General features: G+C 44.5%; 1 long non-coding RNA gene across 1 annotated transcript; it reads left to right on the top strand.

Annotated features, from left to right (window-relative positions):
- The first annotated feature begins 166,016 nt into the window (after positions 1 to 166,016).
- On the top strand, positions 166,017 to 287,220 carry LOC147707030 (uncharacterized). The gene is made up of 3 exons (XR_015296435.1): positions 166,017 to 166,135; positions 284,064 to 284,133; positions 287,130 to 287,220. It is a non-coding gene; the product is annotated as an uncharacterized LOC147707030 (long non-coding RNA).
- Positions 287,221 to 288,358: the final 1,138 nt, after the last annotated feature.

The following is a 288,358-nucleotide window of genomic DNA, read 5'->3' as shown; positions in this document are numbered from 1 at the left end:
AGTTTCTGGCATTACAGCTGTCTTCAGCCAGGCTTGCTTGAATCCAGTGGTAAAGTGAGCAAGGGACTCACGTCTGAGCATACCCTGCCAACTTATGGCGAACAAAGCGGTACAAAATGGAGTGGTGATGGACGGAGCATCAAAACCAATCATACACTCACACCCAGTCAACAGATCTGGGTTGAATCCATCAACATTCTTTAGCCCACTCTGCCACCCCAGTTCAGACATGGCCATATGCAAATCAGTCTGACCCTGTGCCTCATGGGAACAGTCCAGCCCGAACTGCCAAGCCATGCCTTCCCTGGACCGGATTCAAGCTTCCTAGGACCGGTTTATGTCACACGAAACAGCAACAGCAAAAGATGGTGGCACAAGGCCACAGTAATATTTCGCCCAGAAGAATATGAAAGAAGAGGAGTGAGAAGAGTGTTATAGAACTGTCACACGGAAGATCACTGACAGTCATTAATAATTACCATTGGTATCAAGGGCATCATATAAGTCCCCTAAGGAGCATCGCACCACCAGAGTGGAGCCGTATGCCTGCAAAACCACCAGACGTTACAGAGGCGTCCCTGGCATTATGGGAGACTGGCAACCCAGAAACGTTCTGTTATACCCGATGAACCTGAAGAGAGCATACTCCACCATTTTTACCATACACCTTTGGGGTTTGCACGAGAGACCTGGTCGTGGTCCTATTAAGATTTCTTCAGTGACCTCTTTTTTGCGGCCTATAAGAGACTCTAAAACATCCTTCAGGCCCGTGGCAATCAAGAGGCAAGGGCCTCAGGGGCCTCTTGTTTTACCCCCACGGAGTCAGCGCGAAATCTGGGAGTAATGATCGAAACGGCCCTCTCCATGACTTTGCAGGTAAATAGAACTGTCCCTACCTGCTGGGGGATCATCAAAATACTTAGGAAAATAAAACATTACCTGTCCCCCCAGGCGAAGAAGCAAGTTGTAGTTGCCCTTGTCGCTTCGCGACTCGACAATTGTAACACCCTATACATCGGCCTGAATAAGAGCCTAACACAGCGTCTCCAGACCGCCCAGAATGCGGCTGCTAAATTAGTTCTGGACGCTCCCAGATTAGCTTCATCAACGGCTGACAGGAAAGCCTTACATTGGCTTCCTATTGATGCGAGGATCACTTTTAAGGTGGTCTGCCTGACTCATAGTGTACTCTCTGGCAATAGTCCTGTAGGGGTCAAGAAACTGCTGGCCCCCTACGTCTCAGGCCGACTTCTACGTTCTTCCTCAAAGAATTTGTTGGTGGTACCTCGTTTCCGCAAGAGCAGATGGGGCGGTAGGGCTTTTTCTACAATTGCTCCAAAATTGTGGAATTCCCTCCCAGGTGAAATTAAAACTCAGCCCTCTGTTATGTGTTTCCGAAAAGCATTAAAAACCTGGCTGTTTGCAAGGGCGTACCTGTAGTTATTTTCTTATTGATTTTCTGAATTTTTCTGTTAAGCGCCTTGATGTCTTCGGGCTAAGTCGCGCGCTATAAGATCCCATTCATTCATTCATACAGGGAATCCTGGTGAGAGGGGAATCCGGACACAAGAGATGAGTCTGAAATAGCTCCATAACTGACACCAAGGAGCACTGAGGTCACTGAACATTACAGTCCCCACAGATTATTTTACTTTTATTGACCTATTGTGGATGTTATTATTAATGCATCACTCCCATTCAGTGTTAGAGAATGTAAATTCCTAAAAATGTATAGAAAATTGGTTACAGCCAATTGACATACTGAAAGAAATGCTTCAGGGAAGTAGAAAATAATTCAATTTGTTAACTTGAATGTATATTAAATGACACTGCTATATGGCTAATGTTTATAGTTCTAGAGAACACGATGGTGTCCTGCTTCTGCTGAAGCTTTAAAATTACTGCAGTGACTCATGGCAAAGAAAAGAGCTTTGACATATAAAATCAACGTTTGTACATTTATTATGTTACTTCTAACTGTGCTTTAGAGGATATATTGCTGAGCGCTTGATTATAAATGTTAGACATGCTATGAAGTAAAGAAAAATACGCCCCCTGTTAGAAACCGCCAAGTTTCATTTTCCAAGGGACATGTCTGATTATAAATGAAAGTTGATTTTAATAACTCAGCCTGTGAAAATGAGATATACTTTGAAAGGCACTTTTGAACTTTTGTTAAAATTCTAATTGAATGGTGCAAGTATATTTTTCGTAAGCCTGGTATAGTAGAAACGCAATTCATTTAAGGCTACTGTGTGCTGCCAGACATGAAACTAGAATTAAACTAGCTCTGCTAGCTACCTGTCCGTCAGTTAATGTGACTTACATCCCAATTGAGCAGGACATGCTGATCTCATGAAGAACAAACCAGCCCAGCCACTTCCATAGGCAGGATGGCTGTTGTAGTGTTGCAAATTGATCACTTAGCAGGGATGAGTCATTTGGGTGAGTAAAGTGAGAGAGGTGCTGAAGTTGGATTTCTCTGGAAATATTGCCTGGATAGGGTGTAGGGAATTTTCCAGTCATTGGGTAGTGTACAGTATAACACCACCTCCTCACAGTCTTCCTAAACCTCGGAAGAACACCAGCATGATGATCAATGATTCTGATGGACTTCTAGGAAAAGAAGACTGAAGGACTCCTAATTTCTGCTATTGACCATGCTCAGAAGTCTCTCTCCACTAGTCATCACACTGGCCTCCTGTTCTGTGTTACAGGGACACAAAACACAGAAGAACTACCTCTAAAGAAGATTCCAATTGGTAGTTGTGAGTGGAGTGCAGTGGATATTGAGAGAACCCTAGCAGGACAAAGACATGGGGGTATATCAGCAACAGCCGGCGATAATTATCGCTAAGCGTGCTTAGCGCGAGGATATTGCCGTTTATCGCGGTATTTTATCGCTGAGATAGCGCGCTATAGCGACGCTTATCTCAAAAACTATAAAAAATCCAGAGTTGGCAGTAAATTGTGAGATTATCGCTGGAAATCCAGTGATAATCAAACAAAGAAAGGCGATACGTTGCTGATAGGGCAGGGTAGACTTAGACATAATATCCACCTTCCATTCGATATAATGGCTAAGTCAGATTGTAAGCAGGCGTAAAGAAACCTGCATTAAGCGTGGTTAGCTCTAATTTTATAATCGCTAAGCAATTTAGCGATTACCTTGTTAATTGGAGATAAGTCGGTTATCGACATTCTCCACATTAGTTTGGCAGGGTACACCCACTTTACATCTCATTGGCGATTCAAAGCTGGGCGTTAGGGAAACCGGCGCTGAGGCATGGGAACACGCGTTAGTGTGTCCATGCTAATAGTACAATAAAATTATCGCCGCTTTTTGCCCGAAAACGGACGCTAAAGCGGCGATAATTTTATCACAGTGCCTTGATGATATGCCCCAGTGTGCCTAAACTCCTGCTCCAAGGAAGCAAGGACTATTTGAGAAACAACAGTGGCATTACCAGAAAAACTTTTTCAAAAGGGTTCAGCTGTAGATCATGGTGAAGTTATGCGTTCTTAATGTGCCCAGCAGATCTACTGCATTAAGTTTTCCAATGCTGGAGTATTTTGAGAACAAAAAAAAATGGACTAAGTTAAAAACAGGACTTCAGATCAGGCAAAGTGAAGAAAACACCCAACGGCATAGCATCATCAGCTTCTATGAAATCCAACTTTGTCTGCCTGGGGATTTTGGTGTTAAAACGGAAGGCCTCAGGGGTAGCTTGAGCCAAATTATTAACTTAATAACTGACAATTCCAGAGAAGTGTATGATGCCTGCGCATTGTGATATTGTTTTTTTAAGTATGTTTATCATATTTTGGAAACATAAGCTGGTATTATGTAATAGAAATGCTCAATGTTATCATGCTAATGTATTGAAGAACAATTATCATAGGTTGGTCATTTGAAGCACGCTACACAAGACTTTGCCTTTTGTGTGTTCACTTGAACCTATGCCTACATCCTGATACTGATTTTTGAGGGATCATTTGATCCAATTTAAGGCTGATCCTCCTTTCTCAGTAAGTCTCTGTTATTCCTGATGCCCTTATGGTGGTCTCCCCTCAAACTCCATTTGGCTGGACTTATTTTTGTTGGCCTTATGACTCTGTTCACTTTACCACTGCTAACTAGTGCTAAAGTGCCTGTTCTCACTCTCCTAAAACATAGTTAAATTGGCTTACACCCAATTGGCATATTTAATTTATTTTTATGTCACTTGTTAATGGTGTACCCAGGACCTGTAAATTAAATGCTACTAGTGAGTCTACGTAAAACACACGAAGTGCCTGAGCCACACTTACTTAAAGCAACAACCTTTTGAGGGCTGGAAAATATTTATTCAAACCAACCCTGGCAACATTATTCTTTACCAATTATTTTGTTTGTTTTTTTGGAAAATTACTTACACTTAGAATGACAGAAAAACACACTGTACATTTAAATATTTACACTTTTGTACATAATAAAAAAACAAACAATGTCAAAAATAATGTGGGAACATCAAACATCATACAAAGAAATGAATACATTACACAGAAAACAATAATACATACATAAACAGTCAATAAATGAGAGAAATCTAGTACATGGGGAATATTGTCAAATAAATGACAGCAAATCAGTAATGTATGGACTGGTGAGTCCTAGTTTTCTTTGTAAATAAAGTTATATTCCACCCAAAAAAACTGCGACGCGTTTCAAGACCAGTACACAAGTCCCCGGTCTCTCATCAGGGCTTTTATTCTTTGTGTCTGAAAGATGCAAAGAAGAAAGCATTTTACTGTCTGAAACAACTGATAGCCTCTACACTTTTAATCACATGTAGTACTGTATGTTGAAATTAAGAGTCTTTACATACCAGGCTCTTTTGAGGGGAGGAGGAGGTGTGCTGCTGTATTCTGATGCACAGAGGAATGAACTTATTATGTGTGGGCAATCTGATCAAAAAAATGTGGGGGTTTGTATTAGCACTTCATACATTTGCCTATTGAAATCTGCGACATCGTTTTGTTGAGGAAAAAGGACTGACCTTCAATGTGCCGTCTGGCGGCTTAATAACAGAGAAGGTGTAACCATCTGTGGGTTTCCTGTAAAAAACGTTTAGAATTGTAAGAGTAAATCTATCTGCACTAGTCCTCTTGTTGTTAGTATGTACAGGCTAGTCAGGGGCACCAAACATCGCCTACCTTATGTATGCTTCATTTTTTGTTAATCGCGATGATTCATCTGAACTCACACTCCTGCCGGGCAAAGAGAAAACTCGTAAAGCTCTTGCCGGTTAGTTAACAATGGAAGTCTGGGGCATTAATCAAGGGGCCTTTACCTTGCAAGCATGCGCTGTCTCCGCACTCAATATCGCTTCGATCTCTATCAAGATGGTTGAAGGGCGTCTCGCCCTCTTTTATGTAAATGCAACCGTGATGCATTATGGGCATGGCAGTTTAATATTAGCATTGCCGAGCGCTGGTGAATGCGCGCCGGTGTTTTGGGTTTCTAAAAAACAGGGGGAGATCGGAAAGTTTCGAATTCACCGAAGTGTGTCAGAGTATCTGGAGAGTGCTTTTGCACGTGCAGTTTGATTAAAATGCGAGCTAAACAAGTATAGCTTGATGCGCCTAAGCATGGTTTATGACTTGTCTGTGGCGATGTTATTTGATTTTTAAAAAAAGCAGACTATTTAAACAGACTGTTTAAACAAGCTTTGGAACAGTATCAAGGGAGTGCCTATAACTAAGTCGCAGCTAAGGTAGGCCCTAGATAGCCTATAGGGCAGGGTGCATCGTAATTAAAAGGTTGATCATGTACTTTTAAGTTTTACATGTCCCAGGTCCTGGCAGTGAAACACTCCTTCATTTGTTTTTCACTATTTTACCCGTAGGTTAGCATTGGAGATTCTTTATTACATTTAATAGGTTGTTATTTCCAATGGGGATCTGGTAGCTATGTCATGTTTGGTGTCTTTGGAATTGTTATGAAAAACCCTATTTAACAGTAAAGTTGGGTTGTTTAATACTTTTTAAATTGTTTTTTGAATTACAATTTTGAAAATGCCACTTTTAAAAGTTGGCATTTTTCTGCCTTTCACCCTTTTATATCTGCAGCCTGTCTTGGCTCACATAAATGGATATAACTGACAGACTTTGCGAATTCATCCAAGACATTCACACAATAGACAGTCACTGCCATTTGTTGGCAGGATAGGGGGGCGGAGCTGATCACAGCCCCACTTGCAACTGAATAGGGAGTGCTCTACCTTCACACAAAGGACCTATCTACAGCCCTGTTGTTGAGCCCTGTACCTTCACCTGAGGCCAGGACTACCAGATTGACCCAAGGACTAGTTAGTATTCTGACCTTCTTTCAGAGCCACAGGAACACAAAAGGCTCCCACCATCTTGAACCCACACCTGAACCCAGCCTGAACTCCCAAGTAGTGTCCCACGAGTCCTGGACCCTTGGTTGTGGTGCTAAAGGCACCCATTAGGTCAAAACCCAAAACTGAGGAATTATATTTGGCCAAAAACTGCTCTGAGAACCAGGAGGAAACTGGGACCAACCTGCTTGCCTATCTGCCCAAGGCTCATCACCAGTCGGATTTTCTTTACGGCTTCTCCTGCTACATTCTTAACCACAGCAGCAAATCCTGTCCAGAGTTCCTCTGCCAAAGGGGTATCCAGCCTTGTGGAACTGTCTACGACTACAGCCTTCTGCCTCATCCGTCTGGAGATGTTTGACTTCCAAAAAAGACACTAAGTCCGAACGTAGAAATCTTCACTGCTGCTTCACCCTAGGCTATCCAACAATGGCGCTCTCTCCTTGGACACCTCTAGCAGACTTGTCCTGCTCAATTTTACCTTCCCAGAACATTTTTCTCAAAATTTCTCCTAAGTCCAAAGTTAAGCACTGACCGGGCCCAATCCACTTCTTGTACCCAAAACATTTTCCATTGTGGTCAGCCATATTTTTCAACTTCAACCCGATCTCACGCAACTAGATGTCTGTGGTTGGTGCTTTGTTCTTTTAGGTGCTCATTTTTGCTATAAACCTTTAAAAATTCAAAACTCTAGTTCCACTGATTGGATGGTTGTTGTTTTGGTGCCAAATGATGCATTAAAATGAACTCTATTTTTAAAAATGTGTGTGTGAGTTTTCTTGTGTTGTGTTTTCTCTTTAATACTATTTGTGTGCTGCATAAATACTTTACATAGTGCCGCTAAGTTAAGCCTAACTGCTTTTTGTACCAAGCTACCCAGGGCTTAACACAGGTAATTGTGTGGTTCACTCTGCAAGGGACTGTGGCTGCTACTTGACCAGGGCTCACACCCCAGACAACCAACCCAACAACCCAATTTCTCATAGACTCTCACTCTTGTTACTAGAATTGTGGGGTCCATGGAGCTGTATGCTGATAAAAAGTTGAGAACAATTAGTTCTTACAGGACTTTTTCATTCTGTCTGACGTTTGGTCTGTTTCCAAAAGAATCCGAATTGTGCAATACATTAAGTTGTTCATTTTTTGTAGCTTTATTGCATCCTTGTCAAAATCTTTGCTCAGATAAAGAAATTTAGAGATTACCCCTTAATTATTCTTAGTTGCCTCCAACCTTGGAGACAGCCAACGGCTAATCCTGAAACTATGTAATGACTTTCTGCTTATAGGAAGTTGAGCACTCTTTACCTGAATAGCTATGACCTTTGTTATGGCGAGGGCAAGTGTTTGCATGTATTGCCGAATGCAAGAGGCTTGAGAGTGCTCTAATTGTGAATTCGATGCTCTGGTATTATTTGTTAATTCGACCACTTCCAAGTTTTCATTGATCATTGATGCAGAAAAGGATTTATAAAAAAGAGATGAAGGGATGGTGATCATAAGGCACACTGTTGATTTATTTTATTTCACTTATAGCTGCTCACATCTCTACTGTCTGATCTAATAGATGCAAGTAGGTGATTTTGTAATTTAATCTTTCCCTTGTTACTGCTTTGCAGTATTTCCCGCTTTGCATATTACATCAATTTCTCTTCCCTTCAATGTTGGTTCACTGCCTAGGGCATTTAAAATGTCACCTTTCTTCATCTAGGCGTGTTATTCTATCATTATACTATTAAGCAGATGATTTAAGGTCTTGTGCTTTAAACAAGAGCAACAATTTCAAGTATCTTTGTAATATATAAATTGCTAGACTGACTTAATCATTTGGAACAATTGCATAAGCTGCCTGTTTGTCTCTTAGGGTTTGCATCCATGAATTAGAATCTCATATTTGTTTTATTTTAGGGACATGGTTCCTAAATCTACTGTCATATTTAAGGATTTAATCTAGGACTGAACTGTTGTTTTCCGGTGAGCAAATGGCTAGTGCTGGGATGAAGGACACATTTCTGCCTCCTTATTAGGGTACATCCAAACATGTGAATAATGTGTGTTGTGATTGTATGAACCCATTGTTTCACAACAGTGTTTCACTTCTCTGTATGTCTTATTGCCATGCCTCTACATTTTCCTCCCCCTGTGTTTCTGTTTTTATTAATCATCTATCTTCTGTGCAGTAGACAAGAGGTCATCCTACACTATGTTGGATCTTTCTGTGAAGAATTTATGAGGTTCCAACTCATACATTTACAATGCATGCCTTTACAATGCAGTTTTTACATCGTAACATCCTTTACAACGCACTCCATTATATCGCATGACACTACATCACAATTTTAGAAACTACCTTTACAACGCATTCCAATACATCGCATTATACCTTTACAACACATACCATTATAACGCATACCATTACATTGCATGTAAGGTAAGTATAGGATAGTATAGGGGTAAAAACTACTTCTAACTTCAGGGGGTGCATCAGTAGGGTAAGTGTTGGATAGTGTAGGGGTAAAAATTACTATTCTAACTCCAGTGGGTGCAACAGTACCGTAAGTGTTGGATAGTGTTGGGGTAAAAATTACTATTCTAACTCCAGGGGGTGCAACAGTACGGTAAGTGTTGGATAGTGTAGGGGTAAAAATTACTATTCTAACTCCAGGGGTTGCAACAGTAGGGTAAGTTTTGGTTAGTGAAGGGGTACTATGCATTGTAATGGTATGAGTTGTAATGGTATTTGTTGTAATACCTGCGTTGTAGTGACATGCGATGTAGTGTCATGCGATGTAGTGTCATGCGTTGTAATGCCTGGGTTGTAGTGACATGTGTTGTAAATGATGTTGCGATGTAATGACTGTGTTGTAAGTGTAGTGCGATGTAATGATTGCGTTGTAAAGTATGTTTCCCTTCTGGGACGCATGCCCCTGTAGCACTATTAACGTGGGAGATAATTACAATTGGAATAGTCAGAGTAAGGTCGGCACACATCTTTACCAAACCTAAAATAATTTTAAAAAAACTGAAATGTCTACTGTCTCTGTAATTGATTAGGTGCTTAACATGGAGGGAGAGCAACCACTCCCATGCTCTCCGTGTTGGATTGTAGGTAGTTAAAAATGCTTAGCAAATCAATATATGGAATTAGCATGAGGCTCAATCAAATGCAGCAAAGAGAATGACAGGAGGTCAATTCTTAACGACAGACAAGGTTCTGCTGTCAAAGTTGGGACAAGCCAGACTTGGCTTTCCTTCCAAAAGGAGACTTTTTTTAATAGTAAACTACATAGTGAAATGTGTAGTTAGAGCATTAGATGATCAACTTGTTCCACAGATTAACAAATCGGAACACAGATTGCAATGCAGCATCATGTAGCACCATCCTAATATCATCCCCTAAATAAATACTAATACAAGTCAAGTCAAAACTTCTTAATTTCGACCTAACAAGGCCATAAAAGCACAGTTAAGAAACATATATAACGCAGTCCAAATAATTGAAGTTCTCCATTAGTGAAGGATATAGACATTAATATGTTATTAAAAAATTCCTAAAAAGTTAAAAGTATAATAAATATTTAAAAATCCACATTTGTGGCACATAAGATATAATAAAATCAAATGAGTAAGGCAACCAATCACAATGGGGGGGGGGAGGGTGGGGGGAGGGTGATTTAATTGGGATAGCCCTGTCTTTAAAACAGCTCAGTGTACACACCACATTGAAAAGAAATAGCGGGAAACTGAATACGCATTTGGCATACTAATGTCATATTTTAAAATCCTGAAAGCCTGTGCGCAGTGTGATGTTCCGAGGTTTCTGCACAACTGCAGTAACCAACTGTGTCTTGTTTTCTTATATACCGGACAGAAGAATAATACATGTAGATCCGTCTCCGGTATGTTGTTACATGTTGGACAGCCCTTAGTAAGTCTGACCCCCACTTATTTGTAAAGGCACGCAGGGGAAGTGTACCGTGCCTAAACTGCAAATATAACTTTTTAGCAGGGTTTAGCTGTATGTCATCAGTGACAGGTTCTAACCTATATTGCAGTTTTACTTCTAAGAAGGATGTTGTTAGTGTGCCAGTCACGTAACTCCCCTGTAATAAAGTGAGATTGTGTTCCTTATAGTTCTTTGGCAGGGCCTTCCTAGGTGTTGACGGGCAACTATCTTCGGCAGTAGCCCATATATCACCCATTCCCATGGAAATTAGAGAGTTCTTAATGTGTGCCAACAATGGAATTTTGCTTACCCCCTGTAGGTTTACCACTTCCCTCAATTCCTCTCTGTACACAGCTAATCCTGGGGTGCTCCATAAGTGACACCAATATAACATGGGTCTAAGGGCAACCTCTACTGCAATCGGGCTCACTCAGAAGTCCATTCGATGCTGTGTGAGCGGTGTGCTTTTAGGGAGACCCAGGAGCTGTCTGACTTTAGTACTCATAAATGCCTTCTGTGAATACCGAAAGTCTTAAAGTTAGGATTTTTCTCAGTTTAGGAGTAGTAAAGTTAGAACTTTACTACTCCTAAACTGAGAAAAATCGTACTTTAAGACATTCGGTGTTCACAGAAGGTATTTAGGAGTCCTAAAGTTATGAGTTTTAACTTTACTACTCCTAAACTGAGAAAAATCCTAACTTTAAGACTTTCGGTATTCACAGAAGACATTCAGGAGTCCTAAAGTTAGAACTCCTAACTTCTGTAAATACCGAAATGAGTAAGTGCCTTCTGTGAATATCAAAATGAGTAAGTGCCTTCTGTGAATACCAAAATGGAAGTAAGTTTAGGATTTTGTCTTAAGTTAGTTCTGTGAATCAGGCCCGAGTATTTATCTCCAGGCCTCTACTCTTGCAGAAAGAATGGAAAGTGTCCAAGGCCCTCTTTATTCCCATAGGGGACTCTGACAGCAGGAGAGTATCGTCAGCAAACATGATGGCTGGTACCTTGTGGTTCACCAACTTGGGGCATCTATATCCCTCCCTGCTGTTGGGGCCTCCACTAAGCCACTAATAAATAAACAAAAGAGGGTCAGGCCAGTACACACCCTTGTCGTACACCTCTCTCTATAGGTATGCGTTCAGTGAGCTCCCCGTTTTTCCCATATCTAATTTGGGCAAAGTTATGTTCATGTAATCTTTTCAGATTATGGTGGAGGTACCAGGGGCACCAAGGTCTGACAGGATAGCCCATCATTTCTCCCTTGGTACCACGTCAACAAAGATCATGTAGAGGCTGCCACCCTCCAGGATCACTGTCTTCCACTGCAATAATTGTAACCTGAAGAATTGGTCGATAGTGGACATTTTTGCTCTAAAACCAGCCTGATAAGGGCTAATAATAGTATATTCTTCCATCCAATTCTGTAATCGGTCCAGCAGCACTCGGGCGTATGTTTTCTGAGTGACATCAATGAGACTGATTGTAAGAAAGTGGCTCTGTATAAACTGGACCAAAGTAAGGTACAATGTGCACTGAGTCCACAGTTCCCAGAGGGTGGGCAGAGGATAAAGTTAGATATAACCTTACTCTTTAAAGTGGTACCTTGGTCGAGCAGTAAGGCAGTATCAGAGGACAGTGTAAAGCATTTGTTGTACACATTCAGTCAGCAAATGGTCTCACACACTCAAGATCTGAACTCTAGGCAAATTGTTTTGTATCAAAATATATCGTTGTTTTTTTTAGAACCAACAAGGTATCGAAATATACTTTCTCAGAATAAATTGCTTTAGTTAAATACTTTTCAAATAGGCAATAGACTTTTTGATTACAATAGTTACAGTTGTTGCAATAGGCAACACAATTTCAAACACAATGCAACATTGAGCTCAATGGGAATTTCTAGATAAATGCAATTAGTTACTTCGTAGATTACTTTTCTAACAACTGGACTGGCTCTTGGGACACCTCCTGTAAACAGTTAAGTAAAAGTGTTTTGGTTACAGTAGTGAATTTTAAGGAATATTATTGTATTTTAAAAGTTGACACAAAAACTTTTTCACATAGAATCACAAATGTTATCCTATGGGAGGGAATTCACTTAGCAGGTCAGTAATGTTATCATTACTTTTTCTTACTCAGTGTTGGATTCTGGATCCAGCACTGGTGTATCTCCTGTAAACAATTGAAAGAATGTGTTTAAGTCATACAGGCGATTTTTCAGGAATGTTTGTAGTTTTTGAAAATCGACGCTTAAAAACGTTTCTGGTGAAAACCAATCAATGGATTCCTATGGAAGGAAATTCAAGTTACTGGTAACTACGGTTAAAATTACTTTTCAGGGTCAGTGCTGGGCTAAAAGATGCAGCACTGGGTTCTCTCCTGATAACAGGTGGGTAAATCGGAATTTGTTGTTCGGCTGATGTTAGATGAATATTTTAAAATTTAAAAACTCAAAACTCCACAGAATTTCCAAGTGAAACCAGTCAATGTTACCCTATGGAAGAAAAGCGAGTTATCGGCTTTTGGGTAAGTACTCGACTGGCAGAGTTAGGTTCTGGGCATAGACTCAGGGGTTTTCCAGTGTCAGGCAGGTACAGTTGGCACACCTTCAGCGGCACAGGGGCCATCGGGGCAGAGATAGTTAGGCTGAATGTTATCCTATGGGAGGCAGGCGGCCTTTGATTGGTGGCTGTTGGCAAGCAGGCACACACGGCTGTGGGAGCTGGGCTCCTGGTCACTTGCTCAGGGCAAATGGGGAAGAAGATTAGGACAAAGGTTGCACTGCCAGGGGCACTCGGACGGCTGGGTGTGAGTGCTTTTGAGCCGTCGGACGCTCAATGTAATTCAATGGAAGACTTGAAAGATGAACAAAGGCTGAAGGCTCGTGGACGGAGATTCTTTTGGAGCGACCTCCACTTCGAGGGGTAATTTGGGATCTTGGATGAAAGGTAGGCACCACGGAGTTGGGCCGTGGGGCGCCGGGTGCAGGGGTGTCTTTTAACCTCAGGAAATTTTACCCTCTTCTGGTCGTGGTTAGAGGGGTCTCTGGTTGTGAGGCTGCCATCTGGGTCATCAAGGAGGGTCCTTGGGCACTGGATTTAATGTCACAATCATCGGGGGACGTCCTCAGGGTCTTTGTCCAGTCGGGCACAGACCGGGCTCGGGGGTGCAGAGTGGGTTGGTTTTGCTGTTCCTGGCTGGCACCAGGGGTGTTGCTCATGGGAGTCCCAGTATTTTAGTTGAGCCAGGCAGGCAGGCCCTCTGGGGTTTTCAAAGTTGCTGCTTGCAGGAGATGTCGGGGTTTAGCAGGTGCAGGTTCAAGGATCGACAGGCAGGTAGGGATGGGGCAAGTCAGTTGGTGTCGTCCTCTTTTTGGCAGCTGCACGGCAGGTCGTCCTTCTTCTTGTTCTTCTTTCTTGATTTCAAATCGGGATATGCTGAAGACAGGTCAGGGTGCCCCTCAATACTAAATTTAGGGGCGTTACAGGTAGGGTAAGGGCAGGGACCAATAGGTCCCTGTCCTGGGTGAGTACACCCCTATCCTGCTCCTCTCCTGTGGAAGGGGGGGCAGGAGCCTATCTCTGATTGGGCAGGGCCCCCCATCTCAAGATGGCGGGAGCCCAGAGTTGTTTTTCACCTTGCCTCTCCCACATGAGGGGTGGGGTTGGCTGAGGCTAACACACATCCTTTCCTTCCTTTGTTTTTCCTGCCTGTCTTCCCGCCAGAGTGGGGGTCAGAACCGGTGGGGGCCAGTTGCTGAGTACAGCAAGTGGCCTGGAGAAGCTCACAAAGGCGGCATGCCTTTGAAGCTCCCACTTCCCATCTTGGGGGAGGAGACCTAGCACCTCTTCCCAGGATGTGCATTGTTGCAGGTCCAGGAGAGCGGATGGCTCTCTACCCAGGGGTCCAGCAACATGTCTGCTGTGTGGCAGCCTAGGCAGCCTCTCAATCAGGACACTGGTAGTTGGTTAGGTTTCAGGGGCATCTCTAGGATGCCCTCTGTGGTGCATTTTACATTAAATCCCACACTGGCATCAGTGTGGGTTTAATGTGCTGAGAAGTTTGATAAAAAAACTTCTCAGTCTTCAGTGTAGCCATTATGGTGCTGTGAAGTTCGTAATAACAACCTCCCAGCACCATATATTCTTAATTGCATCACTGCACTTACAGTTCCCAGAAATGGCCCTGGGTACCGTAAGGGCACAGGGCTCATGCACCAGGGCCCACACCACTGGCATAGTGCACCCTGCTAGGGGGGTGACTGATGTATGCCAGGGCAGTGTGTTTGTGGGCATGGCACACAGGGTTGTGTGCCATATCGACTCTCTGTTTAGTTCTGTACCCAGACACTCAGACTGCAAAGGCAGTGTGTGTGTGTGTATGTCAGGCTACAGGGCCCCTGAGGGTGACACAATAATTGCTGCAGCCCTTAGGGGTCTTCTCTGGTCACAGTGCCCTGGGTACCTAGGGTACCATTTACCAGGGGATTACCTTTGGCCAGAAATGCCAATTGTGTTTAGGCTTTAGTTTTTGGGGAAGGAACACAAGCCCTGGGTACCTGATTGGCAGGGACCCTAGGCACACCAAGGAAAAGTGCATCAGTTATCAGGCAAAAAGTGGGGGGTCACTGCAACAGAAACCCACATCCTTACGTTGATGGGCTAATAATTTGCAGGATGGAGGGGTGAACCCTTTTTATAGATCGAGATGATTTCCGCCCACAGCCAAATCGTGGGGATCGCCATTCCCTGGAGAATAGCATTAAATAGGGTCCATAAGTATGGAGCCCAAATACTAGGTTCAGTACAAAAGAGATCACCAGGGATCTTGTCTAGACCTGGGACTTTGCAGGAATTACCCGGCTTATACCATCCGTTATCTCTTTTAGGGAAATTTCTGGGGAATCTGAGCCAGAGGACTGTTGGTGGTAACAATCATTTGTTGCTTGCCCTACATCGCCCTGTACCCTGGAAAACAAGGACTGGAAGTGGGACTTCCAAACTTCTGCCCCTAGATTTGGTTTGATTGCTGATTTAGCCTCTTTGGAGCCTGTATTTATTAGATTTCAAAAGGAATGGCTCTATTACATAATGCGTTTCTCAGGCTCTCCCATTTGTGTTCTTTCCAGTTTCTTTTGGCGAGTTTAATAATATTTTTATAAACTAACCGCTTAGCCTTTATTTGCAACTTGTCGTTGGATTTAATGGCTAAGACAAGGGTTTGCTTGGTTGCCATCGTACCAGTGGTGCCCAGGTGCCCCCTTTTCCTATGGTCGTGCTTAAGGGAAAAAGATATTGGCCAGGGCAGCTACTAGACATTGATAGTTTCCCGCAATTACTATGGATGATTTTTAAAAATCAACAGTCTCACTCAATTGTTTTGATACACTCAGGAATGGAATGATGGTTCTATAGAGGGAGGCTAGCTTTTCTTGGGATTGGCAAAGTGAACCCCATCCTACTCTCCTCCTACAACTAGTTAGAGTTAGCCCAGAAGCAGTTAGAGAATGGCCGTTTGGAGCGTCCCCCGTGTGGAGCCAATTAAATTTCAAGAATCAACGTATTATGGTCGCTGTCGTAGCTGGGCTGGATCTTATATACTAATAGAACCTTTCTTGACCTAATGTCAATGGCTGTGATAATGCAACTCTCGTTACACTAAAGGAAATGACAACCTTAGTTTATGAATAGGTCCTCTAAAACAAATGTAGGAAGGACCTTGAATGGATATATGGATATATGGATATATATATATATATATATATATATATATATATATATATATATATATATATATATATATATATATATATATATATATATATATATATATATATATAGATAGATATAGATAGATATAGATATAGATATATATATCCAAACAAAGTCCCCCGTTTACGGAGACTCCGACCCTTCAAGGCGGCCTCTTAATCATGAGCACGGAGCAGCCCATAGTCACACAACAAGAGAAAATAGAGGCCCAATACTTGTCAAGACCGCTTTTTATTCATCGTCTTGCAACGTCATGCAGCGCAGTAAACCTTCCAGACACCTAACGTTTCGGCCCCAGTCGGCCTTGGTCACAGGTGGAAAGTGGAAATACAAACAGCCTAGTGCGCTTCTGCGTGCTTAAAAGAGTTCTTTGAATCACATGACTACGTAAGAAATACAATTCCCACAGTGCACCGCCACTTGTAAAAGGTAATATGGAAATCCTCATATGTTATACAAAGTACATTGTTCGTATAAGTTTGGCGGGTACACTTATGATGATATGGAAATAATACCAGATAGCCAGGTGAGTAGTTTTTCCTCTGAAGTTGCAATGTCTTTACACTCGACGTGAGCAGAACGCCATCCTGACAGCAGGATCGTTGATAGTTGTCCATTATCACGAATCCTTTCCAACACGCGCACCATCTCACCACATTGGCAATCCTAAGTAGGCTGGGGCGCGTGAGTGGGTCATGCTCCACAATTTAAGTCCAAACAAAGTCCCCCGTTTCCGGAGCCTCCGACCCTTCAAGGCGGCCTCTTAATCATGAGCACGGAGCAGCCCATAGTCACACATCAAGAGAAAATAGAGGCCCAATACTTGTCAAGACCGCTTTTTATTCATCGTCTTGCAACGTCATGCAGCGCAGTAAACCTTCCAAACACCTAACGTTTCGGCCCCAGTCGGCCTTGGTCACAGGTGGAAAGTGGAAATACAAACAGCCTAGTGCGCTTCTGCGTGCTTAAAAGAGTTCTTTGAATCACATGACTACGTAAGAAATACAATTCCCACAGTGCACCGCCACTTGTAAAAGGTAATATGGAAATCCTCATATGTTATACAAAGTACATCGTTCGTATAAGTTTGGCGGGTACACTTATGATGGTATGGAAATAATACCAGATAGCCAGGTGAGTAGTTTTTCCTCTGAAGTTGCAATGTCTTTACACTCGACGTGAGCAGAACGCCATCCTGACAGCACGATCATTGATAATTGTCCATTATCACGAAACCTTTCCAACACGCGCACCATCTCACCACATTGGCAATCCTAAGTAGGCTGGGGCGCGTGAGTGGGTCATGCTCCTCAATTTAAGTCCAAACAAAGTCCCCCGTTTCCGGAGCCTCCGACCCTTCAAGGCGGCCTCTTAATCATGAGCACGGAGCAGCCCATAGTCACACAACAAGAGAAAATAGAGGCCCAATACTTGTCAAGACCGCTTTTTATTCATCGTCTTGCAACGTCATGCAGTGCAGTAAACCTTCCAAACACCTAACGTTTCGGCCCCAGTCGGCCTTGGTCACAGGTGGAAAGTGGAAATACAAACAGCCTAGTGCGCTTCTGCGTGCTTAAAAGAGTTCTTTGAATCACATGACTACGTAAGAAATACAATTCCCACAGTGCACCGCCACTTGTAAAAGGTAATATGGAAATCCTCATATGTTATACAAAGTACATTGTTCGTATAAGTTTGGCAGGTACACTTATGATGATATGGAAATAATACCAGATAGCCAGGTGAGTAGTTTTTCCTCTGAAGTTGCAATGTCTTTACACTCGACGTGAGCAGAACGCCATCCTGACAGCACGATCGTTGATAATTGTCCATTATCACGAATCCTTTCCAACACGCGCACCATCTCACCACATTGGCAATCCTAAGTAGGCTGGGGCGCGTGAGTGGGTCATGCTCCTCAATTTAAGTCCAAACAAAGTCCCCCGTTTCCGGAGCCTCCGACCCTTCAAGGCGGCCTCTTAATCATGAGCACGGAGCAGCCCATAGTCACACAACAAGAGAAAATATAGGCCCAATACTTGTCAAGACCGCTTTTTATTCATCGTCTTGCAACGTCATGCAGCGCAGTAAACCTTCCAAACACCTAACGTTTCGGCCCCAGTCGGCCTTGGTCACAGGTGGAAAGTGGAAATACAAACAGCCTAGTGCGCTTCTGCGTGCTTAAAAGAGTTCTTTAAATCACATGACTACGTAAGAAATACAATTCCCACAGTGCACCGCCACTAGTAAAAGTTAATATATATATATATATATATATATATATATATATATATATATATATATATATATATATATATATATATATATATATATATACATATATATATATGGATATATATATATATATATATATATATATATATAGTTTACAGACCCAATTCAAACTAGTTTTACATTAATTTGCATTTTTTTAATTATTTTACATATATGTTTTGGTTATGTATATGTTAGTTACATTTTAAGAAATGTTTATATTACCTTTAATGCATTTTAGTAATTGTTTAACTTTTGTTTTAATATTTCTAAAGCACATATAAATATAGATATCGTTGAATTTCGTCCTTCCTCAGCATTCATGCATAAGACGGAGACGGACCACTTGGATTGTGCCAATTTCAATTTATTTGGTGTTGCCTGCTCGCTCCTGACGCGTTTCAGCTCGGGGTGAGCCTTGATCACATGACACGGTACAACAGACTTTTTTCATTTTTAAAGTGCAAGTGCAAATATAGATATATGTATTTATTTTGTTTACAAAGCAAACACAAGGAGATGATGGACAGAGCGCTGAAACTTTTTAGACACTCACCCCCAGTAACAGATCAGGGTTGAATCCATCATCGTTCTTTAGCTCACTTCGCCACTTCAGTTCAGCTCTAGCCATATGCAAATCAGCCTTGAACCTGCTCCTTATAGGAACAGTCCTCTCTGGACCGGAAATAAGCATCCTGGTACTGGTTTCGGGGTATTATCCCTCATCAGCCAGGCAAGCTTCAATACAGTGGCACAGCGAGCAATGGACCCATGTCTGAGCATATTCTTGGCCATATTAGGGCAGACCAAACACAATAAGACAATGGCTGGGTTTAAACTGGAATGGCCTGGGGAGCAAAGAAACAATGGACTGTTCACATGGGGTCAGGGACAAGACTGATTCACATATGGGTGGGTTTGAACTAGAATGGCATGGAGGGTAAAGAAACAATGGATTTAGGTCTAGATCTCTGTACTATGGTACATTTTTGACATTGTTCAACATTTTGTCCATCAATTGTTCGTTTTGCACTTGTTGAGTGAGGTTGGTATGCCCAGAAGTGGATTCTGTGCTCTCCATTCCACTGGAGAAAAGCAAGACTGGCTGATGAGGGGTGATACCCCGAAACCGGTCCCAGAATGCTTGTTTCCAATCCAGTGAGGTCCTGGCCTGGCAGTTCGGGCTGGACTGTTCCCATGAGGAGCAGGGTCAAGGCTGATTTGTATATGGCTGGGCTTAAACTAGAATAGCATGGGGAGCACAGAAACGATGGAATGTAGGCCCAGATCTCTGTACTGGGGTGAATGCTTGACATTCTTCACCATACAGTCCATCAATTGTTTATTTTGCATTCTTCACCCCGAGTGGGACAGTTATGCCCAGATGTGGATCCCCTGCTCTCCATGCCACTGAAGCCAAACTAGCCTAGCTGATGAAGGGGTGATACCTAGAAACCAGTCCTAGGATGCTTGAATCAGGTCCAGGAAGGATCTGTCCTGGCAGTTCGAGCTGGTCTGTTACAATGGTGAGTAGGGTCCAGACTGATTAGCATATGGCTGGGTTTAAACTGGAATGGCATGGGGAGAAAAAAACTATGGATTTAGGCCCAGATATCTGTACTAGGGTGAATGTTTGACATTGATCAACATTCTGTCCATCAGTTGTTCTATTTGTACTAGTGGGCTTGCAGCACTGATTGTGCCACCATCCTTCAAACTGGAGCCAGGACGGGAACTCTGTGCAATTTAAAGGCTTCACTTTGACGTCTCCCCCACTTCAAAGGCAAGATGGCAAGATGGCCGCTGACAGTCTGTCGGGGTGAGGACGCGCTTCCTACCTGCTCCCTCGCTCAGGATCTCGCCGAAAAGGTGCAAATGCTAGGAGAAAGGAGAAGAACGGACTGTAAGCGATGCTTCTGATAGCGGTTATTGGCTCTGTTCAGCGGCTTCCGAATTACGAGGTGTAACGGGCTGAAGAGCGATTGATGTGGTTCACCACGAAGGCGATTGCGGTGGCACTAGCCCTCCCGACGGTGGAAGTGGTGCTGACTCGAGCATTGGCTGCTGCTCGTCAGCTGATGGTGAAGGCGAGCGGTTGGAAAAAACAGTACCGACAGCAGCAGCAGCTGAAGCGGTATCGGCAGCAAAGTTCAGCGGGAGCTTCATCCACGAGTTGGCGTTTAATGGCGCCAAAGATTTCGAAAGCGCTGAGGGAGGAGAAAGCTGCCTGGAGCGAGTCGGACGCTCCGGCGGCTAACCTCCGTACAAAGAAGCTGACGCGGACACAGGAGACGAGTGAGGATCTTCAAGCTACCGAGCAAGTAAGGAGTGTAACTCGGAGCAAGGAGGTTGGCAGCGGCGTGGGGGAGAGGCCGAAAAAAAAAGAAAAAGACAAAACTAAGGCAGTATTGGTTATGAAAGGTAACAGGGGAAAAGTAACGGAGCAGGGGAACCTGAGGCAGCCATTGGTTTCAGAAGCTTTCTTTCCGGTAATTACAACCAGCTCTCATGCAACGCTTGGTTCAACTATCCCCCAAACAGATCTTGGTGAAGCTGTGGCCTCAGAGCTGGATAATGGATTGGATAACGGTCCCAGTATGAGAGAGATAGACACTAATTTGTTGGCAACCAGTTCTCTAACACAATCTGATCATTTGGGAGCCTTAATTAAGAAGGTGCATAGGAAAGATGAGCCGCTACGAGGTGCTCCGATACAGGAGAATGAGGAGAATGAGGAGAATGTGGAGACTGTGGAGACTGTGGAGATTCCTACTGGACAGGTTAAACAGTGTCATGAGGCAGGGGGCGAACTTCTTCCTGATACTGGGAAAGCTACTGGGAATGGGAATGTTGGAAATAATAATAATGTTCTAATTTACACAAATGTTAAACACGGCTGTATAGAGAATGACAGTTTCCCACACCATGTTGAAGAGAGTACTCCGCCTCCAGATCCGGGGTCAGACAATGTTACGATTCTGACGGAGGCACTGACAGAGGCATTAAGGGAGGAGCAGAGCAATATTAATGCTTCCGGTACCCTTGTTACTATAGAGGGGTGCAGTAAGGATATTAATGCATCTAAGCAGCCGGAGAGGGAGATAGCTGTTGGGGGGTCTGGTGATGGAAACGGAAGAGATAACCTGAGCAAAATGATTAGCAGCGACCCTAAGGTCGTGATCTCTCTAACTGGTTCCCCTTCTGATGAATGTTTCTTCTCTGTCAATGAGGGTGAGGAGGAAGGTGAGGAGGTGGGGGCAGTTGGGGGGGGTGAGTCAGAGGATTCCTCTATCGCCGACTTGGGAAGTGACCAGACATTGTCAGGACTTGTAACAGAGACTGCATCTACATCTGGTTCTAGCTCTGGAGAGCTTTCTGAAAAAGACACAGCTACAAAGCATAAATCTAAGGTATTGACGAAAAAAAGGAGAAGAGCAAAAGGATCTATAAGCCCAGCAGCTATAAATGTAGCAAAGAGACTCGATTGGGACTATGCAGCTACATCTCAGATGTATAAAGAGGGGATTGGGAGTGTAGATGTGTCCTTAGGGTCTTTACGGTTGAATGAGGAGAGAGTAAGGCAAGGCCTACCCGAGTCCCAGATTCAAAATCAGGAGCAGCCCCAACGCCAAAAATCGCCCTTAGGGTTTGAAATGATGTTTTCAATGCTCAAACAAATACAGACGGAGGCAAGGGTAGAGAGCCAGAGAGCCAGACAGGAAAGTAAAAAGATACAAAATGCTCTTCGAAAGGTAAATAAAGCATGCACTGAGTTGGCAGGGAGAGTTACAGAGGTGGAAGAAAGAACAGGGGGCTTGGAAGATGAAATGAAGGGATGGAAGGAATTCAGACAAGACCAAGAGAAAATGAATAATGATATATTATGGAAGCTCGAAGATTTCGAGAATAGGCAGCGGAGAAACAATGTCAGACTCTTAGGTATTCCGGAGGGAAGGGAGGGGCAGGATGCAAGAGCCTACATAATCGAATTCCTCAAGGGTGCTCTCCCAGATATAAAAGGCTGGAACTGGGAAGCCGAGATTCAGCGTGCCCATAGATTTCCTTTTATACAGAGAAAGGGGGACGGATTAAAAAAGCCTAGAGCATTTTTAATATATGTGGGCAATTTCTTATTAAGAGAGGAGATAATGGCCAAAGCAAGACCACAAGCAAAATGCAGATACCAGGAGGTAGAGTTTTTTGCTAGACCTGACTTCTGCCATATAACGGTAGAACGTAGATGGAGACTCCGGGAGCTAATAGCTCCATTTCAGAGAATCGGGTGTGAGGCATACCTAATGTTCCCTAGCAGGCTGAAGGTGGTTAAGGATGGCCAGTTTAAGATTTTTCATTCTGAGGTCAGAGCAGCTGAATTTTTGACATGGCTCAAGGAAAGGACCCCGCAGAACAGTGCACAATCTCAGGACTTAGTGGTAGACTTACCAGCTAAAGGCACTAGGATATAGAAACTAAGACCTCTGAACTTTCTATAGAAACACAAGAATTGCTATATAAATGTGTAGATATCAATAAGTGAGCATCTCCTACGTAGAGGGTCTGTGACACAACAAGAGCGGGGGGGTGGCGTGGGACCCAAACAGACACAGCTGTCACATATAGGTCCGATGGACCTATTTGCCTGTAGGGGGGGGTGGGATAGTTGGGGTGGGGGGAAAGGGTGGGAGACACGGGGGGGGCAAGGAGCGTAAAACATACAGGAAATGTATCATACAGGAAATATTACGGAATAAGGGGAATAATGAAACTGAAGGAAGTTTTGTGTTCGTTGTGTTATATAAAGCCGTGGTTACAATGTGCAACTTGTTTTCTTTTTATATGATTAAAATTGTGATTGTATCTGTTAAAAACCCAGGATGAGTATACGAATAATGACATGGAACGTGTGTGGCCTTAATGATAAGACCAAAAGGAATAAGGCAGCTGTCTGGATTAAAAGTTTAAAAATAGATTTTTTACTACTCCAAGAGACCCATATACAACTGTCTGAAATTAGTCTGTTAGACCAGCTGGGTTTTACTGTTTTAGCACACTCTAGGCAGGGAAGTAGGAATAGGGGGGTTGCGATTATGGCAAGGCAAAGAGGCGTCACTACTAGGAAAAAATGGGAGGATTTATGGGGTAGATGGGCCTTGATAGAATGTTTGATTGGAGAAACATGGGTCACCCTTGGGTCTATTTATGGGTCTACAGGAGATGATCCTGAGATCTTTGAAGAAATTGATATTGAGCTGGCAACCTGGGCTCCATTTATAGTGATAGGAGGAGATTTTAACATCAATGGAGCAGGGGGATTGGGACTGGGGTTGGGGCCCCAAATTAAATATAAGGGAAGGAAGAAAAGAGTTTACAAAGCAGTTGTTAATTTAGCCAGGAACAATGGCTTGATTGATGTTTGGGATACTCTTAACCCTGGTCAAGACGGTTTTACATATTATTCAGCACCCCATAGGATAAGTGTCAGACTAGATTATTTCTTAGTTAACAACCAAGGCATTGATGGGATAGATATCGAAAGAATACCAAGGTTGTTATCGGACCATAATCCTCTTATAATCACTTTAAAAGATATGACAGTGGTAAGGAAGGTTTCGGAGTGGTCCTTCGAAAAGGCTTTTTTAGTTGAGGACGCATATATCCAACATATGAGGAGATGGATAACTGAGTTCTTGGATATAAATAGGCATACAGCACCCGTAGGAACAGTGTGGGACTGCTTTAAAGCCGCAGTGAGGGGCGAGACCATCAGTTATGGGGTTAGGAAAAGGAAACAGGAGAAAGAAAGAAGTGAGGGGGTAAGGAGGGAACTACTGCGGGCAGAGGAGGAATTGAACAATAGGACAGTTCAAACTGATAATGACGCTCCAACGGACTCCGCATACCTTAAACTTGTAAAACTGCGAATGGAGGAGGAAGAACAGATAGCAGAAAGGGCAGCCAAACAATATACAGTAAATAGGGAGAATTGTTACGAGTTGAATGAAAGGGTGGGCAAAATGTTAGCAGCTAGAACTAGGCAGAAGGTGTCCTTTGGGGAGATAAAAGCAATCAAAGACAGTTCAGGGGCGATTGTTACCAATGCACAACAAATAAGGGAAGTCTTCAGGAATTTTTACACGGATCTATACTCTGAAAGTGATATAAGAGACCCTGAAGACATAACGGAGTACATGAATAATCATGAGGGGAGACAGTTGGAGGAAGTAGAGAAGAAGAGGATTGACAACTTGATAGAATTAGAGGAGGTAAAAGCAGCCATGAAGAGTTTACCATCAGGAAAGGCGGCTGGCCCGGATAAAATCCCGCTAGAGTTCTACAAGGTATTTTGGGAGGAGCTATGTGGAGATATGCTCTATACTATGAAACAGGCACAGAAGGGAATCTCAATACCAGGCACTTGGTCTGAGGCTGAAATTGTGGTTATTCTTAAGAAAGGGAAAACACCAACTAACCCGGGGTCATACAGACCGATTACTCTTATGAATACGGACACTAAGATTTACTCAAAGGCACTGGCAACAAGATTTGCCAGTGTAATAACACCTTTAGTTACTAACAATCAACATGGCTTTATACCGGGGCGGGGGACTACACATCATGTAAGGAAGTTAATTACCCTTATGGATAAAACAGAGGCTGATGGGGACCCATTTGCGGTATTATTACTTGATGCCGAAAAAGCTTTCGACCGTGTGTCATGGGTATATATGTGGAGTGTTTTGGAAAAATTTGGATTTGGGAGTGGTTTTATAACAGCGTTAAAAACACTGTATAGAGAGCCTGTGGCGGCAATTAGAATCAATTCGGGGTTAACGGATAAAGTAAAAATTAACAGGGGCACAAGGCAGGGCTGCCCATGCTCCCCGCTGCTATTTGCAATATATCTAGACCCTCTAATTAGAAGATTGGAGTTAAATAGGAACATCTCCCCAATTGTCACACTTAGGGGGGAGTGTAAGATATTAGCCTATGCCGATGACGTGGCGGTTATAACATCATCACCCACAGAGGCTATAAGACACGTGGAGCAGGAGGCAAAGAATTTTGGGAAGATTTCCGGGTATTCTTTGAATACTGGAAAAACACAAATTATAAAAAATAGTAAGGCTTTATGCCAGGACCCTCGGGTGGCACGGACGGGAACCTATCTGGGAATAACCATAACTTCGAAATTAGATAAGATAGTCGAATTAAATATCGACCCTATTGTACGGAAAGTTGGGGGGGAACTAGATAGACTGAATAATCTCCATCTTACCCTGGTTGGAAGAGTGAATATTATAAAAATGTTAATCATGCCGAAATTTTTATACCTCGTTCGAACAATTCCTTTATGGTTTGATAACACGTGGTTCAAAAGGATTGAAAATATGATCAACAAATTTATCTGGTCCAAGGGTAAAACAAGGAGAGCGGCGAGATTTTTGGCACTCCCGCGAGAAAGAGGAGGATGGGCGTTACCAGACATCAAGTTGTATTATTGGGCCGCTGCCCTGCAGTATATGGTAGGACTAATAGGCGGAGCTGAAGTAGAAGGGGAAGATCACTTAGGGTCATTAGCGGTATATGGTATACTGATGGGTGAAGAAACAAAAGATATTTTTTTGAAAAATTTTGACACGGCATATTTTAAAAGAACACGCTTTAAGACCTTATTGGATGCACATAAAATATGGAAGGCTTTTATGAAAAAGTTTGGTTTAGGGAAGTTTAATAGGTACACGAGGTTATACAAGAATATGTTATTTTCGGGAGATATATTTTCTGATTCAATTTTTACAGAATGGTATGGGAAAGGGATAAGAAAATTAGGGGATGTAATGGGGATACAAGGGGTGAAACAATTTGTAACAATACAGAAAAAATTTAATTTGTCAACACGACATTTCTTCAAATATTTACAAGTAAGAAGTTGTTTACAAAACAAAAGAGGGGGTACATGTGGATTTGAAAAAAATAGCATATTAGAGATAATAGAGACTGGAGTAGATTGCACAATTAAAAGATTCTATTTTGAGCTAAACGAAAAAAGGCCAGATGATATGGCTAAATGGGGGGAAACTTGGTCAATGAAGCTGGGCGTAGAACAAGAGTGTTTTAATACATCATTAGAATTAGGGGTGAATATTTTATGCTCTGCGTCATTACAAGCACAACACTACAAGACTTTGTATTGGCTATATTATACTCCGGCTAAACTGGCACAGTGGGGAGCGACAACTGGTATAAATTGCCCCAGATGTACGAGCGCAGTCGCAGACTCCATCCACATGTTTGCAACATGTCCGAGTTTAGCTACAGTACTTAAAGATATAGAAATGTTTCTACAAAGGGCATTAAAACTACCTGTTAACCTAACACCTGCGATTATCTTGCTAGGTGTAGATGGAAATAATGTTGCTGAGACAGGGAAATATTTCATTTTTGTGGCTATGGCAGTGTATAGACTGTGTGTTGCCACTGCATGGTTAGACCAAATGGCTCCATCATTCCAACAATGGTTAGCCAGGCTGTTGAGTATATACAACTTAGAAAAAGCGATCTACTCCAGAAGAGGGAAAAGGCTGAGGAAAATAGGCTTGGAAATATGGGGGATAATAACGAAATGGAAGGAAGAAGAATGATTTGTATAGGAAATGTATATGTATATAATTTGTATATAACTTATATTAGTGTGTATTTGAAGTTAATTTGTATGTACAAGTAGAGGGAATTCACCCCAATATGGAGGGTTGTATTATTTTGATATTAAGAAGATGTCTCTTTTTCTTGTTTACCTCAGCTGAAACATACGGTGTAAACCTCATATGAGTAGACAATGCTGTTTTTCTTTATTATTTGCTCCATGCCCTCTCTGTGCTCCAGAGGGGGGAAAAAAAGTTAAAAAATTCTGTGAATAAAAAGATTTAAAAAAAAAAAAAGGAATGTAGGCCCAGATCTCTGTACTGGGGTGAATGCTTGACATTCTTAACCATACAGTCCATCAATTGTTTATTTTGCATTCTTCACCCGAGTGGGACAGTTATGCCCAGATGTGGATCCCCTGCTCTCCATGCCACTGAAGCCAAACTAGCCTAGCTGATGAAGGGGTGATACCTAGAAACCAGTCCTAGGATGCTTGAATCAGGTCCAGGAAGGATCTGTCCTGGCAGTTCGAGCTGGTCTGTTACAATGGTGAGTAGGGTCCAGACTGATTAGCATATGGCTGGGTTTAAACTGGAATGGCATGGGGAGAAAAAAACTATGGATTTAGGCCCAGATATCTGTACTAGGGTGAATGTTTGACATTGATCAACATTCTGTCCATCAGTTGTTCTATTTGTACTAGTGGGCTTGCAGCACTGATTGTGCCACCATCCTTCAAACTGGAGCCAGGACGGGAACTCTGTGCAATTTAAAGGCTTCACTTTGACGTCTCCCCCACTTCAAAGGCACAACTGGGTATAATTAATGGATCACAATACCAATTTTAACCTAGGTCACAGGCACTCTTCTCTTAAACTGTTTAGAAATGATATCCCTCACGTTGCAATCAATTACAACTACCTCCCCTCTTTTAATGATTATGTGGTAGGGGGTATATCAATCTCGTGCCCAACTTAAAAATGCCCTTCCCTTTAAACAGACAGATGTGAAACGATACACCACTGTGAAAAAATGTGTGGTAGCGAGATGGCACCTCACGGGCGCACCACCAATGGGGAACCTGGCAGGTACTCACCAGGATAGCCCTGTTATCATCATTGGTGCCATCAAGCTCAAAGAAAAGTGTCCAAATGAAAACAAATATGTGTTTGCAAGAGCAGGTGCAGTGGAAAAAATAAAACACACAAAATAGTGTCACACAACATAAAACATAGGCATACAGTACGGACACACAAACTTTATTCCTGTTCTTTCGTGCTGATTGCATAGATTAAAAAAGTGAATCTGACTACTACTTATGCAGCCATATTCTACTTGCCGACATGCTTAATTGCCATAGTGTTCATATGGCAATTTCTTCAGGGCATACAGTTTTTTAAGCCACTGCTTTGGACAATGGGGCTTCACAACTGTCAAAACATAAAAAATCATCCAAATTCATGTTTAATACCCTGCCATGTGGGTATGCAACTACACACTGCTGCGCAGAAACGCTCTGTACTGCTATTTTTCGATATTTACCCTCTAACGGAGCTGTCTCTCATACCGGCCGAGAGGTACTAAAAACACGTATGTATAGACTAACTCCTTCTGTGAGTTATCTGTCGTCCCCTTCGTATTTTTAACTGCAAAGAGACAACATCGGAATATGTCTTAAATTATAAGCATATCTTACATCCCAATCTTCTTCCTCATCTGTTCTGAAATCCGCAGCTATTTAGACCCCCTTCCACCTTACCGATAGTAGGAGACCAGCCGGCATTTACTCGACCCGTGCAATGTTCACGGCTGCCAGCCGTTCATTTACACAATGACGTGAGCGAAATGCCGGCCCTGATTGGCTCGCTCCCTCTCGCGTTACTAGCGGCCATCTTGGATTGGGCTCTCAAACATAAGGGCTATAGAAAAGTGTACACTCCTTCCTCCATATCGCGAGATCTCGCATTTAAACATTTTCTCATCATTTTCTCATCACAGAGCTTTTCACTACAGCAAAACTTTATTAAAAACTCTTGTGTATGCAAAATGTAAGCTGAAAATTCTCATTTTATCTGAAATTGGACAAAGCGTGCAGCGCTCGTTCTCCAAGTATGTATATACACCTTAAATCAGCCCCAATCCAATCTTTATTAAGACCTCAAATCCACACTCACATGTGGCGGTGTCTACTCACATTTGTTAAGGATGTTATATTTGAGTGGTATTGTCATTATATACATTTATCGGCAGACTCAACCTGCCCAATGCCATTGTTGCGCTTCTGCACTCTTTCTCCATATGTCCAAATATTCATAATGGACTGCAATTTATTGATGGATCTATACAGTATTCATGAAGCACGCAGATTTTCTATATCTTTAAGATGCAAGTGTGTATATGAATTAACACATATCTTTGCATTATCGTGCGCATCTTCACCAACGCGAAAGAACATTTACATCAGACCAACAGATGCTACCTGGATATCAATGCAATTTGTTCCATTCCAGGAGTTCATTTAACTCTCTCTGCTCACTTTTCTCCTGATTGATCCATCTTGCCTCTTTCGTGGCAAGTAATCTATCTACCGTTTGAGAGTCCCCTGTCACTTTCTCTAACACCACCCATGTAAATGTATGTTTGTTCGTGTAACAATGTTGGACCAACTTTGTGGTGAGTTTGCCTGCTCTTATAGTGCTGAGGTGTTCTTGGATCCTTAGTTTCACCTTGCGCGTTGTAAGGCCAATATATTGAAGGCCACACTCACATAGGAGTCTATACACCACATTAGTGTTGTTACAATTGCTGAATTGTCCCAGAAACCATTCTTTTCCAGACTGTAAAGTTACAGTAGATGTTTTTGTGGTTCACGGACAAACAGAGCAACCTCCACATGGAAAATGGCCTTTGGGGATGGTGTTGTTTTTCAGATCCTTAGCTGGCTTTACCCTAGTATGCACCAACTTATCTTTTAAATTACATGATCTTCTAAAGGCAAAACGAGGGGGTGGCATCTTGAACTCATTACTTGACATCACAGACCAATGCTTCCTGATTGATTGCCGTATTTTTGTGGCTAGGGGATCATATGTCATAATGACTGGGATACAGTCATCCTTCTTTTTTAAGTTGGTCTCTAGCAAAACACTTCTTGGGGTGTTTAATGCCCTCTTTTTAGCCTGCTTGATGACTCTCACGGGGTAGTTTCTGTCTTCCAGCTTCTTACTAAGGACCTTAGCCTGTTTGTTGTAACCAGCTGTATAATTAATGGATCCCTGACACCACCAACTCAGTACACTTCAGGACCTGTGGCTACTCTGCCAGGAAGAAGTACTGCTGTGCTACTGAAAGGACTGTTGCTCTGTTGAACTCTTCTGGAATTTTACTCTGCTGTGCGGACCTGCTGCCCTCCTTGCCTGGAAGTGAGAAGGACTGGCCCTTTATGTCTTTAACCCAGAACCACTATGACTCTATGGTCTTGCTGACCTGCTTCCTGATTGTAGTCTTGGACATGAGAGACTTTCCAATCATTCACCTATAACACCTGCACTCTGTCATCTGAGAGTCTTGCCCTGCCAAGTGGTGCCAAGCCAGTCCTAGGTCCTTGGAAGTGGGTATAAATTGCTGCAACTGCCAAAATCCATGCATCGCCGTCATCATGCCTTTTGGAATGGCCTCATTGATGCCAATGCATTGCTTCTGCTGTGAGGATCGAAGACATTGAAATTCTATCAACACCGACTCATCGCCTGTGCTGCGAGGATCGAGGACATTACATCTCTGATCATGCTGCTTATTGCCTCCATTCCCTACGCATCTCTTACTTTGTGTGGTTCAGAGCCGAAGAATTTTCTCCTCTGCTCCTTGCATCTCGACGTCAACGCAACCGTGAACCAAAGTACAGTTTCAGCTGACCAAGGCTGGTCCATGAATCTGACACGTGCTCTATTGCAGTCGGCCTAAACGTTTGGATTCAACAAGTTCTGGTGCTACCAGATAACCTTGGTTGGAGTTTAATGCTTTTAAGAACTACATGTCAGTTTATAGTTTTAAAAAATCATAACTCTCGTTATATTTGTTGGATTGCTGTAGTTTTGGTCTTGTTTTTTTAAAACAATTAACCTCTCTTTTTCTAACTAGGTGTGGTATCTTTTTGTGTGGTATTTTATTGCTTGAAGTGTTGCATGAATACTTTACACATTGCCTTTGACTGCTCTGTGCCAAGCTACTAGAGATTGAGCACGGGTTAATATAGGGTGTTTATCTGACCTACCCTGACTAGGATTGTGGTCCTACTTAACAGGGTGAATTTGTCTGCCAACCAGAAACCCAATTTTTAATATACAGGATATATGCATCAATTCAGTCAACCAAAAAGGGAGTGCATTATCCCTCTACCAAACATCTCCTCCTCCAATGTGGATTAAGCAATAAGGTCATGATGCAGGTTGGCTAATCAACATGTTCAACTCAATAGTGATCGTTGACAATGGTGACATCTCTTTGAAGTGTGGTTTGCCCATTCTGCAAACTGCACCTTATGTCCTGCGTAGAAACTTCGGTTACCAAATTATGACCTCTTCAAAGAAGTGTCAACTTCTCAAGGCCTATTTAGAGGACATAGTAGCTAGTCTTTAAAACTGGAGACGTTAAACCAGGCTGATTTGTAGGGTTTGAACTAGCAGCCAACAAATTGGAGCATGCGAAATCGAAACATGCACTAACGCTTGCACATCTGAAGCTGTCAAGACTGATTTATGCAGGAAGACTCAGGAGCAAAAAGAACAAACACCTCAAGAGAGTTATTCTAGTCTAAATCATTACTGATTTAGACTAGAATAACAAGAATGGTCGGGCAACATGAAGCTGGCTTAATAGCAACTAAGGTGCATTGCTCACACTCTGATGTAGAGAATAGTACACAGACAAAATATCGAGTTTTAAATTTCGATATACAATTATATCGAAGTTTAAATATCGAAGGGACATAATATAGGAGGTAAGTAATATCGACACTCTTAATATCGATATTAGTAATATTGAATTTTTAAATATCGATGTCAGTAATATCGAAGTAAATAATTTCGATATTACTAATATCGATTTTTAAATAAATTTTTTGTATATTGTATTGTATTTATTATGTTTTATAATTTATTTTTTAATGTAATTTAATTAAATGCTGTCTTTTAGTACTGTAGCGGGTTGTGGGTTTATAGGGGAATAGGGTGGGAAGTAATTTAATTATGTTATATTATTTATTAGTTAGTAGGAATTATTAATTAATTAATTAATTGGTAATTATTTTTAATTAATTGAATAATTGATAAATATGTTCTGTAGCGGGTTATGGGTTTATAGGGGAATAGGGTGGGAAGTAATTTCATTATGTAGAATTAATTATTAATTAGTAGGAAGCATACATTAATTTTAATTAATTGGTAAATAATATTAATTAATTGGTAATTAGTTTTAAATAATTCATTAATTGATAAATGTGTTCTGTTGCGGGCTGTGTGTTTATAGGGGAATATGGTGGGAACTAATTTAAATGTAATTAAGTAATAATGATTTAAAAATCATTGTTAAGTAAATTTTATAATTGTTAATTATTTATTAATTGGTAATTAAATATTATAAAATTGTATTTTTTTAATGATTATTTTTGGTTACATATATTTAGCTAATCATATTTTTAATAATTATGTATATGTATTGTAAATGGTTTATATTTATTTAATAGTTCATATTTGTATTATTAAAAAAAAAGAATTTTTTATAAGTATGTCATTTTAACCCCTACGCTATCCAACACTTTCCCTACTGTTGCACTCTCTGGAGTGGGAATAGTAATTTTTACCCCTATGCTATACAACGCTTTCCCTACTGTTGCACTCTCTGGAGTGGGAATAGTAATTTTTACCCCTACGCTATCCAACACTTTCCCTACTGTTGCACTCTCTGGAGTTGGAATAGTAATTGTTACCCCTACGCTATCCAACACTTTCCCTACTGTTGCACTCTCTGGAGTTGGAATAGTAATTTTTACCCCTACGCTATCCAACACTTTCCCTACTGTTGCACTCTCTGGAGTTGGAATAGGAATTGTTACCCCTACGCTATCCAACACTTTCCCTACTGTTGCACTCTCTGGAGTGGGAAAAGTAATTTTTACCCCTACGCTATCTAGCACTTTCCCTACTGTTTCACTCTCTGGAGTTGGAATAGTAATTGTTACCCCTACGCTATCCAACACTTTCCCTACTGTTGCACTCTCTGGAGTTGGAATAGTAATTGTTACCCCTACGCTATCCAACAGTTTCCTTACTGTTGCACTCTCTGGAGTTGGAATAGTAATTTTTCACACTACGCTATCCAACACTTTCCCTACTGTTGCACTCTCTGGAGTGGGAATAGTAATTTTTACTCATACGCTATCTAAAATGTATTTAGCTTTTTTATTAGTTTTATGTTGTTATTAATTGTTATTTATATGATTATTTTATGTATATAAATGTATTAGTAATTTATTATATTTTTATTTGTTTATAAGTTATGAAAATAATTAATTTAGAGTTATTATTAATAAAAAATATATTATGCATTATATATTTATTAATATTAGTTTGTATTACATAATGTATTAATTTAAAATATATTGTTATTATTATTATTAGGGGCATTTGTAAAGCGCCTGGTGTACGCCTACAGGCGTGTCCCCGCGCTATAAAAGTGGGGTAAGCAGTTAACAGCAAGCGCAACCGGCTACCGTCTGAATAGGTAGGTCTTAAGTTTCCTTCTAAACACGGATTCTGATGACTCCAGGCGTATCTCAGACGGAAGGTCATTCCAGTGCTTCGGTGCCAGAAATCTGAACGACCTTCCCCCCATACGCGCTTTACTAATTCTAGGAATTTTCAGGAGGCCTGTACAGGAGGAGCGCAGAGTCCTTGTGGGCTCATACCTGGTCACCAGACTCGAAGCGGGGCAGGGGCTTTGCCACCCAGAATCCGGTGACACGTGGCAAGGGCCTTGAATTCCACCCTACTCCTCACAGGCAGCCAGTGCAGAGCCTGAAGTGCTGCCCTAGAGGAAGATCTTCTTGGGAGCCTCAAGATAAGGCGAGCGGCAGCATTTTGCAGCACCTGTAGGCGATTGAGAGCCTTTCCCGTGGCCCCCAGATACAGCAAATTGCCGTAGTCTAGGTGTGAGGTGACTAAGGCATGCACCAGCGTCCGACGAGCGGAAGTGGGCAGGAAATCCAAGACCTTTCTCAGAGTTCTTAGGACTCCAAAGCATGTCCCCACCACACGACCAATCTGGGATTCAAAGGCAAGGTTGGTATCTAGCCACATCCCAAGATTCCTGGCTTCCTGGCAGGGAACCGGTGTCTCTCCGAGGCAGGATGGCCACCACGCCGACGTCCACACAGACGGACATCCCCCCACCACGAGCACCTCGGTTTTACTGCCATTAAGTTTCAGGCAGTTGGCGGACATCCAGGCTGCCAGTTCTTGCATGCAAGCTCTGAAATTGTCCGCCACTAAACCGGGCGCGCGCGAAAGGGAGATGACCAGCTGCGTGTCGTCGGCGTAGGACACCAGACGCAGGCCATAGCTTTCCACTATGGCCGCCAGCGGGGAGACATACAGATTGAACAGGGTCGGGCTCAGGGACGAGCCTTGCGGCACACCCTGTCCCAGCCCAATCTCCCTAGAGTAACACTCTCCCTGGCGGACCTGGAAGCATCTGCCTGTCAGGAAAGACTGGATCCACCCAAGCGCAGCCCCTGATACTCCACCATCCCTCAGACACTGTAGCAAGACGGAATGAGCTACAGTGTCGAATGCTGTGCTTAGGTCCAAGAGGATCAGAGCCATGGTCTGGCCCTCATCCACTCCTTGCCGTAAAGATTCAACTGCCATCAGCAATGCTGACTCTGTTGAATGCCGCGGACGGAATCCAAACTGCGAGTCATGAAGCAGGGAGGCTTCCTCTACAAAGCGCATTAGTTGAAGATTTGCGATTTTCTCAGCAACCTTTGCCATATATGGCAAAAGAGAAATAGGGCGAAGGTTGTCCAGCCTATCATAGCTAATATTGGGCTCCTTTTGTAGCGGAAGGACTACCGCTTGCTTCCAGGCCTCAGGGACGGAGTGAGTCCTAAAAGAGGTGTTCAAAAGATGTCGAATGTATGGCTCTAAAGTGGGCAGACTGCCCAACAACCGCCTAGGGGTAGTAGGATCTTTCGGGGAGCCTGATTTTATCGAACCACAGATCTGAATAAGATTTTCAGTGGGTGGTGTAGCAAATTCGGTTAACATCTTACTCCCCACCCTTACCCTACAGTCCTCTGCAGTCTTAGCGGGAATGATGGTTTGACTAGGAAAGGCCGAGTAGATAGTGGCCACTTTATTAGCAAAGAACTCTGCTACTCGGTTGCAGCTATCCACCGTGCAAAATTCCTCAGGGACTGCTGCGGGCTTTCCGAGCGAAAGAGATTTATAAATTAAAAACAGTTCCTTCGAGGAATTTTCTGCCTCCTTAATCCTAGTGTTAAAATACAGCTTTTTGGCCTTTCTAATCAGTCTGTGATAGTTACGCCTGCTTGCAAGATAGTTCATCCTGGATTGAGCGGCATAATCTAATCTCCACAGTCTTTCTGCGCGCTTACAAGCGCTCTTAGCCATACGCACCTCGTCTGTGTACCAAGGTGCCGATTTCAGGGCACGTCCCTCTGATCTAGCCGGGGCAAGCGGGGCAACCTGATCTAAGGCAGCCACTATGCACTTGTTCAGATTCTTATTGGCTGTCTCTGCATCCTCGCCCCCGGGTCACCTTCCCTCGTGAGTGCCTCATTGAATCTATCTTGGGAAAAGTTAGCCCATCTCCGCCTGGGGTGATGTAGTACTACCTGTTCCGGTGTTCTAATTCCCGGGATATAGATTGAAAAGGGCACCAGGAAATGATCGGACCAGAGAATGGGTACGGGAGTAACAACCTCCACTTGTTCCCAGTTAGCAAAGACTGGATCCAATAGATGACCCCGTGAGTGAGTGGGAAGTTTGCCCATCAGCTCAAGTTGAAGCGCACTCATGGCTTTACAAAAGTCCCCGGCTATCTTATCCACAGGGTCTTCCAGGTGCAGGTTAAGGTCACCCAACACCAGGAGCTTATCCGTACATAGGGCAAGCTCAGTTACACCTTCGACTAGGCTATCAACAAACCCTGTAGCAGAACCAGGGGGTCTGTAAATCAGAAGGCCCTTAACACAGAACCCCCCATTGACCTAAATGGAAAACTCACCCGCCTCGCTATTGTTAATAACTGTCGGCTGAAAATGACAGCGCAATCCCTGCCGGGCAACAATGGCTATTCCTCCTCCTCTCCCCTTCGGTCTATCTTGCCTTATCAGAATATAGCCCTCCGGAATGGCCTCGAGGGCCTCTGAGGAGGAATCACAGTCCATCCACGTCTCGGTGAGAAAAACAAGATCCCAATGCTTTTCGCTAAGGAGATCGTGGATGTCCAGTCTATGAGCACGCATTGACCGGACATTTAGTAGACCACAAACAGCTTTTGGTGATCTTTCTTAGCCGGCAAAAATCTGCTAAAGGAAAACTGGCAATGTTCGCAACCCGTGCTTTTGTCAGCTGACATACTATGCAAACAAGCTGTACCGTTGCATATGTTGCGGAGGGATAGTAGGTCATCTCTACTCCAGCAAACATGATCAGTCTTTGGAGTGATGAGAGTAGGGGGCATCGCCCTAGCCCGCAGCCGGCCGCGGATGGGCGCAGACGGGCTTGACTTAAGCACGACTTCGTCGCGCCTTCGCCGCGCCCGCTGCGCTCGCCCGCTGCGCGTCCGGGGTTGCATCCGTCTTTTATCCCCAGAGCGTGAGTGCCTCTGGAGCACTAGACCGCTACCCGGCCCCCCCGCGCACCGGAAGTGGGAGTCTTGACCTTCCTCGCCCTCCGCGCAACGGTGCTAGCCACCGCGTCGGACCAGGGCGGGAAGGAGGGGAGAGATCAGCCCTCGGCGTCGGGATCTATCAGGTAAGCCTGTGGAGCTAATCCGGCAAGCGCGTTTCACAGGAAAGTCTTACTCACTGTCCCGTAAATGCCTCTGTGCAGTGATTATTCCAGCAGCCAGGTTAAAATAAAATAAAAGCAGCCAATTTAAAACAGGTTAGGAGCTGCCTCAGCGCCGAGCACAGTGGCTGTAGACACTGCCACTGCCTACTCACCACAACGCGGCCGGCTTCTTCAGTGTCTTTTATCCCCACAGCGTGAGTGCCTCTGGAGCACTAGACCGCTACCCGGCCCCCCCGCGCACCGGAAGTGGGAGTCTCGACCTTCCTCGCCCTCCGCGCAACGATGCTAGCCACCGCGTCGGACCAGGGCGGGAAGGAGGGGAGAGATCAGCCCTCGGCGTCGGGATCTATCAGGTAAGCCTGTGGAGCTAATCCGGCAAGCGCGTTTCACAGGGAAGTCTTACTCACTGTCCCGTAAATGCCTCTGTGCAGTGATTATTCCAGCAGCCAGGTTAAAATAAAATAAAAGCATCCAATTTAAAACATATACTATACAGCCTCAGCGCCGAGCACAGTGGCTGTATAGTATATGTATAGTATAGTATATTTTTAAATAGTATATTTTTAAATATGTTTATTACATTTATAAGTATTATTTTGTTAATATTAGATTTTTATTTTATAAAAATAAAACGATATTTTACAAAAAACGATATTTTTGTCATTCTATATATTTTTTTCGATATATTTGTTCTTACCTTCTTAGGGATAGGATTCCGATATTTTTGCCATCGATATTTTTGTTGCGATAATTTTGTATATTGATATTTGTGTATTCGATATTTTGTCAGACATTCGTAGAGAATAGGCTGAAAGCCTTGTTGGAAAGATGAATATGCAGTCTCTCTGGGAACAGAAGACCACTATTGAATGTCAAGCACCATCCTCTGCGCTCTTTCACACTTAATGGTCTATGAGGCAAACAGTGATTAAATGAACATTTCAAAAATCCCAATTATTGCCTTTTGCCGCCATAAATTTCGAGATTGTTCTTCCGACACCTTAAGATCTTCACTTGCTATGTAAGTTCTGTCCTGATGTCATCATTCAAGTAGAGATTCTGAGATGTTGACTTTCCCTATCAGTTGGAATTTTCTGCAGCCTCATACAATCATTCGGGCCTCATTGTAGCCATATAGACAGTGACAGTAATATGTTATGCTTTTCTAAGTGCAGACATTACTACTACTTAATTTAATTATATGCAATGTACCAATCACCAATGGATGCAAAGCTAACAACAGTAGCTGTTGCCCCAAGGAGCACCAGGGCATTTACCCACTACCTCTCTCTGCCACTACTTGCAATATTACAGCTTTTATACGAAAGCAAATGATCTCACGGATCAGTTGTATGCATGTAAAGGTTGCAATATTAGTTTGCCAGCAAAAGAGGGTTCCACTAGATGCATTGGCCAAGTTCCAGCCGGGGGCTGTTACAGCCCGGCCTCACACACACACACATAATAAATATCTAATATGCTGCTCTAGCATCAAGCAGTAACAAATGTCAGATAATGGAGCTCCAGGGCTTGTCATAGCATGCCCTCTTGCCCAATCAGAAGCTGGGATAGAGAAAAAAGGTCTTTCTTGGCACTTTCAGCCCTATTTCATCTTCTGATTGGGTGGAAACTCATGGCTCTGGCTGTTGCAGACAGACGGGAGCCAGAAATCGGGGACCTGCTCATGAAAGTCTTTGTGTTTACAAGTGTTCGTGTGTGTTTGTCTTTGCGCTTGTGAGTGAATGTGTAAGTATAATGTAATTGAAAGTCTCCTCCGCTTCAAAATACCTTAAACACTGCTTGATTGCCAGCACCTACCTGGAGCTTAATCCTTCGTGACAGAATTCCTACTGGTCAGTAAGAACAAAAAGTAGCAACTAGTCAAAATCTAGCTCAATGAAATGAAAATGGCGAAATTCAAACTACAACTTGCAACCAAGGTTTTATCATTTGGATTCACTCTAGACCCCAACCTTGCCCTCAAGGAACACAGAAAACCAAGATGACCTGATATCAGCTCTCTCTTCTGAAGAATTCCCAGAAAGTAACATCAGAACTATTGTTCAAACCCTCAGAGTCTTGCATTGGTATCACAGCAAAGCCCTGCTCCTTAGTCTCCCAAGATCCGCATTTGCCTCCCTTTAGGGCATGTTACATGTTCAGCACACCTCAATAAGACTTGAAGAACTACCACCACATCATTCTCACCTTGATGGAACCAAACTAATTCTCCTGTTAATCTGCACAGTCTTTACAATTAGCTTGATCATTCTGAGAAATTGGGGCATTCTTGTCAGGGTGAACCCTTAAAGTCACTGAATTAACCTGCACTCAAGCCCATAGTAGCTATGGCACAGAGGAGACAAGTTTAACTTAGAGTCAAGGTGTAAAGTATTCATGCAGTACTCAAACATTAATAAAGTCAAAACACAACACGAGATAAAACATAAATAAATATATATAATCATAAATAAAACATAAATCCAATCAATAGAACCTAAGGTATGATTTTTTTAAGTTTAAGGTTCCAAATAGTGGCAACAATTATTAAGCACCAGTCATCTGGTTGTGCTTGACTGGGCCAGAGTTAGGGTCTAAGATAGTCCAGGGTCGTATCTAGGGACCAAGTTCATCCAGATGAAGAGTTTTAACTACGAACTTAGGGGTCCATTAGGATGTCGGCCGGTGGCACCACTGCGGTGGTTGCGGGACGGAAAAACAGCTTTTTCTGCCCGCGAGCAGCGGTACTCACGTCCGCCACATTAGAATAGCAAAACATAGGTCATTTCCCGTCTGCCGCGGAGCGCCGCGCACCGCCTTCAAAGTGCGCGTGCAACCGCGGCGGTGTGAGCCAATCGAGACTCACCGCCGTGCGGAATGACGTCCGCCCGCTCCACAAATTAGGATGGCTCAAACAAGCAGACGCACCGCAGCGGAGACACCGCCCAACCTGAGCAGGCGGAAACTCGACAGCCGAGCAAGATAGCCAAGACCCGATCATGAAGGCCATGGACCCAGCCCTCCATATGCATCCGGTGATGTACCTCCTACAACACTACCTTCAGATGGGCCACCGCGGATGCCGCCGCAAGTACGCAACTACACAAATACAACACACAACACACAGGCCGACATAGGGTCCAATCACCACACAGACACCCTGCTGGGGGTCACAACACATCCCCAAGGGCACCCTCACATGACCCACCTAACAACAAGGCATCCCTCAGCATCCGGGACACACATCGACCTCCAACCAACAGCACCGTCCCGCACCCGGTCACGTCAATGCCGCAGTCAACACATGCGCACAAAGCAGAAGGCAGGGCCACTCCAAGGCATGGGCAGGGCACAAACACCACAGGGACACATCACCCCAAACCACAAAGCAACACACCCCATCAAGTCACAGGCCAGGTGCCCATCCTGTGCACCCCCATGTACACCAACAAGCAACAAGCACTGCAGCAAGCAAGCACAATACACACCCTGCACCACACAACACACAACCAGGGAGACAGCCACTGCAGGAGTGGCTGACAAGGAACACACAACACCAGTGCCACACACACTGAAGGCCCACAATCCTTGCCAGCACATACACACACACAAACACACACCCTGGGTGTAGCCACAAACACAACACACACACATGGATGCCTTAACAGATGCCTGCACAAGAACAACACACAAACACTACAGGAACACATATTGAACCCCAACAGAAACAGACATACCCTGTCAGCCAAACTGGGGAAAGGCAATGGGAGCACAGACACAACAGGAGTTCACAACATCATCACTCAGGAACAAAACACACACACCATAACACATATCACACAAGAAGTGCATCAGGACAAACCCACACTGCCACATCAAACCAACCACAGATGCACATGAAACACTAATCAACAAACACCACAGGACATCAGGGGATGCACATCAGGCAATACCAAGGCCACATACACAAAGCACTGCATGCACAACAAGCAGTGTGTGCATAACAAGCACAACAGCCACACACTGGCATGATTGACACAACCTCATCACACACACACCACAAACCAGCACAGCACAAATACAACAGCACACCCAGGAAGTGAAGCAATACCACAGGCAACACACACACACACATCCAACACAACAACTACACATGCACCACTCTGGGATACAAGAGCCAAGCCATCTCCACCAGAGCACTGGGTAGCACACACAGCTGAAGTGCACATGACCACCACAGAATGACCAATAGCACAAGGACAGCACACATACACCATTGTGGCAATGTTCAGAGGGGAACAACACTCATGACCCAAGAACTGCACTACAAAGCACAAGCTCACAAATGAAGTGATGGGGAGGCACACACACATAGAAATCAAGGGGACAGCTGACATCAAAGTGAAATACCCTGCATGTCAGTAGCAGACGTGTAAGGGGTGTACCACACACAAATAGAGGGAGGGAAGACCCACAATGGCCAGGCACAAGTGGCACCCATAGGGGATGGCTTAACACCACACATACCATGCCATACAGGAGGAGAAAAGCCACTGTGTGCCTGCAATGCATGACAAACACAAACACAATGCCAGTGTGGAGCAGCAGGGCCACACAGTCTACACAAACACACCCAAGACACATTGAGGATCAAACAAACACAACACAGATGTGCAACTCACACACTTTGCACACTTCTAACTTACCAACACAACAAGGAGGAGTCACACACAACAGCATAGAGACACCAACACACAGCACAGTGCACAACAAACAGCTCACACAAGTGCATACAATGTTATACACAGGGCAAGACAGAACAAACAACAGGCACACAACTCCTGGGTGACACATGTGTGTCTCTCACAATCCAGGGGCACACACACATCCGCGACAAACTTAAACCCTTCACACTGCACACCTCTGCTACACCCAAGACCACGCATCTCATGTAGGCCATGGTACCAGGACTAAGGGCCAACACAAGATGACCATACACATACACGACTGGGCACACATAAAGGAATCCACACACATACATCATTACATATCCCACCCTGCTTCTAAACCTTTGCACAGCATCACACCATGTGCTGGCAGTGTTCCCCAACCTGACATGTGAACAGTGTAGCCAACAATAGCCAATCACCAAGAAGAAAACTGAATGACAGGTAAAATAGCCATCACAGATTACACTATTATCAGGTTTATAATGGACAGACAACCCTGTCATCCCTGTCTAAAAATCTGATGCGTGCAAAGAGCTTTGCAATGTTGAAGTAATACATAGAGCATGGGGCACAGCCAATCACATGCAAACACCAAAAGAACTTTAATCAGCAAGGACACTGACAAAACACACAACAGGAGTAACTGTATTTATTCACATATTGCACAGCTGTAGCAGTAGAACAATAGAAGACAACAGCAAGGCACAAAACTATGATTATATGCAAGATACCATAAACAGGTTAAATACAAACAGGAAGGCCAGTGTCCATAGCACAAGGGGAGAGCCCAACACAGCAGAACAACAGGGCCAGTGTCCATAGCACAGGGGAGAGCCCAACACAGCAGAGCAACAGGGCCAGTGTCTATGGCACAGGTGAGACAGCAAGTACACGAGAGGCTGCACAGGGGAGAGTACAGCACAGCAGAGCAACAGGGCCAGTGCCCATAGCACAGGGGAGAGCCCAACACAGCAGAGCAACAGGGCCAGTGTCCATGGCACAGGTGAGACAGCAAGTACATGAGATGCTGCACAGGGGAGAGTACAGCACAGCAGAGCAACAGGGCCAGCAACAAAGCCAGGTTGTAAAAAATGGTCAGGAGTAGCACACCTGTATGAGGCACAGGCGTATGAGGGGGATGTCAACTCACTCCTGGCTGTCATGCAGACTTGGACCTGGCTGTGTGTCGGGGACAGCAGGCCCACTTGACTGCGGTGACAGAGCCCCAGGTGATGTGGGGCTAACAGTGGCATGGCAAGCTGGAGGGCTGTCTGGACCAGATGGCATAGTGGCACGTGGAGGTGGAGTCATGCAGACCTCTGACACAGTGTGGGTGGGAGAGGTTTCAGGGGTGCCCTTCCACTTCTTGGAATATGAAATGGCTTCCCTGTCTTGGGGTTGATGGGAAGTGGTGATGACACAACAGGCACACACACCAACTGTCCCACATCAGGTGCAGACACTGGCACTACCTCTGGTGATGTGCTGGATCCTGCGGAACGCTTGGTCTGGCTACGCATCTGGACCACCTTCCCCTCTTTGCCAGGTGTACCCCCTACAGTGCCCTCCTTTCCCTTTTTGCCAGGGGTGGTCTCTACAGTGCCCTCCTTTCCCTTTTTGCCAGGGGTGGTCTCTACAGTGCCCTCCTTTCCCTTTTTGCCAGGGGGTGTCTCTACAGTGCCCTCCACCACCTGTTTCAATGGTCTTGGAATTGGGGTTGATGTGGTGGGTGGATGTGTCCCTGTGCTCTTCCTAGGTGTACCCCTGATATGCCACAACGCCTCAGTGGGCACAGACACTGCATGGGTAGGTCTGTGTGATTTTTCAGTGACAGGAGAGTCTTTTGCTGGTGATGCCTCTGCTGTATCTGAGCCTGATGTCTGCTTCATTGCTCTTTTGGCCTTGCTCTTCCCTGACTGGCTCTTGTCTGTGCATTCTGGGGTGGCCCTGCTCTTCAGTGGGGATGGTGTCTGTCGGCGGGTGTGCTTGGGTTGTGTCTGTTGTGTGCTCCTTGTGCTGTATCGTTTTGGTGACGCTGGCGAACCGTGGTCACTGTCATCTGATGTGGCCACTGAATGGGGGTGGACAAAGGCACCTGAGCTGCAATGGGATCATGTGCCTGTTGAAGGGCAGACGTCACTGTGGATGACAACGCCTGGACTGTACGGTGTAGCCCACCCACGTCAGAGTGTATGCCCTCCATGTATGCAACCACCTGGCCTAATTTCTTGTCGTGGTCACTGAAGGCATTGAACAGGGCGGTCTGGCCCACACAAAGCTGGCGCAGGAGCTCTACACACTCTGCACTGAGAGCAGCAGGGGGGACAGGTGCGGGGGCAGCGGTGCCAAGTGTGAATGTGACTCGTCCCCTCTTAGTGACATGGATACGGGCAGCACCAGAGGAAGTGGATGGGAGGCTGGACACTGGCTGCTGGGTGGTAGATGATGATGCAGACTCCCCATTCCCTGTGCCTGCCAACATTGATGCATCCCCGCTGGCATCAGATGATGTGCTACTCTGTGTCTCAGCCAAGGATTCCTCCTGCATACTTCGGTCCCCCTCAGATGCGCTGGTGGGCTATGTGTCACTGGCCTCCGCTGCAGCTGGTGTGCTACTCTCGCCTCCACTGGTTTCTGGCTCATGTTCCTCCGTGGTCTCTTTCGAATCTGCATGAGAGAGAGATACAGGGTTGTGTAAGTGTCATCATCTGGTCACACAAATTCAAATCAATGCAGTACAGGAGAGGCCCAAATCTACATGGTAACCACCACACCCTGCAATCACTGTGCAGCAACACACAACATAGACCACAACAGTGCATGTAACGCAGAATATATGCCATGAGTGAGCCATGTTGATGCCACACAGCACTACACCATGCCCGTAGATGGAGTGCACCACACACACAACTTGCCCTGCCCTCACCTAGGGATTTGATGTGGGTACAACACTTATTACCACTGACAGACCTTCAGGGAACAGGAGGGGACAACACACACACCTATAATGACATTACAGTCCACAATGCCAAGGCCATAGCAAGCACCATGTGGTAATCTGGGGCACATTGTTTTCAGATGTGTATGCCTCAACGATGATGGTGCATGCAAAGTAGGAATTAATGAAGTCACACTCAGAAAGTGGACACTGCTGTTCACCCCATAAGAGATTCCCCACACTATCCCAATGATGAATGACCATGTGGAGCCTAACATATCTGGCAATGCGAAAGTACAGCAGGGAGGATCAGCTTATTAAGGCCAGGGTGGCCCAATGCCTCATACAAGCACACATCCCAGCAGCCACTCACATGATACAGCACAGCACAGCAACACACGCACATCACATGGGACCCCGCTGCCACAGGCCCTGCACACATGCATCCACTCCCAGCAAAAGTCACCCTCCCCAGATACTCACCACCCCTGCCTTGCTTGCGATGCTCCTTCAGACGTGCATCCAGGTCTGGATGAGTCACTGCCAGGATGCGGCCCATCAGTGGAGTCATGCTGCGCCGTGCCAAACGCCCTGTGCGTGGTAGCATCCACAAGGTCATCTCTGCCACTTGCTTTGCCAGCCGGCTGATGTCGTCCCACCTCTTGTGACAGTGGGTGCGTCATCTGTTCAATACCCCCAGGGCTTGCACCTTTGCTGCAATGGCCCGCCACACGGCCTTACACTGGTGTACCTTAAGCTGCAGGTATGAGAGAAAAGAAGGGTAAATGACCAGTTACACAGTGTCAGGTACCAACATCTATCAGTACAGTAGCAAGACACAGACTGAGGACCAATTGTAACCTCCCTCCCTCCCTCCAAAACTGGGGCACCCCTCAGAAAGGGCACTCTGCATGGCCTAAACAGATGTGATTGCATGCACACATTGGGGCGTTGAGGGTCCATGACAATCTCACAAATGCAGGATGCATCAGCACAATATGCATAGACAGAAGTGTGTAAGTGTGCAATTATACAGGACACAGATGGGCCATATCAACTATTCACTGTGAAGGAACTGGAGCAAGGAGCATGTAAGTCTGGTGATGTTTCTCGTTTGGGTGGGCAGGCACTGGACCTACTGTCTGGGTCACACTGAGTCAGACAACAGGGCACACGTAATATTCACACAATCAATTACTTACCTAGCACCTACATAGCTAACATCCAGTGGCTCTGTATGGCTGACAATGTAACACACCCCACTCACACATACAAGTACAGGCATGGAAAAGAGAGACTTTGGGACACACACACTCCCTCGCTCTGGAGACAGCTTGTCTGTCAGTGTTTGACACAACCCCACACCCCCAGGCATATACTGCAGCTGCACAACTAAACGTCTGACACCCCCATGCCCTACAGCTACTTTCATGGTGACTTACCACTACATTGAGACCACCAAACAGCCTTGGTTACTGTGCCAGCACCTCATCCACAAGGACCTCCAGCTCCTGACTTGTGAATGTAATGACACGGATCTTCTCTGTCCTTGCCATCCCTGTGGACATGGAACACCTGTGGTGGAAGTGAGTGGTGAGGGGTCCCAGGCAGCAGGCTCTTGAGGCCGCAGCAGGAGAGGGTCCCAGGCAGCAGGCTCTTGAGGCAGCAGCAGGAGAGGGTCCCAGGCAGCAGGCTCTTGAGGCAGCAGCAGGAGAGGGTCCCAGCCAGCAGGCTCTGTGAGCAGTGGAAATGTGAGGCTCACTCCCACAGATTTATAGCCCCCTGGGCTCGTTTGTAAGCTGAAAAGCTGCTACAATTGGTTGTCCAGGTCTGCCTCTTTCAAAAGCATCCAATGACCGCCTCCGTGGTGGCGGTGCACACCTTCTGTGATTTTCAAATCTGCATCATGCCACAGGGATCATCGCTGCCATTGGCTGTAGGCAATGCTCCATGGCGGTGATGCACCGCCGGGGCCAGGCGGTAGCTACCATTTGGGTGGCGGATCATGCCCACAGCCATCTACACATGTCTCCATGCCAATGGCTACCGCACTTGTGAAGGGGGTGGTGCTGGTGTCACACAGCCGGGGCCAGGCGGTAGCTACCGCCATTTGGGTGGCGGATCATGCCCACAGCCATCTGCACATGTCTCCATGCCAATGGCTACCACACTTGTGAAGGGGCTGGTGCTGGTGTCACACCGCCGGAGCCAGGTGGTAGCTACCGCCATTTGGGTGGTGGAACATGCCCACAGCCATCTACACATATCTCAATGCCAATGGCTACCGCACTTGTGAAGGGGGTGGTGCTGGTGTCACACCGCCGGGGCCAGGCGGCAGCTACCGCCATTTGGGTGGCGGATCATGCCCACATCCATCTACACATGTCTCCATGCCAATGGCTACCGCACTTGTGAAGGGGGTGGTGCTGGTGTCACACTGCCGGGGCTAGGCGGTAGCTACCGCCATTTTAGTAACATTTACTGGCTATGTCCAATGTGAACACTGCATCAGTACACAGCAGCAACATGGTGAAGGGCACATCCTTTTACACACAATGCCATTCTTCCATATCATCCACAGGTGGACGCAAGTTCTGTGTGATGCACTTTGGTCTGTGATCCCTGCCATGTCACTTATGCATTTGATGGTTGATGATGCTTGACACTCTTAAGCTGGTGTCAATGATGTTGAAGAAATCAATGTGTTGTGGGTCAGTGCTGAGCTTGTCAAGGCTTGTCTCACTGTATGGTATTGTACCAGACTGGTGCTTTCACATCAGCTCATGCACACAACTGAAATTTTTCCATCTACTGTGATCATTGTGTTGTGGATGTGTGCAGAGTTTACATGATGCATTGAGGTGTGACAGGTACAGCAGATGGGTATGATACAGTCATGGTCATTTTAGACACTTTGGCGGATAGTACAGCACCAGGCGTGCACATGTGAAATGTGTGGTTCAGTATGTGTGCATTCACATTGACCTATGTGTTGTTTGCGTCACTTGTGTATTGTTAGTGAAAAGGTGTGCCCTCTGTGTGTCTCAACTGGCCACCCATGTAACCTGGTGTGCCATGCATCTCTCAAGCAAGTCTTGGTTTTGCCATGACATTGTTGATGGTGAGTGCTGTGGCCATTTCATGATGGTTGTCACTGACATTTGCACATTTACATCTCAACTAGGAGGATGCCAAATCTCCTACATCACCTGACAGTGCTGGAGGACATGGAGAATGTTGCAATCATTCGGAAATTCCACCCCGACAGACCAACACTGAAGACCCTGTGTGATCTTTTGGAGCCCCACCTGCGGCCTCGCCGCCACTATCCAACAGCATTCCCACCTACATACAAGGTGATGGAAGCCCTCCACTTTTTTGCAACTGGTTCCTTCCAGGAGACCGTGGCCAGCGCTGGAGGGATGTCGCAGCCCATGTTCATCCAGGTGCTGAGGAATGTTCTTGCAGCCATGATGCGATATAAGAATCGCTATATTCATTTCCCTAGGGGAGCAGAATTGGCCGGTGTGAAGGGTGACTTCTATCCCCTTGGGCGCATCCCCCATGTTGTTGGTGCCATCAAGTGCACCCATGTAGGCAACTGAGAACATTTTTAGAAATCGTAAACATTATCATTCTATCAATGTGCAGGTGGTGTGCCTTGCGGACATGACCTTTTCCCATGTGTGTGCAAGATTTCCTGGCTCTGCACATGATTTGTACATCATGAGGAACAGCATGGTGCCATGGATGATGGAAAATCTGCATCCCAAGCGTGCTTGGATTGTGGGTGAATATGCCTACTGATATGTCGTGCTGTGTGTTACCTGCTGCACTCTGGCTGTGCAACATTGCAATGGGTGTTTGTCATTCACAGGTGACTCAGCATATCCCAGTCAGCCATGGCTGTTGAGCCCGCTAAGGAATCCCAGGACCTCGGGTGACATCCGGTACAATGAGTCCCATGGCAGGACCCGACGTGTAATCGAGCGGACTTTTGGAGTGCTGAAGTCAAGATTCCGCTGCCTTGACAGGACAGGAGGTGCACTGGCATACTCGCCTGGGAAGATCTGCAAGATCACTGTGGCATGCTGTATGGTGCACAACCTGGCCATCCACAAGGGGATCCCCCTGCTCATGGACAATGGTGAGGAACCAAGTCCACCGCCTGCTCAAGGACCTGAGTCCAGTGATGAGGACAGTGGAGAGGAGGAAGGAGTTGACCTGCGCCAACAGCTCATCGACCGGTACTTCACTTGAAGGTGGGTGACAAGGTACGACTTGTACATTGTCTGGTGTGGTTGCTGTGGTTGCTCTGGTGGTGACCCTGGCCCTCCCACCTGCCCTGCTGCCACGACCTGTTGCCTCACCACTCTGGGTCCACACACACTCTCCCTGCCCTCCAGAGTTGTTGGTGTGGCCTGGTCATCCGCTGGGACAGGGAGGGTGCTGCAGGTGGTACTGGTCGTGGTGGCGGCGGTGGTGGCGGTGGTGGCAGCGGTGGAGGCAGAGGCTGTGACTGCAGGGGTCTGCTGTGCTGTTGTTGTTGCAGCAGACGTGGTGGTGGGGAGGGTGGGGTCTTGGGACCTCTGGGTCTGTGGCACACCAGATGGGCCGGCCTGGAGCTCATCGTCCAAACTGTCCTGGGAGTCAACATCTCAGAGTCCATGTACCGGGGTGGAGACTGGCCCTGCTGTTCGTTGTTGTGATCCTCAGCAGTGAGTTTTTCATCACCTGTGGATTAGATGGGTAATGGTTAGTGTTGGGCACTGTGCAAGTATTGTGTCATCTGCGTGTCATCAACTGTCTGTACACTACACAATTGTGAAGTCACCACTAGTATTATTCATTGCAAGACTGTGTAATTTCATGGTGCAGAGGAGTATCATTTACTCATACATGTCAGGCGTCAATGCATTGCATGCAATTGTTGCTGTGTGTAGGGATGCAGGTCTCACACACACACATCAAGAAGAGTGAAGATGGCTACCTACCTGTTAGCTGAGGGAGAACATTGCAATGGCTGACACATGCTCCTGGGTGGGTGAGGCCTCCATGCTGCTGGAGTGTGGGACAGGGTGCATGCTGGGAGTAGTGATACAGGCCTCCCACCCCCAAACAGGCCTCCCAAGCAAGTTGGACAAACATCACAAACAAGATGGCTACCTACCTGTTAGGTGAGGGAGAATAGTGCAACGGCTGACACATGCTCCTGGGTGGGAGGGAGTGCTCCATGCAGCTGGGGTGTGGGCCAGGGGGCGTGGTGGGAGGTGTGGAACAACCCTCCCTCCCCAAACAGACCTCCCAGTGAAGATGGCTACCGACCTGTTAGCTGAGGGAGAACAGTGCAATGGCTGACACATGCTCCTGGGTGGGAGGGAGTGCTCCGTGCAGCTGGGGTGTGGGCCAGGGGGCATGGTGGGAGGTGTGGAACAAATCTCCCTCCCCAAACAGATCTCCCAGTGAAGATGGCTACCTACCTATTAGCTGAGGGAGAACAGTGAAATGGCTGCCACATGCTCCTGGGTGGGAGGGAGTGCTCCATGCAGCTGGGGTGTGGGCCAGGGGGCATGGTGGGAGGTGTGGAACAAATCTCCCTCCCCAAACAGATCTCCCAGTGAAGATGGCTACCTACCTATTAGCTGAGAGAGAACGGTGAAATGGCTGCCACATGCTCCTGGGTGGGAGGGAGTGCTCCATGCAGCTGGGGTGTGGGCCAGGGGGCATGGTGGGAGGTGTGGAACAAACCTCCTTCCCCAAACAGACCCCCCATGAAGATGGCTACCTACCTGTTAGCTGAGGGAGAACAGTGCAATGGCGGACACATGCTCCTGGGTGGGTGAGGCCTACATGCTGCAGGAGTGTGGGCCAGGGGGCATGCTGGGAGTAGTGATACAGGCCTCCCACCCCCAAACAGTCCTCCAATACAAGATGGCTACCTACCTGTTAGCTGAGGGGGAACACTGCAATGGCTGACACATGCTCCTGGGGGTGAGGCCTCCATGCTGCTGGAGTTTGGGACAGGGGGCATGCTGGGAGTAGTGATACAGGCAAGCTGGACAAACATCAAACGCAAGATGGCTACCTACCGGTTAGGTGAGGGAGAACAGTGCAATGGCTGACACATGCTCCTGGGTGGGAGGGAGTGCTCCATGCGGCTGGGGTGTGGGCCAGGGAGCATGGTGGGAGTAGTAGTACAGGCCTCCCACCCCCTAAAAGTCCTCCAATACAAGATGGCTACCTACCTGTTATTTGAGGGAGAAGAGTGCAATGGATGACACATGCTCCAGGGTGGGTGAGGCCTCCATGCTGCTGAGGTGTGAATTAGTGGCATGCTTTGAGTGGTAGTGCAGGCATCCCTCCCCCAAACAGGCCTCACAGTGAAGATGGCTGTCTACCTGTTTGGTGAGGATGAACAGTGCAATGGTGTTTGGGTTGTGAAAGGAAGTACTTATCAGTGTGTTGTTTGGCATTTTTTTGTACTTACCAGCCTCCGTTCCCCCAAGTACTCCTCTGAGACTCTCAGGATACAGTATGGCAAGCACCTTCTCCTCCCATGGTGTGAATGTTTTTGCTGGGATGGGAGGGCCACTGCCAGTCACGTTCGCCAGCTCCCAGTTGTTGCTCCTCTTCTCCTTGACAACCCTCTTGAGATCATGCCACCGCTTTATGACCTCCTTCTTGGATATTGGGGTGGTCCCTACTGCATTGACCCTTTGTACTATCCTTTCCCACATTTGTGTCCTTGTGGCTAATGGGGTCTGTTGGACCAGGCTACCAAACAGTTGTGGCTCTACTTTGACAATCTCATTGACCCTGACTGTCAACTCACCCTCTGTGAATTTGGGCATCTTCTGTGAGGTCATGGTGTGTGGTGGTTGAAGTGTTTGTGGGTGCAGGTGTGTGGGTGGCGGGTGTGGTGTTGGTGAGTGAGGTGTGTTATGGGCTGGGGGATTGTTTATGCTGGTGTGATGGTGGTAGTGATGGTGGTGGTGGTTGTGTGTGTGCTGTGTTCTTTTGCCTTTCCTGTCAGATGTGGTGTATGGCCTTATCTTCTGGAGTGTTGCAAAGGATTGTGGTCAGTGAAAGGGCTAGTTTTTTACTCAGCTATGTGGGTGTGTCCAAGTAGAATTTTGGCTGTCAGGTGTGTTTTGGGAGTTGCCCTGTGCTTTTACTTTTGGTTTTGCATTTATTATTTATTTCATTTGTATTTTATTAATGTATTTGGGGGCATGGCTACTTTGATTTGTGCAATGTTTGGCATCACTGAGGTGTTTTTGCATCGTCCGCCATTTTTTTCATGTACCTTCCGCTGCGGTGGCTATGCTGCAGCTTCCACTATCTCTCCCATTCACTCCTGTGTGCGACTGCGGCAGTCGGAAATAGCGGTTCCCTCGGGGATATCCTAATTTCCCGTGCGGTGTCTCCGCTTTCCTTGCGGCGGGTTGTTGCTTTTCGGCTGCTTTTCCTACCGCCGCAGTCGTTTTTTTGCCGTCACCGCCCGCGTCGGGCAGTTTTGGTAGGCCCGCTACCCCCGCAGTCCGTCTTTTGTGGCGGTTGATCGTAATTTGGCAGCCGGTTTATCCGCGGTCCTGGCGGGCGGTTGTTTCCCGCCTCCATGGCGGTCGGGGTGATTTTCCGCCCGCATCCTCATGGGGGCTTTAGTCTCTGGGATGGAAGTCAAAAATCCTCAGAGGGGCAAGGCAACAGGCTTTGGCCAAAGATGGCACCATGTTGTCGAATAGATGCTGGACGAGATCTCAGTAGACCCATTGACTTTTGGCGGGAAAGCTGAGTGGGAGAAATTTGAATTCCCTAGTAGGCCTGGTATTTTTTGTGCCTTCGACGGTGAAGATATCTACCTTCGGACTTAGTCACTTTTTTGGAGCTTGGAGTCTTCTAGAAGGACATGGCTGTAGCTGAAGTGGGACCCATGAAGCCAGATACCTTCTCCGCAAGGTCCAGCTGAACTGGTTTTGGTGCTGTGGAGACGAGTGTAGCAAGAGCAACCTGAGTCTTTGGCCCAGTGGCTCAGTTCAGATTGGCAGTCTGGTCTCAGTCCTGAGAGAAAAAGTTGTTGAAATGTTTCAAAGTCTCAGTTTTCAGGAAACTTTAGGAGAGTACATTGCAACACTAGCCAAAGGCCCAGGGGGTCAAAACTCAATCCACCAGAAGCCAGCAGGCAGGTCCAGTTGTGACCGGTCAGCTGAAAATGCAGAAAAGGACCTCATAAAGCTTGTGGTGTCCCTGTAGCTCAAACAGGAGATTAGCCTTATGACCCTGAGAGTCACTTCTGTGGCCATGGGTACATGGAAAGAGAGTCCAGTCTTCTCAGGTCTTCAGACAGCAGGGCAATCCACTCCTGAATCTTCCTCTGGTCAAACAATGTCCTGAGGAGGGTATAGGAAATGCCACATTTATGACTTGTGCCTGCCTGTGAGTGGGGGAAACTCCTGGTAATTCCTTAACCAATGGGACAAATGTTCCCAGGAGAGACCCAACCCACATTTGCAGCACTTCCTTTATGTTTTACTTTAAACTTTCCCACAGTGCCCCTCTTTCCCTAAATCCAACTGTGCATGCCCAGATGTGTGGCTATGGATATAGCCCCCCCCTTTGTGGTCACTCTAGACTAGTTCTGGGGCAGCTCCTTTTCCTACTGGTAATCGTGCCAGTCTAACTAGGGGTGGGTAAATGAATGGGGTCAGGTGTGAGCTATATCTGCTTGTGACAGGGATCAAGGGGGCCCAGCTCCCAGGCCACAGACAGTCCCTCCTCACACCCAAGGCCCTTTGTCCCTGTCCTGGGAGCAATTCACATCTCACCCCAGGGGAGCCATCAGTTGTCAGGTAACATTTAGAATACTTACAGATGGGCCTTAAAGGATTTAGAAAGAAAGGTGTCAACTTCCTAAAAGTGTCTGTTGGACATGGTCCTCTCTGAAGGGTCACCCCCAAACTTTTTGCATTTTCCCTCCTCTTTTTGCTGAATTATTTTTTGTTGGACTTACGACTCTCTGCACTTTACCACTGCTAACCAGTGCTAAAGTGCTTGTGCTCACTTCCCTATAACATGGTTAATGTGGTTTATACCAAATTTACATATTTCATATACTTTTAAGTTTCTTGTATAATTGTATACCATATATCCAGGGCCTGTAAATTAAATGCTACCAGCGGGTCTTCACCACGTATTGTGCCACAACTTATGTAGCACCTTAAAACACGTCCCAGGCTTGTCATTGAACTCTGAATGCAGTTTTAAACTGCCATGTTGACTTGCCAAGAAACTCCCAAGCCTTAAAACTCCCCTTTTATTAAATATAAGTCACCCCGAATGTAGGCTGCAGGTTGCCAATAGAGCAGGGTGCAATGTAAATTAAATGTTGGACATATCCCTTTAAGGTTAACATATCCTGGTGGTGAAAACCAACTACATTCATTTTTCATTACTGTAATTTCCAATTAGGAGCAAGTTTTTATGTCATGTTTGGCATCTTTGGAAGTGTAATGAAAATCCCTATTTAATGGAAAATTCACTTTATTACAATTGTGAAAACAGCATTTCTAGATTGTTTTTTCAAACTAAAAGTCCAGACAACCTCCCACCTGGCTGGCTCTGATATGCCTTAATGTTAGTCCAATGATCAATGTGGACCCCCTCCCTTTCCTCCCTGTACCATGGCTGGAACAGTTACCGACTATGTGAAATAAATCTATTATTGTTGTAGACACAGCCTTAAGAAGGTGTAGGATAGTGTCCCAATGCCAGTCCATGCTATCCAGTCCCTGTATCCCCTTCCAAACCCTCATACTTAGGAAGATATGTCCTCAGAACGAGATTACAACGTAGAGTCTGGGAGTGCTACCCTCATAATCAGGGGGTAGTGTCTCCTTGAGGGAGGAGGAATCTGGGTGTTTCAACTCTTCTACTAATGCCTCATATGCACTGGCAGCCTACAGGGATCCTTGGTCCCATCTAGCCTCTCTCAGGCAGATAGCCCTCTCATAGTCCACGCATCGTACAACCTCCCTTCTCCATCCCTTCAAATTGGGCCCCCTCGAGGACTTCCAGTGTCTGCCAATCTTCCTCTTGGCCAGGAAGAGTGCCAGGTCCCAGAACCTTCTGTTACTTTAGTCTTAAAGGTGTGTGGGAACCAGTGTATCAAACAGTCGCGGCATACGCAGGTAAGAGTGGTGAGGCCAGGTGGGAGGGCATTTTGAAGGACGATGGCGAGGAAAAATTAAATAAGTAATTAATTTCCCCTCGTCATAGTCTGTCAAAATCCCCCCACCCAGCATTACCACCCCACCACTCTTACTTGCACGGGTCGCAGCTAGCATCAAACAATATCCTGGTGTACAGTGAACCTTTCTTTTGGTCACTTCAGCCAAGGCATCCATCACAGCCCCCCAGTAATTTCCCAAGGCCAGACAGTTCCAGACATATGACGGAATTCGGACCCCACGTCCTCACAATGGGGGCATTTAGCAGCCACCGTCGCAAAGTAGCAGTTTATCTGTCCTGGTGTGAGATACGCCCTGCATGATCAATTGAAATAAGGCATTCCTAGATATTTTGGGAATGCGACCCACCAAGTTATCCCAGTCTTTTTCTTCTATGGAAACCCCTAGATCTTCTTATCAGCTTGTTCATAAATCATCAAGCGTTGACAATACCTTGCCCCGAAGCCGTAGGTATAAACAAGTGACTGCCTTATACGTGTCTGAGGAAGCAACTATACATTGACACCCTCCCAAAAGTGGAGGTTTCGAAAGCCCTGGCCTCCAATGCTTTGGGTTTGTTTCTGTGAGGGCCCTATAGAAAAGGAAGTGCCCCTGTGGTAAATCATAATGCTCTCAAAAGTCCTCGAACGGCATCAGAGATCCATCTTCTTTAAGGACCCCAATCGTTGTTGCCCCAGCTGCCATCCATTTCCTCAGCCCCTGCCAGTTCCCTCCATGGGGAAGTTCTAGAAGAAATTACAGTGGGATTCCAGAGGCATAAGGCCCCCAAATTTTTGACTTCTGTAAACTCCTAGCCCAACACTTGCGGAGTACTTTAAATTCAATACTGCCTTCAGCTCTCGGGAGGGCAGCTTCAATACAATGCGGGACAGCAGATGAAGATCTAGCATAGTAGGGTCCAAGGGGCATATTACCAACAACTAGCGATAATTTTTGTCTCTAACTTGTTTAGAGACAAAAATTATCGCCGCACATCGGCGATTTTTATCGCAGATAAACCTTGCTATTAACAAGGTTTATCGCAAATGCGATAAAAAACGGCCGAAATGCATGAATATCGCTGAAAAGTCAGCGATATTCATGCATTATCGAGCAAATGCTCTTAGCCATGTTATCCACCTCCCATTGGATAACATGGCTAAGAACTGCTCAGGGCAGGTGTTAGCTTTTGGAGATATTCCCGCTTAGCGCGAATATCTCCAAAAGTTGGTAATAGGAGATAGCGATGTTAGCGACTGTTTTCAGTCTCTAACATCTTGGCACGCCCACTTTGCATCTCATTAGTGATAAATATCACTGACATGCAAAGTGGGGCCCAAGATGGTCGCTATCTCCTACTAGCTGTCGCTAACACAGCTTGGTAATAGGGAGATAATTTTATCTCTGCTTTCTTGGCTTTTAAAGCCAAAAAAGCGGAGATAAACCCCCTTGATAATATGCCCCTCAGTTCTCTGTCCTCCCTGTCACCCACTGTGTGAGCGATTGAAGCTGCACAGCCAGGTAATAGCTCTCAAAGTCCAGGCCGATTGCTGCTGTAGGTCTCAGCAGCATGGTGAGTGACACTCTGCATCTTCCAGACCCCCAGATAAACCCTGTTAGAAATGATTGTAAGTTTCAGAATACACACACAGGGATCCATGATGGGGGGACTACAAAGAAATATAGCACCCGTGGCAGAGCTGCCATTTTCAATAGGACGCCTCTGCTAATCACAAGAGGGGAATAGTAGACCAGAACTCCATACTCACCTTCACCCCTTGGATGTTCTTTTCAATATTGCCCTCCAGGAGGTCAGCAGGGTCATGATAGGTTTTAACTCCTAAGTACCGAAGGCATCTGAATTTCCATATTTTGTCACCCACCACTGCTGGTCTATCCCTACCAGCTTGAGTAGGAAACAAGCATGATTTTCTCCAGTTAACTTATAGGCCCAAGACCCTTCGAGGTGCTCAAGGAGCTCTCTCACCCCCTCGAATTCCTCCCTCAACGTGCGGAGGAAAAGTGAAAGGTCATCGACGTATAATGCAATATGGCGTTGTTTTCCTAGTACTTTCAGGCCCCAATAGAGTATTCCTGTTCTGGTCCGACAGACCAGAGGCTCTATGGCCAGGGCAAACCAGAGGGGTGACAAGGGACACCCTTGCCTAGTCCCCCTTGTCCACTTGATAGCTGTCCGAGATCGTACCCCTGTCCGTACTCTAGCCCAAGAGCCCATATATAGTTTGCCAGTCCATTCCACAAATCTAGGTCCCAGCCCGAACCTTCACATCACTCTAAAAAGATAAGGTCATTCCAGGCTATTGAAGGCCTTTTATATATCCACCGCTAAGACTGTGGCCTCCTCTTTGCCATATGAATCAGCCTCCAACACACGCAGAAGTCTTAGAATATTACAGGCCGTATTATGGCCTAGCATAAATCCCGATTGATCCTGATGAACGAGGGTCGCCATGTATTGGAGAAGCCACATGGCCAGAATTTTGCTCATGATTTTGCAATCTAGATTGAGCATTGATAGCAGTCTATAGGCTGCTTTATCAAAGGCCAGCTTACTGACTTTAAGAGCGGCACGACCAGAGCTTCTCTCATGGTTGCAGGAAGTCTGCCCACTCATTTTGCTAAATTATAGAGTTCCACTAGCCAGGGGCCCAGCTCCTTGATATACACAGAGTGGAATTCTACCGGCAAGCCGTCTGTGACGGGGTTTCGTTCCTAGCCATTAATTTAATGGCAGCCCTGACCTTGGGGAGTTTAGTGTCCCCTACTAGGCAGTCCACCTCTGCCTCAGACATGGTTGGCAATACCAGAGTCCCCATAAAGGTATCTATGTCTGCCTCTGTTCCGTTCACCCTGCTCTGATATGTCAGTATAATAATCGTGGAACTCCCTATTGATATCCTGTTGCCGAAAGAGCAATGAAGTGTGCTCTTCTTTAAATTCTAGAATGACTAAGCCCTTTCTGGCAGAATTAGCTAGCCTTGCTAGTAGCGCCCCAGTACGATCCCTCTCTGCAATGGCTTGGATCACATAGTTCCTGTAGTCGAAGCACCACAGTCTGTTCGGCCACTTTTTCTCTAGCTTCCGTTAGGCCTCCTGTGATTCCCGATGTTTGGGTCTACGTTTTTCAATATCCCTCAACGTTTCTTCGATGGCCCATGTCTCCCATAGGAGGGTCCTATGAATACCTGCTGCCTCAGAGATACATCTGCCCCTAATCGTAGCTTTGAAGGTGTCCCACATTACAAGTGGGCTTGATGCTGTGCCTTCGTTCACCACAAAATAGTGTCTTATAGTCATCCGTGATGTGGACTAAAAAAAACGGATCCTCTAGGGATTACAGTTTAAGCTGCCAAGTGGGTATACACGATCAGGTCCATCGTAATCCTAACAGTAGGGGGTTGTGATCAGAGATCGTTCTGGCTAAATACTCACTAGTTATGATGAGATCATGCATATTAGGTGTACATAGGATAGCATCTAACCGGATGTGTAAATCATGTAGGTGTAAAAAAAGAAAAAGTCCCTTTCTTCTGGGTGTAATGTTCTCCATGAGTCAATGAGATCCAATTGGAACTGCCATCCCTTCAAAACCTCAGCCGTGCTGACAGGTGGGGACTCCCTCGGGGGCAGGTGGGAGCGATCTAGTTAGGTGTGTGCTTCACAATTGTAGTCTCCCCACTAGGTATGGTGTCAATGTTCTGAAGAGGGCTGCTAGGAATTAGATTTTATCCACATTCAGACCATAGAGGTTCCCAATAGTGACATCTAAGCCTTCTAATTTACCAGTCACCACTACATAATGCCTCTCGGGATCCAAAAGGTGGCCAGTTTGTTGAAAAGGTACCCCTGGTTTTAATCCACACCAAGACCCCCTTGGAAAAAGGGGAGTAGTCTGCATAGAAGGCCTGACCTTGCCACCTGCATTGTAGCGCAACCCCCGTCTCTGGCAATTGTATGTGCCTCCTGCAACAGGGTGATCTGTACCCCCCTCCAAGCAAGATAGTCACATAATTTATGTCATTTTGACATGGATTTCATCCCTCTGACCGTCTACGAGAGGAATTTAATCCCTACGGTGGGTCCCCAATCCCTGGGGTCTCACGTTAGCATGTACTCACATTTTTGTGGTGTATGTCTGAGTTGAACAGCCAGTTTCAGAAAGTCGAAATTTTTCTGCCCCTAGTACTTTTGTGCCTGTAGCCTGTCTTGGGTCACATGACTGGGTGAAACAAACTGATAGACTTTGCGAATAACTCTCATACAGCCATACAATATACGGATTAGGTGTGCCTTAATGAGCCATTTGTTAGCAGGATGAGGGCGCAGCCCTGAGCACAGCCCCACTTGCAATTGAAAAGGAAGTGCTTGCCCATATACAAACAACATAATACCTACCCGTTGTCACTGCAGCCAGCTTGGAGCCAGGACAGGGAAGTCAGGAAATTCCATTCACCTCAAGCCCACAGTCTAGGAGCCTCTCCCTTCTAGCTTCTCTAACTGGGAACTGAAAGCAGCCCTGGCAAATTTTGCCAGACCAGCCCCCGTCCGGCACTTTGCGAGCGAGCGCAGCAAGGGAGCCCGACCCCTATTAGAGGGTTTTGGGGGGATGCTTATTTCCAATCCACGGAGGACGTTGCTTGGCAGTTCGGGGTCAAGACTGATTTGAATATGGCTGAGTCCAAACTGGGGTGGGGTGGTGAGCAAAAAACCGATGGATTAAACCCAAATATTTGTGACTGGGACAAATGTTTGCATTGTTCAGTATTCCATCCATCAATGTTCCTTTTTCCTATTTCATTTGGAGCAACAGAAAGTGCACCAGGACTACATTTCTCAGAATTCATTAGGGTATTGAAGTAAAGGCCAGTAGTGGAGCACTTTGCATTAGGTGGCACAAAGTTATTTGATAACCTAAAACTAGCATCAAGTTGAATGTTCTATGGAACAGTCCAGCAGGCATCTACCAAATATCAGCAACTTTTCAAACTGTATCTAAACCACTTTAGAGGCTGACATCCCCCAAACCATATTGCAGTCTCATTTTTATAACTGTCAGTTGGTGCCATTCCATGAGTTACTGCCCGTTATACATGTTTTCCCAGCAATCAACATTAAGCATATGCTGTCTTGTGGGTCCTCTGTTACCATTGTAAGAATGAGCCTACAGGCCCTGCATGCATGGAACTGTTGAATTAAAACCAGGGCCATTGGAATTATGTGATTGTGCGGCTGCGATGATGTTCGCATCAATATAGATTTGCTGAATTTGCCACATAATATACATATTTTAACAAAAAAATGTTTGTTTCTACCTCAAACAATACAAAAGTTACTAAAAATGCAGCAAAATATATTGACATGCAGTGGATGTCCCTTTGCAAGAGTTGACTTTACATTTGTGTTGCTTATTGCTATATTTGGGTGTTAAAATGTTTAAATGGTACTAATGTGGTGCAACCAATGCCCAGACAATGTAAAAAAGTTTGAAAATGACAAAGTAATGAAGTAATACTATCACAACATGTGCCACATTATGCTGCATAATTTGTCTTTCTTGCCGCATAATTTACTCACCCCTGTCACATAATTTGGACCTCAACTGCTAGATAATTCCAGTAGCTCTGATTAAAACCCAGAAATAGCTGCAAGATGTCCTCAGTAAAGCGGGAGTTGACAGCTCTATGCACTAACTCACAGTCTCTCGGGCCTGATGACCTCCTGTTGCAGTATGACACGTAATAAACTGCAGGGCTGTGTTTTACATCCTTTTCCGAGCCAGTTCATACAGTCCACGGTTGTCTTTGCAATCTCATGTTTGCAGTCACAACACATTTCTAATTATAACAATAGAGCTCTGAATTTTTCCAAGACTGTGTGACTAAGCCATGCAGGCCAGGTTATTGCTTTGCATTCTGGGACTTGAAGTCCTGTTTATCCTATTATAAAATTGAGGCAAAAAGTTCCAAAATGCAATGAAAAAAAGGCTTCTCTGCTTGTACTGCTCACGCATGGACTTGAGAAACTCGAGAGTTCTGTCAGAATGCGCAGTACGACATGTGGTAGGTGAATTCTCACGTATTGAATCTATTTTCTCAAGCCGTTGCGGTTCATCTACAGATGAGCAGGTCACGGATACTGATAACGGTTCCACAGGCTTGGTTGAAAAATGCCATTATGATTTATGAACCTTCAGGACTTAATTTCGGATATACTAAGTCCTCACAGTCAGGGTTTAAGCACAGTATTTGTTAATAGTCCATTTCTGGACGCTAAGCAACTGCACAGCGTCCCACTAGTCCTCCAAACACAAGACTTTCGGCCCGATTTGGTATTCCCACCACTAGCAATAGTCATTCTGGGACTTGTAGTTTCAAGATTTCCGTTATAAGTGTGGGTGTTGACATGCTTAGCGTTATTTTGACTGAAAAATCAGTACTGTCTGAAACGTGCAGTCGTGACTGGATGCCTCTTAAAATATGTTAGCCCATAAGAAGGTTAATGTAAATCACCTTTGACTCTTTCAGCAGAACACTGAGCTTTCGAACCCCAGAGAGATCAAGTTTATTCAAAGTTCTATAGATAGAAAATCTCTGTATACTATTCTTACACATTACTCTCACTTGATATTTATCATGGGATCTCACAAAGATGAGAGGCTGGGTTGGCCATGCGTAGTGCACCAGTTGACTCCGTTTTACTGGCACACAACCTGTTTACTATCGGGTCCCGCTTTGCATCCATTCTTTTCAGATGCGTTAGTCCAATTGATTCACGGAATTGCACAAAGATTGAGGCTCCTCGAACACAGATTCGTCAACTGAAGGTCCCAGCCTAGAAACAGGGGGTTGTAGAATGGGTGATAGAATAATCTGATAATTCTCCTATCCCCTGATTACCAGATCTCCAGCCTATGGCCCACAGTTAACCCACTGAGCTATCGCACCATTAATTGGAGTAAACAATAGTACAAGACTTGACGGACTCTGCCAATGGGAGCGCGCAGATTGGCTGCCTTACACGTGCATGCTCATAAAATAGCGTATCCCAGAACTCTGACAATGTCAGTTGGGTAATGGTATAATAAACCAAAATAGGCAAAGTGCGGCTTCTACAAAGTTTTGTTCCTGATGGAGCAGATTTCATTTGGAGCCAGGCATTGTTTTTTTTGTGCTTCAGACAGACTGCATTTAAATTGCCACACACATTTTGGTGCAAGTTAAAACACATGGCCCATGAAAAATATGAATGTAAGGCCTAATTAGTCTGAAATGCTTGTGCTGAATTAACATGTGTTTTTGCTGAGTAGAGAAAGTGGCCTTTTAGCTTTGAAGATTAATAGAATGTGTCTCTCTCTTCCCAGCTCATCCCTTGTAATCTAAATTCCCTATTTCGCTCTTAACAGACTTTGACTTATTGCATATTTTGATAAACAAGTTTAGTTTAAAACACCTCTTTTTATAATGTGTGTGAATTAACAATGCACCAAACACTACACATGGGGCTAAATGCTTTTTGCATGAAAAGCTATCTAAAACATTAAAGCATGTTGCTGTATGCGCTTTTAAATTTTACACTAATGCATAATAATGCTATGTTGTACATTGCACATTTTTGCATGTTGTACACAAATGATGGAAAAAGCTGCTTTCAACTAATAGCTTGGCTAGGTAAACATTTATAAGGGGTATTAGTATGAGGGAGGGAAACATAATGGGCTGATTTACATGAAATTAATATTCTCTTTTGTGTCTGTTTTGTTTTTGGGCCTACCATTAAATGGCTGCCTGTGAATCCAGCAAGGCTATGACTTGCATTAAAGAGAAGGGAGCATGCACAGATCCCAGCTTGACTCAAACCCCAAAAGGAGTCAAGGCCACTTTGAACTTTGAACATTCTTGTGATTGTGCCATTGTACCAGTTAACTAAAGTATCCGTCCAGCCTGCGCTGTGGAAGGAAGGAAGAGGAAAAGATAGAAACATTTGTCCTAGTAAATGTTGCTAAACATATAAAATGTATTCATCATTTGCGCTTCTTTTGTTAAAACTGGTATGCTTTAGAATTTTAGAAGGAGTCAGGATAGTGAGACCTCATGCCATCATGGCTGACCAATCACGTACAAGTTTTCCTGAAGATGCAACATTCTTTTGTAGTCTGCCAAGAATTAGAGTATAAATAATGACCTCTTTGGAGGCGTGGTTGGCTTCTAGGCTCATTAGTGGAGTAGTGTGGCTCACTGGTTAGAAGCGGCAGACCCGGGAGCAGAAGTCGGCCCGGGACCAGGGTTCAATTCCCGATGCGGCAGGGTCGTGGACTTGGGTCAGCGGACTCAATAATTCTCGCTTTGGTGCCTACTCTAATCAGGGGTTCCACTCGGCAACTCTGGGCATTAGCTTGCCTAATCTCCACAACGGCCCCATCAACGCCGGGGAGGTCTGGCTCCACCTTGGGGACTCCCAGCAGGGACCATCCCACAGGGAAAGCCAGGACGGGTTCCCCAGCGTTATACAACGCCAGGAAACCTACGGGTACCAGTGCGCTTTACAAGCTCAAATACACACATACATAGGCTCTGGGGGGGCGTGTGAGCTCTTGAGGGAAGGAACAGATTAGACCAGACATTCTATGGATTAGGTACAAGATTGTCACGGGTGCAGCCTTGGGCGTCTGAGGAGAGTCAGGTGGGGGGTTCCCTGCTCATTTTTTCCAAAGTCCTTGCCCGTCACATTTTGCCCCGGCAGGCCACATTCCTTTGAGGTCTGGTGAAGGTGGGTCTGCTTGCTCTTTTAGACACACAGAGATGCAGAGATCAGCAACAGATAGAAAGGCTTTTTAGATTTAGATGCTAAACTTTAAGTTTATGCTTTGACTAATTAATTAGGTCTGAAAACATGTATTTGTCTTATGCATTTTTTTCTCTTAATGGGAGATTTTTGCAAACTATTTAATTATTGATTAGCCTTGCAAGACTAATTTTCTTAGAAACTCTTTAAGAGTTTTGACTGATATTTTGCGCCACATTTTCTTCCCTACATGTAATGCTTATATGCAGACTGTAATGTGTTCTGTATAAATGCTATTTTCTCCTGTTTTCCAAATTCTGTAACCTGAGTGATATTTTACTAATGAATAAAGGGTCAGAGAAAAATTAACTTTTGACTAGAAAATAAAACCCTTTAAAATACTCAACAACTCTCTTCATTGGCTTAAATAATAATTGCATTTTCTTTACACTGTTTTTATTGTTTTCATTCAACAAATAGGCAATAATGAAGTATACAGAGAAGCACATAGTGTAATTAGGTTATATACATCCGAATACATTACCGTTATGGAGTCAATAGCAATCCGTATATTCTGCAGTGTCCCCTTCGGTAGTACAGTATCTACCATTCCTGCCATCCCACCCTTACTCTTCGTCTGTGCTATCTCCCTCAGATTCTGGTATCGGGTCATAGATGTCCCCCCCGAAAAGTATTCCAGGCTGCCCAGATTTTAGTCCATTTTCGGGGGCTCTTTCGATTAATAATTGCATTTTTGACTGTTCATGATTATTTAAAATCTCCTGAAGGTAATACATGGTGTGAAGGGCCCACCACCTTTTCAGCTGTAAAATAGAGGTAGCATGAGGGTTTTGCATTGAGAAATTACCAGTTGAAATTACCGCTCTATCAGTTTTTGGTAGCAGAGTATGGTTATTATTGATTAGTTTGGTGATTAATGAATACTGATTTCACCATCAACTATTCAACTAATGGATCATTGACCTTAAGAGGGAAGTAACATATTTGCCCAAGTTTGATAAATGTCCAAGTCCTGATTCCTGACTCCAATGCTCAGAACCTGAAGACTGGCAAAGCAGTACTGGAAGGTGATGCAAGAAGTGGTGTGAGTATCCATAGGGTTGTGAAATGTTGTTAATGTGCTAGGATGTATTTTTTGAAGTGTTGAAAATATTAAGGGTTTTTTGACTGTTGGTGAAATTTTACTCATTTTGAATTGATGGTGTTATTGATTATAGTAGTAATTTCATAGGACATATTTATTTTGATTACATGTTTTAACTCTTCATGTTAAAGAAGTTAGTGTCTTATTCTTTGTTGTCTGAAAACGCAGGTATGCACACCTGTGGGAATCCCAGGAAAGAAAAGTGGGTGGTAAATAGAAGCCACACTGCTTTGAGGTTACTCGTCTGTTGGAATAACACTGAGAACTAGGTAGGGCTGGCAGTGTTAAATTAGGGACAATTTTCTGTGTAAAAGTGTGAAGTGTTATGTGAAATAAAGACATCATCTAAACCTGCATGATTTGAGGCCTTAAGCATGTGGGAAAAGGCAGCAAGAGAGAAAGCAAGTGAGGATAAAAAGGTGAAGCACCAAATAAATGCAGGAGAAGAGAATTAATGATGATAAAGAGCTTCAAATAAATAATAATTCAGGGGATGAAATAATGGATGCATTGTTAACTGAGTGTCCACCACTTTATGTGGCTCCCATGAAAAATACTGAAAATAATATACCAGTAAGTACTACAGTGGCTACTGTTTCTGTTGTACAGAGAGAAAAACAGATTGAGGGAACTGTGCAGACATTCCAGGTTGACTCACTACCTGTTGATTCAGCACTGACAGTGATACCTCCAGGTGTTACTACTACAAATGTGCCTGATTAAGTCCAAGAATTACAAACTGCATATGCACAGATAAGGTTCAGAGAAATTATGGCTGTCCCAATTAATATGGTCCCTATTCAAAAGGTTCAAAGAGCTGCAGAAGGATGACAGGGTTTATTTCAGAAACTCAGAATTCAGATTATTGAACAGAAATTGCCCCATGCACTGAAAGGTGAGGGAGGGAAAAATGGTATTTACAACATCTGCAGCCCAGGATAAAATAAATATATTTGAAAATGGGATTTTTCAAACCTGCTTTGATGAAGCAGCAGTGATTAAAAAGATAGAGAACACAGGAGAACAAATTAACCCAGACCCTGAAAAAGAGAAACAGCTTAGGGCTAGATGTAGGTAAATCAGATTTACCGATTCATAAATACCGAATTTTACCGATTCGGTATTCATGAATCGGTAAATCTGATGTAGGTAATTATTCGGTAACAAATACTGATTCGGTAGGATTCGGTATTTACCGAATCGGTAATTACCGAATCGGTATTTGCCATTGATTCCTATGGGCCTTGAAGCCCATAGGAATCAATGGCAAATACCGATTCGGTAATTACCGGTTCGGTAAAAATACCGAATTGCCAAGTGGGACAGGTTGTCACTTTGACACCCTGTTGCACCCCTGTTTCTGGCTTATGTGCCATGTGACACACATACATGCCCTTAGGGCAGGTATGTGTGCCACATGGCACAGGCGTACATGCACATATGTGCATGTACACAGGAATTCGTTATTTACCACCCAATAGTATTGGGTGGTAAATCACTAATTCTTAAGGGCCTGTGGCACTGTTTACTGTGCCACCTACATATTGATTTACAGAATCGGTACATTTACCGATTCGGTATTTTACCGATTCTGTAAATTTACCGAATCAGTATATTTACAGATTCAAAGGCCCCCTACATTACAAAACCCAAATACCGGTCGGTAACGGACGAAATCGGCCTTTACCGACCGGTATTTGGTCTCCTACATCTGGCCCCTGGTACTTTAAATTCAACATGTGAACATGAAAAAATTAACAGTCCCTGCTGTTTAAATCATGAAAATGTGAACCAGTGTCGGGAAAAATAATTAATTTCCCTGAGTATGGAGACAGCTGCAGGTGCATTAACTAGACATAATGGACTGACAGATTTGGCTCACAAATATGAAACTGATGGTTCAGGAAGTTTTCCTTTTCAGAAAAGTTTTAGGGTACATATGGATGATGAAGCAAATGAGAAAATGTGTTCTTCAGGAATGCATTTTCACATTGTAGAAATAAAATATATTTTTAAATGTAATGGGCTTGAGAAATTAGGAGACAAGTGGGCAAGAAAGCATGAGAAAAAAAATAAACCACTAGACCTAGCAAGGAAACTAGATAAGGAAAAGAAACCACCAGATCTTTTTTTTATGTTTTATTGGTCAGCTTGATAGCATAATAGAAAAACAAAATGGCAAGCAGTTTAATCATGGCAATCAATTCAGAAAGTAAATACAATATGTAGTTTACCATAGGGATCATAATAAGATAAACAAGAACAAAGAGTCAGGTAAATCATACCTATCGGGAGATACCATGAGAAGGGGAGAATAAAAAAGACCCTGTAACTCAAGCATACTAAAGTTAATTATTCAACCAATGCATAAAAGGTGCCCATATTTTCAAACCCTTCTCACGTCTCCTCTTACCCCCTCTTAAAAACACAGCTGTTTTGAAATTGTGGACAGCTAAGATCCTTGCTCTCCAATTCACAAAGGTAGGAGGAACCAGATTAATCCATTCAGAAGTTATGCACAATCGAATTAGCGACATTGCAATGCAGAGAAAGGTGGACTCGTGAGATGATCTGTCAAAGCAAGGTCGGTTTCGCCGTTATTACTAACTCGGAAGACAGTACCACCAGAATGTTAAGGGAACTGTTAATAAATGATTGGACATCTTGGAGAAATAAGTCTAATTTCACACAAGAAAAAAACATGTGTACATCATTGGCTGCCGGCAGGCCACATCTTGGACAGCCCTGAACACCACTACCTCCCCATTTAGACATTTTTGCAGTGGTAAAGTACAAATCAAACAGGGCCATATAGCTTTGGGAGCGTAAGGTCCCAGAAATTAACACAGAGTAAGAAATGTCCAATGCCAGAGTAATATCAATACCGACCTTACCTAGCTTAACTTCTAATTTTGCGTTCTGAGAGGAGAGATCATCGGGAAAGCCCGATAATAAGTTTTGATAAAGGGCACCTATTCGGGCCTTCCTTAAACTCAGATCCATGAGTGTATTTTTTAGCAAGCGCGGTAGGGGTATTATGAAGTTGGTCTATGTAGCTCCGTATCTGTAAATACTTGAAGAATTCATGTGTATCCAATCCAAACTTATTTTTTAGAAATGAAAAAGAGGCCATATTGCCCTCATAAACTAAATCCCCCAATGTAAAAATACCATGGGATCTCCACCTAATTGTAAATGGATCTTGAAAAATAGAGGGTAATAGCCTAGCAGCAGCCAAAGGTGTGTAAAAGTTAATATTGGGAATTAGCCATTTCCGACGCACCATCCTCCAGACTGAATGCACAGCTAGATAACCTTAAATTTAGTTTTTGGTAATGTAACTGGGTTCTAAGACCAACAGAAGAGACCGCTTGGCCTCTTCCCCTAAACCGAGCTTAAAGATAGAGGGACTACATGATGACGGGAGTGAGGCTCTCAAGCCAAAAAGTGGCAAAGCTAGATGTTGCAGTAGAGCGGCCCAATTATACAGCAACAGATTGGGGACTGACCAACCGCCCCTGTCCAATGGTAAATGCATCCATTTAGCAGCCCTGCGGGGAAGGTGATAACTCCACAAAAACCTGTTACAGCATCTTTCTGCACTAATAAGACTAGACTGAGCATATTCCAGAGGTATGGTCCTAAAAATGTTTGGCAAAATCAACATCTTTAATACATTCCTCCTACCAAATAAAGAAAGATGTAGATTATCCAGCCTACGCAAAGTGGAGTTGGCAATATCTATAATAGGTAAGATATTCATTTCAGGTAGCTGCTCTACCGCAGCCATGATTTTAACCCTCAAATACATTGCACTTTGCACAACTGGTGCCTCCGACGGACCCATAGCAGATTGGATAACCTGGGTTTTCTGAACATTAAGTTTATACCCTGAGAGTCGGCCAAAGCGTTCCGCCAGGTTCTTGATGGCCAAAAATGAAGATGACACATTGCTAGTTAAGACAATGATATCATCGGCGTACACCAGAGCTTTAAAATCGAACGCATTGATCTTAACAGGCAAAATATTACAAGAAAGCTCTATTTTATTTATGAAAGGATCGATATAGAGAGCAAATAACAGGGGCTAACAGGGACAACCCTGTCTTGTGCCCCTGTTGATATCAAACGGCCTTGAGAACAGCCCAGAGATTGACAAAGTTGCTTGAGGGGCAATATAGAGTGATTGTAAGGCATGTATAAAATTAGGACAAAACCCCTTCCAATGGAGAACCTTCCATAAAAAACCCCAAGCAATCCTGTCGAATGCCTTTTCGGCGTCCAACAGGATTGCTCCAAGGGGAGAACGCGAAGCTTGGGCCCAGTCCAGAAGAGCTATAACACGGCGGACATGGTCCGCCGTTTTCCTTCCGGGAATAAATCCATGTTGCCGGATGGAAACTAATGGGGATATCACCGATGCTAGTCTAGCTGCCAGGATTTTTTAAAACATTTTACTGTCCGTATTGATCAGTGAGATCGGACGAAATGAGGCAGGACCCAGCTCGGGTTTATCTTTTTTTTTAAAACTAAGTGATAGTTGTAAGGCCCCAGGAATGTGGAATCCTCCCAAGCTGGGCGTCTCTGAGGGTCATTAAAAGGTCCTCCTGAATCTCCGACCGGAATGTGCTGTAAAATTCCAAAGAAATAGAATCAGGAACGGCTGCCTTACCGCTAGCCAATGACTTTAATGCTAATTCTACTTCATCCCACACAATGGGTGCGGCAAGAACAGCATTCTGATGATCAGAGATTTTTAATGTATTAAGTTCATCAGTAAAAGCACTAAATTCAAGATCTACAGTATGATCCGTAACTTCCTCAGTGTATAAAGAGCGATAAAATTCAAAGAAAACTGTCAAAACCCCATCAGGGGTATCGTGAATTACCCCCAGAGGGTCCTGGATCCTAATAATACGGTTAGCTAAACCTCGCTGCTGAAGCCGCTTGGCAAGGACTCTGCAAGATTTTTCACCACACTCGAACATCGTCGAGCGGAACTGCAGGTATTTAGCCGCAAGATCGTGGCCAAAAAACTCAAGCAGGGAGGCTTTGATGCGTGCAACTTGCAGCTGAATAGGGAGTATATCAGCACCATCCCTAATCACGGTTGTAAGCTGGACCTCTGCACAACGTAGTTCGTCAATCCGCATCTTAATTTGTTCCTGGATTTGCTTCTGACGAAAGAATGAGAAACTTTTGTTCTCACAGCGGACTGCAGCCTTAAGTGAGTCCCAAAGTATATTACTGGGGGCTGAGCCTCGATTAATGTTCAGAAATTCAATTACCCAAGGTCTCATATGGTCTAAATAGGTTGGTTCTAATAACAGTTTTCTCTCAAATGTCCACGGTCTGGGGATTCTTGCAGGACCCATTATAGTACAATTAATAATCAAAGGATTATGGTCCAAAATAATTCTGGGTGAAATAGCAATTGATGTAGTATCTGTCAATTGATCTGAGACAAAGAAATAATCCAGACGGACCATTTTCTTATGGGGGGGGGGGCAGAGAAATATGTAGAGCCATCTATATTCTTACAATGATGGAACCACAAATCAGTTATAAAATGTTCTTGCACAAGGGCTTGCAAAGCTCTATAAACTCTAGGTTTTTGGCCCACGTAGGTCTGCCCTCCAACTACGTTGAAGTTGGCCGATAAGTTAATATTAAAGTCCCCACAGAGACAGATAGGCTGGGGCCATAGGGCCAATTCTACGTTTAGATAATCTAAGACTGCAGGGTCATCCAGATTTGAGCTATACACAGTACAAACAGTCAGGGATGACCTATTAATCAGGAGCTCAGCTATTGCCCATCTCTTCCCGGTGTCTTGGCTGGTTCTTAAGTATGAGCCTAACCCACGTTTCAATAAAATAGCCACCCCTCTTATCGTAGAGGTCTGATGAGAACATACTATTAGGTCAAACCCAGGAATTTTAAGACATTCTCTATTATTCCAGGGAACGTGAGTTTCCTGCAGACACAATACCTCTAGGTGAAGAGCTTGGGTAACCCGTGCAAATAAAGCTCGCTTCTTCCCATTATTCAGGCCACAAACATTCCATGAGGCAATAGATATTCTAGCCGACGCCATTGAGGGTTTTAAGAAAAAACATCACAATTACGATAATTCTCTGATTTAATACATGATTGCCATGATGAAAAGAATATTTTTCAAGCTTGTTTTTTTTTAATGCGCCCCAACCCCACCCTCCCAAACCACCCCCACCCCTGTGTGGCCCCCACCCCTCGTGCCCCCACCTCCCCCCAAACAAGGCAGGGACCGAAGTCCCAGTGATGGAGAAGCTGGTATGAGCAGGGACCCCCCCCAGAGTCGCTGCTAACTTACAAAGACAACCCAAAAAAAAAGGGATATGCCCTCCAGAGACCAAATGAACATTCTAACAAGTATATAGAAAAAAGAACTGGAATACATCCCTTAAGAGAGCATTAACCCTACTAATAGCTAAAGAAAAAAGAGAAAAAGGTTTGTTGTGATGAACATATAGTTACACACAATTACATCTATTACAATTAATCCAAAAATACTTTTGCCTGAATTTCAGACTCAAATAATCTAGTCGGCCTTGGTGAATAATTTTGAGTTTAGATGGAAAAGGGGCAATCAACTGGCGGAGCTGCCACCTCTGTTCTACTGTGGCTGAACAAAAGTCCAGCCTAACAAAAAACAGCCTTTTCCTGACCTTTGCCTATCAGGCTTGGCTAGATCATAGATCTTTTCCCTATCTGAAAAATTGCGTAGGCAGATTAAGATGGCACGAGGTCTGTTGTCTGTTTGACCCAAACGATGCTTTGTTTTGAAGGGGAAACGATGGGCACGTTGGATCTCCAAACGCCAGTCCCATTCCTGCACCTCTGGAAACGCTTCTGTGAATAGGTCAACCACAAACTGACGGATGTCCAATCCTTCCGTGCCCTTGGTAACCCCCAAATTTCTCAAGTTGTTTCTCCGTGCCCCGTTCTCCATGTCAACAAGTTTTCCTTGAATGTCAACCCTCTGAGATTGAATTGCATCTATGGTAGATTTTTGAGTCACTAAGTCGTCTTCAAGCGTAGAAATCCGAGTTTCTGTGTCCGTGACCCTAGATGCAATATCACTACAGGTCTTAATTACTCTGCGCAGAGAGTTTTGGACCCTACGGCATGCCGCCTATGCGCGGGCACTTTCCTGACGCGTCTCCTCTCGGTGAGCCATTATTGTTTGATAGATTATAGCCAGTGTCATTTCACCAGGAGGCGAGCCAGTATTAGATTCCAGAGCATAGGGCGCTAAGTTTTGAGAAGTGCTTTGAGCTTCTGGCTGAGCGGAAAATGAATAGTCCCAGGCCAACAAACCAATATTTGAGCTAGAATCTTGGGGTGTCTTACAAACTGTGGGGAGACCTCTAGAAATGCCAATAGAATTCAGAGCATCGTTGGTACGCCAGTCTCCCATATCACTACCCTCGTCATCAGCCAGTCTTTGTCCAACCCATTGTCCTCCACCGAAGAGCCCGTATGTTCAGACAAAGAGAAAAAATTATCTCCATCTGTGTCAGCATCAGCGCTTACGGAGGGTACAGGAGACTGCAGTAATTCAATGTGAGGAGCATGAGATGCTGCAGTTTGTAAACTGAGCGCAGGGCCTAATAGGACTACATCTCCCTGCATCCCCCTTGACGGTGAGCCCAGATCCAGAGCAGACTCGGTGCACAGAACCACCCTCGTTGAATTGTCAGCAGGCTGCTCCACCTCAGTTTGTACAGTTGTGCCTATGGAAGTGCCCCCATCAATATTTTTGAACAACGCAACAGAGGAAGAAGACGAAGAAACAGCATTTGTCTTACCAGCTGTAGCTGCAGAATCTGTGGTGGCTGTGAAGGGAGCGGGAGGAGGACGGGAGGATTTCCCAACAGCAGGACTCTGGATGCCTTTACCAGTGGAACTCACCCACGATTTAAACATTGCCGGTACCGGGACCAAACCCGGCTTAGAAGTTTTGCTGGCCGTAATAACTGACTGAGCCTTTTTGGAGGTGTCTGCAACTGGCGGTGCTGCTGGCGGTGGGGACTGGGCTGGAGCGGGCACCAACATTACAGCAGTAGTCTTTGCTGCGGCCCGAGGAAGAATCTTTAATTGATTTTTCGGAGGCATCCAGCCGCCGACACGAGACTGATTGGGCTGACAAAGCTGGGTGAAGCGGAGCGTAAAAAAACTGCCTCCAGGAAAACCCAGCGCTGCCGAGATCCGATAAGGCAGGTTGCGGCGTGAACAGCAGAGCCGCCAAAGCATCACCCGTCAGCGGTCAGAGGTGGGTTTTTCCAACGACGACTGGGGCCCCGCGCTGTGGAGCATAAGGGTTAGCAGCTCCTGGTGGGGGGAGAGAAGGCTAGTACCGGCTCACGCGGCCAGAAAGCTGCCCGCCATCTTGCCTCAGAAACTACCAGATCTAGTTGAGAAAAGTAATAAACAAAATGAAGGAGAAGCGTTTGCTTACTCATTGAGAGAAAAGGTGGGAGAAATGTATGTGCATATGCCACAGAATAAAATTGAACTTGCAGCATTTCTGAACACATTCCCACAATTGTGAGACAAACTTATGCTGTGGTACCCACAAGTTGATGGATTTGATGAAATATTAAAAGAGTTGTGCATTAATTTGGAAATGTTCTTTTACATTGACTTGCAGACTAAATTGTGGTTTGAATCTAAAGTTGTGCAAAGGCCAGGTGAAGAGACAATGAAAAGGGTTTGCATGAATGCACCATCATTTTCTGTTGTTATGGAGAAAACATAGCAGTGATTACTTTCCTGAAGCGCAGAGTGCCAGCAAAGGATGTTGATTGGGTACATATTAAAAGAACACAGCATGGAAATAAAGGTGGTTTGGTTTGTGCAAATTCAGGTATGGATGTTGTACTGCTGGAAATTGTGTCCGTTTGCCATCTTTATAACAGATTTGAGCATTGGAAGAAGAAAAATAAATTTAAACATGATGATTTGATTTGATTTGATTTGATTTCAGATTTATAGAGTGCGTAGCTACCCTCGTGCGTCCCAGCGCTATAGTAACAGCCTGACAGTACTCCTGGGGTAGGATTATTGGGCTAACAGCCAGGTTTTCAGTAGTCTGCGGAATGAAAGCGGATTGTTTTCTTTGCGGATGCTGAGGGGGAGGCTATTCCAGAGCTTAGGGGCGTTGTATGCAAAGCGGCGCCCGCCCGTGCGTGCTCTTCTTATTCTGGGGACACTGGCCAGAAATAGGGAGTCCGACCTGAGCTGTCTGGTAGATTTATGGGGTTTGATGAGTGGTTTAAGAATGGGTAGGCCTTTGCCTTGTAGGATTTTTTGAGAGATGCATAAGGCTTTAAAGGCGATGCGCTCATGAATGGGGAGCCAGCCGAGTTCCTTGAGGGAGGGTTTAGCCGAGCACCTTGATTTCGTCCCTGTGACGAGTCTTGCTGCGGCATTCTGGGCGTGCTTACTTGAGGAGTAGCTGATGGGTGACGAGGTGAGAGGAGCAGGGGGACTGGGCCCTGGGCCCGGCTAGGCGCGGACGGGCGCAGACGAGCTTACCTTTGGCGCGCCTTCGGCACGCTGGCGGCGCGCCCACAGCGCGCGTTAGGCCCAGGCACATTCTTATGGGGGAGGGGAGGGGTGTGGCCTCAGGGCGGTGGGCGTGGCCTCACTTCCCTCGCTAATTGTGGCAAATTGTTGGTCAGACCCGCGGCAGCGTTTACATTGGCTGGGCGGTGTGAGGTCGGCGATTCTAGAGGAGGGGGGGGTGCTCAGGGCAATGTGGAATCACAGGTAAAACAACAGTTTTCATTTTAAATGCTTAAAAAATGTCGAGCGTTTCTCCCGGCTTCCGCCTCAGGAGATGTCTGTTTGGCTAATGCGGGCTTAACGAATAGCGCAAGTTAAATAGCAGCCGGGGGGGGGCGTGGCCTCAGGGCGGTGGGTGTGGCCTCACTTCCCTCGCTAATGGCGGCAAATTGTTGGTCTGACCCGCGGCAGCGTTTACATCGGCTGCGCGGTGTGAGATCGGCGATTCTAGAGAAGGGGGGAGTGCTCAGGGCAATGTGGAATCACAGGTAAAACAACAGTTTTAATTTTAAATTCTTAAAAAATGTCGAGCATATCTCCCGGCTTCCACCTCAGGAGATGTCTGTTTGGCTGATGCAGGCTTAACGAATAGCGCAACTTAAATAGCAGCCAGGGGTGTGTGGCCTTAGGGCGGTGGGCGTGGCCTCACTTCCCTCGCTAATGGCGGCAAATTGTTGGTCTGACCCGCGGCAGCGTTTACATCGGCTGCGCGGTGTGAGATCGGCGATTCTAGAGGAGGGGGGAGTGCTCAGGGCAATGTGGAATCACAGGTAAAACAACAGTTTTAATTTTAAATGCTTAAAAAATGTCGAGCGTTTCTCCCGGCTTCCGCCTCAGGAGATGTCTGTTTGGCTAATGCAGGCTTAACAAATAGCGCGACTTAAATAGCAGCCAGGGGGTGTGTGGCCTCAGGGCGGTGGGCGTGGCCTCACTTCCCTCGCTAATGGCAGCAAATTGTTGGTCTGACCCGCAGCAACGTTTACATCGGCTGCGCGGTGTGAGATCGGCGATTCTAGAGGAGGGGGGAGTGCTCAGGGCAATGTGGAATCACAGGTAAAACAACAGTTTTAATTTTAAATGCTTAAAACACAAAAACAAAAACACAAAAACATGGAGAAATGCAGATGCAAAATATGCCAGTAAGGCAAATGCAAATGTCAGTTCAGAAACAGGTACACATGGCAGGAATTTTTCAAGCACAGATGGTCCCACAAAATATGGAAAATGCTCAAATAAATTTAAATAAGTTGTCCAGAGCAAATGTGAATTATTTCCAGAGACAAAAACAGAACCAAGTTCAACATGTTGCTGTGTTTGAAAATGAGAGTTTTAACCCTCACAATTCTGAATTTACCAAGTCCCTTGTGAAGGCAGTGGAAAGTCCAGATTTAGTTGCAGGAGTTTTAAACAAAGAAATTACAAACCCAGTTTTAGAAAAATGTGCACCAAGATTAGGCCCATTTGAGGAAAGTTGCAAAACTGTTGTCTGTGACTCAGGCCTAGCAGGAGAACAATTGCTTTGCAAATTAAACAGCACAGATTACTGTACACCAGATAATGTTCATTTCCAGATTCCTGATGAGGATGTACATTTAAAAATGGCCCAACAAGAGATAGCTGTAACATTACTTTCAGAAACGACAGTTGAAAAATTACCTTCTGATTTGGAAAAAATAATAAACACAGAAATAAGAGAGTTCATAGAGAAGGATGCTAGATTAATAAAATGTGCAGAACATGTCTTATTAAAATTAGAACCAAGTGACATGTATTCAGGAGCACCATCAGTTGCAGGAATGTTACCAATAAAAGGATTTTTGATTGAATTGATTGGAAGTTTGTGTAACTTTCTGATCACAGGTTCACATAAAATAAATGAAAAGAACAGAATAGTACAGGAAATTAAAAGCATATTTTTTTCATGTTGTCCTGTGGTACCGAATCCAGCCAATACATTTTTTCATATTACATGTGCTGAAGAATAGCTTACTTTTATTGATATTTGCCAAGTTCATGTCACAGTCCCATTGCATGAGAATAGTCAGGAGTACTGTCTTTTTTTTTTTGTATAGTCAGGAGTACTGTCACAAAGAAGATGAATACCTGGGACACAAAATTGGAAAGGGAGGTAGAAAGGTGTCACCAGAGAGGGCGGAAATAATTTCCAAGAAAAATCCACCTCCAATTCAGAAAGAAGGCAGGACATTTTTGGGAATGGTTAGCTGCTGTAGAGAGTGGTTACTAAACCTTTCCCTAGTGGCTAAGCCTTTACTGAGGTTGACACACAAGGATGTGTCTGATCCGCTTCCATTGGACAACAATTGCACAAAAGCATTCCTAGAGTTAAAAGAGAAAAAGTGTTGCGCCCCAGCACTAGGAATGAACGTTTATTTGAAAAAAAATACACCAATTTGCAGTGAGAGGGAGGGCTGCACTCTCTCATTGCCTATTCAAAAAGATTAATGTTTTCAAAGGTATGTGATGTATTTACCAATGACCTTTGACCCTAACTTCACAGAAATATCAGCAAATGAATTGGTTTGGGATGGAACTGAATATGAGTGTCTAAATACCATGAAAATATGCATAATGCCAAATTCAGACTTTAAGGATGAACGTCCGAGTCAGCCCAACAATGTCCATTTTGTAGATGGCGCATGTTTGAAAGGTGACACATTAAAAGCAGCACATGTGGTGCTCCTTATGCATTATGTTGTCAAAGCTTCATGGCTTTCAGTAGTTACCCCAGCCCAAAATTCGAAATTAATTGCCCTTACCATAACATGCAGTATTACTGTTCAATTGGGAGTCACTGTTGTCATGGGAGAGAGAAATGCTAATTCAGTTGCACAAATGTGTGTTCTGTTAGCATATACATTCTATTGAACCTTTACAGTTGAATTAAAAGGGGCAACACAATGGCAGCACAGAGTTACCTTTTGCAAAAGACTGTTCTTCAGCATCACCAAAGTGGCTTGAAAATGCATATGCAAATGCACTTGTGGAAAACACTAAGGAGAACACTAGCCATTGCTGTGTAGGTCTGGTTGATGTACAGTGTGCAGTATCTCACCAGATTGCAGCTGCTACACAAGATCTGCATAATGGATAGTGCAACGACTTTGATCTGAGAGATGCTGTGGTGAAACATCTGAATCTGATCAAAGTGAAAATAAGAGTGAAAGGCCTAGGTTGAAAAAGTGCAAAGGATTGATTGTCAGAGTTTCTCAGCACCTAAGTAGTGTATTTGCATGGAAAAAGGTACAGAATTCCACACTGTATGAGCCATTCTGATGGCAAGCTGATGACAAAGAGCAAAAAAATGCTGAAACTGTCCTGTTGAATTCTCCTTTTATTATTTTAGTTATTTATTTTAAAGAAGACTAACTGTTCCTTGAAGCTACTTACAGAACTCAGCACTAAAACTTTTCAGCTTGGCTATATATGATCTAATTACAGAGGACTTATGTTTGCCTTAGAAATAGAAGTAACATTGTTATATGCTCAGCTTTTGCAATAAAAATGTCACCTGTGAAATTAAATATATGTGATGAATTATAAATCATTTTATTATGATTTGAATCATCAGATGGGTGGATTGATGGAGCAGATTTCATCTGGAGCCAGGCATTGTTTATTTTTGTGCTTCAGATAGACTGCATTTAAATTGCCACATCCATTTTGGTGCAAGTTAAAACACATGGCCCATGAAAAATATGAAAGTGAGGCCTAGTCAGTCTGAAATGCTTGTGCTGAATTAACATGTGTTTTTGGACTGTAGAGAAAGTGGCCTTTTTACCTTTGAAGATTAATAGAATGTGTCTCTCTCTTCCCAGCTCATCCCTTGTAATCTAAATTCACTATTTCTGTCTTAAGAGACTTTGACTTATTGCATTTTTTGATAAACAATTTTAGTTTAAAACACCTATTTTTATAATGTGGGTGAATTAACAATGCACCAAACACTACACATGGGGCTAAATGCTTTTTGCATGAAAAGCTATCTAAAACATTAAAGCATGTTGCTGTGTGCGCTGTATTAACTGTGTGCGCTTTTGAATTTCATGCTAATGCATATTAATGCTATGTTGTACATTTTTGCATGTTGTACACAAATGATAGAAAAAGCTGCTTTAAACTTATAGCTTGGCTAGATAAACATTTATAAGGGGTATTAGTATGAGGGAGGGAAACATAATGGGCTGATTTACATGAAATTAATATTCTCTTTTGTGTCTGTTTTGTTTTTGGGCCTACCATTAAATGGCTTCCTGTGAATCCAGCAAGGCTATGACTTGCATTAAAGCGAAGTTAGCATGCGCAGACACCAGCTTGACTCAAACCGCGAAAGGACTCAAGGCCACTTTGAACGTTGAACATTCTTGTGATTGTGCGAATGTACCAGTTAACTAAAGTATCCGTCCAGCCTGCGCTGTGGAAGGAAGAAAGAGGAAAAGATAGAAACATTTTTCCTAGTAAATGTGGCTAAACATATAAAATGTATTCATCCTTTGCGCTTCTTTTGTTAAAACTGGTATGCTCTAGAATTTTAGAATGAGTCAGGATAGTGAGACCTCATGCCATCATGGCTGACCAATCACGTAATGTTTTCCTGAAGATGCAACATTTTTGTGTAGTCTGCCAAGAATTAGAGTATAAATAATGACCTCTTTGGAGGCGTGGTTGACTTCTAGGCTCATTAGGCTTTGGGGGGTCATGTGAGCTCTTGAGAGAAAATACAGATTAGACCAGACAATCTATGGATTCGGTACGAGATCGTCACAGGTGCAGACTTGGGCGTCCGAGGAGAGTCAGGTGGGGTATTCCCTTCTCATTTTTTCCAAAGTACTTGCACGTCATATTTTGGCAAGGCAGGCCACATTCCTTTGAGGTCTGATGAAGGGAGGGCTGCTTGCTCTTTTAGACACACAGAAATGCTGAGAGCAGCAACAGATAGAAAGGCTTTTTAGATTTAGATGCTTAACTTTAAGTTTATGCTTTGACTAATTAATTAGGTCTGAAAAAATATATTTCTCTTATGCATGTATTTCTCTTAATGGGATATTTTTGCAAACTATTTAATTATTGATTAACCTTTCAAGACTATTTTTCTTAGAAACTCTTTAAGAGTTTTGACTGATATTTTGTGCCACATTTTCTTTCCTACATGTAATGCTTATATGCAGACTGTAATATGTTCTGTATTAATGCTATTTTTCCTGTTTTCCAAATTCTGTAACCTGATTGATATTTTACTAATGAATAAAGGGTCAGAGAAAAATTAACTTTTGACTAGAAAATAAAAGCCTTTAAAATACTAAAAAACTCTCTTCATTGGCTTAAATAATAATTGCATTTTTGACTGTTCATGATTATTTAAAATCTCATGAAGGTAATACATGGTGTGAAGGGCCCAACACTTTTTCAGCGGTAAAATTGAGGTAGCATGTGGGTTTTGCATTGAGAAATTACCAGATGAAATTACCGCTCTATCATTCCTGTAACCAAGAATCCTCTGACGTAGCTCATGTATTCTTCACGCATGCTTCAGGGATCTGTGTGCAATCTGTAGGTAATACTAACTCTGACTTTTTTTTATCTTTTGGTTGCTACAAAACTGTCAGGGACAGTGACATTAAGCACAACTAGGCTGGCTGGGCCTGGTTGTGCTTAATGTCACTGTCTCTGACTCACGCAGTTGGTCTGACACGGCCAAAGTGGCCCCAACAACAGCACCGGCCCCCTGTCCCAAAACCGGCCCCCACCCCATCCAGCCTACCAGGGGATTGGCCGGTGCCCGGATTTACCAGTCCGGCCTGTGCTCCAACCTTCCAGAAAGGGGACACAAGGGTATAAAAGGGGACCTAGCACACCAACTCTTCAATACCCTTCTGGGCCTGCGGATACCTTGCCAGGAAGAAGGACTGCTGTGCTGCTTAAAGACTGCTTCTCTGCTGGACTGCTGACCTGCTGCTGCCTTGCTGAACTGCTGCCTTGCTGAACTGCTGCCTTTATGCCCTCTTAACTGGGGAAGTAAAAATGGACCGGCAACTTCATCTTGAACCGGGCTTCTAGAGTGACTCCAAGGGCTTGTCTGCTGGCCTCCTGCTCTGAGCCCCAGGGACATAAAGGGCTCCTGTACCAGTATCTGGACCCAGCTGAAGTGAATTCCTGAACTTAAGTTGTGCCCCTCAGGTGCTGGACGCTTGGTGTGGTCTCAGATAGCTGTATTGAAGTTTTTGGGCTCTTCGCGATAGCAAACGCTCAGTTCGCGCCAAGAGCTTATCACCCGCGTCGTCATTCAACAGGAAGCTAGGGCAACCGCCTCTTCATGATACAGCATCGGACACTCGCTGGGAACGCCAGCGTAAAGCTCAAGCAATGCCCACCTAGAATGCCTGGTCTGCTCTTCGTGCTACTCCAGCAGCCTCCTGCAGTGCTTTCCCTGCTCTTTATGGCCCCCTCTGCCGCGATCGTGACTCTTGGCATTGATCTAAGAAGGCAAACTTTCAGCTGGACTAATAAGGTGACTGTAGATGACATGCGTTCCATTGTGGTCGGCCTGAACTTGTGACTTTGACCTGGTCTAGCGCAACCAGATATCCATAGTTGGCACTCTGTAGTGCTATTTTTAGTAAAATCTTTAAAAATTCATGACTCAAATTCTACTACTTTGATTTTTGTCGTTTTGGTGTCAAATAATTTAGTATAATTACTCGTCTCAATCGGTGTGGGATTTTTCTTGTGTTGTGCTTTCACTTTATTACAGTTTTTTTTTGTTTAAATATGTTTATTAAACATTTTTCATTTAGTTAGTATATAATAATGCCAACTTCAATACAACACCAGAACCAATATGCAGTATTGAGAAGCAAATGTATATTACAAATCAGGTAATGGTTTTGAAATACGCTTTCTATGAAATACATGATATATGGCCTATAGAAACAGCACAGTACTCAGTTAATAAGCCCAGGTTTAAGTCAATGCATCCAGCCGATTTCCACAATAGAATTCGAACAACAATTTACAAAAACCAAGGAACTTGTTGCAACACAACACTAAGGGGCTAATTACAATGCGGCCCATAAACGGTCGGAGCCTTCCAGGCCGCATCCTAATCGGAAGTTCAATTTACTTTCTGACTGCCACATTACAATGCTGGTGGTCAGAAACTAAACCGGACGGTTATTCCAGCTGTGGGCACCCAAAGGGCGGGCATTTCCACAATTGGGATTACGATGCACAGTTTCCATGCTGGCCTGTCCGACATGGGAACCATGTTGGAAAGCGTCTTTGGGGGTCCCCACCAGGGCCCCTTAGGGTGCGTGGCATCCGTTTGGGTGCTGCCCCCTGTTGATACCTGCACCCCTTGGCAGGCACCTTGGGGCACCCTGCCACGGGGTGCAGGGATGAATAGCACCTCCCATTTCCCTATGGGACGGACGTAATGCATGCTCCCAAATGGAAATGCAGAAATGCGACTGAACAGTGTTCGGTTGGATCCTAATGAGGCGGTCGGGACCACCGATCAGAGGTTGGGCAGTCCCAGGACCGAGACAGTTTTGGGCAGACTAAAGTCCACCCAACATCATAATTAGCCCCTAAATAGGGTAAACAAAGTGTACATTATGAATGATCAGAGCGGGGCATGTAGTAATTTCTGCAATCAGTGCCCTGGGAGGGTCCCTATGTCCACAGCAGTGTCTAATGTTAGGCTGAGGGATTCAACCGATTGTAGTACAGCAGTGTGAAAGTCTGTCAGGATGGTGTCACAGTTGGCCGCAAGGGGGTACTTGTAGAGTCCCAACGTGTCTTCCTTACATAGGGCAATACATTCCGCCAGTGCCCATGCGGACAGGGATTGTTCATGGGCAGCAAGTGGAGCAGGTGCTTTCCATTTGTGCGTAATGAGGTGCTTGGCTATAAAATAGAAATTGAGTCAGGGATGCAACAACAAGGACAGGCAGCATCTGTGTGATTAAATTAACAATTCATTTTGTGGGGAATAAGGTAGGCCTTTGAAGGTTATAATATTGAATGAGACGAAAGCGGTCATTATGTGGAACACAGTTAGAGCACTCCAAAAAAGAACTCCACTCCTTGTCTGAGCACGGGCAACCTAAATCTGTTTCACAATGTCTGCGCAAGGGGGCGAGTGGTGCTGCTGTGTGGGTATGCAGTGAGTCACCATGCCACCCATTGAAGCTAGGAGGCCAAATAGTACTGCTCAAAGTTTGGGACCACCAACCCTTACTTGTTCGTAGGAAAATAAAGCTTCTACAATGTCACCTGACAACACATGTCATGCCCAATTAATTCCCTCTTCAGTTTTTCAAGCGAACGAAAAAAGGGCTTTGTGACATAAAGGGGACGTTAGTAAAATAATACAGCGATCGTGGCAACATTACCATTTTGGTAAAGGCGGTGCTTCCCACCACAGAGAGTGGTAATGACTTCCAGAATCCCATCTGCGCTTGTAATGAGGTCACAGCCCACGTGAGGTTGCTGTCAAAAAGGTCAGTGGGTGCATGTTAACTGTAGATACCTAGGTAGTGGAACATGATGGGTTGCCAGGTCAGTCGGATGCCATTGAGGTAGAAAGCGGGGTCAGACCTAGTGGTAGTAAACAGAAAGAGGCATGATTTGGTCCAGTTTACCTTAAGCTCCGACAGTGCAGTAAACTGGTCAAAGGTCAGGGCCACCACAGTTGGGATGACATGAATATTCCAAAAATACAGGAGGGTCATCTGTATACAGTGAAATCGAATGTAGACGATCACCCAATCGCATCCCCCAGTCTCTGCCATGCGCGCGATGGCCGAGCACCAGAGGCTCTAAAGTCAAAGAAAAGAGTAAGGGCGATAGTGAGAATCCCTGGCATGTGCCCCTGTTGATCAGGATAGGGTCAGAAATGTGCCAGGGTTAGGCCCATGTAGCAACAATGCACATTTTTCTTACATTGTCCTCTTTCTGCAACATAACATTGTACTGTGATTTTTCGCACATATTTGCATGCGTGACAATGTTGCATTTGTTTTTCTGAAACTGCTTTGCTTACACATTTGGCTTTGCGTAACATTATCACGATGCCTTAGACACTGAGCACAAGAACTTTACGTACGCTGTACAAATGTCGTTCTATCTTCATCCTTGCAGTGACAGGGCTATCTGCATATCCATAACAACACTAATCTGCATATAAATCGCAAGGATGCTTTTTATTATAAATAAAGAAGCATTTTTGGGGGTTAGCAGAGGAGACACTTCCGCTGTCATTGAAAGGTCCCTGCATGCTGAGGCTTTGCCAAGCAACTACAGAACACTTACAACGTAAGAGCTGTCCAATTCATGACCAAGACGAGTTCCTACATTCTATCTCACCAGTTAATGGGGTTGGATCATCCCATGGGGGGATTCTTGGCTATACACCTACAGACACTCTAGACACAGAGTAGGGATTGCATAGTAGGAGTACGTCTGATTATTACCTTATTTTATATGTCTGCATATATACACTGTTTTAGCACCACCGCGGAACTAAACCTGCTATTTACTATTTTGGTGCTTGTAATCACTTTCATATGCTTCTATCTACTGATTATCGCAGCACATGTATTATATACAAGAAAAACGTTTGTTCAATAAATATATTGATAATGTCCCATTGTGTATTCTCTGCATAATTCTCGGGGGACAAGAGTGCATAAGTGACTGAGCGAGAAGGTTCTAGATCTGTTAGCACGATCCTTGAGGGGTCAGGGTTGTCATGTTCAGTGGTTGCCAATAAACCATTAGCTCCCTGTTTGGGTTAGGGGACCTTATGGTGGTAATGCAAGTTCTCTGGTCTCTAGGCCTACATATGCTATGAGGCCGCATGGAATCAGTTTAAGCACCTCCCCCAAAGTTTACAGAACTCTGCACTAAAACAATTGAGCTTGGCTATATATGGTCTGATTACAGATAGACTTGTGTTTGCCTTAGAAAAAGAAGTAAAATTGTTATATGCTCAGCTTTTGCAATTTAAAAAAAAAAAAGAAAACAAAATGTCACTTTTGAAATTAAATATGTTTGATGAATTATAAATCATCTTATTATGATTTGAATCATCAGAAGGGTGGCTTGATGCAGCAAATTTCATCTGCAGTCAGGCATTGTTTTATTTTTTGTGCTTCAGACAGACTGCATTTAAATTGCCACGCACCTTTTGGTGCAAGTTAAAAACATGGCTCCCTGTTTGGGTTAGGGGGCCTTATGGTGGTAATGTAAGTTCTCTGGTCTCTAGGCCTACATATGCTATGAGGCCGCATGGAATCAGTTTAAGCACCTCACCCAAAGTTTATGTTGTCCACAAACGCACAGATCCTATGAATTAGTGGGAGCTACAAAACAGGGCCAGAGTGGGGAGCATATTCCAAAATCTGGAAGACTCTCTGCAGATAGGGTGAAGTGCTAGGGGCCAGGGCAAACCCAGTTTGGTCCAGGTGTACCAATGCTTGGACTAAAGGCACTAGGTGGTCAGCAAGCACCTTGGCTAGTATATTTGATGGAGCAGATTTCATCTGCAGTCAGGCATTATTTTATTTTTTGTGCTTCAGACAGACTGCATTTAAATTGCCACGCACCTTTTGGTGCAAGTTAAAAACATGGCACATGAAAAACATGAAAGTGAGGCCTATTCAGTCTGTAATTCTTTTGCAGAATTAACATGTGTTTTTGCAATGTAGAGAAAAGTGACCTTTTTAGCTTTGAAGATTAATAGAATATGTTTCTCTCTTTCCCAGCTCATCCCTTAAAATCTACATTCACTATTTCTGTCTTAAGAGACTTTGACTTGTTGCATATTTTGATAAATATTTTCAGTTAATAACACCTCTTTTTATAATGTGTGTGAATTAATAATGCACCAAACACTACACAGGGGGCTAAATGCTTTTTTGCATGAAAAGCTATCTAAAACACGAAAGCATGTTGCTGCGTGTGTTGTATTAACTGTGTGTGCTGTATTTAACTGTGTGCGCTGTATTTACTGTGTGTGCTTTTACATTTTACACTAAAGCATGAAAATGCTATGTTACACATTGCACATTTATTTTGCATGTTGTCATAAATAATAGAAAAGCTGCTTTTCACTAATAGCTTGGCTAGGTAAACATTTATAAGGGGTATTAGTATGGAGTTGGGAAACATAATGGGCTGATTTACATGAAATTAATATTATCTTTGTGTTTTTATTTATTTATCTTTGTGTTTTTATTTATTTTTGGGCCCTACACAAAACATGGCTGCCTGTGAATCCATCAAGGCTATGGCTTGCAATTTAATGAGAAGGGAGCATGCGCAGACTGTGGCAGCTTTCCTCATGACAAGAAGTGAAGGACATCTTGAACTGTACATTCTTGTGACTGTGCCAATGTACCAGTTAGTTAAAAGTATCCATCTGACTGCACTGTGGAAGGAGGGAAGGATGAATTAGAATGAAACATTTTTCCTAGTAAATGTTGCAAACGTTTATAAATGTATTAAATCATTTGCGCTTCTTTTGTTAAAACTGGTAAAGTCAGGTTTTTAGAATGAGTCAGGGTAGTGAGAACTCATGCCATCATGACTGACGTACAGGTTTTCCTGAAAGATGCTACATCTTTGTGTAGTCTGCCAATAATTAGAGTATAAAATAATGTCCTCTCTGGATGGGGGCTGGCTTTGTCAGCTCAGTTGGCGTCTAGGCTCATTAGGGGTGTGTGTGAGCTCTTGAGAGAAGGAACAGATTAGGCCAGACATCCTATGGGTTAGGTACGAGATCGTCACGGGTGCATGGGCGTCCGAGGAGAGTCAGGGGGAGGTTTCTTGCTTCCACGTCATATCTTGGCACTGCAGGCCACATTCCTTTGAGGTCTGGTGAAGGGCGGGCTGTCTCCCTCCTTGTTTGCTCTTTAGACACAGAGATGCACAGAGCAGCAACAGATAGAAAGGCTCTTTAGATTTAGATGCTAAACTTTAAGTTTATGCTTTGACTAATATTTAGGTCTGAGAAGATTTATTTGTCTTATGCATTTATTCCTCTTTATGGGAGATTTTTTCCAACTATTTAATTATTGATTAGCTTTGCAAGACTATTTTTTCTTAGAAACTCTTTAAGAGTTTTGAATGACATTTTGTGCCACATTTTCTTTCCTACATGTAATGCTTATATGCAGACTGTAATATGTTCTGTATTAATGCTATTTTTCCTGTTTTCTTTACTCTGTAACCTGATTGATATTTTACTAATGAATAAAGGGTCAGAGAAAAATTAACTTTTGACTAGAAAATAAAACCCTTTCAATACTCAACAACTCTCTTTATTGGCCTAAATAATAATTGCATTTTTGACTGTTCATCTTTATTTAAAGTCTCCTGAAGGTAATACATGGTGTGAAGGGCCCAACACCTTTTGAGCGGTAAATTAGAGGTAGCCGGAAGGTTTTGCATTGAGAAACTACCAGAAGAAATTACCTCTCCATCAGTTTTTGGTAAACAGAGGATGGTCATTATTGATTAGTTTGGTGATTAATGATTATTGATTTCACCATCAACTATTCAACTAAAGGATCATTGACCTTAGGAGGGAAGTGAAATAATTGCCCAAGTTAGATAAATGTCCAAATCCAGATTCCTGACTCCAATGCTCAGAACCTGAAGACTGGCAAAGCAGTAATGGAAGGTGATGCAAGAAGTGGTGTGAGTATCAATAGGGTTATGAAATGTTGTTAATATGCTAGGATGTATTTTTAAAGTGTTGAAAATATTAAGGTTTTATTTTACTGTTGGTGACATGTTGCTCATTTTGAATTGATGGTGTTATTGATTATATTGGTAATTTCATAGGATACAATTTTTTGGTTATTGATTACATGTTTTAACTCTTTATGTTAAGTTAGTGTCTTGTTCTATGTTGTCTGAACACGCGGGTATGCACACCTGTGGAACCCCGGAAAGGAATAGCGGGTGGTAAATGGAAGCCACACTGCACTGAGGTTACTCGTCTGTTGGAATAACACTGAGAAGCTAGGTAGGGCTGGCAGTGTTAAATTAGGGACTATTTTCTGTGTGAGTGATTGATAGCAAAGAGTTCGCTGGTGAAACTTTGGTCTGATATCACCTAGAAAGGGTCACACTAAAGGAGTAGCAGGTTCTTCTGAGCTTGATTGATAGCAAAAGGGTTTGCTGGTGAAACTTTGGCCTAAGATATATCCTGAAGGATAAGTCCAAAGGAGTAGCAGGTTCTTCTGAGCTTGAGTGACAGCAAAAGGGTTCGCTGGTGAAACTTTGGCCTAAGATATATCCTGAAGGATAAGGCCAAAGGAGTAGCAGGTTCTTCTGAGCGTGAGTGAAAGGTAAGCGGAAGGGATTTACCTGTAGTGTTTGAAGAGTAAATGAAAAGTCTTACTTTGTGAAGGGTGAGCGGAATGTGTTACTCGCAGTGAATATAAATCTATCCTTTATTTAGCACAACAGACAGAGTAGCGAATGTATTTATGTTGTTACTAACAGAGTTATTGATTAAGAGAAATATTGCAGTAAGATTTTGTGGAGGGTCAGTAGTAGGAGTAAAACTGACTAAAATTGAGACTGACAGCTTTGGAAAAAAGAAATTGCATTGAACTATTGCAAAAATGAAATTGTTTGAAGGCTTAAAGAAGCTGTTAGGAGGTAAAGTGAAAAATTAGTTTTTTATTGGTGATGCTCCTGAAGGAACACCTGTGCATTTTATGTCTACCAATTTGGGACACAATACATGTATGTGGGTTCACCAATGGTGCAAGATTACTGAAAAAGAGGGTGCTTTGAGGTTTCCAAAAGATGGTACTTTCGAACTGCAAATTATTTACAAATTATGGGAAGTGTTATGTGAAATAAAGACACCATCTAAAGCTGCACAATTTGAGGCCTTAAGCCTGTGGGAAAAAGCAGCAAGAGAGAAAGCAAGTGAGGATAAAAAGGTAAAGCACCAAATACAGGAGAAGAGAATTAATGATGATAAAGAGCTTAAAATAAATAATGATTCAGGGGATGAAATAATGGATGTATTGTTAACTGAGTGTCCACCACTTTATGTGGTTCCCATTAAAAATACTGAAAATAGTGTACTAGTAAGCACTACAGTGGCTACTGCTTCTGTTGAACAGAGAAAAACACATATTGAGAAAACTGTGCAAACATTTCAGATTGACCCATTACCTGTTGATTCAGCACTGACAGTGATATCTCCAGGTGTTACTGCTTCAAATGTGCCTGATTCAGTCCAAGAATTGCTAACTGCAGATGCACAGATAATGCATAGAAAATGATGGCTTTCCCAATTAATATGGTCCCTACTGAAAAGGTTCAAAGAGCTGCAGAAGGAGTAATTATGGGAGGGTTTATTTCAGAAACTCAGAATACACAGATTATTGAACAGAAATTACACCAAGCACTGAAAGGTGAGGGAAAAGTGGCCTTTACAACATCTACAGCTCAGGATAAAATAAATATATTTGAAAATGGGATTTCTCAAACCTGCTTTGAGGAAGCAGCAGTGATTACAAAGATAGAAAACATGGTAGAACATATTAACACAGGCCCTGAAAAAGAGAGACAGCTTAGTGTTTTAAATTCAGCACTTGAACATGGAGAAAATAACAGTCCATGCTGTTTAAATAATGAAAATGTGAACCAGTGTCAGGAAAAATAATTAATTTCCCTGAGTAAGGAAACAGATTCATGTGCATTAACTACACATAATGGCCTGACAGATTTGGCTCAAAATTATGAAACTGATGTTTCAGGAAGTTTTCCATCTCAGAAAAGTTTTATGGTACATATGGATGATAAAGCAAATGAGAAAAGGTGTTCTTCAGGAATGCAATTGCACATTGCAGGAATAAAATATATTTTTAAATGCAATGAGTTTGAGAAATTAGGAGACAAATGGGCAAGAAAACATGAGAAGTAAAAGAAACCACCAGACCTAGCAAGGAAAATGGATAAGGAAAAGAAGCCACCAGATTTAGTTGAGAAAAATAATAAGCAGAATGAGGGAGAAGCTTTTGCTTACTCATTGAGAGAAATAGTGGGAGAAGTGCATGTTCCTATGCCACAGAATAAAAGTGAACTTTGAGCATTTCTGAACACCTTCCCACAATTGAGAGACAGAATTTTGCTGTGGTTCCCACAAGTTGATGGATTTGTTGAGATTTTAAAAGAGCGGATCCATTATTTTGGAAATGTTCTTTTACATTGCCATGCAGACTAAATTGTGGTTTGAATCTGAAGTTGTGCAGAGGCCAGGTGAAGAGACAATGAAAAGGGTTTGCATGAATGCACCATCATTTTCTGTTGGTATGGAGGAAAATATAGCCGTGATTATTTTCCTTAAGGGTGGAGTGCCAGCAAAGGATGTTGATTTGGTACAGATTAAAATAACACAGGATGGAAGTAAAGGTGTTTTGGTTTGTGAAAATTCAGGTATGGATGTTGTACTGCAGGAAAATGTGTCCTTTTGCCATCTTTATAGCAGATTTGAGCATTGGAAGAAGAAATATACATTTAAACATGATGCACAAAAACATGGAGAAATGCAGATGCAAAATATGCAAGCTAAGCAAATGCAAATGTCAGTTCAGAAACAGGTACCTATGGCAGGAATTTTCCAAGCAAAGATGGTGCCACAAAATATGGAAAAAGCTCAAATGAATTTAAATAGGCTGTCCAGAGCAAATGTGAATTATTTCCAGAGGCAAAATCAGAACCCAGTCCAACAGGTTGCTGTGTTTGAAAATGAGAGTTTTAACCCTGACTATTCAGAATGTTTCCAAGTGCATTGTGAAGGCAGAGGAAAGTCCAGATTTAGTTGCAGGAGTTTTAAACAAAGAAATTACAAACCCAGTTTTAGAAGAATTTGAACCAAAATTAGGCCCATTTGAGGAAAATTACAAAACTGTTGTCTGTGACTCAGGCCTAGCAGAAAAACAATTGTTTTGCAAATTAAACAGCACAGAATACTGTACACCAGATAATGTTATTTTTCATATTCCTGATGAGGATGTACATTTTAAAATGGCCCAACAAGAAACAGCTGTAGCATTATTTTCAGAAAAGACAGTTGAAAAATTACCTTCTGATTTTGAAAAAATAATAAACACAGAAATAAGAGCGTTCACAGAGAAGGATGCCAGATTAATAAAATGTACAGAACATGTCTTATTAAAATCAGAACCACATGACATGTATTCAGGAACACCATCAGTTGCAGGAATTTTACTAATAAAAGGATTTTTGGTGGAATTGATTAGAAGTTTGTGTAACTTTCTGATCACAGGTTCACAGAAAATAAATGAAAAGAACAGAATAGTGCAGGAGATTAAAAGCATAATTTTTCCATGTTGTCCTGTGGTACCGAATCCAGCCAATATATTTTTTCGCAATACATGTGCTGAAGAATGGCTTACTTTTATTGATGTTTGCAAAGCTCATGTCACAGTGCCAATGCATGACAATAGTCAGGAGTACTGTCAAAAAGAAGATGAATACCTGGGACACAAAATTGGAAAGGGAGGTAGAAAGGTGTCACCAGAGAGGGTGGAGATAATTTCCAAGATAAATCCACCTCAAATAAAAAAAGAAGTCAGGACATTTTTGGGAATGGTTAGCTGCTGTAGAGAGTGGTTACTAAACCTTTCCCTAGGGCCAAGCCTTTACTGAGGCTGACACATGAGGATGTGTCTGATCCGCTTCCATTGGACAACAATTGCATAAAAACATTCCTAGAGTTGAAAGAGAAGAAATGTTGCGCCCCAGCACTAGGAATGAAAGTTTATTTGAAAGAAAATACACCAATTTGCATTGAGAGGGAGGGCTGCACTCTCTCATTGCCTATTCAAAAAGATGACTGTGTTCAAAGGTCTGTGATGTATTGCCCAATGACCTTTGACCCTAACTTCACAGAAATGTCAGCAAATGAATTGGATTGTGATGAAACTGAATATGAGTGCCTAAATATCATGAAAATATGCATAAAGCCAAAATCAGACTTTAATGATGAATGTCTGAGTCAGCCAAACAATGTCCATTTTGTAGATGGCCCATGTTTGAAAGGTGACACATTAAAAGCAGCACATGCTGTGCTCCTTATACATTATGTTGTCAAAGCTTCATGGCTTTCAGTAGTTACCTCATCCCAAAATTCGAAATTGATTGCCCTTACCATAACATGCAGTATATCTGCTCAAATGAGAGTCACTGTTGTCATGGGAGAGAGAAATGCTTATTCAGTTGCACACATTTGTGTTCTGTTAGCATGTACTTTCTATGGAATCTTCACAGATGAATTAAAAGAGGCTCAAGAAAATGTATTTGAAGTAGCACAACAGGGTTGTATCAGAACTGTTTTTGGGAAAAGTGACAAATGCAAAGCGGTAAAAGTGTTATTGCAAAGACTGATGCCCAGGTATAGATTGCCAGTTTCTCTGAAATCAGATTATAATGAGGTCTCAAAGATAATGAGTGCAGAACAACAGATTGGACAAGGAATGAATTGTAGCTATCTGCCTGAAGTGTCAAGCATAATAAAGGAACACAATGGCAGCACTGAGTTACCTTTTGCAAAAGACTGTGTTTCAGCAACACCAAAGTGGCTTGAAAATGCATATGAAAATGCACTTGTGGAAAACACTGATGTGAACACTAGCCATTGCTGTGTAGGTCTGGTTGATGTACAGTGTGCAGTTTCTCACCAGATTGCAGCTGCTACACAAGATCTGCATAATGGATGGTGCAACCGCTTTGATCTGAGGGATGCTGTGGTGAAATATCTGAATCTGATCAAAGTGAAAATAAGAGTGAAAGGCATTGGTTGAAAAAGTGCAAGAGATTGATGGTGCTCTGTCAGAGTTTTTCAGCACCTAAGTAGTCTAATTTGCATTGAAAAGGTAGAGAATGCCACACTGTATGAGCCATTCTGATGGCAAGCTGATGACAAAGAGAAAAGAAATGCTGAAACTGTCCTGTTTAATATTCCTTTTTTATTATTTTAGTTACTTATTTTAAAGAAGACTATCTGTTCCAAGAAGCTACTTACAGAACTCTGCACTAAAACAATTGAGCTTGGCTATATATGATCTGATTACAGATAGACTTGTGTTTGCCTTAGAAAAAGAAGTAAAATTGTTATATGCTCAGCTTTTGCAATTTAAAAAAAAAAAGAAAACAAAATGTCACTTTTGAAATTAAATATGTTTGATGAATTATAAATCATCTTATTATGATTTGAATCATCAGAAGGGTGGATTGATGCAGCAAATTTCATCTGCAGTCAGGCATTGTTTTTTTTTTTGTGCTTCAGACAGACTGCATTTAAATTGCCACGCACCTTTTGGTGCAAGTTAAAAACATGGCTCCCTGTTTTGGTTAGGGGGCCTTATGGTGGTAATGTAAGTTCTCTGGTCTCTAGGCCTACATATGCTATGAGGCCGCATGGAATCAGTTTAAGCACCTCACCCAAAGTTTATGTTGTCCACAAACGCACAGATCCTATGAATTAGTGGGAGCTACAAAACAGGGCCAGAGTGGGGAGCATATTCCAAAATCTGGAAGACTCTCTGCAGATAGGGTGAAGTGCTAGGGGCCAGGGCAAACCCAGTTTGGTCCAGGTGTACCAATGCTTGGACTAAAGGCACTAGGTGGTCAGCAAGCACCTTGGCTAGTATATTTGATGGAGCAGATTTCATCTGCAGTCAGGCATTATTTTATTTTTTGTGCTTTAGACAGACTGCATTTAAATTGCCACGCACCTTTTGGTGCAAGTTAAAAACATGGCACATGAAAAACATGAAAGTGAGGCCTATTCAGTCTGTAATTCTTTTGCAGAATTAACATGTGTTTTTGCAATGTAGAGAAAAGTGACCTTTTTAGCTTTGAAGATTAATAGAATATGTTTCTCTCTTTCCCAGCTCATCCCTTAAAATCTACATTCATTATTTCTGTCTTAAGAGACTTTGACTTGTTGCATATTTTGATAAATAGTTTCAGTTAATAACACCTCTTTTTATAATGTGTGTGAATTAATAATGCACCAAACACTACACAGGGGGCTAAATGCTTTTTTGCATGAAAAGCTTTCTAAAACACTAAAGCATGTTGCTGTGTGTGTTGTATTAACTGTGTGCGCTGTATTTAACTGTGTGCGCTGTATTTACTGTGTGTGCTTTTACATTTTACACTAAAGCATGAAAATGCTATGTTACACATTGCACATTTATTTTGCATGTTATCATAAATAATAGAAAAGCTGCTTTTCACTAATAGCTTTGCTAGGTAAACATTTATAAGGGGTATTAGTATGGAGTTGGGAAACATAATGGGCTGATTTACATGAAATTAATATTATCTTTGTGTTTGTTTTATTTTTGGGCCCTACACAAAACATGGCTGCCTGTGAATCCATCAAGGCTATGGCTTGCAATTTAATGAGAAGGGAGCATGCGCAGACTGTGGCAGCTTTCCTCATGACAAGAAGTGAAGGACATCTTGAACTGTACATTCTTGTGACTGTGCCAATGTACCAGTTAGTTAAAAGTATCCATCTGACTGCACTGTGGAAGGAGGGAAGGATGAATTAGAATGAAACATTTTTCCTAGTAAATGTTGCAAACATTTATAAATGTATTAAATCATTTGCGCTTCTTTTGTTAAAACTGGTAAAGTCAGGTTTTTAGAATGAGTCAGCGTAGTGAGAACTCATGCCATCATGACTGACCAATCACGTACAGGTTTTCCTGAAAGATGCTACATCTTTGTGTAGTCTGCCAATAATTAGAGTATAAAATAATGTCCTCTCTGGACGGGGGCTGGCTTTGTCAGCTCAGCTGGCTTCTAGGCTCATTAGGGGGGGGGGGGGTGAGCTCTTGAGAGAAGGAACAGATTAGGCCAGACATCCTATGGGTTAGGTACGAGATCGTCACGGGTGCATTGGCGTCCGAGGAGAGTCAGGGGGAAGTTTCTTGCTTCCACGTCATATCTTGGCACTGCAGGCCACATTCCTTTGAGGTCTGGTGAAGGGGGGGCTGTCTCCCTCCTTGTTTGCTCTTTAGACACAGAGATGCACAGGGCAGCAACAGATAGAAAGGCTCTTTAGATTTAGATGCTAAACTTTAAGTTTATGCTTTGACTAATAATTAGGTCTGAAAAGATTTATTTGTCTTATGCATTTATTCCTCTTTATGGGAGATTTTTTCCAACTATTTAATTATTGATTAGCTTTGCAAGACTATTTTTTCTTAGAAACTCTTTAAGAGTTTTGAATGACATTTTGTGCCACATTTTCTTTCCTACATGTAATGCTTATATGCAGACTGTAATATGTTCTGTATTAATGCTATTTTTCCTGTTTTCCAAACTCTGTAACCAGATTGATATTTTACTAATCCTTTAAATACTCAACAACTCTCTTTATTGGCCTAAATAATAATTGCATTTTTGACTGTTCATCTTTATTTAAAGTCTCCTGAAGGTAATACCTGGTGTGAAGGGTCCAACACCTTTTGAGCGGTAAATTAGAGGTAGCAGGAAGGTTTTGCATTGAGAAACTACCAGAAGAAATTACCTCTCCATCATATTGTAGTCCGTATTTAGAAGGACCAATAGTCTGTATGAGCCCAATGTCTGGCTTAGGAAGGGCTATAAACAGTGACTCAAAAGTCAGGCAGCTAAGCAGGAGGCCTGGAGGGCTTTGTTATATAGCATCTCCAGGCAGAATGTAGTGAGGTCATACCTACCTTTTTGGACTCAGCTGCGTCCAGTCCCCTTATTCAGTTCTGATAGAACGTTTGTGCTGCGCTGTTCCACCAGTCCGAGTTGGTGTATGGCTGGCACTGGTGAAACACACTCTTGTTGTTGCTCTGAAGAACTACCTTTGTCACAATAAATATCTGTTCATGTAAACTTGGTGTCCGGTGTCTTCACTACATTTCTTGGTGACGATCGCCAGCCATATGTAGTCACACCAGAGCAGCAGGGAGCTTGGACGGTGGATGTGTTCAGCTGCCCTTTCAAGGCAAATGAGAGGAGCTGTCTACCGGGGCGTGAGCGCTCACGTCGGAGTGCAAGAAGACCTGAGGTAAGGAATGACATACTCCTTAGTTGCAGAGGCAGGAAAAGATTACACCTTTTAAGAGACGGAGCCGCCGCGGAGTGGAAGTAAGAAAACTAGAGGTCAAGAGTGAATAAAGGAATACTGCTAGAGACTTATTCAATGCAAAAGCATATTCTGTGTGGCAGAACTGAAGCGGAAACTGACATTGCAGTTAGTGGAGGAATAATTTCGAAGACTAATAGAGAAATATTTAAAATGCGAAGCGAACTGTGGCAGTGTGCAAGTGACAGACATTAGAACCATCATTAATTCAGCGCGCTTACAGGAAGATGCGTGTGGGTGGCAGAGCAGCTGTGTGAGGAAGTTTCTACAGAATAGAGCTGTCAAGGTCATCTGTCACGCTTTACTGTTATTTCTTGACAGTGCTATGTAAAAGCAAGTATCTTATGTTTTCAAGAGCACGAAAGACGCCTGCGTTCCGATTATCCGACAGGATTCTGCAGTCTTCTATGGAAAGATTGTCAGGTGAAGTGAGCCCTCTAGTGGCTTCTGTGCGCATTAAATGCGATATCATCAGAAGAGGATTGTTGCTTCGTAGGGAACGGAAAATTCAGACAAGGCATCTACTTCAATAGTGGTTCCGGCATCATTCATGTCCCAACCAGGACAGCCTTTAATGCCTCGGGAGGAATGGATTGACCTATTTGAAAACGACATCGTAGCTTTAGATGGTGTAGAGTTCTCTACAGCGATGAAAAAAGCGCTCCTACTGGGTACCATAGGGAAGGAAGCACATTGCATCTTTAAATTTTTATTACAGATGCTGGGAAATAACAATCAACCAGTGGAGGATGTGTTCATGGAGGCAAAACAACGCTTGGAGAAACGGTTTGCTCTCAAGGTACAAGTTCTATACAAGGCCGTAGAAACCGGAGGATACTATGGAGGAGTTTGTATCAGTATTGAGGGAGTTGTCAATCAAGTGCAACTTTGGGCAAATGACAGATGAACTTATTCGCGACCAATTCATCGTTAATTGCCACAGTACAAAAGCACAAGAGAGGTTATGGGCAGTTAAAAACCAAACATTGAAAGATGCGCTGTCAAGAACCTATGTAGTGGAAGGGTCTGAGCGGTGCATGTTGGTTATGAGCAAAAAGAATACCATAACGGAGGAAGTCGTATCAAATGGGGAAGGATTACCCAATGAAGACAACGACAAATAAAAATAACTTGAAAAGACAGAAAGTCAGTAAGCACAAGGACTGCGCAAGATGTGGCAGTTTAGTACAAACAAGTGACGCTAAGTGGTGTTTTGCAAGCGGACAAGACTGCAGGAAGTGCGGACGTAGGGGTCACTATACAAGAATGTGTAAGACAGCAGACCGGTCAAGGGTTGCTGTTGCAGAAAATTCGAGTTCAGAAGGTGATGGTGATGAATGCGTGTTAATGGTCCTACCAGGCAACGGTATCAAATGCAAAAGAAAACGCCCAACAGCAGAATTTTGGAAAACAAGTAGAACTGATGGTGGACTGTGGGTCTTTGTACACCATTGTGCCTAAATGGATGTGGGAAAAAGAGTGGCCACACATTTCTCTGGTGCCTAAGGACATTGATCCTAGAGGGTACCAAGGAGAGAGGATCGATGTACTTGGTTTCTTCACCGCTTCCATCATTTTTAAGTCAAGACGTACTGTGGGCACAGTCTATGTTGCAGAGAATGGACCTCCTATTATGGGTTGGGGCCATCAATTCAACCTACACATAATCATAGACCCGCACGCGGAGGGGCAAGTACTTAGCTTGACTGATATGTCTACCGATGAAGTTTTGAGAGAAATGGAAGGTGTTTTTACAAAGGGGCTTGGTGAACTAAATGGGTACACTCATAAAATATTTTGAAGAAAGGTAGAGTCCCCATTAAGCATAAATTGAGAAGGGTACCGGTACTGGTGCAGGAGGAGGTGAAACAATTGATAGATCAAATGTTGAAAGATGGCGTAATAAAACCGGTGGAAGTCTCCAAATGGGTCTCGCCAGTGGAAATCAGTAAAAGAGTGATGTAAAGTTAAGATTCTGTGTGGACTTGTGCCATTTAAACCAGCATATTGTAACTGACACTTTCCCCTTCCCAACATTAATGAATTGTTACTATTGCTCGGGGTGGTAAGTACTTTTTAAAACTTGATTTGAAGAGTGCTTACCACCAGACCAAATTAGATGAGGAGTCTATTTTACGTCATTTATCACCATGGAGGGCACCTTTAGGTTCAGGAAACTGTCATTCGGGCAGTCTTCCGCAGCAAGCGTCTTCCAACGTATCATGACAGAAGTGTTGAGGGGTGTGAAGAAAGTAAAAGAATTTCAGGCGACATCCTCGTTTTTGGGGAGTCAAATGTTTGAGAGAGGTCTTGGGTAGGTTTAGGCAGAGTGGCCTAACCCTAAGGAAAGAAAATTGTACGTTTTTGGCAGAAGACATAGAGTACCTGGCGCATACCATCTCCGGTCAAGGTGTTCGACCCAAAGTTGACCTTATTGAAGCAATACGTGATACTCCTGTTCCAAATGACAAAGACAAACTGAGATCGTTTATGGGCTTAATTCATTTGCCAGCAAGACTGAGGCCCTGAGAATATTGCTGAAGAAGGGATGTTTCTTTTAATGGCGGGGAGGGAGTGGGGGGGGGGGGCTGCAGGCTGCTTTTGAGCAAATAAAAAAAAACATTTGTGAAGCAGCGGTCTTGGCAGTGTTTGATACATAACTCACCACCTATCTCACCGTGGATGCCAGTGCTTGTGGGCTGCGGGCGGTCTTGTCCCAAATCTTTAAGGGGTGTGAGAGAACAGTGGCATTCACATCCCGTACTTTGACAGAGTCTGATTTTAACTATTCTGTAATAGAGCGGGAAGCATTGGCAGCTGCATGGTCTGTGGAACATTTCAGGGCCTTCTTGTGGTGTCTTGAATTCTGCATCCGCAATGACCACAAGCCTCTAGTCAAAGTGCTGAGGTGCTGGCAAGGGATCAGCAAGGTTAACCAGACTTGCATCTCGCTTGCAGGAGTACAGGTACAAGGTGACACACATTCCTGGTTGAAGGAACGCACAAGCAGACTGTTTGTCTCGGTTGTCTTTGTGTAAGGGAGGTGGAGTAAATGAGAGCAATGTTTGGTAGCAGGAAGGAGCGGTTGCCTGTTTGAGCAATGTGGCTGAATGTGTTGAAGGAGCATTTACAGCGGAGGAATGGAAGTTGGGAATGGAACAAGATTCGACCCTTAAGGAGGTGGAACGTATGTTGATCACAGGGTGTAGTAGAGAAAGTACTATGGGGCCCACCGTTAGACCTTTTGTCAAGATACTGCTCGAGTTCAGCAAGAGTGAGTCAAAGGTGTTAATGAGAGACAACAAATTTGTACCACCTTGTGTTTTAAGACGCCCGCAGCTGCTCCCTCGGTGTCTCTGAACTTAAGTAAACTCTCAGTTTACTTAAGTTCAGAGACGTGAGGGAGAACTGACAATCATGTCAGTCAGCATAACGTCAGACCGCCCACCCCTTCAGAGACTGAAGGGGGTGGGCGGTCTGGCGTCATGTTGATTGACATTATTGTCACCAAGGGCAGCAGGCAGCACCACAAGTGCGCATGAGTGGGGACGGAGGGCGAATTTTCGCACCGTGCCCACTCATGCGCACTTGTGTTTTCCTTTGTTTGCGCATGCCCATTAGGAGCCCCTCGGCCTCCTAATGGGCATGCTGAGGGCAAAAATTAGCCGTGCCCTTTGCCATGCCTGGCGCTGCCGGCAGCACCAGTATTGGCTGGGAGAGGCTGCCACTCCACTCCAGGGCCGTTCGTTAATGAAATGAAATGAAAATGAAATGAAAAGGAATTTATAAAGCGCATGGTTGCCCTCGAGCGTCCCAGCACTAAAACGAAACATAGGACCACCACCAAATGTAACTGAAGAGAAAGCCAACAGGGGGAAAAGGTGAGCCTTCAATGCTTTGCGGAATCTCGCTAGGTTAGGTTCTTTCCGCTGGGCCAGCGGTAGAGCATTCCAAAATTGGCCTGCGTTAATGGAGAACCGGCGGCCGCTGGACCTCACCTGTTTTGCTCTGGGTATCACCACAAAGTTACCATCATCCGAGCGAAGGGCTCGCGTTGGTTTATAAGGACGAACCAGGTCCCTAAGAATTGGAGGGCCCGATCCTTGCAAAGCTTTAAACAAAATGCAGAGGGATTTGAAATGTATGCGAGCTTGGATTGGAAGCCAATGCAAGGCCTTAAGTGCAGGCTTGGCTGAGGATCTTTTGGCAGTACCAGTGAGCATTCATGCTGCCGCATTCTGAGCTCTTTGGAGCACATTCAAAGTGGATTCTGGTGAAGCAAGGAATAGGGCATTGCTATAATCCAGCCGTGATAAAACTAATCCTTGCACCAGTAGTTTCCGGGAATATTCAGGGAGTAGCGGGAGAATCTTCCGCACCGACCGGAGCAGTCCGTAGCAGGTCCCTGCCACTCGTTTAGCTTGAGTACTCATTGACAGCTCAGGTTCCAGCCAAACCCCAAGACTTTTTATTGCTTCTTTGGGAGCTGGGGGGGCACCTAGACTGGCCGGCCACATTGATTTAGGAAGTGTCGTACACAGGTTGCCAAGGAGCATCAGCTCCGTTTTAGTCCCATTTAGTTTAAGCCGGGAATCCGACATCCATGACATGATGTTAATTAAACAAGATGCAAACTTTCCCCCTGGCTTTCCAAAAGGGACAGCGAGACGATCAGTTGGGTGTCGTCTACATAGGTTGCGATTTTCACCCCGAAAGGTGAAACCACCGCCTCCAGTGGGGCCATATAGACGTTAAAGAGCGTAGGGCTCAATGAAGAGCCCTGCGGTACTCCGCACTGAAGGGGGGTAGGCAAAGATCTGAAATTGCCTTCGCAAACCTGATATGTCCTATCACTCAAGTACGACAAGAGCCATTTAAGGGCAGATCCTCTCACTCCAATCTTCCCCAAACGGTGGATCAGAATATTATGATCCACCGTGTCAAATGCAGCGCTTAGATCCAGGAGGACCACCGCAGCGGATCCTCCCGAATCCAAGATGCATCTGCCTTCCTCCACCATCGAGATCAGGGCCGAGTCGGTTCCCTGGCCAGGACAAAAGTCCGTCTGCGTCCGACCTAGAAGATCGTTGGATTCCAAGAAGTGCGAAAGCAGGCGATTAGCAAACTTCTCGGCGATCTTATTCAGCCCAGGCAGGAGCGAGATAGGGCGGTAGTTAGCCAGATCAGCCGGGTCAAGGCCTGGCTTTTTCGGAAGGGCCTTGACAATGGCTTGCTTCCAGATGGGTGGTACTATGCCATAAGTGAATGAGGCATTCAAAAGATCGATTGCTGGGCCTGCAATGATATTCGTGAATTGTTTGAGGATCCGAATGGGCATGGGGTCCGAAGGGGAACCACTCTTCAGAGCTGAGAGCTCCACACAGAAGGCCTCCCTTGAAATCGGGGAAAAGCTGTCAAACACCTTCTCATCCGAAGGGGCCTCCAGGACTGCTTTGTCAATCCTCCCGGTACTCGAAGGAAGACTGGCTAAGATGTTCTGTATTTTGATGTAAAAAAACTGAGCCAGTAGATTGCATTTGTCAATTACCGGGGGAGTGGGGACAGTGAGAAGCTCTTTAAGGATCTGATATGTTTCTCTAGAAGAGTTACCTGCCATTCTTATTCTTTCTTCAAAATGGGCGGCTTTGGTCAAATTGTGGGCCGCCTTGTATGCTCTCATCGCTTCACGATAGTTATCTTTGTTGTTAGCCGTCCAGTTCTTCCGCCATTCCCGCTCCAGTTTTTTACATTTCTTTCTCATACATCCCAATTCAGGGGTGTAGCAAGAGGACTTGGGGCCACTCCTTATGTTTGAAGTGGCTTTAAGAGGTAGAACAGTATCTAATGCTTGGCAGAGCTAATCGTTGAATGTGACATCGGCTACCAAAGGATCACATCCGGATGGGGGAACTGATTGTTCAAGGGTACGGGAGATATTCTCAGCGGATAACTGAGACCAAATTCTCTTGTAGGTGCGTGGTGCCCTAGGACCTGGAGGAGAAAAAGGGTCCATAGTGAAGTTCAGTTCAAACGGCACCAGAAAGTGATCAGACCAGGGCATGGGGAGGGGAGGGCTCGTCTGAAGATGCGAGATATTAGAAAACATGCAAGGCACCAAGGAGAGCAGCAGAGGTGGCTCGGACCAGCTGAGGAAAGTTTTCTTTTTTATATATTATATTTAGTAATTCCCTGCTGCGCTTTGCTTATTTTTACAGAGTTCTTATGATACGAGTGCTGTAACCGGCAGTTTGAAACAGGTGCACGATGCTCACTCACAAGTATCTGATCACACTTGGAGACAGTGATCCGTTCAGTCCACACATCTCACATTTGTATTTAGAGAGACGTAGATTATCAGGATGTCAACACTAACAAGGACACAACTGTTTGTGGCGATTGCTTGAAAACACGCGCTCTTCTGCTGACAGGTGGCTTATACAGTGACCCCTCTCCGGTCTAACGTCACCCTTTCCCACCCCGCCCCTTCACCTCTCACCTAGAGTTTATTCGCTTTTTCAAAATTAAGACTTTTGAATGTTCTGTGTCCTGAAAGGAAAGAAGACAACGTCTCCCGTGAGGCACACTGAGACAGAGAGAACCTTCTGGAATGCCACTAATGCAACCGTTAAAATCCAGTTGTTTCTGTGCCTCACCTCTGTTTTTGCTTCCTCAGAACAGTTTTGGTGCCTGCATGTTAATTAGTCCGATTGCTCGCCTGGCGAGCATCCCTCTATAGTCCTTCATCCTATTGACATGAAAATGATGTAGGATATTTTCCATGACCGTTCCATAAACTATTATAGCTCACAGCAGCAGACATTTACTCTTGTTGTACGCCGTGCTGTAGCTATTTGCAGTCAGCTCACTGGGAAACAGTGGGAGTGCATAATGCTTGTTTTGAAGACGCTTTTCAGGCAAGTGTTTCCCTCATGGAATTTCATAAAAACGTTCACGCACACAGTAACAACACTAAACATGGCCAATCGCTGCATACAGCTGTTACCCGATGTGGAACCAAGTGTGCACCCCTTATTTTTCGTTATGCTCCTCAACCCAACAGTCCCTGGCCTCTCTGCTGGGAGGTCCAACAAAAGAGCCAATGTGCGATCGTATTTATATGAAAAGAATAAGTTAATCAGCAATCGATATGAGACTTTAAAAAAAAGTTGCTCGGGTTCCGGTTCAGTGGCCTGGCCTGGGATGTTACATTGTTGGATCAGGTTCAAGGCTAATTTGGCGTGGTTTGTGACATGCTCCTGATAACAATTCCGACATTGTCCTCGGTGAGATACTGCTGGTGTGAATTAAGAATGTGCAGACACTTACCCTGAATTTTCTAAAGTTTCAAGAAAACCTATACAGTTTACTACCTGTTCAAGGTGATGACAAGATGGAGGATGCGTCATGCCACTTGCTGCAGCCCCACACAGCAGGAAATATAACTCCTGCATGTTGCTAAATTTAAAAGGTCCACACTGGCATTCCAGGAACTGGACTAGGATACAATTTGCAGAAGAACACTATTTTGTTCGAGTATTTTAATTTTCTGATTTCCTGATGTAATTTCTAAGTCTGATAGTTGACTAGGAGAGGGGAGTAAAATCCCATGCTGTGTGGACTCTTACTGAAGGAGATCTGCCGGGTCTATCACCTGAGTGATGCCACTCAGGCAAGAGTGCCTTGCATCTAGACAGAGGAGAAAGATCAGTGCTTGTGCACAATTTGGAAACACTACAATGGCGGGTGCTTCTTGGTGACAGAGTGTGGCTGGGGATTGGTGACCCTAGGAAATGAGCTCCAGAGCTAATGGATTAAAGGAATATGACCAAGAACAAGGGCAAAGGCGGTGTTGTGTGTGAATAGAATTAAATTCAGTTGTACTAGCAACCATTTTTTTAATCCACTTTATAACATAGTGTTTCTAGGCATGTTAATTCTGGGTCCAGGCTGGAGTTTGATGGCTGGTATTTCAAATATGCCCCCCCTCCCACTTTCAAATGTCACCAGCCGTCACTGGACGCAAGATAATTGCGCTGGCTCACGAGGGCCATCTGGGCCAAACGTTGACCAAGAAACGTGTGAGAGAAAACTTTTGGTGGCCCAGTATGGTTGAGGAAATTAACGATTCGGTGGTAAATTGTGAGGTGTGTGAGCAGAGCGGAAAAAGGTTCAAGACGGGTCCTAAGACCAACATTGGACATATTCAAGATCCTCGATTATCATGGAGTACCGTTTGCTTGGACTTCATTGGACCAATACAAGGAGTCGATGAAAGACTAAAGAATGTGTGGTTATGGTTGATGTCCACTCTAAGTGACTTGTCGTGCATTTCATGTCTGAAGTCACCACTCATAGTACCATAGAAAAATGTAAAGTTGTTTTCCAAGAGGAGGGCCTTCCACATGTCCTGGTCACGGACAAGAGGACCCAACTGGTACCTAAAGAAATGAGATATTTTCTTGACAAGTGATGTATTACACACCATCGCACAACTTTGTACAACCCCCAGGCCAATGGAATCGTTAAACAGGCCAATCGCCTGGTTAAAGGTACCATTTCCATGGCCATCCAGAGCAGGAATAATGTGAGAAACATGGTGAATGAAATGGTGTGGGTGCATCGTACAACTGTGCACAGTATGACTGGGGTTTCTCCTTTCGAGAAGATGTGTGGGGGGAAGCCCGGAACCAAACTCCTACCTGCATGGCTTGTTTCACCCAGTTCGGCCATAGTGAGAAAAGCAGACAGCAGCACTGAAGCATCGGGTATCAGCACCGGAGACTTAGTTAAAGACAGTCATGGCAGGACTGTCCATGGCCTGTCCAAATTTTGGGGGCTATTCATAGTAAAAAGAAGTATTCAAGAACTATGTTGTCCTTGACAATGGAAACAAGTAGTTTAAGTGTAGGTCCAGTGGCGGCTGGTGACATTTGAAAGTGGTGGAGTGGAAAGTGATAATCATACTGCACCGTAGCGAGCGAGCGTAGCGAGCGAGCTCGAACACCCTAAGGAGGGTTCCGGGGGAATTCCCCCCGAGAAAATTTTGAAAAAATAGTGGGAAAATGGGGCATTTTCAAGCAAATTTGAGAAAGCAGGAAGGTTAATAAAGCAATTGTGAAAGTGCAGGTATTACATTATTAAAGAGCTGTCATATAACATAGGTGAATGTCTGACATAATATCGACAGACAAAATATCTACATACAAAAATATCGGCACAAAAATATCGAAATCAAAAATATCGGAGTCATATCTTCATAAAGGTAAGTACAAAAATATCGAAAAATTAATATCGTAGTACAAAAATATCGAAATTAAAAATATCGTTTTTTAAATGTATTATTAATAATGTAAAAATAATTTTAAAATACATATAATTTTACAAATATTAAATAAAAATATTAAAGCATAATTAAAAAATTAAAACTAATACATATACATTTAAAATAAATTAAACACTTAATAATTTAATGCAATTTTATTTTTTTAATTTCATTTAATTGATTTAATTTAAATTTATGTTATTTTTACCCTGTACGCCTGTACCCCAAAAACCCAAAACTGACCCTGAACCCTAAAAATATCCCTGTACCCCAAAAACCCAAAATTGACCCTGAACCCTAAAAATACCCCTTTACCCAAAATCCCAAAACTGACCCTGAACCCTAAAAATACCCCTTTACCCAAAAACTGAAAACTGACCCTGAACCCAAAAAATACCCCTTTACCCAAGAACTGAAAACTGACCCTGAACCCAAAAAATACCCCTTTACCCAAGAACTGAAAACTGACCCTGAACCCTAAAAATACCCCTTTACCCAAAAACTGAAAACTGACCCTGAACCCTAAAAATACCCCTTTACCCAAAAACTGAAAACTGACCCTGAATCCTAAAAATACCCCTTTACCCAAGAACTGAAAACTGACCCTGAACCCAAAAAATACCCCTTTACCCAAGAAGTGAAAACTGACCCTGAACCCTAAAAATACCCCTTTACCCAAAAACTGAAAACTGACCCTGAACCCTAAAAATACTCCTTTACCCAGAATTAATTATTATTATTTAATTACCAATTAATTATTAATTAACAATAACAATAAAGTAAATATATTAGCACATTAACTGTAATTAATTTAATTTAATATTTAATATTATTTTTTCCCATTTAATTAATTAAGAATAACAAAAAATTATATATATAAAACAATTACTCTAATTAATGTAATTAACTAATTAATAACCAACTAATTAATAATTAAAAATATGTTCAAAATTATATTAATTAATTAACTAATTAATATTAATTAATTACCAATTAATTATTAATTAAAAATATTTACAAACATATATTAATTAATTAATTATTATTAAATTACTTCCCACCCTATTCCCCTATAAACCCATAACCCGCTACAGAACATATTTATCAATTAATCAATTAATTCAAATTAATTAAAAATTAATTCTCAATTAATTAATTAATAATTCCTACTAATTAATAATTAATTTAACATAATTAAATTACTTCCCAGCCTATTCCCCTATAAACCCACAACCCGCTACAGTACTAAAAGACAATATTTAATTAAATTACATTAAAAATAAATAATAAAACATAATAAATACAATATAATATACACAAAATGTATTTAAAAATTGATATTAGTAACATCGAAATTATTTATTTCGATATTATTGACATCGATATTTAAAATTTCGATATTACTAATATCATACTAATATCGATATTAAGACTGCCGATATTACTTACCTTCTATATTGTGTCCCATCGATATTTAAACTTCGATATAATTGTATATCGAAATTTAAAACTCGATATTTTGTCTGTGTACCAACACAGGTAGCTGCTTATTCAGTATAACCACAGAGCTTTATAACAGACTTCTAGATACAATGCTGAGAACCTCACAGATTGTTTTTATGTAAACTGCAAACAACAAAACAAACAACTTTTGATTTAAACTGCAAAAAACAAAAGAACCAACTTAAGAGGTCACAAACGATCACCATTCAACATATTTACTTTTTGTATCTAAATTCAGCACGTCTGTCTTTAAGCGCAGCAAATTTTTCAATTACTTGAACGTTAAAGTCAGCAATATTTTGAACAAATAATAGAGAGCATTTCCAACGCATTGAGTCTTTCCTGAAGCATGGTGTTCCTCAGGAATGTCTTAATCCTCTTTAAGGCGGAAAAAGATTGTTCTGCCTCTGAGGTTGTCATTGGAGTGGTAATTACTATTTTTAGTAAAGCTACTGTCTCTGTAAATGTCTTTTCCATATTAAGTTCATGAATTAAAGACAGCAAAGACCTAGCATCTTTGGCCTTCTGGTACACAGGCATTGAGTACATTACATACTATTTCTCCCTGAGCGGCTGCAGCATTTCTTTATAAAAATACGTCCGTCCCCCTGACACTGCTGTTTTAGCTTCATGGACACGGTCAGGCCAACAGGACGCCTTGAATTGAATACTGTTACATTGGGTCGTGAAACAAGGTATTTACAGTGTAAAAAGACAGAAGTGTGATAAATTAAAGCACACTATTACGCGGATAAATCAGGCAGAATAAGTTATTTAACATAGTGCCACAAATATCAGGGATGAATTTGAGCTGATTAACAGAACATCCTGATCACTAGGGCATAACCTGCTGTTCAGCCATCCATTCGGCTAAATAATGCTTTATGGAATGTATTTCACAGACAGGCCAGATAAAAAACAACTCATTGCATCTGTGGTATTTAACATGACGCAGACAGCTAATTTTGAACCTACACAATTTTAGAGGGTATTGGAAGAATACACTAATATTTAGCCGAGTTTCCGGACACATAGTGCAGAATATGCACTATTTAACCACATGTGCGCTGCTATTATTCTGCTGGAATGCTGACTTTTTAAAAAAAACCATTGTTCATGACGAGCTGGGCTCGTCATTAGTGTGCGAGGAGGCTACACCATGACGAGCCCAGCTCGTCATCAGCCTCGAAGGGGTTAACAGTACATCCGGAAGAATAAGGCACAACGCTGCTCTTTTTAATAGCGGTACAAAAGTGGATGGTGATGGATGGAACATCTGAATCAATCAAACACTCACACCCAGTCAAAAGATCTGGGTTTAATCCATCACCGTTCTTTAGCCCACTCTGCCACCCCAGTTCAGACATGGCTATATGCAAATCAGTCTGACCCTGTGCCTCATGGGAACAGTCCAGCCCGAACTGCCTAGCCGTGTCTTCCCTGGACCGGAAACAAGCTTCAGAGGACCGGTTTCTGGCATTCCAGCCTTCTTCAGCCCGGCTTGCTTGAATCCAGTGGCAAAGTGAGCAAGGGACTCACGTCTGAGCATACCCTGCCCCACTTATGGCGGCCAAAAGCGGTACAAAAGGGGGTGGTGATGGACGGAACATCTGAATCTTTTTAATAGGACATTATGATACATAGATGCTACTATTTTAAGGGGTAATTGGGTGTCAGGAATGGATGCGTCATGTTTATGTGGATTTTAAGTGCTACGCATTATGCAATTACTTATACCAGTTGCCGTCAGTCTACTTATCAGCTGGCTGCTGAGGATTTCTTGGAGTGCACTGTCCGCTCTATCCCAAATGGAAGGCGTACCGAGCCACTGGAATTATGCCACAATGGAAGGGTGACAAAATTGTCCGGCAAGAAAAGTCAAATAATGCGGAGAACTGTGGCACAAATCATGGCAGCAATAGTTTGCTATTGTAAAGCAAATTAGAAATGTCAGAGCAAATTTAGGACCTTGCTTGTACTAGTTAAAGACCCAAAATTCGTCCAGCGGCCCTTTGCACTGGGGTGACTGCTACAGAAGGCCATTATTGTTAGTATGTTAGGCCATAGAGTGAGAATTATTTTCACCAGATTCAGTTAATGTTACGCCCTGTATTCATTTTCACCATGGCTTATGCGTTCCTTGGGATAAGCAAAATAACATGTATACACTGCACCGTTTGTATGGCATGCACACCCTAAAAAATGAACTGTCGACAGGGACGTCGGTAACACACGCCACAGGTACTCACGCCATCCCTTGAAAGGCAGCCGCAGCCTCATCCGTGACTCAAATCTGGGCGGCCCTTCAAACCATGCCCTAACTAGCACGCACCTGAGCCAATAGAGCAGTGGTTTTGCCTGTGGAACTCAACAGCACCACATGGCTACGCGTGCTCAAATGAGGCTTATTACAAATAATAAAAATGATGGTGAGAGCTGGTAAATTTAGAAGTCTGATGTCTGAAAATTAGAAAGTTCTTTCACCACGATGGAGAGTCAGACCAGAAGCCACCAGTTTTCCGCCATTGTCACGGAGCAGTGTGCAATAAACACCAGCTGGTACCTTTAGGTAGTGACGTGCGCTGTGAGCCTGTCCCATCCTGGCCATTTGTAATTGTTACCACATATCAAGACTCGACTCGGTATGAATGTGAGATTATGAAAAAAACTGTTCGTAGCGCATGAAACATGTTTGCCTTTAAAGTATGTGGATTTTTTAAAAAGGTATTACCTACGTGTAATAATGGGCGGCGGTCGTGTGTATTTGAAAGTGGTGTATGTAAAAAGTATGCGTGCAGTGTGAAGATGTGCGAAAGAGGCGTGAGCGGCTAAAAGATGTGCGTTTTAGGTGAGTTAAGTTTATGTGTGAAATTGGTGTGAACGCCCGGGATCATACGTGAAAGAGGTGTGTGCAAAGTCGCGAGAAAGAAACAAGGGCGAATCATGTCATTGATGAATGGTTTCTCATCTATCCAAATTCAGCAATGTTCTCAGGTAGAAAGGCACTGTGAGACACATAATGAAACTGAATATGCTATGCCTCTTGTCTTCCCTATATTCATTTTCAACAAACCCCGACCTTGGTTTTCAGTCAAACTGGAGCTATAGAAACCATTGCAATAGCATTAAACTCATTTAAAAAACATGGTGGCACTGTGAGGCGAAACAGCAGTTGCCATTATACCAGGTGGACGGTCCCCATTCATCATCAGTGCAGGAGGATTAGCATTTTTTATTGGAGCTCAGCTGCTCACATCAGAAGTCACAGATCAACACACAGTTCAATCTCTATGCAGTGCATTGCCTCAGCTGAGGGTGAGTGGCAGGTGTATTGTATGCCTGTCCAGAAACCCGAAGAGGGACAGTATAACGGTTTGCAAGCAAATGGCAGGGCGCAAACTTTGTGGACTTCTTGAGTGGGAAACGGCCAGGCTCGTTTGGGCTCTAGGGGCCAAGAGCACTTCGACCTGAGCCAGAGCCAGGCATCTGGTTCAAGCTTTCACTGGCTCACCCACCTCTGACGTGGGCCTGTTTATAGCTTGGTGACCCATTATGGAATGCTTTCCTTGATACTAGCACGATAATCGCATGTAGCAAGAGTAAATGAATGAACCCTTCGACACCTTGAAAAGCTTTTCTGTATAAGTTCAAAACGACTCTGCGTTGCAAATATGGGCCACATATTAGCGATCTGAATCACTGATTTTACTAAGGTGCCAGGCCCTATTTTCTGTCCCAATCTGTCCTTGGCTAAAGCAGTTACCGTGAGAAAGGGGTCCTTTTATAAACAACAGTCCAAACACTTGAAATGTGGGCATTGCAACAGTAATTGACACCAGTTTAATTAATACCCAGATAGCATTCTTTTTATTTCTTGGATGTTTTTGCTCAGCCCAATCTGAGCTGTGAAATCAATCCTGTGCTTTCAAAAAGAGAACCCTGAAATCCCCAAGTTCAATTGCCGTATGTCTGGGAGCTGTTCAGCTCTCCATGCAGAAGGTTTCGGCTTTCGCCCTACATTCAGATCCTGTTTCATCAGTACGACAAATTGGTTAAGTAGTCGATAGAGCGTCCCCGCGAGGGCCGCATGAAAGGAAGGAAGCAATCTGATTGAGACTGTGACAAAAGCAGTCCTTGTTTATTAACTGGCTGTGTGGCAATTTTGCGTGAGATCTATCTTGGTGTTAGAATGAGGTGTGTGTGTGTGTGTGTGTGTGTGCGCGTGGATGTGGTTGACGTGGGACATTTGTGCGGTGAAAGGAATGGGTGAAAGACGACTCCTTAAGAACTGTGTAGTACTAGTAGTAGCCTAGGCGGCGGGCGCGGGTCAATGGGGTCAGTCATGTGAAAAAACTAAGTATCTTCCGGCCCGGGCATAGGTTAGGAAGACGTGTTCCTCTTATGAATATTATCATTATGATAATTTTCGGAATCAGGACACATCTTCCTACAGATATGCCCGGGCCGGAGGATAATTCGTTTTTTCACATGACTTTGCGGGCGGTGTTGCGCTTCACGGCTCAGTTGGTTGTGGTTATCTCTGGGGTCCCCGTTTCCAGATATGACTCTTCGAAGCCAACTCTTCATACAATTGGACATCCAATACGACTACTCCTATGATGTGGTATTGCCATGCCTACCTGGTTACACTTTCAGACCTGCCTGCTACATTATTATTAAGTGCTAAAAAGTTTGGCTCTAAATAGCATTATTGATTAATAACATACATATGAAATAGCATATTAGCATTACTCTTGTAGCTTTGGTTATGCTGCTAGTTTCAATTATAATCCTATTTCAGATTTCGAATCAGCAGCAAGAACTGCTTCAAGAAGTCAAGCTCAATGACAAACAATCTTTGCCGATTTCCCTCTAACATTTAGCGATGGAACCATGAGTTTCCAAGAAAAAGGAATGCATGCCAAAGCATGATAGAAACTTGGCACCTCGAAATGTGCACACATATAAAAAACATCACCTTCAAAACATCTGAACAGACAATGTCCGTCATTCACCTTAGTTTGTGACGACATTTGTTAAACATGTCTATCTGCGTACGATTTTGAGACAACACGGACGCCGTGTCTGTGATTCTGTGCACCCACTGCTTTCAGGCGCTGTATACTGAATTTTTTTATCAGAGTATTATGGAGTTATTGTGTTTATTTTTTACTCTTGAATAATGTGAATTAGGCATAGAGGTTTTAAGCTGTGGTGCAGACTGCAGCAGTAGTAAAGAAAGTGGCTTCGGGAAGTGCTTCCTGGACGTTGGCTAATAATTGGTGATTGGCACATGCTTATCTCTTCCACATTTCATGTGCAGGTCCGCTGAACAAGGATGTCTGAAAGCCGTTTAAATGCTTTAACAATGCGAGTGGCTGACCTTTTATTATCGGCACAATTATCATAGGCTTTCCAAAAGTGCTCCTGATTGCAGTTTGCAAGCCTGGTAATGGCATGGGTTTACCACTCTAGTGGAATAGATCTATTAACATCCTTATGGTCAAATGGGCTCAGGCCAACTTTACAGAAATGAAAAGCTGAGAGTGGAACTTTTCCATGCGTCCAAGGGCATTCAGTGGATATAGGGCTCAGATTGTAACAATCATAGCCTTTCACCTCTGCCGTCTTCGGATCTTAGCTTGATATTTGCCCCAAAACTGAACACCAAGAGCCCCCTTAAGCACTTGACCCTCAGACTACTGCAGTCGAGTAGTCCAAGTCGAATTATGCAGCAAGGGAAAGAAAATTAAGAGATATGCTTTGAGATTACAGAGATATTATCGAACACTTTCGAAGACATTATCATCTCACTACTTACATTTAGGATGCAATAGACCCTATTCAATTTTTTTTGGGGGCATATTAACAAGGGCTTTATCGCAGCTTTTTTGGATTCAAAAGTCAAAAAAGCTGAGATAATCTTGTTGCACTATTTGCAAGCCGGTGTTAACATGCATTAGCACATATTAGCAGCCGTTTTGCCGATGCCTCGCTTTACAACTCTAATGAGATGCAAAGTGAGCGTGACTTGGCGTACCCCTGATGGACTACCTTGTAAATTATCGCGAAATGCACAGCACGATATTTACAAGGTGGCCACAGGATTTTAGCAGAGGTTAGTTGTTGGCGAAAACCTCGTTTTTTGCCAAAAAGTAACGTCTGCTAAAATCCTGACTGTTCCATGGAAAATACCGCTACCGCAGGAATAATTATCCCATTGCGCTATGCGTTGTTGATACAGTGCTAGCATGGCGATAATTTCCTGTGATAGCCTTCGATAAAAAATCTATCGCTAAGCGCGGGCAGCGATAATTATCTCTGGCTGTTGATAATATGCCCCTTTGTAGGGAAATTTTAATGATTTTATCGTGCACTGAAACACAAAAGCCCATTATATTAGCACTGTCCTTTACATTCTACATTCCAAAGTAAAATCTTCTAACTAAAAATGTAAAACATGGGGGAGGAGCCTAGCCGGCAGCCGAGATGGCCGCCTAGCTCTTCGGCTCCACCGACCCTTGTACCTTTCGTCAATATCCTGATGCATATCCTGTGCCTCCGTGCACCACGCTTACCTGCGAGACGCTCCTGATTGCGCTGCTGCAACTCCTGGTGAAAACGGAGCGATCCCGGTGGTGAGGAGCCTCTGTTTACTTCCCGGCCTCTCGAGTGGTCGCAGCCGGGTCATTGCTTTACGGAGACGGCCGGCGGAGACAACAACAGCGGCGGCCGCCGCGGAGGAGGAGGAGCCGGTTGGCTGGACTTGCAGAATGGCGCTGGGCTTTTCGCCGTAGCTCTTCCCTCCGCTCGGCAACCCAGCGCGCCTTGCTTGCAACACTGTATCAGCTCCCACATATTGTATCCCGGCCTCGCTGGGAGAGGGCCGGGATTGTTTCTTTGTTGCATTCCCCCGTAGCGGACGCCATTTTCCGCGTCTGAAACCCTGTGCCTGCCAGAGGGGTTCTCTGCTCCGCCGGCTTCCTCTCAATTGGAGCTTCCCTACGACCGGCTGCCTTCATATCACTGTACCAGCTGTGCCCTGCAGACATTACACGGACTTCTCGAGTATTGCTGGCTGACGAGAGAGACTTGCTTTTTGCGGCGCTTTGCAGCTGTGCGCCCAAGATGGTGGTCAATGCTGCATCCTCCATTCTGGATCCACCGCTGGGGCTTCGGGATATCCTGGATGCACTGGAAGACCTGCGGTTGGCCTTTCACGACTCTGCTAATGGTTTGGGGGCCCGGCTTACTGAGGTTCTTCCAGCCGGCCATGATGGCCCCTCAGTGCTGCACACTACGCCACATCCTCAATTGACCAACAGTGGATCACCCGCTCTGGAGTGTACGGAGGCGACGGATGGGCGCGCCTCAGTGTCCGCTGCAGTACTCTTCGGCCTTGACTTGGGGGAGTTTGGCGACACTGCTCCTTCGCGATGGCCGGTGCTTGAGTCTCGGACGCCATGTTGCCTTTCTCCTTTGTCCTCTGGTGACATGTTTCTTTGCGTCCTTCTGGACTTGCTGTTTGTGCATCGGCCGGCCGCTACGTTGGAACTCTTGCCTAGCCCTGCTCCCGGGTGCGCTGTTTTCGGACTGGCAGTGGTGATTTCTTGTGCCTCTTGCTATCGAGCTCCAAGTCAGTTTGACTCGTCTCAAGCGCCTCGACTTCTGCAATGGATTCCACGGTGGCCCTTCCCGTCCATGTTGGCTGTTCTGGAACTGGACTCCGTTGCCACGCTGGTTCGGAGGGGACAGGGCTGATGATGTTTTTTCTTTCGCTGCAACCTACTACGTGCATGGCTGGGCCTGTAAATGACAATTGTTGGAGGTACAGGTTGGATGGGTGCTAGGTCGGGCCTGGGGTTGGGTGGCCGCGGGTAACGGTATTGTTTGCTTTGGTAATATCCTGGGCCCTCCTCCGATCAAACATGACTTTTCTCTTACTTTTTCTTCTTCTTCTTCTTTCTCCTGCATTTCGGGTACTCTTTTGGGGCGACAGACACACTGCTAGGGGGGGGTAGGCCGTAGCCTCTGCATGCGTGTAGGGTGGGGGGTTATTTCTTCGATCGTTTCAGTTTCTATGGGCCTCTTTTTTCTCCCTTTTTCTCTTCTTATCCTTTTTCTCTTTTATTCTTTTCCTTTCTTACTTCCTTGGGTCAGAGGGAGGATTGGGAACTTGCGGGTAGCGATTGGGGGTCACTATGTGGCGGATTTATTTCTATCCTGACTTACTTGCTTACAGTCGATTGTTTTGCGGATAATGCTTGCTGATTATTATGATGTTTGTTGCCCACTTCTGTCCTCGTCGTATTGTTTTGACTCGGATCCTTCTTGACCTTACTGCTATGGACTCATTTAAAAACTTTAAAATTAAACCTCATTATCCTGCCTCTCGGTGGCGCAACTATGTATAGTGTAACTTGGATTACTCGTGCCTGCTCTGATATGCTGCTGAGTTGCCTCATTGCTTGCTGATGTGCCTTTTATTGTCGAGGCCGGCCTGTGGGTTGTAGGCCCGTATCTGTTTGCACATACTGTCTAATAAAGGTTTTCCAAAAAAAAAAAAAATAATAAATTTAAAACATATACAGTGTTGAAGTCAGCCGAAAACAGACCAGCCGCATGCGCATACTACTAAAAATGTATGGTGATTACATTTACACTGTGCATCCCAACTATGTCCTAAAGATTGTTTTCAGTTCTAGCTTTACCATGCGTTCACACCCCAGGGTCGCTTTCCATTAGAAACACCCACGCTATGCTACGTGTCATATTTATTATGTACGGGTTTCACAAACAAATACTATTTGATTTAAAAAATGGGACTTTACAAAATGATGAAACATTGGAGAAATTATTCTACAGTCTGAGTGCCCTCTCGCATTACACTTTGCGTTCAGAAAGAAAACATGAATTTATCTCTTGATAAGTGATAAGTGAAACAAAACAGAGAACAGTATTTCCACTTTTTGGAATGAAATCTACGGGCTTCAGGCTGTTTGCTGTTGCAGACAGAAGCCCGTCACCAAACTATCAAAGGGGGATGCCAGCACCAAGTTGGCACCTCCTTAAATGTCCGAATCAACGGTTGCCAGAGCAGCCAACTTCCAAATTTCCCGGAGGGGGATGAGATGTAAGGTGCAACCTTTGAACCCTGTAACATCATCTGAAGTTACTTTACCACGTCAAATTAGTAACTCCTTGACTCCTAGAGTGCACACAATCAAAACGCACACACACTCGAACATACAAATCCACTCTAAAATCACAGTATAACCAAAGGACAGAATTTCTATCTGTATTTATTAAATGTAAATTATTTAATCCGCTGCGGTCTCCACAATGCCTCGCAAGGACCCGCTCCGCAGCCAGTGTCAGCAAAGGAGAACCTGAAGCACTCTCTCTCCATCCTGTGAACTGCTTTATAACAAGCTTTCACATAGGTTTCTGATTGTCTGAGGACTGCCAGCCTGACTAGCACCGCACGAGCAAACCCCGGACAGCAGATCAGGGCACATGAGTCTGTCTCTCATCTCAATCAATTATGTATAGGCTGTCCTGTTTTCAGTTTCTATTTTTGGTAAATTCTGGTGGGGTTTTTTCAGTGTTTTCAATATTTAAAAAAACAGTTGTAATCAGTGGTTACACATTTTCACGCCACTAAAAACAACAGAACAAGTGTTTTTCTGGTGTTTATGGAATGTTTTGCTTTCATCATTGCTTGCTTTCTGCACTGAAAGAACATGGTATATAGACAGTGTACATGTAGTGTATATGAGGTCCAAAGAGATTTTTGCAAATTAATCTTATTGTAGTACACCATACAACACTGGCCATTACTTGCATTAGAGGAAGACTTCAAAGGAATCTTTTCTAAACCTCCGATTTTTGCATATGAAAGAACAAGAAATCTTAAAGAACTGTTAAAACAACCAATAATGAAAGGATCAACCAAATACAGTGGAACACTACCATGCTACAATTGTGGTAACTGCCCTGCCATCATTAAGGGAAACGTCATTAACCATCCCACCAAAGGCACCCCTATCACTTTAAAGGTATCTGGCACATGCAACACAGAAAATGTGATATACATGCTACGTTGTCCATGTGGGCTATCCTATGTGGGCAAAACGCAAAGAAAAATAAAAACACGTATAATAGAGCATAAGAGCAACATTAGACTGAAGAACCAAAAATCCACAGTGGCTGCCCACTTTAATCAAGTTAACCACAACGCAAGTCAGCTGAAATTTTGCATACTGGAAACAGTGGCAACCATTCCAGGAAGAGACAATAACAATCATTTATTAAGGAGAGAAGTCTTTTGGATAAACTTTTTGTGCACCATGCAGCCAAAAGGTCTCAATGAACGGATGGACCTTAATTGTTTTCTATAAAGACACTTGTATCATTTGATTTACGTTTTGCTCTGATATGTACATATGCACTTTCGTGCAAAATTTTGATAAGCATAAATCAATGTGTGGGTATGCAACAATAGCGGTAGTAAACATTAAGTATAAAAGTGATAAGCATAGGTCACCGAAAATCCTTAACTCAAGTTTAAACCTAGCGTACACATTTGTAAAAACGTAAACTCTTGTTTAAGAGTATGCCACTTTAAATTTCCTTAGACTCGCGCATAATCACGTGATCGGAATAAGAATATAGAGTTGTAGACTAATGCAGGGATAGAGCGACGCACGCCGAGGTAGCGAGGGAAGACTAACATGATCGTATACCGGGTAAGAGCACGGCTTTGTAATACCGAGCGTTCAAGCGCACAATATAGAGATCAAAGTTACTGAGAAGTCCTTTTTTCTCGCCTTTTGTTTACAGTTTTGAAACACTACGTGAAGCAGTCAAGGTTAGTGCGACTTACGTTAATATGTGGCCATGGGCTATAAAGTGCAAAAAGTGTACGGTTTATCGAGTAAGGGACCATGTGTATTATATTTTCAGATTAATAATCCCCTGACGAAGAGCGTAATGCTTGAAATGCATTGGGAATGAATACGATTATGTAAAACTATGAATGAAATATGAATTACACTGACTGAAAAAACTCGCTACAGAATCATGTTTGGAAATGAGAATAAAATTTACAAACAAGCATTTGAACGTATGGAGTAAACATTGAATGAAAGTGAAAGGAGTGCAAGGAAGGAGTGGGTCCTGTGTACGCAGAGCACACATGTCAAGTTTGTCTACGCAATATCCTAATTGCTCAGTAGGGTACCGACCTTTGCACCAACAACAAATACGAAAACATTGTGAAACAAACAAAACAATTGAAACACGAGTGCAATACCACATCCCTGATACGTCTTTCCTTGATGCCACAGAAAGCACGCAATGATAAATATTTGCGTTTTAGTTCCCGGGCATATGAAAACAGTGCACCAGAATGGACTAAGATGTCAATAGCATCCCTCATTAACTCTGAAGATTGTAAAGAGGCTTTCAGCATACCATCTAACAAGTGGCAAGGATCTCTTCACTTCAGCTCAGGTATCAATTTTGACAGGTCATCACACAAATTTTTTATATACGTAGCTGAATCACTGCAAATACAAACATTATCACTCAAATCTTTGTTGAACTTGGAAAGAACCTTTTTTGCAGAGCATAACAAGTGACACTGCGTTCTATGTTTTCCAAAAGTCTGGTGTCACGTTTTCACCACTATCCCAGATGGTTGGTGATCTATATACTTGTCACTATACCTTGCATTTAATGTTTAAAGCCTGAGGTGTTGGCAATTCACCTACTATTAATACTGACCCACTAGAAACTATGATCTGATGTATTAAGGGTTTTTACCCATTCTCTGTGGGTATATGTGATGACACATATTAGGAAAGAGTTTTATGAAACTAGCCATTTTACCGAACAGTGATAGAATCAAATGCAGCCAAAATATCGAATATGAGTTTTATATGTCCTGTTTCTCTACAGTTTACAAAATAATTAAACTAGACCTAAAACGTGAAACTAAATTCTGCATCTTTAGACCAAAGGCCAAAAAAAAGAAAAAAGTAAAAGGAAGAAGAAACAATATTTTAGTGGCATCCCTAAAGAACAAAACTCAAGCAGGATAATGTTAGCCAGTCATTCTTACTGCTAGCTTCTATAACAAAGTTACATCTTATTGACCCCTTCAGTAAGAACAAAATTACTCTTTCACTTTCTTTTTCCTTTCTTTGAATGGCATTTAGTTTGTGGTTGTGCAGGTGTTTTTTCAGTGTTTGTATGTTTTCACCGGTGAGGGCTATTTTTCTTTCAGTGGGGTTTTATCAGTTATTATAGGTTTAAACCTAAAACCCCACAGCCTAATTATGTATTTAATTTTGGACGTTGGACCACAACAGATTGACTAGCACCGCACGACTCAGAGCAGACCCCGGACAGCAGATCAAGGCACATGACACAGATTAAACTGCGTGTCGTCCCCATGGCTTCGTTATCAGTGCGCTGGCGGCACAGGAAAAACTTACATGGTGGTGGTGGACGGCGCGAAACTCTGCACCAGGCGGTCCGGACCCGACCGTCCGTAGTAGGCAGGCAGGCCGCAGGCACACTGTGGAAATGGCCAATCACCTCGACATGACTGGAATAGCCATATGGTGATTGGCCATACAGTGCGGCCCCTCTGAAGAGCAGCCTACACCCACGCGCGGCACCATCCTGCTGCAGCAGCCAATCCTGGCACAGCGTTACCAGCAACACTGCGCCAGGATTGGCCTACGAGCAGGATACTATCTGCCCATTAGGCGACCGGGGCCCCCTGGTCCCTGCCTGGCAGACTGTATCTCGAGTGCTATAGAGGGGGGGGGAGGTCTAACCCAGTATGCGCATGCGCGGGCACGTCTAAATTTGTGCTACTCCTGGATTCCCCATGCGCATTGTTGCGCTGTCTATTCCGGAGTCTCCGACTGCTCTGCCTATCACTCTCTCCCACAGCCCCGCCCCCCACGGCCCACTTTCATATACAATGCCCGATTTTGTCGGGCTTTTCCCGGCAGGTAACGCCGCGCAGTGCGCTCAGATGATTAATCAGAGAGTGAGTGACTGAGATGCATTTTTTAAAAAGCCCATGTGTGGCAGACAGTGCGGGGTCGTCCATGGCTAGTGGGGCAACGCCCCAATGCCCCCAATGGACGGACGGCCACTGTGGTCACTTTGTTTCGCAAAGAAAGGTAAATGGCACCTAAGGTAGACGGTGCAAATGTGAGAAGTTCAGACAATATTGCTAATGACGTTTGACTTTTGAGTTATGCTGGAATTAAAGCAAAAACGGAAGTGGTGGGGAAGAGGGTGGACTGGGGCGATACCTCTTCTCCATCTTGCCGTGACCGTAGGCCGCCCAGTTATTTGGCTGATTATGTACTTACATGATTTCCCTGTTTATCTTCTTATTCTGTCTTATTCTGTTGCTGTTTTCTTCTTTCTTTTCCTTCTCTTTTTTTCTTGGGTGAAGGGGGAGATGGGTGAGTGATGTCATACCTACTTTTTTGGACTCTGCTGCGTCCAGTCCCCTTATTCCGTTCCGATAAAACTTTCGTGCTGCGCTGTTCCACCAGTGCGAGTTGGTGTATGGCTGGCATTGGTGAAACACACTCTTGTGGTTGCGTTGAGGAACTGCCTTTGTCACAATCAATATCTGTTCACTTAAACTTGGTGTCCATTGTCTTCACTACACAGAGCCAGAAGAGGGGTATGAGTTTTGCAAAATTTAGTTGGAAGACCGTCTAGTCCAGGAGTCTTGCCCGTAACAAGTACATGGATGACCTCATGTATTTTCAAAAAGGGTTAAGGGGTTGCCTAATACCGCTCTCTTCTCCTGTGATACAAGTGGCATGGACATATCTGACAGGAAAGAGTCAATCTCCTCCATGCAGGCGGTTGTCACAGACTTGTATAATATTTTTTAATGGCGTGATAATTCAGCATGTATGTCAAATTGAGTGTGAATGAGGAGTTTTTGCAATTTAAGGACCACCCCACATTTGAATATTTCATGGACGAAATTGAGCCACTCTTGGCTAAAACTGTTTACCTCCAATATAGATATGGGGTTCTACAGATCAATGCAAATACTTGTCGGTGGGGAGGAGCAAATTATGATCCAAATTGCAAATTATGTGATTTAAAACAAAGAGAAGACGAGGCTCATATCCTCTTTTTCTGCCCGTCATATAAATTACTACGTAAGAAATGGATCATACCTCTTTGTAAAAACTTGGGCACACGTTCGTACAAAGAGGCAGAGCGGTTACTTAGATCTTCAACCATCAGGTTGATAACATTTGGCTTGAGTAGGTATCTCCATGGTGTCTGCTTAACTAGAAAGAAACTTGGAATGTTAACGTTGGATTAAAAGTGTTTTTATCGCTGGCATTTTTAACTATTTATATTTGTATTAAACCGTTTTTTAATATCTGGTCTTGTAAGATAGCTCGATTGTAGGTTTTCTATTAGTATATGAGTAATGAATCACTTTAAAATTACAAACAAATTGTAATGAGGATTCGGGACCTGCACTTATTGCACTTTTGTATATTATGAATGTCTTGCCAATTGTAAACTAATTTTTTTATGATTATGTTTGTATGTATTATATGTGTGTGTTGGCTTTATGACAAAGTGTCGAATAAAAGCTTTTACAAACAAGAATGAGGATGTCAATGGTGGCCTGTACCAATCACAATCAATAAGGACATGGAGATCATGTGGATAAGAGTAAAATTAATAGACCCTTGTCCTAGCATTTCGCACTTGCCACATGTTAGACAATTGCCAGTGACCAGGTCAGTCAGTCAGTCAGTGTCTGGACTTTGGACGTGGCAACTGTGCGAGGAAGAGGGGGAAAGGGGCGATCCAAAATAATCCTTAGTACACTATTAAAATCACCTACCACCAGCCATGAAATCACTCCAACACGAGAGCACCTCAGACAACCTATTTAGGCAGGCTGCTTGGTTAGAGTTTGGGATCATTAAGCATGCATGTCGAATTGAGTGTGAATGAGGACGTCAATGGTGGCCTGTGCTAGAGCGCGCAGTTCCCCCAGGTCACCCGAGTTACCAATTCCTTTACACGCACTGGGCCCTTGGCGTGCAAAAACCTTTTATTATCACACTAATTTGTTTGGGTGAACCGGGTGAGGATTTCTCCTCCTGCACGCTGCTAAGAGTAATCAAGTTTGGATTTACCTCTGCTTACCATGTACCCGACTTACCACAGGCACAACTCTTACGACGGACCTAGAGCTATCAGGGAAAATAGTAGACAGGCCTAACATCAAGTACTCTTTATAATCAGAAAAATACTTCCCACAATTCTGTAAAATGACCACAGACACCTGATGAAGTTTAAAACTTTATATAAGAATTCAAAGAGAAGATGCCAAGATAATAAGCGATACACAGAATAATATATCAAACATTAAAATCAACACCAATAGGTAACTTTGCATCAAAAATATGACCATTAGGATATATGGGAAAACTAAAGGTAGAAGTTTTTAGAACAAAACTAGTCACTGCAATTTTATACTAGAACATAGGAATGGGGATGAGACCTAGAACATGTACTTAACCTAAGTGTTTTAAGCTATTCTTGCTAAGTTCACTGCAATCCACTAAAGGAAAGGGAAAAACGGGAACATGCTATTGCTTTATAAAATCAATGAACTCCTAAAGGAGAGGGGGAGAGAAGGAACCAACTAAAAATTCAGACACATATATTTGATATATCAACGGCAATAGAGCAATATCACAGGTAAAAAGGCTTTAACAGATCAGACAAAAGGGAGAGAGAGAGAGAGAGAGAGATAGAGATACGCGAACCCACAATCAATAATTACCTAATTCAGATTGAAGACCAACCCTGGCCACGGGTCAGTTGGGAAGACGGGGACAGGGACCCTCAGAAAAGGAATGCCAGAATGCGAGCAGGTACAGCTCACGGACAGTGAGGACAGGATACCCCTCAGGTTCAGGTCAAGGACTGGGCCTCCCAGGGTACGACCAACACCCACAGCTTCGGACAGCAACGCCTGCGTTACCCCCTCCTGCAAGTAATCCGCCAGAAACCCCGATTGGATTTTTTTGAATTTCCCAGCAAAGTGCCTCGCCAGCACTTAGGATTTTCCACCCCTTAGGAGATTGTGGAAAGTATGGACAAAGTGCTCCGCAGCACTTTCAGAATGAGCACCTATTGAGATCGTAGGGTCAGTGACAGGTCTGCTACTCGGACAAGTCGGACAATTTTTCTAAGCTAAACTAGGGCAATTATACTGTTTGGGGACCCTCAGACCACCCACTAATGTTGCAAGTGACAGTTTCCCACATTGTGATTGGTCAGGAGAGGTGGTGCGGTCATTACCACCTCCTAGAATTCAACGTTCCCATCATAATTATTCAATTTTGCACACCCGCCCCCCTGGTTCACGTTCCCAGGCATAGGAATACAGAAGACAATGCAAGAGTCCAGCATATAGCAACAGTGTATGACAATTCAAGGTGTAATCTTGCATCTTCGGGATGGGTTCCCAGGCGCATCGGGCTCCAGGAGCCAGCTGGCTAGTTTTAGCTTCTGCGCAGTTAGGACTCTCCCTGGTCAGCTGACAGGGTTCAGAGGAGCCTCAGCATGGCGTCGCTCATGTATGCCCCAGCCCACAAAGACGCGGCACATGAAAAGTAAGCGAAAACAAATTAAAATCATACATAAAAATGATCGCACTGTATACCATGATAAAATCTAACCAACCCTTATTTTATAATGACTATAGCATTATGGATTAGTGCGAAAAGACAGATAGGCTAAAGCAGCAGTAGCAAGCAGAGAGCGTGGTGAGAGACAAGCGGCCATATTTTGCATCAGTGCGCATGAGCACAGAATCCCTCCAGAATGCAAGTGCGTCACATCACATGGGTATGACCGACGCATGCGCAGAATGAATCTCAGCGAAGCAGCCATTTTAAGTGCAAGCTTCGTTTTAGTACGGAAAAAAACAAACAAGCAAGCATCCTGGGGACACCCGCGTGTTGGGAAAACACTTTATAAATGACGAATAATGGTGTTAATATTATTATGCGGTTTAGACAAGGGTTTGCATACAAGCAAGGCGCTTTACATGCGAATCCTTGCTCCATCAATCCCCTCTTTGATGATATTTACTATCATCACTACATGAAGGAAACAGATGCCAACTTTTCTCATTCATCCACATCGTCCATTTCAATTTCAATAAACTTATTGTTTAGTTTTCTTTCAGCTTCCCTATGAGAGTGGTGATTTTTCGCCTTTTTGTAAATTGCACTCTTTAGCTCTTCTAGTTCTAGTTCGTCAATGTTTCTTTTCACCCCCCTCGGATTTACTGTATATTTCTTCTTGCACTTTTGGCATTTGCAGCAGATAAACATGATCAACACAATTATACCTATTATAACTATTGGCATCAGTATTTTCCACAAAAGATTTTTACCTAAGTTAGTAAACCAACTACCTATAGAGGAGAGACCTCCAGTCAGTCTCGTCCAGGCACTGTCAACCTCCAATGGTTTGAGTTCCCTTTCCAAATTAGTTATGTTCTTCACATATTGTTTTAATTCGATACTTTTATCAGGAATGTAAGTGCAACAATGTTGCGCTTTCAGCATTCTACAGACTCCGCCCTCTTTTGCTAATAGGGTGTCAAGGGCAAGACGGTTTTGTAAAACCATTGATCTGATCGCAACCATTTCCGTATTGACCAGCAGGAAACCAGCAGCAGTGTCCGTTGATAACCGGTCCACTACTGTAGACAATTTGCAGATTCTATGAGTGTTCAGAACTACCCCCATTCCAGGTATCAGTGCACTAAAGATATCACCTATAATTTCCCCTACACTTTCACGCCTACTACGCACTAAACCATTAGTTTCTTCATCGCTTCCAGCTGCATTATTCACATGGTATATTTTCGGGAAAACGATGCCAAAGTAGCAGCTTCCATACCAGTGATCCGGCAATTTGAAATACGCCTTGTTCCCACATATATAATATATTCCGGGAAACACAGGTTCTGACCCATTTTTGAATCCCCAACCTCCAATTACCTTGTAATTATGTTCACACTCGCTGGAACCGATGAATACATTGTTATAGTACTCTGTCTTTTCCCTATGGATACAAAGTTTCCCCTTTCGTTCAAAATCCAGCAACAAGGCAGGACTAGCTTCGCCTTCCGAGGTGTTATCCATGTGCTCAGCCCACCTAGGGACTCTATCCTTCTCGTCATTTGCCTTCTTCTGAAACTTTTCTCTCCTTCTGTCTGCCATCTTTATAAACATCTTTTCCTGCTCTTGCAGTGAACAGGTCAGGTTATCTTCTCTTGCTTGATCTAAATCTATGTTACCTATAGTCAGGAAATATTCTCCCATATAGCGTGTCACGTCACTTGTAGTATGTACACGGTTCAAGTGTCCTCTAACAGGAAGTTCAGAAAATACTACGTCATCATTTGAATAATAGTACTGCAAGGTGCTTCTATAGAACAGGCTAGCTAATATACTACAGGAGATTCCATAGGTCAAAGGTAGATGGTGGTATGTCACGCCTTCAGCCACTGAGGTTGGTAGCTTCATGCAGACATAACAGTCCTCTATTTCCATAGCTTCTACATAATGCACTAATAAGTTAGCAAAGACATTTAGATGCGTCCTGTTTTTCATTTTGTGAAAATGTAGTCCATCCTCATCTGGTGCTTCTAAATTAGGTCGTGTGTGTGTCAGTCCTACTCTTTTGTCGTGTCTTACTAGGCTTCGTGGTGTTTCTGCAGTCTGTACAACCCCTACATCTACTGCTTCGGGTTCAGTAGGAGACAAGTTTGGATCTTTACTTATCATAAAAGGTAGGAAAACAGTTAGTCCTATCCACATTACTATTAGCATGGCTATACTACATAAGCATATCTTACAACAGGTTTTGAGACACCCACACCGGGATCTCCCAGAGACATTCGGATCAGACATATTTAGCTTACAGGTGGCTTTTGCTACCCCTCTTCGTTTCTTTGCACCAAAGGCTCACTTCGGGGCTTCACTCAAGGAGGGTCTTCGTCCGAACTCCGATCAGCAATGGACTCGTCGTCACTGTTGCCACTGGGGTGTGGCTCGTCAATTTCCTCCAACACAAAGTACGTCCACTCAGGGCTCCGATACAGTCGGTTCTGTTTCTTTATTCTGTCGCTCTTTCTCAGCGATTTGCCTTGGGCTGCATTTCTTTCACTTTGAGCCCTTTTCCGGTCTTTATCGTTTTCTTCGACTGTCTTTAGTCTGAGCCTGAGTCTCTTGACGTATCGGGGTGCACTTCTTCCTCCGTGCCTCCCAGTGGTTGAGGAGACTTCGCCTTCTTCGTGCACTCTTTTCACTTTTTGTGGTGGCACCTCTGTTTTCCTGCCTGTCTGACTAGTTCCAGGTCTTTCGTCTATTTCTTCTGCCTGGTCCCTATTCTGACCCTGCTCAGATTCAAAACGCACTTTCTTCTTATTTCTGGTTACTGTTGTTTCCGTTGTCTGAGCACTTTGATCTAGTTCTATCTGTTCCTGTTCATGCTCTTCGATCTCTTCGCTTTCTTCTGCATGAACGTCAGCTCTAATTTCTAACTGTCCCTTTCTCGGTTCCGGAGTTTCAGGAGGAGTCTCGAGGTCTTGATCTGACCCTACTTGGCCTATGTCCTGATCAGGTGTGTTGTGGCTTTCGTTGACCTGACCTTCTTCTTCTATTTCTGACTCACCTGGACTATCCCACTCACTGTCTAAGTAGGAATATTTCCTGGTTCGTATTGGATCATGAACTGGTTCGTCGGCGGGATACCATTCAACGTCTCGACTTGTGCTCGGCAGTTTGATGTCAGCTAGCTCCGGACTCTCTTCCACGGAAGCCTCTTCAGCTGCGCTGCCTTCAGCTCCAGTCGCGTTTTCTCCAGATACCCGCTTTGTGTGGCTGGCGTGGATCCACTTCGGTACACCAGCACACTTCACAGCAGTGGTAGTGACGAGGATCACTTGTCGTGGCTTTCCCCACCTTGGCTTCAGGCAACTGCTCCGGGTGTGTTTCTTTAACACCACCCAGTCTCCTGGTTGCAGATTGTGTGCTGGAGTCTTTGGCCACTCGTCTTCTGTCTCTCCAATCTGCTGAGAGAGAGAACGCACTTGGTCACCCAGCTGCTTGCAGTATTCTAGCACCATATCATCAGAAATGCTTAGCAGTTTGTTTCCGGGTACCCATGCCTGGCGCATCACTCTTCCCATCAACACTTCATGGGGACTTAGGCCAGTCTTTCGGTTCGGGATACTTCTCAAACTCATCAGCACCAGGGGTAAAGCCTCTATCCAGTTCATTTTTGTGGAATCACACATTTTTCCCAATCTGGACTTCAGGGTGCCATTTATTTGTTCCACTACCCCAGAAGCCTCTGGATGGTAGGCGCAGTGCAATCTTTGCTTCATTTTGAATGCTTTACAGAGTTCTTCTAGGACATCGTTGGCAAAATGCCCACCTTGGTCCGTTTCGATTGTCTCTGGGATCCCATACCTAGGTATCAACTCCCTGAGCAATAACTTGGCTGTGGTGATAGCGTCATTTTTCTTAGCTGGATATGCTTCCACCCACCTGGAGAATAGACAAACTATGACTAAGATATATCTATATCCTTTGCATCTGGGCATGGTTATGAAGTCTGCCTGCATTCTAACGAAGGGCCCTACTGCCTTTCCAATAGTGCTCTGTTCCACTACAGTCTTCTTTCCTGCATTGAATTGCTGACACACTAGGCACCTCTGGCAAAGCCTTTCCGCCTGGTTCCTGAACCTTGAATTACAGAACACCTGTTCAAACACCCGACACATTGCGTCTCTTCCCATATGTGTTGGCTCATGTATCATTCTGATCATGGGGTCGATCAAACTATCAGGCAGTACAGGCACCCCAGTCGGATTTACCACCACACCATCTTCTCTCAACTCGCATCCATTTGCGGCCCACCTGCCCTTTTCTTGCCTGTCTGTGGCTTGTTGTAACTCCTTTAATTCTTCCCACGTTGACACATTCTCAAACAACATAAGTTGGCAGCTGGTTCCATCCCACAGTGCAATTTGTAGGGACATATGGTGTCGGGCACAAAACTGTGCAATTTGGTCAGCGTACCTATTACCGGCAGTCACATCATCATTTCCAGATCTGTGAGCCGCACACTTGACCACAGCCAATTCTTTGGGTAATTGGATAGCTTCCAGTAAGTCATGCACCACCTTCCCATTTCGGATAGGTGTGCCTGAGGAAGTCATGAATTCTCTTTGTAACCACAATTGGCCGAAGTCATGAACGACCCCAAAACAATACTGGCTGTCGGTGTAAACAGTTATTCTCTTGTTCTTACCCCTCTTACAGGCTCTGGTTAACGCGATGAGCTCTGCCACTTGTGCAGATTTCACCTCGCGCATGTAAGATGCCTCGATGGTTCCTGTCAGTGTAACCACAGCATAGGCAGCACTCAGACTCCCACTCTCATGTCTCAAACACGAGCCATCCACGAACATTGTTTTATCCCCGTCAAGTAGCGCTATTTCACGGATGTCGGGACGGGGTTTTGTGCTATATTCAGTTAGGTCGATGCAATTATGTTCCCCGTCCTCATCAGATTCTACATCCAGAGGGATAGGTAACAGTGTCGCAGGGTTTAGGACATTGCACCTGGAAATAGTTACATTTTCAGCACTAATCAAAATTCTCTCATACTTAGTCAGCAGACTAGGTGTGAGGTACTGGGTCTTAGTTCTAGTCAGTAGGATGACAACAGAGTGAGGAACATAGACAGTGACGGGATGTCCCATGACAATGTTCTCACTCTGTTCCAGACTGACGCAAGTAGCAGCAACGGCTTTTAAGCATCCAGGCAGTCCAGCAGCCACTGGATCTAGGGTGGCCGAAAAGTAGGCTACTGGTCTTCTGACTAATCCGTGCTCCTGGGTCAGGACCGAAAGAGCACAATTCTCTCTTGTGTCACAGAACAGCTCAAATGGCTTAGTGTACTCAGGCATACCCAATGCAGGTGCGGTACATAGACAGTTTCTCAGAGTTACCCAAGCATTCATGCTTTCACTGTCCCAATGGACGGGGTCTTCTACTCCTTTCTTTGTCATATTTATCAAGGGTCGGGCTAGAGCCGCAAATCCTACAATCCATTGTCTGCAGTAACCCACAACTCCCAAGAACATTCTCACCTCTTTCTGTGTTCTGGGCAGTTCCATTGCTTTGATTATTTTGATCCTTTCGGTAGTGACTTTCCTGATTCCTTTTTCTATCTGGTGCCCCAGATACTTTACTGAGTTTTTACAGAATTGTAATTTGTCAGGCGACACTTTATGTCCTCCTTTTCCTAGGTGATTCAGCAAGGCAATTGTGTCAGTGACACAGTCAGTCTGGGTTTTAGATGCCACTAACAGGTCATCTATGTACTGTACCAAAACAGACTCTCTTGGCAGTACTAGGGATTCAAGGCACTTTTTCAGTATCTGGTTGAAAATCGATGGACTTTCGGTGTACCCCTGGGGGACACGATTCCAGACATAGATATGGCTGTCAAATTCAAAACTGAAAAGGAATTTGCTTTCTGGATGTAAGGGGATGGAAAAGAATGCGTGGCACAGATCGATGACAGTGAACCATTCTGCATTCCAGGGAATCTGGTATAGTATCACTGCAGGGTTGGGTACAATAGGACAGCAAGGCACAACAATTTGGTTTACCTTGCGCAAATCTTGCACCACCCGGTACTTCCCACTAGGCTTTTTGATCCCAATGATAGGCGAATTACAGGGGCTGCTCAACACTTCTTCTATTATTTCTGCTTCGAGCAGCCTCGTAATTTCAGTCGCTACTCCTGCCTTTACTTCTGCACTCATTTTGTACTGTCTGGTTTTCGGGTAGATAGCATTTGTTTTTATTGCTATTTTAACTGGGTCCACATTTGCCATTAGGCCTACATCTTTTCCTGTGAAATCCCACACTTCTGGTACTACCCTTAACTGGAGCTCTTCAGGTAAATCCTCAATTGTCAAAGGCTTGATATCAGCATCTTGTCTGACTAACATCAGTTTGTACAGGCCATCTTCATCGGGGGTCTGAATTTCGACGCCATTTGGTGTGCAGAAAATGGTACAACGCATCTTGCACAATAAATCACGTCCTAGCAGGTTTACAGGACTGGAATCACAGACCACAAATCTGTGCATTTCCTTGAAATTTCCTATAGAAATTTCCATTGGTTCAGTTACAGGGGTACTTATTATCTGATTTGAGACGCCCACTACTTGGATTGCTTCTCCCGAGAGGGGTAGGTTAGGAACATCCACTGTTCTTACAGTAGATCGGGTAGCACCAGTGTCCAACAGAAAGGTGACGTCTTTTCCCTCTACCTTTCCTCCAATGTATGGTCCAGTCTGGTCTACCGGTAAGGAGGCGCCAAGTACGCACTCCTCATCCTCCCCTCTCAGGCCCCGTCAATCTTGATCCTCACAAAGGAAGGTATCATTTAGCAAGTACTGTGGAATGACTGCGTTTCTTTCACTCTCAACCTCCCATACTTCCGCCCTCTCATTCTGCTGACCCTGACTCTTAAAATTCTGTCTAGGAGCGCGAGGTACTGGAGGTAATTTTACCTGTTGCTGGTTCTTTCTCGTCCCCTCTTTCGGTACCTGTGGATTTAAACCATTTACAGGGGCATTACCGGCCTGTAGGTGTGGACACTCGTCTCTCCAATGCCCCATCTGGCCGCACCCATGGCACGGAAACTTTTTCATGGCCTCTTCACGACTCATTTTAGGTCTGGGCTTTCCTCCCCCCCCAGTATTGGTATTCTGAACATTATTATCAGAAGTCATTTTACTTAACTGTTTTTCTTGCTGTTCAGCTAATTTCACCTGTGCCCACATGACTTTTTCCTTGAGGGCCTTCTTTTTATTTTCGATTTCATCTTCGCAGTATTTTGCATATTTCAGGACATCATCTATGGGTTTTCCCTGCCAACTGATTTTGTTATCTCGAATCCATTGTGAGATTTCAGGCCTTAACCCTAGCACAAACCTATAACTGAAATGGGTCATGTCTTTCATGTCTACATTATCGATACCACTGTAAGTTTTGAATACCTGCAGTAACCTTTCATAAAATGAATGCACCGTTTCATCACGTTCTTGGGTGGTTCTATCTATACGGGTCCAATCTGTCTCTTTTGCTGGTACCTTTTTCTTGAGGTATTGTATGACTTGCTCATATTTCCTCAATACTTCAGGTGCGGGAGCTCCTGTTTTCTCATCTCTGGGAAATTCCTCACTGGGCCAATCAATTTCAATTTTACAGTCGGTCCACAAATCTACAGGGACCACAATGTCGAAAAACCCATCCAGGTCTTTCAGTAGACACTTCTGAACTTTTATGAAACGTTCTACCTGTCTGTACCAGTCAACTGGTTTCTCACGTAATTTCGGGAAGTCGTTTGTAAATGACACAATGTCTTGTCTGGACCAAGGGACATGGACATATTTTCCTCCCGGGACCTCTCTCATGGGGCACAATTTTTCTGTTGGGGTTACTTCCTTTAATACGAATTCTGAAGTTACTGACCCAGCCCTGCTGCCTTCCTTTTTCTTCGCCCACCTGGTTCTCCATTTCCCCACTTCGCCCCATTTCTGCAGGATTTTCAACAATTCTCTTACTTGGATCTGTTTTCCCATCACATTCAGGCTTTCTAAATCCTTGTCTGAGAAGTCCACTCTGTAGGGTTTCTGAAGAATTTTGGAGCGACTAACATCAACTCCCATTTCTGTGGCGGTATCCATTATCTTTTCATGGAGCACCCTAGCACTCCGGGTAAGACTTTTACTGATGAATAGTAACTCTTCTTCATTATACGAGCTTAGGCGCTCAACTCCCACGTTCCCAGCCATCATTTCTTCTATTTCTATTCTTAATTTATATATTTCCAATGCTTTAGGTTGGGGAGTGGTCTCCTTTTCTAGCTCCTTTGTCCATCTGTCCAATTCTTCAGGGGAAACTAAAGTGGCACTCCTAACTCCAGTTGCACTTTCAATCACCACCTCCTTTGGTCTGGGCTGACTTCTTGTCCCTGCTATACTGGCCCTCGACTCCCTTATGGGCAGATCCATCAGAACCACAGATTCACACTCACTTTCCTGATCCTCATCTATGAATACTTCTTTCCTCGGGGTCTGGATGCTAGGAGTAGGCAGTATTGGGGTGATAACAGGAGGATGGGGGCTAGTCAGGTCATTTCTATACATGGGAATAGCAGGACCAATAGTTACCGGAATAGTCAAGGAATCAGGATGGGGATGCATCTGGGCAATGGTTCTAACTAATTCCTCTCGCTGTTTAGTCAGGGCTTCTTTCTCTTTTTCCTGCAATCCCCTTTCAGCAGAATTGCCATGCAATACCTGAGGTACTAAGGACGGATAAATACTCGGGGCAGTCGGAGCAACCAATCGAGGGGGACTTTCTCCGAATGGCTGATAATTTGGGACTGTGGACTTAGGTCTGCAAAACTCATCCCTTTCCCTAGTTTTACTGCCTGTAGCTGTCCCGTCTGTATCACTTTCCCTCCTACTTCGGGGGTAATTGGTAAAGGGATTTTGAGAATGCACCGGTTCTAATTCTGCAACATAGGGAGGTGGATTCTTCATTAACAAATCTTCCAGGTGTTCATCTTCTATGTCCCCCATAGGTGCTAGGTGATGGGTCTTTTCTTTACACTTTCCTCTCTTCTCTTCTGATACCCCCATCATAGGGAACAGCCCTTCAGTTAACATAGACTGCCTCCACTGTTTCATTTTCTGCTCTTTGGTGGGCGTTGGAAGCCTGGGATACCACTTACTCACTCCCTTATCCATTCGGGGTTTATCTCGCTCTGCAGCCTCAATCTCCCATTCCTCCAAAGCTTCGTACTGGGTCAACCTAGGTCTAGGGTGTAATTCATTCATGCGGGTCCTTAAGTTAAACAGGATCCGACCATTAAATGTACCTTCAACAGGGAATGCTAGGACTCCGTCATCTACAGTATACTTTGCCCAATTTTCTAGCCAGACACAAGTGTGATACCCTTTGTCAAACAACATGAAAGAAGCAGGGGTATTTGGCGGGGGAATGAGTACGCCTTCCCTCGTTCTAATGGGTTTGTCAGTTTTGAAAAAATTCTTTACTTTATCAGAGAATGACAATTTTCTCTTTATTCCATACATCATGTGCGGTCTACCTCGTACAATCTGCTCCTTATGAAATCCTAGGTATTTGGGATTTGGTATGAAGTCTGGATACCACATACAACTCTCCAGACTCGCTTCTAGCTCGGCTGGATTAATTTTGTTTACCTTTGTGCTTCCAATGCTAGCGCGACTTTTATTTCGCACCACCCAATCAGGTCAGAGAATACAAATACGGTTAACCAATGGGTGCGCGGCCTTTTCGCAAGTCAGAGTCTCACGCTTCGGCACTCACCCCTCCTTTACAAATTCAGTTCCACTACCCACCCGCTGTTTTGACCAATACCAGCGCGGCACGGAGTGACGTCAGAGCAGCTCTCCGACTAACTCCCTCCTTTACAAGGTAACGGAAACTTTTTACTTTCTCTAAAGTGCGAGTGCAAGTTTTAGTTAACAACACACAACGATTGCCACTATGTCTGAGTGTTCTAAAGAGAGAAAAGACTTTTCTTTCGCTACTAGTAAACCACTTCTGTCTACTTTTCATGCACTCTGGATAGACTTCTTTGCCTGTCCCTTCACGCTAGTAACATAGAACCCGTTATTCTTCTAACTCATCCACCTTAGTCGGGGATATGTACTGAGCCAGGATTTCACCAGCGAACTATTTTACTTACCAGACAAGCCTCAGAGACCCTACTACTCCTTCCGTATGCGACCCTTACTAGGTGATATCGCAATGAAAGTTTTATAACGGACTCGTAGCTATCATTCACTCCAGAAACAAAGGTCCTAATTAGTGCTTCCAGTTACTCCTTTAACCCTGCACTAATGCCTCGAACTTAGTGACTTCAACAGCTAACCGGATTCTACTCACCGTTAGCTAAAATACTTCCCCGGGGATTCAGACTACACTGAACACTTACAAACAATTCTGGGTTAATTCAACATGCAATATTTATAGCAGCAATGCAAAATCATGCACATTTACATATAAATCCTTAAACATTTCAAAATTTTGAATCAATACAGTAGAAAATCAGCAGCACACTTAATCTTCACGGTTTGTTTATGACCTATCCTGTCTACCTAATCTAACTAGTCCAAACCATCCTCTGGCTGCCAGAAAATTACTGCTAGAGCGCGCAGTTCCCCCAGGTCACCCGAGTTACCAATTCCTTTACACGCACTGGGCCCTTGGCGTGCAAAAACCTTTTATTATCACACTAATTTGTTTGGGTGAACCGGGTGAGGATTTCTCCTCCTGCACGCTGCTAAGAGTAATCAAGTTTGGATTTACCTCTGCTTACCATGTACCCGACTTACCACAGGCACAACTCTTACGCCGGACCTAGAGCTATCAGGGAAAATAGTAGACAGGCCTAACATCAAGTACTCTTTATAATCAGAAAAATACTTCCCACAATTCTGTAAAATGACCACAGACACCTGATGAAGTTTAAAACTTTATATAAGAATTCAAAGAGAAGATGCCAAGATAATAAGCGATACACAGAATAATATATCAATCATTAAAATCAACACCAATAGGTAACTTTGCATCAAAAATATGACCATTAGGATATATGGGAAAACTAAAGGTAGAAGTTTTTAGAACAAAACTAGTCACTGCAATTTTATACTAGAACATAGGAATGGGGATGAGACCTAGAACATGTACTTAACCTAAGTGTTTTAAGCTATTCTTGCTAAGTTCACTGCAATCCACTAAAGGAAAGGGAAAAACGGGAACATGCTATTGCTTTATAAAATCAATGAACTCCTAAAGGAGAGGGGGAGAGAAGGAACCAACTAAAAATTCAGACACATATATTTGATATATCAACGGCAATAGAGCAATATCACAGGTAAAAAGGCTTTAACAGATCAGACAAAAGGGAGAGAGAGAGAGAGAGAGAGATAGAGATACGCGAACCCACAATCAATAATTACCTAATTCAGATTGAAGACCAACCCTGGCCACGGGTCAGTTGGGAAGACGGGGACAGGGACCCTCAGAAAAGGAAGGCCAGAATGCGAGCAGGTACAGCTCACGGACAGTGAGGACAGGATACCCCTCAGGTTCAGGTCAAGGACTGGGCCTCCCAGGGTACGACCAACACCCACAGCTTCGGACAGCAACGCCTGCGTTACCCCCTCCTGCAAGTAATCCGCCAGAAACCCCGATTGGATTTTTTTGAATTTCCCAGCAAAGTGCCTCGCCAGCACTTAGGATTTTCCACCCCTTAGGAGATTGTGGAAAGTATGGACAAAGTGCTCCGCAGCACTTTCAGAATGAGCACCTATTGAGATCGTAGGGTCAGTGACAGGTCTGCTACTCGGACAAGTCGGACAATTTTTCTAAGCTAAACTAGGGCAATTATACTGTTTGGGGACCCTCAGACCACCCACTAATGTTGCAAGTGACAGTTTCCCACATTGTGATTGGTCAGGAGAGGTGGTGCGGTCATTACCACCTCCTAGAATTCAACGTTCCCATCATAATTATTCAATTTTGCACACCCGCCCCCCTGGTTCACGTTCCCAGGCATAGGAATACAGAAGACAATGCAAGAGTCCAGCATATAGCAACAGTGTATGACAATTCAAGGTGTAATCTTGCATCTTCGGGATGGGTTCCCAGGCGCATCGGGCTCCAGGAGCCAGCTGGCTAGTTTTAGCTTCTGCGCAGTTAGGACTCTCCCTGGTCAGCTGACAGGGTTCAGAGGAGCCTCAGCATGGCGTCGCTCATGTATGCCCCAGCCCACAAAGACGCGGCACATGAAAAGTAAGCGAAAACAAATTAAAATCATACATAAAAATGATCGCACTGTATACCATGATAAAATCTAACCAACCCTTATTTTATAATGACTATAGCATTATGGATTAGTGCGAAAAGACAGATAGGCTAAAGCAGCAGTAGCAAGCAGAGAGCGTGGTGAGAGACAAGCGGCCATATTTTGCATCAGTGCGCATGAGCACAGAATCCCTCCAGAATGCAAGTGCGTCACATCACATGGGTATGACCGACGCATGCGCAGACTGAATCTCAGCGAAGCAGCCATTTTAAGTGCAAGCTTCGTTTTAGTACGGAAAAAAACAAACAAGCAAGCATCCTGGGGACACCCGCGTGTTGGGAAAACACTTTATAAATGACGAATAATGGTGTTAATATTATTATGCGGTTTAGACAAGGGTTTGCATACGAGCAAGGCGCTTTACATGCGAATCCTTGCTCCATCACCTGTACCAATCACAATCAATACGGACATGGAGATCATGTGGATAAGAGTAAAATGAATAGACCCTAGTCCTAGCATTTTGGAATTGCCACATGTCAGACAATTGCCAGTGCCCAGGTCAGTCAGTGTCTGGAGGAAGAGGGGGAAAGGGGTGATCCTAGAGCCAAGGGATAATACAGACACTCATATGCCCTGTTGGGAGACTTTCATCCCGATGAGCCTGGAGGACTCATACCAAGCTATATCCTCTATTAAATCAGGGTCGCCTTTTGATCCCTGTCCTCCAAGTTTTTTAAAAGCCATAATGGTGGCGGCTAATCCTCAAATAAATTCAATTATCAATCCATCCCTGCAATCAGGTGAGATTCCATCAAAATGGAAAGTTGCAGCAGTAAGACCCCTGCAGAAGAAGGCTCTGCAGGATCCCACGGCCCTATCTAATCTGTGCCCTATTTCGGTCCTTCCAGCCCTATGTAAATTAACAGAATCTTGGGTAAATAAACAGCTTATGACATTCCTAGAAGAGAATAATATTCTCCATCCCAATCAAGCAGGTTTTAGGGCCCATCACTCAACGGAGTCTGCTCTGCTGTCCACAACAGAGACCATTCGAGCTGCATTGGATCAGGGCAATAAGGCTGTCCTGATCCTACTAGATCTTTCTGCAGCGTTCGATACGGTGTCCCATGCTATCCCTGTACATCACCTCACAAATGCAGGCATAGCAGGAAGTGTATTGGAATGGTTTAGAAATTTCCTGACGCATAGGCGCCAGGTCATTATGTTGGGACAGTTCTGTTCAGAGGAGAAGGCCTTGAAGACAGGGGTACCGCAGGGCTCAAGTCTAAGCCCTACACTCTTTAATTTATATATGGTCCCCCTGATCAAACTGATATCTTCATTTGGCATCAGCAATATTGCTTATGCCAATGATACACAGTTAGTACTTGTCCGTGACAAGGACATGGCCAATGCTGAACAGACCCCGAAAGAATGCCTATCTGCGACATTCACTTGGATGACTAATAATCATCTAAAGTGCAATTCCGCCAAAATGGAAATCTTGCCGTTTGGATCAAATAATTATTTCTCCCCACAGTCATGGTGGCCAAAGGAGGCAGAGCCCCCGCCCAACACAATCAATGCAGCATGAAATCTAGGGATCAAATTTGGCGCTACCCTGTCCTTTAAACAGCAAGCCAGGGAAGTGGCCGGCTCTTGTTTTAACATCATAAAGGGCCTTAGAAAATTCTTCAACCTGCTTCCTCTGAGTGCCAGATGTACGGTCGCAGTGGTGCTTATAACATCTAGATTAGACTACTGTAATAGCCTGTATGCAGGGTCTAATAAATTGGCCCTGCACAGACTTCAGATGGTCCAGCACGCGGCCGCCAGACTGGTACTCAGATGGCCGAGGAAATCATCGGCCTCTGCTGCACTGGACACCCTGCACTGGCTTCTGATTCATAAGCGCATTATGTTTAAGGTCCTGACTATTAACCATAGGGCTTTTCATCATCAGGGTCCGCTGTATCTGCGCAAATATTTTACGCAATACCATCCATCTCGGGAATTTAGGTCAACCACAGCCAACTTGCTCACTGTCCCCATATTCAGGCTGGCGACAAAGGGAAGTAAATCCTTGGCAGTGATTGGGGCAAAGGCCTGGAACAAGCTACCTCACCAGCTCCGTGAGATCAATACTGAGCAAAGATTCAAAAAATCTCTAAAAACGTGGATCTATACCTTGTCAAACACAGGATGCAAAGCACTAATATTAATCTCACTTCTAGTAGGGACAGTCTAGACATTATCATCTGTTGGATTTCCCTTCTAGTGGGGACAGTATAGCCGCATACATCAGATATGGAGTTTAAGCGCCAAGATGCTCCTTGGAGTGGTAGTGCGCTATATAAATGTCGTATCACATCACATCACATCACATTACATCATATCCAAAATAATCCTTAGTACACTATTAAAATCACATACCACCAGCCAACACGAGAGCACCTCAGACAACCTATTTAGGCAGGCTGCTTGGTTGGAGTTTGGGAGGTAAATACTCCTCAGTAGGCTATGATGCCTTCCAATCTGCCCCTACAGAAAGAAGTACCTGCCCTCCGGATCAACAATTATAGTGCATGTAATGGAATACCTGCATGAACTCATACTAATACACTGCATGCATAAGTAGAATAATTTGCAGAATGAATATGGCCATGCTGGGAGGCGTGGCCTGAGGCATCAAGATGGGGGTCGCACTTTGAGAGTGCTCCGGACCCCCTCCGTCATCCACCTTCCATCCGCCCGTTGACAGCTGCAATCGACCCCTCACAGTGGTAATTGAGGCTCCCCTGTCCCTATGGCTGCCTCCTGGACAGATACACGATTAGATGCCCTGATTGTGCCGTCTTCCTTCCAGGGGCCGCGCTATATAATATGGCGGCCCCCTGGGGCGGCCTACTCATGACTCTGCACAGTGGGCCTTGGCGAACCCCCCCTGCCTGCCATTCCGAGGGGAGCGGCCGTGCTGTGTGGCCTGCATTCCTCGAGGGGGTGAGTGCTGGCAAGCTGTGGGGGCGGGGCGCCCCAGTCGCACTGGAGTCGCGGCCGCCCTACCTGCTGGCCCGCTGTCCGCCCCTGCCTGGTGTCTCTCGGCTGCCATCCTCGGCCAGTGGCGGTGAGTGGTGAGGTGTGCTGGGGCCTGCCTGGCCTCCCCCGTGATTCCGTTCGCCCTGGACCCCTGGTACGATATAGGTGTAGGATCTGCTTAAGCCGCCGGAGGCCTGTGTACCGGCTTGTGTGTCCCACCCTCATGGGCCTATTTTGGGGCCGCGGTGACTCCTGAGCCACGGAGGGCTCTTCAGGGTGGTTGCACACCTCCTGGACACACTGCTTTGTCCTTTTGTCTGCCTGGAGTTGGTTGACCTAGTCAGTGTAGGTCGCCCGAGGGTCAGACACAAAAGGGGATACTTTGCTGTCAATCAAATTTCTTTTATTGGCAGGACTTCTGCACTACACCAGTTTTAGTTAGGGGACAGGTTCCTAACCCAGCGCAAAAAACGACAAAAAGATAAGGGCATAGTCAAGGGTTGAGTTCAGGGTGGGGTGTCCGCACCTTGCTCCGGGCATCTTGGGGCTTGTCTTCCAGCTCTCTGGGACTTGTTCCTGCGGGTCTCCAAAGAAGGGAAAGAGAGAGGAACAAAGAAAAAAGGGTCCGGGATTAATTAGGCCTGTCCTTACTCAATGTCTTTGCGTGCTGCATTCACCCGACGTTGTGTAGGGCGGGAAGAGATCGGGGAGTGTTGGAAGGAGATCTCGACCAGTGAATTAGCTACCCGTACCCCCCCATCAACCCCACCAAAATGAACCCTTTAGCTTCGGCTACAACCTGTAAGCAAGGCTGTGGCATTGGAACCCGGGGCATCCTCTCCCTTCCTTGGGCCGCCGGGTATGACCGCGTTGTATGGTATCTCAGGGTTTCCACCGCTCCGCTCCTCACTCTGAAGTACCGAAAATTATTTATCACCTCCCAATTATAGTTATATTCACAACCAATCCCATTCCCGTTACCAATAATCAGACAGTTGGCAGTGTAGAAGGTCCAAGCATTTATTATAACAAACAAACTCTGCCAGAGGAGCTCCTTGCGACCTAACCCCACGAGGTCCGCCAAGAAGACTGCTGGCACACCGTCAGAACATCACATATATACAGTTGCGTTTGCAGAATCATTGCCCAAGATGGAAAAATACAAATTGGTACAGGTTGGTACAAAAAGGAAAGGCCATATATGGCAGACAAAGCGCTCTTGGTTTAGCTCATCCTAGATTAGCAGGGTCGGACGGGTGACTCCCTCCTGCCAGCTCCGAGACAGTCCGCCCCGCACCCCTCCCAGAATGTGCTTATCAGGCCTTCTCCTGCTACCTACAACCTTGACGGGCCTAACGAGCTGAAACAGTAGTTCTGAAACAGATGGGCTATTTCTCAGGAGAACGAGTTTGGTGCAAGGAATGAATGGGGTCTGCTAATGTAAGACTTCGAGCGAGGCCACAAAATGGCGTTGGTCGAGTCAAGAGAGTGTAAAATGCAGAAAGTGGTGCAAGCTAGAAATCTAGAATACCGCAATACGGATTTATGCTAATGTTTGTGTGCGTATGCTAAAACATTTAGATACATCATGCTAATCTTTAAGATATCGATTACAGGTACTGTATAACCGAAAATCGATTCCGGTTCCTCAAACCCTCCTTTTAGCGTGGTGTAGCTAAATATGAAGACAGGCATTAGTCTCTAAAAATCTCCTCATTAATGGCCATCAATTCATGAATCTCTTTTTGCAGCATCTGAAGTTTGGCGGGGACTGGGGTAGGCACGCACAGGGTTGTAACTCGGGAGGCACAATAGGAGCAGCAGGCCGGGCCACATTGTATCAGGACGCAGCAGGTAAAGATAATACCGGCTGCTCAGCCTAAAATCAATAACAACTTCCATCCCCAGGTGGACAGGAGCCCCCAGAACCAACCCGACAGTGACCAAGACCCATTATCAGTATGCATTTCAGAGGCAATACGATGCAGCTTTTGAATGGCTAGATGAACGGAGGGGGCGGAGTTTGGAATATACACACAGCAAGAGCTGCCAATCACGCAGCATGCTCCGCTTCAATCAGCTAAGATAATGTCCAAAACCATACGGTTTTGGAGCAGAATGAGCCTGGTCGCCTGAAGCTCAACAGTTAGGTTGGCTAGGATGTCAGTAGTTATGTTAATGACATTTTCCACTATCCTGGACAATCTCCTTATTTCTCGGCTATTAAATATGGGTCCTCAGAATGACACTAGACCTTTGCTAAAATCCGTGAATTGTTGCAAAGAGGTGTCGGTCTGATCGACTTCGGACTTGACAAGCTACCTACGTCGTCTATTGGGTACTGCGGTGGGTGCTGTGCTTACAGGGTGTAGTTGGTGCGTCCTGTGATAATCAGATGGTGCTATGTATACAGGTGGATGTAGGAAGGACAAATAACAGTGCCCAGCCCAATCACGTGGTAACCAGGTATATGCATTTTCTCCGCAGACAAAATACACATTGGGTGGTGTAATTAACGGGGGCTAACAAGTTTCTTCATACGATAGGTATAATTGCAAATACTGTCTCCAACCTGCACACGGCCTATCCCTTGTACACAGAATCTGGAAGAAACATTCAAAATAGGAATGGGTACAATACGGTCACTTGTAACATTTCGTTCAACAAAAAGCTGGAAATACTGAGAAGCATTGAAATGGCTGAAATCATAAAGTTCTTCCTGCAACCAAGTATCAATCCTAGCCACCATGTACCTGTTCATGCATGCCTGTGGGTCTATTGACCCCCTTCCCCCATTTCCTTTTCGGTCAAAACCCCGATGCTCCTCAGCATATGCTAAAATCATATTGTATTCATTTACATCGTAATCTCTGCGATTATCACCCCGGTGACGGTACATGGCGGAAAACAGTTGGAACCAGGCCTCACAGCTTCCTAGATAGGACAAGGGTAGTGAGAGAAACAGATCATGATTGTGCACCACCAAGGATGGCAGAAGCCCACAAACCCAGCAATCAGTAGTGTTGGTAACACTATGTGTCTGATGAAGCATTTCAACAAATACATTTTTTGCATAAGTCTGGCGATGTCGTTCTTTATGGGGTGCTAAAGTGTACAGCAAATGCTCAGATGGGGCAGCAGTGGACGGTAAGAAATTCTGTAAAGGGTATTTATGTTCCAAAGTATACAAACAAGCCCATATACACAGCAATTATAACAGCTATAACTACTACAAATGCTACTTTGACCCTCGTGGTCCATGTGGAAAACATTGGCTCATAGAATGGTACGTGTCGTGGTGCAATTGGAAATTCTTCTTCTAAGACAATACGGCCAAAAGGGTACATCCCTAGCTAAAAGTCCAACAATAAACTCGGGCCTAGCAGTCCGTCCTGCCAGAGGGTTCTTCTCCCTGTGTCCGTCAGAGTCTCACAGGTAGACTCCTATCGTTCTTCTCAAGCAAACAAAAGAGTGGTGGTCAAACTTTATTCTGTCGTGCAACCTGGCCGTTGACAATAGCTGGTCTTCTTTCTGAACAGAGCACAGTGATCAAAGTTCCAGCTCTCAACGTGTTCAGTCCAGTGTCTCGCTCAGCACCTCAGACCGACAAGCTAGCAAACCCTATCTATTCAATCGAGTCTTTCCTTACCTCCTAGTCGTGGAGTCTGAGGCACAGTTGTTTTTTGTTTTTCTTGTCCGCAGGTTATACCGCACATGACCCGGAACTTCCTGATCAGAAAATAGCACACCAGGTACTTTTCGAGCTTGAGAACTTTCGCTTGCCGGGGTACTTAAAACAGGATTCAAAGCAATTGCAGATTCAGCAGAGACCAATTCATCTGATCTCTTCACTCCCTCCTCTAGCCTTGGTTCAATCTCACAGTCGTCAGAGAAGGGTACAAATGCAGCAGCTCTCTCAGTTTCCTGCGTCAGAATTCCCCCTGGGCGTTGCTGATCATAGGGAAGTGGAAGCGGCAGCCTCTTCAGATGAGAGACGTGGATCCAATATTTTCTCCCATCCACTTTAACCGCCGTCCGGGTGGCAAGCAAAATCTGCCGTGGCTCAGACCACCTTGGAGCCAAACTGGTGTCACGTTCAAACTTCTTGACTAGAACCCACTGGCCGGGTTGTAGTCGTTGTCCGGGGCCCTCTGGCAGAGGCTGCAGTACGGAGGCTACCTGCTGATGAATAGAACGAAGATCTTTAGTCAAAGCATATGGGTAATCGATCAACATAGGATATTCAATGTCAGAAAAGGATCGTGGCCTGGGTACCCCCCATACATTTGCGGGTCTGCCAAAGATTATTTCATACGGGGAGAGGCCAGAGCGGGAGTGTGGGGTAACGCGTAGTGACATAAGTGCTAAAGGCAAGGTGTCAGGCCATTTCAACCCTGTGCTTTCCTGAATCGTGGCCATTTTGAGCTTGAGGATACCATTATATTTCTCCACGAGCCCTGCTGATTGCGGATGTCGGGCAGCATGGAATTTTTGCTTAATCTGTAGGCCCTCACAGATTTGCTTGACGAGGGCCCCATGGAAGTGCCCCCCATTGTCCAACCAGATCAAGCGGGGCAAACCAAAGCGGGGTACAAACTCCTTGAGAAGGGCCTTCGCTGGGGCCATAGCAGTATTCTCCTTAGTAGGGTAAGCCTCAACCCATTTGCTAAAAGCACAAACCACCACCAGGACGTACTTCAAGTTATTAACACGCTCCATGTGAATGTAATCCATCTGGAGTACTTCAAAAGGCAGCATTGGGGTGCAAGATTTCCAATCAGGACACTTTCTCCCTTCCCCGGATTGTGTTGCAAACAGACCATGCAGTATTGGACCAACCGGACAGCCGTCCTTTGGATATTAGGGTTGTTCCAAACTGATTCCAGGAGCCCGCAGATACCTTTTGCTCCTATGTGCGCAGGACCATGCGCCATAGTCACAACAGCCTGTACTAGTGCATTGGGCAGTAACCATCTTTGTTTTTCTGTCAGATCAACCCAACAATTATTTTCATCCAGTCTTCCTACCTCCTTTTCCCATTTCTCTAATTCTGCGGGGGCAGCTTCCTTCTGTAATACTCTCACACTTTCCATGGTATTATCAAACAGTTCAGATTCCTCCACCCATGGAGGAGTTCACAAACATAGCTGACATTGGGGATTGTGCTGTCTGTTTGGCTACTTGGTCTGCAAAAGCATTCCCTTCCCCCACCTCATCCACTATTGCATTGTGCGCACTGCATTTGATGATGGCTAATTTCTTGGGCAGGGTGAGGGCATGTAGCAGCCGCAAAACCAAGGGACCGTTCTGTATTTTCTGGCCATGGGAAGTAAGAAAACCCTGCTCCCTCCACTGCGGCCCAAATCTATGGGCCACGCCGAAGACATATTGGCTGTCTCTGTAGATATTGACTTTGAGTCCCTCACTTAATTCACAGGCTCGCAGTAAGGCCATAAGTTCAGCAGCTTGGGCTGATCGGTGAGGTACTCGGAATGTTCCGACTACTGTCTTCAAAGTCGTAATTGCATATGCAGCTGTTGTTGTTCCATCTGTTAGTTTAAAACAGGACCCATCCACAAATAACTCCCCTTGAGGGTCAGATAGAGGAGTGTCAGTAAGGTCAATCCTGCCCTTAGTTTCTTCTTCGGTGCGATAAATGCAATCATGTGTGTCATTGGTAAGTTCACTCGGAGGGAGTGGTAACAAAGTAGCAGGGTTTAGTGTTGTACATCGAGTGATCGTGATATGTGGTGCAAACAACGTCAGTTCATTTCCAGTGAGGCGTGCACTTGTAAGATGCTGTGTTTTTGTTTTGTTTAGTAATGTGTCCACAGCATGCGGCACCATCACTGTCAGATTGGAATTTAGGACGATTCCTTCTTACTGCGGGATTGCCACTGCAACAGCTGCTGTGGCCCTCAGACAACTAGGAAGTGCTCTGGCAACATTATCCAGTGTGGCTGACAGATAAGCGCAAGGTCTTTGCTTACCATCAAAGTCCTGCGTCAACACCGAAAGTGAACAACCGTCGACCTCATGCACGTATAGTACAAAAGGTTTACGGTAGTCAGGAGTGCCCAAGACGGGAGCAGAACATAAAGCAGTTTTTAAAGAGTCAAAAGAGTAATGACATTCATCCGTCCAGGGGAGGGGTTCATGCACTTCCTTAGTAGTCAGATGCAACAGAGGTTTAGCAAGAAGAGAAAAATTAGGTATCCATTGGCGACAGTAAGAGGTAAAGCCAAGAAAAGCGTGAACTTCGCGCTGCGTGCAAGGAACAGACATCTTAGAAATAGTAGTAATACGTTCAGGTGTTAGTCGCCTACCCTCCTTCGATAGTAGATGACCGAGGTAGGTCACCTCCTGTCGACAGTATTGGAATTTAGACAGGGATACTTTGTTCCCTTTAGCAACCAAATGGTGTAACAATTTAACAGTGGCTGTTTTGCAGCCTTCTTCCGTGTCCGAAGCAATGAGCAAGTCATCCACACATTGCAAAAGGACATTGCCTTCCGGCAAGTCTAGATCATCTAGTAAAGCCTTAAGGGCTTGGCTATATATGCTCGGACTTTCAGTATAGCCTTGAGGTGCGCGACAGAAGCGGAAGCTTCGTCCAGATAACGAGAATCCGAAGATCTGTCTGCTATCAGGATGGATAGGGATGCTGAAGAAGGCGTTTTTCAGGTCTATGACGGAAAAGTACTGGGCAGTCAGCGGAATCATCGTGAGGATTGTGGTGATGTCTGTCACCACAGGATACTGTGGTACCACAATTTTGTTAACAGCTCTAAGGTCGATCACAAAACGGTAAGCAGCCCCATGGCCCTGTTCACCAGAATCAGAATTCCTTTTCAAAATCGGGAGAATCGGGCTATTGCAAATATTAGCAGCCGTTTCTTCCACCACCCCTTTGTCGATCAGGTCTTGGATAATGGACAGCAAAGCCCGTTCTCCCACTGGTGCTATTTTGCACTGCGGGATGTGCTGCATTTTCGCACCTTGTTTCAGTGTAATGTGAACCGGGGGAATATCCAACTTACCCACACCAGCATCCCCTGTTGCCCAAAGAGTTGCGGGGATGCCATCAAACTCTGGGGGAAGGGGTTAATTTTTAGCAAAACATTGTTTCATGTGGTCCGCGTAGGGTTGTATTGTTAAATAAACCCCGTCAGCAGAGCAATGTATTGTCGCGTTAAGTTTCTTTAACATATCCAAGCCCAGCAGGTTCTCCCCACAATGTGAGGTCAGCAAAAGAGGAGTTTCAATAGTGGTGGGACCGATCGAGAAGGGGAGAGGTTGGGAGATGGGACTGACAACTGGGACTCCTGAGAACCCCACTGAGACATTATTTTGCCAGGACAGAGCCGCCCCTGGAACCAATGATCGAGCAACAGAACTATTCATTGCTCCCGTGTCAATTAGGAAATTCTCAGAAGTCCCCATCACTTCCCCTTTTACATAAGGTCCCTTTTGATTGACTGGGATCGACACTTGGCCCCTACTCTGTCCCTGGCTGTCCTATGCTTGTACCTATGCATCTTGATCTTCGTATTCGTAATCGTCGTGATAGTACTGCTTGCCTTGGTGGTTATCAAAATGATTTCGCTCAGACTTGCCTGATCCTTCTTCTCTGCGCATATCACTCTGGTCGGGGCTGCCTCATCCTCGCCCTCGCCCTCGGACTGCTCCGTTCTGGACAAGCAGCAATGGAAACTGTGCTTTCCAATGCCCCTCCTTTCTACAATAGGAACACTGGTTTAGACCCACAGTCGGAGCCCCGCCCGTGCCTCGGCCCGTAACCGCCCCTCTGGACATGGGCCCTCTGGCTCCTCTTCCAACTCCTTGTCCCCGGACTACCTGCTGCAGCAATACCCGTGTTTTAAGGTCTTTGGCCTCCTTCTCCACCTTCTCTTTACTCTCGTTCTCCCTATGTTCATAGTACTGGGCCATACTTAAAATTACAGACGGGGTAGAGGTAGTCCAGGTACTTTCTGCCGCCTGTAACCGTGCGGAAATTTCTGAAGCCAGATTCGTAACAAACCTGTTCACGAACAACCTAGTTCCCCCTTCCGTAGCCAAATCCTGTCCGCTAAAGTCAATGAAGACTCCTTCGAACCTAGTGAAGAAGTCGGACACGCTTTCGTCCTTCTTCTGTCGGCAAGCAGTCAATTTATCCCAGTCAACCTTCCTTGGCGGTATCAGAGTGTGCATGAAAGCTATAATTTTTGCCGGCAACGATGTGATTTCACCCTTAGGTTTATCTCCTGGTTTGCGATCCCGGTCCCACCCTCGTAACTCATCCCACGTCCCCCCTAGTTCAGCGTGATCAGAGTCGTGCACCTGCCGCCATATGTCAACAGGCACAAGTAGCCCAAAGAATAGCTCGACGTCTGCCAATGTCATTACGGCAGACGCCGCAGCTTCAGTCAGTTCTTTATAGTAGGCGGTGGGATTCTTTCGGGGGTCAGGCAGTTGGGATTTCAGAGCAAGGACCTCACTTCTTTTCCATGTGGTGTACACCCATTGCTCCTGAAACCGAGTGTCTATCCGGGCCCATGTGATCTGTTGGTTATCATCGCGAAGTTCGGAAACCTCGGGATGATAAATAGGATGCACCTCTCGCATGGGATGCTGTGAAGTCCATAGAGGACTCTTTAAGCACATTCTGCCTCAATATTGGACCAGGGTGACTACGTTTTTGTATACTTCCTCTGGTGTCATATTAAATCTATGAGTCCAGTCTCGAATATTATACAGTATCTGAGGAGCGCTTCCATTATCGAAACTGACCTCCCAAGACCCAATGAGGGAATTGGACATCTGGAATAACACGTGTTGCTGCATTACCGGTTCTAAATCTTTTACCGTACTCCATATGTCAGCAACGGTATACACATCACTCCGCATCCATCTGACGGCTTGATCTGCTAATGCTTCCTTCTCACCATATGCCACAGATGATCTAGTGAATAGTCGTTTACCTTTCAACCCTCCGGATTCCCCTCTTGGAGTTTGTTCCAACATACCGGGTGTGGTGCTGGCCGATTGAGATGGCCATACGGGACTTGGGACGCTCAATTGCGCGCGAGGGGATGTTAGAGTCTGCCTGGACTCAGGGACAAGAGTGGCCAGGTCCCCTGTAGAGGGGGATGGAGCGCCGGCATCATGTTTGGGGGTGATGGAACCTCGTTCCTCCGGTGCAGAGGCTTGTGGTGCAGCCGCCGTTTGAACGGGGACCGCAGGATATATGCGCTGCGGGGCATATGGTGGGGGAGGTCTTTTGTCTAGCAGATCCTCTATCTCATCGTCAGCTTCATTTCGCGTTACATAGCTCTTATCCACTTGCAGCCGAAACCGTCTATCCTCATTCTCAATACTCTTTTCTGTTCTATTCTTGTCATGCGCAATAGCTTTCTGTGTTATAGTTTGCCCTTGCTGTATCTTGAGGAGTTTTTCTGACCGAATACGCCTTCTCTTTGCCTCTTTCTGCCATTTGTTAAGAGTGTCAAACATGGCCTGTCGACTGCGTTTAGCAAAGAGACACTCTTGTAAATACTGAATCTTTTTCTCACAAAAAGATCCAGTTTTTGGCCACTGTACTTCCACATTATCTTTTGTATATCTGTGCCACAAGGAATTAAAAAGAAGAGGGCCAATACCGTGCTTGCAATACATATCATGACTGGGTGTGCCTCCCGGAGGGGCTGGCTGACTTTCATATAACCTCACACTCTCTCGGTGTACGCAGCCAAAGCATAATTTACTAAGGCACGGCATATCCCTTCCTCTATTCTACTCGAGCTGAAAAGGAATCGAGGATTATTGTTAAAAAATAACAGAGTCAAATTTCATTAATCGCAACTCTCTCATACGCATGGCCATGTTTTCATTCAAAGTCATACGCACGTTGCAAAACAAACCTTCAATTGGACATAAAACAAAACACAGAGATTTTATAAACGACAAAACGAAAATACCAATATCTTGCAAACAGAAGGTAGAGCCCGTCGACTCCCACCTATGGAGAACCCTTTATCCAAATATCCAAAGCTGCAAAGAACACCTTCTGACAACAGTCTTGTCCTTAGACTGCCTGGAGATAGCTACACAGGTTTCGAAACCACAGACCAACCTACAGGCCATCCGACAGTATTCATGGTTCACCTCCCGAACTATGCTGGCTAAGCCCGCTTTTGCAAGCGCCGCTCCAGATCTGTCCGAGTGCTACCCAATCTCAACTGTCGGCGTTCCCGAGAACAGTCCGACCAAGCGAGAACCGCAGTTCCCACAAAAGGCGTATAGTCTCTATCTCCAGTGTTTCCACACAAATCAAACCAGAGGCATTTGCACGTGCAATTTCAATGTTGCCCCGTCAGAACCCCTACTCAGAGTTTCTCCGTGACCATAGGTCACCAAATGCCAAGTACCAAATCCGGAATTTGAAAACGCAATCCAACACAAAACAAAACGAAACACTCACCTGGTGCACACAGGTCTGATTGCACGTTCTTCACTGCCACCTCTTGATAAGGCCAACGTGGCTGGTTCTCGGGTCACACCTGAAGGACTCCGGGGTGGGGCCAATAGCAGCTGAGGTTCTCGGAATCGGGAGAGCGGAGCAAACCCCGAATTCTCGCTGGTCTATTCTGCAACCCCCCCCCGATCGGGAGCACCCCTTTCAATGTCCCGGTTGTTGTCTGAAATACAGAGGGACGACCCCAACGCGGAGTCCCGGCGGAGTCGCCAACTGAAGTACCAAAAATTATTTACCACCTCCCAATTATAGTTATATTCACAACCAATCCCATTCCCGTTACCAATAATCAGACAGTTGGCAGTGTAGAAGGTCCAAGCATTTATTATAACAAACAAACTCTGCCAGAGTAGCTCCTTGCGACCTAACCCCACGAGGTCCGCCAAGAAGACTGCTGGCACACCGTCAGAACATCACATATATACAGTTGCGTTTGCAGAATCATTGCCCAAGATGGAAAAATACAAATTGGTACAGGTTGGTACAAAAAGGAAAGGCCATATATGGAGAAGTGTGGAGAAGTGTGGCTCAGGGGGTTAGAGGCGGCAGACCCGGAAGCTGAGATCGGCCCTGGACCAGGGTTCAATTCCCCGCCTCGGCGGGTCTTGGGCTAAAAATTCCACGGACTCGATAATTCTCGCTCCGGTGCCTCCTCGACTCACGGGTTCACACTCTGCGACTCTGGGCAATAGCTTGCTTAATCTCCACAACGGCCCCTCGTGGCGGGATGCCTGGCTTTCACCTTGTGGATACCCTGCCGGGATATCTCACAGGGGAATACCAGGACGGGTTCCCTAAGCAAGCGCCGGGAAACCCACTGCGGGTAGCTGTGCACTATATAAGCTCAAATACATTTACACATTTACATTTACTCTTGGTTTAGCTCATCCTAGATTAGCAAGGTCGGACGGGTGACTCCCTCCTGCCAGCTCCGAGACAGTCCGCCCTGCACCCCTCCCGGAATGTGCTTATCAGGCCTTCTCCTGCTACCTACAACCTTGACGGGCCTAACGAGCTGAAACAGTAGTTCTGAAACAGTTGGGCTATTTCTCAGGAGAACGAGTTTGGTGCAAGGAATAAATGGGGTCTGCTGATGTAAGACTTCGAGCGAGGCCACAAAATGACATTGGTCGAGTCAAGAGAGTGTAAAATGCAGAAAGTGGTGCAACCTAGAAATCTAGAATACCGCAATACGGATTTATGCTAATGTTTGCGTGCGTATGCTAAAACATTTAGATACATCATGCCAATCTTTAAGATATCGATTACAGGTACTGTTTAACCGAAAGGTTGCTCAACTCATCTGGTCCTCTTCCGTCCGTTCCTCCTGCAGCGCGTGTGCTCCTCCTTGACTCCTGGGCTCTGCGTTCTCGGCTGCTCTGCTGCTCTCCGCCTCCGAACTGCGCCGCCATTCTGTGCACACCTTTCCGCCCTTATGGTCCTCTGTTTGTGTTGACGCTCTGACGTCAGCTGACCCTAGCTCCACTAGACCGTGAGCTATTTCTGGCCTTCCCGTGGTGTCCCAGTCTGTGTCCCTACACTTCCGTTTTGTCGATTCCTCGTCCTCCTCACAGTCGGAAAGTAGCGGTGCGCGCCAAGGCCTTCCTGCCCCCTGTGCCTCTGCTCTCCCCAGGGTTTCCGTGTGCTGGGCCTGTTGAGGGCCGGTAGTTCTACCGCACCGTTGGGGGCCCACTTGCTGGTCTGCCCTGCCTGCCCACCTTGACTGAGGTCAGCTGTCTTTGTTGGGCAGTGGCGTGGTGCGTTGGGACCTCCCTACCCCCCTGTGCTTTTGGTCTTCCCTGGGCTTCTGGTCTAAAGGCTCCTGCGTGGGGCTTGGCTAGCCTCCCTGGATCCGGGCGCTGGCTCTCTCTGCTGTTGGGTACTGGGGCGGCTTCCGTCCAGTCGGGGCTTTGTGAGCTCTACTGTGCACCCCCCTGAATTGGCTTGGCCTAGGCCCCCTGACCTGGTCCTGGCCCCAGCGGTTCACTGGCCCTCGTGGAGGGGTAGGACCCCATGGCCCATATGGACAGGACTCTGGTGAGTGCCGAGGGTGCGGGTGACCGGCTGGGGTTGCGGGGGTGGCGCCGGTGGATCTATACCTGTTGAGCGCCCCCCCCTTCCTCCTTGCTTGGTGGACGCACCCGTGCCTCCCATAGACGCTGTCGGGCCCCTTCTGGACACTTGATTGGCCCTACGTGACTTCGGCTACCATTGCCGTGTAGCGGGTGGGGGCAGTGGGTATACATACTCCCTAGCGGGGCTGCCGGGGAGAGCTGGTTGTTGTGGGGTTGCCCCCTTCTTCCCCAGATTCGCCCCTGCCATTGGGGGATAGGGGAGCTCTGTCAGGCCCCCGTCCCACTGCCTATGCCGCTTGCCTAGGCCCTCTTGCATCCTAGTGGACCCTCTCTGCTGTTGTCACTGCCTGGAGCTGATCGACTGCCTGGAGCTGCCTCTCACCCACCGTACTACGATCTGGAGACTTACCCCCCGGGCCTATTTGGTTGTTGGCCGCTTGGTGCTCCTCCTGCTTGGGGCGCTTATCTTGGTTGTCTGCGGGCTCAACCCAGGGGTGGACGGTGACCTGAGGTGGCTGACCCAGGCACGCGGGCCCGAGTATTGACGGTCTGGTTGCAGGGGACCCCCCTCCTCTCTGGGTGCACGCCTGCCCCCCGCCGGTGTGACAACTGACCCCTGCCTTCGGTGGTGATGGGCAGGACCCGCGCCCTACAGACCCCGGCCTCCCACAGCCAAACAACGATGGACAAATTTACCACGGGCGACCGGGACCCGTGTGGGGAGGACCCACCACTTCGGCTCCCTCTGGGATGGATCTATTCACTATCCTCAAGGCCATTGGTGCGTCGCAGGCATCGGTGGGGAACAAGATTGGCGAGGTACGGGTTGACATGACCCTTATTCGGCAGGACCTGCAAAGTGCCTCAGTGCGGGTCTTGGAGGCGGAGTCGCGTCTCTCCACGACTGAGGATGATATAGGCCAGCTCAATACCCAGGTGCCCCTCCAGACTCAGACCTCAGAGCTTCACCATCGGGCCAGGGATGCCGAAAACAGGGCACGAAGGAATAACCTGCACCTTTTTGTATTTCCCAAAGGAGTAGAGCAAGGCCACACGGACACGTTCGTGGAGACTTGGGTGCACACATGGATGCCTAAAGGCTCCCTTTCCCCATGGTTTGCTATTGAGCGTGCCCACAGCTCCCTGTCTCCCTGGCCTCTGCCAGGAGCTCCCGTCTGGCCCATCATCCTGCGGATCCTCAACTTCCGGTACAGGGACATTATCCTTATGAAGGCCCGGATGAAGGGCCCTCTGACCTTCCAGAACAGCAAGATTATGATCTTCCCGCACAACACTAGGGAGGTGCAGACCCAGCGCCCCATTTATGATGAAATTTAGCAGAAACTTTGTAGTCCGGGCCTTCGCTATAGCCACCTCTTTCCGGCCCGCCTTCGAGTCATCTTTCAGGATAAGGCATTTTTCTTTGACAGTCCCCAGGCAGCTTGGACCTGGCTCACCGAAGAGCGCCCTCCGGACCACCTTAGCCTCCTCCCCCGCTCGGAAGGTGCCCACGCAACCCCACCTGCCTATACCTACATCCCGGGGTGCCGCAACAGGTCCTGTAGGAAGGGTGCTTGCCGGGGATTGACCTTCTGCTCCCCGGAGGATGCGCCTCAACTATCTCCTCCTCATGCATCGCCCAGAAGATCTGGGTATCCCAACTTCACTGGCTCCCAGATTGACCTGGACTGCGCCCCAGACCCTTCTGGGGCTTTGCGCCAGTCCCTTTCTGACTCAGACTTGTTGCGTAGTCCTGTGCTCTGAGGTACAGGGGACGACGGTGGGAACTGACCTCAAGTGGCTGTTGCATGATAATGCTACACTGCTCTACTAGCAGGCCCTGCGGTGGCGTCCGCCTTTCTAGGCCCATAAACATGTAGGGGTCTGCCACCACCAGACCAAGTTCGACCACTTGTACTACCTGAACACTCTGACTTCATTTTAGGACTTGGTCTTCTTGTTTATTTGATTTTTCTTGTCTAGCTGTTAACGATTCTTTATCTGTCTACATGGAGGGGTCCATCATTGCCAGGCTCATGTTTTGCTAACCATTTTAGATTAGCTTCCTGATTCAGCTGCGTTGCTGATTTCTTGTTGTTCTTTTTAGGGCGACAGATGCTTCACATTCCGAAGTGTAGGGTGGTGGGTGTTGGGGGAAGAGGGAGGGCAGGCAGACCATTGTCTCCCAATGGTTTGTTGTTTTTGTCCGCTTACGGGCCACTGGTTTTTGTTTTTATTGGCATCCAGCACTGTAAATGCGTCACAGCTTACAATACGGCGACTCGCATACCACGCGTACTGTATCCCAATGCCCCAGCTTGGGGTGAACTTCCCTGGGACCCAGGTATAGCAGTAGTAGTGCTCCACACACAATACCCGCCCATATGATGTCCACTCTACACAGACCCCTCCACATTATATTGTGGAATGTTAATGGCCTACTAGACCGGATAAAGCAAAATGAAGTTCTCCGCAGCGCCCAACGCCACGCTCCTGACATCCTCTTTTTACAGGAAACACACCCCTTCGGCACCCAATGAGCTTTTCTTGCACGCTATGGGTTCGATAGGTTCTGCCTTCATTCAGGGCTCCCAGGGGTGGCCATAGTGCTCCGTAGGGGTCTCCCCTTTAGTTTACCCCGAGTTGAATGACGCGCAAGTCTGCTATGTGGCCCTGGTTGGTAAGATTGTGGGACACCCTCTGAGTCTTGTATCTCTCTACATTACCCCCGCTGCCATGCCTGATGCGCTCGGACGACTCACGCTCCTGCTCTCCACCCTTCTTCAGGGCCTGAAGGTAATCGGAGGAGACTTTAATGCTGGTATGCACCCCTCCCATGATGCAACAGGTGTTCCCTCTGCATCCCGCCTTGCCTCTGCTAAGCGCCTTTCTGATTGGTCCTCCGCTCTGGGTCTCTGCGATGTGTGGAGGGTGTGGAATCCCTGGTGACAGCAATACAACCACACTTCTGCGGCCCACCACACTCACTCTCGTATTGACCTGCTTCTGATGCCTGCCCTTGATTGCTCATTGGTATTCGGGACGCTATTCTGCCTAGGGGCATGTCAGATCACTCTCCAGTCTCCCTCCAGCTTGGGAACGCCCCAGCTGTTCGTATGACTTGGAGAATGAATGCCTGCTTTTTGCAGGACGAGGACTTTGTTGAATCACTTAGCCGAAGGCTGAAGAACTACTTTGTGCTCAACAAAGGGCCAGTCTCTTCGCCAGGTACTCTGTGGGAGACTGGTAAGGCCATCATACTGGGGGTGGCTAGGGGCTTGGTCCACGCGAAGCGCACTACTCAGGTCGCCCACCTTGCAGAGTTGGAGGCTCAGGCTGCCCAGCTGGAATAGACCCAGGGGTCTGCTGGGGTGAAGAGTCCGCCCGGCAGCTCACGCTGCTTCGGGAAGAGATCTGCCAAGTCTTCCTGGAGGCCGCTAAAATGTTGTGGCGCTCTTCGGTGGCTCGGATGTATGTCTGGGGAGATAAAAACAGCAAATTACTCCATAACCTCATTTCCTATCCCAAGGCCGCCCGAATCATTTCCGAGGTCCGCGATGGAAACGATACCCACCAATGCACCTGAACGGGCTATTGCCCAAGCCTTTGCAGCATACTGTGCCAATCTCTACAAGGCCAGTCCCCCCGAGGCTTCACTGGCTGCATTATTGGCGGAGACAGGGACCCAGCTGCAACTTCTGCCCCAAATGATCTTCGAGACCCTGGATCTCCCCATTACTTCAGACGATGTTCATGAGGCCATCTTTCACATACACTCCGGTAAGACGCTGGGACCGGACGGATACCAGCAAGAATTCTATGTGACTTATCGCAAGTCACGGGTCCCGAACTTGGTAGAATTGTTTCGCCACGTGGTAGACAAAGGATCCTTTCCCCCCGAAACGGACGTTGCCACTATTGTGGTGGTTCCGAAGACACAGCCCCCCTCCATTGACTGCGCGGACTATCGCCCTATTTCCCTCATTAACACTGAGGTGAAAATCTTTGCAACTGTTTTAGCCCAGCACCTCCGTCCTCTCTTACATGATTTGGTCCACTTGGATCAATATGGCTTCATGCCTGCCCTGGGTACGCGCCACTGTATTCGCCGCCTCCACCTCGCACTTGCGCATCGCCACCTTCTCACTCCTTATTTCGCTCTACTTTTAATCGATTTGGACCTTTGATACGGTGGATTGGGCCTACTTGGTAGAGGTGATGGAGGTGATGGGGTTTGGATTATCTTTCCGGCGCCTCACTCATGGTCCATACTCCAGCCCTAAAACAAGGGTCCTGGTCAACGGTGTACTATCTGAAGCATTTCCTATCCGAAGGGGCACTCGCCAGGGTTGTCCGCTCTCGCCACTCTTATTTGCGCTGGCGATGGAGCCCCTGGCTTCCCTTATTCGCCAAGATTCCAACATCCGGGGCTGGACGTGGGACCCAATGCGGGTGGACAAGATCACCCTATACGCGGATGATGTCCTCCTCTTTCTGGCGGACCCCGAAACCTCCGCCCCGCGCTGTTTGGAGGTTCTCTCCGCTTTCAAACAGGTCTTGGACCTTCGGCTCAACCCGGCGAAGTCCACCCTGGTTCCCCTCCACCCATCCTGTGCCTGTTTTGACTGGCAGTTAACCATCCCCTTGCGCAGGCAATCCTTCAAGTACCTGGGGATTTGGGTTGCCCTGCTCCCAGAGCTTGAGTGGGCCTTGAGCATCACACCCCTACTCACCAGGGCCAGGGCGGGCCTTAGGAAATGGCAATCTCTTCCTCTCAACCCCCTTGGTAGAAGTGCTCTTTTCAAAATGATGGTCCTCCCCCGGTTCTTGTACATTCTGCAGAATATTTCCTTTCACCTCCCGGCGACCTGGTTTCGCGGGTTTGACTGTGTTTTTACCTGTTTTTTGTGGGGGGGGGGGGGGGGGGGATCGCGGATGTCCCTGGCACATTGCCGAATACCTCCTTACGATAGAGGTGTGGGAGTCACCAACCTTCATCTCTATTTCCTTGCCACAAAACTTATTGCGGTCCACGACTGGGTCATGGGCAGCTGATCCGACCCGGCGTACCAGGTGGAACTTCAGGTGATGGATTTTCTGCGGCTTCAGGCTTACTTGTATGGAACCCCCGTGCCGCGAGACCTGCCCCCGTCACTCGGTCAGTCCTCCTGGCTTGACGCACTGCCTTGCGCCACACGCGGTGGGATTAGGCACTAACCAGGCAGACCCCCCTGTGGTATGGCACATGGCTGCAGGAGACTTCATCCCTCCGGGACTTCTATCGGTGGGACCACATAGGGATCTCGCTTCTTGGGGATGTTTGGGTGGGGGACCATATCATAACTTTCGCAGTCCTACAGCAGCGCTACTCTCTCCACCCCTCCCAGTTTTACAAATATCTGCAGCTCAGGCATGCCGTGGGGGTGCACCTATCCTCTCCCACCTCCCTTCCCGAGTTTATTCCCCTTGAGGCCCAGGTGATGATGGGGAATCTGGGTAGGGGCAGGTTCTCCCAGATATACCGTTCCCTCGTGAACAATACCCCCGCAACCTTAGACGCGCTGCGAGCCCGTTGGGAGGGTTGGCTGGACCCCTTGGAGGAGGCGGATTGGAGGGACGCCCTCATGGCCCCTAAGACCCTGACGACCTCATTGAAGCTGTGCTTAGTCCAACTTTATTATTTACACGGGCCTTATCTCACCCCGGAGCACCTATACAAATCCCAACTCCGCCCTTCCTCAACCTGCGCGCATTGCAACCATGCCCCCGCTGATTTTTATCATATGGTGTGGCAGTGCCCTGCCCTTGCTCCATTTTGGGCAGGAGTGGAATTAGAGCTCTCACAGACCCTAGGGTGGACCATTCCCCATGACCCTTTGCGCCTGATTCTATCGTGTTTGATGGCCCGGACGGCTCTCCGGCCGACAAGCGTTGCCTCGGGACAGCGGTGCCAGTAGCGAAGTGAGATACAGCGGCGCTGTGGTCACAGGCCAAGCCCCCCACTGTGCGAAGGTGGAGACAGGGGGTGGACTGGTGTGGGATTCAGGAGGAGCCCCTCTTCGAAGCATGGGGCTGCCCCGAACTTTTCAGAAAGACGTGGGGCAAATGGTTCAACCTGCTATCTTGAGGAGTGGATACGTGTCGTTTGTCTTCTTGGTTAACCCTACGTATGATTTTACCCTGCAAATTGATTCGCCGATCTTTGTCGCTCTACGTGTGTATGTACAGTATGATACTATGCTTGATTTTAATGCCAATATGAATTTGTGGGTTAAATATGTAATAAACTTGATTATAAAAAAAAAGAATCTGGCCACGCCAGCGCCGCTGAAGTTTCTCAGCTTCTTTTTTATTTTAAATGGGATTCCTGTAAGAACTCTATGTGCACAGCATGTTGGCACAAATAGATATAGACAGCATATCTATGAGAGGGAGTGTGAATGCCCCGCACATTCCATGTTATGATGTTGGTTCAGGCCATGTTGTTAATTGAGTAGCAGCCAGTGACCACTCACTGCAGAGGGTGCAACAAACTGTCCGTCAAGCAGGGCATGCTTGGGGTGATTGTGAACAGCAGATCCAAGGCCAGTAATGAAAATTACAACTTTGAAATCTAAACTAAGAGTAACCATGGGGGCAGAGTGACAACATGTGTCTACCCAAACCGTTCAACATAAGCACAATGTAACAAAGACACCAATGAGGGTAGGTCAGTGTGTGGTGTGCAAACATGTGGAAACCCCTGTGTGTAATGAAGATAGCATCACCTTTAAGTGCAGACGGCTCACCCACAGTGTGGTCGGTAGGATGGTGAGTCTTGCATGTAAATAGTAATTGAGAGACTAAGTGCGACTGATGATGGGTGCAGAGAATAGCTGTATCACAACATTAGCAAAAGAACAATCACATGGGTGATTAGCAGGGAAGCTCTATGTAAAAGCCACCAACAGAACAGTGCCTCTTCCAGAGAGTCAGAGGAGTTTGTCCACAGTCTGAGGAGTCACTCTGGGGAGTAATTTAGGCTATGGTCTGGAGGGTCAGGACGCAGCCGTCTCTTCCTCAAGGTCCGACGGGAGTATAGAGTTGTGCATCAGTGTGGCCATCTGCCAGGCACTCTGTCTGTCTTGTATCATCTTCTCCAGGTTGGGATGAGTTGAGGAATGCTGGTCTATAGGTTTAAATCAGGTCTCAGGCCTCTTTGGGATCTGTGAAAAAGTAAATTTTCCCATCCATGATAATACGTAGCCTCACTGGAAACAGGAGAGAGTACCTCACATCTAGGTCTCTGAGTTTACATTTGACCATTAGGAATGAACCACTCTGGCGCTGCACAGCCGATGTATAATCTGGGAAAAACAGAACATGTGTGTTGTCCACTACTATTTCATTGAACTTGCGAGCTTCTCTGAGGATAAGGTCCTGGTCCCGATAAAGCAGTAGATGAAACACTAACGATCTGGTATTGGCTCCCAGAAGGGGGCTTGGGCTTGGGGGCTTCCCGCTGGAACACGGTGTGCTTGCTAAATAAAAAAGAATGGTGATAGAGCTGTGTAGTGAAGTAGTGAAGTAGTGTGGCTCACTGGTTAGAGGCGGCAGACCCGAGATCAGAGGATGGCCCGGGACCAGGGTTCGATTCCCGGCGCGGCAGGTTTCTGGACCAGGGTCAGCGGACTCGATAATTCTCTCGCCTCGGTGCCCACTCTGATCAGCGATCACACTCGGCAACTCTGGGCATTAGCTTGCCTCATCTTCACTAACGGCCCCACCAGACCGCCGGAGATGCCTGGTCTCACCCTGGAGATACCCATTAAGGGACCATCTCTCAGGGAAGCCAGGAAGGGTTTCGCAGCGGTCGAAGAGCCTTGGGACCCTCTGGGTAAGTAGTGCGCTATATAAATGCCTATACATTTACATACATGTGGCTATGGGGGGCAACCCACTTGAATATTTTTCACCTTGAGGGGCCAACAGCACCCCCTACCCTCTCCTCCAGAACCCGAACCCTGTCCGTGAGCTGATACAACTGTGTCTCTGTTTCTCAAGCATGAGGCTTCAGTGTAGCATTTGTTAGTTCTGCAGCCCGAACTTTGTCTGCCAGCTTGCAGTGATAAGCGTGCAATAGCGTGAGGTCATGCGCTACAGTGTCTGTTTTGCATTCCACAGAGACCCAGGATTTTTCAATAGCTACCAGGACAATATCCAATTTGTCATCAAGGGACTCGGGGTCTCTGGGACGGCCCAAAGGATCTGCCAATTCTGCTGATGAACGACAAGTTATGGGCGGGTACGAAGGTGCTCTATGTGTTCCTGAGCATTGGTGACCCATTTGGATCCATAATGAAAGAGCCAAAGGAGTAAAATCAAATCCACAGAGGAATTGGACCTGCGTGTGGGTGTCTAGAAGTACAGCACAACACAGCAGCATGAGCTGCCCTGTCCTCAGGTCCAGAGGGATACAAAAGGGGATGATGGACGGAGCGTTTGAGCAAATCAAACACTCACCTCCAGTCAACTGATCGGCGTTTAATCCATCACCATTCTTTAGCTCACTCAGCCACCCAAGTTCAGACATGGCCATATGCAAATCAGTCTAACCCTGTGCCTCATGGGAACAGTCCAGAGGTAAGGCAGTCTATAGCAATCGTGTGGGTTGCCTCTCCGGCGTGGGAGGGCGATGATAATGGTGACACGCAGAGGTCCCTGGTGTGATTGTCCTAGACCAATAATGGGGTACATTCAATGTAGGAGCCAGTGGTAGGCAGGACCCATTCGCACTCACAGTTGGCCCCTGAGGTATAGTGGTGCACGTGCAGCCCTAGAAGGTAAAATTAAATGAAATGAAAAATTGCACTTATATAGCGCATAACTACCCAGAGGCCTCGCAGCGCTTTTGACTGATTCCTTGTGGCAAGCTCAGGGTAGATCAACACGCTTTTGCGAACAAATTAGTTATTAAGGCCTTTCTGAAGGACATACGGTAACTATTCTCTCGAAGGGAGAGCGGGAGAGAGTTCCAAAGCTTGGCCACAGTATGGGAAAAGGAACGACCGCCCCATAGGGCTTTGTTGATTTTGTTAGTAGTAGCTAGATGTAATGAGCAAAAGCGCAGGGCTCTAGACGGGGCGTAAGGCGCAACTATGGGGTGCAGGATTACAGGGCCAGTGCGGTGAAAAGATTTGTGCAGAATGCACATGGCCTTGAACTGCACTCTGGCCGCTACTGGGAGCCAGTGAAGTTCTTTTAGAGCTTTCTTAGCTGACTGCCAGCGGGGAATTTTATACAGTAGTCGGGTGGCACAGTTTTGCGTGACTTGGAGCCTATTGGTCACTGCTGCCGGGGCTCCTGTGTATAAGGCATTTCCATAATCAAGGCGGGAGAGTATCAGGGCCTGGACCATGATCCTCCTTGCCTGGAATGGGAGCAAAGGGAGCACTTTGCGGAGCATTTTCATCAGCCCAATACATGTAGAGGCAGTTTTGGTGGCTTGGACCGAAAAGTCAAGTGCTTTGTCAAGCCAGATTCTGAGGCTCTTTATCTGAGGTTTGGGAGGGAGGCGGGCCGAGACATGGGGGCCAGATGGATGCTAGGGCAGACGGGGGAGGGTTGCCCAACAGCATAATCTCTGTCTTCTCCCCGTTAAGTTTAAGACAGGAAGATTGCATCCACCTAGCAACAGCCTCTAGACAGGGACCTAAGGTGGTGGACGATCCCTCAGAGTGGTCCAAAGAGACCACCAATTGGGTGTCGTCGGCGTAGGTAACGATACGCACACCAAAGGGGTGGACTATCTTTTCTAGAGGTTCCATATAGGCATTACAAAGAGTGGGGCTTAGGAAGGAGCCCTGGGGCACCCCACAGCTAAGTGGATGCTTGGGGGAGACTGTCTCGCCCTCAAACACCTGGAGGAATCGTTCATCCAGGAAGGAGGTCAGCCATTCCAGGGCCGCGCCCGACACGTCCAAGCCATTCAATCGCTGTAATAATGTGGCATGGTTGACCGTGTCGAACGCGGCACTGAGGTCAAGTAATATAATGGCGGCTTTTCCTCCCCGGTCCAGCACAGCTCTGGCTTCTTCTGTCACCGCTAAGAGAGCGGTTTCAGTTCCGTGCTGAGGACGGAACCCTGTCTGAGAGGCACGGAGCAGACTATTGGACTCTAAATAATCCACTAAGATGTTGTTGACGTGCCTCTCAAGCAGTTTACTCATCCACGGAAGCAAAGAAATTGGGCGATAGTTGGCCAAGTTGTTCTGGTCCAATGTGGGCTTTTTCAATAAAGCTTTAACCATCGCACACTTCCACGGAGATGGGACGGATTTAGAAGTGATGGAAGCATTAAGGACATCCAAGATGACCGGACCAATGGCGTCAATGACCTTAATGAGAGTCTGAGGGGGTGCTTGATCATTGGGAGATCCCGAGGTGATTTTAGGAATGTCTATCTAATGTAATGGGGTCGAGGAGTGGAAATTTGTCCAGCAGATAGGGGACAGGAGAGTCGGAGACTGTAGGGGTGGTAGGTTCTGTGTCATCCTTGCCAGTGCTAAATGAGGAATACATGGCCTGAATTTTCTGGGAGAAAAAAGTGGCAAGGTTGTTACAACGGGTTTGTGCGCCGTCTGATGACAGACGCTCAGGGGAGGGAGAGATTAAGGATTTAACTACTTTGAAGATTTCTTTAGGGGCGTTAGCGGGCAAATTAATTTTCGAGTCATGAAAGTGGGCTTGTGAAGGCCACAGCAGTAGTAGAGTCACTACACAGTCACAAGAGGTTATCTTGGTCATCCGGATCGCTGCAAGGCTGTAACTGAACTGTGTAAATGCAGGTCTAGGCATTGCCCATCCAGACTTGAATGTGAGCCGCTTAAGTGGTAAAGCTAAATTGTCTATGAGAGGTAAAATCGATTTGGTCAACCAGGTCATTGACAAGGGAGATCTAGTAACTGGGAAGAGAGGAAGGGAGGTTGAGGAGAGAGGGCCGTCCCAGATTACTGCATGTTCCACAGGGTGGCTCATGTAAGAAAGAGGTCAGTACATAGGAGGTCAGTACCTCTCACTTTGCAAGGCAGGTAATGGTCCTACGGCTCTCTATTGGAAGTTAGTCTCACTACGACACCCTCAAAATCAATACTGGCAAGGATACTGTCCACAGTGCCAGGTAGAGGTGTCTTCAGGAAGTAAGTAAAAGCTTCAAGCAGCACAGCTGTCAGCGGCTACTGGCATCAGCAGCTCTGTCAGCCCTAACCGGGGCAAAGCCACGTCTATGTCACATCCAGTCACAGAAATTGGGTGTTCTGCAGCATAAGTTCCCCCATAAATGTGGAAAGGAGAGGGAAAAGTGTGGTCGGACTCACTGGTCACTCTCACAGTGCTGATTCATTCATAGGTAGTTGCCGGTGGTGCCAATATCAGGCCTGAGGGCCAGTCACCATGTGTTGTCAGCATTGTCGACGGGCGAGCGCATCTCACCCCGGTGCTCCCTGGGTCAGCTCTGGTCCAGGCCGTATTCAGAAGTTCCAGGGAGCGCCCCTCTCAGTTAAGGTAGAGCCCCACTAAGCAGAAAAGGAGGTTTGAAGGTACATGATGGTGCTGCAAAGTCCACCACGTGACGCCCAGCATCGGCAGGTTCTGAGGCTCAGCCAGGAACAGAGCCAAGATCGTATCGCTCCTGGGTGGGTAATCATTAAATAAGTTAATTATGTAATTTAGTTTTAGTTGTGGGTTGTGGGGTTACATGGTAATGGGTGGGAAGTAATTTATTTGTAATTAATTGATAATTAGTTGTTAATTCATATTAATTATTGGTAGTTAAATATGGTAATTGTGTAATTTAGTTTTAGTTATGGGTTGTAGGGTTACAGGGCAATCGTGGGAAGTAATTTATTTTAATTAATTAATAATTAGTTGATAATTAATATTACTTAATTGATAATTAATTAATTATGTTATGTGTTCTATTACATTATTTTAGGGGCAGGCTTTGGGTTTATAGAGGTAAATGACGGGGAGTAAATTAATTTTGATTACTTTATAATTAGTTGCTAAATATTGTTATTTATTTGAAAATTAATTGCAATTGCGTAATTAATTTTAGGTGCAGGTTGTGGGGATTATAGGAGTAAAGGGTGGGAATGTGAATACATTTAATGATTGTAATTTGGTTTCTAACTAATAATATTTGCTCAATTGATAATTAATTATATTAATTAAGCAATTTGTCAGTGTTTAGATGTGGTTTGTAGGTTTTGTAGCTGTATGGGTGGTAAGTAAATACCTTTTAAGTATTTAATAATTATTTTTTAATTAATATTAATGATTAATTCAATAAGTAATTATGTTAATCTTTTTTGTTAAATGTTATTAGTGTGTTGTGTGCTTTGTGGGAAGTTTATGAATTATAATGAATTAATAATTAAAATGTAATTAATTAAAATTAATTTGTTAATGAATATTTATATTAATAGTGTAAAACATTTTTAGGTGCAGGTTGTGAGCTTTGTGGTGTTATAGGGTGAGACGTAACTAAATGTATGTAATAATGTTTTTGTTAATAAATAATTTCTAAATAAAAATATGTATTTGGATGAAAATTATTTTTGGATTGTACCTATAATAATATTTGTAGGTATTTGTGATATGTATTCAAGATTGTGATCTCTTTGAATTTTTAATTTGTTTCATTATTAAACATATTTTTATTTTATTTTTCAAAATATTTATATCTTTTTTTCTTAACTTTGTTTTTAAAATAATTGTATTTTGTTGAAGATATTTTGTTTGTTTTAATGTTGAACAGACTGGAGTGGGAATAGTACATTTCACCCCTCCGCTATCCAACCCTTTCCCTACTGTTGCACTTATTGGAGTGTGAATAGTAAATTTGACCCCTCCGCAATCCAACTCTTTCCCTACTGTTGTACTGACTGAAGTGGGACTAATCAATTTGACCCCTACACTTTCCAACACTTTCCCTACGGTTGCACTTATTGGAGTGGGAATAGTACATTTTACTCCTCTGCAATCCAGCATCTTCCCTACTGTTGTACTGACTGGAGTGGGAATGGTACAATTTACCCCTCCACAATCCAACACTTTCCCTACTGTTGTACTGACTGGAGATATTAAATGTTACCCCTCTGCTGTCCAACACTTTCCCAACTTTTGCACATATTGGACTGGGAATAGTAAATGTTACCCCTCCACAATCCAACACTTTCCATTCTGTTGCACAGACTGCAGTGGGAATAGTACATTTTACCACTCCATTGTACAACACTTTCCCTACTGTTACACTCATTGGGGTGGGAATAGTAAATGTTACCCCTCCACAATCTATCACTTTTCCTACTATTGTAGTGATTGGAGTGGTAAAAGTACATGTATCCTTTCGCGCTCCAACAGTTTTGCTACTGTTGTACTGGCTGGAATGGGTACACTAAATATTACTAATCAGCAATCCAACGCGTTTGCTACTGTTGCATTTATTGGAGGAAGAGTTGTACATTTTAACCAGTTTTATTTTTTTGTGTTGTGTGGTGTGGGAGTACTACATTTTGTATATATTCATTTTAATAGTTTGATTAGTTTGGTACAAATTGTAGTGGGAACAGTATATGTATTACATTTGATACTTTATCATTAATGTCATGCTGTCATAATTTTATTATCATTTTTTTCGTTTATTTAAAGTTATAATATGTTTTATTAATATTTAAGATGTGTAAAATAAGTATTCCTACATTTAAAGAATTTTAAGTGGTTTCATTTTTTTAAATTATAATGGTTTGTTTTTAACGATTTTATGTTAATGGTATTTGTTGAAATGTATTCATTTGTTTATATTTTATTTTTAAATTATAATATAAATTAAAATTACTAGTTTAATAACTTTTTTGTAAGTAGATATATGTAAATATATTTTAATTATTATATATGTGTGTTTACATTTTTTAATTAAGTTTATTAGTTATATTTGTTAAGATATATAGTGACTTTAAAAACAATTATTTTACTATTTAATATATTTAATATTATTTTTTTATTTTACACATATTTTAAAATTGATATTTTCCACAAGTGTTTAAATGACCACTATTTGTTTTCGATATTTTTGTACTTACCCTTTATAAGTATAGATTGTGTATATTTTGGTCAGGATATTTTGGTCACAGTATTTTGTAATGGGGATATTTTGAGTGTTGATTTTTTGTTAGTAGGAGACCCAAGGAGAAGGCCTCCTTTTAACTGCATTCTTTTGGCTTCTAGACCCCTGCGAGGCAGAACATAAGCAAAGAGAGAGTCCAAATCCACTCTTTGATGTAAGAGAAGTGATTAATACGTTGTTTTCATTCTTCAATATAAAGAGCAGTGAATAACTAGATTTCAAATCTGTACGCAATGAATATAACAGCACAATTATTTAAAAGCTTTGAACCTATCGGAGAGGCAGTAAAGTTGTGATGCCGCCCACTGATAACTTTTTTTTTGTTTACTGTTAGGCCGCCCTATTGTAACTATCTGTGGGATTGTGACACCCGATCGCAGCTATCCCCTTCCATGCCGATTGTTGTCCTCCGGGGCGTGGCCGCATCTTCGACTTCGCCTCTGGAACCTTCCCAGGCAGACAGGTGGATCCCAGCGCCGCGAGGAGCGCGAGCCATCGCTCCTGTTTATTGTTCACCTCCGCAGACACTTCACGAGGAAGGATGGGCCGGGGCGCCACAAGGGATAGTGGAGTCCGAGAACGTTCTACCCCATAGAGATTCGAGAGCCCTCTTTAAAATAGCTGGAAAAGTGTCTGCAGGTAAGTGAACACTAGGTGTATGCTGTAGCTACTTTTCATTGCGAAACAAAATCCAAATGTAACATTTCTTACTCGTGTAAATCAGAAACAAGAATTGGTGCTTTCCAAACTCCTTCAGCGGTACGGATAGACGTCACTTTCAAATGTCATATTTCTAAAGCTTCAAAGCAATTTCTGACAACAGTTAGTAATTTTAAACGTTTGGGATCCAAGCTGGAGTTCAAAGTTTCTGCTGCTGTGATACTTTAGGGTGCGGTTAGCTTCCTAGTGAGGGCGCTGCCTCCAGAACTCGGGGCTTACGCGTTTTATTAGGTGCTCAGCATCTGCGGTGCTTCAGTTTGGAATAGAACTCGTTTCTGGTCCTCACAGGACCACGTACCGGTGTTTAACATTTGGTGCGGGGTGAGGTTATTTCAGTGCTCCGACATGCGTGCCACCCGTCCACAGAATGGCGCTTTAGATGCCCGTGCACGGTATATGGAGCTTTAGAAGTAGAACTGTGCGATACAGTGCCCAAGAGGGCGTTTTTAATTATTGAAATCACAACAGCAGCGCCACGTGGGCATCGGCGCAGAGACAATTACGGGCACATTATTTCTGTGCCTGTAAACCAATGATGGACAAGAAGCATCCACTATGAGGACAACATATATATCGCACCCAGGTGTTTGTCATAGGCTGACCCCACGGCCGCTTCTAGGATCTGGCTGTATATGTTGATATAACAATTTTAAACCCAAGGTTTTATAGTGAGTTTTAAAGCTTCTTTTAATGATAACCTGTAGGTTTAAGGAACACTTTTGCATCAGAGCTGTTAAATAGTGGAGCTTTTGGTATGCACTATGCAGACATTTTATCACTTTCCCATGAGAGTAGGTTTGTGGCAGTGGAATAGTATGACACGGGTGTTTGTATGTCTAAGCAGACTGGCCTCAGTTCAATTACGGCAGCAACAAAACAACAGATCACCGCATTATACTAGCGCAACAAAACACTACTACAACATTGCATAACAAAAACCACAACATACAACTCAAAAACATACAACAGCACAATGATCCACCAGCACAACACAACAACAAACGGTATTCAGTAGCAGTGTGCTATTATTTGTGTTCTTATTTGTTATAGTTGTATTGCTGCTTTGCAAAATTGTGTCTATGTTGCTATTTTGCTACTTAGTGTGTTATTGTATGTGCAACAGGGCTGTCAAATTGTCTTACTGAGTCCTGTCATTTTCCCGTTAAGCAGCATAATTTACAAACTATAGGAAACGTAATACCTTTTCATCCAAAGCAGCACATCTCATTTTCACCCTGCTCAAAACAATTGCCACTTCCAAATATACTTCTCTCTCTGTTTATGTGATAAAAAGAAAAATAATGCGCCCGATTCACAAAGGTAAACGTAGACCTAAAGGCTAAGTTTAGACCTGAAGTATAAGTTTGGACCTAAAGTCCAACTTTACTAGTAGTTAGTCTAAGTCAGAATGTCTGCCTAAACTTAGACCATATGTCTAACTTGATAACTAGTAAAGTTAGACATTAAGTCGAAACTTAGACTTGAGGTCGAAACATTGGGCCGACTAACAGAACTAACTTAAGACAAAATTCTAAACTTACTACCATTTTGGTATTCACAGAAGGCACTTACACATTTCAGTATTCACAGAAGTTAGGAGTCCTAACCTTAGGACTCCTAAAAGCCTTCTGTGAATCCAACAGTCTTAAAGTTAGGGTTTTTCTCAGTTTAGTAGTAGTAAAGTTAGGACTCCTAACTTTAGGACTCCTAAATGCCTTTTGTGAATACCAAAAGTCTTAAAGTTAGGATTTTTCTCAGTGTAGGAGAGGTAAAGTTAGGACTCCTAACTTTAGGACTCCTAAACAGAATTTTATTTGCATGTTCTATGGCTGTTAAAAAGTCCCTGAGATTGTTTAAGTGGTGTGCAGTAAGTTGAATTTAGGTACGGATTTCCAAAATAATAATTTCTTTCATTCTGCATTTTTCCTTATATCACTCACCTATGCACGGACAACAGATCCAACCTTGTCGAAACTAGCTTGGAAATCCAGCTAATGTAATGGTTGAAACATGTTATGGTTTTAATGTGCTTTATAGTCTCTATATAGCTAAAAGGACCACTGCAGAGTGATAACAAAATTAAACAGGAAACACTTGTTAATATTTTTCTTCCACAACAATCACAAATATACAATGTATCGTCAATAGATTATGATTATGAACAGTAACACTCCCAGTGCACTAAAAGGCTAGATGAACATCTCAAGCCCTATATATGTAGAACCATTTGATATACATTGAGATCCAGTGTACAACACAAATAGATTAAAACTTTCATTTTATTGATATATTTTCAAGTAACGGTTAAAAAATCCTTTGTTGACATAAACAATAATCACTACAACAACCATGATGCATCATGATAAACACTTGATAATCACAAACATTAATCCATGGCTATTATTAACATTTAACAAACAACAAATACAAATAGTTTAATGTAACAGAAAAAAGCATAAATCAAAAATGATATTATAAATCTAAAAGAGTGGCTGTAGAAATGGAAAGATCTTGATTTTCTCTACACGCATTTCGGCGTGCTAGACACCTTCTTCAGGAATGCCACTTTAGTTCCTAGACAAACCCATATCTTTTACTGTGGAAAAAATCAACTCTCAAAGGAGAGAATCATTGGGTCTTAGTCAGTCACCTGACCTACGTTGTTTATCCCCCTCCCTAACTCCATCACCGGAGGACATAGTCTCTTTACAGACCTTCCCTGATGCCAGTTTCATATGTCCCACAACACTGGAATCCGGCCTCGCGACCAGCAACGCACCATCTGGATCTGGTCCCGATGTTCTCTTAGTGGACCTTGGGAATCAAGTGGTCAGCGATGAGGATCAGGAAATTCTTGCATCCCCCACTGATGATGACATCTCCATCACTGAACTTCCTTCCCGTTCGGATTCCGGGAAAAAGAAAAATCCACCTAGGCGGGGTGGTCTAAGATCTGGGACCAGGAGGAAGAGGGTTAATACCCCAAAAGTTCCTCCCAAGGAGACTCGAGGGGGGCGCACAAAGTCTACTAATACCATTGATGAGGACTTACTCGATAGACTCACTGAGTTAATCGATTTGAAAATTAAAACCATCGTCAAGCCTTTGCTCTCTAAAATTGATAAACTTCAATCCGAGATTAAAAAGTTGGGAGGGCAGATGAACAAACTAACTGAGGGGGTTGACTGTGTTATGACAGCTGTGGTAAATATGGGTAATAGCAGAAGTCAGGAGGACGAACAAGAGAGGGTGATTCCAGTTGTAGCCCCTAGTAATACACCACCCCAGCTTCCTGACCAACCTTCTAGTAGTTTAGGTACCAGCAGAGGGGAGGGCTCCTTAACGGTTGAGATACCCCCTGCTCAAGACCAACCAACTGACCCACTTCAATTTATAGTTGAAGCCTCTCCGGTCGTCCTAGTTCTGGCGAACGTTCCACCACTAGAAGCTGGTACTGAGGAATCTCCATCTTCCCTGTCTAATAAAGCCCTACAGTGGCTAACAACAAATATGAGATTAGCTCCAGGGGGTGGGCGGCAGCTGGCCCAGGAAATTAAAACAGCCAAAAGGGTCTCATGGCTGGGTAATCGCCCTAAAAAATTCAAGGGGGACTGTGTGGCAGTAAGTTGTACTCACACAGGGGTGTTACCTAACATCCTAATCAACTTACTCCCACCACAGCGTAGGCAGGGTTCTGTTGTACCATTGACACTTAAATTCTTTTATGGTGAACAACAGAATGTCACATACCCTAAAACACCAGCTTTTGCCTGGGACTCTAACCCTGATACACACCAGAGATGGGGTTTTGAACAAACTCGTAATACAGTGAATCATTCTGTACCCCAAGGGTTTCAAAATCCTTTTGTTCAACCCCTCTTACTGTCCAATCGCTTTGCACCTCTCTCACTTTTAGACCATAATGATTGACTTCAGTCAGAACAACTTGTAAAGCCTAGGACCAATGTGCCTGTTTTTAGTATCCTTACCTGGAACATTGCTGGCATTAAGACAAAGGCAGATAATGCAACCTGGTTAGACTTCATATCCAAGTATGACGTTGTCGCCTTTCAGGAAACCTGGGACACTAACAACACCTTTTCTCTTGATGGCTTCAGTTACTTTAGTATTCCTGCTGTGGCTAGCTCAGCAGGAAGGGCTAAGGGGGGCTTGATTAGCCTGTTTAAACTTGATATCAAGGGATGTCTTAAGGTACTAGCCTCAGGTTCAGAACATTGCCTTATCGTTGAATTGTCTCGTGCTGAGTCTCCTAATATTTTGTTTATTAATTTTTATAACTCCAATGCTGCCGATTGTACGTCACACAGTCTCGGTAGATTGGATGATTTTCTGTCAGTCTATAGTGAGGATGTTAATGTATTTGAAATTATTTTCTTGGGGGATTTTAATATACATCCTTGTTCACTATTTTGTGTTTGTGATGACATTGACTCCCCCCCGAACAGTGCTATGGTCCATCTGGCGCACAATAAGCAGGGGGAATGTCTAGAAAATTTTCTTGCTAGGTGGAACCTTTATGAATCTAGTTGTGGGGAGGAGGTCAGGGCCCCTACCTTTAAGGGCTCAGACAATGGCTCTATCATTGATTATATTTTTATCTCTGCATGCTTTTTATCCAATGTTTTTATGTATAGAACTGTGATATCTGTTTTTAGTGACCACAACCCAGTTTCTCTGGACATAGGAGAGGGTGAATTATTGGGACGCATCCATGGTTCAACCTATATGGATGGACCAATCATAGTGAAGGATCAAAGACGCAGGCTCAAATGGGACAGCATAACCCCTGAACCGTTCATTCAGGAACTTTTGTTAGATGCTGAGGAAGAGGTTGGGGTCTGCTTATCGACTGATGCTAATGATGGGGATGTCATTCTCGCATTTACTAACATATGCTGTAAGATAAATGGTAGGCTCTCTGTGATCAGTAAGACTAAGACAAAACCTCTTAAAAGATGGTTTGATCACAGTTGTTCCCTAGCACATTCTGCGCTGCTTAACGCCCTCAAATCCGATCCAAAGGATCGCGACCTTATTAGGATTAGTAGGGCCTTATATAAAAAAGCTATTGCAGCCAGAAAGAAAGAGCTTAAAGATGAAGCTTGGGCGCAACTTACAGATCCAGCCATACTAAAAAATAGTGGGGAGTTCTGGAGAATTGTTAATCAACCCCTTCTTACAGGCGAGGATAACTCCCCTTTGGAAGCAAATATTCCAGATCAGGAATGGATTCAACACTTTAGAGACATATATTCAGGCCAGTCCCTAGCCAATTATAGTGTTCATGAAGAGTCTATTACCACACTGGGTAACTACCCGCACTTTGAAGTTGAGGACATTTTAGATGCCATTAGTCGCACACAGACAAAAAAGGCACCGGGACCGGATGGTGTTCCGGCCGACGCCTTTAAATGTTTCCCCAACTTCTGGTCAAGATTGCTTTGCAGGGTTTTTAACGCCTTAAACCGTGACAACATCCCGAAGTCCTGGAAAACTTCAACTATTATTCCGGTTTTTAAAAAAGGCAATAGGCAGGACCCTGTATGCTATAGGCCCATTTCACTGATAGACTCCACAGTTAAAATCCTAGGGAGAGTACTACTAGCAAAACTGAACATATGGGCCACCGAGAACAACATCCTGAGCAATGTCCAATACGGGTTTAGACCCAAGAGAAGTACCCTGGACCAGTGCCTCAATCTCCATCTATTGATTGAGAAATACACCAGAGCTAAGGATGGGTCCATGTACCTAGGGTTCATGGACCTCTCCTCTGCATTCGATATGGTCAATAGATCTAAGCTCTGGGGTAAACTGGTTGAGATGGGTCTGGACAGATGTATAGTCAACTTACTGTCCGACCTGCATTCTGGCCTGTCTGCTAAAGTTAGAGTCTCTACTGACGGAAGATGTACCGATGTGTTTGCTTCTGAAAGAGGTGTCCGTCAGGGTTGCATCTTGGCACCTCTACTGTTCACGCTGTATGTGAATGCCTTAGAGCCCGCTCTAAGAGAGGTCACCTGCGATATTCCACGTGCTGGGGAACAGGGTATTCCAGTTCTCCTGTACGCGGATGACGCGGTGCTTCTGGCGCGAACAGGAGTGGGACTACAACGGCTGCTGGATGCTTTCGAATCCTTCATGGGTTCCTTAGACCTGAAAATTAACGCAAAAAAATCCCAGATCATGTTTATGGGTCAGGCTTCAAGGAAATCCGTCCATAAAACCTTTTTCTGTGGAAGGGAAAAACTTGTTCGGGTTACTACTTTCCCCTATCTGGGGATCACCTTTGATGAGAAAGGTAGTTGGGGCCCGCATGTAAAAAGTAGAGTAGCTTCACTGGCTAGAACATCCGCGGCCCTTCATGGCTTTTCAAAAAGACTAGGGGGCAGGCCTTTTGAAGCTATCAGTAAAATATACAAAGCCAAATGTATTTCTGTAGCTTCATATGGGAGCTCCCTTTGGGGGTACAAAAGAGCAGACCCCATACAGACCGCGGAAAACAGATTTTTCAGATCAGTCTTGGGCGTCCCGCAGTCAACCCCATCTTATACCGTCCACCAGGAGCTAGGAGAAGGCTTCATTAGCGATTTGGTTAGAATAGCCCCATTAATCGCATGGCTCAAGTTGTGGCTTAATCATGAAATCCCCCTAAACCATTCCATAATAAGGGATTGTTTGACCCTGGACAATGTACATAAGATAGGATGGTTAAAGTACATCAAGGACAGTTTTTGTAGGTTGGGGAGGCCTGAATTATACACAGCCACTGACTCCATAACATCCAATGACGTTGTCCTCATCAAGGCTGCTATGAAAGACCTTCTCGCCTTGGAGAGGGAGGAAGTCGAGCTACAGAAACCCTGTGTCAGGGCCAGCCTTCTGCTGGCTATACCTAGTGGTCCTGACAACTACCTTAATGTGGTGACTAACCCTTATCATAGGTTCATTTTAACCCGTTTTAGACTTAATCTAATCCATTTTAACCTGGGTTTTTATTCTGAGTGGAGTACCCCTGAAAAGGCCCCGCCATGTTCATGTGATCTTTTTTCAGATCAGAGCACAATGCACTTTATAATGTTCTGTAGTTATTATAACGATGCCAGGAGGCAGTTTCTCGTGCCTATACTTAAGGAAGCGGGATTCATTTTGGTCCGACCTGCTCTTATTTTTCTACAAATGCTGCATACTCCCAGGATTATGTTTTCTGTGGCAAATTTCCTGGTAAGAGCAATAAGGAGCAGGAATACTAGATTCAAGAGTGCAGACTAGTTTATTAACTAGTCGGGCCGATGGCAACTTTAGATTAACGAATTTTAGATCACAGTGTGTATCTTAGTAGAACATCTATGCGGGGATTATTCCTTGGGACATTGCACTTTTATCATGTACTTTATCATTAATGCACTTTAATACCACGCAATTACAAAGTCTTAATGATTTGTTACATGGTACTGAGATTTTTATCTGAAATGCTCATTTTAATGCTTTAATTGTTTTTAATTGCTTTTTTAACTGCTTTTTAATTCATGTTATTTGTTTGTGTTTTTTTATGCCATTGTCTTTGTATGATATTAAGTTATCGCAATAAAGAATTTTGACTGACTGACTGAACAGATCCAACCTTGTCGAAACTAGCTTGGAAATCCAGCTAATGTAATGGTTGAAACATGTTATGGTTTTAATGTGCTTTATAGTCTCTATATAGCTAAAAGGACCACTGCAGAGTGATAACAAAATTAAACAGGAAACACTTGTTAATATTTTTCTTCCACAACAATCACAAATATACAATGTATCGTCAATAGATTATGATTATGAACAGTAACACTCCCAGTGCACTAAAAGGCTAGATGAACATCTCAAGCCCTATATATGTAGAACCATTTGATATACATTGAGATCCAGTGTACAACACAAATAGATTAAAACTTTCATTTTATTGATATATTTTCAAGTAACGGTTAAAAAATCCTTTGTTGACATAAACAATAATCACTACAACAACCATGATGCATCATGATAAACACTTGATAATCACAAACATTAATCCATGGCTATTATTAACATTTAACAAACAACAAATACAAATAGTTTAATGTAACAGAAAAAAGCATAAATCAAAAATGATATTATAAATCTAAAAGAGTGGCTGTAGAAATGGAAAGATCTTGATTTTCTCTAGACGCATTTCGGCGTGCTAGACACCTTCTTCAGGAATGCCACTTTAGTTCCTAGACAAACCCATATCTTTTACTCAAAGATATGCCGCAAAAGGACACTAAATGGAAAGAATAATTCTCTTTAAAGGATAAATCTGGTACATAGAAATCTGGGTTGCCACAGTTTCTTCAGGGATACTTGTACGGCCCGATATGTCTGAAAAATAACTGTGACCTCAATGTAGTGTCTATATTCAGATATTGTCCAAACATTGTCAGTTGGCTACTTGATCGCTGATGCTGAAACGTGCGTAGAGAAAAGTAAGATCTTTTAATTACTACAGCCACTCTTTTAGATTAATAATATCATTTTTGATTTATGCTTTTTTCTGTTACTTTAAACTATTTGTATTTGTTGTTTGTTAAATGTTAATAATAGTCATGTCCTAATGTTTGTGATTGTCAAGTGTTTATCATGATGCATCATGGTCGTTGTAGTGATTTGTGTTCATGTCAACAAAGGAATTTTTAACCAGTACATGAAAATATATTAATAACATGAAAGTTAATCTGTTTGTGTTGTACACAGGTTCTCATTGTATATCAAATGGTTCTACATATATAGGGCTTGAGATGTTCATATAGCTTTTTAGTGGCCTAGTATTGTTACTGTTCATAATTGTATTTTCCCTGTCCTGGGTACTTTCAGTATTTTCAGGGGGTCCCTGTTTTTGACTTTATCAGTAGATTATGAACATATTTACAGCTTTATTCAAGACTAGCAGCCCGCCCCAGCGTTGCCTGGGGCAGAAGTGGGCTGGGGGCAGCATTTCAGGCTTGTGTGCACTCCCGCCCCGACCCCCGCCCGCCACGACATTGTCTGTGTCCCGAACAATATCGTGGTGGGTGGGGGCCGGGGCGGGAGTGCTCGCAAGCCTGAAATGCTGCCCCCAGACCCTGAGCCTTACCGCAGTTGTTCCGGGCCAACCTCCCACACCGGCTCCCTCCCGTCCCGTGTCCCAGAGCCTTACCTGAGCCGCCGCTCCTCCCCGAGCTCCTCACTTCACTGCCGCTCCTCCTCGTCATCACGTACGTTGCAGCCAGCGCTACGTCGTTGCTGTCAGCGTCGCGGCCGGCGCTACTTTCAGGGCACTACTTTTTTTTTAAGTTATATTTTTAAATTTACGTTTTTTAACATTTTCTATAGCCTATGTCCATCTGCATGCCCAGAGGATTACAACAATGTATTGGGTGTGTGGATTGGCGCTATGGTTCCCGAGTTTACCTTGCCAAAAGGTTTGTGTTCTCTCTTTATAATAGTAGTATAGATAACATTTAATCTCATCAAACATATATTTTAATAATTAGCTCTTGATAGATGAATTCCAGATATCTACACACATTATCATTTTCATTTCATAATAATATCATTATCCTCGGCAGAGGCTGTAGTGTTTGTGAAGAAATGGGAACTGAGTGTAATCCCGTTATTTTTATGTTAGGTCCAGTGCTATTTACAACCAATGTTAACAGTTTGTGTGCATTTCTTGTTGAAGTTAAATCATTCCTGTCTAATCTAATTTTCAGCTGTACTCAGTACTCACATGTGTCCCGGGTGAGCTTGGAAGAATTGAAACTCTATTTTTAAAAAAAAAACATTTTATTGAGTTTTCTTCAACACAAACAAAACGAACGAAAACAACGTTATCACTGGATACATTTCCTAAATATTTTACAGTTTGCTGTTTCATAACATTAGCATCTGGGCATAGTTATATACCCCATTTCTTATTGTCTCTTCATGCCCACTCATCTTACCAGTGAGTAATGTCCTCAATATAATTGACTTAACAAACCTTTCGTCTCTGACACATGTAACACCAGCTCAATTAGTCAATACATCCACCCAGTTATAAATCAATCCCTCCCCTGCTGCCCTCCGTAACCCACGCCACCGGTGTGTTCAACATTATCACATTTGGAAAACAAGCACTAGTACAGAACAAATCAGGGGGTAATACCTTTCCTCCTCTTCTGAGCTGGTTAGTCTGATATTGGTCATTCCCAGTTCTATAGCAATATCTCCTGCAATTACGAGGTGCCCCACTGCAACCCCTTTGCTCAAGATATCCCTACCGTCATATTTAATAATTCTCCATCTGATTCCTGCTCAGGTAATAGGAGCTGCATAACCAAAGCCTCCCAGGCTTTTGCAATTTCTAGTGCCTTATCATTATTAGACCTCCTAGCTTGCTGGAACCGTACTGTGCTCTCACTGGCTGCCCATTTAGTTAACTCTGCTTTCCAAAGTTCAATGTTGGGTCCCTGCCTGGATTTCCAATTTTCTTTAGTTCCTTTTTAGCTATTAACAATCCCAGGTCCAGGAAATTACTCGTAATTTTTGTCTTGGTCGTATGGGGAAACCAGTGTAGCATACACAGACCCATGTCTGATTCTACCTGTCTGTCCGTCACCCCACACAAGACCTCAATCACTTCCTCCCAATACGTTCCTAACTGTGGGCAACTCCACATTATATGGATAAATTCCGCCTCTTCTGAGTTGCATCGAGGGCATCTGGCTGTGTTCACATTAAAATACTTATTTATTCATGCCAGGGTTAAATACGCCCCATGCAACACGAACAAATGTGTAAGCTGAAACCTGGCATTACGCATGCTCTTCCACGTTCTCTCCATTATCTTAGCCCACTCCGTCTCCGGGACCTCCTTACCCAGGTCTGCCTCCCATCTCCTCTGCAACTGGCTCAGTGGTTGCCTCCCATCAATCCCCATCTGTCTATACAAGCACGTTATAGCTTTGAAGGTCCCTGCTGCCATCACCACGTACTGGCATGTTAATGATGTCTGCGGCTCTGATAGGCCCCCTCCCCAGCGGCGTTGAATTGCCAACACAAGAATTTAATACAATAAGAAGTCACCCCTGGAAAGTTCATACCTGTCCTGCAGTGTCTGATAAGGCAAGAAGACACCCTCTTCATATAAGTCCCCCATCATTAGTAACCCCTGTTCCTCTCATTCGGACAGCGCAGACCAATCTTCCCCATGTGGCAGGGCTGTGCACATGCCTAAAGGAATCTCCGGTGCATACGGTCGAGCAACCCCACCTCTACTTCGACTTCGGATCCAGCACAATCTCAGTGTCCGTTCTTCATGAGTTAATGTTTCAAGCCTCAACCGCTGACCCAGTATAACAAATGACAGCACATGGCGTGGAATCCATCGGCCCATTGGGATATCTGGGCCCCTGAACTCCCTGGCCACTGCCTGGGTAAACCACTGCAGCTTGGCTGCTAAATAATATAGCTCAAAGTCTGGGATCGCCCATCCCCCCTCAGCTTGGGGCCTCATCATCGTTGTCAAGGCCATCCGCCGTCTTCCGCTTCTCCAAATAAAGCCTCCATCAAAGACCAGATATTTTTGAATAGTGAGCCTGGTATCCAAATCGGCAGTGTCCTGAAGTAATACAGCAACCGGGGCAGTGCCACCATCTTCAAGAGTGCCACTCCGCCCGCCACCGACAGCGGCAACATACCCCAGAATGCCACACTCTCTATGATCCCTCTTAGCGCTCTGCCCACATTACCCTCCTAGAGATCCTCTTGCTTATGATAAATGTGGGTCCCAAGGTAAGGTAAACAGTGTGGTTCCCATTGTATGCCTCCCTCTTGATTAGGGCTCGCCCTAGATCATCTCATCGGGAACAGACAAGTCTTTGCCCAGTTCATCTGGAGCTCGGAGGCCTCGCCAAACATGGGAAGTAATTCGGTCGCCCCCGTCAATGCCTCTCCTGTATTGGCCAGAAACATGAGTATAGCAAGATATGCTGCGCAATTCTAGGCCAGCGTAGGGCGTCCCCGATCTGGCATGCGCAGCCAGGGGTTCCATGGCAAGAGCAAACAACAATGGAGACAGCGAACACCCCTGTCCCCTGTCCCATTCCCCGTCCCACCGAGCAGGCTTGCAAAACCGTCGCCCCAGTCCAACTTGGGTTGTCGCTGAGTTGTAAAGGATCTGGGTCCACCCCACGAAAGCCTCTCCCAAGCCCATCACTCGCATGACCTGAAACAGGAATGGCCACTCTAGGCTATCAAAATCCTACTGATAAGACCACTGCGCAAGGCGCCGAACTGTGGTCCCCATCCAAAATACGAAGCAGTCGCCCCACATTAACAGTTGTGTTTAGTGTGGGGATGAAGCCCGCCTGGTCCGGATGAACCAGCTGCTTTATGTACGCGAGAAGCTGGGCTGCAAGGATCCTACTCAAAATTTTGTAGTCAGTGGTCAACATTGATAGTGGGCGATATGCAGACATATCCGATGGTTTTCTCCCGGGCTTCAACAACGGGATGATAATAGCCTCTCGAGGGGTTGCTGGTAGTTTCCCCTCCTTCGGTGCCTCCTGATACATCTTCAACCGTCGTGGGGCTAAGCAATCAACATACGCAGAGTAAAATTCTATTGGTAGGCCATACACCCTAGGCGTTTTACTACGCGCCATATGCACTTCAAATTTCTCAGAGTGTAATCTCTTGCCCTAATATGTCTTCTTGCTCCTTCTCCAGTTTAGGGAGGGATAATTCAGAGAAGAACTCCCCTGCATTCTCCCCATCCTTTCATAGCTTGCTGCTATAGAGCTCAGTGTAGTAATTCAGAAACAAACCATTTATCCCCTGCTGTGTATACACCATTTCGCCCGACAGAGCTGTAAGTCCCAGTATAGGTGTTCCCCGGGGATTCGGATTGGCCAACCATGCCAGCAGCGCGCTTGTCTTGTCTCCTTCTGCATGTACCCTCGCCTGATATGACTTGTAGTCAAAGGAGTGCAGCCTTTCGACTTGGACCGCCACTGCTTCTCTAGCCTCTAGGACCTCTCTCTGTACATCTAAGTCCTCAGGTCTAGCCATCTCGGCACTACGCAACCTGCGTTCTGCCTCCTCTATATCATTTAGTAGCATTTTCCTCACCCCCACCATCTTGGCAATGCATGGTTCTCAAACTATCACCTTAAAAGCATCCCACTCAGCTGCCACTGTAGTCGCAGTGCCCTCATTCTCTGTAAAATATTGTCATATTCCCGTTTTAAGGTCTTCGCAAAAGGCTGGATCTTCCAGTGTTTCCAGCCGCAACCACCAGGTTCCTATCACAGTTCTCTCTCTGACCCATCATATCTGCACTAAAAGAGGGCTATGATCCGACACTGTTCTAGTTAAATATTCACTGTGGATTACTTTGGCATGTACATCAGGGGTGCATATCGCATCAAGCCACACATACAGTTCATGGAGGCCAGAATAGTAGGAGTAATCCCGCTCCTATAAATGATGTGCACGCCACCTGTCTACCAGCCCCCATTTATCCTGCCATGCATGTCTAACCTTGGACAGTCTATGTATGGGGGCATCGGGGAGTGGGGGTGAGATTTATCCTTCGCTACATCCTCAATTGAGTTAAAGTTCCCTCCCATCAATATTGAGCCAGCTAGATAGGGGGCTAATCTCCCTGATAAATGCCCAAAGAAAGAAACCTGATCCACGTTCGGTGCGTATACACTACTCAGCGTCACATCAACACCATTTAGGTGACCCACCACCACCACAAACCTCCCCTCTGGATCCACCAATTGTTGTATCGGTTGGAATGGCACTCCCGCTCTGACCCATATCAATGCTCCCCAGGCATATGCCAGTAGGTCGTATAAAACAATTGCCCCCTCCACCTACGTTTCAGTGCTAGCCCCTCAGTTTGATTAATATGTGTCTCCTGGAGAAAGGCTGTATGAGTCCCCCGTCTTATTAGATAAGCATGCACTCTATGGCGTTGTTGCATTGTGTGGAGCCCTCGCACATTCCAGGAAACACATTTCAAGTCATGTAACAACCCCATGCTGTAACCAGTTCCTCCTTAGTCTCTGCTCCCCATATTGGAACACACCGGTGGGTCTAACTACCCCAACCAAACCCCAAAGACCCCCCCAACGACCCCATCCCAGGACAGGAGCTGCAACACTAGTACCCATCCAAACTGCTAACTGTTCCTTTAGTAAAAACCAGGGAACCACACCCACACAAAATTAGGGGAGTGGGCCTAGAGCCTCTTCTCAAAAAGCCCACGGCAGACCCAAGTGTCCTGCCCAACTTCCGCCCCATTTCTCTTCTGCCAGCCTTCTCCAAGATTCTTGAGAGGCACATCCATTCCCATCTCGCCCAGTTCAGGGAAGTGAACCACATTCTTCATCCCTCGCAATCTGGGCTCCGACCTGGTTTCTCCACTGACACAACGCTGTTAGGAGTTACGGAGAACCTGCACCATCACCTAGACAGAGGAGACACAGTTGCGCTGATACTACTCGACCTCAGCACAGCATTCAATACTATTTCCCATACCATACTCATAGAGACATTAACTTCACTGGGCATTTGCGGCCCTGCACTGAGCTGGCTTTCCTCTTTCCTGGCACACCGCACGTTTCAAATTTTCTCTAACACGGCAACCTCTAAAATTCATGCGTCTCCCTATGGTGTTCCCCAGGGCTCAGTGCTCAGCCCTCTACTTTTTAATCTGTATGTTAAACCGTTGGCCCATTTCGCGGAACAAGCAGGTCTCACCCTATTCACATATGCTGATGACTCCCAGATTTCATTCTCCCTTTCAAACCCGGGCCCTGGCTCCACATCCCTCCTTCAGTCAGGCTTAGGGAAAATTGCCACCTGGATGAACAACAATCTACTTAAATTGAACGGTGGTAAGACCGAAGTCCTGATTCTGGGTCAAAAACAGGACCTATGGAGTACCAAACACTGGCCTACTGAGATGGGCTCCCTCCCTCTCCCATCAGACCATGTACGCAATCTGGGTTTTACCATTGACAATGCTTTGACTATGCACCATCAGGTAAACAAGGTCTCGGCCACCTGCTTTACAATCTTGCGGTGGCTAAAGAAAATCATCTAGATGCTGTTAAGCGACACCCAAAAAGCTGTGGTCCATGCCCTTATAACTTCTCGGCTGGGCTACGGAAATGTCCTTTACCTAGGGGCTAACAAGGCAGTGACAAGACGACTACAGCTGGTTCAAAACGCCGCCGCAAGACTGCTGTGCAAAATTTCCAGAACAGCCCACATCTCTGGAAACCTCCGTGATTTACATTGGCTCAGGGTAGAGAGTTGAATTAAATTCAAAACCCTGAGCTACATGTTTAAAATCAAATTGGGCACAGCTCCACTGTACTTACAATCCCTTGTCCATACCTAGACTCCCTCTCGCCACCTTCGGTCCTTATCCCAAGGCTACTTTAATGTTCCTAGAATTAGACTCGCTAGAATGGGAGGCAGATCTTTTGCTTACCTAGGTCCCACACTTTGGAACTCGCTCCCATTGAATAACCGCATAGAAACCAGCTACGTCCGCTTTCGCAGAGGCATCAAGACCTGGCTTTTCAATCAATAACGCTTGCACTGTTGAAACTTTAGGCTACCTAGCACTTTGCCTGTCCAGCGCCAGGAAACCCTTTTTGGGTAGCTGTCACGCTTAATAAGCTTAATAAATAAATAAATAAATAAGGTCGACCTCCTATTCCTCCATCAGCTTGCCCCGTACCCACCAAGTAAATTAGTCGGCCCCTTCTGAGGAAACTATAGAGCAGGACCGTATCAACCTGTTCTCAGCAGACCGTAGTAATCTCTCTAACCATCAGTGCCCCACCTTTAGCTGGTCCATCAAGGTATAGCCAATGATCTGCAGCAATCCCCTCCCCCATTTTGCATCCCTACAGCCCAGTTCACAATTTCAAGAATCTACCATCTCACCTGCTGCCCCAGACGTCACATGTGGAAAGCCAACACTCCCTGTCTCCGACTCTGCAGTGTCCCATTCCAGCGATCCCTTCTCCGATGCTGAAACCATTGGTGTCTCTAGTCCTTGTTTTTGCGATATGGCTGCGGCTGCCTGCAAAGCGGCAGTGCATTCTGTTTCGTTCTGCGTCGTTGTGGGTTTTGGAGCTGCATGGCGGCGACTTCCTGCGCGCCTTGATCTGCGCGTTTGCGGTCCCTCCATATGTGTGTTCATGTCATGCGCGCTTCCCCTGTTCCTGCTCTATATGACTCCAACCTTGTCCAGGCCTCCTCAGGACTATCCTGAAAATCTGTCTTGCCATCCCAAACTATCATCAGGGAATACTGGAGACCCTTTTCTTGGAGCGCTCTTTTGACCTCCAAGACCGAAGCTCTGCGGCGCTGTACTTCAAGCGCATAGTCCGGGAATAACGTCACCTTGCTATTGCCCACCTTGTAGGGGCCCATGGTTCATGCTCTCTGGAGCAGGAGGTCCCTGTCTTTGTAGTGGAGTAGTCTAGCCACCACTGGTCTAGGCGGCCTTCCAGGAGCTAGTGGTCGGGCCGGGACTCTGTGTGCTCTTTCCAAAGTTTAGAACGACGATAGGCCTTCAGGTGCAACCTCCGTTCTCAACCATGCCTCCAGATAGTTCACCATGTTGGTCCCCTCCACTCCTTCCGGCAGCCCCACTACTCGGAATTTGTTCCTTCGATTCCTCCCTTCGGCATCTTCTGCTCTCCGTTCCAGGGTTTGCAAGCGAATCTGGACATCCGTCATCTGTGCTGTCATCGCCTTCTGGGCAGGTTCCAGGGTTTTTAGTGTGCCTTCCGTCTGCTTCACCCTGTCCACAAGTTTAGCATGATCAGCTAGGAGCAATACAAGCCCTTGTGCCATATGCGCAATGTCCAGCTAGAGAGCTTCCTGGTGTAGGTAATGGCCTTAAGTTTTTGGTCCACTTGTTGTTGCAATATGCCCTCCTTTGGCTGTAATGGCCCCATCTGCTTCTCAGATGGGCCTGTATCTTCTTTCAGCTCTGGGACCGCCCTTGTCTGCTTCCCCCTGGGCTTCCCCATTAGTGATTGAAGGGTAAGTTCCAGCACCCAAGAGAACCTTCCTGCCAATGCCAAGGGCGCACTTGCCCTACGTCAATATTAAGTTGTGCCTCCAACAATGAAGGCCACCCAGACCAACTCAGTGCCTTCCTCTCAGCATGTAGGTCTCCACCCTCTGACTTCTCTCATAGGCACCCCCATCTGCTATTCACTTGATGCTCCAGCTCTCCCCTTGATTTCACTCACCGCCACAGGTCCAACTCTAGACAGTGCTCCGCTAGGAATCCGGGCCTCCCCTGGTGACAATATTTTCACCCACAGGAGTTGGGGAGATGATTTAGGGTCCAGTGTCACCATTATGCCCCTGTCCAGAGTCTTCACATTATACAGCCTCCACCACCCTGCCCTCGTCGCTATAGTGCAGCTGTCTCCCACTCATTTCCACTTGAAGAGTCTCAATCAGAGTATGTCCTTAATCCCCACCTCATGGTCCTGTATCCAGCAATTCCAATGTGCCCTCCTTATGCTGGAGACCTGGGCCAAAACCTCTTAGCGAGATCGGCACCCCAGCATCCGCTTTCCTACTGCTTCAAGGCCTCCCTCTGCACATTCCGATTTCTTATGTTATGTTGACCCCCACAATCCTGCTTGCAGTGAGTGGGCTCTCTGCTCCTCAATTATTATTCCTGTCCAGCTCTCCCCGGTGTGTGCTGTTATAAACAGTGTCTGGTGCCTTCCTCACAGCCTGATAGTGCGTTTAGATCCCTCCAGGGTGAATTCCGCCTCTCTCTTGTACGTTCACCCGCACCACTCAGTCTGTGAGGCGCAGCTGGCTCTTTCAATCACTGACGAGCCCAAAATGGCGGCCCGCTCCTCCAGTCTATCAGCTGTTCACCTCCGGTAAAGGCACGCCTGTGATGGTAAATGTGATAGATTACCTACAAGCGTCTCCTCTCCATCCACACTGGCACTGCGTTGCTCTGCGGCAACTGCCCGCCCGCATTTGCACCTCCAGCTCCCTCTGGTTAGCAGCCAGGCAAGTCTTCCTGACTTGTCTCCGCCGAGTGTAGGCGGACTGCCGGCCCCTCAATGCAGGCATGTGCAGCTTCACATGGTGCTGCCTGCCTCCTCAGGAGCTCTTCCACTACAGGCATCCAAGACAGCTAATCGCCCGTCCGGTCTGCCAAGCACTTTGAGCCCAAATTTCACTCTAGGCGTCCTAGCACCTCGATCGGTACCTTCATTCCCTGCGTTTCTGCCTGGCCGCCTCCTCATTCGGCTGACTCGTCCAGAGCCTGTCCCTGTCCTCCAGTCACAGCTTGCATCTGGTCATTCTGCCGCGCATCGGCTATATGCAACTCCAGTCCTCTAGAGCCCTTGATCTGTATTATTGCAGCTGTGCCCACGGCCAATCTCCGTTGCTCTCGCGGCAAGCTGCGAAACCGCCTCACAATGCCTCCTCTGAATGTTCCTCCTTCGCCACGGCCACCATCCTGCGCCTCCTCTAACACACCAGCCACTTCATCTGTTTCATGGCTAACAGGGCATAAATTCCTCTGTCAGTGCTGTGGTGGCCCCCTGCCCCCTTGCGACACCTTTCTAGGTGTTTAGGGACCCTTTCAGTTTTCCCACGTCAGGATAATTGCCGGGGTCGGCATTGAGATCCGTGCTCAACCGTCTTCCCTCATCCGATCCTTGGCCAAACCCCCAAAGAATTTAAACTCTATGGCGCTTATTTACAAGCCCCTTGCACGCCAGTGTGCACCTTTTATGATAGTCTTTGTGTGGCTTTTCATGGCCTCGTAGATATGGTGTAAGACAACGCAGCGCAAGTCGCTGCATTGCCTTCCACCACGTCAGGGGGTCTGTTCCATGGGCATTATGGTGGGTTTTCCTATGCAACACCCATGAGTTTTGACGCATTCACAGATTTACAAGGAAGTGTAAACCTGGGAATGTATCAAAACCGCGCACCTCGCCAGCGGAGGTCTAACGAGGAGAAATAACTATATTTCTACTAGTTGTTTCCTCTTTCTATGGAGAAATAACTTTATTTCTCCTAGTTGTTTCCTCTTTCTTACAAACAGTAAGTGGAAAGCCTCCATGGATTGTTGTTGTGCAGGAAGGTCCTCCTTCCTGCACAAAAACAATCCTGCCAACAATGCAGACACCCTTGCACTATGATGTAGGGGTGTTTGTGTTGGCACAAGGCAGCCAAAATGGCGCCAGCTCTGTGGGAAAGGACAGAAATGCACTATATATCATAAATACGGCACATTCCTGCCCTTTCGTTTTGATGCAGGGCAGTGCAGCAAAGTGCCTTGCTGCTCTGCACTGCACTCCATCAAAAACTCATAAATGAGGCCCTATTTATTTTTCCTTTGGCCCACCCCTTCTCAGCGTCCTGCCCAACTCATCTCCACTGCATCGATCTCCGTTCAATTCACTCTTAATCACTGAGGGCCTCATTTACAATATTTTTGGTGTAGGGCAGCACCACAAGTCTTTCTGATGCACTGCTCTATGGCAAAAGAAAAGGGCAGGACTGCATCATATTTATATGAAACAGTGCATTCCTGTCCTCTTTTAGTGCGCTGGCTCTCAAAGGGCTTCCTTGTGCCAACGCAGGCACCCTTGCACCATGGTGCAAGGCTGTATGCATTGTTGGGATGATTGTTTTTGTGCAGGAAGAGAAGCATTCCTGCACAAAAACAATCAATGGAGGCAATTTCCTCTTTCTAAGTGTGCTGCTGAAGGAGCACACATAGAAAGAGGATAAAACGAGGAAAAATAATGTTATTTCTCCTCGTTGCACCTCTTCTATGCCTCCCCTGGGGAGGTGTAGGCTTTTGACACATTCCCAGGCTCACTGCGTGTTGTACATCTGGGAATATGTCAAATGGCGTAGGTGTTGAGTGGGAACACCCACCATACCGCCCGTGGAACGGCTCCCCATCACAGTGTGAGGCAACACAGCGACTTGTGCTGTGTGGGCCTACTCCATATCTATGAGGCCAGGTAAAGCCATGCAGGGTTGCTTTACGTGGCCTCATACATATGGATAAGCCCAGTGCGCCGCCAGAACGTCAATAAAAGTGACGTTCGGGCGGAGCACTGGGCTTGTTAATAAGCCCATTATAGTCTGATTTTGTATTTGTTTAGGAGAAATATTTTCATAAGTATTTCACAAGGTGTGTGATACATTTTAAAGCAAAAAGCCAGGAAACATGAGCAGCAAATGTTGGATTTTTACTCATGTTAGAAAAGATGTTTACGCGAACTGTTAATATCTAGTATGGGTGGATGGAATATAACAATTTTAACTGGATGATGTGCCCAGCTGCTTCTTTCAACTCATAATTTCAAAGATTCAACCATTGGAATTGCATGCAGCCCTACGTACTAGCACCAATGTATGTCAATATAGGTGTACAGTTTATTGAGTGTTGTTTTACATAAAGGGGCCCACGTGACATTATAGACAACTGTCCATCAAAAAACCTATCCTGATACACAGCACTCTTCTCTTACGTACCACTATTAGCCTTATTCTGCTAGACCGCTATTAATGTCTTTCCTCCACCAGTCAGCCCTTTTCTCTGATTGTTTTGATGCTGGGACAACAAGGCAATATTAAAGGTGATATTTGTAGTGTTCCCCACTAAGCAGGATACAAGAGCATCATTCTGCGATGGAAAATTGGTCTTCCAGGCCTCTTTACTTTCTCGATAGCTGTGGACAAACAGTCATAGTTATTTTGTGGATATGCTATAAGGTTGAATGTGACAGTTTGGCATCACAGTTGCAATAGAGCTATGCATGTATAGCCAGGGATATGACTTTCAGTAAAGACACAACACTTTATTAATATTTCAAAATATGTAAACATGCACAATAAAAGTGACACACAGATGACACAATTCTCACAGTTTAAAAGGTAAACAGAGTTGACAATGGTCAACCATGAACCCTGGAGGGTCACGCTTTATAACATTTACATTCATTAGATGATTGGAGGGACAAGAATGCACCTGAAAAAGAAACAGAAGGGTAACACAGTGCAGTTAATGTCAGCACAAGAGATTGTTCAACACTATGGAAAAGAGTGGCAAATATATATCTTTAGTGATTGTTAAAGGACCATGAACAACATGCTGCAAAATGGAAGAGAACAATACTCCCACCAAAATCTCATTAGTTGGTATATGGTCCCCAACTTTTTTCTGCTCACGATCCTATTGGCCATGAGCACCAAACATGATTAGGAGTAAGACAGTGGGCAATAGTAAAATAGATACAAAGTAACTCTGTTAAGACAAATACGACTGTATCAGAAGTTTTGAGTGGAATAGGGTGACCAGAAAGATAAGTTCATCTTCCAGTATAGGTTTAGTGATATATGGATATCTCCCAACTAGGGTGTCCTAGAGACTCCTGGTTAGTTGAACCACATTCAGGAGGAAACAACTCTGCAGATACAGAATGGGGCAGACTGCAGTTTTACGCAGAGGTATGTGAGTACAGTGGGTGCACAAAGGGACTAGTCAGATCCTTCTCAATTCAGCAAGACTGAAGGCCAAATAAATAATAAAAGGTTGTGAGTGGAGGGAAAGTGCTTACCAGTCAGTGTCACCACTGAATTTGCCTGTACTTATTGATGTGGTTCTTGGAGTAGCTCTGCCATGGCTTGTGGTGAGGGGGAGAAAGGGCCACTAAACACTGTCTCTATATTGCTAGTCTCCTTGGGAAGTTTGGAGCCTTTCATGCAGTCAAGCTGATAAGCAGCAGTACGCTATGCCAGTAAGGCATTTATTAGCTTTTAGCCTTGAGAAAATGGGCACCGCACACTTTCATGTTCTGGAATCGCCACGAAAGAGTCCACATGGGTCTGTTTACTGTTTGTGTAGATCTCCCTCTAAAGACAGAGGGGGTCCAACTTAAATGTTCAACGCTTTGGTAGTTGGGCAGCAGCCCTCTGCCAATCAGGGACAGGCAGAGTTTCATCTCCTCAGCGGTGTTTATGGGAGCGGCACCTCTTAAACTCTTTCTGGATTAGACAGTGGTGGCAAGTTCCTACATGCAGTTGGCCCTCAACAACACCCAGAGGGTTAGGCATGCTATGGTTGGAAACCTTGAGGACTCCCCTCAGGCAGGTCCTGAAGACAACAGAAGAAGGAAGAAAAGTAAGTGGAGAATGGGACCCTATTTTTCTGTGGGCAGCAGCCATCCTCCACCTTGCATTCATCAATTCATATAAACTAATGTTTAAGACCAGGCAAGGAAAACCTTAATGACACAGGTCCCAAAGATGATTTTGAACTATCTCCAGTAAGCACATGTTTCAATGTTTGTGAACACATACTATTTGTGAACATGAACATTTATTAAGATATTTCCTCAGAAAGGGGAAATATTGGCTCCAAATATTTGGGCTTAATGTGGAAGGGGCAGCCAGTAGACATCACCCCTGGTGTGATGTGGAATGGTCATGTTGCTGAAAACCTGAAACTGCATGAATGGGTGCCAAAACTTTGAAAGGTATTTGGTGCATTCATTAATCTGAAAGGCTCAACACTGAGCTATAACAGACCTTCTACTGTAAAGCACGCAGTCTTATTCTTGGCACCATTGTTCAAGGAAATATTCATGTACCCAAAAGTCGAGTCAAAACTGCAGAGAAAATGAGCAGCCCCCAATCTATGCTGAGGTCGACAGGTGTGGGAATGCAGTGCATGTCATTTTTGTGCAACCACATGCAGCTTCTGTAATTCACAAAGACCCTGGAGTAATACTAACTAATATTTCAGGCAATGCAGTAAGACAACTTGCTCCACCATGCTGTCTGAAATGGAGACAACAAAAAAGATATGGTGCTTTCTTCTGTCTCCTATTGTTGGCACACTTGTTGCAGGATAGCTACAAAGCAGGCACCTTTGCACCATTATGTAAGGATTGTAGGAAGGGTTCCTGCACAAAAACAATTCTTTGAGGCATTTTCAGTATTCAATCTGTGCTGTAGAATGCAGCATGCATAGATACAGTAAGTAACAAGGAGAAATAAAGAAATTTCTCCTCGTTACACCTTGGTCAGGAAGGCACAGAATTTTGGCTCAATCCTTTTGTCAAAAACCATGTGTGAATGCATGGGAACCGCCCACACTCCACCTATGGAACTCCTCCCTTCCACGAGGTTGCTCAAGGCAGCGATATGCACTGCCTTTCGTTACTTTGGATTTACTAAATAACACAGAACCATACAAAGTGGCTTTGTCTGGCTTAGGAAATACCATTTAAGGACTTGTGCTACCATGCAATGACTTGTGTCACGCAAGGGCAACACAAGCCCTTAGTAAATATGCCCGGATGTCTGTCAATACCTGATTCAGTTCAAGCATCACTGGGCTTAAGACAGACTTTGTAAGGGATTAATTATCTCTATGTTCAACATCTTAAACAGGGCACAAGGTATCTTTTCAGCAGTCTGCTTCCGAGGAGCACTGCTTTGGGGTACATGCTGCATGGGCCAACACTGCAAGTATTTTTTGCCACCTACAGTGGTTCGTCCCTTTCCTCTCAGATGGAGCCACAACAACTGGCAGTGGTGCCAGGTGTGCTATGTCATGACCACTATACTTAACAGACTTCTGACAAGTGGGGCAGGTCCAGCAATATTTCCCATCATACATGTCCATGCTGGGCCAAGAGAAGTACCAAAAAATCCATTCTTTAGACTTCTTGATGGCGAGTTACCCTACAAGATTGATTACATATGCCAGAATAATTAAAAACATTCTTTGACACCTTTGATCCACCAGCCTCTGAATGATCTCAGGTTCGAAAGAGCATGCCTTGCTTCAGAAAGCAGCCATCCTAAAGGATTCTTAGGCATATTGGAAATTTGGCAAACATGATCATTATTTTTCAAAAACTTGCAAGAAAGAGCGGTGTTCCCACTCTTAAAAGACAATAATAGATTTTAAAAAAGAACATAGGGATCTTACAGATCCAAACCCTGCTGTAATATCAAAGCAAACCTATGTTTGCTAAATGTCACAAAAGGAAAAAAACGTCAAAAGGAGTTCAAAGGTATTAAAGAATGCCAAGCTTTCTAATAGAAATATGTATAAAATAACTGTTTAAAAGTAAAAACATTGGCAAGCCTTGAGAAGAATTACAAAGGGTCTTATGATGCAGTCGGACGAGCGTCCGACTGCCATTGCAGCTAGAGTGGGACCGCCCGACATGTAGTCAGAGGTCCCACCCACTAGATTACCACGCAGGTGAATGGAAACATCCCCTTTTCATTGCTACTTGTGCTGCGGCCCAGAAAAGGGCAACAACACAGGACGCAATAGAGAAACTGATGTTTTTAAACATCTATGCACTATGTGCCAGGCTCCACATGGCACATGATGCATGGATGTTTGAGGAGGGCACCGCATGTGCCCCACGAGGCCACATAGCAGCGGCCCGCGGCAGATGAGGCCCTGCTAGGGGCCCCTGAAGTTCCTGTCTGACAGCCTTTCAATGACAGTGAGACTGCCATGAAAAGGCTGTGGGAAATGGAGATCGAAATCCCTACGGCGGTGCCTGTGCACGCACTACCCCCATTGTAGGGATTACGGCCTGACATTGCCCTCTTGGGCTCCTTGAGCCTGTTAGAGGTTGCAGTCTGCCCCTCCCCCCGCTGTGGTCCAACCAAACGTATTGTAATGCGGCGGTCGGACCGCTATCTTGGATGTCGCTGGGACTGCCACCAACATCATAATAAGACCCAAAGTCTTCAGGCACGATGCAGAGGAGGTGCCTAGATTGAAACTGAAAACCCAAGAAAAATCTTAGTTTTAAGTCCCTCCTACAATGAATAATCTATTAGGTAACATCTGGAATTGCGTTAGGTGTTTTCTTTAGGCATTTGGATAGTGAATTATTGCATTAAAGGCATGGTAATTGTGAGGAATAACAAGGATATTGCAAGAATATTGTGTCAAGAATATTGTTATGTTAAAAAATCAGAGAACTAGAATATAGACAGCAAGAAGTTAGCCTTTTATATAAATATAATATAGCTTTTTCAAATACTATTGCATTTAATGTTTACTTTAATATGGTGCTAATAACTATCGATTAGTCATATTAATTTTAAGTATTATCATTTGAATGATTGGTATATATATTGTATGACTATAGTTTGTAATTTTAATAATAATTTAAATTTTGTTGCATTTAGTTAGTAATTTATAATTTAGTTGCAGGTTATTGGTTTTGTTAAGAAAAATACTACAATGTAATTATACTATTGTTTTTATTTAAAATTAATATTTTCTGTTAATTGAATATTGAACTATTAACTAATTATGTAATTTGTTTGACTAACTGTTATCTTAATTATGTAAGTGCATTTTGTGATTTTTAATTTGTAATTTTTATTTTCTATAGTTTAATTAATAATTCATTGGTAGGTTGTTCAGTTTGTAGGGAAATAGGGTGGAACATTATTTAAATGATAAAGTATTGTATTTTAATTCATTTTTAATGCTGATTAAATATTTATTTTATAATTTATTGTGTAAATTATATAATTGACTAATATAATTGAATAATTGACTAATTATTACATTCATTATTAAGGGTGTTGTTTAATTTGTAATGTTTAATTTGAATTTCTACAGTTTAATTTCTAATTTATTACTAAAAGCCGATGTTATTTAATTTATATATTTTGGTTTTTGTTCAAATTAATTTTGAATGTTAGTTAATGGTATAATTGGTGGTTAAGTATGTACAATATTTAATTAACTATTTATATGAATTAACTGTTGCATTTTAATGCATTGTTTATTCATTGATAAACATGTTTAATAAGAAAACGTTCATAATAAATTGTATATTTTTTGTTTTCATTGTATTTATTTCCATTTAAGCCATAGTCGTTTTTTATTTATCATTTATACTGAAGGTTTTATGTCTGGTGTGTTTTTGATAGTAGAAAGGGAAGTGCATTTTAAATTCATATAATCTATATTTGACAGGTTGTATTATTCATTTTTCTCAGTTACAATTAATTTTATTTACTTATTGTGCATATATTCTTATTTTTAATATTTTATATTGCTATGTATAGAATTTTTTTAAGATATTAGGATTCGGAATGGTATATCTACCCCCTCCAAAGTCCAATATTTTTCCGTACTTAGCTTATATTGGAGTGGGAATAGTAAAGCTAATCCCTACCAATTGCAACACTTTCCTTATTGTTGCTTGGATTGAAATGAGAATAGTATATTTAAATCTACGTACTGCATCTAACTACACTCTTCCTGTGGAGTCTTTGAAGCAACTTGGCGGTGAGGCCGCCATGAAAACTGTGGTGGTGAGAACACAAAGGGGGCCCTACAGGGCCCCCTGTTGCAGCAGGGCTATGGGATGCATGCAGGGGGACACAAGGTTCCTCCCTGTCTACATGCACCCACTTTCCTGCACTGCATGAACTACCTAGGAACAGCAAAGGGAGTTATTCTACAAATACAACCCCTTAAATTAGCACAAAACATGTTAAAAAGTACTTTTTTAGCATGGATATACAGCCTTCTCTTCAAATTTCCTTGTTACAAACAGAATCAATTAGTCAACTAAAAACAGTGCCAGGAAATGAGGCATTGAAGACCCTTGCAGAGTAGATACTGGCGGAAATACCTGGGGATCATCTTAACTTATTGATTTTCGCCAAGATCTTCAGCCAGGATAGGGTTGTGGCCAGCAGCCAACCATGATGGGCGCATCTTACCGGAACTCCGGCCAACTGCAGGGCAATAATGGCAAAAATCCGAAATTATCCTGCCGGAGGTCGATCTCTTTAGACAGAGAGCGCTGTCTTAATCCGCTGCAATTGTGTTGAGATCAATAAAACTCCACCAGCTGTGAGTGGGCAAATCAGCACTGAGGCGTGGCCTACATCGCTGTAACCATCTCAGCGAGCTGCGCCCAATACGATCACTGGAGCCCGGGTGTGGTGACCGGAGCTCCGAGGAGACAACAAGTTTGGTTCGGTAGTACCGGTGACAGCGTGACTAGCCTTCGCTCCTGAGGGCACCAGCGCCGTTACCCTGCATGGTGATGAGAGTCCTGCCGGGGGAATTCCAATTGGGAAAGACATCAGTGCAGAGTCACGCTAAACCGACCCGATCCTCCCCGTCTTCCCTTCCACCACCCCACTCTCACCCCAAACCCCTCCCTTTTGTCTGCTGGCATGCCTGGGGCATGACCACTAGCGCCCAGATGTGACAGCTTCATGGAGACGTCGCCAGCCACTGAGCGAGCAGGAGTGACGAACTCCACAGCAAAGTGAGCATGGGCTGAGACCCTCTGAATGGGTACAGAATGTCCCCCGGGAGTGAAATAGCTGGCCGATCAGATCGATTTGATTGGCTGTGATGTTGTTGGAGCAACATCCCCACATATGGTGAGGCGGTGCTGGGGGGCTGAGGTGCTCTACGCTTTGCGGCTTGGACTACGGAGGCCTCGATGGCCGGCGTGCTCCTGCCCTGAGGCCTGACTTCCCCAGCGAGACCCGAAAATAGGACTGGGGATACTTTTCCCTAGATGCGTAGCTAGGGAAAAGGATTTTACTGCTCCTATGGTCTTGGACATTTCCAGATATAGCCCTCCTCATCCGAGTGGGAGACAACTGGGGGCGAAGGTGGTTCCTTCAGCCCAAAGGAGAAGATTCGACAGGCTCCAAATAGCAGTGAGTGCACAAACTGATACCGGGCGGAGGTGGGGTGGGTGCAGACTTAGGGCTTACCCCACCTCCCTTTTTGATGAGATCGTCCCCGGCAGGGACCTGCCCTGTGTGCTCCTGAAACCTGCGCGAGCAACAGGGACAACAGTTTGGGTGCTTCTCCCCGAGACTTTCTGGAACAATATCGGCCCACCTTCTTGGATCGGCGAGGGAGGGCCTAAGCCCAGCAGTGGTTGTATTACTACTGGGTCAAGGTTGAGGGCTAAAAGTGTGCAGACTGGACTGCGCTAAACATCTAGGGGGTGCTGACCTCTCTGAGAGGCACTGGGATGGGAAGGGCACGACCCGACAGGCCACTGCAGGAAACGTAATCCCAGTGGGTAGGTGATGATTATGATGGCCTGCTCCCCCATGCTTCTACCCATCCCCCTTGAGGCTGGCGCTTTCCGAACACCCAACCATACCTCAATCAACGCTGAAGTCTGCATAATGTCTGAGTCCAAGGTTTTAAAAGCAACATCGCAAACCAAGATGGAAAAATACACCCATCCCAGGATGGAGTCACCACCCCCCCTGCGCCAGGCAATCCACCAGCAGACCCAGGTTGATGCCTGGCCCCCGACAAATCAGGAACAATCGACTCAACCAAATGTTATGGCAGCTATCAAAGATATCAAAACCTAATTGCAGGTTAAAATTGACACCATAACCACGGAATTGACATTGATGTGGGCAGGCATCAGTAACACAGGTTCCCCAGTCAAAGAGTCAGAAGAGCCCATCGCGCCTCTCTCAAGACCGACATCAAAATACTGCTAACTCAAGTAGGTGAACTATGCAGCTTAGTCGAAGTGCTAGAGGCTAGAGTGGAAGATGCATAAGGCTGGTCACGCCGAAACAATGTAAGAGTAATTGGAGTGATTTAGAGGGCCGAGGGCCCCGCAATAGACTTGTTTGTGGAAGACCTTATACTCAAACATCAAAAGCCCAAAAACCTTTCTAAATTTTTCTCGGTGGAATGAGCGAACCGAGATCCTGGGTTTCTGCCAAAGCCAGGGGCCCCACAGAGACCTATTATTGCCCGCATATTTAATTTCAGGGACCGTGATGTGATAGTGCAGACTTTATAGGTTGCTTCTTAGGTGATGCATTTAAGTCTGGGTTGTCTGTTTCATGCTGCCTGCCCCACCTCGCTCTGAAGCAGGAGAAGGAGGACAGGCAGCAAATCAACTTTCTTAACGTGACGCACAATGCAGGTCTTTCTGTTTTAAAGCGCTTCATTGCCATTGGGGTCTCTGGTTGTATGCACGCTGTAGGCCAGTGGTGCAATAAGCGTCTTGTTTTCGAGCATAGGAGACTTAATCCCTGCGTGATTTCAGACGTCTGTCATTCAAAGACCTAGATCCCACTCTTTCATCATATGTGAGAGTGGATGCAAGCACTTCTGATCCGGTGCCTTGTTCTCGGTAATAGTAAGTGATTGCAAGGTAAAGCTGTGTTTTGTATTTTGTGCTGAGACCCCTCATCACTCTAACCTCCTCCACTGTGACACCCCAGGACATCGCTGAACATTGCTCACTCCTTTAGAAGTGGATATGTGGCATTTGGCGAAACCAGGAGTGGACCTCCGGGCCGGGGACCGGAGCTCTTGGCACACGAGGTGAGTGTTGGTGGCCGGGGATATATGTATTTAATCAGATTTTACGGGAGTGGCGCAGCAGAGCTCAGCTACCATGCAGTCATCTATCTTGGCAGTTGGCCACGCTCCCCGGCAGTGGTTATTTTGAAGAGTGCTTCACATTTGCAGTTAACCTCGAGGTCAGGTTATAGCCAAACGCTTTTGAGGAATTCGAACCGCTGCAGAGCTGGGGCCAAGGTGCCCTCTGTTAGCCCCAGTCGGGGGCACACACGAGTGCACCATTAAAGACCCCGGCAGTGGGGTAGCGGGGGGGCAGCGAGTATGGGCAACTTGCAGCTGACGGGCTTCCTGGAATCGCATGCCCAGTCAAAGTGCAGCAGCAGTAACCTGAAAAGTGTGAGGAAGAGCGGCTACTTGCGAACGGACACAAGACGTTTTTCGTGCAGCTGGGGCTGGAAGCGACGCACCAGCCCAAGTACTAGGATATTGGAAATAAGTGACATAGCAGGCTGCCTATGCGCAGCATTTCGCTCGACTCCTCTAAAGTAAAAACTTAATGAAATAATAAAGTGCTGTGAAGTGCTGTGAAGCCCTGCGACCGGGCGTGCTCGGAAAGTAAAAACATTATTAAATAATAAAGTGCTGTGAAGCGCTGCAACCGGCCGTGAAGCTGGCGGATGAGGCAAGGCTGGGTAATGCTCGGATAAGAGGCAGCGGAGGTTACAGGAGCATGGACTGCCTTCGACTGCCACCCCTCAAATCTATCCTACCTCCCTGTCTCATCGCTATGTCCTGCCTCTCATACCAACCTGCCCCTCTTTCTTTCACCAGCCCCCAAATCTCCTCAGCATGCACCCTCCAATCTGCATAACCTTTACAACAGTTACACAGCAGCGGCACTCAGAAGTAAATTGCAGTGGGCCAAGCAAACAAAAGCCTTTGCACACATGCTATAGAGAGGGCAGCAGTGTCCCTCATATCGAAGCATCTAGAACCTGGGGGGAAATCCTGCCTGGTTCATCAAAGCAGAGCTGCGTGGCTGGAAAAAACAGTTCACTCAGCTGGAGGCAGCTACGAAAATGCAAACACAACACCCAACTCGAGAACTAACATGTATGTTCTGCTCGAGACACCCCAGCTCACAGACAATACCACAGGTAAGAGAGAAGCAGCACCACTGCTGTCCAGACGTGGCGCTCTGCGCTGAGGAGACTCGTGCTAACGGTGGGGCTGGTCCAGGCTCACTCGAGGTCTGGCACACAAAGGTGGGGCGTGCACTCAGGGCCCTTTGAAGCTACTCCTCAGAGCCCTGGAAACCCGACAACGCTTGCTGTCATGGCCCAAGCACATCCTTTCACATGCACCATCCACCACATGGCACTTGAACAACAACCTCCACTCCTGCTGCACGCGTTAGGCAAAGGGAGGAACTGCAAAGTCAGGGGAGACCAGACGAACATCACAACAGAGGCGCCAACTCCACTAACTGGCCTTCGTGTAATTGCCAAGATTAAAGTGCAAATGCATTCCTGATTTTATGGTAATTCTTCTAGTAACCAAATTAAAACAGCCATCAGCGGGTGTTAAGCATTGGAAAGGCACAAGCAATAAAAACAACAAGCTGTCAAAAATGTGCAACTGCAGCCGCTTGTTTATTTTTGCATCATGCTTTCACTTTAAAAACAGCAGTTAAAGTGAAAGCACAATACAAAAATAAACACGCGCCCCCTTTGCCAAAGCCCCAAATGAAAAAAAAGTGCTTACAGACTAAATGAAGGAGACCGTGTAATGCCGCAAGTAAATGATCCAGTCGGGATGAGAGATCCCAAAAGGAGACAGGGTGGTAACAAAGAAGCCTCATTTTCAATCAGAAGCCAGCATTTACCATAAACAATGACGCCAGCCAATAAAAAAGATGGGCGGGGATTAATCTCCATTTCTCAAACCTACCCTACTACAATATGACTCGCAGAGCGTGCAGCGCATGCGCGCTGCCACGCTAGGTCTGCGAGACCTAAAAAGGGTAACACCACATACCACCCAAACTACAGTCTGATAGCATTACTGGACATAGAGGATTAATACTTTGCCAAAGCCATCTTACAAGACCTAGAAGTTTGGAACGCTTCCAGGTTGATTATCCCACTCACAAAAGTTGCTTTTAGACGTGGAATGGGGACTTCTCAAAATATCGCCACCTTACCACCTCTAATTTTGAAATGTATAAAAAAAAGCTGTGTCAACTCTATATATGGGTTTTATCTACCTTAAGTGGGCTTTTGGCAAAGTCTCAAAGAATGTTCTATGGTCCAAACTGCATAAATGGTTAATTCCTTCTGGAATCTTGAAGGCAATACAGCCCCTATACACAAATACTTGGGTCAGAATAAAAACTGGAAACTACGGCTCAGTCTTGTGCAAAGTCTGTACCTCAGAAGGACTCAAGCAGGGCGACATGCTTGCCCCTGTATTGTGCAACCACTTCAAAGTGGCTCTTTATGAGGCCTTGGAAAAAAAGGAATTCTAACCCAGCAAAACTAGCCCAATTGCAATTACCAATTCTACAGCACGCCACACCTATCTATGAATGTCTTTTATGGTACACGCATAACTAAAGTGTACAGAACTATGGAAAGGACAACCTTACATAGACTGACAACTGTGTGCACAGATTACCTCAGGAGATATATCTAGTAGGTTACCCCAATAGTCTAGTTATTTAATTTGGGTTTTGTTTGGTCAAGAGTGTACCAGATGTATGAACCAATAGCTAGTGAGGTTTGTATGGTCTGTGTAAACATTCTGTCTGACGATGGCTCGCTGTAACAACATGTATAGTTAACCATGCAGAAATCAAAAACATTTTTATATTTTTGTGCATTGCCTTAAATCTTTTCTGCTGAGAAATGAGAGGATTGTTGGTGGTCACTGATGGTATAAATTTTGATCCAATATGGATGGTTTGTTGGGGAGAAACTGGAGTGAACTTTGGGTGAAACGAATAAAAGCAGTATGATGGTTTCATTTATAATCTTTTATTAATGCAAATGCAGTGAAATGCAGTAAATATGTTATAGGTTTTTCTCCTATTAACACTTATTATGAAATGCAGAAGACTAATTGTGTGATGCGTGAATAGCACACATGGGGGTTACCATATCATGGTACCAAAAAAGTATTTCCCATTACCTCTTCATCCATCTTCCCCACACCAGTCCTAACCACATGAGGTAGCTTAGCCCCCCGAGCCAGATATCCTTAAGCTTTAAGGAAATCATTGAAGAATTTTTGTGTGTAATTAGGGCCTATTTCAGAGTTTGGCTGACGGGTTACTCCATCATAAATGTTCGGAGAGCCCGTCAGCCTTAATACAAGTGCATTATATCCTATGACACTTGTAATAAGGCAGATGAGATACCTGCCTCATTGGTGATGGAGTAATCATCTGCCAAACTGTAATTAAGAACAATATTTATTTTCTGCTTTGGAGTGGCGTGGGGTGGCATTGAATGGAGTGGCATGGAGTAGCATTGAGTGGAGTGACATTACGTGAAGTGGACAGGATTGGAGTGGGGTAGCATTGAGGGGAGTGGTATGGTTTGGAGTGTCATGGAGTGGAGAGGTGTGATGTGGATTGGAAGTGAGTTGAGTAGATTGGCGTGGTGTGGAGTGAGGCGGTATTTAGTAGAAAAGAGTGGGGAGGGACTGAGGGGATTGGAGTGGCTTTGAGTGGAATATAGTGGAGGGGTATTGAGTGAAGTGGCAAAAAGTGGAGTGGAGTGGCATTGAGCTGATTGGAGTGGCACTGAGTAGAGTGGAGTTGCATTGAGTGGAGTGGCTTTGAGTGCAGTGGAGTGGCATTAAGTGGGTTGGAGTGGAGTTCAGTGCAGTGAATTGGCATTGAGTGATGTGGAGAGGCATTTAGTGTAGTAGAGTGGAGTGGAATGGAGCAGAGTGGAGTGGAGTGGAGAAAAGTGGCATTAAGTGGAGCAGAGTGGCATTGGGTGGAGTGGAATGGAGTGGAGTGGCATTGGGTGGAGTGGCACTGTATGAAGAGGAGTAGCCCAGAGTGGAGTGGAGTGGCACTGACTGGAGTGGGTTGGCATTCAATGGAGTGGAGTGGAATGGCACTGAGTGAAGTGGCACTGAGTGGTAAGTGATTGAGTTCCCACTGAATTGTCCTATATCGCTTTGTTGCAAAACGAGGCAGTATCTGTGAGGCCTGCACAAATTACATGACTACATTTGTCCTTCACTGGCAAACAAACACCCCATTGTAGTATTGAGTCTCAGAGGGTAGCGTTGCAGAGCAGTCTAAGGCTTACTCAAGGGTAGTGGTGTGGGCTAGTAATCACCATTTACCAGTACGCAGAAATAACACTCTATAATTGATTGTCCAGTCTGTAGTTTGCTTTATAAAAGGAAGAGTTATTAACCGCATGCGCGCTAGCGGGTTTTCCCGCTGTGCGCTGAAATGTCAAAATCGAGCCTTACGTGACAAAGCCAGCTCGTCATGGGCGCAGCGCTGGTAACGCCCATGACGAGCTGGCTTTGTCACCAGCATCGAAGGGGTTAAACACACACTACTCAATACGATGCAAAAATGTACAAATATACATAAGTGTTGAACTTACTTTGTGACATTGCATAACATTTTCCGGATGTATGACCTTACAACACATACTTTTACAACGCATACCTTTACAACACATTTTTTACAACGCAACATCCATTACAACGCATTCCATTACAACGCATGCCATTACAACAATTTTTTTTAAACTACCCTTACAACACATTCCATTACAACGCATACTACCTTTACAACACATACCATTACAACACATAACATTACATTGCATGTATGGTAAGTATTGGATAGTGTAGGGGTAAAAATGTATTTTCTAACTCCAGGGGGGTGCAACAGTAGGGTAAGTGTTGGATAGTGTAGGGGTAAAAATTACTATTCTAACTCCAGGGGGGGGGGCAACAGTAGGGTAAGTGTCGGATAGTGTAGGGGTAAACATCACTATTCTAACTCCAGGGGGTGCAACAGTAGGGTAAGTATTGGATAGTTTAAGGGTACTATGCGTTGTAATGGTATGTGTTGTAATGACTGCATTATAATGACATGCATTGTAGTGGTTGGTATGCGTTGTAGTGTCATGCGTTGTAATGGTTGCGTTGTAAGGGCATGCAATGTAATGGATGTTGCGTTATAAAAGTTTTGTTGTAATGGTAGTGCGTTGTAAAGGTTGTTTCCCAACATTTCCACCCCTCCCGCAGAGTATATGGGGTCTAGTACCACCACTCCCATGTATGCACATCATCTTGCCCCCAATGCAGTGGGTTGAACAAAACCTGGAGTGAGGGCCTTTCCCACTGGCACCATCACAATGGAGGTCCACCAGATTATCACAACAAGCATTTAGAATGGGCACACCTGCCATGGTGACACATAACCCTGACTGAGCATCTCATACTGACCATACAGTATACACCTCTACATCTTAGTGGCTAACAGTCTGAGTTGTTCTTCATCTAACACAGCAGCAAGAATACATGTTTAGGCATCACTTAAAAGGACAGTACTTATCATGGCTGATAACAGTTATAATGCATTACAATTAAAGCCTCTAAAAGGCCTCACAGTTATAATCACAGAGTAAAGCATATACAGCCAGACACCCTGGCGGGAATGTCCAGCAACATAACCCCACTTTGCTTCTGATTTCACATTACACATGTGACTTTCAGTCCCTCAAAAGAAATAACATCAGGTAAATGCACCTCTCGTGTCAATCGCAATCCAGGGTCCTGGGATAGTCAGGGGATTCCTCCTTCCAACTGCCCATGGTGCCAGGCTCCAGCACCAGTCTACCTCAGCAGACCACACCCCAGAGAGAGCTCCTCTTCCAGTGCAAGACCTTTTAAAGAATTTGGAGGGGGCTGGCATGAAGGCTCTTCTGCCCTATCCTGCAGCGACACATCACCTCTCAGCCACTGCTCCCTCCTTCCTGTACAGCCCTCTGGGATAGTTCAAAATGCCGTCGTCCAGGGGTCTCAGGCCACATGGTCTCTGAAAAGACCCCTTCCCCCCTTTGCTGCCTTCATGGCCTGGAGCATCTTGGTGGCTGGCACCAGGTGACAGCTGCTGATGGATAACCTCCAGGTCAACCCCCCATCTCTGCCTCTTGGAGAGAAGAACTTCACCCTTGGAATGCTTGCAGTGAAGCGCTAGGCCTCTGATGCTACAGCTTCGGGAGGAAGGTCATTGATCCAGCCTGGGAGTGTCACACTCAGCCAGGCTCTGGTTATGAGCTGAGCCAGAGGAATAGGACATTTCTGGATGACCCATAAGCAGTAGAGATATGGCTTTGGACTCAGCAGAATACTTCTTTTTACACAACTTACAGTGTACTTTGGTGCATGTTTGGAATCTGTAGGCCCTAGGGAAGTGAAACTACCCCATGTGGTCCCCATCTTCATAGGAAAGTACTGGAGTGTTCCTATAGTGAAAACAGTAAAGCATGCTAACTTTTCCTCACATATGTCTTCCGATACTATAAAGCCTATTCCATGTCACCACCCAACTCTGCATAATTCCTGCCACACCATTCTATCTGTACCTGCTCCTGGCTTTCGCACAACATAAATCTCCCCCGAGCAGCCCTTACACTGGTGCACACGTGTGTGCACACATGTCTACATGTAACCAGCCCGGTGCCCCTTACCCCGGCTGCAGCGCAGCTGCCTTCTCTCACAAGGGGGACACCGGTGCAATCCACATGCAGTCTGTTTCATCATGAGTTCACTGTAAGGCTCTCCCACAGTAAAAGCTCAAAAATTAGGTGTTCAAAATGCAAAAAAATCCGGGCGGATAATATGGTCACTAACCATCTTCTAACACGCTTCAAAGCCTTGTGCTATATAAATGCAATTATAATACAATATATTGCCAATTATCTCAACCTATGATCTGTGTAAACATCTGATGCCTTGTTAGTATATACAAGGTGTCTGTGATAACTTGTTTGTTTACAAATTAATGTATTTTAAACTGGTTAGGGCTAGTGGGTACTGGAGCAACATATATTGTACCACCACAAGCGGAAGAATCAATGTGAAGGAGGATGGGAAGGGAAGAAGAGATACTACCTGAAACAATGCGAGCTGCAGCTGGACTTTAATTAAGATGAACTAATCTTTACTTAGTCAACGCGTCACAGAAACAAAAAGAAAGTGATGCCTGGTATGCACTGGGAAGTTAGGAGTCAGCAAAGAAAACTGACAATTATGCCAACGAATGGTAAGCAATGGGAGGGCTCCAAGCCATTCTTAGTAAACAGTATGCCTCCCAGCAGACAGCACAAGTTCTGTTGGCAGGCAAGACCTAATTAGACTTCCAATACATGTCTAGGCTGAGTGGCAGCTACACTTTGTGCATTTGCTCCAGACAGCCATAGGCACAGGAAGGCTAGGTGTGGCTGAGTACCCATTTACATACATCTGCAGTCTGATGACCCTTCCTGCGCAGGATGGGGCTAACACTTACGCTTCAATAGGTAGTGGCATGACCCCACACAATGGACTGATTACCCCCCACAGATAGCCTGGCAGACAGGACTGGGTTGAAAGGGATACTCGTGCACTTCAAAGGCACTCCGTCTTCCTCACCTCGAAGGCACATTTGGGTATAAATACTGTGGCTCTGATCCCACCAAATCAGACACGTCTGGATCTACCACTGAACCACTGTCAGAAGAACTGCTGTGCTACTCAAAAAACTCCTTGCTGCACTGCTGACGTGGAAGGCCTGCTTTTTCTTGTGCTGCCCTACTGCCTGCTGCTCTCTGACTCTACTGAAGGACAGCTTCACTCTGCTTCTGCATCTAAATGTGCTCCAAGGGCTTGTTGGCTTGCTTCCTGTTGCTTGAGACTCAGGGATAGCAAAGTCTCCTGTGCCTGGTTCACTGGAAGTGGACTCAGATTCTTGCATCCCAGAAATAAACGCATCTCCTGTCTGCATTCAGTAGAACTGGTGCATCAACTAGGTTACAGAAGTAGAATCAGCACATCGCTCTCAGAACCAAGGCATTGCCTTGAGAGCCCCGATGCATCGGAACCTCGCATCCCCACCGCCACCGCTTGGGGAGATAAGATGCATCTCCTTGACTGCATGGAGAAACCTGGTGCATTGCACCATCGGAACCAAGCATCCTTGCTCGCTGTCTCATCTGCGGAACAGACGCATCGCCACCACTGCGGGATCGACATTGACACATCAGCCGACTGTGCCCCGCATCTCGATGTTATGACCAGAATACAATACTTTGATCACTGGGGCCTGCATGAGTCCTGCAGCCAGTCCTTTGCAAACTGCCCAACTTTTGACTTTGCCTTGTGGTTCAGTGCGACCTCAAGTAACCTCAAAATCGCTATTCTCTTCTAAGCTCTAGAACTTTTTTATTTTTCAAAAAATGTATATCCCAAATTCTACATATTGGATTTTTTCTCGTTTTGGTCTTGTTCTATAAAGTCATACTTTGTTTTTAGGTCTTGCCTGAGCCAGCGCATGCGCTGCTCTGGCGAGACATTTAGTAGCTGCTTAAAAAAGCACTACCTTGCCGGCCACCAGCTTGCTAGAATGCACACAAGCTCGTGCAACGTGCACAGCACTTTTTCCGGTCGTACGCGTGCATGCGCACAACTCGCGTTTTTTTCTTTTATTGCTGCGTGGCGTTACTTTTACAGCCGCGCGGCCAATGCTTGTCTATTGAATTCTTATTGTAGGTAAATTGTACTTCTCCCACTCCAAGATGGCCGCGGATTATTTTGATCCCTGGTGCTTACGAAGCATGTATCTGGAGTTATTTACTCCTTGTATAAACTTGAACTCCATTTACGAATACACCATTCGGGAGGCAACCCTTGTCCCGTCAAGTTTCCATGAAACTACTGTTTGAGACCGGAAGATTGCCATTCCCGGCAGTTTTCGCTCTCTCAGAACGAAGCAATCAGGAATCGGGTCAACCTGCAGGACAAAAGGTTGCTGTAACCGACTGATATTCCTGTCCCCTGACAACGCGCTTAATGGGCCATAATGAATTGAAGAGGTGAGTTGGTTATGTGACAGCCAAAAAACCTTCTCCCCTCACGGCTGTAACTGGTGGGCTGTTTGGTTTTCTACACAGCAGGGAGTAACGGCAATATTCTTTCCCTCTAGCGCCTGCATTATATGATAATGTTCTCTAGATTAACATTACTTGGCCCTTATGACCTCGCAATTACACAGCAGGGTGTTATGGCAATATTCTTTCCCTCAAGCGCCTGCATTATATGATAATGTTCTCTAGATTAACATTATTTGGCCCTTATGACCTCGCAATTGACGGCATAATTTGTATGCCGGTTTTCTAAACTCATGGCCACTCTTATCGTCAGAGCACTAGGACATTGCTTTGTTATGTTGAACCGAGCTATTGTGTCATGCCTTGATACATCCTTTTATGTTAAACTATGTTGTGATGTCATTCTTTGCTGTTGTGCCCTTTAGAGGATATTCATATTTTACTGATCCATTTATATAGCATGCCTGCACCGGTGTTTATGGGAGGAAGGTTCTGTTTTTGGCAGAACTCCGTGCTTTCAGTGCAGATCTCCAGGCGTGGCGATCAGTTTTGATCTCAGCCGCTTTCACTCACACATGCTCAATCTCCTATGGTATCTGTGTCCCCGAATAGAGCTCCTGGAGTACCTGCTTGTCTCCAATGCCTGAGGATGTTTGCACGTATTTGAAGGTGTGCCATGTTAGTGGGTTGTTTGATAGAGATTTTGTGTTCAGTGCTAGGGGTGTATCCAATCTTTAAAATCGCTCTCTCAGAGGTGTCTTTCTAGTTCTAGGTGTGTTTCCAGACCCAGGGTCTGTCCCTCCATGCATTGGTCTGAAATCCCTCATGCGCCCGTGAATGTGTGCCTATGCCTGGTGACTTCACATGTTCTATGTGTGTTCCCAATCCACTTCAGTGTCTCCATCGACCTGCACTGTTTGTGTTTTATTTGGTAGTGTTTTACTTGAGAGTGAGACTGATCTTTAGAACTGTGTGTCGATTCATGCTTTTTATGATTATTTCTGCCTATTCTTTTCTTTTTTGCAGTATACTTTCACATTCCATGAGTGTTCCATCTGTTTTGACAGTTTGTGACTCATCGCTGTGGGATTCTGCATTTCACAACATGTGGTGTTCTGTTCCTACAGGTGCTTTATTTCTGTCTACGTCATGCTAAGTTTGGCTCTGCTTACCTGATCTGAGGTCCGTTTAGGAAACTCACCTGCACTTTGTGAGTTTTATCGTTTCCTGGTGACACAGCGTGGTGGGAATACTTTGACCCAGTCCCTGTTTTGGAGCCTTTCTCAGAGCTACGCGATGCCCCTGGTGTCTAAACCGATTCGGTATGGACCAGTCTCCCCCTTTTCCTCTGTATTGCTGAGAGGCCACCCTTGCAAACTTATAGTGGGCTAGTAGGGGGTACCTGCTGGCTCCTTCTTGTGCGTGCGGAGTATCAGAGGTCTCCACGGGGATTCCTGCTAGGGCTTTAAGTGGGCCTGGTCCTGCCGGTGATAACGCTGGCAACTCTAACAAGCATTGGCATAGCCAATAGGTCTTGCCTTTGGGACCTTATAAGTGTTTATTTATCCAGTACAATATCCTTGGTGCAACAACATGAACTGTTGCATGGCAAAACACTTATAAGGTCCCAAAAGCGAGACCTATTGGCTATGCCAATGCTTGTTCTAAACTGTTGCAGAGTCTTTTTGTGGTATTGTCACTGTGTTAATGTATGAGCTATTGCATAAATATTTTACTCATTGTTTTCAAAATTAAGCCTGCCTGCTTTGTGCCAAGCTACTAGAGGGTGAGCACAAGATAATTTAGGTTGTGTTGCGACTTACCCTGAATAGGATTGTTGTCCCTACTTGGACAGGGTGCATATATCTCTGACAACTACATACCCAATTTCTAACATTGATAGATTTTAGAACACAAGAGCCTAAAACAATATTATAATTGTTACTAACATCTAATCCCGTGATACTCAAAGTATGCCGGGCCGCATACGGCCCCCTAAGCTGCAGCAGCACTGGGCTGCTGTTTATTCGACTCATTACTGACATGAAAAGAAATGTTAAATATACATCAAGCACTTATTTAAAGGATAATTGCAGTTAGGGAAAGGAAATAACTAGGCGCTTAACTTAAGGTACACCTTCATTTTTAAAGACAGCAAATGTGTACAAATACGATAATCTTTTCAAAATTCAAAACATGTATTCATTGACCTGTAGATCTATTTCACCTTAGTAAATCAAAGTATAGCAGTGCATTCTGAAGTCATTTTCTTAAAGTGATGTTTTTCAAACAGGAATTTAGAAACGTTCATGCCCCCACATCCTGACAACAATGCATTAGTGATTACATCCAAGCACGGGAGATGGTTTTGAACAGCACACATCCTGAATTCATGTATTTCGAGTTCCTTTTATATGTGATAATGAAGAAAAGGGAGGGAAATTGAAATAAAATAATTGCCCAGGGTCACACAATTTCGTTAAGTGGTGAAGCCAGGATTCATCCCAGGTTTTCCGGTTTCACATTGCCACTAAATATACATGCTTTGCTTCACCTACACCTACTTTACACCTGCCACTGGCATCAGTGGGGCCCTCGGTCACAACAAAGACCAAACTTTGCGTCCCCTGGGAAAATGTTTGTGAGTACCCATGATCTGATCGATAACGTTTAACATACGCATTAGCAATTGACTATGTAGGAGCTCTACATATTTCTTCCATTTGCGTTTGGCCATGAAGCAGCATTTCCACTTATAGATTGACCTTGAAGGTTCCCCAAAAAGGCTAACCCTTCGGTGGTATGGACTTGGAACACAGCTTGACAAACCTGCCTACTAAAAGTGGCTGTTGTTAAGTTTCTTTGTTCGCAGGCCCATAAGAAACAACAAATCTCACACTTCTCTGTGGAGAAGTGTGGCTCAATGGTTAGAGCGGCAGACCCTGATGCAAAGGTCTAGCCGGGACCAGAGTTCAATTCCCGAAGCGGCAGGGTCTTGGGCTCAATGTCCACGGACTCGATAATTCTCGCCTCGGTGCCTACTCTAATCATGGGTCCCCACTCTGCAACTCTGGGCAATAGCTTGCTTAATCTCCACAACGGCCCTAAAGTGCTGGGATGCCTGGTTTCACCTTGGGGGTGGCCAGTAGGGAGCATCTCACAGGGAAAGCCAGGACGGGTTCCACAGCAGTATACAGCGCCAAGATGCCTGTCAGGTGATAGTGTGCTTTACAAGTATACATACATTTACATTTACAAATAAAAATATCTTTAGTTCTGTCCAAATCACTCAAAAGTGCTCTATTTATATCCAGTGATGAGGGTATCCTACTGTTTTAACTGGATCAGAAACCAGCAAACCCCATTCCCGGCCAAAGTCATCGAGAAAGCTGTCAACAACCAGCTCGCCGCCTTCCTCGAAACCAACAAATCACTAGACTCCTCACAGTCTGGCTTCCGAACCAAACACAGCACGGAGACCGCCCTCATCGCTGCAACAGACGACATTCGAACTCTACTGGACAATGGAGACACAGTCGCCCTCATCCTCCTCGACCTCTCCGCAGCCTTCGACACAGTCTGCCATAGCATCCTTCTACTGCGCCTCAGAAACATCGGAATCCAAGGAAAAGCACTGGAATGGATCACTTCGTTCCTCACCGGAAGAACCCAGAGAGTCCGCCTCCCACCATTCAAGTCAGAGGCCACTGAAGTCATCTGCAGCGTACCGCAAGGATCCTCACTCAGCCCCACCCTCTTCAATGTATACATGAGCCCCCTCGCGGCCATCGCACGCCAACACAACCTCAACATCATCTCCTACGCAGATGACACCCAACTGATCCTCTCACTCACCAAAGACCCTAATGCCGCCAAAACAAACCTTCATGAAGGAATGAAAGAAGTAGCCGAATGGATGAAGCATAGCCGTCTAAAACTTAACTCAGATAAAACAGAAGTCCTTATCTTAGGAACCTCCCTCTCCGCCTGGGAATGACTCCTGGTGGCCAGAGGCTCTTGGAAAAGCACCCATCCCGACGGATCACGCACGGAACCTGGGCGTCATTTTAGACTCCTCACTCTCGATGTCCAGACAGGTCAACGCCGTCTCATCATCTTGCTTCAACATTCTTCGCATGCTCAAAAAAACATTTCGCTGGATCCCCACCGAAACCAGAAAAACGGTCACCCATGCACTGGTTACAAGCCGCCTGGACTACGGAAACACCCTATACGCCGACACCACCGCAAAACTCCAGAAAAAACTCCAACGCATCCAGAACGCATCAGCCAGACTCATACTTGACATCCCACGTAAAGACCACATCTCCAGTCACCTGAAAAAACTCCACTGGCTCCCCGTCAATAAGAGGATTACTTTCCGCCTCCTAACCCACGCACACAAATCACTTTACGAACTCGGACCCGATTGCCTCAACACTCGACTTTCCTTCTACACCCCCCCCGCCAGCTACGTTCCTCCAGCCAAGCCCTTGCTACCGTGCCTCGCATCAATAAAACCACCATGGGAGGTAGATCCTTCTCCTACCTGGCTGCTGAAACCTGGAACTCACTCCCCACTCACCTTAGTCTCACTCAGAACCATCTAGCATTCAGAAAGCAACTTAAAACTTGGATATTTGACAAATAATCCCCCCACCCTTCCTCAAGCGCCTTGAGACCCTCTGGGTATGTAGCGCGCTATATAAATCCATTTGACTTGACTTGACTTGACTTGATGAATGAAATTGTGGTTGAGCCTTTTGTTTGAATATTGGACTTGGATGGAGCACCACTCTGTTTGGAAAAAATCTCAAAATGAAAGTAAGCATTAATAAAATATCCAATCAACCTTCTAGACAAGGTGATTGCCATCAGAGAAGCCACCTTTGCTGAGAAGCATGTTAAAAATGTCATTTCCAATGGCTCAAAAGGCTGACCATGTAGACCTTTCAAAACCGTAGGTAATTATTGGATCACTGAAATAATATTGAGAGACAGAACATCGACCATCAAGAATATCGTTGACAAAGTATAGACTGACAAAATATCGAGCTTCTATCTACAAACGGGTAAGTACAAAAATATCGAGTTAAAAATATCATTTACAAAAATATAGTTATAAAAAATATCGACTTTACTAAAAACAATGTTAAATTAAATTAATATTAAAAATTAATTACTAAAATATACTTAAAAATACTTAAATTACCTTATAATAATTAAATAATTAATGAAAGTAAAAAAAATGTTATTCATATTTCTTAAAACATATATATATAGTAACAAAATATAATTAAATAATAGCCAATATTATTAACGTACAATAACAAAAGTGTAAAAATTACTATTCCCACTCCAAAGAGTGCAAGCATAGGGTAAGCGTTGGATAGCGTAGGGGTTAAAATTACTATTCCCACTCCAGTGGGTGCAACAGTAGGGAAAGCGTTGGATAGCGTAGGGGTAAACATTACTATTGCCACTCCAAAGAGTGCAACAGTAGGGAAAGCGTTGGATAGCGTAGGGGTTAAAATTACTATTCCCACTCCAGTGAGTGCAACAGTAGGGAAAGGGTTGGATAGCGTAGGGGTAAAAATTACTATTCCCACTCCAGTGGGTGCAACAATAGGGAAAGCGTTGGATAGCCTAGGGGTTAAAATTACTACTCCCACTCCAAAGAGTGCAACAGCAGGGAAAGCGTTGGATAGCGTAGGGGTTAAAATTACTATTCCCACTCCAGTGGGTGCAACAATAGGGAAAGCGTTGGATAGCGTAGGGGTTAAAATTACTATTCCCACTCCAGTGGGTGCAACAGTAGGGAAAGTGTTGGATAGCGTAGGGGTTAAAATGACTATTCCCACTCCAGTGGGTGCAACAGTAGGGAAAGCGTTGGATAGCGTAGGGGTAAAAATTACTATTCCCACTCCAAAGAGTGCAACAGTAGGGAAAGCATTGGATAGCGTAGGGGTTAAAATTACTATTCCCACTCCAGTGAGTGCAACAGTAGGGAAACGGTTGGATAGCGTAGGGGTAAAAATTACTATTCCCACTCCAGTGGGTGCAACAGTAGGGAAAGCGTTGGATAGCGTAGGGGTTAAAATTACTATTCCCACTCCAAAGAGTGTAAGAGTAGGGAAAGCGTTGGATAGCGTAGGGGTTAAAATTACTATTCCCACTCCAGTGGGTGCAACAGTAGGGAAAGCGTTGGATAGCGTCGGGGTTAAAATTACTATTCCCACTCCAGTGGGTGCAACAGTAGGGAAAGTGTTGGATAGCGCAGGGGTTAAAATTACTATTCCCACTCCAGTGGGTGCAACAGTAGGGAAAGCGTTGGATAGCGTAGGGGTAAAAATTACTATTCCCACTCCAAAGAGTGCAACAGTAGGGAAAGTGTTGTATAGCGTAGGGGTTAAAATTACTATTCCCACTCCAGTGGGTGCAACAGTAGGGAAAGTGTTGGATAGCGTAGGGGTAAAAATTACTATTCCCACTCCAGTGGATGCAACAGTAGGGAAAGCGTTGGATAGCGTAGGGTTTAAAAAAACTATTCCCACTCCAGAGAATACAACATTAGGGAAAGTAAATATTTCATATATTATTCAAAAATCTTAAAATGAATATCTATTAATAATTAATTAAAAATAAATAAAAATGTTATCTAATATAATAATTAATATTTAAAAATTACTAATTAACAATAATTATTTCAATTTATCACCTATTAATACAAATTAATTAAACATTAACAATTCATTATTTAATAATTAAAAATTAATTTACAATTATTTCCCCAAAAACATTTTTAATTAATTTAATTATTTAATTCATTATTAATAAATTACTTCCCACCCTATTCGCCTATAAACCCACAACCCGCTACAGAAATTAAATGTGTAAAATTTACATAATTACCAATTAATAATTTTTTTTAACAATTATATTTAAATTAATTAACACATATTAATTATTAACAATTAATTACTAATTAATATCAATAAATAAATGTACATATTTAATAACTATAATTAAATTACTTCCCACCCTATTCCCCTATAAACCCACAACCCGCTACAGAATTAAAGTAGTAACATTTACATAATTACCAATTAATCAATTAATAATAATTATTTTCCAATTACAATTAAATTAATTAACACATATAAATTAATTAACAATTAATTACAAATTACTATCAATAAATACATTTACATATTTAATTAATTATAAATAAATTACTTACCACCCGATTGCCCTATAAACCCACAACCGGCTACAGAATTAAATTACGCAATAATTATAAAAACAAAAATCATTAAATAAAATTATTTATAACATAAATACACACTTTTCACACATATTATAACATAAACATACACTATTAAAAATTATATATTATAAAAAAATCGATATTTTAACTATCTATATTACATACTTTGATATTTTAACTATCTATATTTTAACAGTCGATATTACTTCACTTACCTTAAAAACGATATTTTTGATATCTATATTCTGTCCTGTCGATATTTTGTCCAGTCTATATTAAAAACTCGATATTATGTCCAATAGATATTTTGGACTCGATATTATGTCTGTGCACCGTAATTATTATGACCCAGAATAATGAAGATTGTTGGTAAATACTAGAAACATTACCCCCAGCTGATAGCGGTGGCTGTTCCATACTTTATTCCACATTTTTCCCACAAACATCTAAATAAAGAGGTATTGCTCGCTTAATGGTGAGTTGATTACATCTACCTGATATCTCACAGTTTGAGGCCTTCAATATGTCGGCCATTAATCCTAATTTGGGTGTGTTAGATTTGGCATCTTTAGGCGTGTTCCCCTGGGTTTTTGCTTTCTGCCCTCCCGGTTTTGACTCTGTTTTTGCTGGCATAACGTTTCTGTGTGCTTTTCGCACTGCTGATCAGTGGTAAAGCGCTGGTGCTCCTGTGGTAAATTGTGTTATGATTGGATGTGTGACTTACTTGTCAGTCCCCAGTAAAGGGCCCAGCGGGTGCTGGGGCTTGTGAGTCAACCGCTACTTGTGGGCCTGCAAGGGTGCCCTTTTTATTCTGGGTTCATAGAGGCCACTTTTAGAAAGTGGGTATTATTTTGCTCGGTCATCCTGTGGGCCTCTGCTGGAATATGGATTGCCTGTCTGGTTTTTAGACGACAGATGGCTAGGAAACTGGGTAGCTCCCAATAGTCTAGGTAAGTCAGGAAAGGGCTAAACAGACCTGGGTTATTATGGGGGGAAGAGGGAGGAGATTTTCTTGCATCTCAAAAGGCCTGGTCTGCCTCTGACAAAGCCGAATTGGTGAGACTCTACAAGGGCTTGAGGTAGAACTTGTCCGCTGTTCACAAAGTCTCAGGAACAGCAAAGACTTTAGGTTCTTCGACCCGCAGCACTGAGGACTGTGGGTTTTGAGCTGCAACCCGAAGAACGCCACTGGACGACCTCTACAACGACTCAGCCGAACCTGTGTCCTGAAGGCACCACAGAGGGCAACGCTGCAACGCCGCACCAAGACCCTAGTCTCACTGACGACGCCCGGTGACGCCGTCACCGAGCCGCTGCTCGCACTGTGACCTGTGGCCACCGGACTCCGCACAGCCTTGATTCACGCCGAAGCTTTGGCACTGCAGAGGGCCACGCCGCACCGCAATCCTGGTCTCACCGACTACGCCTGCTGATGCCGTCATCGAGCCCCTGCTCGCACTGCGACCTGAGGGCACCGCACGCTGCACCGCTACACTTCACACCGCGGCATCCGGCGTCTGTGGGCGCCAGCACTTCGGATCCCATCAGAAAGGAGTTTGACCTGCAATGCGAGTGACTTTAAGGGTGCCATCGCTCTGCATTTCTGAAAGGTACTGTTTGCTGGTCTTCCCGACACCGTAGTTGGCCTGCAACCCTGCGGTCACCCAGAACTGTTTTTGGATTTGTGTGCTCACCACGCTGTGGAAGCCTGGAAGGAGCTATCCACAAATGGAACTCTTTTTAATCAAGGTATTTTTGAACTGTGAACATTTAAGTATAATATCGTGGGTTTTCATCATTTGTAGGTTGAGCCTTCGCAGCGCATGTGCTGCAAAGGAAAACAACCTTTTCCTAGCGCTTAGGCTTTCCAGCCAAGCACGTGCACGTGTTGCCATTGCTTTCAATGGCAACGCATGCAGGTCAGGAGATCCACTCGCGGGAGCTCGCGACCCATCTGGTCACAATTAACGCTCCCGCGAGTGAATCCCTCCTCCTGCTGCAGCGCGGTTTTACTTGGAGCTTGAGTGAAACTAAAATCAAGTTCTGTGTGACGTTTTCTGCTGACGTCGGGCGCAGTTCTTTAAATAAAAGGATAAACGGGCGTGAGTCATTGGTGAAAACTCGAAATATTGTGATGAGCCTTGTGTTACAGTAAGCTGGCAGTCATCTCGCTCCAAGCCCGACAGATAAGAGTTGAACTGTTTACCGAAAACGCGCATGTTCCGACACAAGTTTTCTAAGTCTTAAAAACAAATCTCCCCAATGCAAACTGGCCGTGGCCGCGGTTTGAACTAAATTCACACGACCACGGAGGGCAGTAACTTTTACAAGAATTAGCCCTGACGTTCTTTTTAAAAGTGGAATATGCGCGGCATAGAGGCGCTCTTTGTTGATACATTCATCAGTGTTGTTTAGTGTTGAAGATTCTGTCATTCGAGTCCCGGCATCCAACTCTTAGCCAAAAACGTTGTGTGATTTGTGGCAAATCACCCTACCCCCATACCCAAAAACGAAACCATTATCACGTGCAATTGGAATGGAGTATGTAGGATACGAAATTCGAACGGCGCAGTGTTTTTTCTAGTACTGTCTACTTTACAGCCCCCCCCCCCCACACACACACACTCTCACCTGTAACCATCACTACTGCAATATTTCATCTGAACCCCTCCCTACACAGGCAGGACTTTCAAAACTTTTACAACGCTTTGTGTAACGCGCCACCTTGATCTCCTCATCCAGGGCGGCACTATATTGTGGACCTCCAGTATATTCTATTTCAGCACCTGCCTCTCTGTTTACAGTTTCTGTTTCTTGCAACCACTTTACCTCTTGTATTTGCCCCCGGAGAACACTCACACTATGTGTTGAGCTAACTTGTTCGTGTTTAAAAACAAAATGCACATATCTCTGTTCTGACAGCCATGTGGGCATTACAATTTGTACGTTTTGCCTCTTGAATCTCGGGAACTGTACTGAGCTTATTTATCGTCTATATGTGTTGATTTTTTCCCCATTTTATATTGCAATCAATTTGCGACTTCCGAATCGACTCTCGCTATGGTCCCGTTTGCCCTGCAGCTCTGATAACGGGAGGGGGGGGAGTTGTATGGTGGCAGAACCGGACATCAGCTACAATACCTTTGCGCTCAGTAGATGCAGTTCAAACAGCGGGTTGTCTTGTCTTGGTCCCGTCCTGTGAATGCCGTCTCCACACTCCAGGGCAGCACAGATCAGGACAGCAATGATGCCCTGTAGAGGCGTTTTGAGATCTTTCTGTCTCACATATAATACATATAATATGCCCTAGGATTGGTCCTTAATGTCGCCCTGTGACACCGGGATTCCCCAGCACGTGTGCATGCGCAGCCGAGATTTGGTTTTTGGTGGGTACTCAGGCACAGGTGTTGAAGCTCACTTCTCTCCTTCTCTGCATTGTATGAAGTATACACTCTTGATTCTTTGGGATCTCTTGTCCCTCAGAACATGTGGGAACCATTCGGCGTACCTAGAACACAGGGTTCACTCTCCAAACAAATGAGAGAGACCAGAGAATTAAGTAAATATGGAACCATGATCCCTCAGTGTGCACTGACCCCCACGTCTCCAAGCACTCCTTTTACTACTCCTCAGTGGCCCACTTACCTCACTCAGTACGGTGGTTTAAAATGAGCCCAAGAAAGGGGATCTAACGTGTTTCTGCTTCCTCCCGAGAAAAGCTTCTATGTCACAGAGGTAACAAGTGTTGCTTTGCTTTGTTGCTTTGCCAAGAAACAGACTGTGCAGAGAGAGGAAGCACTGTTAAAATTATAAATACATAAAAGTAACCAGTTTGTATGCAGTAACATAAAAAGGAAAATCAATGAAAGTGTTGAGAAAGCTACATACCCTGAAGTCTTTTCGCACTATCACATTACAAATAGCAATTCCATCGCTAGAAATTTACAGTAATTCTTGGTGTCAGAGCAGAGTAAATATATTCACCTGGCCGTTGCCTCTAAAGAGAAAACACACTAGTTAACAAGCATTGGCATAGCCAATAGGTCTTGCCTTTGGGACCTTATAAGTGTTTAGCCATGCAACAGTTAATGTTGTTGCACCAAGGATATTGCGCTGCACAACTAAATACTTATAAGGTCCCCCCAAAGGCGAGACCTATTGGCTATGCCAATGTTTTTGGTTTTGTTTAAATTATATAAAAATATTGGATATTTTTCTAAACTGGTGTAGTGTCCTTTTGTGGTACGTACACTGTCTTACTGTTGGTTATGTGCAAATGCTTACACACTGCCTCTAAAATAAGCCAGGCTGCTTGTGCCAAGCTACCAAGGGGTTGAGCAGGGATTAATTTAGACGTGTAACTCCCTTATCCTGACTAGAGTGGTGGTTTTTGCCTGGCTTTGACCCGCTCCCTACCCTACCAAAAATTCAATTTCAAACAGGGTGCAGCAAGATTTTGTGTCCAAATCGTTTTTGCAGGATGTGTGAAAATATTGCAGGTTTTCCCCCCTCACAATCAGGGCCGGACTGAGAACCAAAACCGGCCCTGGCAAAGTGCTCGGCCGGCCCCCTGGGGGTGCGACCGAGCTCTTTGTCGGGCCGGTTTTCGGCCGAATTTGTTACAGGACCGCTTTTGCAGCAATGCTGCAAAAACTGCCCTGTAACAAAAACGGCCCCCTAGGCCCGTAAGGCAGCCCCCACCCTTGCGGCGCACCAGGGGATTGCCCGGTGCCCGCAACGCCAGTCCGGGCCTGCTAACAATCTTCTGCAGATTCTAAATATTGCAGCTTCGAACATGCGTTACCGAGTCAGCCACCATTTCGAGGTGCGGAACTCGGAATATGAAGGAAATATTGCACTTGGTAAATATTGCTCCATAAGGTATAGATATTTACTAGATACTGCCTGGCCATATCGAATTACAGGTCTCCTAGAATGATAGCCTCAGTGAGGAAGTTTGCTATAAAAACAATCATACCTTGAAAACGCACGCACACATTCACATTTAAAACGGTAGCCCTCTTGGGGTAGATGAGAGGCGAAGGCATGTCTTACTCCTTTAGGGCAAACCACGTACAATAACAAAGCAGTGCTCCACTTTACGTTAAGGGAGGAAGGAAAGGCAATCTGGGAAGCACTGACACACAAGTCGACCTCTTCCGTGACATACAATGCAGTCAGTTTTGAAACTGAAATTTACACCAGCTTTATCTCCAGAAAAAAACGGTGTTTTCGGGAAGAGCGGTGAAAGATATCTCTGAAAATCGGTGCTGCTGCACACATGCCGAAGAACTCTACACCTTAATAAAATGTCAGATAGGCCTCTTTCAGCGATCGGGTAACGTGGAGCCTCCAGCGAGAGGGTTGGTGAAAGGGTCTCACGCACTCGCTGGCGGAGGCTCTGTTTTCTGACAGGTGACGTCACCTGACCCAATTATTATGCAAGGAGGTCATCCCATAGGCACGCCACGCCGTAAACAGCTCGATGCTGCACGAGGCGCTTTCTGAGTGAGTCTAAATCACGTGTGCACGCAGAGTGCGACCTGACAACATTTTAGTTTATCAACAGTTTATTTCAATGTGATGTTTAGTTTCTTCAAACCATACATTAATTAAGAACATTAAAGCAGCCTACTCAACAACTATTCACCAAAATATGTAACCCTTTTCTAAAAAGGAGAAACGGATTATTTAAATCGTTTATTGACTTGCCCCAGAATGGAAATGTCAAATAATTTCAACTTCCGAATGATTCATCATCTGACACAAATATCAGTCTAAATATTGATTATGAATATTCCAGAAACCTTGTACGAAATGGCAGAGCTCTGTGCAGATAAAAACGCGAGGAAACAAAACTTAAACAACATTGAACAAAAAACATTGGCAATGCCAATAGGTCTTGCCAGAGTTAGAGCTATTGGTGTTGTAAATGACAATGTATTTAACCCAGGTGTTATGGAGTGGAGTGCATGTATGTGGTGTGGAGTGGAATTACGTGGGCTGGATGATTAGTTGTGCAATTGAGTGGCAAGGAATTGAATGGTGTGGAGTGGATGTGTTTAGTGGAATTATGTGACATGGTGTGCAGTGGAATTATGTGGTTAGCAATTAGGTGATTTTGAGTGTACTGGAATTATGTGGAGTGGGATTGTGTAATGGAGTGTAATTATGTGGATTGGTATTTTATGTTGTGGAGTTTAATTATATGGTGTGTCTAATTTTGTGCCATAATGTGGTATTCTGTGGTTAACATTATGAGAGTGACAATGAAACCAGCTTGTTTTAAGAAACATTGACCCTCTCTGAGAAAATCTCTAAAAGCTATGTATTGGGACTGGTATACCACCAACCTAGCTGAGAAGGAATGAAACATTTTATATAGCAATAAGGTAAGGCTATGTTGATTACATTTCTGTTGCCTGCAGACATATGATAACTGCTTTAGAAATCCCTGAATCTGACGCACTGCTGGGCGTATATGACAGCAGTCACTGAAAACCACATCTTAAATCTGGCAAGATGACAGAATGATTTATGACATCCTTCCGAGGAGGACAACCCTTGATCTCACTTCTGATTTCATAATAAGTTAGCGCATTTTTTAGGTTGAGCATTCAAGACCTCTTGTTTATACTTTAGTATATACTTATATGTTTTTGTAATTGTGAGCTATGGAAATTAGTTTTAGGACTTGTCTGCTTCCGCTTAGGGACTTTTTTTCCTGTTCAACTGCCTCTGTTTAACTGTCTTGACAGAAAACAACCAGTAGAGGTCAGTAAAATGCCAGAATTCCTTTCTGCTGAAGGACTTTCTTTTTTTAATTTTTCTGGCAACTGCCTCTATTTAACTTTCTTGATAGAAAACGATCAGCAGAGGTCATTAAAATACCAGAATCACACTAGCATTCTCTAGATTCCAGTCCATAGAAATTGTCTTCCACAAGCACCCAGAGACAATATTTTTTTTTCAAATCTTGTATTTTCAGTGATATTACCACCGATGGCCCTGATTTTGTATTAAAAACAGAGCTTTGGACTATATCATTTCCTGCTGAAAGACAATATTTCTCTCCATGTGTTCCCATATCGGGTGTGTCCTGCAGTTTGGTGCTTACTTTCCCTCCATGTTAAAGAACAGTAGATGTTTCAGCACCCAGGCTGATGTGCTGCATAGCTAAATACATATAAGGTCCCAAAGGCAAGACCGATTGCATTGCAAATGCTTGTTAGTCAAGTGTTGTAATGTCTGATGTGCAGCCTTGTGCTTCTGATCACCCTTAATGTGAAAAAGGTCATTAATGGGCTGGAAGTTACGTGCTCGCACACTTCACTAGGCCTGTGCATTGTGATATTAATTAGAGGGTCAATAGCCTCCGATAAGTATTGTCTGTGATATAATTGTATTTTGCCCCGTTCTCATTTGTTGTGCTTTGACAGTCTGGACAATGAAGAGATGAGCGTGCATCAAATCTTTCGAGACAGGAACCCGCTCACTTCCTTTTCGCATGCAATGCAGTCATTAACAGAGTGTTATTGTCTGCCATGATGCCCTTGATGGCTTCTCCATGTTCATGAAAATCAAAGAAAACAACATGCGAGCCAGCAACAGGCTGCTTCCATTTGTGACAATGGTTGGCACATGGTCATGGTTGAAACATTATGAAATTGTAATGTTTTCTTGTTTTAAATGTAAGAATTCTGTTTCCTCGTCTGCACTGCAGTGAGGATGCATGTGGCGTTACAAATGTAACAGTTTTCTGCGGTAAAATGCAGAGCCACCGACAACAGAGGAGAAACCTGGGAGGAGGAGAAGAAAAGGGAGGTCTAATGGCGGGGAGAAAGTGAAAAACATGGCAGAAAAGAGGCAGACGGGGGAGGCATGGGCATCTGCAGTGGAGGGCAAGGAGGGGCGCTTGCCCCCCCCCCCGTAGCGCCTCTCCTTGCCCCCCTGCACACGCTCATGTGCACAAATGCATCTCGGAGGGAGTCCTGACGCCGGGGCTCACCCTCAGGCAGGACATCATCCAACCGTCCGCCTTCATTTTAGGCATTGCAAGGAACAGAGCTGTTCACCTGTGAAAGGTCTCAGCTCCCTGATGGGGCCGCCTCGCACTCCCCTGTGCACAAGAGCAGCCCCACCCCGCCCATTATCATTCTGTGTGTGGCTGATTGCCACTTAAAGAATGACAATGGGTCAGTCTGGGCTGGCACAGCATGTGGTGGCCTCCTCCATCCTCGGGCCAGGGCAGGGCATTCTGTCACACAGACGTGCAAAAACGCCAATGCTGCTGTTACCTGAGAATCCAGTTAGCCAAAGGAAGGCAGTGAAAGAAGTTGAAAGGAAAGGATTATAGTTATAGTATAGCAGCCATGGTTGCTGCTTTTTTATTTTATGCAACTAACAACCATAGACAAAGCCAATAGATCTGGCTTGTTGTAGGTGTAACGTTACTTGTTCCAAGTGTAACATTACTAGTTGTATTATATATCCGGATGCAATGACAGAAGCAACAAAAAAAATACCAGTCAGGCGGCACATTATATTACGCACAGATTTTTAGCTTATGTGTTTTAAGCCGCTCATTTTATTACATCAAACACCCTTTTGGAGAGCCCCCCCAAGTTTTTTCAACCCACTTAACGCTCTGGAAACAACATCATGTCAGTCACTGTGCATCATGCATGACTCATGCCTTCCACTTTTTTAGATTGCCTATGTGCAGGGGCATAGTGAGCCCTGCTCCACCCCACCCCTTGCTTTAGGAACTACAGCAAGGGGGGAGTTCTTGATAGGTCTCATAATTAATGTGAAAAGGTGAGTGAGTAAGTAAGTGAAGGGATGGGTGGATGGATGGCTGGACAGATGAGTGAAATGATCGATGGATGGATGGCTGGATAGATGAGTGAAATGATGGATGAATGAGTGAAAGGGTGGATGACTGGAGAGTGAATGGGTGGTTGGATGAGTGAAATGATTGATGGATTTATGAATTAATAAGTGAGAGGGTGGATTGATGAATTGATAAGTGAAAGGGTGAATCGATAGACGGATGAGTGAAAGGGTGGATGCAAGGCTGGATGAGTGAGTGAAAGGGCGGGTAGATGGACAAAAGGATGGATCAATGAGTGAAGGAGTGAAAGGGTGGATGGATGAGTGAAAGGATGTATGAATGATAGGTTCAATGGTTGGATTCATGAGTGGATAAGTAGATGGATGGGTGGTTGGATGGAAGGATGGATGGCTAAGTGAAAGGGGAAATGAATGAGGAAGGGGGATGGGTAAATGATGACTGAACAAGTGAATGGCTGGATGGATGAGTTAATGGATGGATGGGTGGAAGAGTGGATGGATGAGTGTATGGATGGATAGGGTGAAAGGGTAGATGGATGGATGATGGATGAGTAAAAGGGTGGATTGAGGGATAGATAAGTGAAATGATGGATCGAAGGAACCGTGATGGATAGGTTTGTAAATGGATGAATATGGACATTGTTGGGCACACAGATGGAAGGACAGAATGAATGGTGAAACACTGAATGATGGATGAAAGTATGATTACACATTGAAAGCCCCATTATCTTAAGCAACATTTCCTATACATTGACTTTCCCATTTATATGAGTGATTGTCTCTTTATAATATGTGTGTGTTGTAACGCACTCCAAAACTCTGCCCCACATACTTGAGATCAGTAGCACTATAGAAGAAATTAAATACACATGAGAGAGGGTCTATGTGAAGATGAGGGGCACCATTGGAGGGTGGTATCAAGGCCAGACTGACCGGACCGGGCATCAGGTGTTTTCTCTGGGAGCAGGAAAGGTGGGGCCGGTTTTGTTACCACAAAAAGATCTGCACATTTGCTTAAAGCTGCGCTTATACTGACAACCCATGAAGTGCAAAATTGTCTCAACCTAATACAAACTTATTTTCACTTGTACTTTAGTGGTTGTTTATTTACTTACTTACATCAGAGAAGGTTGCGCAATAGTATATGTCTGTAAACCTAACCTTTTGTCCTGAATTTTTACACTCACTGTCCTGAAATTGCACCCATGCCAGTTGGTTTGTAAATCTGCCCCGTGGCGTTCAGCCTTTGGGATGCCAGTGGGGTAATTTTAGGGTTCTGGGTGGGTATGGGTTTTGGGGTGGCAGTGATGATTTTAGGGTTCAAGGTGGGTAAGAGTTTTGGGGTGCCAGGGGTAATTTTAGGGTTCAGGGCGGGTATGGAATTGGGGTGCCAGGAGAAATGTTAGGGCTCACAGTGGATATGGGTTTTGGGGTTCTAGGGGTAATTTTAGGGTTCAGGGTGGGTATGGGTTTTGGGTTGCAAGGGGGGACATTTTAGGGTTCAGGGCGGGTATGGGTTATGGGTTTTGAGGTGCCAGGGGGCTAATTTTACGGATCTGGGAATGTATGAGTTTTAAGGGACCTGTGGGGTAATATTAGGGTTTAGAAGTGTGCTCTAATTGTTGTCCAGTTTCAAATGAAGAATTCACCCCTTTTTTTTCTCAGCTTGGCCTGAGCAATACCCGATCCTGATTGTCTGCCATTTTAGCCCTGCCCCTATTGATTAAAATTAGCCACGCCCATTCGTTTGCCAGGTTTGCCCCCCTGGAAAAATGTCTGCGGATGCCCATGGGGAGAGGGAAAGAAAGAGGCAATGATCGTAAAACAATACATCCGGTTGTTCTGGAAACAAACAAGGTGTGACAGTAAGAAAAGGACTGACGTAGAAAGGTTGGAAGGATGCTGAGGTAGAAATAAGAGGGGTTACAGAGAAAAGATGGACTGGAGAAAAACTATGGAAAGATGTAGTAAAATAAGATTAGGAAAGGCTAGGATAGGAAAAGGTATGGAGGACAAAAAAGATGGCACAAGTGAGTTGAAGTCGAAGAAAAAAATAAGCGAGCCTTCACACGGGATTGTTCGTGAGGCAGGACATGAGTGTTTGGTGGCGGGGTTTAGTCAATATTATAGTCTAGTATGACCAGTGCCGTTGTATTCAGAGCTGTAACACATCATTTTGACCAAGCTTCGGCGCTCCTGCATTCATGACAGGCATCTACTGCTGCTGAGCACAAATAGGTGGAGCCCAGCATACTGGTCTCACCCAAGCAGCAACAGAAAATGACTTTTTCTGGGAGAAGGTGGAATAAATCGGTGATCAAAGGGAAGACCTATTAGGTGTGAGCAAGAGACAAACAGCAAATAGAGCATACACACTTTACGCATTAAATTTAAAAACAAGTAAAGAAAGTTTCAAAAGGGCAAGTGACATCCAACCATCCCTACGTCCTTTATGCATTGCTGTAACACTGACTAAAACAATGCTGTATTCTCATATGACAAGCTAGACAAAAAATACAAGTGTGCGAGAAGCAAATTAGAGGCAAAGGTTTAAAGAATTTGAATATTTTGGCATAAAAACTTACACGAATAAGTGGCAGCTGCATACGGTGGCCACGGAAACTTATCACCATACATGTGACTGCACCAAAGTTTGCTGCTTGTTAAAAGAAATTAAAAAAGTGAAATAATACTTCAATGATTAAAAAGTATGAACCAACAAGGTTGTTAGCGCGGAAATGCAGTAACACGGATAAAGGGAAACTCACACAAGAACAGGCACCTGTAGCTAATATCTCAAAGCTTCTAAGGCGGCCCTAACGTTAACAGCCCATAAGAAGAATGTGTTAAGTCTGTTATTATGCCAGCCTGACACAGGACCGTAAAAAAACCTAGTGCAACAAACTCAACAGCTAATTAGTGTTCTATTTGGCAAGGCCCTTTTGAATGCTGGTGTCTAACAGAATTGATGTGGGGATGACGCCATTCCTTAAGCGAGAGAAAGGAAAAAGAAAACAAGAATTGGCAAAGTCAGCAGGTATGGCATTATCTGGCAGTCTTTTTTTAGGTTTCGACCTGGCGAGGGGCACGCAGTGCCCCTCCCAGTTCGAAAACTTTTGTTTTCAGTAGGGATGTTTGGACCGCCTCTGTTTACAATTGGCTAGCTCCATAAATGGAGGCTAGCCATTGGAAGAGATTGGCCGTCAATCACGCTTTCCAGAGAAAACGCGATTCGGGGCGTGTCTGGGTCTTTTTTTAAGCCCCGCCCCTTGGTGCTGTGTGTCCCGGGCCGCTCTGTGATTGGCTGCCGGCCCGGGACACCCCAGTGACGTCATTTCCCGGGCCGCGCTGTGATTGGCTGCCGGCCCGGGACACCCCGTGACGTCTGCCAATCACAGCACGGCCCGGGACCTGACTTAGTGAATTCATTTCAAATGTGCAGCAAATGAGCACGAAGAAAGCAAACACCGCTGAAACCTCATACCGTTCCTGTTACAGGTCTCGCCGGCCCGTGGCCTTTCCGTGCAGCGTCATGCAAGGAGTGTTTTGCCCGGTATGCATACGGCTGTTTGCGGGTCTCAGGTAAGCCATCTTGTCTCGGTTTGTTTTCTAATGCTTGTTTTTGTTCCTTTTACAGGTCTCCCCCGGCCCCTGGCCGTTCCGTGCAGCGTCGTGCAAGGAGTGTTTTGCCCTGTATGCATGTGGCTGTTTGCGGGTCTAATGCTTGGTTTCATTCCTTTTACAGGTCTCCCCCGGCCCGTGGCCGTTCCGAGCAGCGTGGTGCAAGGAGTGTTTTGCCTGGTATGCATGCGGCTGTTTGCGGGTCTCAGGTAAGCCATCTTATCTTGCTTTGTTGTCTAATGTTTGTTTTTGTTCCTTTTACAGGTCTCCCCCGGCCCATGGCCGTTCCGAGCAGCGTGGTGCAAGGAGTGTTTTGCCCGGTATGCATGCGGCTGTTTGCGGGTCTCAGGTAAGCCATCTTGTCTCTGTTTGTTGTCTAATGCTTGTTTTTGTTCCTTTTTACAGGTCTCCCCGGCCCGTTGCCTTTCCGTGCAGCGTCGTGCAAGGAGTGTTTTGCCCGGTATGCATGCGGCTGTTTGCGGGTCTCAGGTAAGCCATCTTGTCTCTGTTTGTTGTCTAATGCTTGTTTTTGTTCCTTTTACAGGTCTCCCCCGGACCGTGGCCGTTCCGAGCAGCGTGGTGCAAGGAGTGTTTTGCCCGGTATGCATGCAGCTGTTTGCGGGTCTCAGGTAAGCCATCTTGTCTCTGTTTGTTGTCTAATGCTTGTTTTTGTTCCTTTTACAGGTCTCCCCCGGCCCGTGGCCGTTCCATGCAGCGTCGTGCAAGGAGTGTTTTGCCCGGTATGCATGCAGCTGTTTGCGGGTCTCAGGTAAGCCATCTTGTCTCTGTTTGTTGTCTAATGCTTGTTTTTGTTCCTTTTACAGGTCTCCCCCGGCCCGTGGCCGTTCCGAGCAGGGTGGTGCAAGGAGTGTTTTGCCCGGTATGTTTGCGGGTCTCAGGTAAGCCATCTTGTCTCGGTTTGTTGTCTAATGCTTGTTTTTGTTCCTTTTACAGGTCTCCCCATGCCCCTGGCCGTTCCGTGCAGCGTGGTGCAAGGAGTGTTTTGCCCGGTATGCATGTGGCTGTTTGCGGGTCTAAGGTAAGCCATCTTGTCTCTGTTTGTTGTCTGATGCTTGGTTTTGTTCCTTTTACAGGTCTCCCCCGGCCCGTGGCCGTTCCGAGCAGCGTGGTGCAAGGAATGTTTTGTCCAGTATGCATGCGGCTGTTTGCGGGTCTCAGGTAAGCCATCTTGTCTCTGTTTGTTGTCTAATGCTTGTTTTTGTTCCTTTTACAGGTCTCCCCTGCCCCTGGCCGTTCCGTGCAGCGTGGTGCAAGGAGTGTTTTGCCCGGTATGCATGCGGCTGTTTGCGGGTCTCAGGTAAGCCATCTTGTCTCTGTTTGTTGTCTAATGCTTGTTTTTGTTCCTTTTACAGGTCTCCCCCGGCCCGTGGCCGTTCCATGCAGCTTCGTGCAAGGAGTGTTTTGCCCGGTATGCATGCGGCTGTTTGCAGGTCTCAGGTAAGCCATCTTGTCTCTGTTTGTTGTCTAATGCTTGTTTTTGTTCCTTTTACAGGTCTCCCCATGCCCCTGGCCGTTCCGTGCAGCGTGGTGCAAGGAGTGTTTTGCCCGGTATGCATGCGGCTGTTTGCGGGTCTCAGGTAAGCCATCTTGTCTCTGTTTGTTGTCTAATGCTTATTTTTGTTCCTTTTACAGGTCTCCCACGTCCCGTGCAGCGTCGTGCAAGGAGTGTTTTGCCCGGTATGCATGCGGCTGTTTGCGGGTCTCAGGTAAGCCATCTTGTCTCTGTTTGTTGTCTAATGCTTGTTTTTGTTCCTTTTACAGGTCTCCCCCGGCCCGTGGCCGTTCCGAGCAGCGTGGTGCAAGGAGTGTTTTGCCCGGTATGCATGCAGCTGTTTGCGGGTCTCAGGTAAGCCATCTTGTCTCTGTTTGTTGTCTAATGCTTGTTTTTGTTCCTTTTACAGTTCTCCGCCGGCCTGTGGCGGTTCCATGCAGCGTCGTGCATACAGTGAAGTCTCAGGTAAGCCCTCTTTATTTTCTTTCTTATGTAATGCGTTTTTTTAAATTATAACTTTACACCATTTCGCCTCTTAACATTTTTTTTTAAAGTTAACCACTGTTTTGGCCTTTGTCGAATATACTGTTAACTGTTTTTTTCTTTTTTTAGTTTTGTTGAATCTGCGACAATGCTATCTTTGCGGACATTGGCGAAGCTATTGTACTGTCGGTCGGGTTGCGTTAAGTTCCTGGTAAGTGTATTCAATTTTATTTTTTTCCTATCTTCTACTTACAATATAGTATTTTATTAACGTTATATTTTTCTATGCTTTTATGTATTTGTCCTGCCTTTCTTGCTCACTTCATGTGTTTTTTTTTTTTTTTTTTTTTTTTACAGGTCTACCGTGGGTCGTGTCGTCTTCGTGCACTAGCGTGCACAAATTGCTTTGTTTGGTATGTATGCTGTACTTTATGGCCACAGGTAAGCCCTCTTTTCTTTTTTAGGTTTCGACCTGGCGAGGGGCACGCAGTGCCCCTCCCAGATCGAAAACTTTTGTTTTCAGTAGGGATGTTTGGACCGCCTCTGTTTCCAATTGGCTAGCTCCATAAATGGAGGCTAGCCATTGGAAGAGATTGGCCGTCAATCACGCTTTCCAGAGAAAACGCGATTCGGGGGCGTGTCTGGGTCTTTTTTTAAGCCCCGCCCCTTGGTGCCGTGTGTCCCGGGCCGCACTGTGATTGGCTGCCGGCCCGGGACACCCCAGTGACGTCATTTCCCGGGCCGCGCTGTGATTGGCTGCCGGCCCGGGACACCCCGTGACGTCAGCCAATCACAGCACGGCCCGGGACCTGACTTAGTGCATTCATTTTATGCATTTAAGTGGCTCTCTTAATTTTGTTTGTCGTTTGAATTCCCATGTCTTAACACAACCTTCCGCTTGACTTAAAACTTCATAACCTCCTCCCATCATTTACAAAAAATGTGCAGCAAATAAGCACGAAGAAAGCAAACACCGCTGAAACCTCATACCGAGCGGTTAACTAGAGTCGAAAATACGCACAAATATAAGAGGTTGTGAGAGGAAGTACGCAATTAAAGGGGTTAAATAGAGGTTGACTCGGGGCCGGGGCGAACAAGTAGTTCTTGATTCAATTTTCTCCAAACAGCCCCTACTCGTCTACACAGGTTGCTGCAACTTAAGTTACACCTCTATTGCAAACACTCGTCACAAGAAGACAATGAAACAAAAAAAACGTACTGAAACGTTTCCTCAGTTTCGACCATTCTGCAACAGACCTAATTGCAAGCCTTACTTCCTCGCCGCTACCATTGTTTTCCCTTCCCCGGGGGGAGATGCGTTCAGCAACGTGCTCTCTCCCCGTTAGGACAGCTCCCTAAAGCAGAGATCGCACAGTCAAAGGCAGCTCACCTGCAGCGGCCGAAAGACAGAGGCGTGTGAAGTCTGCGGGGCGGCGGTATTCCAGTATTCTATTAAACCCCCACCAGAAGCGATGGTCTCTGGGCGCGCAGCGCTGCAGGCAGAAGGCGGGCAGGATCAGTTTTCAGTACATCATTACAGCCGCGTGTAACGCACCCGGGGGAGCCGCGCGCGCGCGTGCTGCAGCTCGTCTCTGTATACGCACGGTGGCATTTTAAGATGTTTACAGTTCATACACCGTTGGATATTAAGAAGCTTAAAAGGAAGCAGGAATGGAAAAAATGTGTAAGGCTTTCAGAGAGGCTTCCGCTAAGCAGAGCTGAAAGGGGCATGTTCTCCACATTGCTATAATGCAAAGGCAGCCATATTCTGGGAAGTAGAAATTTGAAAAGGGATGGGGAGCTCGCACAGCAAATATAGTCCAAGTTGAAGGATTGTAATGGATTGTTGTGTGCTACTCGAGGAAAACACTGTCTGGCCAGGCAGTGTGGAGTGAATAACCGGGAAATAGCTCCCCCGCCTAGGGAGAGAACACCCCTGAGCACAACGTAGAGGGGACCAAGTGGTCTGATTCCATAAGCATCAAGTAATTAATGGTTCATACTCGGATAGAAGATATCCATCTTTCAGTGTTTATTTAAACATGTTGAAGAAGTATCGCTGTTTGCAACATGTAGAGGTGGATGTAATCCACGTAAAGTTCAGTGTATTTACGATACAATCATTCTCACACATCCCGATGCATTTCGGGCAGAGCCCATCGTCAGGGGATTACTATGTGTGAAAACTACGCAGGGACTCCCCGGAGTTCCGTGAAAGTGATCACTTTCACGGAACTCCGCGGAGTCCCTGCGTAGTTTTCACACATAGTAATCCCCTGACGATGGGCTCTGCCCGAAATGCATCGGGATGTGTGAGAATGAATGTATCGTAAATACACTGAACTTTACGTGGATTACATCCACCTCTACATGTTGCAAACAGCGATACTTCTTCAACATGTTTAAATAAACACTGAAAGATGGATATCTTCTATCCGAGTATGAACCATTAATTACTTGATGCTTATGGAATCAGACCACTTGGTCCCCTCTACGTTGTGCTCAGGGGTGTTCTCTCCCTAGGCGGGGGAGCTAATTCCCAAGTAGAAATTTGAGACAGCAGCACCCGGAAACAAAGGGCTGGTGGCTAACAAGAAGCATTTTAACCGCTATACGGTCCTTTTATGGAGATACCCTGGGTGTTTACAAGAAACGTATTCCTGCCAATTACAGCGCTTTGACGCTTCTCAGCTAGTTGCGTGTCTAGCTCATTATACAGTCTTAAGGGCCTGCTGATGCACAAAATCTTTTAACAGTTTCGAAGCTTCTGATTTGGTTTCTTCAGGGGCGCAACCAGACCCGAACTTCAGTGTGTGGGGTGAGCGGGTGTGTGTGGGGTGGGGGGGGGCGTTAAGACTCCCAGGCAGGACTGGCACTTGTACTGGACTTTCTGAGTTGTTTGTTTGTGATCTTTTTTTTTTTGTTGAGTAGAATCTTTTAGAGCTGTTCTCTGGCCACTCGGGCCTTTCTACGAGTGTGGTCGGTGTTGTGACAAATGCTGTGAGTGGAATGTTTGCCTGGCAGCGTTTGTTGACATGGTGTTTGCAGCTCCCTCCCTGCTCTGGGGCTCGGTGGAACACAGCCTGTCCTCGCTCGCCTCGTCTCTCCACACTGTCCCTGCCAGCTGAGGAATTTGCATTTTACTGAGGGGATTTTATTTGGTAAAAGGAGGTGCTTTCTCAGGCCTTCCATTGAGAGGGGCTTGGGCTACAGTGGTCTCACGTCATTCACCCAGAGAGGAATGAAAGGGACCGACCTGCCTGCTCCAGTCCCCCTCAGCCCCCTCCTTCTTCAGGGCAGGGCAGTCCTTTTCCTGCTATTCACGGAGGATTTGCTTGCGCTCGGAAAGCACCAATGTTTTTCCAATGCGATGACATTTATTGAAGGGCTGTGGCCAGGCAGTGAAGGTGCATTGATAGAATGAATGGGCCTTATCGAACCATTAGATGCCCCTTAGACATGCACGTCTGGAGCTCTGTGAGGGAGGGAGCTCGGGAGTCCTCTGGGTCTTTGGGGCTTGGGCCACTTAAGGCCTCTGGCACATTAAGGGCCAGTGTGACCCTATATGCAGCAAATGTGGCCGGCCCACTGGACTCAGGCATCCTTTGATACCAAGGCCTCACTTTCAAACTCAGGTGGGTCTACTCAACCTTTCTTCTTTCTGAGGTAGATAAAATGACGTTTTGGTTGGGTTGGGGAAAAGCAAGCATTTGTTATCCGTCAGTGCCCTGGGGTGAATCTACACCCTTCAAATATACTTGTTACGTTATTGTCAGGAGAGGAGGCAGTGTAAAGTTACTTACGGCCTCATGCATCATTGCACCCGTTTGCGATTCCTAAATTGCGAAAATTAAGGAATCGCAATTTAGAAATCGCAAACTGCAATGCATTAACAATTCGCATTTATTTTTGCGATTCGGTATTTTTCCTTAATTGCGATTCACAATTTGCGAATCGCAATTAAGGAAAACCCTTCCCATTGATTCCTATGGGTCAAAAGGCCCATAGGAATGAATGGGAAGGCATTCACATTTTGCGAATTTCAAATGACGAATTCGCAATTAAAAAATGATCATGCATTGCATTTAAGAAATCTGAAATTGCGATTTCTTAAATGCAATCGCAATTTTAGAAATCGCAACATGGTTGCGATTCCTAAAATTGCGAAATGCATGATGCATTCCAAATTAGTCAATTGCATTCGCAAACGGCCGAAAATTGCGATTCGCACCGTTTGCAAATGCAATTGACTTTGATGCATGTGGGCATTAGCCTTTAGCAGCCTACACCATTTCACCTTTCGGATGCCATGTATAGAAAAGTATATCTTCCAAATGGCCCCATGCGTGACGTTTCTGCCAATCCTAGTTTTTTTTAGCCAAGAGCATACTGCAATGTCAGAGCTGTAATATAAACTTCAACAGTGGGTAAGTCTGGAATCAGCAAAACTTGCACATAAAGTAAGGTCACTTCTCCAACGGGAAACCGTTGCATTGTAAATGCTTGTTTGTTTTTGTCACAGCGTTTGTAAAACGTTATCACTGAAAAAATTGTATGGTGGTCGTAGTTAAAAAAATAAAAAACATCAATGACTGCAAGCACATTTTTGGTCTCTAAAAACACATTACCTACTTTACAAACATAGGTTAAAATTCTGACCTGGAAAAAACTGGTATAGAAATACAATGTACTTCCCCATATAACTGACCTGAATGAGGTTTGGTTTCCCCTAAGCAAACCCTTAACATGCACACCGCTCTTACTTGATTTCACAGGCACAGAAATGGACAGAAAATGCATGCAATAAGGTTACGACATGTGTGTGCCTTCCTGATAAACATGGCTGTGCGAAGGTAAACAACGGCCTGCAGTGGAATCAAGGGCGGAGGAAATATAAAGCTGGGCTCTGGGGAATAAAATGCTGTCTAACAAAAAGAGAGAAGAGCAAAGAAAATAACAAACTACCTTTGCCCTGTGCTTCCTATAGGCAACGATGTCTACAGAGGACATTTCTGTTGGTGGGAAGATGCAAACCATTTAATTCCCACACATCTGATTATGCCAAGCAAAGCAACCTCAATTTGATTCTACACCCACATCCACTTGGTATATACACTCACTGAAAAAACTTATGTTACAGGATTTTGGCTCAGATTTCACTCATACAAAACCAGTGAAATTCAGCAGTTAGAGTTACCTGAGCTAACTATAACTTACGCCTCCACAATGCACTGCATATGACCTTATTTATTACATCACTTGTAACATTGTCAGTGACATGCAGGCAGGAAACAGGAGTTCTGTCTTAGTTTGCAGAGTGGTGAAGAAAGGGGCTGTGGCCTCTGGCCACCTCTCAGCAATCCCACTGTGTGGGATATACTAGAGGTAATAGGAGGCCTTGTTGGACCCTGAGGACCCTCAGCAGCCAAGGGGACTTCATCCCCAACCAGGAGCACACTGGGAGGTGTGCTTACAGAGTAGTGGAGAAAGGGAGCGGGACATCTGGTGAGTTGCCTTTTTTTGTTTAAGAAGGGAGGTCCCCTTGCCTTGCCTAATATCCGCTGTGGACCACATCCCCTGGGGCCATGTCTTTATTTAATTTTTGTGTAATAGGGAGGGGGGTCATTTTCGGCCCCGGGAACCCCATCTCCCGGTGGCCTGGCCACTTCATTGGGGACCGTTTTGGAGCCTAAGGGCCCCTGCGGTCCCTTCTGGCTCCCTTGTACAGAAGTCAGCATTGCTTTGAACAGAGAGCTGCTAACATGCAGCTCCCTGGATCCCAAAGTAATATCTGTTTCCCTGATCTCTTGACAGCAGGCAGGTAAACAGACATGCTCTGCCTTCAGCAAGCGAGAGGATTTTCGGAAAGCAGAGTGTTTGGTCAAGTGTAACAAAATGCAATGCCACCCTGGGATATTGCTGGAACCGGCCCTAGGGGTGGCGGTCCCCAGGACCTTGTAGGGCTCAATGAGGGGGACTGAGTAGCCCCCCTCCTTTGTTAAAATTTGCCCCTGGAAGGTGGTGGTCCCAGAGGAAGCAGGGAAGGCCCTACTGCCTCCCCCTCATTACAACAAAAAAACTGTGTGCCCCAAGCAGGTGGCAGTCCCCAGGGCAGAGTGGGTCCGCGAGGCCCCCCATAATATTTTAATTAGCTCTGGGGAGTTGGGCAGGGCTGGACTGGCTACCGGTGTTTTTTTCTGGGGTGGCAGGGTGGGGTCCAGATTCACTGCTTAGGGGCAGATTTTGTTGCTGGAGAGCTGCCGGCGCTTTTAAATGAACAATGCAAAACAAATAGCTGTAAAGCATACTTTTAAAAACATTTGTTTTGCATTGCTTATTAAGGCTAGCTCGGTAGCCAGTCCGGGCCTGGAGGTGGGTGTCCCCGGGGCTTTGATAAACCCAAGAAGAGGGACTCCATGCACCCCCTCCTTTATATAGAGCATATGCCCTTGGGACCAGGCCCACCTTGGGGTTATTGTAAAGCAAGGGCAGGAGCCGACGCTTGCTTCTAAAAAATAATATTTGCAGAAAATTTGCAATTACTATGATTTCAGTGCAACATTTTCTTTTTAAAGAAATGCTTTTATTCTATGGCCCAGGGGGACCCCAACACCATGGCTTGGTGGTAAGGGTATTAGTACCCTGCCCCCTTCTCTATATTTTCATTTTTTTTGTGACTCAGTGAAGCAGAGTCCTAAAGATGGCTGCCAACACTTCCTGGTTGATGTGTTGCCAGCCAATCAGAGTGGTGCATTTCCCTGCACAAGCTCGTTTTTTTTCACTAAGGCTTCACAACCAGAGATATCACTATAACTTTTAACTTCAATTTCTGAAAAACTGATTAGTGCGCGGCACAAGAGAAGCCACTGTACGAAGCTAGAGGGTGTCCAGCTAAGCATGTTTGGGTTGTTGGGCAAATGGTTGGGGCAGGTTGAGTAGAGGAAATTTGCTACTGGGCAAGACACTTCAGTCTGGCTCAGGCCATCGTGTGTATTGTAAACAACTAATGTGACAGATATTAATGTATCATGATTGAGATGAAATGTCGTGCTGTACATACTTGTCACCAAAATTCAATAAAATAGGTTAAAAAAAAACAATGTCTGAAAAACTACCAAACAAATTTACACAAAATAACAAAAAGCACAATCTGCCTAACAACATCTACCTTTCTGCCAAAATTGGTGTAATTCCGATCAGCAGTTCAGGCTGTATGTTCTACAATACGTTCCAATGGGAATTAACATTACAAACGCACCCTTATTTAGCACCCCTATTTATCAGGTATTCTGGAATTTCAATCTACAGAGCATTGCAAAAATCCAATCTGCTTAAATTCAAGGCTTTCACCAACAACTGTCCAGAATATTGAGGAATATAAAGATGATAATTGTTTCATGAGTAGGAAGCACGTGGACATTAATTTGATAACCTAATGTGCAAATGAAAGTTTGCTATCAAATTGCACACCCAGATTGCTGGCCGTGGATCCTGGTTCCGGGCATTCTCCAAATGATTGGGCCCACCACATAGAGACCAGAGCGAGGGACTACCAAAAACCAGAACCTCTATTTTATCTAGATTCAACTGGAGAGTGTTGGAATGTATCCAGATAGCTTCCTTAATCAAAAAATCCTTTACATTTCTCCTGGAGTTGGGAGATGTTACCCTCCATGTGGTAGAGTACTTGGGTATCATCAGTGAACCTATAAAATTAAAAGCCGAAAGAGGCATTAAGATCTGCCAGGGGAGCCACATATATAATCAAAAGCAGAGGGCTAAATGCAGACCCCGAGGAACACCACAGGTAATATCTTTAAAATCTGAGCCAAAAGCTGACATCTGCATTGACTGCGATTTTTGTTTGCCAGAATGGATTCAAACCATCTAAGTGGCTTGTCTCTCAGACCAGTAGTAGTCTTTCCAGTAAAATAGCATGAGAAAGAAGATGTCATTAGTAGCTGTGGTAAGTACGGTTTCAGTGCTAAAATATAACCTGAAACCAGATTGGGTTAATTAAATGTCACCATTTTCCTCGCTGAGAGAGGCAAACTGAGCATTTACCCGGCTTTTCTTGATTTTCACGAAAAGTGGAAGGAGAGAGAGATATAAGACGATAATATTAAGAAATATTAGGGTCCAAAGGCTCAAGAGCGGAGTAACTAATCCTGATTTGTAAAAAGCAGGTACCACACTCCTCTCTAAGGAGTTGTTACACATCATAGTAATCCTCAGAGAAAAGAAGAAAGCCAGGCCTTTAAAATACTAATAATACAGGGGCCAAGAGGGGAGCCTGAATTAATAATAGATAATTTGGATATCACCTCCTCTCCTGTAATAGGTCTACAATCTGACTATCTGTTAGAATGATGAGCTCCTTCGTCCAGTTCTTTTACAGAACCCACTGAAGGGGTGAATGATGATAAGATGGTCGAAATTATATTCTGAAAGAAAGTTGCTAGTTCTAAACAAAGCATTTGTGGAGGAAGGGCTTTGGGAAGATGGTTCGCACTTTTTGCCAGGGATTTATAGACCGCAAAAAGTTCTCTGGTAGTGTTGATTGTGGCAATAATTTTAGTTTGATAGTAACTAAACTTGGAAGCTTCCACCAGCCCTTTACACAGTCTAGATTCGGATTTGTAGGCTTCCCTCCCTGCTTCAGAGTAGTCTTGTCTGCAGGCCCTCTCTAACCTCTTACATTTCCTCTTAGCCTGAATCAGTTCTTGAGCCTACCAAGGAGCTGATGGCATTTTACGATGTAAAGTCCTGATTTTAAGAGGGAGCACCTCATCTAAGGCCCTTTGATCCAGGTTTTAAACTGAGCAGTAGCATTTTCTACATTGGTTTCCCGATAGAGAGATTTCGCGGATGGTTGCGAGGAGGTATGCCCCCATCTCTATACAAGCAGAAAGAGATCTTCCTATGATCAGACCATAAGTCCTCCTCAACGGCATCCACAGTAATCAATCTTGCTCTGGTATAAATATGGTCCAATACATGCCATGCACTATGAGCTGGCTGATGGACAAGCTGTTGCAGCTCCAAAACCAAACAGATATTGGCTGAAAGGTGTCATTGTCTCCAATGTTATTATATTTAATGTTTAAATCCACCAATACTACTAAAAACCCAGTCTCCAAAAAAAGTGGTTGTTACTATCTACTGAAATCAACTAATAAAGTCTGTTACAGGGCCTAGTGGTCTGTCAGTTAATAAAAACATCACTGGACGTTTATTATTTATAGTCACTAATTTATAGCGAGAGATATGCATCTTGCAAAGGTGGTACAGCCCATGGGGAGCATACAAATATCTCTTTGCAGATCGGAGCGACCCCTCCCCCTACCTTATCTGCCCTGTTCACTTTGTGCATAACATATTCAATCAGAACCACAAAAGTTGCATCTGGGCCAGAATCCTCCCTTATACAAGTTTCTGTTATAAACAAGCAATCAAACTAGCTATCTTCTAGCAGTATGCAAACCTCCGCAGCATACGACCTTGCATTAATTAGGGTGCATTTAATATTGTGCATAGACTTAACCTCAATTTGCTACAATATCAGTGTCAGATCCTAGAACAAACATAACCCTGAAAAGACAGAGGTGATGGTGGTGCCTGTATTTCTAGGTGGACCCATGCTGATCCAATGAGCTGGGCTCCTCCTCTATTCCTGTCCCCACTCTTCACAATTTAGATGTGAGTTCGATTTGATGCTTCTGTTTTATTGAAAACTCAAAGCTCTGCTGTAGTGTCTAGCGGTGTGTTTAATCTCTGATGCTTGGGCAAGAGTCTTTCCTTACGACAAAGGCAAGCAGCTAGCTATGGCAGATGCTATCTGATCCTGGCTGATTTATGCAAATGCCATTTTGGGTTTACTCAAATGCCAGACACAAATCTTACATAATAATCAGAACCAGAAAGCTTGCCCCATCACTTCTGCATCTTAGATTATTTATGCTTGCTTTCCTCTAGCTGATTTGCACCTGGTACTCATTCAGGAGTAGAAAACCTTCAAAATACACTGATGCTTATTTATGAGAGCCCCGCGTCACTTTTGTACCACACAAAGATTTATGAAGCCACGCAAAGCCACACTGCGTGGCTTTGAGTGTCCTCATAAATCATGAATAAGGTGACATAACACAAATCACTTGGTCACCTTTATCTGAGCACGAGAGGCGTTCCGTTGGTGTTGCAGTGGATTTTCCTATGCATCACCCACGGAATTTGACGCTGCCCCAGATTAACATAGTGATGTAAACTTAGGGAAGTGTCAAACCCCTACCCCTCCCAAGGTGAGGCATAATGAGGATAAATCAGTTTATTTCTCCTCGTTATTTCCTCTTTGTGAGGAAGGGGCCCCTTCCTGCACAAAAGCAATCCTTCCTGCAATGGAGGAACCCATGCATTATTCCTTAAATTCGATGCATTCCCGCTCCTACACTTCAGCTTAAGGGAGCACAACAAGGTGCCTTGCTCTGCTGCCCTAATCCAAATGCAACTCTGTATTGTTCATTTTGCCCTTTCACTTTTGTTTCATCAGACACCTTTGCCCTTATGTACCTGTAAGATTTCTTTAGTCCCCGGCCACCAAAAGTGTAGTTACCTTCAAATTCAAACTGACATAGCTAGGAGTTAGTAAATTTATGTATATGGTTCCCTCCATTTGTAGCTCTCTTCCTGAATCACTGATATACTCCATAGGTTTTGACTGCTGTAAGTCCCTGAAAACATGTCTATGTTTTGCTACACTGTAGGTGCTGGCAGATCTAGCGTCAGCACCTAATCACCAAGAAACCTTTATAGGTGAAAAAGTGCTCTACAAAAAATACGTAACATAAAATATTGCATTATGCTTTGGTAGTTGTGTTGTATGTATAGGGTTGTGGCACTGTACGTTTAGAATTTACCTCATTCTGATACCCTGCTGGCATAGCCATGCCATACTGATTGTGTAAATCACTAATACCTAGAAGCAATGGAAGGTATGGTGGTTGGTGGACACCTACTGATCCAGCAATTTTAACAGTCCAAACACTTCACAGTTTGGAGATTCAATTTCATAATACCCGTTCCTTGGGTCCTCTGACCTGTGCTGTTGTATCTACCTGTGCACATTACTTTTACTATTGCTTAGGATTGTTCCATTTCAATTCTAAGCAGCAAGCTATGGTGGATATTATCAGATCCTCACTGGAACTTGCAAACTCTATTTGCACTTGCTCAAGTGCCGGACACAGAAGTTAGCAATACTTGGTTGCCTTGCCTCTGGGGCCCCTTAAGTTAGTCATGCTTACTTTCTGGTCCTTTGCACAGGTTATTCATACAAGAGCAGACAACATGCGAACCACTGTAAATTGCTCATTGTGCCCTCTTCTTCTACAAATATCCTTATACAGCTGGCAGATGTCTTAGTTTCTGGACTGCGAAGTGTCTAGCTTTGCCCAAATTCAAACAGGCGTAGTTGTGATCCGTTTGCTTTTAACCCATTTACCGCAGCGGCAATTCCGCCGCCGTGCGGGCATTCGATTGCGGGGGTGGGGCCACGCCAGCCAACGGACGTGCGCAGCACTACAGAGGCAGTGCTAGTGACGGGCGTTGGCCGACAGGCACACTTAAGGGGCTAAGTTCTTCTTTCGCCACTTGAAATGTTCCTAATATATCACTTACCTAGACTCAAATTCTTGTAGTCTTTGTCAGCCCTAAAGAAATTGATGTTTTCTGGTACATTGTAACTTCTGACATGTCTAGTTTCCTCAACACAGTGCCAAAAAACATTTACAGGTGAGAGAGAGCTAACAAAAACCCAATGTCCCAACATATATGATTAGGGTTCTGGTAGCTAGGGTGTCATGTCATTTTAATTACATGCTAATATTGGCATACCTACTCCAACTAATCCACCGACATCAAGAACCAGTGCAGTTATGGCTTTCTCTGACTCTCTCTCTGTCGGGTACTTTGGCTTCTTTTGGCCACATTAATGGCTTACCTGTTGTGGGACAGTTTTTTTGGGGAATTCTTCCTAACATTTTTACAACATACACAATCAGGAATGATGAAGGCCATGGTTTACTAAAAATTAGAACATTGGAATGTTGTGCGCTCCATTAAAAAAAATGGAGTTCTCCTGGCTTTTAATGGTCAGTAAAAGCCCGGAGCATCAACATTCCAATGTTTAACGAAGGCCTCATGGTGCCTGAGGGGATTTTCACCCCTTCGGGCTCCGTGAGGCCTTTGTTTTACAAATTAGTACATTCTACCATCTAGAGGCGGAATGTTCTAATAGCCTTCGAGCCTCCATAGCGGGCTCTACCAGCCATTATAGTCCAGCTTTTTTGTTAAAGGCCTGGGCCTTTAATGGCTGGTAGAGTCTGCTAGGGTGGGCTCTGAGGCTGTATTAGAACATTGGCATGTTGAGCACTCCATTGAAGGCAATGGAGTGCTCTGGGCTTCTACTTGGTGGTTGAAGCTCAGAGCATCAACTATCCAATGTTTTCCTTCACAGCTATTGCTATGAAGAAAGGCCTCACATACCCTGAGGAAATTTCAAGCCCCTCCGACTCCTTGAGGCCAATGTTTTACTATTTACAACATTCTGCTCTTTAGGGGCGGAAAGTTCTAATAGCCTCTTAGCCCTCCGTAGCGGGCAATACCGGCCATTAAAGACCTGCTCCCTTGTTAAAGAGTTCAACTTTGGCTCAGGCCTTTAACTCTGGAACGGGCCATTAATGGCTGGTATAGCCTGCTCCGGTGGGCTATAAAGCTATAGTAATGCAATACAGTGCAGCAACTAAGGCTATTTTTTTCTCTTCCGTTGTTGGTGCAGTTTTGGCTGCCAAGTGCCAATCCACATACTCTTGCCCCATAGTGGAAGGGTGTGTGCGTTCTGTAAGAAATTGTTTTTGTTCTGGAAGGTGACCCTTCCAGTACAAATAAACTATCCTTATACTATTTTCCTGCTTTATCTGTTTACTGTGCATTGCAGCACGCATGCCATGTAGGAAAAACAAGGAGAAATGAAAACATTCCTACTTATAACGCCTGCCTGAAGGAGGGGTAGGATTGTGGCGCAATTCCCTGTCTACGATTGTTTGTAGATAGCGATTTGTGTCAATACCCATGGGTGGTTGGATGGGAACACCCCTACATAACTCACGGAAGGCCTCCTTGATGCAGTGCAATGCAAGCAGTTCATTGTGCAACTTTGTGTTACTTTGAGAAACTATCCAAGGCAAATACTGATTTGCATTGGATAGTAAATCCCAAAATAACAGTTGTAACGTGAATCTGCCACAAAACATTACTAATTCCGGACTGTAGTGTATTCACACTGCCGTAAACTCTGATCCAAGTCGGTAACTATTGTGTGGTTTCAATAGACTCTGACAATCTGGCTTTCATGCTCCTGCCTCAAGTTCACAATGACCTCGAGTCCTGTATCTTTAGTCTTTTCATTGATTTTTCATTTGTTGTCATTTCATGTAGCTTCATTGATGCTGTGCAGTATGTTTTTGGTGTGCATCCTGGATTTTTTTCAAAGTAGCTGACGCATAATTTTACTTACGCTTGTCTGAGGATAAATTAAATATGCACTATGCAGACATTGCACCTTATGTTCATCCAAAAATTATAAATTTGTCTATATTTTATACAAACATTCATACAAACGTGTTGAATTTTAATAAGTTTATTTTTTAAATACGGTTGTACCTAATTCAGGCTACATATGTAGCATGAACAACAGACAAGTGGTTATTGGAATTATCTATGGGGTTTTAGATCAGAGGAAGAAGGAAAGTCAGCCTACCTTAGTGACTGCCAGTGTTAGACAAATTGCAAGCATTCCTCACACCACCTTTAGTGTGTTTCATGTGCCTCCCTAAGTGACCAGGGTATGCACAGACGTTGGCCACACGTTCACTGTACCACTGGAACCAAGCTACACCCGACTGGAGAGTCCTTTTCATGGCAAAACCGGTCTTCGGTTGTTTGAGTTTCAGTTCAGGAAGGACATTCACTGTTCCCATTGGAGCAGGGTCAAGACTAGGAGTGGGCGAAATTTGCATAGTAGCACTACGCAAAGCTCCTCGAAATGGTAAAAAATCTCCGCGAGCATGCAGAAGTTCTGCGAACATGCAGAATTGCTTGTTAGGCCCTTTCGCAATGCTTTTTTCCTGTTTGCGAACGCTGTTTGTATGCTCGGGAAGAAATATCTTGCGAACACGCATTTTGAAAGCGCGAACAAGCAAAAAATTCCGCAAAGCCGGGGATCGCGGAATTTTTAGCAATTCCGTATTCTCTGCGGAAAGCGAAATTACCCAAATAGTCAAGACTGATTCGCATGTGGCTGGGTCCAAACTGAGGTGGCCTGGTGGGCAAAAGAAAGATGGATGGCAATTGCCAGCAGTTAGAGAAATTGCAAGCTTTCCTCGCATAAACTTTCGTTGGTAATTATCATATTTTGGCACAACCATAGGGATTATAGACTACTTCGAAGTCGAGGCTCTCTGGAGTAAAGCATTACATCTCTTTTGTTCTTTCCACCGTCTCTAACATGCCAGGCTGTACAGGCTTGGACAAAACTCAAACAAAACAAAACCATCAGGAAGGATAGTACATCATGAACACATAGCAACCGTTTATGTTGCAAAATAGCTATAATTATTTGGGAGGCTGGCGTAGTAAAATGAACACACTGCTAGTTAATGCGAAATTAATTCCTAGGTTTTCGCAAAAGCAATAACTTGTGTGCTTTAAAAGAATGATAGTTTCTTCAATGAAAAATACCGCCAATTCTAAATAAAATTACTACATTGGATTAGGGAAAGTACATATAAAAAACATTTTTGTCAACCATCTGCGATGGCATAAAACAAATATCAGAGCTGCTCTATGCGTAGATGAAAAATCACATCATGCTGCTGACTAAAAAAATGTGAATACTTTAATGTTAATGTTTTGTATCTGTTAGGTAGGAGCGATGGAGGCACCGGAATGGAATAAGATTGTATGTGACTGTGTGTGTATTGTGATAAGGGAAATCTCTGTAATGTCATTGGGCATGTTAAAAGGGATGTCACGAGTAATTGATAATGTCCTACAGGATATCATCTGTGATGCCAAGGATGATATAGGTTGTTATGCTGCGTGGTGTGTTGGGTCAAGAGTTGCCTATAGTATGTAGTGGTGGCTCGCAGAGGTAATGCGGCGAGGCGGTGAGGTGGGGCGGGTGCAGGGCTGGGTGGGGGGGGATAGTGGAGTTCAACATACGACGGCAAAGGTGAACGTAATTAAATAAATAAATATCTGATGTCATATGACGGACTCCACTCCCCAGCCGCCTCACCACCCCACAGCATTACCTCTACGGGCCGCCACTGATAGTATGTTTCCTCCAATCTAATTTTACAGGGCTCACCTAGACATTGTCTAGCGCAGTGCCTTTCAATTAAAAACAAAATGCATTCAAATCACATCCGAAAATTCTTCATGTGGAGAAAAGCAAATGGGTATTCCTCTTAACTTGGGTGTAGACATTTATTTAAGGTATTATATTAAGAAGGAGTTCTACAGGAGTACTCTTTTACATACTTTTACATGCCTGTGTGAATCAGGCCCAAAACCCCCACCATTTTAATATTAAAGTGCAAAGAGAAATAACGAGGGATTGGAAAGACTTCTCAAAAATTTCTTACAAAGAATGGTGGTATGATATTTGTAAAAAATAATAGATTGGACACCTTTTTTTACCTATCCTACACATATGGCTATAAAACGCACTCAGTTATGGTCACCTGTGCCAAGCAAATTTCCTCGTTGCATCCTGCCCAACAAAAAGTACTTAAAACCCTTGAGTCCCCCCCAGTTTCCAAAAATGTCTAATTTATTTTTATTATGTTAATCTTCACCCTCTCACGACTATTGTTCTATTTAACAACCCTATTCACGTTTTACCGCTGGAATGAACATATGATGTATTGATTGTTGAGTATTATATATATTGTACGTTGACACCTCTACACCTTCAATAACAATCTTTTTTGAAACTTAAAAAAGTGCAAAGAGGGCACACAACTTTTTTGTTTATACCTGAACGACTAGGTGGGCCTTTGGTATGAATGAGAACAGATCCTGCCAGCCCCACTTGGCATCCTCAAATGTAAAAAGGTAGTGCAAAGGCGGCCTTGTGTTCTGCCAACTACTTTGTGCCCTCCCAATGGCCAATACTTGCAAAGTGGCCAATTGTAGATAATACCCCTGCCTTCCTGAACCTGGAGGCCAAGCCTTTTTCCTCTGGGTAGATGAGTTCTTAGCCACTTCTGGCTCAGACAACAGAATGTATATTATATACAGCTATATTTCAACCAGAATTATTAACTTTCACCATGAAATTAGGTGCTAAATCTGCTACGCATGATTCCAGTTGCAAAGGTTTCTTTGTGTTTGCAACTGTAAAAGTGCTTTTTCAGTTATACCAACAGACGCGGTCCGTGCAGGTAACTGCGTTGGGGCCCGGGGGGAGGGAGGGGGTGGAAGGAATTTAAAGGTACGATGCCGAGGGAAAGTTAATTATTAATTCAATGTTCCCTCCGCATCGTCCCTCGATACCACAAACCCCTCACCCCCACCCCCTTTGGGGCCCTTCTGCTTCACCGATGTTTCCTGCATGGACCGCGGCTGTATGCTAATGCTGTTTTAGGAGTGACTTTTTTTCTTACTGTTAAAATGGGATTGCAAATGGATACCGACTTGGTATCTGAAGGGGAGTGTTGTAGGTGTTAGTTGCAAATACTGAATTAGGATACTATGAATCAATGTTTTGCAACTGAAATCTGATAGGAAAAACATTTAAAAGTTACCAATACCTTAAAGAAGGTTGTAAATCATCCGTAAAAGCGAAGGTGTCCTCTTGGGACCCTTTTCCCTTAGTGAATCAAAAAGAAAGTTTGTGGAGAATAGTCAAATACATATTTTTTGTGTAAAGAAAATGGGTAGCATTTTAAAAAGCTTTATATAAAAGCCATCACAGACATGGTGGAATGCTGACCCTATCAGACCACCATTGCTGTGATGGCTCCAGTATTAGTCAGTTGCAATTTGTGACCTACCTCATTAACATTAAAGAGGTAGGTCAGATTGGGAACCACTACAATTTGGAACTTTATGACTCAATTTAATCGTATATATTAGTTCATGCACTTCTTTTCCCCCCAGTAATTCATGCCTATCACCCTAGTTTTTTAAAAGTAAGAGGAAAATAACGTTAGGACCAAGCCCTGATGTCTCACAAGGCACACTGCAGGGGTGACATAATAATATATTAAAATATGCTCTACTGCATTGTAAAGCAACTCTTCCATTCCAGTGGCACTGCAATGCTAATATTCTATTGCCCAGTCAGAGTAATATCATGCTGTTGGCAGCCATATATTTTTGTCATGTATGTAGGTGATGTAAATATGCACTGCATCCCACATATGTGATATATGTGTTACATCCAACTTCTCGACTATAGTAGGGGGGTTGGGAGCACACTGCTTACATCCCAGCACAGTTTGAGTTTGCTCCTTTGCATTACGGTAAACAGAGTACACAATTAGCGCTTACTTCAATATTATGTCGTTTTTCACCAAAGTTGGGGCAGATAGTGCTGTGCAACTCTAGACATTTTTTGGGGATTTTGTCATTCATCAGTAGAGAACAAAAAACTATTTCATCTGAGGTTGCTGGAAATGCCTCCAAAGTCTTCAGAGGTCTCAGTACCACTCTCGGGTACACAGTAGTGTGTCCAAAGCTCATCATCTTCCAGACTCAAGGGAGCCTTTTCAACGGAAAGGGGGGGGGGGGGGGCAATCTATGCTGGGATGTGAGGCAGTGTGCTCCAAACCCCCTTTACTCTGCTATAGAGGTGAATAGCATTTGAGGAGCAGAGCCCACACACTGTAGCACAGATTTACAGTGTCAATGCCACAGAATCCCAATACGGACAACATACGGTCCAGAAAAATTAAACAAAAATCTGGGGTGAACACTAAGAAAAGGTGACTTTACTACATTTTGGAAGTGGTCAATTCATTTGAGGGTGGTGTCGAGTGATCAAGTGCATGTCACAGGAAGTTGTGCATATCCATGGATTTCAAGGAAGGTTACGTTGTGCATATCTTCCATCTGTGGGAGAAATATTCCTGATGAGTCACCTTCTTGTGCGCGTTAAGAGAGTAGCTGTTGGCTTGTTGTTAAGGATAGTTGTTCATGTGGGATTCAACTTGCAACCCTGTATGTCTGCAACTTAATTACAAGGCAATAGTGGGTTCCTCCTTGGACACAAATATTATTACTGCATTATTACCACAGAAACTTGGCAAAGTATCACAACACTAAACAAGGATTCATTTACAAAAGAGAAACACTTGTAAAAACATGGACTAGGGAGGGATGCAATTAGTGCCTCCTACACCAAAATAGCAGTTCAATGTATATAAAAAACATAAATAGATGAGGATCGGAATATATACTCTGCTCTTGCAGAGTGAGGGCAGCCTAAATAGAAAGAACGTGATCTGGTAACCAGTTTAGTTTAGCTGAGCGCAAGTCATTCTTATAATGTATTATACTGTTCAAATGATTGTTTGTGTAGCAGTGTAGAAGGTGTTATGATTTAATGTATTTCCAAACAAACAGTAAACCATGCATGTTTAGATATTGATATTACTTTTGGAATCTATAGGATTGCCATGCAACAATGTATGTAATTATATTTATATTTAGCTCACACTATGCTTTAGTTATTCAGGTTCTTGATATAGTGTGTGGCGACTCCAGGCACAGGGTGGGAGAGACAAGGCTTGAATAACAGTTAGACAAGCAAAGAAATTATCAAAGCAACCGGAAAAGTAGAGCTTCAAAAGATGGTGTTGTCTTTGCAGTGAAAGATTTAAGAAAATCAAGATCCAAAGTGCATATTATGAAATTAAAGTTCTGTTTCTACCAGAAAAAATGTGTTGTTTGAGCTAAGTACTCAATTTGTCCACATTAATAGCATTATATGAGATGAATGCAGTATTAAATTCAGTGTGACCTCCATGGGAAGCCAAACTAGTGGAGAAATAACGTGTGTGATGTGCTGAGATGTCTTTGTATTTGAGACCATACAATCCGTTGAATAGAGGACTGCCTTAAGGGGAACGAGGTGACTTTTGTGCAGCCCAGCCAGTAGCTAATTTCCGTAGCCCGCATGTGGTACCGATGGACAGAGTGGGGCCTCCATTCCTGAGCTGTTGCCAGGTGAGGTGAGGTCCATCCCCCGGAAGGCATGGGATCTAACAGTATCCTTTAACTAGCAGAGGATTTTCACTATGCAGTAGCAAGTATTTATGGCAGTCCTTAGGAAGGCCAAGGATAAATTGATATCCTGGAAGGCTGAACATGTAGAATAGACCCAGTTAAATCTAAGCAGTTAGTTTGCTCAAACTCCTTTTGCACTGTTTTTAATCTGGATAGCAGAAGATATTCCTTAAACTTTTTTTCATCACTTTTCACTCTTATGCACTGCGTCCATCGCTCATATTCACAGAATATCTCTTGACATCTGTAGTTTCTCACTTGCCTGTTTATATTGAAAATATCTGTGAGCTCCCCTCTCTTAGTGAGAAGGTTGTAGCCCCTGGTTACACGAATGAGTAACCAGGAAGGAGAACCCAGACGATGGAGCATGTCACTTCGATGAGTGATGGGTGTCTGTCCTTTTCACAGGATTTAGAATACAGCACACAAGGTTTTCTGCATACAAATAGGTCTGTTTCAGACCTCCTTGACCCATGGTTAGTCTGTTTGTCTTATAAGTTCTCCTAGAAAAGTCACACACAATAGGGGCCTACGTGTGCCTGGATGGGCCATCTCTGGCAGGGTTGAAGGGAGGAGCTGGGCCCAGCCCTACTTACACTTCAGTAGTCCGTGTCCTGCCTCCACACAAAGGGATGCACACCCACTGTAGTTAGTATAGAGCCTGGACCAGGAAGGCAGGGCACCTTCCCACTTCAAAGGCTTGCCTATAGAACTTTCTCTCCACTTCAAAGGCGTAGCTGGATATGAATACTGGACATCAGACACCACCACTTCAGTACACTGCTGGAATTCTGGATAATCTGCCAGGGAGGATTGCTGTGCTGCTGAAAGCATTGCCAGGCTAATGAACTGCAACTCTGAAGTACTGCTGACCTGCTGTGCTGTCCTAATCCACTGGAGTGACTTACCGCACTCACCTATAGTTACCATATAGGAAGTCAGCCGGACAGTGGAGAAGAATAAACAAAAGTCTTTATTAGGCCAAACAACACTCATATGAGAGGGCCCTGTCCGACCTCACTCCTAGGAGTGCGAACGAGAGGACTGACTCTCTGCATCACAGCAATACATTATAATGCAATACAGTAACGAGGGGTACGCCCCTTGTGGAAAGTTACCGAGCCTCAGACCAGTGGACAATGCCCTCATACAACAGGCATCTGCACCTGCAAGGGATACATTATTATCTCTGCTCAAGGCCATGGAGCTAGGCTTCGGCGTCTCTGGGCATGAGAACATTACTGATAACGAGACGTGTTAGTTTCGGCCACAGTGAGCCGAGAAACGAAAACTGCTGTCTTAGTATATTTCTGTATTCCTGCGGGAGGGGCATGAGCGAGCAGAGCCCGCAGGCACAGAGAGTTACACAAAATGGTGGCACACAGGCTAAGCTAAGAAACTAATATGGTCACACATACATTTGAATATAAGCAATGAGTGAGAATATAAATTCAGCACAAGTGCATATACGAACTGCATTAGTTAGTCATATGATGCTAACTCGCACATCATCATAGGGTAATTAGGGCATCGAAAAGTGAATTCTATCAGACCCTCCTTTTAGCATCATTGGCTAACTATAGCCTCATTTATTTGCAAAAGGTAGTGCCGACATCCATTCTAGGGACAGGACTGTATTTCTTCAGTCTAGAACATCTTCTGCAATAAACATCAACCAACTTGCGTCAGCAGGAATTTCAGTAATCATAGAAGTGGCATATTGACCATGTAACTTCCTTTTCGGACGTATATTTGCAGCACACATTGAACAACATGGAGGGAGGCAATATATGCAAAGGCAGCAAGACAGAATTACACTCACCACTCCAACCAAACCCATCAATATTTTCCAACCCCAGGAAGAAAAGGCACCCCAGAGCCACCCTTGTAGAGACCATGTCCCATTGTCTTGGTGTAGTTCAGTCGCTAATCTATGCAATTTTTGTACTGCCAAGTTAACAGTCGGGGCGGAGTCAGGGATATAGACACAGCAAGAGGTCCCGATGACGCGACAGGCCCCGCCCCTATCAGCTAGTATGACGTCAAGGACCATCCTGTTCTGGATCGTGAATAATCTCATAGCCTGAATCTCAACAGATATGTTAGTCGTAATGTCAGCCTCAGTCAGAACCACTTTTTCCATTACCCTAGACAGTCGTCTAATAGCTCTACTGTTGAATATAGGGCCCCAGAAAGGAAGCAAACCCTTCGAAAAATCAGTCCATTGTTGGTATGAGGTGTCCGTCTGATCCACGTCATCTACCTGTAGTTCCCTCCTTTTACGCTGCTCTAGCGGCTGTTCCTGTGGACTGGGGAATCGTCGATGAGTTCTGTGGTAATCAGAGGGAGCCACATACACAGGAGGAATCATATAGGCCAGGTAGCACACCCCACCCCAACCCTCGGGCAACCATAAGTATCCATTTTCACCGCAAACAAAATAGACACTGGGTGGGGCAATCAAAGAGGGGCTAACAAGCAGGCGTATTGAAGCAGTCACATTACAAGAGCTATTACCAACTTTTATGGGACCCCTTCCCTCTATACAGAAGAATGGAGAAGGACCCACCACAGCCAGGGGTATCAAAGACTTGGAGCTGTCGTTACTCTTTGGGGGATGCCTATAAGACAAAGTGGCGTTCAATTTCATGAAACTATCTCTAAGTCGGTCAGTATCATTAGGTGTCAAGAATCGACCCAACTTTTTCTCACATGTCTCTATAAAAGTCTGGTCAAAACGTCCGTCAGTATATATTCGTCCAAGGGAAGCTGAAGGCAAAGGCCGCACTCGCATTGTCATTGTCCACCCCCTATTCTGCAGGCGTGGAGTCAGAGAATCTGGCTGCTGGAAATATTTAACAAGACCTATAAGAGTATACCACCCCACACAACTATTCACTGGCGTTAAAGGGAGAGCGAGGAACCTATCTTTTTTATAGGCAGCAGAAGGTAAAAGCCCGCAAACCCAACAGTCTGTCAAGTTGGTAGTGGCGTGTGCATGGTGCAAAGTCTTAATGAAAACATTGTCCTTATAATTCTTTCTTATCATTCTCTCACCATAATCAACAGTGACCATATTGTGTTCTGGAACAGCGGTGGGTGTGGGTGCAAAAACATGTACGGGATAATGTTTATCTAGAAAAAACAGTATTCCAAGAGTCACTAGAAAGGCAATCAAAATGACAATTACAACCACTATTTTCCCCTTTCGGGGAAGGGCCAACCAGGGGGAATCAGGCTCAGGTCTCGGGGGAGCTGCAAAGGGCTGCTCCTCATCAGGAATGGGACGCCCAAAGGGATACATTTCGAATAATCGTTCAAAAATCAAAAAATAAAAATCACACTATTACTAGAAAAATAGTCCCAGACAATCCTCAACCGGCCAGAGGGGTTCTTCAACCCTTTAAAAAGGGATCTTCTCCCTGTGTCCTTCAAAGCCTCACAGGCAGGCTTTTACCGTCCATACCTATTTCCATCGACGTCATTCAACAATGTAGAAACAAGGGAAGCACTTAATTCGGGCCCCGCGCCACTCTATAGTCTCAAAGAACACAATCTTCGGCTAGACACCAGGGCTCTTACAAGTCCATCCCTGCCACTAAATCTTCCTTATTAAGAATGTCCACTAAGCCCTTCTTCTAGTGTTTAGTCCATCACATTTCAGCACTATTTCTTATTTTCTTCGGGGCCTCAAATTATAGCGAGTGCTCCCTGGCACTTCGGGATCAGTAAACAAAGCAGGTGTATCAGTGGCAGATGCTGGACTTTCTGGTGTCTCTTCACTAGCAACAAGGGGAGTGGTAGAGCTCACAGTATTCTCAATGCCGCTTCGCTCTTCTCCAATCAGTGAAGCATCCGAGAAAGGAACATACCTCGGGATATGTTCATGTTCTTCATCAGCAATGCCATCCTTTACCCATTGATCATAGGGCAACGGGAGCGGGACCCTCTTCACATGTGAGGCATGGGTCCACGCCTTCCTTCCGTCGACCCGAAGTGCAGTACGCGTGGTGAGAAGCACCTGGCGCGGCTCCGACCACCTCGGTTCCAGACAAGACTTCCGCTGGTATCGTCGCACCACAACCCAGTCCCCTGGGTGGATGGTGTGTCCAGGCCCCTCCGGCAACGGCTTCAGAGTGTCTGCTACCTGCTGATGAATAGAACGAAGATCTTTAGTCAAAGCATACAGATAATCTGTCAACAAAGGGTAAGGAATCTCTGTAAAACATTTAGGTCGGGGCACTCCCCAGATATTGGCCGGGCTGCCAAATACCACCTCGTGCGGGGAGACGCCCATTTTTGCATTTACAGTGACTCTCGTGGAGAGCAAAGCTAAGGGGAGTGCGTCTGGCCAACGGAGACCTGTACTCTCACATATTTTGGCCATTTTCAACTTGAGTGTGCCGTTAAACCGTTCCACCAGTCCTGCCGCCTGGGGATGCAAGGCTGAGTGGAACTTCTGGGTGATGTGTAGACCTTTGCATATATTTTTCACTAATTCAGCATTAAAGGATGTGCCATTATCACTCCAGATCACCCTAGGTAATCCGAAACGGGAAAAATACTCTTTGATCAACATTTTAGCAGTAGACATTGCAGTACAATCCTTCGTAGCATATGCCTCCACCCACCTACTAAAAGCACATACGACTACAAGGACATATTTCAAATTATTGACCCTTTCCATTTCGATGTAGTCCATCTGGATCACCTCGAAAGGGAAAGAAGGGGGTGCAAAGTTTCCAGTTGGGACAGGAGTACCCTTTCCAGGATTGTGTCTCAAACACACCATACACTGACGAACCAAATTGGTGGCCATCTTAGAGATATTTTTATTGCTCCAAACCGGGTCTAACAATTTGCAAATACCCTTGGCACTCACATGGGCAGGCCCATGTGCCATCGTCACTACTGGAAGGACATACGCATTCGGTAACATCCATCGTCTCTTGTCTGTCACATCTGTCCAACATTCATCCGCATCCAGTCGTCCCTGCCCATCCTTCCATGCTCTCATTTCCTCATCCGTCGCTTTGCCTTGTATGTTCTTGACACTCTGTACCGTGTCTGCGAACATATGAACATCTGGGACCCATCTTGCTGGTCCTGCCACAAACATTCGTGGTAATTTTTCTCTAGCAGTCTCCTTTGCTGTTTCATCGGCGAAAGCGTTGCCTCGCCCTACATCGTCCACTATTGTCTTGTGTGCGCTACATTTTATCACAGCCAATCTTTTGGGTAATGTCAGGGCCGTTAACAGTCGTAATATCAGGGGGCCATGTTGGATGCGTTGTCCATGAGAGGTCAGGAATCCCCGTTCTGCCCAAAGTCGCCCATAATTATGAGCCACGCCAAAGGCGTATTGGCTGTCAGTATAGATGTTCACATCCAACCCCTCACTCAACTCACATGCTCTCAGTAAGGCAATAATCTCGGCAGCCTGGGCAGAATTGTAAGGTATTCTAGAAGTCTCTACCACCGTCTGTAATGTTGTTATTGCATATGCTGCTGTCGATGTACCGTCTGGTAACTTAAAACAGGACCCATCGACATACAATTCCCCGTCTGGTTTCTCCATGGGCCTGTCTGTCAGATCCACCCTCCCCTTTGTCTCTTCCTCAGTCCTATACAGACAGTCATGTATGTCATCATCATTTGTGTCAGTATCTGTGGGGATAGGTAACAAGGTGGCGGGGTTCAATGTGGCACACCTTTTAATTGTTACATGGGGTGCAAAAAGAGTCATCTCGTAACCCGTCAGACGAGCGCTTGTTAAATGCTGCGTCTGTGTCCTGTTCAGTAAAATGTCCACAGCATGCGGTACCATTACTGTGAGGTCTGATCCCAGCACGAGCCCTGCCGATTGTCTTATAGAGACCGCAGCAGCCGCCGTGGCTCTCAGACAGCTCGGCAGCGCTCTTGCCACATTATCGAGCATTGCAGAGAAGTACGCACACGGTCTCTGCTTCCCCCCAAAACACTGAGTTAAGACAGACAACGCGCAACCTTCCGCCTCGTGCACGTAAAGAACAAAAGGCTTCTGGTAATCAGGTGTTCCAAGAACTGGCGCAGAACACAAAGACGTTTTTAGTGACTCAAACGCTTCCTGACATGCGGGGGTCCAGGGTAGGGGTTCGCACACTTCTTTGGTAGTCAGATACAATAGGGGTTTTGTTAGTAACGCATAGTTAGGTATCCACTGACGACAATACGATGTTATGCCTAAGAACGCGCGCACCTCTCGCTGCGTGTTAGGTACTTGCATGTTAGTGATCGCTTTTATGCGCTCCGGCGTCAATCTCCTCCCCACTTTCGAAAGGAGGTGACCGAGGTAGGTGACCTCCGTTCGACAGTATTGAAATTTCGGAAGGGACACTTTATGCCCCCTTATTGCCAAATGGTGTAACAATTTTACAGTAGCATCCCGACAACCCTGCTCATCATCCGATGCTATTAGGATATCATCCACATATTGCAACATGACGTTGCCAGGTGGAAGTTCCAGGTCATCCAATTGTGCCTTTAGAGCCTGACTGTATATACTCGGACTCTCAGTGTACCCCTGAGGAATTCTCTTGAAGCGGAAGCTTCGGCCAGCCAATGAGAATCCGAAGAGATAACGGCTTTCCTCATGTACTGGAATACTGAAGAAAGCATTTTTCAAGTCTAGGACAGAGAAATATTTGGCCGAAGGTGGAATCATAGTCAATATTGTAGTGATGTCCGAGACCACCGGATATTGTGGCTCCACTACTCTATTTACTTGCCGCAAATCAATCACAAATCTATAAACATCAGGAGTATTATCGGTAGCATCAGGTGACCGTCTTTTAAGTATAGGCAAAATAGGACTGTTACATATATTCGAATCAGTCTCTTCCACTACTCCAGACTGTATTAAATCTTGTATTATTTGTAACAAGGCCTTCTCCCCCTCCCTAGGTATTCTGTATTGTGGAACTCTGGGCAATTTGGCTCCCACCTTCACTCTTATTGTCACCGGGGCAATATCCATTTTCCCTACATCATTATCACTGACAGCCCACAAGCTGTCGGGTATGCCTCGGAACTCGGGTGGCAGCGGGTCGTCTTTTGAAAAGCACTGTAGTGGGCGGGCAACATTCGGGCCTAAAGTAAGGTACACGCCATCCGGAGAACAATAAATGGTGGCATGCAATCTCTTCAATAAATCTAAACCCAACAAATTTTCTCCACAATTGGATGTCAATAAAAACGGTGAATCAACAGTAAAAGGACCAATCGTTAACGTGAGAGGTTTAGAAATGGGGCTAATCACCGGAGTTCCTGCGAAACCCACGGATATGTTATTCTTGCCAGACAGAGCCGCCCCTGGGACCCGAGAACGAGCCACTGAACTTTTCATTGCACCCGTATCCACTAGAAATTTCTGTTGAGACCCCATTAAGTCACCTTTGACATAAGGTCCCCTCTGATCAACTTCCATAAGTACTGGTCCCATGCTCTGTCCTACGCTGTCCTAGTTGTGGGAGAACCCTGTCAAATCGTCCACCGAGTAATCATCGTTGTAATACTGGCCCCCGCTCCTCTGCGACTGTTGTCTATCTGCCCCGTTGTCAAAGTAATTGCCTCCCGGTCTCCCGCCTCCTTCTGATCGCACAGCCTGTCTCCCAAAATCACTACTACCTCGTCCTCGTCCTCTGCCTGGACCGGTACCTGCCTGGAGCAGTGGGCAATCTCGCCACCAATGCCCTTCCTGCTTACACTTGGCGCACTGGTTCGGTCCCAGCCTTTCCCTACTTTCACCTCTCCCAAAACCACCTCCGCGACTCAGCGCCGCACCTCTCCCTGCCTCTTGCCACCTGCTGCAACAAAACCCTCGTCTTTAAATCCTTAGCCTTCTTTTCCTGCTTGTCCTTGTTCTCATTTTCCCTGTGTTCGTAATATTGCGCCATACTTAGTATTCCCGAAGGAGAGGACGTCGTCCACGTGCTCTCCGACGCTTGCAGTCTAGCTGATATTTCAGGTAATAAATTTGTGACAAACCTGTTAACAAAGAGTCGTAACCCTCCATCCTGTGACACATCCTGTCCACTAAAATCCATGAACGTTTCCTCAAACCTCGTAAAGAAATCTGAGACCGCTTCATCCTTTTTCTGCTTACAAGCCGTTAATTTGTCCCAATCTACCTTTTTCGGGGGAATGAGAGAATGCATATACTTTATAATGCGCCCTGGCAAAGCTAATATCTCAGCCTTCGGCTTCTCCCCTGGCTTACGCTCCTTATCCCAATCCTGTAACTCCTGCCATGTACCTCCCAGTTCCTCCCTATGATCCGTACCTTTCACCTGCCGCCACACATCAACCGGGACCAAAAGCCCGAAAAACAATTCAACATCGGCTAACGTCATCACCGTAGAAGACGCCGCTTCCGTAAGCTCTTTGTAATAGGCGGTCGGATTCTTTCTGGAATCCGGCAGCTGAGCCTTCAATGACAACACCTCACTTCTCTTCCATGGCGTATACACCCATTGCTCCTGAAAATGTGCATCAATTCTGTTCCTTGTAACAGCCCTCGTGACCGGGTCTAACAACTCGGGGACCTCGGGATGAAAAATAGGGTGCACCTCTCGCATTGGGTGGAGACCTGGGAAGTGGGGTGTACCAACAGAGGGTAATTCATTCCTGTATTGCAATAGCGCGCGCAGACTACTCATCACTTCCTTCACCCCCGTGTTCGTTCTGTACGCTCCAGCCTGTATATCCTGTAAAACCGCCGGAGCCACACCTCCATATCCCTGCTCCCATAGCGGTATCAATACATTAGACATGTGCCACAAAGCGTGCTGCTGCATCAAGGGCTCAAAATCTTTCATGGTGGACCAAATATCTTCGAACGAATAAATATTATTCCTGGCCCATTGGCATGCCTGATTAGCCACCATACTTTTTTCATCTAAACCAACTGTAGAGCGTGTAAGCAGCTTCCGTACCTGTGAAAACAATCCGCTACCTGCGCCGCGACTCGGTGTTAGAATCTCCTGACTGGGGGTGGTACTAGCTGAAACAGTAGGGAGTGCTAAAGAAAATGGTGAGGGGGCAGGTGAAGTGGTCTGGAGTAGAGAAACGAGGGGTGTCGAGGGCAGGGATTGTTGGGGGGCACTCGCTGAAGGACCTGGAACGGCACTACTAGGGGCCGAAAGTGGCAAGGAGGGGTACAAGGGCTGTGGGGCATAAGGGGGAGGGGGTCGGGCATTCAAAATGTCCTCCATCTCATCTGGGTCGTCCTCTCGCACTACATAACTTTTATTTTCCTTCAACCTACAAAGTCTATCTGCGCGCTCCATACGTAGTGCATTCTCATTCCCCACCTGTTCCTTCGCTTTCTGTGCCATAGTCTGGGTGGACTTTTTATACTCCTCTTTCTCATCTCGCATCTTACGTTTCCTGGCCTCTTTCTGCCACACTCGCAAAGAGTCGAACATACTCTGGCGGCTACGCCTAGCAAACAGTTTGTCTTGCAAATAATCCAACTTAGCTTCATCAAAAGAACCCGTCAAAGGCCATTGTAAATCCACATTATCAGCAGTGTACCGATGCCACAAAGTACCAAACAAGATCGGGACCAGTCCATGTTTAACATACATATCAAAACTCGGTGTCCCTTCAGGGGGTGCAGGTTGGCTCTCGGCCAGTCTAGTATCTGAGGGTCGACAACAGCATCCAAAACATCGTAACTTACTAAAACACGGCATCTTTACTTTAATGTAAAAAGTAGCACTTCTCCACTGACTACTTTTACCTTGAATCACAACTCGAGTTCATTCACACACAAACATATAGACGGACATCAGAGAACCACGTACACACATACAATATCTCCAAACACGTGTTACCAAATGGGACAAGGCCCGTCGACCAAGTCCTGGGGAACCTGGACTCTACCGCAGACCGAACAGTACGCTAACTGTTCTGAGGACGGGGAACAGATCCGCCACCCGTGCGGCACTATGGATCGCTGCGCACTTTACCGCGGGAAACCCGGATCACACCTCCACTGAATCACCACACTACGAGTTCAGGGTAAGCGCACCAGAGTCTACCCACAATGAGCCACGCCTTCACCACAGTACCATTCGGTCGGATCGCTACAAACAATTACCTCGACATACGTCCCCAACCCCGTCAAGTCTGTCAGAGCACCAACTCGTACTCTGAGTTCCCCGGAGCACACTAGCCCCAGGAGCACACCGGCTCCTCAAACCATCGGAGACACTCTAGTCTCCCGGAACACTCTCGTTCTTGCAGCAATCACAGGTGGACCACTCACCTTCCGTAGGCGGCACCGACCTCTACCGTTCTCCACCTCCGGCTGCCAGGACCAACATGGTCAACTTCAAGTTCCGCCCTCTGGACCCCGGCGTAAGATCCGAACCGGGCCCTTTCCCGATCAGCAGGGTGGGGCAGCGCTGCGAGAACCAAGCTCGGCATCAGATGGGATCCCGGGCCCACCGTGCCGACCAGCGGGTCCCCGGTCTTCTGCTACCCACTTACGGGTGAGAAAGATCCTTATCGCGGGGTCCCTATTCGGGCGCCATCTGATAAGCGTGGCTCAAATCCACTGGAGTGACTTACCGCACTCACCTATAGTTACCATATAGGAAGTCAGCCGGACAGTGGAGAAGAATAAACAAAAGTCTTTATTAGGCCAAACAACACTCATATGAGAGGGCCCTGTCCGACCTCACTCCTAGGAGTGCGAACGAGAGGACTGACTCTCTGCATCACAGCAATACATTATAATGCAATACAGTAATGAGGGGTACGCCCCTTGTGGAAAGTTACCGAGCCTCAGACCAGTGGACAATGCCCTCATACAACAGGCATCTGCATCTGCAAGGGATACATTATTATCTCTGCTCAAGGCCATGGAGCTAGGCTTCGGCGTCTCTGGGCATGAGAACATTACTGATAACGAGACGTGTTAGTTTCGGCCACAGTGAGCCGAGAAACGAAAACTGCTGTCTTAGTATATTTCTGTATTCCTGCGGGAGGGGCATGAGCGAGCAGAGCCCGCAGGCACAGAGAGTTACACAAAATGGTGGCACACAGGCTAAGCTAAGAAACTAATATGGTCACACATACATTTGAATATAAGCAATGAGTGAGAATATAAATTCAGCACAAGTGCATATACGAACTGCATTAGTTAGTCATATGATGCTAACTCGCACATCATCATAGGGTAATTAGGGCATCGAAAAGTGAATTCTATCAACAACACTAAACAAGGATTCATTTACAAAAGAGAAACACTTGTAAAAACATGGACTAGGGAGGGATGCAATTAGTGCCTCCTACACCAAAATAGCAGTTCAATGTATATAAAAAACATAAATAGATGAGGATCGGAATATATACTCTGCTCTTGCAGAGTGAGGGCAGCCTAAATAGAAAGAACGTGATCTGGTAACCAGTTTAGTTTAGCTGAGCGCAAGTCATTCTTATAATGTATTATACTGTTCAAATGATTGTTTGTGTAGCAGTGTAGAAGGTGTTATGATTTAATGTATTTCCAAACAAACAGTAAACCATGCATGTTTAGATATTGATATTACTTTTGGAATCTATAGGATTGCCATGCAACAATGTATGTAATTATATTTATATTTAGCTCACACTATGCTTTAGTTATTCAGGTTCTTGATATAGTGTGTGGCGACTCCAGGCACAGGGTGGGAGAGACAAGGCTTGAATAACAGTTAGACAAGCAAAGAAATTATCAAAGCAACCGGAAAAGTAGAGCTTCAAAAGATGGTGTTGTCTTTGCAGTGAAAGATTTAAGAAAATCAAGATCCAAAGTGCATATTATGAAATTAAAGTTCTGTTTCTACCAGAAAAAATGTGTTGTTTGAGCTAAGTACTCAATTTGTCCACATTAATAGCATTATATGAGATGAATGCAGTATTAAATTCAGTGTGACCTCCATGGGAAGCCAAACTAGTGGAGAAATAACGTGTGTGATGTGCTGAGATGTCTTTGTATTTGAGACCATACAATCCGTTGAATAGAGGACTGCCTTAAGGGGAACGAGGTGACTTTTGTGCAGCCCAGCCAGTAGCTAATTTCCGTAGCCCGCATGTGGTACCGATGGACAGAGTGGGGCCTCCATTCCTGAGCTGTTGCCAGGTGAGGTGAGGTCCATCCCCCGGAAGGCATGGGATCTAACAGTATCCTTTAACTAGCAGAGGATTTTCACTATGCAGTAGCAAGTATTTATGGCAGTCCTTAGGAAGGCCAAGGATAAATTGATATCCTGGAAGGCTGAACATGTAGAATAGACCCAGTTAAATCTAAGCAGTTAGTTTGCTCAAACTCCTTTTGCACTGTTTTTAATCTGGATAGCAGAAGATATTCCTTAAACTTTTTTTCATCACTTTTCACTCTTATGCACTGCGTCCATCGCTCATATTCACAGAATATCTCTTGACATCTGTAGTTTCTCACTTGCCTGTTTATATTGAAAATATCTGTGAGCTCCCCTCTCTTAGTGAGAAGGTTGTAGCCCCTGGTTACACGAATGAGTAACCAGGAAGGAGAACCCAGACGATGGAGCATGTCACTTCGATGAGTGATGGGTGTCTGTCCTTTTCACAGGATTTAGAATACAGCACACAAGGTTTTCTGCATACAAATAGGTCTGTTTCAGACCTCCTTGACCCATGGTTAGTCTGTTTGTCTTATAAGTTCTCCTAGAAAAGTCACACACAATAGGGGCCTACGTGTGCCTGGATGGGCCATCTCTGGCAGGGTTGAAGGGAGGAGCTGGGCCCAGCCCTACTTACACTTCAGTAGTCCGTGTCCTGCCTCCACACAAAGGGATGCACACCCACTGTAGTTAGTATAGAGCCTGGACCAGGAAGGCAGGGCACCTTCCCACTTCAAAGGCTTGCCTATAGAACTTTCTCTCCACTTCAAAGGCGTAGCTGGATATGAATACTGGACATCAGCCACCACCACTTCAGTACACTGCTGGAATTCTGGATAATCTGCCAGGGAGGATTGCTGTGCTGCTGAAAGGATTGCCAGGCTACTGAACTGCAACTCTGAAGTACTGCTGCCCTGCTGTGCTGTCCTACTGCCTGCTGCCCTCTTGCCTGAGTGCCAAGGACTGGACCTGCATGTCTTGAACCCAGAACCCCAGAATGACTCCACGGGCTAGTTGGCTGGCCTCCTGATCTGAAGTCTGTGGGACACAACAGGCTTTCAACAACCTTGCACCTGCACCTGGACACTGCCATCTGTGAGTCTAGCCTTCCAATTGGTACCACCCCTGTGCTGGACCATTGGACGTGGGCCTAAATGCTCTTCAAACCTCTGTGGATCCATTATTACCAATGCGTCCCCTCTGCTGCGAGGCGCAAGCCCAAGAACAACCGAAGCATCGCCACTGATTAATGGATTGGACTCTTTGCAAAGACCTGCATCAAACCACAATGAAACCACCTCTATGCGACTCATCCTCAGTGCAGGCCCTCACATCCCTCCTTAAAGGCAGCCTAAAAAACAACACCGGTCTCCACATCATAGCCTCGCAGTTCCTCTGAACCGACGCATCACCTCGACTGTGCAACCCATCCTCAATGCCAAACTGTGCATTGCAACAGTTGTCGACAGGATCCTCAAAACAACGACGCAGGACCTCACACCGCATCCTCGCATTATCATGGAACCGATGCATCACTTTGACTACACAACACATCTTTAACGTGGATCCTCACAATGCTTTGAAACCCAGATTTAAGGTACTTTGCTCAGCAGGCCTAACTGGCTCCCAATTGCCGGTCCACACTCTATCTCCGGCAGCCTGAACTAGTGAATTTGTCATGGTCCGATGCAAGCAGATATCCAAAGTTGGCGCTATGTGCTTTTAGTGCTATTTTCACCCACATCTTTAAAATTGCATATCTCGGCTTCTACTGATTGGATTCTTGTTTTGACCTTGTTTTATTTATTAAGAGTAATTGTATTTCACTTACTTGATTTGGGACCTTTTTTTGTGTGGTGTTTTTCACTTTATTAGTGTTTTATGTGTTTTACTACCAAAGAAGAGGGTTCTTAGTATGAGGGAATGGCTGCGCTCCACTGGGTAGATGGCTAATTAGCTGGTCAAGTCCTATCTGAGTGGTGCTACAAGGAAAGGGGTGACCCTGATAACCTCATAACAAATGTTATGCTTCGCATACATCTACTTCAAGCAAAGAAAACCTGTGCACACACATAACCATCAGACATGTAATATGACAATTTGCGAAATTAGAAAAGAAAAGCAGTTGACCTTGTTGCTTTAATGCGCCAGCCGACACATGTTTCATTGGAATACAGTACACTCCAATTCTTCAGGGCTAGATCCTAATGGATACGAAAAAATCAATCCCCCAAAACTGGTGATAATTCCAACCCAGTAAGGGTGTCTGAAGATTGTTCGGCATGTAAGGAAGATCAGTCAGGAAAGAACGCTGTAGCGGTGTAGTCGCTAAGTAAATGCCGGTAAATAAGCCTGGACAGACGTGGCTGTAACGTCAGTGGTTAGTTATATGTACACTAAAACATGAGTAAAGTCACTTCCAAAGTTCAAAATCGCTTCACAATGGCCTGTCGGTCCTCCTCGAGGCGATGTGAAACAACGCCTCGAGGAGGATTCCGTATTCGGGACTGGGCAGACCGACAGGCCATTGTGAAGCGATTTTGAACTTTTGAAGTGACTTTACTCAAGTTGTAGTGTTCTTAAACCTACAACGTTCTTTCCTGACTGATCTTCCTTACCTGCCGAACACTCTTCTTTGCTATTGTTTTATGTGTTGCACAGATACTTTACACATTGCCTCTAAATTAAGCTTGTCTGCTCTGTGCCAAGTAACCGGAGGGATGAGCACAGGTTAATTTAGGGTCGACTTGAGCCTTAGACTGAAAAGGATCGCAGTTGCTGCTTGACCAGGACTCACATCCCAGTCACCCAACAACCACATTTCTTACACACCTAATATGTTTAATTTAACCCATAACAATTTGCACAACCCTAGACATCTCTATGCATGTCCCAGACAATTCAGAGTTAAAGAAATAAGGTTTAGGTAGACTGAATGAACCTTTTTTACAAGGAAAGCATTAGGCAAATACAGTACAAGAATACTGACACTCTCTTAAGGAGGGCGCATTTGTCTTCCCTCTCAGATACCAGCTATAGGGTCTAATAAGGGGTCAAATGGAAAGCTCTAAGTGGGTTTGCACAATAGTTTAGCTCCTAAAGTGAAAAACAAGAGGGATGCATAGAAAGATAACCTCTACATGTAAAGTACTATTCAGAGCCATGCTGCAATTGGGTTACATTTTGTTGTTTTTGGGGTGTAGATGTATAAATATGTTTAGGGTGGTGTGACCCTTGAATCGGTGGACTCCACTGTGAGGGCTATTACAAGGGATTCCCTGCCTAATTGTAGGCCCACATCTTGAAACAAAAGACCCTTTTTCCAACATCCAATCCTATAATGTTGGAATTGGATGCTATCAGTTTTTTTTTCTTACGACAAGGAGAGGTTAGTGGGATCTCATATGTTTGGAGATGGGTTTCCCAGGCCTGGTATTGAGGGAGAATTTGTGTTTTTGAAATACTGACTTGGTGTCAGAGGAGGCCTCTTTATTTTTTGAATTTACGTGATTTATTGAGTTCTCATTGATTTTATGTTTTCAGGTTTTTATGGCCATTTTCCATTAACAGGTAATATTTACTTCTTTTGTCATGCTTTGTGTAGGAGGCGGGCTTACTATATGGTGCTCACTTTTGTAAGTGTAGCACCCTGCACTAATACAGACAACCCTTAACTAGCCAAGCCAAGTTTAGTAGAACTTACTTATTTTAAACTGTATTATATGTGCCCTATGTTAGTGATGTTTTTTCAATTGACCCACACCAAGATTAGCTGGTAAAACAATGCCGACTTGAATCCCAACCGCTGCACACCAATGTAGGAGGCTGGCTTAGTATATGGTGCTCTTTTATGTAAGTGTTGCACCCTGCACGGATCCAGACAACCCTTATGGTGATTTTAGTGGTCTTAGACAACCTTAGAAAGCTCTCTAAGTGGTAGCTGTAGAGAGCAGCCTTCAGGCTTAGTCCAGAAGGATGTAAACCAGCTTGTTTTACCATATCTTAATCTTATTGGTATAGGTTAAGTAAAAAAGAACCACACAGGGTATTTATTATAAGACACTCATTATCACATAATAATATCTCCTACCTAGAGATTTAACACAATGCACACAATACTTTGCAATAAAAACAGGTAAGTTGCTCCAATACACAGTGGTCCCCAGGGGAAGACCTAACCATATACTAAAATTGAGGGATACGAATCGTGTCTCGAGTCAAGACTATACACAGAAGACATAGAAATGATGGTGCAGTGTGGGAAAATTACTGCATACTCAATTCAAGTCAATCGGTAAGTCACAGTGCAATTTTAAAGAAGTAGGAACCTTCCCAGTGGACCCTGAAGAGACCCCTTGGAAGACAATAGGTTAGAGAGTCACCCCTGCATACCGTACCTATACCTGGGAAGCCGGGTGCATAGGTGCGAAGTGGTGTCGGAAACTGTCCTCGAACCCAATGAAGGATGTCAGGAAGATGGCGTTGCTGAAGAAGGTGAAATTGTCCGATGGAACCCAAATGTGGATTCAAGTTGAGAAGTACCTGCAAGCAGAGGGGACATATTTTATGCTACTCAGGAGTGACCAAGGGACACAGGAGACGAATGCCTACCGATGCTTGGAGATGCAGGAGAGTTGACAATGACTTTGGAACGGCAGCAGTGTGGATCAGGCGACAGTGGAAGACCTGGAGCTGTTCACTAGCTGTCCCACGCCGGAAAATAGAGAGCTGAATGGTCAGTGTCCATCCAGAGGAGCACCAACAAGCCTTGGCAACCTCAAAAAATGTGGCAAGCAACAAAGGTGCAAAGGTAGGACCAGCAAGGTCCAAGTGACTCGCCACAAGAAGGGGAGTCAGAGTAGGCCCTAATTAATAAGGGGAGCCCACTGGTATCAAGTCCCTCAAAAAGGACCCGAAGTTCTCTGGAGAAAGAGTCGCCAACCTTGGAAACGGCCAGCCGACTCCATGCACAGGGGCTTGATTCCAGTGGTGCTGATGAGGGATACTGATGTCTTGGATGTCTACAGGGCCTGTGAAGGAAGTGTATGGGGCACGGACCCTGACGAGGCAGCAGACTTGCAGGAGGCAGAGATCTGGAACAGTCGGAATCTTCCCAGTTGTAGTCTCGGTTCCTAGTGCAAAGTTCAATGCGTTCAGTCCAACATGGTCAGTCCGTCTCAGTCAGATGGTCCAGATGGTTGAAGAGGAAGTGGAATTGAATCGGAATTAAATCCAACGACAAATCTAATGACCCACTGACAGGTAAGCCCTTAAATACCCTAAGGAAAGGGTTGGGACGATTCAGGGGTCCCTCCCTGAGGTGGGGCTGGACAGTGGGGAGGATACGCCAATGTCCTTTGGCCAGTTTCACACCAGAGAGGGAGCCAATGGATCCCTGAACTGGTTTGAATTGAAGAATGCAAGAAGGGCACCACATGTGCCCTTCAAACAGTCTCTGTGGCGCTAGCAAGTATCTGCACCCTTCCCCAATACATTAAACCCTGTCTGGGAGGTGGTCACACTTCCCTGTGACAGGATAGCTATTGTTCTGCCTTACCCTGCTCGAGCTTGGCTCAGCAGCATGAGGGCAGAACATGTCTGTGGTAGAAAGCAGCCCTAGCTTGCTGTTCGGTTCTGGAAGACTGGTACCAGGTGCACTGAGGGCCTCCCAGGGGAGATTTACAGTGCATGGAATCATACCATCCACTCCATTTACAGTTTGGGGGTATGATTCCAACATGTTTGATACCAAACATAACAGGGTTTGTTATAGCCAGTTGAGAGCTGATCATCGCGTAATGACCACTCTATGGGGTTGATTCCGATTCAGGAAATGTATCCGTATGATGATTCGTATTCGTAGCCGTTTCCGTACGAATCGTACAAATCCGTCCGAATCGCGTAGTACGATCCGTAGGTAAAAAATACGTCCGAATCCGTGCAAACCGTACGAAAAACAAGGGTCGATCCATATGACATAGACCCTCACATAGAACCGTACGAATCGTAAACATGCCGTACGATCCGCCAAGTACGATCCGGACCGGGGACTGAGTACGCGATTCGTACGGAAAACGTCGCGTATAGGCAATTCGTACGGAGAGCCACACAATAACATATGCACCGTACCCCTGAATTCAAAGGGGTGTACGCACGAGGTGTATGTACCGTACACCTATGTCCTTGGGGGGTAGGAACCGAACCCCTACGCACCGTACACCAACATTCATGAGGTGTATGCACGGGGACATACGCACCGTACCACATACACTTCTTACCATACCAGGTTCACAGCTGAATGTTCATTACATGCATGCATATTTGCACCGTACACCGACGCACCGTACCCCTGCAATCATGGGGTGTACGCACCGTACCCGGGGGGGTCCGTTCCGTACGCATTACGAGGCGAAATCTGCTTTTCCGGATGTTTTCAGCTCCCGTAAAAAAAGAGTTGTACGGAGTGTTGTCGATACGAATCGTACTTGCTGGGTCATACAAAGCTGCTCCGATCCGTACGGACATCGCGTACTGCATGTTCTGAGTGCGATCCGTACGGATTATTGAGTCATACGGTCCTTTCTACGATTCGTATAGAGAACTGCATTGGGTGCTCATCGTACTACATCATACATACAGGGACGGTTCGGATACGATTCGTACGGGAAAAACGATCCGTACGGCATTTTACCAAATTGGAATCGGCTCCTTAATGTCGTAATGGCTGATGCACTTACAACCTGGGAGAATGGACCCCGAAGGTTGTAGGGGTATCCTGCTCATGCAGGGGAACCTTCACGGCTAGATCTGAGCATCCTGCCTTGAGGATTGAAAGGCTTGCCTTGGGGGTGACTTATAGGTTTTAAGTGTACTGACCTCATATATAGGGAAACCTATATCTGTTGTAATTAGTGCTAGCACCAGCTTACACAGACTGCAATGGCAGGTCTGGAGTCACAAATTGAGTGGTCTCTCATTGGAGGCATAATACATCCTTCAGCCCATGGGAGACCCTTGGTGTACCTGGTGTATCTATGTCTAGAGTACCTGGGTACCATATAACAGGGACTTATAAGGGTACACCAGTAGTCAATCTGGGGTGTACCTAAGTACTTACCATAGCCAAGCACAGAGACTGGGATTCTGATTAGCAGGATCCCAGTCAGACTAGACAGAAACAGCATAACACCAGGCAAAAAGTGGGGGTAACCTACTTTCCTACACTATGCTATAGCGTTGTTTTTCAGATTGTGCACTAGCATACGTTTCACAGTCCAACTAACAGAGCTGGAGCTATCATAAAAATGATAAATGAGCTTTAGGAGGTATAAGTAATTAATTGTAACACAAGGCAGTCTAAGATAACCCTCAATTTTAAAGACTTCCTAAACTTCACATGGGTATCCCAGAATAGCAGAAGGTGCTCTACAACTTGCCTATAAGACTTTCAGTTTAATGCCCCTTGTCCCTTCGCTCACTGTTTCAAATTGGGGCGATCTTCGAGAGGGTAAACCTAAAGTTCAGATTTAGCAGGAATGTGTTTGTCGGGACTTTTATAGGTACTCAGAACTTTTAGCTCCAATGTCACTGTGAGTGGTTTGCAGCATTATTAACTTGATCAACATTTCCACAGGGAACCGCAGCAGAGAGGTCAGCTGTTGAGTAATAACAATACTGTCTTAAAGACAAAATTTAAAGATTGCACCTAAAGCCTACCTATGAAGTCTTTTGAGTGTCGCTCTGAGATAGGCCATACTGCATTTAGAGGCATAGGCCTCAATTAAGAGTGCCTGCAATAATCCCCCTTATTTCTCTGCCCAGAATTACCATTGTCGGGTGACGCAGAAATTCCGGGGACTGGGAATAATTGGGGATTACTAGGTTTAGGGAAATAAGATGCGGTACTGGTGCTTCAATGATAATTCCCGCATATTTTGATCTAGTCTGTTTTCAGGAGACAAAATCTCTATGTGAAAAAAAACCTTGTAAGTCAGATGAATCCAGTAACATCCATTAGTAGGGCTGTCTAGGTTATTGCTCCACTTGTCATCAAGCTCCTAGCGGGTAATTTGAAGTGGGTCAGTAAATATGTCCCCTAATCTTGCTACAAAACCATTGTTGTCAGCTCTGGAAAGTACCCTGATGAAAAATTGTAATACTTCACTGTGTAGAGCACCTCCATTTCACCTTCCGATATGTTTCCAGCAGCCCTTTGCTGTCAGAGGGGTCATTCAATAAATTACTTTTGGAAACACTGTTTGTGCCAGGTATTCTCAAGTTTACCAGTTCTCTTTTTAACAATGGAGGGAGCAGCTGCATCCGTTGGCGATAGTTTTTTCTGACAGTATTTATCACGCCTTTCTCTAGAAGTAAATATCTGCCAATATCTGCCAGCAACATTTAAGATAATTACCTGGGAACATGGTATTACCAGATGGCATACAAGTAGAGGATCAGGTCATTAATGGGATGTTTAGAAGTGGACATTCTTTGCACTCTATTCACTTATCACCTACATCTGAATAAAAGGCTTAGCCTGATCAACCCTTGATGTAATACATTTTCTGGTACACAGTCAAAATATCGAATCTTTAATTTCGACTTACACTTATATCGAGTTGCTAATATCGAAGGGACAGAATATCGATGTCCAGAATATCGATGGCCAGAATATCGACCCTAAGGTAAGTAATATCGAAATTACTCATATCGATAGCATATATATCTATGTAAGTAATATCGACATTACTTATATCGATAGCATATATATCGATGTAAGTAATTTCGATTTACTAATATGTGTTAGAAATTTTAGTTAAGTATTTAAATTAATTGTTATAATATGTGTTTAATATGTTTTTATAAAAAAAATGTATAAAAGTAAATTATATGTTTTAATACCAGAGCGGGTTGTGGGTTTTTAGGGGAATAGGGTGGGAAGTAGTTTATTTGTAATTAAATAATAATTTTTTAATGATTAATTTATTTTGCAATTAAATATTAATTGGTAATGAATTATTTTAATTGATTAATTGATTAATTAATTGATAATTTATCTATATTTTTAAGTAAATTATATGTTTTACTACTCGAGCGGGTTGTGGGTTTATAGGGGAATAGGGTGGTAAGTAATTTAATTGTAATTAATTAAATACTTTTTAAGCATATTTTAATTTGTAATTAATTATTATTGGTAATGAAATATATTAATTGATTAATTAATTATTTTATTGGTAATTACCTTTTTTAATTGATAAATTAATTATTTAATTGGTAAATAATATTTTTAATTGATAAAGTAATTATGTAATTGGTAATTAATATAATTTTACATTAAATGTTATGTGTTACTACTGGAGCAGGTTGTCGGTTTATAGGGGAATAGGGTGGGAACTGATTTAATTATAAATAATTTATTATATTTTTATGTATAATATAGATTAAGTAATTATTTAATTGATAATTAATTTTCAATTAAATGTTAGGTGATAGTACTGGAGTGTGTTGTGTGTTTATAGGGGAATAGGGTGGGGTGGGAATAGTAATTTTTACTCCTACGCTATCCAACACTTTCCCTACTGTTGCACCCTCTGGAGTTAGAATAGTAATTTTTACCCACCCGCTATCCAACGCTTTCCCTACTGTTCCACCGTCTGGAGTGGGAATAGTAATTTTTACCCCTACGCTATTCAAAACTTTCCCTACAGTTGCACCCTCTGGAGTGAGAATTGTAATTTTTTTTGTCCCACCCGCTATCTAACGCTTTCCCTACTGTTGCACCCTCTGGAGTGGGAATAGTAATTTTTACCCCTACGCTATCCAACACTTTCCCTACTGTTGCACCCTCTGGAGTGAGAATAGTAATTTTTACCCACCCGCTATCCAACGCTTTCCCTACTGTTGCACCCTCTGGAGTGGGAATAGTAATTTTTACCCCTACGCTATCCAACACTTTCCCTACTGTTGTTCCCTCTGGAGTGAGAATAGTAATTCTTACACACCCGCTATCCAACGCTTTCCCTACTGTTGCACCCTCTGGAGTGGGAATAGTAATTTTTACCCCTACGCTATCCAAAACTTTCCCTACTGTTGCACCCTCTGGAGTGAGAATAGTAATTTTTACCCACCCACTATCCAACGCTTTCCCTACTGTTGCACCCTGTGGAGTGGGAATAGTAATTTTTACCCCTACGCTATCCAACACTTTCCCTACTGTTGCACCCTCTGGAGTGAGAATAGTAATTTTTACCCACTCGCTATCCAACCCTTTCCCTACTGTTGCACCCTCTGGAGTGGGAATAGTAATTTTTACCCCTACGCTATCCAACACTTTCCCTACTGTTGCACCCTCTGGAGTGAGAATAGTAATTTTTACCCACCCGCTATCCAACGCTTTCCCTACTGTTGCACCCTCTGGAGTGGGAATAGTAATTTTTACCCCTACGTTATCCAACACTTTCCCTACTGTTGCACTCTTTGGAGTGAGAATAGTAATTTTCACCCACCCGCTATCCAACGCTTTCCCTACTGTTGCACCCTCTGGAGTGGGAATAGTAATTTTTACCCCTACGCTATCCAACACTTTCTTTACTGTTGCACCCTCTGGAGTGAGAATAGTAATTTTTACCCACCCGCTATCCAACGCTTTCCCTACTGTTGCACCCTCTGGAGTGGGAATTGTAATTTTTACCCCTACGCTATCCAAAACTTTCCCTACTGTTGCACCCTCTGGAGTGCGAATAGTAATTTTTACCCACCCGCTATCCAACGCTTTCCCTACTGTTGCACCCTCTGGAGTGGGAATAGTAATTTTTACCCCTACGCTATCCAACACTTTCCCTACAGTTGCACCCTCTGGAGTGAGAATAGTCATTTTTACCCACCCGCTATCCAACGCTTTCCCTACTGTTGCACCCTCTGGAGTGGGAATAGTAATTATTGTTAAGTAAGTATATATTATATATGATTTGTTATTTTTTTTTTTAAATAAAATATGTATTATGTTTTTTTTTACCATTATAAAATATATTTAAATATGTTTAAGTAATTTATAAGTATTATTTACATTATTTTTCATGTTATTTTAAACCCCAAAAAAAACGATATATTTAACAACGATTTTTTTAACGTCGATATTATTTTTTCGATATTTTGGTACTTACCATTTTGTACATAGGGCGTCGATATTCTTGCTATCGATATAATTACGCCGATATTTGTGTAGGTCGAAATTCTGTCTGTCGAAATTCTGTCATAGATCCACATTTTCTAGTAGGCAGAGTTTATCATGAATATCAGCCTTATCATTTTTGCAAGCATATATGATGATTGCAAGCCTTCATGACCTGAGACATATGGTATACCTCTTAATTTATATGTTTGATGAAACTAAGATCCTAGGGTGTAAATAGAAGCTGTTGCCAGAAGTACTGAATCAAGCAGAGATAGTAACTCTTGGATCTCTTGGAGACAACCCTGCAGCCGCACACCCAGCCGGTCTCCTTGCCTAAAGCAACTGCAAGCTCGACGAGCCAAGCATTCTGGTCTTCTAGAAGTTCTGTATGAAGCAGGGGTAAGTTGAACATTTTGAAGCTGAACATTCAGGCAGGGATCACCTTACAGCAAAATATCCCAGCGGTCACAGAACAAACACTCAACACGGTGTCCCCATGGAGAAAGGAACAAAAAGGTGAGAGTGGTTTTGTGCCAGATATCACGCAACCATAAAAACATGAGACGAAGCCACATCAGGTCACAGGAAGGGCTAGACGAAGACGAGACAAATAGAGAAAATAGGGACACAACTTCATGACACATTACAACAGGTCCTTGGCACACTTCACTTCCCAAAGACATCCACCTGCCCCCTTCAACTTTCTTTGGAGAAACATCCCAATAAATCTATAGTTATAAACCAAGGAACTCCCTAGGATGACGACCCCAGTGTTAACTCCCAAACCGAAGCAGTGCTCAACTCCTGTTCCCTTCACCTAAATTTGCTCAAGAAAACTTGGGAACTATTTTCAAAGCAACTTGCCATCTTACCTAATATATAGGCTATAAACATGCTGCAGTAGATCTCTAGATCTGATTTTTGGTTGGACAAAACTCAATAAACCAACCAGCAGTGCAGAAACCTTTAGCAGATGCTGGTGAAAGACAGTCACACATTCGAAATAGTCTGCCTCACTTCGGCATGCTTAACCCTTTCACTGCGGCGGCAAATCCGCCGCAGTGCTAGGGGGTTGTGGGGGTCGCACGGCTCACCTGCGCTCGTGACGGAACCGCTCCGTCACATGCCTCCGGTGAGCTGTGCTAGTGACGGAACGGTTCCGTCACGAACGCGTCCGCTCTACAGAACGCGCCGCGCAGGCGCAAAATCAGCGCCGCGCTGGTGCGTCGAGCGGGCCGTGACGGAACCGTTCCGTCACTAGCACAGCTCACCCGAGGCGCGTGACGGAACGGTTCCGTCATAAGCGCCGAAGGGGTTAAAAGGACCTGGACCAACATACTTCCAAAGTAAAATCATTAGAAGCATGTCCTCTAGACTCTATGGCCAAAATACCTTTCTCCACATAGTCCTTAAAACAAACTATACTACCTTAGGAGGAAGAGGAGTCAAATCCCAAAGTACATGTAAGTTACACTGTTGTTCCACAAAAAAAAAAAAAATGGCTTGCAATATGTACACTAGAGCCGACAACAATGTGCTCACCACAAAGTTTCAGTTAGCATCAGGGATATTTGCATATTTGTCCTTCAATTACTCATAATTCTTCCTGCATCTGCACCTTCATGTTAGTGAAATGTCTCGAGGCATTTCAATTTTTCTGTAGTAGTTTTTTCTTTCACCATTTTACGAGGAAACCCAAGGAACTTTTGTTTGTTGTTGATCGTCTTCTAAATTAGGAAGTTGAACTTGTCCTAGTTGAACCTTTTCCTGGTACTCAAAATTCCTACTGCCTTTTCCTGTAGGCATATCTCATTGGGCAGTACTCTGTTCTTGGGTCTGATTGTCTTTAGCGAGTCTGCGCTTTGCAGGTGCGACTATATAAAATCGAACAGTAATAACTCAAGCTCAAAAGAACAACAAAGGCTCCTAGTTTTGAACAAAGATTCAAGCACAAACAAAACTAAGAGAAATAGTACGAGCATACAATATGTCACAAAGTGACAACTGTAGGTCTGTGTCTTACTTTACCTCTCCCTGTATAGTTTATGAAAGTTACGGGCACTTTACAGATTATCAACTGTTAACTTTTGAAATGAGCAAATATTTACCTGTCGCTACTTTGCAATTCACTTCTCATTTCCAATGCCCATGCCGCCTACCTATATGTTTCAAGTCAAACTTTGAAAGGTGAATTTGCCAGTGCTTGTGGTGATTTCTACTGAACCATATCTTGTTTTCAAATGTAAGATAAGGAATTTATGTATAAAATCAATGTGCCAACATCCATACTTTACTGACGTCACAAACATTTAGGGGATTGAGAGTGGCACAAGGGAAGCATTGTCTCAGGTATTATTTAACATCTTCAAGAAACATTTCTTAACTTCCTGAGAGCCAGAGGGGTTTGGCTATCATGTGTATGCAGTTTATGCACAGCTGTACCTTAGGCTCTCCGGAAATAGAAACAAGTGGATCTTGTCACAGATATCATGCAAACATTCGAGGAAAGGGTTTATTTCAACCTATTATGCTTGAATGCTTAAAAGGATAGAATAGCTGACCATTTACTTACCATCCACACTATTCAAAGTTAGGTAAAACTCTAAACCTCAAAAGGCTTACATTCGGATATCTCATTTGCTTCTCAATTCCAGGAAAATGTAGTATTCTGTATGCTATATCACCAGTCGGAATCTAACCTAAGGATAGTTAGACATATTAATATCTGGCCAGCAGTATATAATGGAATGCACATTATGATAGGATGAAGGCATACCCAGTGGTTAATTCAGAGCATTCAATTATTCTAAAATAACACTGGGTGACTGGTTACATAGACTTGAGGAATATGCATATTGTAGTATTCCTTCCCTCCTAGGTTACATTAGAATTGTTATGGTTCTTCCTTGCTGAACATTCCATGTCTGGGAGTTGATCAGTAGGAGCCTGTATCTCAATGCTTGTGGTTGTCTAAGCTGTTTCCTCTACAATAAATCTACCTTCTTCAATCAACACCTTGTTGGGGATTTCTACACATATAAACTTTGTGTTAACATGTTTTCACTGGTTTCCAATGAGAGAAATATTCCAGTTGAAATATTTCACACAATTCCACATCGCAAAATCAGTAAAAGCATACAGTATTGTTAGAAACATGCATTTTTCACAAAGAAAATCTATTTATTCTCTAGAATATTCACACATACACCTTTTCTAGCTACCTACCGACACAGTTGTACGAAACAATATCATATTAAAAAATATCGTCTGACATACATGTCATATCCAAAACATTGTTTAAAAAAATATCGTCATTGGGTGTAGAATTGCTAATATTCTCTCCAATTAGGTCATATTTTGTAAATGATATTTAGAGTTCTATGTTTAAGTCAGCGCTTGTGACAACAATAATCTGGTATCACACTAGACAGATACAACTAAACATCTAGTGAGACCAGCTCCTTACACACAATAATAGTTGTTCTGTTAAAGCCTGATTAAAGTGGACCTTGGGGTAATAAGCACAATAGTGGTGGCAACAACTTTCCCAGGTACCTTTTGCAACAACTCCAACAAATTAAATAATATGTATTCTTTACTGAATTGGCCCCTAAGAGTAACAGATTTACAATATTGGTGCTTGCTATGACTAACGGATCATAGCCCTTGCTTATGGCATGTTTATTTTATTTCACGTTAATTCAACTTTAACCTCTTTAGTCGAGTGCCTCGATAATGGCTAGGTTGTCAATGTATCCCTTGGTACCTTGGCCCTTTATGTGTTTTTTTTCCATTTTAATTCCAATGGGATTCTTTTATCTTTGATGCCCAAAAAATTGCTGAATATAATTACACTCAATTTGGCATGAAGGTAGAACCTTACGCAAGGATTGGGGGTTTTCCTATTTGGTGTAAATTTGTTCAGTAGTTTTTTGAGAAATTAGCTAAAATGGCTTGGGTTGGGCATGAAAGAGCTAAAACTCATAAACTTTAGAGTTATCTAGCTAGGTCCGCGGATCCTCCAAAGGGATCTCATTGGCACCCACAATACTGTAAGAAAGTGTGGCTTCACTTACGGATGCTGTACTGCTTCTGATTTTCCATCTTGAAATGAGATAAATGTGATAACCCAAATTTTCCCCCTTTCCGCAATATACTCAATATATTGTGACATTTCTCACAAACAAACCAACAGGTTGAAGTGTGTATGTGTTTAAGTGGTATATATACAGCGTGAACTTAGCCAAAAGATAGCAGAGCACTGTACAGGGTCAAGTACAAGCATAAAAGTCAACAAGTAATAGGAGAGGTAGCAGGTTTGTGGACTGTTAATGTATTGCCACATGGTATTCTTTAAAAGGTTGGTCTTCAACTTTTTCCTAAATTGGAACTTCAATGGGGCAGTCCTGATTGATTTGGGGGTGTTGTTCCACATCCAGGGTTCATATATAAAAACACCTGCTGCCTTGTTTTATATTTGTAAGGCTTCTGATGGTGTACCGGCTACAGGCATTTCAAGAATTACCATAGATGGCGAGCTTCTCTACAAGATAAGCGGGGTTGATGGTCATGATGGATTTGTAAATGATGCAGCTATTTGGAAGATGGTGTGGACTGGCAAGGGAAGCCAATGGAGTTCCATCAAGAACTGTTTTAGATATTACAAGCTTTCAATAAAACACATTTTGTAGCACTTCTGCAGATTAGAGATTTAGGACCTGATTCACAAACTGCACTTTTATTGTAAATTGTGTAGTCCTCCAGCAGTATTCCAAGGCTTTCTACAAACTGCTACACTTTTGTAACAACTTACAATTTTGCAGTAAGACCCTACCTCAATTATTTTCTATGGGAGGGTGTTGTAGTACCAGTTGTTGGCCATGTGCAGTGTTGGACAAAAGTGTAAACGTACTCAAACGTGTGTTACCAATGTGAATGAGGCCCAAGTTTCTAATAACTACCAACAATGGGCCCATGTTATGAGTTCCACAGGATGGATTTAGTGTTATTCAGCTCTGGTCTGCCTCAGTGGTGGATTTGCACTTTTCAGAGTCCTCTCTGTCAGGAATGGGATGTGCTCCCAGATGCTTTTAAGGGGAAGGAGACCTATTTCAAGGATTTGTTTCCAGCAATAGGTTTCAATAGTTTGCTTGGTTTTATAGCGAGTTCCATAGTAGTTCATCTAGCACCTGTATTGAAGACCAGTGTGTGACTTATATTTGCAGCTGGTTTGTGCATTCAGGTTTGTGTTGCTAGAAATCAAGGCTTGTTTCGGTACTTAGGGAGGAAAAATGAATGTAAATATTTAGGAATGAGGAACTCTCATGTTTTGAAGGCATTACAAAGGATTTTTTTTATTTCCTCTTTGTCTAGTGTAAGCCAGTGGATGTTCTTGAAGGATGCAGGGATGGGCTCCAAATTCTTTATGCTTAGATATAGCTGGCTCCTTGAGATTGCAGACGTTGTAATTTTGTGATCCCTTTCATTGGAGCTGCTTTACAGTGGTCAAATCTCTAAACCCCCAAACTATGTCAGTTTGTGGCATGGTAGCTATGAGAGCAGCTGTATTCTTTTTTGCAGCACTGCATGAGCCTCTGTGGTGATTTTACATTTACAAGAAAGTCTCTTGAGAAACAAGACTCAACATTTCTTGACTGTTTGAAACAGGATGAAATGGCCCCCAGTTTGTTGGGTCAGGCAAAAGGCATGATTTAATCTGAGGGGCCTCTTAATCTGACAATTGTAGTCACATTGCAAATTACACAGAGGTAGCGCTGTTTCATCCAGCTGTAGGCTCAAACTACCCTACCTGTAAAGATCCTGGAAATCATTTTTATACCCAGGCTCTTAAAATGTGTCCAATCCTTGTGCTTTATTGCAGCTTTCTTTAAAAGATACATCCTAAAGAGGGACTTAGCCGTTATACCCACAATGGCCTTTGAAGCTGAGATCAGTTGAAAAGGCCACCTTTGAAATGCACAGGCCCTCTCTAAATGTTGTCCTGTCTGCCATTACTGTGAGTCATGCTGGCTCACAGTAAACCCCTCCATCTCCCTGTAGCCAAATTGTGTACCAACTTGTCTTTGCCCTGCAGCTATGTATGTATCCTGTTACACCTGCAGCCCCTCCCTGTGTCCTCTATTTCCCCACGATGTGTCCCTTACAACCTTTCTGCATGTTCCTGACCTCTCCCTGACAAACCCCCACAGCCCTTCTTCGTTTGTCCCATCAGCCCCCCACAGTCCTTTGTTTGACACCGCTACTCCTGTATTTGGCATCATGCAATGGCCAATGCACCATATTACACCTATTTAGGCATGCAAGTTTGCTTGCCATGCTGTAAATTAATAACACAGTTTTCAAGGAATTAGAGTTTAACCCCTTCGCTGCTAGGCCTTTCCCCACCTGTGCTCAGCCTTTTTATGGCTATTTGGGGTAGTTCGTGCATAGGCCCCAGTAACGTTTTACCCACATAAGGTATCCACGCCAAATCTGTTTCCTTTTCTTCCAACATCATTGGAATTCTAAAGGTAACCAAGGTTTGTGGATATCCCTGGAGGGGAACCAAAAATTAGCCAAAATACGGCTACATTTTTTATTTTGTTTTATAAATGGGAAAAAAGGGCTCTTGATGAAAGTGTCTGTTTTTCCCCTGCAAATGGTATCAAAAAAGGGGTTCTGGGACTGAAATCACCATCTTCCCAGCTCTCAGGGACAAAAAGGCTTTTGTCATAAAACCAACATGTTTTACACTGTTTTGGCATTTTTCTGGGACATAGCCTATTTCTGGTATTTTTTGTGCTTTCAAACTCCTTCCACTTAATGGTAGAAATAGGTATGAAAGCAATAATGGATCCTATAAAGCTATTCATTTTACAAAAGTAGATAAAATTATAAATTCAACAAGGGGTCATTTGTGTAGATCCTTGAAGGTTTCTTCATAGAAACAAACAGATAAATGTAGGAAAAATTGAAAATTAGTTGAAAAAAACGCCATTTGTATCAACGTTTCCATTTGTAACTTCTTCTAATTAAACAGCTGTTTGGAAGCAATTATATTTGCTGGACCTTTCTGGTTCTGGGGATATATAGGACTTGTAGGTTCACCAAGAACACGATGAACCCAGAGCAAATAACTGAGCAGCATCTTGCAAGGGTTTTTTTATTATGTACCAGGTATGTAGCAATTATTTTGGGAAAATGTATACAGGGAAAAATCGGCATGAAAGACACCTATGTATTTCTTAAATGGGAACAAAATATAGAGTTTAGAAGCAGTAGATATTTGCACATTTACGAAATTGGGAGTACCCATACTAGCATGAGAATTATAGGTCATTTTTCAAATTGACTTCTTTTTTACACATTGTCTTTAATTTGGAAGGTAGTAACAGATTCACTACAATTCTGTGTTACCCTAAGGCTCCTGATAAAAATGGTACCTCACTTGTGTAGGTAGGCCTTGTGTCCACAACAGGAAATGGCTCAAAACGCAACGTTGACACACCACATTTTCACAGTGAAAATGACCCTGTTTTTGCAAAGTGCCTAGCTGTAGTTTTTTAACACTAGCTCTGTGGCACCTAGGGAAACCTAGCAAACCTACATATTTTTCAAAACTAGACACCCAGAGGAATCCTGGATGGGGTGACTTGACTGGCTCTCACCAGGTTTTTGTTTCCCAGAATCCCTTGCAAACCTAAAAATTTTTCCCAAAAATACATTTTCCTCACATTTCTGTGGTGGAAAGTTCTGGAATCTGAGTGGATCCACAGAATTCCAAGCACTCCACGCTCCCCAAAGTCTTCCCCAAAAAATGGTACCTCCCTTGTGTGGGTAGGCCTAGTGCCCGCGACAGGAAATGGCCCAAACGTAAGGTGGACACAACACATTTTCACAGTGAAAAATTACCCTTTTTTTGCAAAGTACCTTGCTGTAGTCTATGAACCCTAGCTCTGCCGGCACCTAGGTAAACCTAGTAAACCTATACTTTTTTCAAACTAGACACCCAGGGAAATCCAGGATGGGGTAACTTGACTGGCTTTCACCAGGTTCTGTTACCCAGAATCCCTTGCAAACCTAAAAAAGTGTACATAAAACCCACATTTTCCCCACTTTTCTGTGGTGGAAAGTTCTGGAATCTGGGTGAATCCACAAAATTCCACCCTCACCGCGTCCCCCAAAGTCTTCTGAGAAAAATGGTATCTCACTTGTGTGGGTAGGCCTAGTGCTAGGGACTGTAAATGGCCCAAAACCTATTGAGGCAACTTCAAAATGACCTATCACAAAACAACCTGGTTTTGCAAGGGGAGTCACCTGGGTTTTTGGCCCCGGACTCGGTAACCTTCTTAGAAAACCTACCAAACCCATACATTTCTTAAAATGAGACACCTGGAGGAGTCTAACGAGGTATGGTTTGCGTGGGTCGTCCAACGCCCTACAAACCTCAAATTTGGTCGAAAAAACCCCTTTTTTCTCAAATATCTGTGTGGGAAAGTTCTGGAATCTACATGGATCCACAAATTTCCTTTCACCCAGCATTACCTCAGATCTCCCGATAAAAAATTATATCTTACTCATCTGGGTGGGTCAAGTACCCGCCACAGACAAGGGCCCAAAAGGTATGGAGGAGACATCAAAATGACCTATCACAAAACAACCTGGTGTTGCAAGGGGGGTCCCATGAGTTTTTGGCCCCGGGCTCGGTGGCCATCTAGGAAAACCTACCAAACTCACACATTTCTGAAAACTAGACACCGGGAGGAGTCCAGCGAAGTATAGCTTGTGAAGGTTCCCCAACATTTACCGACCGAGAATCCCCTACAAACCTCAATTTTAGCTGAAAAAATCACTTTTTTCTCAAATGTCCGTGTGGGAAAGTTCTGGAATCTAAGTGGATCCACAAATTCCCTACCACTCAGCATTTCCTCAGGTCTCCCGATAAAAATGATACCTCAGTTGTGTGGGTGGGTCATGTACCTGCGACCGGCAAGGCTCCAAAACTTATTGCGGAGACATCAAAATGACCTATCACAAAACAACCTGGTTTTGCAGGGGGGCTAACCTGGGTTTTTGGCCCCGGGCTCGGTGCCCATCTTGGAAAACTACCAAACCCACATATTTCTGAAAACTAGACATCCAGGGGAGTCCAGCAAAGTATATCATGAGTGGACCCCCCAACATTTTCCTACCCAGAGGACACAGAAGACTTTGGGGAACGCGGGGTATGTAGAATTGTGTGGATCCACGCAGATTCCAGAACTTTCCACCACAGAAATGTGAGGAAAATGTGTTTTTTGGGACACATTTTGAGGTTTGCAAGGGATTCTGGGTAACACGGACCTAGTGAGAGCCAGTCAAGTCACCCCATCCTGGATTTCCATGGGTGTCTAGTTTTCAAAAATGTATAGGTTTGCTAGGTTTCCCTAGGTGCAGACAGAGTTAGGGTTCAAAATCTACAGCTAGGCACTTTGCAAAAAAGGGTCATTTTTCACTGTGAAAATGTGGTGTGTCCATGTTGCGTTTTGTGAGTTTGCCCCAATATTCCCCTGGGGGGCAGATCAGGGGCCACTGCCCGAGAAATACTGGAATTTCTCTGGGGGGTGGGGGTATAATCATGCCCCTCCACCCCTACACGAATAAAAGAAAATCCCTAGTTTCTAGTGTGCTTTCCCCCCGGGTAGAAATGAAACGCTAGAAACTGTTGCGGGGTTTGGTGGCATTGGCATACCCATTTAGGGCAGACCCTACCCAAATTCAAATTACCCACCCAAAAAACCCCTGGGGTCTAGTAGGCCTTTTGCCCCCCCTTCCCCTAGTGGGCAGATTGGGGCAACTGGCCCCATCTGCTCCTGGGGGGCTCAGAAAGGCTGTGATTGGCAGGGTGGAGCACTGGCATGCCCTTTTTGGGCAGCCCCCATCCGAATTAAATTGCCCCAAACAATCCTTGGCATCTAATGGGCTTTCTTCTCACCCTGGGGAGCAGACTGGGGGGGCAGAAAGTCGGTAATTGTGGCAGGGGTGGGGGCATTGAAATGCCCGTTTTGTGCAGCCCCCACCCTATAAATAAGTGCCTATAAAAAAAATCCCTGGCGTTTATTGGCTTTCTGCAGAAACACTGAATTTGACCAAATGTGTTGGGGGAGCAAATGCCCTTGCCCAAGGAGCTGCCCCCCCCCTCCTTGGTGTCTTGTGGGTGGATCCCTGAAGGCAATCCCCAATCCGGGATCACTAGGGAGGGATATTATATATAAGGGGAGATTCTCCCCTTTCCAATGATACCTCTCCCGTCTTTCTATGTACTCAGGGAGCTAAGATAGCCCCCTGAAAACCTGAAAAGTGAAAATGAAATGAGCCTAAACACTCATTTCATTTCAATGTCTGTGAAACGACGTCAGTGCGACGTGCGCGCTGATCATCATTACACAGAAACGGGGTGGGAGGCCTCGGGGAAAGAAATCCTTCTGGTGCCTGTACCAGAGGGATTTCTTCTATAATGGTGATAGATGCGCAGGAGCCGTCCAACGCACACGAGAACTTATGCTTCGGACGGCTCCTGTGCATCTGATGCATGGAAAGGGTTAAAAAGGTGTCATGGTGTACTTGAAAGGGATATACATTTTGTAAATCTGGGCTGTTAGTCCAGGGATTACCTGCAGCTCTCCTTTGTTGGTCTGCGAACCTGGGCTTTCAGACCATCCATTAACTAATTTAAAAAATAATCAAATTAAATTGAATGAGGGAGCTTTCTTTCTTACCATCGCTTTTAAGTTCACAGACCCTTTTTTTAACACAAACTTTATTGAATTTTGCTTTTTTAAACATTCAATATTGCAGGAGAAAAGTGTCCATCTTGGAAGCCTATATAATAGTATGCAAGCTGCAACACATTAACATATTAAATACTTTAGGTTTAATCTGAGGGTGTGCCAAATTGGAGTTTGGTAATAACCATGGACATAGGATCAATTATTCGAATGTAAAACTCTACCCACCCAAATCCCAACTCAAACTAACATATGTATATCTTTGAAAAGCAAGATCATTTTGTCGGCATATAGCGAGATGGTATGGAATGTGGTGTCCACTGGAATCCAGTTATGTCCTGCTTCCTGTCTAAGTCTTTGTGCTATGGGTTCCACAGCAAGGATGAAGAGGAAAGAGTGAAGATGACAACCCTACCTAGTGCCTCATTTAACCGGGCAGGCTTGGGAGATATGGCGACCCATTTTAGCCCACTCCATGGTGGCAGTATATAATAACTTGACCCATCTGGTGTAGGCCAGAGGTATCCTGAAATGTGCCAATGTAGTGGGCATGTAGTTCCAATCCAGGGAATCAAGGGAAACATGCATCAAGTAGAGAAGAAAGGCTTCCCTTGGAAAAAGGATAACACACACACTTCCACTCACTCGTACACTGCGCTCTTGAACCGAGAACTCTTGTATTTAATGGATGTGTAAATGACTAAAACTAAATATATGCCCCAAATCGAGATGTAGCGTTTGACATTGTTTTATTTTTTATATAAAAAACTCTGTCCTCCAGAGTATTGATAAAACTTTAACACATAAACAAAATCAATAAAATTCATACATAATATGCAAGAAGACTCATGACAAAATACACACTAAAGTAAAATCAGATGAGTCAAAAAATTATTTTCAATAGATCAAAACAGCGACTAATCAATTAAAATACCTATACTAGAGGAACCCTTTTGGCACAGTTACACATGAGCTGTTGCATAAGCAGATCCAACATATGACATCAGGTTAAAAACACTGGTAGGAAAACTATTTATTTCTTCCCAAGGTTCCTTGTAGTTGGATTCTAGTGGACTGGCGTCTACATGTTTCGGAGGTGTACAAATTCATTTTTAGACCCACCTTCTTCAGGACATAGAAAATCAGGGATTTTTTTCACCCTCAAAATTGTGGGTGTAGTATAATAATCTATACAGAAAAAGGGAAATATATTAGGAAAAAGATATGAGCACAGAGGGCTTTCCATTTTTTCTAAACTGTAAACACTTTGAACACTCATACCCCTTATTTACAAAAAAATCATTACTTTTTACATGCTGTCAACATGTTCCATTTTATTATTAAATAGAAATTTCACGCTACATCTCTATTTAAGATAAAATGGTGGGCTCCCCAATTATTTTATATAAAAAAGGGGTATCCCCTCCACATTACCACCTCACTTGCACTCCATCTGTATTTTCGCAGACTTCAAACTCACCACTCACGTTGTGTTGTAGCACAACTCCAAATCTGGCACTTATTGTTACCGCTTTTTTCCTTGACCACCGTTATTCCATTAGCATTGTGGTGGAAGCTTCTAAAGATAAAGCTAAACCAAAAAAGTTCCAGTATTAACTTTATATTAATTGCCTTATATTTATGTCTTTTACGAGGGATGTAGGGAATCCTACATTCCCATTCATTCGTATGGGCCTATACACTCATAGGAATGGGAATGCATTCACAATTTGCGATTACCAAATTGGTAATCGCAAATTGCAATACAATTGCAAGGGTTCTAGAAGGCCTAAGGCCACCCTGATGCACCCCCATGTGCACATGTGGCCCACACACATGCCCTAAGGCCATGTGTGTGCGTCACATGGCACTTGGAAAATGCACTTGCTTGCATTTTTCACAGGAATCGTAAATTACCATCAACTTGAACTTGATGGCAATTAGCGATTCCTAAATGCAAATTTGCATTTTGGAAATGCTACATGCATCGCATTTAGGATTTCCTAGATGCATTTGCAAATCACAAACATTGTGATTACCTATTTTGCGAATGCAATGCTTTGATGCATCAGGGAAGGCATTTTACCAGTTGCAAACAGGCGGATTCTGCAAATTGGCCCGCTTGCAACCAGAAAAATGCATGTGCCCCCAAATGCTTGATGGATGTCTAATGATAGTTTAGGTCCACAGACCGTAAGCATCTAATTGACCAACTGCAACAGAGAAAAATGTGTTCCTGTCACCATTGCAAGATGTTGGGCTCAGTGCCTTGTCCTAAAAAACGAAATACCTAGGAATGATAAGGGACAGGATTGCCATCCAGTGCTGGCTCTTCCACAGTGGCGGAAGAGTGTCGCCCCACTGGCTCAGAGCCAGCAGCTGAAAAATAAAATAATATTTTATTATCATGTTATTTTTCAGCTGCTGGCTGAGCCACCATGTGTTGGGAGGGAGGGCCAAGCCATGGGAGGGAGGAGGAATGGAATGATATGTGCACTTGTAAGTGTCCATGTTTGTTTGATCGGCCGCCTTAGGCTGGCCAAAAAGACATGTGCAGTATTGCACAGCCATTATGGAGAGAAAGTTCAGTTTTAAACCATCCCGCTCAGGCCAATCCCTTTGCTGCTCTAATGGTTGGTCATAGTCTGACTAAATACTGCTCTTTAAATCATTAGTAGCCTAGGCTACCTGAGGACCTTTTGGCCTACACTAGACCTTTGTTCTACACACCGCCTAATACTACCCCTGGTCTTACTACTGGGGTCCCCTTGTTCTTTAAACATAGACTCATGGTTGGTATTAGCATGAAAGAATCTGCTGGGACCAGCAAGCAAAGGAACACAGAGGCGGCGAGGTGGCTGGCAGCTTTAGGTAAGTCTTTATTTTTTTAAAATATTAACCCCCCTGCGCTGCCCCCACAACTCTATCCACTCCACCAATTTTTGTTTGTGTCGGCCATCACTGTTGACATCCTCTGCCTACTTGGCTCATGTGGGGGGTAGAGTGGCCCCTGATATAAAAATACAAATTATAAATATTGCTGCAGGGTCCACGGACTTCGAGGCAGGGTTTGAAGACCTCAATGTGGCGCTTAAGTTCACAAACCCTGGCTCATGGTCCAGAAGCCCATTTGGACTCAAGGGACCTTGTTCAACATCCTAGATGGTTTGTGGACCTGGGACTTGGTCTGAGGATCCTACAGAAGGTCCAGCAAGGGTACATGAGTCTGGGGGCCATAAACCTAAAACTCATCCAAAGGCCATGCTCATCAGTAGGTGGCTGCGATGCAGTCAACCTCTGCACGGCATGGCTGAAAGCAATGCACAGCAGGGATAGCCGGCCATATGGAGGTTGGACAGAGGCATGGTTGACGTGGAGATATGGTTAATATTGGGTATAACATCTTAACAAAGATTAAAAAACCCTCAGAATTTAGCTTACAAAACTACAATTAAACTGCAGTTCTGGTAAGGAATTAAAACTGGAAAAACTCTAAAATTTTTAGGTTATGGTTGGTATCCGCAGAACTCCGATTTTCCCCTTTGTGATAATGCATTGAATATGTGCTGTTTCTGGAGCTTTTTTCTAAGCTTCCTATTTTGATGAATTTAGCTAGTTTTGTTTTTATGGGTATTTGTTTCATATTTCCTATTACGTTTTTCGAACATACTCCTCACTCGCTGTGGACCTATCCGTGCGTCATTTCTCAAATGTATTAATGTCTTTTTATGCTGTTATACTTGGCACTTCATAGATATTCTCTAATCACTCACTTGCTGGTCTAGCCCAGCTATCACATATGAGGCAAGGAACCATTAGGGAAACCTGCTTACATCTGGGCAATGGACGGATTGACATCCTAATCTAGCCAATGTACCACACGTGCATTGTGGGAAAGGTCCACGCGTGTATTTAGTATGTTGTCACTTGATCTTTATGCCTTTAACTGATTGATATTTTGAAAAAAATACTTAACTTTGGCCAAATAGTAACCAATGATATAATTCTCATATGTTTATTTATTTAACTCTTTAGAAAGCCTGCTGACATGAAAGAAGCTAATGACTAATTTGATTCAAATACCTACAGTTGACGTTTAATTGATGTAAGTTTGGTTCGCCTCAAGCTATGCACATCAGTGTTTCTGTTTTCGTGGGTTCTGCATATCTGTATATTATTGTGAATAGATTTTCATCATAATACTATTGTATATCTTACATCTTTAGTTGTATTTAACATACACCCCTGTAGATCATTTACTAGCTCCGGGTTCTTATTTTCCATCATGATAATAATAATAATAGCTCCGAAACAAGATGGAATCAACTAAGTGCATTACTGTAGCTTCCTTTAATGTCACACAAATTTACTATAGTCACTGTTCCTTCTTACCTGCTTTATGTTTTGCAAAGGTATCATGAATATGTCTTAAACAACACATTTTTCTATTTGTCTCCATTTTGAAACAACTTGTTGACCATCCTAACTTTATTTCACAGATTTAAAAAAATTCTACAGTGACATGGCAGGATGCCCAGCACTCAGTGTTTACTTCTGCCACATTGGTGAACCTACTTTTAGCAAGAGATACCCTCTGACACAGGAGAGATCTCTAAATTGAGTGGGCAGTTTTCAACTAGGCAGTGGAAGTTGGGGTTCACTGATGTTCCAGCAGACATGATCAGTCTTCTTTCCACTTCTTAATGAGGCCATGTATTCCATTTATAATGGCATACAAGTATATAATTTTATGATACCTTGGCTGTTAGAAGAGTCTTGTTATCTAACCTTAAATGGAATCTCAAAGAATCGTCCAGATTTAGAATATTTTAATGCACACCTTATCTGTTTAAAACAGACCACTATAAAATCATTACAAAATCTATTAATTCAATCATTCTTATGTGCAATCCATTGTCATTTATCCTCATTGAGAATGTAGAGACTTATTCCCATTCTAGGTTAAGAAAGATCAGGACGGCAACTAGAACATGACATGTATGCTCCGAGACGCACATAGCCGAAAAAAGTGTGCCAATTATCCATGATATCACAGCGTTAATGACAAATCATTAGGAATGACACTTTGTACTCCTCTTTTCTCTATATAAGACCATAACCCTATTTATTTGACACAGTCTCCCAACCCATCCTCATCCAACATCTACACCACATCGGAAATCCCGGAGCATGCACTCCTATGTGCACAACTCCACTCTATGCCACTCTGCGATATTGCACTGTAACCCACTGCATTCTTTGTCAGTACTCTGTACACCAATGCACTTTACTCTGTAACACTCAACTCTATGCCCCTGCACTCTACACCAATCCACTATGTGCTACTGCGCTCTACACCACTCTACTCTTACCACTGCACTCTATGCACATATACTCTATTCTGCATCACTGTACTCTTCACCACTGCTCTCTTCACCACTCTACTCCATTCTACACCACTGTACTCTATTACTCTCCTGTGCAACACAGCACTCTCTGCCACTGAAGTCTACAGCACTCTACTCCACTCTGCTCCACTCCACTCTGTGCTGCTGCGCTCTATGCCACTCTACTCCTAACCACTGCACTCTATGCCAATGCACTCTACACAACTGCACTCTGTCACTGCACTCTGTCTGCATTACTATACTCTACGCCACTGCTCTCTTTGTCACTCTACTCCAGTCTACACCACTGCACTCTAACATTCTTCTTTGTAACCCTGGGCATAGTTTGCGAAGTAGCGCTACGCCTAGCTATGCGAAGTGCACTTCGCACTACACGAGCTACGTGAACTGTGTAGTGCACTGTGCAAAATGCTGTTTACACTGATTGCACAGTGCAGGATGCTTGTCCACACTTTGCAATCAGTGCAAACTGCATCTTACACAGTGCGAGCAGTAGTTTTCTGCCGCTCGAGTAGATTTTTACTCGAGTGGCAGCTTTCTCAACGTAGACTCGTAGTTTCTCATCGCGAGCGGTCGCGAGCATACGTGACCACTTGCAATGAAAAACCTGACCTCCACGCACCAAGAAGCTCGCCGGGAGGTCTATTTTCCATGCTCGTGATCGGCATCTTGATGTTGCTGATCGCGGACGTGGAAAAAGTCTCGCCGGGATGTCATTTTGCTTGCTCGTGCTCCCTAACTTGACGTTGAGGACTGCGAGCAAGCAAAAAATGACCGCTGCACTATGCTACGTGTGTTTGCACTGTGCTACGTGCAATTCGCGAAGTAGCGCAAACTTCGCAAACTACGCGAGCATAGCGTAGGGCTTTGCCCAGGCTTACTTCTTTGCAATACTGCACTACCTACTACCAAACTCTATGGCACTATACTCTACTCTGCACCATTCTATTCTGCTGCACTCTGCACCACTCTATGCTGCTCTGCACCACTTTACGCCAATGCACTATATGCCACTCAAATCTGCTCTGCACTCTTCGTCACTGCACTATATGCCACTCAACTGTACTCTGCACCATTGCCCAAAGCATCACTCAACTCTACACCACTCTACTCTTCTGCACTATCTCCCACTGCACTCTAATCTGCGCTGCGCCACTCCACCCTGTGCAACTTCACTCTGCGCCAATGTACTCTACTGTGCACCACTCTAATGTGTGCCATTGCATTCTACGACGCTGCATTGTTTGTGGCTGAATTCAGTGCCACTGCACTCTGCACCACTATACTCTTCAACACGTTAAGCCAATGCACTCTACATCAGTTCACTCTGCTCTATGCCACTCCAGTGCCCTCTACTCTAAGCAATACCACACTATGGCACTCCAATACACAATACTCTATTCCACGCCACTCTACAGTACTCTACTCCACTCTTCGCTATTCCAATGTATGACACTCCACTTTGTGCCATGCTGAACAGCAACCACTCTGGTGTACAACATAGCTAAAACACATTGCCAAAGCCAATAGCTCTTGCATAGGTTAGACCTATTGGCTTTCCCAATGCTTGTTTCTATTTGCAATCATCCCAATAGTCTCAAAATCATTACTGGAGCATAGTCTGATTAAAAGTCAGTATGTGTACAAGAATAAACAGTCTTTGGTAAACATCTTTTCTTTTTATGTTTCCCAGGACAGATGCCACATTCTGCAAGAATGTTATCCTTATGCATTTACCTCTGGCTTATATTTTTCCTGGAAATCAATGTTTTCTTCGTGAGCACCAACAATAAAGTCTCGATCCAGGTATGGCGGCAGTACAGGACCAAGATAACGAATTCTCAGATATTTATTCAGACAGTACCATTTTTAACCTATGCATTTTTATATATTCCTAATTAAAAAAGAATGTTTATTTAATATGTCATCTCAACAAAAGAGAGGTGCCCTTTCATACCAAAAGAGGTAGGGCACTAATTAGACCAAGAGTCGAAAAATAGAACCCCCTTTGGGCCAAATTTATTATATATTCCAAAAAATCACGGTACAGAAAAATTCATTATTAAATCAACAACTCTTCAACATTATTAAAAAAAGAGCATAAAAACAGCATACAGAAAAAATACATCAAGTTTAAAATTCATGTAAACAATGAAGGATAAAATATATAATTATTAATAAACCCTCATTCAACAGAAAACAAAGTGGGAGAGTACATTAGACAATTTTATCATGTCATTGAACAAAGACCAGTCTGTAACAGATCATTTGTTTAGTCGGAATCTTTTTTAGGTTTGGTTCTCGCATACTAACAAACATTTTGGTGGGTACTAGGATATTTACAGCCACCTTCTTCCGGAAAAACGATATCTCCCAGCCACAATGTATTCTCTCTATTCCTCAAGAGCAGAAACTCTTAGGCACACTCAAAGAAGTTTGAATATTCAGGGGATGAAGGTAAGTATTGATGAATATATGCCCCTTCGTATGGCTCCACATACACCTGTATTGGTTTCCAGATTAATGATATTAGATGGAGGTAGCACTTTTCTAATAGATTTCAGTGAGTGTCGATGCACCTCCTACAGGTCAAGTAAAGCCACTGTTGTCTCAATTCTATGGGCTATCCACTATCTGATGGGGGGAAACCTTTGTGGAGCCATGTGAAGGGGCATATATACAGCAATACTTACCCTCATCCCCTGAATATTCAAACTCCTTTGAGTCTGCCTAGGAGTTTCTGTTCCTGAGGAATAAAGAGAATAAATTGTGGTTGGGAGATATATTTTTCGCTGAGGAAGGTGGCTGTGAAATCCTAGAACCCACCAAAAGTATTTATTTATTTATTTGATTTATTTATTTATTTGATTTGTATAGCGCGTTATAGCCACCGGGGCCTCTAAGCGCTGGTTGTCCAAATTA

This window comes from Lissotriton vulgaris, chromosome 6 (genome assembly GCF_964263255.1).
Source record: "Lissotriton vulgaris chromosome 6, aLisVul1.2, whole genome shotgun sequence".
NCBI classification, from domain to species: domain Eukaryota; kingdom Metazoa; phylum Chordata; class Amphibia; order Caudata; family Salamandridae; genus Lissotriton; species Lissotriton vulgaris.
The sequence above is the reverse complement of the archived record's forward strand: the minus strand, read 5'-3'. Positions and strand labels throughout refer to the sequence as shown.